This window comes from Agelaius tricolor, unplaced genomic scaffold, assembly GCF_023055355.1.
Source record: "Agelaius tricolor isolate 1412-34295 unplaced genomic scaffold, bAgeTri1.0.p SCAF_4, whole genome shotgun sequence".
NCBI classification, from domain to species: domain Eukaryota; kingdom Metazoa; phylum Chordata; class Aves; order Passeriformes; family Icteridae; genus Agelaius; species Agelaius tricolor.
Genome location: NW_027269264.1, coordinates 11650914 through 11907169, shown reverse-complemented (window position 1 = coordinate 11907169; position 256256 = coordinate 11650914). Strand labels below are relative to the sequence as shown.

The window sequence follows — 256256 nt, the reverse complement described above, 5'->3', positions numbered from 1 at the left end:
CGATCATCATGCCCTGCCCCCTGACTCCGCCTCCTGGGAGGGTCCCTCAACATCGGACCTCCCTGCCCAGGTTCCCAGTCACGCCCCTGCCTCCCTCTCTTCCGGTTCCCATGCTCCTCCTTCCGGTTCCCACGCTTCGGGGTCTGGGGGGGGGGGGGGGGGGGGGGGGGTCGAGAACCGGGGACTGGGGCCTGCTGCCATACCATCCGCAGCCCCGGTCATTTACCACCATGAGGGGGATGGTGGGGTGCGCCGACAATGGGTCCCCCTCAATCATTCGCAAATAAAAGAGCTGGTCAAAGCGCAAAAAGAATATGGCCGGGACAGCGAGTATTTCCAGGGAGTGTTGCAGGCGACACTCTCTGAGGCCGATGTCACCCCCTATGACATCCGGCGCCTCTTCAAGTGCCTGCTCAATCCCAGTGAGCGGGCCTTGTGGGAGGCGGCCTGGAAGAGGGGAGTGACAGAGGCTCTCCCGGGCCTGTGGGGTCAGCCCCATACTGGGGTAGACCTCATGGGCAATGTCCTGGCCATCGACCAGCTCTTGGGGACCGGGAACTGGGCAGATGGGTACTCGCAGGCGAGTACCATAACCCGGGAGGCACTCCAGGAGTCGGCTCGGGCGGCCAAGAAGGCCTTCCTGGCGCTGCTGGGGGTGGCCTCTCTTCTCCCTTTTGCTAGGATCTTCCAGGGCGCAGAGGAACCATTCCTCAATTTCGTGGAAAAGCTGAGAAAAGCGGTCGAGCAGCAAGTGGAGGATGAAGTGGTCCGGGAGCACATAATCAAGGAGATGGCGGCATCCAATTGTAACAGCGTATGCAGAGACGCCATTCTCAGCCTCCCGGTGCACCCGCCCCCCTTGCTGCATGACTTGATCGAGGTCTGCGTCCGGAAGGTCCGAGTCGTACCATCTAGGGAGGGAGAGAGGAGGAAAACACCACCGCCCCGAGTCGGCGCTGCCACGGATCCAACGGAGGATGCCTTCGTCGGAGCCGCCGGACGTTCATCCGCTCCTGGACCTTCTACCGCCAACGCCCCATGCCATCTATGTGGCTGACTCGGGCACTGGATGCCTGACTGCCCGCTGAGGCGGGAGTTTTATGAATTCAAGAGGGGACAGGGACAAAAGGGGGCAGTCCTGCCAAAAAACTAACATCACAGCGCAGCTCCCCCCTGTGCAAAGACAAAAATAAGGCGGGACAAATAACAGCATGCAGGGAGGGGAGGAATCAGGGACCGCCGTCCGCCGATTCTGACACTTGGAAACCGGATTTGACCACTACCTATGTTCCCAGGCCAACACCGACTCTAACCACCTTTTCTGCCTTTGGACCCTTCAGGTTGCAGCTGACGGAGCCTCTCCACCTTAAGGACTCCAATTTTCGACTCGTGTCAGTTGACCCGGAGTGCCCAGGTAACTGGGGGCGGATAAGGTGTAAGTACGTCGTTGTCGGGGACACAAAACACACACCACACGAGGTGAACATAATCCCGGGTCTCCTACCATCGGACCCGGGACGGTTCGCCGTGGGGCTGCACTGTGTCCAACCCCCCATTTTCCTGCCCAAAGGACAGGTGATCGCGCAAGCGATCCCTGTCCCTGAGATGACTTGGGCCATTGGACATCCACCGTCCGAAGTCACCACTCCAACTGTCGCATGGGCCCAAGTCCTGGGGCGGGAAAGACCCCATCTTAGTTGTTACATCTCTAAAGGGGGAGAGGGCAAGCCTCTTCAGGGCTTGTTGGACACCGGGGCAGATGTGACGATCATTCCCTCCCGGGAATGGCCATCACATTGGAAGTTGCAAAACGCGCCAGGGCACGTTCGTGGTGTAGGGGGCTTGCAATTGGCAAGACAATCGAAGAGCTTTGTACAAATTACGGGGCCGGATGGGCAATTGGCTTCAGTGCGCCCATTCGTTTTAGACTATGCGGAACCCCTGTGGGGGAGAGACCTCTTGGCCCAATGGGGAGCCCGAATTGACCTCCCAGTGGCTCCCCAGGTTTTTCGGGCAGCGGCCACTGATGAGCGCCCTACCTGGAAGCTGAATTGGAAATCAGATAAACCAGTACAGGTAGTGCAGTGGCCGCTCAACAAACAAAAATTGGCGGCGCTCAACGAGCTCGTTAAGGAGCAGCTACTTAAGGGCAACCTGGTGGAGACCACGTCTCCGTGGAACTCCCCAGTGTTTGTAATCAAAAAGCCCAACAAAGACAAGTGGCAGCTCCTTCACGACCTCCGCCAAATTAATAACATCATTGAAGATATGGGGCCTCTCCAACCAGGGATGCCGTCCCCTACAATGCTCCCCCAAAATTGCAATTTGGCCGTGATTGATATAAAGGATTGTTTTTTCCAAATTCCTCTGCACCCGGACGATGCTCCGCGTTTCGCCTTCACGGTTCCCTCCATCAACCGTGAAGCCCCAAGTAAGCGCTACCACTGGCGGGTCCTTCCACAGGGCATGAAGAACAGCCCAGTGATCTGCCAATGGTACGTCGCTTCCTTGCTGTCCCCAATACGTGCAGCCACCAAAGACACAATCATATACCACTATATGGATGATATATTGGTGTGTGCCCCGACCAGCGACCTACTTACCCACGCGCTTGACTTGACAACCGATGCGTTGATTGGTGCAGGGTTCGAGCTTCAGCACGAAAAGATTCAACGGATGCCACCTTGGAAGTACCTGGGTCTTGAAATAACAAAGCGGACCGTTGTTCCACAAAAATTGGCTATTAAAACCAACATAAAAGACCTGGCGGATGTCCACCAGCTGTGTGGGTCTTTGAACTGGGTAAGGCCTTGGCTAGGCATTCCAACTGAAGACCTAGCCCCCCTTTTCAATTTATTGAAAGGGGGAGAGGAGCTTAGTTCTCCAAGGTCCCTTACCCCAGAGGCCCAGGCAGCGCTGGAGAAAATCCAAAGTTCCATCTCGGCCAGGCAGGCCCACAGATGCCATCCAGGTCTGCCATTTAAATTCATTATCTTGGGTAAACTGCCACACCTCCATGGGGTGATTTTTCAATGGGACCATACCATCAAAGGCAAGGACCGAGGCTCGAGGGATCCCCTCTTAATCATAGAGTGGGTATTCCTCAGCCATCACAGGTCCAAGAGGATGACGCAGCCCGCCGAGCTGGTGGCAGAACTGATCCGAAAGGCCAGATCGCGGATCAGGGAGCTGGCAGGTGTGGACTTTGAGTGCATTCACATTCCATTAAAATTCGACTCGGGCCATCTAAAAAGAAAAATGCTTGATCACCTCCTTGAGACCAACGAAATGCTCCAATTCGCTTTGGACAGCTACACCGGCCAAATTGCAGTTGATCGGCCAGCCCATAAATTATTCAATCAAGAATTCACATTATCTATCAAAACGGTTCAAAGTAGGACCCCTTTGAAGGCTTTGACAGTTTTTACGGACGCGTCTGGAGCATCCCACAAGTCAGTTATGACTTGGAAGAATCCTCGGACTCAGCGGTGGGAGGCCAACATCACTGAGGTAGAAGGATCGCCTCAGATTGCTGAGTTAGACGCAGTCGTCAGAGCCTTTGAGAGGTTCTCTGAGCCGTTCAATCTTGTTACAGATTCGGCTTATGTAGCAGGTGTAGTGTCCAGAGCTGAGAACGCCATCCTTCAGGAGGTATCAAACATTCCTTTATTTAATTTGCTCTCAAAACTCGTGCATTTAGTCTCCCACCGAGAGCAACCATATTATGTGATGCACGTCAGGTCTCACACCGATTTGCCGGGGTTCATTGCGGAGGGCAACAGGCGCGCTGACGCCCTTGCCGCTCCAGTTCAAGCTGCCCCTCTCCCTGATCTGTTCGGTCAGGCAAAGATCAGCCACCAGCGATTCCATCAAAACGCCCCTGGCCTTGTTCGTCAGTTCCACCTAACACGCGAACAGGCCAAGGCGATCGTGGCTACATGTCCCCATTGCCAGTCCCATCAGCTCCCGTCCATACCTTTGGGAGCTAACCCCCGAGGTCTATCCAGTTGCGAGGTGTGGCAGATGGATGTCACCCATTTTCCACCTTTCAGCCGCCTTCAGTACATTCATGTATCCGTGGACACTTTCTCTGGCGCAGGCTATGCCTCTGCCCACACAGGGGAAAGGGCAGCGGATTGCGAGAAGCATCTGCTTCAAGCGTTCGCTGTCCTGGGCATCCCCAAGGTTCTCAAAACAGACAACGGCCCAGCGTACAAGTCCAGGGAGCTGCGAAGCTTCCTGCAGCAATGGGGAATAGAACATAAGACCGGCATCCCCTATTCCCCGACAGGCCAAGCCGTGGTGGAAAGGACCCACCAGAGCCTCAAAAGGGTTCTAGAACAACAACGTGTGGCCGTGAAGGTGGAGTCCCCCCATATCCGTCTTGCAAGGGCGCTTTATACTATCAACTTTTTAAATTGCTCGTTTGAGAACCTAAACCCGCCCATTGTGCGACACTTCGGGCGACACGAGCAGCTGCAGCTCAGGGCCAGGCCTCCTGTCCTCATTAAGGATCCGGAGACCTGGAAAACGGAAGGGCCTTTCGACCTCGTGACTTGGGGAAGGGGATACGCTTGCGTGTCCACCCCCTCAGGTCCGAGGTGGATCCCAGCCAAATGGGTCAAGCCCTTCCGCCCTGGGAAGACTCCAGGGGCAGAAAACGTGGGGCAAGTCACCGAGGCGTGTTGGCGGCGGCGGCGGAAACCCTAGGGGATGGAGCCACCCTCATCCTGAATCCCTCCCTGCCTTGGGCAGAACCAAGTTTGAATTCTTTTCTTACGTTTCTCCCTCTTGTTCTTGTTTTAGTTACCTCTTCACCGACATGGACCTGGCCCGCCATTTCATCGCCCTGGCAGTCATCCTCATTGGGTCACACCTTCATCCAGCAGACCCTTGGATCATCCCCCAGCCGAAGGCCAATGTGTGGCGAACCCTCGCTAGCGCCCTCGGCCAAGAACACATATGTCTCAACCTGGCATCAGCAGAGGACCCAATGTCGACCTGCCTCGTGGGGATCCCTCTTCCTCCCATTCAGATTCCCTACCCTGTTGGCCCTCCCCTTATTGCCCTGACCACCAAACCTATCCCTTCTTCAGTTGACCCCAGGTTCGTGTGGAGGGATGCTATTAAGAACTTGGCTCCCCTAGACACCGAACCATCCCAACTTGAGTTGCTCAGCTCCGCCAACGCCTCTTTTTGTTTTCAGTTCGTTTACTCCCCCACCCCCGGGGACAAACGGTTCGAACATATGAGGCAGTTCAAGGATGAATACACCGCCGGCTTGTGGTGTGACTCTGTCTTCCATATTTACAACCCGTCCACCTACGCCGGACAGCTGCTGTCTCTGCCCCGGGGGATCTTTTTCATTTGCGGAGACCGAGCGTGGGCAGGCATCCCCTCTCGCCTGGTCGGAGGTCCTTGTACCATAGGGCAGCTGACGCTGCTCACACCCAACAACATGCAAATTCAGGATTGGAAGGTAAAGAGAGCGCAATCTAATTCGACCTGTACTAAAAGAGATCTCAAAGATCTCGACCCAGATTGCGACTCCAAAATTATTCATTGGTCCAAACCTAAAAGTGTGGCTGTCACCCTGTTTTTGCCCTGGGTGTCAATAGCCAAGTCTCTGGGTGAATTGGCCCACCTGGAGTGTTGGGTTGCGAAGCAAGCAAACTTGACATCAGCTACGCTGTCGGACCTCCTAGCGGACGAGGAAACTACGAGGAAGGCGACCCTCCAAAATAGAGCAGCAATTGATTTCTTGCTGCTCTTGCATAACCACCATTGTGAGGAATTTGAGGGCCTCTGCTGCATGAACTTAACATCACGGGCCGAGGACGCGAGGGTATCCATCGCCAAGATGAAGGGCCTTGTGCACGATATAAAGCACCAAACATCGGACTGGCTGGGGGACCTTTTCCAGAGATGGGGACTGTCGGGCTGGGCGGGCTCCATTCTGAAGACGGTTTTTACCATCCTTTTGGTTTTGTTTGTAGTTTTAATTGCCTGCTCTATTGTCTGGGGGCTGGTAAAGAGACTGATTTCACAAGCTATCGGCGCTCCCGAAATCCACCGCATGGAGGTCCAGGGACAGATGAAAGACTGGGACTCCGCTTCCTCGGAGCATTCCGACCCTGAGGACTTCTGCCCAGACCCCTGTGACGTAGAGCAGGCCCCGACCTCAGTTTAGTTGTGTTGTTCCTCTGCCGCTCTTTTTCTTTTTAAACAAAAAAGGGGGAGATGTTGTGGTTTGTTCTATGTTTGTTCTGTTCTCCCCCCGTTGTTGTTTTGGTTCTGCCCGAAGGTTCCAGTAAGTGTCAGTCTCTGTACCCCTCCCATGTTGTCCTGGTTACCTCAATGTATCTCGCTTGTTCCCCTCCCCTGGCCGCCTGCCTGTCATCCAGCACCCCTGCCTCTTTTTCCAGAAGCTTCTGGCTGGGGTGTTGGGTGATTGGTTCAGGGGCCAGGGCCCCACCCGCAACTGTCTTCCGTTGGTTGTTTACTGTTGTCAATCTTCGATGTATCTTTTGTACCCCTCTTCTGATTTGTCGTTCCCAACCCCGCCTATTCCCTATAAAACCTGAGGCTTTTGCCTGCCTCAGTGCTCAGACTTCAGCTCCCCAACCCACCACCACCCCTTCCAATAAAACCTCCTACCCCGAGAAGATCTGAGTCGCCCTTTCTTCTGCACCCTGCGGCTTTGGAGTTTCTACCCGCGGCCATCTGCCCTGAAGCATAACACCGCTTGAGCACAGGGCCTGGGTTTCGCGCCTGGGCAGTGCTCGACTGGCTGGAGGTTGGCTGGACACTGCTTCCCTAGCCTGGGCATTCTTTATCATCCGGCCACTGCTCCAGTAGCTATGTTGGTTCTTTTCTGTCATTCTCTGCTTCTCTTTGTTTTCCCAATTCCATCCTCTCAGATTTTTGAGAAATTTAAAATCTATCAGGCTTAGAGTTTGTTAAGCTGAATGGGCTACGTTAATGCTTCATGGAAAGTTTTATGTTGATTGAATCCTGCTCAAAGGGTTTTTTTGCCTTCAAAGTTCTCTGATTCTCAAAAGTAGCCCGGAAAGAGTTTTTTGTTGTTCCAACTCCTGGAGAACGTCTCGTCAGTATTTCTCCCGCTTTTCTAACTCAGAGTACTTGAACAAGTTTAAGTCCTTTTAAAGTCTCTCATAGAGCAACACTTCTCAGGCCTTACATCTTCATTGGCACAGCAAGCTGGGTACTCTTGAGGTGACACGTTCCTTTTATACAGCAGGAACTGCTCATGACATAATAAAGGAGAAATCAATTTTCAGTCAAAGCTGCTATTTCCTGGTAGAAAAGTAATGGAATCCCATGCAGAAATTGATCTGAACTGCTCTCCAGTGAGAGACTTGCTAAAAGCTTCAATAAAAACTTGCCCAGCACGAAAGAGAGAGGGGGACTGAGGGAAACTGGCACCATCCGCAGTTACTAGTGCAGAAAACGTGACCTTTGGCAGAAGCAAATGAAACATTCCCAGGGAAGGACCATGCCTGGTAGCCATAGGCATGGAGGTTTGACTCAGAGAGCTGAATGTTGCCCAACAGCTAGAAAAGGAGCTGAACCTGAAGCAAACTGCCTCAGGGCCTGAAATAATAGGCGGCCTCAGGCCAGAGCAGGAACTGAATGCTGGGGTGAAGGCAGCCCCCAAAACATGAGAAACCACTGAAAGACGCTGCTGCAAAGCCAAAGAGCCTTAGAGCTGCAATTTAGCACTGCTGGGCAAGGCCTGGAACCAGCGTTTTCCAGACTCCAGCAACAGCCGGGCCTCCCTGACTGCAAGGTCAGCCCCGCAGCCCCTGGCAGGGCTTTAATGCCTCAAAGCCCAACCCCGCCCCTCAGCCCAAACTGCGCCCGCCCCTCCCAAACACAGAGGCGGGACGGCGCCGAGGGGCTGTCACCTTCCTCTGCTCCCTGCAGGACAGGTTCCGCTGTGCACAGCCAATCTTCACCCCTCCTTCTCATCCCAAGCCCTCCCCGCGGGTAAAGAAGGAATTCGCTCCTCAGGAGGCAGAGTCTGGGAGTGAGTGATACGTCAGTCTGCAACAGAAGTGCTTGAATTACACGGGAAAATTAACAATGATCCCAAAGAAATGGAGAATGTTTGGGGAATTTTTCTCTTGGGAGGGAATGAAATAAATCTTTTGGCGAAGGAAGCACATGGTGAAAAGCCCTGGTCTTCTGCCTGGGGAACAAGCTGTGGTTTGCAAAGTTTGGATGCCTTGGAGAGGGGAGAACCGCCAGGCGATGCATGAGAAACAGGGCATGTCCCGTTCACCTCCTTCAGTGCTATTGTAATTTATTTCAAAATTTATGGATGAAGGCTTAGAAAACAAAATCTCGGCACCACCTCCAAAAAGTGAGTTGGGAGAGGGTGGTGAATTCAAATATCCCAAGAGGCTCTCTGGAAAGAAACTGGGGAATAAGTAGAGACTCATTTTCCCTGTATTCTCAATGAAGCTTTGCAAACTGCTCCTCCTGTGCCTCCTTCTGGCAGCCGTGGGCATTGAGCCTTGTCTGCCGCCAGAGCCTGGAGGCAGAAATGCTGCTGCTAGAGAATCTGTAACCCTTAGGAGAAAATGCTTTCATCATGGTGCAAGTTTGTTGTTTTGGTCTCACTGATGTGACAAATGGCTGTGATTCGTGCTAACAAAATTGTAAATATATCAATAGTTTTGGAAAATAGTTGGGAAAAGTATATGTGATCAGTGTTATGAAGCAGATAGGTTTTTTAGCTGATACCTGAGGGAAACAGGATACAGGGATTGGATTTCACCTTGGGAACGGACTAAGTATTGGTAAGGTAGTTGATATTTGAAATAAGATAACTCTTGCCAAATAAGTTTTATTAGTGATTGTCACTTTCTTGATGTCTTCTGAGTTTCTTTATACAGACTTTTATTGCTGGTTTGATTAAAGCATCACCAAAACTTTCTCAGGCAGAGAACACAAAAGTGGATAGTTCCTGTGTATGAAGTAGGTCCAAGTGGGACAGAGTTTTCTTCTTTGAGAGGTGTTTCATGGAAAGATGAAGTGGTACAGGACTGAAGAACTGCTGTTCTTCACTGCATCGAGTGTTCCCATGTTTTTATCTTGCTAAGTTTTAAGACATTCATGTTCATGTGTTTTATATACGTTTGGTGCAAGCACTATTGAGAAATTTTTGTATTTTCTCTCTGGTTGCCACAGGGGGTGGGGAAGATTCCTCCCTAAACTTTTCTTAGGAAAACTTTGAGAGCTCTTCCTATCGCCTCAGATCAAACCAGAAAATTACTCCACCAGGGCAAGTATGTGTAGGTTTGGTGGGGGATGTGTAGAGCATGATTGTGCAGAAGAAAGGCATGTGGAACTGTTGGTGGCCCCTGGAAGCAGGGAGAAAAGGGGCTGACAGAGGAGCAGAGGTGGCAGCTGGAAAGCTCTCTCCAGCTGTGGACAAAGAAGGCAGAAGTGCTTAGGCTGACTGAAGACAAGAAGAAAGATTTTGGGTTTGAGAAGCACTGAAGGGTTAGGTAAAGTGAGGAAAGGTATTTGGTCTGAAGCCAGTAGCTTGACTGCAATGATACGCTGAGGAGGTTGGAGCCTCTTGAGTTTTGTGATGTCTTTGAGCCCCAGCCCTGAGGCAATCCAGACTATTGGGACTCTTAAGTCCTTTCAGATGACTTTCCTGAGAAAGGCTGCTCTGCTGTCATTTTCTGAAACACAGTGAGAGGATCCCTCTCTGGCTGCCTCTTCCCTTCTCTGCCCCACATGACAGCCAAAGTGAGTCCATTGCCAGCAGGAGTGGTGTGCAAATGGGGAATGTCCTGGGGCCACATGGCCAGCGTGGAGCACTGCTATTGGGATGCCAAAAGTCTGGTGGGGAGAGAGCTTCTTGTGACCATGGTCACAAGGGTTTTCAGGATGAAGAAGAGACGAGAATGTTGACTCTATGATCAGAAGGCTTGATTTAGTATTTTATGATATATGTACCATTAAAACTATACTAAAAAGAAATAGAAAGGAAAAGGTTTCTCCAGAAGCTAGCTAAGCTAAGAATAGAAAAGAATGAATAACAAAGATCTGTGTCTCAGACATAGAGCAAGAGCCGGCTCTGCCATGAGTGGTCAGGAAATCCAAACATCAACAGGAGACCCATCACGGGTCTACCTGTTGCATTCCACAGCAGCAGATAACCATTGTTTACTTTTGGTTGCTGAAACTGCAGCTTCTCACAAGGAAAAATCCTAAGAAAGGATTTCTCATGAAAGATGTCTGCGACAGCTTCTTGTGTCTCATTTGCAAGCTGAGCTTCCTATCCCCTTTCAAAGCCTTTCACAGTCTAGTGCTCTGTCAACAGTGCCTCAGTTCCATGGTGGGAATTCTGAAGTCCTTTCAGAGAAGCCTTGCCTGAAAGAGAACAGGTCTGGCTTGCAGTGCATTGCTCTGGAGGCCTTAGGAAGTTGCTTTGCCAGCCCTTACCCACTTACTGGCCAAAAAACACATGTGAAAGACTGAAGCTTTGCCAGCTGTGACAGTGGCCCAAAGAGAAGGCAGTTAGGGGCAAAATAAGGAGAATTATTTTGGTGCTGGCACACACATCAGGTACCAGGTGGGTGAGAAAAGCCATCTGTAAATAGCTCAGCTGACAATCAGGGAGGGGAAGGTGCAAAGAAAGGCAGAGGTAGAAATCTCAAAGGAATGAGAGGACTATGTCCAGAAGTTGAAACTAGCCAAAAGAAAAAACAACAAAAAAAAAGAGTAATTGGATAAAATACTGAAAAAGCTAAGCAAGTCTTCTCTTGGTGCTGGATGGTGCATTGGGGGATAGTGTTGGCAGCTTTGGGTGCCCATCCCAAAGCCATCACCTGTTTTCCCTGTGCCCTGACGGGTTCAGACAGGCTGTTGATCTGCATGGCCACTCCCAGTTGGCCCCAGAGTCCTCTCCACTTCATGATCAGCTCACCATAAGTTTTCTGGCTGTCATCCGTTGTGGCTTCTCTTCTCCTGAGGCTTGGTGTTGGTCATTGTTGTCTAATGTGTGGCTGTGTGAGCATTTTTGGCCCGTGCCCTCCAGGACCAACTCTCATGAATCACCGCTTTTTCTTTTATTTAAAATGAATGGTATAACCATTATAGTAAAAATCATATCTTCTCATAACTAAAACCAACACAATACTTAGTAGATTTTAACTAAGCTTGAGAATTAAAATAAACTGGTGCGTTCATATTGCAGAGCATAACCAAATAATAAGTAAATACAATTTTCATTTCCCCTCACTTCTCGGGCCCTGACTCCCAGACGGCTCCCGCCACTACATTCCCCCTCACTTACCCACAAAACAAAAGAGAACAGAAAATCAAAGCCAAAAGACTTGGGGTGACACCTTTCCCGAGTGGCCTGCAGCAAACACACAAGTCAAAAGAAAAGGTTTCATGGGGGACTAGAATGGGGGAACCTTCCAGTGGTGCAGGGCACAGGACTCGTATGGGGGCCACAGGGTCGGTCCTCCAGCTGTTTTATTCTCAACTTCTATTGTAGCGCTGACCTCTGAAATATGTATTGCAGCAAAAATGGGAGTCTGCTAATACAAGAGGAAAGTGCGGGCAGGGTTGAGGGCAGTCAGAAAGTGGGTTAGGGTAGAATCCAGGACACCATGGCCGGTGCCGTCCTGACAAGGGGTCAGAAGAGGAGGGGAGATGGCAGATGGCTGGTGGCTCGCCTTTGCTTGCTCTTGAGCAGGTTCCATCTCCCGGCCTGTCCTTCCAAGGAATCGTGGTTTCAGGGAAGCGGGGTCAGAACATGAAAACTGGGAGAGGATGTCTGTCAAATATTGTGCAACTAAAATTTAAATTTAAATGGTAGTCAAATATACCATCAATTACCACCAAACATAGCAAAGTGAATGATTTTCAATAATCACGGTATCAAATGTATATTGAAACGATAAACAGGAGACCATGGGAGAGGTTAAAGTCTAGGGGACATTCTTCCAGGCCACAGCCCCAGCAAGTGCCCTAGCAGGCCCACAGGCCTCCACAGTGGCTCAGGCAGGTCCCAACTGCACAAGTTTTCACTCCCTCATGTTGGCCTTGGTTCCCGTGGCAGAACTTGCCTTCCCGCTGGACACTCACCTGCGCCTGAGCCCCTGGAGAAGCCCAGCTCCCTCCCCCTCTGCCCACAGCCACAGCAGCATCCCCAGCAGTGACACCACTGCTCTGCTCCATTCTGCCCTACTCTGCTCCTCTAGCCACAGCTGCAATGCCTCTATCTCCACAAGAGTTTGTGGCCTGGAGGCACTGAAGGAAGAAGACCTTTGCACGCTTCCAAACCCTGCCACAAATCCCATCCATGTGTCTTCCCACATCGAAGAAACACCTGACCATTCAGAAGCAAATTTAGAGCTTATTCACAGGGTGAGAACAAAGGGAAGCTTCCAGCACAGTGAAGGTTTTATTTATTATAGTATTTATTTTGCCTATTCGAATAAAGAGACTACGAACTAAGACCTAGAAACTAGAAACTTCAAACTACGAGCTATAATCTACAAACTACAAACTACGAGCTATAATCTACAAACTAAAAAGTGCAAACAATAACAATGGCCTCTTCCAGGGCTAGTATCTCCTGTTGGCCATAAACTGCTGCGTGGCCATGATCAGAGGCGTCAGCTCGGAGGTCGGCTTGGCTGATGTTACAAACGGATGCTGCCCAAAGAGAAAAAGAAAAACATGAACTTGTACTTTCCTCACAGGCTGAAACAGGCTTTCTCTGGCTACCAGAAAGATACAGAAAGAAGAAAAGGAGGGCATTCTGGGCACCACTGTCTCCACATCCAGGACCTTGCTACATGAGGCAAAATGGCTCCCAATCCCACAAATCCATGACTCCAGATGTCTTCAGCTTAAGGAGATTTGGTCTAGGTGACCTTGAAAGGCTCCTTCCAAGGCATCCTAGGCCAGGATTCTCCTTTGTTTTCCTTTGCAAGCCCCCAGAGGGGAGATTCTTAGGAGCGGGCCCCATCAGACGCCTTGGACTTGAGCAGATGAGGAGCCCCTGGCAGCGGGCAGCTGGCGCAGCCTGCAGCCGCTTTGCCTTTTACCTGCAGCAGTTCCTGGGCAGACCAGCGCCTGTCCTCGTCCCTCTCCAGGCAGCAGTGCAGAAAGTCTCGCAACCACGCCGACTGCTGCCTGGGCTTCTGCAGCTTTGGCCTGCCCCCGCTGCTGATCAGCTCTTGAACCTAGAGAAGAAGGAAATGCCACGCTCTACCTGTCTCCTTCGCACCCCAAACTGCTCACACACACCCCACGGGACAGGCTCCACTCTCCCGTGGCACTTTACTCCCTGCCAGAGCCTCCCTTTCCTACCCCTACTGAAAGAACACAAAGCCACAGGCAGCCATAGCCAGTCCAATAGGCAAAGGCTCTTGCCTTCACCCCTGATTTCACTGGCTGATGGGGACTAAAAGCCCAGCTTTGCCCTTTTGTCAAAGCTTCCCTCAAGCAAAAGGCATCACCATTTTTTTGTGCGGTTCGTGCACTGCAATGGCAAGGGGACGATCTGGACAAGGAGCACGAGAGACTATGCAGCCTGGCACCTCTCATTTCCAGGTGTTAGCAAGCTTGCCAGGCAGAAGAATGGGAGCAGATTGTGTTTGGGTGTCAGCAGTATCTGAGAGCAGTTGCAGCGCACCGTGCGGGAGGTTTTCATCCGGTAAGGAGGCGCCCCTTCCACCATCTCGATCCCCACAATGCCAAAGGACCAGATGTCCACTTTGGGGCCATAGAGCTTCCTGGTGAAGATTTCTGGCGCCATCCAGTAAGTGGTCCCAACAGCTGATCTCCGTTTGCTCTGCTCAGCGGTCAGCTGAGCAGCAAGGCCAAAATCAGCTGAGGAGAAAAAAGAGGCCAGCGTGAATGAGGAAAGCAAAGCAAAGAAATCCCCACTGTACCAATGTCCAAGAGGGCAGCGTGGAACCCGGCTGCCATCAAGGGGCCATGCTGCCATTCCTCTGGCCTGCAGCCGAGGAAATACGGAATTGGCCAGTTAGCAAAAGCCCCAGCTTTCAGGCAGTGGCTTTTAGTGCCCTGAAGCTATTAGACTGTAAGTGCCTTGCTTGGGAAGGGACACACGCACAAGCCAAAGGCACTCCTGAGCCCTTGTACCCAGCAACACCTCCCTGCACCTTGGGGCTGTGCTCTGCACTTGTATCAGGGCAGCCTGGACTGCCACAGGCACCACTGCAGGGAACCGGCAGTCACCCAAAGGCAGCCCCACACCGCAGCCTGCCACGGCTGAGCCCGGCCAACAACACCCACCCAACTTGACGGATCCGTCCAGACGCAGGAGAATGTTGTGGCTTTTGACGTCCCGGTGGATCACTTGCTTGGAGTGAAGGAAATCCAGGCCTTGCAGGCACTGAGAGAGGAAAAGAAACACCAGCCTAAGTGGATTTCATCCCACAAGCGGGGAAGTGGCACATCTGCAACACTGCAACATTCCTGGGCCATGCTGAGCCATGGCACGACAGGCTGCTGGCAAGGGCAAGAGCTTGCTGCTCCAACACAAGGACAGCAGTGTCTTTCTAAGTGAGGGTGTGTGTGCTTCTGAAAGAGAAAGGACAATTGTTCCTCCGGCCACTGCCCTGCAACCACAGACTGAAGCAGCACTGCTGCAGTGGCTGTGCTCTCTCCAGCCAGACAAGAGTGGATGCTTTTGCAAACACCCCTTTGGTGCAAGGCTCTCTTGGAGGCTGAGCTCCATGACAGCCCAGTGTGTATCTTTGTCTGTGCCACTTATTTTACATTGTGCCACCAGCAACTTTGCCCGTCCAGGGAAGGAATGCAGCACACACAGGCTCCAGGCAAGTGTTTAGAGAGGCAAACACAAACACACTAGAAGAAGGGCAGGGACACTGGCAGGCACTTCAGATGCTCTTGCTACTGCCAGTCATAAGAGAAAGGCAGCAAGGAGGCTCAGAAGATGAAATCTCTCCTCTCCTTGTCACCCATTTGGAAGGACCATCCCGACCAAGGCATGGGAAGCACAGGCACTATCCCTTACCTCCCGAGAGACAGCTGCTATCTCTCCTTCTGCCAGACGAGTCTCCCTGATGACATCGTGTAAGGAACCTCCGTCCATGTATTCCATCACGAGCCAGAGTTCCTCGTCCAGCAGGTAGCTGAAAGGAGGAAACAACAGCCTGGAGATGAAGGTGTGGTGTGCACTCACACCACCTGATGGATTCTTGTTTCTGTGTCTCTCTCAGAGGAAGACAGGAGGAAGTGAGCAGTCATTCACTACGCTCTACAGGCCTTGAACTCTGGGCAGTCTAAAACACTGCTTGCTATCCACACCAACGAACAGGCCAAGGGAAATACAATCTACAGTGCTTTGGCAGCACTTCAGACCCATGGGAAAAAAATCCAAGCCCAAAGCCAACAAAACCATGGGGAGAGAGCACAGGAACTTTGAGGCTGTTGGCTCAGTAAGATAGGGCCAAGTCCCGCCTTTGAAAGCGCCCTTCAAACTCGGTATGCCAGGAAAGAGTAATGCAGCCCCAATGCAATCTCCTCCCAAGACACTGTAGATCAGCCCAGAAACAGGAATGAACAGCTCCATCCTCTGCCATCCACCAAAGGAGTGCTTGAACCTCTGGCTTGCAGGATGTGAATGACCTTTCACAGCAGAACAGCAGAACCACTCACCTGTCTACATAGTTGACAAGGTTGGCGTGCTTATTGCCACGCATGACCTGGATTTCATTCAGGCACAGTTCGCTGCCGCTCTCTTGCAGGAGACTAATTTTCTTTATGGCCACCTAAAACGACATGGAAAACCATGAACCAAAGAAGTCTGTGGCACAGGACCACAAGGGCAACATGGAGACAGTGATTATGGGATGATAGTGCTGGGCTGGGCCAAGCTGCCTTGTGACAGGACATCAGACCGCCTGCTCGGGCACCTCCCAGGACACAGAGCCACATACCCTTTGCCCTGGAAACCTGGCAGAAACACGCTCTAAGCTCTCCACCGCAGAGGTCTAACAACACTCACTGTGCCCAGAGCCAGTCTTCTCCCATGGCCTTACTTTATCATCCCCATGCTCATTCACACACCTCTTGCAAGCAGGAAGCCATTTTGTGCCAGTAAAAATGGAGCAAAACTGCTGGGAAACCATTGGAACTTCTAGGGGATTGGATCATTACTCCAGCAGTCACTGGCATTCTCCATGGCACAACAACAAAGCAAACAGTTAGAGATGTGGCAGATAAAATGCTGTCCTAAAAACATCCTGAGGGCTATTCCTCCTAAGATATACAACCCTACATACTTCACAATGAAAAAATGCCACAATGATGAAAACATCATTAAGGACACCTCCAAAAACCACAATCCTAGCATTTCCTCACTCCAGGAATTTTCATTTTGCTCCACTCAAATACTTTTCTTCACACCACTGACTTTTGCAATTACTGCCTGACTGTAAAACGAAATAACCCAGGCCATGATCTTCTAGGGATATACACCGGGCTATGGGCAGGGCTTAGGCCTTTGAGAGACTCCTTGCAGACCACTCTGTCTAAGCACAGTTCCAAGGGCAGCACTGCAGGTGCCTACAGAACTATCAGCACGATTCCCATGTATTTGCTAACAGCCAGAAAAGAGAACTCAGGAACCCTGCAGCCCCAAAGAGCAGTGCCATGCTCTGAGACACCACCTGGGCACTAAGACCCAGCCAGCGTGTCCTCCTCTGGCCTCCTTGCATTCCCAGGGGCAGCTGAGAAGGACAAAATCTGTCCCCACTGTATTTGGCAGGGCGGACACTGCTCTGCACTTCATCTGCCTTTGCAGCAAAGCTCTCCTGGCCACCCAAAGCTCAGCCACAGCTCACAGCAGAGGGGAGGGCACTCGAGAGCTGCAGAAGCTGCGGCGCTGCTTGGCGCTTACCTCTTCTCCTGTGGCAGTCTCCACTGCCATGCACACCGTGCCGAAACCCCTAGAAACAAAACAGCAGCGGAGAAAGAAGAAGTCCTTTAGTCCCTGCCACTGCAAGACACTGCAGTCCAATGGCAAATAAGTCCTGGGGCAAACAGTAAATGGAATAGGACAGATTCTCGTCTGGGTCTTTCCCCCCTTTTCTCTTTCTGTATCTGTACATGTGTGGGATTTTTCCAGGAACTTGCCAGTTGGGCCTTCTCCCACTTCTCCCTGGAGCCTGTCTGCCAAACTCAAGCACCACTACCGAGGCCTTCTGAGAAGCCTGAGGCCACGGAGCAGCCATTGCAGGAAAGCCTCCAGACACAGATCCCTTCTCCAGCTTGCAAGGAAGTTAGTGCCCAGCCATAGCTGCAGCCACAGCCAGAGCAGGGAAAGGCTTCCATTGCTGCACACACAAATGGAGAAGTCCTCAAAACACAGGATCCTTGGACACCAGCGTTCTGAGTCCAGAGCTGTTGTCAGCTGCTTCTCTTCGGTGCACCAGACACCTGGAGGACTCTGCTTTTCTGGAGACTTCTTGTACATTTGGCTTCTCACAGGGAAAATGTTGCAAATCAGTCCCATTTCCAGTCAGCAGAGCCGGCTTTCAAAGGGAACAGCTTGGTGGATTCTTTGCAGGAAAGGCCTAAACCCCACAGGATCCACCAGGGTTCTGCCATCAGCCAGATGATGCCTTTTCCTCTGGAGTGCATTGGCACTGGCCATTGCCCTGAAGCTTTGTCTTTTGCCACGTCAGCTACAAAAGAGAGCTGCTTCTTTCATTTCTGCTTTTGGCTGCTAGGCTAGGTGGTGGTCATCCAGACCACTGAATCTTGCTTTCAGCAAAATACTGGAAAGAAATGTTACCCAGAGCTGTTCCCTGACAGCTGTCAGCTGCTGACTTGACCTCTGAGGCAACAAAGTTTCTCCTCCTTTCATTCCCACGCATTCTGTATTCTTTTGAGACATGCCAAAATGCTTTCTCCTAGGAAGAGCGGCAATCAGGTGCAACAGACTTGAGGGACAGGAGATCTGCCAGGTGCTGCTCTTTGCCGCAGAAAAGACATTGCCAGCGTCCAGGTGTCTTTGCCGCCCTGCCTTCGGACCACAGCTGTAAATGCTGACCAGTACTGAGAGATCATCAGGCATCATCCTAACGCAGTGTCTGAACAGCTTTGGAGCTTGCCTGACGTCGCTCTGGGGAGATGTGACACCAGCAAAATGCACAGGCCCTGCCTTTGAAGAAGGAACTACGGCTGCACTCACCCTTTGCCAATGGTTTCCAGCTCTGTGTATTCAGCCTCAGGATCTCCCTCGCTCACCAGCATCTCTGTAAAAATCCCAAGGAAAGATGCTCACTTCAAAAGAGATCCCACCCTGCAGCAGATCAGAAAGGCAGCCCCACTCTCTGCGACTCTGGGCCCTTTCAACTCAGGCAGTCGGCAAACAACAACACCACCGCACCACCACCACCACCACCACCTCAGAAACAACAGCAGCAAGACGAGCAGCCCTGCAGCACAGATGGCCTGCACCAAACTAGACGTCTAAACTAAAATCTAAGCACGTGCAGAAACAGTCAGAGGATGCAGGGATCAGAAAGCTGTAACCAAGAGAACTGGTTGTTGTCTAGAAATGTTAAGGGCAGCAGGAATAACAAAACCTTGCTGGTCTTGGCAATCAACACTCTGTGACCTTCAAGCAAAGCTTTAATCCTTGCAAACATCAAAGGCATCCTGGCTCCTGGAATCAATTGTTCTCAACAGCTGCCCTTTGCAGGACAGCAAGAATATTGCAAAGTGCTTCCAGCAGAAGCACAATCTGCAGTTTTAAGCAGGACAATTTTGCCTAAACAATGGCCTTCTGCCTTTCAGGAGCAGCAGCTCATGTTCCAACCTACTGTGCTGGGCCTTAGGAATGAGGTGCCTCAGCCTTTAGGACAGGCCGAGTTCTGAAGATGACCTTGGCCGTGCCCCACAGGAGCTCCTTGAGGCCTACTCATTGGCTGGGTCACGGCCTCCTGCTCAGCCAGAAACAATCTCTGGTTTGCCTTTTGCCTCCAGGGAAGCTCAGGCAAAGCCAAGCCAGGCTGAGCTGCTCTCAGAGGCAGGAGCAACACCCCGGTGACCCCTCACCACCTCAAAGCACAACAACAGGTCCTGTGTGGAGGCCTCAGGAGCTGGCACTCAGCTGAGGAGGAACAGGAGCTGGGACAGCTCATGCCGACACACGCACACACAGGGCACTGCTCCAGCAGACAAGGATCACAAAGGACGTACTCAGCATGGCCAGGCACTTGTCCTCTGTCCTCTCTCCCAGCTGCTCTCTGCTGCCAGAGGAGCTACTGGTGCTCCAGATGCACGAGCTGCTCCCGCTGCACTTGCCAGCTTGGGGACTGGAGGCTCCTTCAGAGCCTTCTGCTGCAGCTCCTGCAGGTGCCAGGACAGAGGAGGTGGAGCTCTGGGAAAAGAAATGAGTGAGGTCACAAATGTGCCTGGCAGAGGTGCCCCTGCCATCCCATTTCAAATGCAAGCCCCTGGGAAGATGCTGCTGGCCACAGCCAGGGCTCTTCACCTCTCAGCTTTTGCAGCCCGCTTCTCCAGCTCAAGGCCCAAAATCCAAAGGCTGCTTTTACACCACGGACAAAATGACACCACACACACTGCTAACCAAAGCAGGCACTTACTGATGATGTTTGCTCTGGGCCTGGGCTGACAGCAGGGGCAGGTTCATGAGCACCTTCCTCCTCTTCAGCCTCTTCCTCGGGTGCAGAGGCAGCCAGAGCAGGTGCTGACGCTGCCCTTCTGCTCTGGGGACACACAGCAGCATGAGGGACAGGAAAGAACCTGGCATTCACCACCTCACCTATATTCAGCTACAGGCCCCGCTGCATCTCAGCTGTTCCTTTAGCTACTGACAGCTGCTGTCTGCGCAGGGCCAGGTCCCTCCTGGGGACAGTGTCTCCTCATATCCTGCAAGCTTCTGAACTGCACCTTTGCACTGCTCTCTTCACTGGGGACAGGGAGCCTGCACAGCCACTGGCCACCAAGGGCCTCACTTGTACCCCAGCAGCGTGCCAAGACATCCTAATGCTACCTCCTGTCTCTTGCTAAGACAAATTCACAGCCTCTTTCAGAACAGTAGGAAGGTGATCCCTGAACTTCCAAGTTCCAGGCCTCACTGCCTGCGGGAAGGGCAGGAAAGATTCCAGCCCTCAGCATCTTCAGCCAGGCACGGGAGGTGCTGTCTGATCAGAAACTTGCAGCTATGCTTTGCGCCAGCCACAGGACTGCCCAGAGCTGCCACTTACTGATGCTGCATGCTCAGGCCCTGCAGTTGCAGCAGGTACACTTTGCTGGGCATCTTCCTCCCCTTGGGCCTCTTCTTCAGGAAGACACACAGCCACTGGAGGCTCCGAGGTTCCCTTTGGGCTCTGCAGACAGACAGCAGCGTCAGGGACACGTAACCTCCTTTATATTCAGCTCTAGACCCAGATGCACTCAGGAGAAAGCATCTGCAGAGAAATGGGATTCTAAGGTGCTCAGACTCAAGTAGAATGGGCCAGCTAGATGAGACTGCGCTCTCTTGTACAGGAGAAATTCCATCATGGCAACCACCACTTTCAGCTGCTTAAAAGTTCTGGAAAGGAACGGGAGAAAACAGCCCTGGGTCCTCCTGCTGCTGCTGTTGCTGCAAAGGGCCTGGACTGTACTTTCATTCATCCAGCCAGGCTGGCACCGGACTGCAACAGGCCCAGCTCACAGCTTGCTCCGCAATTGCCAAATGCTACCAAGGCCAGAGGCTCCTTTGCCACTCACCCAAAGAGCGGATTCTCTCCAGGCACGGCTGATGTGACCTGCAACACACAAGGGAAAAAGAACCAGATGCTCTAAGAAAACTGCCTGTGCTGGCCATGCCCACCCCAAAGTCAACCCAAAGACAGAGCATTCTGCTTTCACTACACCACTCCAGCAGCATCCCTTGTGGCACACAGCAAGCAAGACAACAGCAGCACAAAATACTGCCTGGTGTCTACCTTGTCTCTCCTCTTTGGCCACTCAACCCATAGAAACTTGAGACTAAGTCTACAAGTGGTTCTCTAACAGTCATTGCTTCTGCCCCACCTCACCCAGCAGCGGCTACAGCTCCTCTCTTTGCTGTATTTCAGTCTGCTCAAGACATTGCATGCAGCAATTGCCATGAGCTTACTGAAAACCTTTCCCCAGGGAGGCTTCACCCAAGTCCCTCTGAGCCATGGTGGCAGTCCTATCATGACACAGCACAGGAACAGCGCCTGTGTGTGGGAGCGTACAAGAACTCCTCAAAAATGTCCATCTCAGAGGCCTTTACCAAGCTCATTCTGTGATTTCATCACAGAACAAATGGCTCTTTTAGCGCGCAGGAAGTGTCAAGTTCCACAGGCACATGCTGGGATGAGGGAATGCAGACAAGAAGCCTTGAACTGAGGGACTTTGCCTCAGTCCTGGAGAGCAGTGCACAGCTTTTACAAGGATGCCTGCCAAGCTCTCCCAGTCTTCCCATCCTGGAAGTTGTCTTGCTTGAGCCAGCAAACTGAGGAGACTCCAGACTCCATTGCCACAGGCCCTGGCACAGCAGGAGCAGAATCCCCGCAGGCTACATCACAAATGCTGCCCATGCCCCACTGGCTAGAGACACGCCCTTCTTAGCTGTGGGCAGGGGTGTTACCCAGCTGAAGGCCTCTTTGTGGCATTTGGGTTTCCATATGCTGCACTGAAGAAAAACGTCTACTTACGTGCCAGGTGGGTGAAAAAGTAGCCGGAATAAGCCACGGTAAAAGCCGTGAAAGCTGCAGCACACACTCCCTCCATGGCTGGAGCAGTGCTGCTCAATCTGCAAGGGACAAAGCCTGTAGGGAGAAAACAAAAAAACTCAAGAGTCCTGCTGGCAGAGACCTCGTCGATCAGCAGGTTCCCCTGCAGTGAGCGTGCCGCAGAGCTGCTCTGCACACTGAGCCCTTCCGGGCCTCGGCACAGCAACTTTGCCTGACAACGCTGCCATGCGGCCGCTGACATCACAATAGCAGTGCCCTGGGCTGCTTTGTGAGTTCATGCACAGAACCACACCTTCTCTACAGATGATGCCAAAAAAAGCGTGCAGCGTTCTCCTCTGCTACAAAGCCACACAAAAAGCCCTCCTAGTCCATCACCTGTTGCTCAAGGCATCTAAGAGTAAAAACACATTAAGCCCCTCTAGCCCACACTGAGAAGCTGAGCACTGAGAAGGGAGCAGGATGTGAGGAACCACATTAGTGCTCTTTGGCCACTATTGCTTCTGAGCAAAAACCAGAAGGCTTCTTCCAGCGGGACCTCCCTTAGTTCTAGAAAGCAGCAAACTATCAGAACCCAGGAAATTCCTCTGGCTGCCCTGGAGGGCTCAAGCCGCTGCCCGGGGGCTCAGAGACTTTGGCACAGAGCCCAAGATGCCTGTGCCTTTGATTTAGCCCTTGGAAAAAACAATCACCAATCTTAATATGAAGAATTACAAGTCAAAAGAGTTTAAGTTGAATAATAGGTAGTTTGTCACCAGGTGAAAAATAGATTTTTGAGGTTTTGAAAATGACAGCTCGGGGGTCTCAAGATGGAGGAATTTGGATGTGCCTTGTCCTTTTTCCTCCTTCTTCCTAGCCACCATCTTCTGAGTGATGTTGGCACTTTTAGATTGGTTTAGAGGAGAAGTTCACTGTCTCACATAGGTGATAGGTATTGGGAAGTTATTGTAAATAGTGTACACATAGTTTTGGGTATAAAAAGACAACACTGCCTCTGAGGTGGGCAGTGTGCCTCAACCCAAGCTGCTAGACAGACCTTGGCACGTTGGAGAAAGAATATTATAGATAAGAAACAATAAACAACCTTGAGACCAAGAACAGAAGAGTTCCCACTCCTTCTTCAACTGCCGGGCTGGGGAAAGAGACTTTCTAATGCATCTCAGGGTCACTCTGACCAGCAGAGATTGCAAGAGCAAACAGGGAGAAGCACGACTTCAATGACATTTAGAGTTTCCTCCTAGGTACAGAGACAAGGCCATGTGTCTTTCAGCACTATTTATTCAAAGCATTTTACATCACAGCCGTGGCTGTGATTTCAGCAGGGAAACGCCATGACAGGAAATGCAAGGAGGATCCTTCTCTCTGACTCACTCTAGCAGAGAGGCCTTGGCACCAAAGCACCACCACCATTTTTTCCCCCCACTTTTGTCCTTCCTCAGTAATTTTTAGGACACAGGGCTGAGATGGGTGGCACTGAAATGACAGCTCTGACACACAGCTGAAACCATCAGGGCCAGGGGGGCATGTGCGACTGTTTTTCTTCTCCAGCAGAACAAGGCAAGCCAGAGTGCTGACACTGATACCAAGTGAGTTCAGCCAAGCCCAAAGGGAGTGCAGCCAAGCCCAAAGGGAGTGCAGCCAAGCCAAGTGCAGCCCAGCAGGCTGGTAGGAAGAGGCAGCAAAGCGGCAGATCCCATTGCCACGCACACGCCCGGCGTGGCGGACTGATGGCAGCGGCAGTGCCAAACAGAGCTCCGCAGGGAGAGACAGACACCCATCACCATCGCCACTGCCACCAGCACTGCCGCAGAGAGGGAGCAGCAAACTGCCACTGCAGGGCCAGAGCTGCTCCCGGCAGCACCAGCAGCCCCCATCTACCATCAGAACCATGCTGGAAGCCCTGGCCATCCTGTCTTTGCTCCAGGGGCCCCGTGTGACACTGCACCTTTCTTGCTTAAGCCATTACCTCTTTCGCACAATTTTCTTCCTATTGTCGTCTACTGCTTTCCCCCCCCCCCCCCCCCCCCCCCACTACATTATAACTCTAACATTCTCAGCTTCTCATAGATTGGTTTTTCCATTGTCCCCCTCCATTGTGGTGGAGAAGGGGAGAGAGGAGAGGCTTTCCCAGGACTACCTCAAGAAGAGGACATAGAAAGGAGGGAAGGCCTTAGAAAGAAAAAACAACGCTCAGGATGCCTCTTTGGGAGGGAAGCAAATGTGCAAGCTTCTTAATATCCAGCCACAAATCTCTGGAGTCTTGACAGCCAAGAAGCACAGGAACCTGCAAACCTTGTTGTGAGACACTGGAGGACATTGCTGGCTCAAGCCCTTTCAGGCGCTTGTAGGTGGGGAAAGGGGCAGATCAAGCCTTGCTCTGCTGAGGCCATGCCCTACTCTGCACACCCCACACCCCCAGGCCTGCATCCCAGCCCAGCTGTGGCCGCTGATCCCTGGCACACCAAAGGCTCCACACCTGTGTCTGGAGCCCCTAACCCAGCTCCTAAATGGCCAGGTGAGTGGGAGCCCCATGTGGGGGAAGGCCCCAGGAAAGCCAAAGGCTATTTACCTCGGGATGTGTGGCCACCACATCTCTTGACCCTACCTCCTCTTGGTCTCATTTGCAAGCTGAGCTTCCTATCCCCTTTCAAAGCCTTTCACAGTCTAGTGCTCTGTCAACAGTGCCTCAGTTCCATGGTGGGAATTCTGAAGTCCTTTCAGAGAAGCCTTGCCTGAAAGAGAACAGGTCTGGCTTGCAGTGCATTGCTCTGGAGGCCTTAGGAAGTTGCTTTGCCAGCCCTTACCCACTTACTGGCCAAAAAACACATGTGAAAGACTGAAGCTTTGCCAGCTGTGACAGTGGCCCAAAGAGAAGGCAGTTAGGGGCAAAATAAGGAGAATTATTTTGGTGCTGGCACACACATCAGGTACCAGGTGGGTGAGAAAAGCCATCTGTAAATAGCTCAGCTGGCAATCAGGGAGGGGAAGGTGCAAAGAAAAGCAGAGGTAGAAATCTCAAAGGAATGAGAGGACTATGTCCAGAAGTTGAAACTAGCCAAAAGAAAAAACAAAAAAATAAAAGAGTAATTGGATGAAATACTGATAAAATTCAGCAAGTCTTCTCTTGGTGCTGGATGGTGCATTGGGGGATAGTGTTGGCAGCTTGGGTGCCCATCCCAAAGCCATCACCTGTTTTCCCTGTGCCCTGACGGGTTCAGACAGGCTGTTGATCTGCATGGCCACTCCCAGTTGGCCCCAGAGTCCTCTCCACTTCATGATCAGCTCACCATAAGTTTTCTGGCTGTCATCCGTTGTGGCTTCTCTTCTCCTGAGGCTTGGTGTTGGTCATTGTTGTCTGATGTGTGGCTGTGTGGTCATTTTTGGCCCGTGCCCTCCAGGACAAACCCCCACACTCCCCCTTTTTTGTTTTATTTAAAATGAAAGGTATAACAATCATAGTAAAAATAATATCTTCTTATACCTAAAACCAACACAATACTTAGTAGATTTTAACTAAACTTGGGAATTAAAATGAACAGGTGGGTTGATATTGCAGACATAAGCAAACAATAAGAAAATACAATTTTCATTTTCCCTCACTTCTCGGGCCCTGACTCCCAGATGGCTCCCCGCCACTTCATTCCCTTTCACTTACCCACAAAACAAAAGAGAACAGAAAATCAAAGCCAAAAGACTTATGGTGGAACCTTTCCCGCGTGGCCTTCAGCAAACACACAAGTCAAAAGAAAAGGTTTCATGGGGGACTAGAATGGGGGAACCTTCCGGTGGTGCAGGGCACAGAACTCCTGTGGGGGCAACAGAGTCGGTCCTCCAGCTGTTTTATTCTCAACTTCTATTGTAGCGCTGATCTCTGACACATGTATTGCAGCAAAAATGGGGGACTGCTAATACAAGAGGAAAGTGCGGGCAGGGTTGAGGGCAGTCAGAAAGTGGGTTAGGGTAGAATCCAGGACACCATGGCCGGTGCTGTCCTGGCAAGGGGTCAGAAGAGGAGGGGAGATGGCAGATGGCTGGTGGCTCGCCTGTGCTCTTGAGCAGGTTCCATCTCCCGGCCTGTCCTTCCCAGGGATCGTGGTTTCAGGGAAGCGGGGGCGGAACACGAAAACTGAGAAAGGAAGTCTATCAAATATTGTGCAACTAAAATTTAAATTTAAATGGTAGTCAAATATACCGTCAGTTACCACCAAACATAGCAAAGTAAATGATTTTCAATAATCACGGTATCAAATGTATATTGAAACGATAAACAGGAGACCATGGGAGAGGTTAAAGTCTAGGGGACATTCTTCCAGGCCACAGCCCCAGGAAGTGCCCTAGCAGGCCCACAGGCCTCCACAGTGGCTCAGGCAGGTCCCAACTGCACAAGTTTTCACTCCCTCATGTTGGCCTTGGTTCCCGTGGCAGAACTTGCCTTCCCGCTGGACACTCACCTGCGCCTGAGCCCCTGGAGAAGCCCGGCTCCCTCCCCCTCTGCCCACAGCCACAGCAGCATCCCCAGCAGTGACACCACTGCTCTGCTCCATTCTGCCCTACTCTGCTCCTCTAGCCACAGCTGCAATGCCTGTATCTCCACAAGAGCTTGTGGCCTGTAGGCACTGAAGGAAGAAGACCTTTGCACGCTTCCAAACCATGCCGCAAACCCCATCCATGTGTCTTCCCACATCGAAGAAACACTTGACCATTCAGAAGCAAATTTAGAGCTTATTCACAGGGTGAGAACAAAGGGAAGCTTCCAGCACAGTGAAGGTTTTATTTATTATAGTATTTATTTTGCCTATTCGAATAAAGAGACTACGAACTATGACCTAGAAACTAGAAACTTCAAACTACGAGCTATAATCTACAAACTACAAACTACAAACTGCAAACAATAACAATGGCCTCTTCCAGGGCTAGTATCTCCTGCTGGCCATAAACTGCTGTGTGGCCATGATCAGAGGCGTCAGCTCGGAGGTCGGCTTGGCTGATGTTACAAACGGATGCTGCCCAAAGAGAAAAAGAAAAACATGAACTTGTACTTTCCTCACAGGCTGAAACAGGCTTTCTCTGGCTACCAGAAAGATACAGAAAGAAGAAAAGGAGGGCATTCTGGGCACCACTGTCTCCACATCCAGGACCTTGCTACATGAGGCAAAATGGCTCCCAATCCCACAAATCCGTGACTCCAGATGTCTTCAGCTTAAGGAGATTTGGTCTAGGTGACCTTGAAAGGCTCCTTCCAAGGCATCCTAGGCCAGGATTCTCCTTTGTTTTCCTTTGCAAGCCCCCAGAGTGGAGATTCTTAGGAGCGGGCCCCATCAGACGCCTTGGACTTGAGCAGATGAGGAGCCCCTGGCAGCGGGCAGCTGGCGCAGCCTGCAGCCGCTTTGCCTTTTACCTGCAGCAGTTCCTGGGCAGACCAGCGCCTGTCCTCGTCCCTCTCCAGGCAGCAGTGCAGAAAGTCTCGCAACCACGCCGACTGCTGCCTGGGCTTCTGCAGCTTTGGCCTGCCCCCGCTGCTGATCAGCTCTTGAACCTAGAGAAGAAGGAAATGCCACGCTCTACCTGTCTCCTTCGCACCCCAAACTGCTCACACACACCCCACGGGACAGACTCCACTCTCCCGTGGCACTTTACTCCCTGCCAGAGCCTGGCAGATACCTTTCCTACCCCTACTGAAAGAACACAAAGCCACAGGCAGCCATAGCCAGTCCAATAGGCAAAGGCTCTTGCCTTCACCCCTGATTTCACTGGCTGATGGGGACTAAAAGCCCAGCTTTGCCCTTTTGTCAAAGCTTCCCTCAAGCAAAAGGCATCACCATTTTTTGTGCGGTTCGTGCACTGCAATGGCAAGGGGACAATCTGGACAAGGAGCACGAGAGACTATGCAGCCTGGCACCTCTCATTTCCAGGTGTTAGCAAGCTTGCCAGGCAGAAGAATGGGAGCAGATTGTGTTTGGGTGTCAGCAGTATCTGAGAGCAGTTGCAGCGCACCGTGCGGGAGGTTTTCATCCGGTAAGGAGGCGCCCCTTCCACCATCTCGATCCCCACAATGCCAAAGGACCAGATGTCCACTTTGGGGCCATAGAGCTTCCTGGTGAAGATTTCTGGCGCCATCCAGTAAGTGGTCCCAACAGCTGATCTCCGTTTGCTCTGCTCAGCGGTCAGCTGAGCAGCAAGGCCAAAATCAGCTGAGGAGAAAAAAGAGGCCAGCGTGAATGAGGAAAGCAAAGCAAAGAAATCCCCACTGTACCAATGTCCAAGAGGGCAGCGTGGAACCCGGCTGCCATCAAGGGGCCATGCTGCCATTCCTCTGGCCTGCAGCCGAGGAAATACGGAATTGGCCAGTTAGCAAAAGCCCCAGCTTTCAGGCAGTGGCTTTTAGTGCCCTGAAGCTATTAGACTGTAAGTGCCTTGCTTGGGAAGGGACACACGCACAAGCCAAAGGCACTCCTGAGCCCTTGTTCCCAGCAACACCTCCCTGCACCTTGGGGCTGTGCTCTGCACTTGTATCAGGGCAGCCTGGACTGCCACAGGCACCACTGCAGGGAACCGGCAGTCACCCAAAGGCAGCCCCACACCGCAGCCTGCCACGGCTGAGCCTGGCCAACAACACCCACCCAACTTGACGGATCCGTCCAGACCCAGGAGAATGTTGTGGCTTTTGACGTCCCGGTGGATCACTTGCTTGGAGTGAAGGAAATCCAGGCCTTGCAGGCACTGAGAGAGGAAAAAGAAACACCAGCCTAAGTGGATTTCATCCCACAAGCGGGGAAGTGGCACATCTGCAACACTGCAACATTCCTGGGCCATGCTGAGCCATGGCACGACAGGCTGCTGGCAAGGGCAAGAGCTTGCTGCTCCAACACAAGGACAGCAGTGCCTTTCTAAGTGAGGGTGTGTTTGCTTCTGAAAGAGAAAGGACAATTGTTCCTCCGGCCACTGCCCCGCAACCACAGACTGAAGCAGCACTGCTGCAGTGGCTGTGCTCTCTCCAGCCAGACAAGAGTGGATGCTTTTGCAAACACCCCTTTGGTGCAAGGCTCTCTTGGAGGCTGAGCTCCATGACAGCCCAGTGTGTATCTTTGTCTGTGCCACTTATTTTACATTGTGCCACCAGCAACTTTGCCCGTCCAGGGAAGGAATGCAGCACACACAGGCTCCAGGCAAGTGTTTAGAGAGGCAAACACAAACGCACTAGAAGAAGGGCAGGGACACTGGCAGGCACTTCAGATGCTCTTGCTACTGCCAGTCATAAGAGAAAGGCAGCAAGGAGGCTCAGAAGATGAAATCTCTCCTCTCCTTGTCACCCATTTGGAAGGACCATCCCAACCAAGGCATGGGAAGCACAGGCACCATCCCTTACCTCCCGAGAGACAGCTGCTATCTCTCCTTCTGCCAGACGAGTCTCCCTGATGACATCGTGTAAGGAACCTCCGTCCATGTATTCCATCACGAGCCAGAGTTCCTCGTCCAGCAGGTAGCTGAAAGGAGGAAACAACAGCCTGGAGATGAAGGCGTGCACTCACACCACCTGATGGATTCTTGTTTCTGTGTCTCTCTCAGGGGAAGACAGGAGGAAGTGAGCAGTCATTCACTACGCTCTACAGGCCTTGAACTCTGGGCAGTCTAAAACACTGCTTGCTATCCACACCAACGAACAGGCCAAGGGAAATACAATCTACAGTGCTTTGGCAGCACTTCAGACCCATGGGAAAAAAATCCAAGCCCAAAGCCAACAAAACCATGGGGAGAGAGCACAGGAACTTTGAGGCTGTTGGCTCAGTAAGATAGGGCCAAGTCCCGCCTTTGAAAGCGCCCTTCAAACTCGGTATGCCAGGAAAGAGTAATGCAGCCCCAATGCAATCTCCTCCCAAGACACTGTAGATCAGCCCAGAAACAGGAATGAACAGCTCCATCCTCTGCCATCCACCAAAGGAGTGCTTGAACCTCTGGCTTGCAGGATGTGAATGACCTTTCACAGCAGAACAGCAGAACCACTCACCTGTCTACATAGTTGACAAGGTTGGCGTGCTTATTGCCACGCATGACCTGGATTTCATTCAGGCACAGTTCGCTGCCGCTCTCTTGCAGGAGACTAATTTTCTTTATGGCCACCTAAAACGACATGGAAAACCATGAACCAAAGAAGTCTGTGGCACAGGACCACAAGGGCAACATGGAGACAGTGATTATGGGATGATAGTGCTGGGCTGGGCCAAGCTGCCTTGTGACAGGACATCAGACCGCCTGCTCGGGCACCTCCCAGGACACAGAGCCACATACCCTTTGCCCTGGAAACCTGGCAGAAACACGCTCTAAGCTCTCCACCTCAGAGGTCTAACAACACTCACTGTGCCCAGAGCCAGTCTTCTCCCATGGCCTTACTTTATCATCCCCATGCTCATTCACACACCTCTTGCAAGCAGGAAGCCATTTTGTGCCAGTAAAAATGGAGCAAAACTGCTGGGAAACCATTGGAACTTCTAGGGGATTGGATCATTACTCCAGCAGTCACTGGCATTCTCCATGGCACAACAACAAAGCAAACAGTTAGAGATGTGGCAGATAAAATGCTGTCCTAAAAACATCCTGAGGGCTATTCCTCCTAAGATATACAACCCTACATACTTCACAATGAAAAAATGCCACAATGATGAAAACATCATTAAGGACACCTCCAAAAACCACAATCCTAGCATTTCCTCACTCCAGGAATTTTCATTTTGCTCCACTCAAATACTTTTCTTCACACCATTGACTTTTGCAATTACTGCCTGACTGTAAAACGAAATAACCCAGGCCATGATCTTCTAGGGATATACACTGGGCTATGGGCAGGGCTTAGGCCTTTGAGAGACTCCTTGCAGACCACTCTGTCTAAGCACAGTTCCAAGGGCAGCACTGCAGGTGCCTACAGAACTATCAGCACGATTCCCATGTATTTGCTAACAGCCAGAAAAGAGAACTCAGGAACCCTGCAGCCCCAAAGAGGAGTGCCATGCTCTGAGACACCACCTGGGCACTAAGACCCAGCCAGCGTGTCCTCCTCTGGCCTCCTTGCATTCCCAGGGGCAGCTGAGAAGGACAAAATCTGTCCCCACTGTATTTGGCAGGGAGGACACTGCTCTGCACTTCATCTGCCTTTGCAGCAAAGCTCTCCTGGCCACCCAAAGCTCAGCCACAGCTCACAGCAGAGGGGAGGGCACTCGAGAGCTGCAGAAGCTGCGGCGCTGCTTGGCGCTTACCTCTTCTCCTGTGGCAGTCTCCACTGCCATGCACACCGTGCCGAAACCCCTAGAAACAAAACAGCAGCGGAGAAAGAAGAAGTCCTTTAGTCCCTGCCACTGCAAGACACTGCAGTCCAATGGCAAATAAGTCCTGGGGCAAACAGTAAATGGAATAGGACAGATTCTCGTCTGGGTCTTTCCCCCCTTTTCTCTTTCTGTATCTGTACATGTGTGGGATTTTTCCAGGAACTTGCCAGTTGGGCCTTCTCCCACTTCTCCCTGGAGCCTGTCTGCCAAACTCAAGCACCACTACCGAGGCCTTCTGAGAAGCCTGAGGCCACGGAGCAGCCATTGCAGGAAAGCCTCCAGACACAGATCCCTTCTCCAGCTTGCAAGGAAGTTAGTGCCCAGCCATAGCTGCAGCCACAGCCAGAGCAGGGAAAGGCTTCCATTGCTGCACACACAAATGGAGAAGTCCTCAAAACACAGGATCCTTGGACACCAGCGTTCTGAGTCCAGAGCTGTTGTCAGCTGCTTCTCTTCGGTGCACCAGACACCTGGAGGACTCTGCTTTTCTGGAGACTTCTTGTACATTTGGCTTCTCACAGGGAAAATGTTGCAAATCAGTCCCATTTCCAGTCAGCAGAGCCGGCTTTCAAAGGGAACAGCTTGGTGGATTCTTTGCAGGAAAGGCCTAAACCCCACAGGATCCACCAGGGTTCTGCCATCAGCCAGATGATGCCTTTTCCTCTGGAGTGCATTGGCACTGGCCATTGCCCTGAAGCTTTGTCTTTTGCCACGTCAGCTACAAAAGAGAGCTGCTTCTTTCATTTCTGCTTTTGGCTGCTAGGCTAGGTGGTGGTCATCCAGACCACTGAATCTTGCTTTCAGCAAAATACTGGAAAGAAATGTTACCCAGAGCTGTTCCCTGACAGCTGTCAGCTGCTGACTTGACCTCTGAGGCAACAAAGTTTCTCCTCCTTTCATTCCCACGCATTCTGTATTCTTTTGAGACATGCCAAAATGCTTTCTCCTAGGAAGAGCGGCAATCAGGTGCAACAGACTTGAGGGACAGGAGATCTGCCAGGTGCTGCTCTTTGCCGCAGAAAAGACATTGCCAGCGTCCAGGTGTCTTTGCCGCCCTGCCTTCGGACCACAGCTGTAAATGCTGACCAGTACTGAGAGATCATCAGGCATCATCCTAACGCAGTGTCTGAACAGCTTTGGAGCTTGCCTGACGTCGCTCTGGGGAGATGTGACACCAGCAAAATGCACAGGCCCTGCCTTTGAAGAAGGAACTACGGCTGCACTCACCCTTTGCCAATGGTTTCCAGCTCTGTGTATTCAGCCTCAGGATCTCCCTCGCTCACCAGCATCTCTGTAAAAATCCCAAGGAAAGATGCTCACTTCAAAAGAGATCCCACCCTGCAGCAGATCAGAAAGGCAGCCCCACTCTCTGCGACTCTGGGCCCTTTCAACTCAGGCAGTCGGCAAACAACAACACCACCGCACCACCACCACCACCACCACCTCAGAAACAACAGCAGCAAGACGAGCAGCCCTGCAGCACAGATGGCCTGCACCAAACTAGACGTCTAAACTAAAATCTAAGCACGTGCAGAAACAGTCAGAGGATGCAGGGATCAGAAAGCTGTAACCAAGAGAACTGGTTGTTGTCTAGAAATGTTAAGGGCAGCAGGAATAACAAAACCTTGCTGGTCTTGGCAATCAACACTCTGTGACCTTCAAGCAAAGCTTTAATCCTTGCAAACATCAAAGGCATCCTGGCTCCTGGAATCAATTGTTCTCAACAGCTGCCCTTTGCAGGACAGCAAGAATATTGCAAAGTGCTTCCAGCAGAAGCACAATCTGCAGTTTTAAGCAGGACAATTTTGCCTAAACAATGGCCTTCTGCCTTTCAGGAGCAGCAGCTCATGTTCCAACCTACTGTGCTGGGCCTTAGGAATGAGGTGCCTCAGCCTTTAGGACAGGCCGAGTTCTGAAGATGACCTTGGCCGTGCCCCACAGGAGCTCCTTGAGGCCTACTCATTGGCTGGGTCACGGCCTCCTGCTCAGCCAGAAACAATCTCTGGTTTGCCTTTTGCCTCCAGGGAAGCTCAGGCAAAGCCAAGCCAGGCTGAGCTGCTCTCAGAGGCAGGAGCAACACCCCGGTGACCCCTCACCACCTCAAAGCACAACAACAGGTCCTGTGTGGAGGCCTCAGGAGCTGGCACTCAGCTGAGGAGGAACAGGAGCTGGGACAGCTCATGCCGACACACGCACACACAGGGCACTGCTCCAGCAGACAAGGATCACAAAGGACGTACTCAGCATGGCCAGGCACTTGTCCTCTGTCCTCTCTCCCAGCTGCTCTCTGCTGCCAGAGGAGCTACTGGTGCTCCAGATGCACGAGCTGCTCCCGCTGCACTTGCCAGCTTGGGGACTGGAGGCTCCTTCAGAGCCTTCTGCTGCAGCTCCTGCAGGTGCCAGGACAGAGGAGGTGGAGCTCTGGGAAAAGAAATGAGTGAGGTCACAAATGTGCCTGGCAGAGGTGCCCCTGCCATCCCATTTCAAATGCAAGCCCCTGGGAAGATGCTGCTGGCCACAGCCAGGGCTCTTCACCTCTCAGCTTTTGCAGCCCGCTTCTCCAGCTCAAGGCCCAAAATCCAAAGGCTGCTTTTACACCACGGACAAAATGACACCACACACACTGCTAACCAAAGCAGGCACTTACTGATGATGTTTGCTCTGGGCCTGGGCTGACAGCAGGGGCAGGTTCATGAGCACCTTCCTCCTCTTCAGCCTCTTCCTCGGGTGCAGAGGCAGCCAGAGCAGGTGCTGACGCTGCCCTTCTGCTCTGGGGACACACAGCAGCATGAGGGACAGGAAAGAACCTGGCATTCACCACCTCACCTATATTCAGCTACAGGCCCCGCTGCATCTCAGCTGTTCCTTTAGCTACTGACAGCTGCTGTCTGCGCAGGGCCAGGTCCCTCCTGGGGACAGTGTCTCCTCATATCCTGCAAGCTTCTGAACTGCACCTTTGCACTGCTCTCTTCACTGGGGACAGGGAGCCTGCACAGCCACTGGCCACCAAGGGCCTCACTTGTACCCCAGCAGCGTGCCAAGACATCCTAATGCTACCTCCTGTCTCTTGCTAAGACAAATTCACAGCCTCTTTCAGAACAGTAGGAAGGTGATCCCTGAACTTCCAAGTTCCAGGCCTCACTGCCTGCGGGAAGGGCAGGAAAGATTCCAGCCCTCAGCATCTTCAGCCAGGCACGGGAGGTGCTGTCTGATCAGAAACTTGCAGCTATGCTTTGCGCCAGCCACAGGACTGCCCAGAGCTGCCACTTACTGATGCTGCATGCTCAGGCCCTGCAGTGGCAGCAGGTACACTTTGCTGGGCATCTTCCTCCCCTTGGGCCTCTTCTTCAGGAAGACACACAGCCACTGGAGGCTCCGAGGTTCCCTTTGGGCTCTGCAGACAGACAGCAGCGTCAGGGACACGTAACCTCCTTTATATTCAGCTCTAGACCCAGATGCACTCAGGAGAAAGCATCTGCAGAGAAATGGGATTCTAAGGTGCTCAGACTCAAGTAGAATGGGCCAGCTAGATGAGACTGCGCTCTCTTGTACAGGAGAAATTCCATCATGGCAACCACCACTTTCAGCTGCTTAAAAGTTCTGGAAAGGAACGGGAGAAAACAGCCCTGGGTCCTCCTGCTGCTGCTGTTGCTGCAAAGGGCCTGGACTGTACTTTCATTCATCCAGCCAGGCTGGCACCGGACTGCAACAGGCCCAGCTCACAGCTTGCTCCGCAATTGCCAAATGCTACCAAGGCCAGAGGCTCCTTTGCCACTCACCCAAAGAGCGGATTCTCTCCAGGCACGGCTGATGTGACCTGCAACACACAAGGGAAAAAGAACCAGATGCTCTAAGAAAACTGCCTGTGCTGGCCATGCCCACCCCAAAGTCAACCCAAAGACAGAGCATTCTGCTTTCACTACACCACTCCAGCAGCATCCCTTGTGGCACACAGCAAGCAAGACAACAGCAGCACAAAATACTGCCTGGTGTCTACCTTGTCTCTCCTCTTTGGCCACTCAACCCATAGAAACTTGAGACTAAGTCTACAAGTGGTTCTCTAACAGTCATTGCTTCTGCCCCACCTCACCCAGCAGCGGCTACAGCTCCTCTCTTTGCTGTATTTCAGTCTGCTCAAGACATTGCATGCAGCAATTGCCATGAGCTTACTGAAAACCTTTCCCCAGGGAGGCTTCACCCAAGTCCCTCTGAGCCATGGTGGCAGTCCTATCATGACACAGCACAGGAACAGCTCCTGTGTGTGGGAGCGTACAAGAACTCCTCAAAAATGTCCATCTCAGAGGCCTTTACCAAGCTCATTCTGTGATTTCATCACAGAACAAATGGCTCTTTTAGCGCGCAGGAAGTGTCAAGTTCCACAGGCACATGCTGGGATGAGGGAATGCAGACAAGAAGCCTTGAACTGAGGGACTTTGCCTCAGTCCTGGAGAGCAGTGCACAGCTTTTACAAGGATGCCTGCCAAGCTCTCCCAGTCTTCCCATCCTGGAAGTTGTCTTGCTTGAGCCAGCAAACTGAGGAGACTCCAGACTCCATTGCCACAGGCCCTGGCACAGCAGGAGCAGAATCCCCGCAGGCTACATCACAAATGCTGCCCATGCCCCACTGGCTAGAGACACGCCCTTCTTAGCTGTGGGCAGGGGTGTTACCCAGCTGAAGGCCTCTTTGTGGCATTTGGGTTTCCATATGCTGCACTGAAGAAAAACGTCTACTTACGTGCCAGGTGGGTGAAAAAGTAGCCGGAATAAGCCACGGTAAAAGCCGTGAAAGCTGCAGCACACACTCCCTCCATGGCTGGAGCAGTGCTGCTCAATCTGCAAGGGACAAAGCCTGTAGGGAGAAAACAAAAAAACTCAAGAGTCCTGCTGGCAGAGACCTCGTCGATCAGCAGGTTCCCCTGCAGTGAGCGTGCCGCAGAGCTGCTCTGCACACTGAGCCCTTCCGGGCCTCGGCACAGCAACTTTGCCTGACAACGCTGCCATGCGGCCGCTGACATCACAATAGCAGTGCCCTGGGCTGCTTTGTGAGTTCATGCACAGAACCACACCTTCTCTACAGATGATGCCAAAAAAAGCGTGCAGCGTTCTCCTCTGCTACAAAGCCACACAAAAAGCCCTCCTAGTCCATCACCTGTTGCTCAAGGCATCTAAGAGTAAAAACACATTAAGCCCCTCTAGCCCACACTGAGAAGCTGAGCACTGAGAAGGGAGCAGGATGTGAGGAACCACATTAGTGCTCTTTGGCCACTATTGCTTCTGAGCAAAAACCAGAAGGCTTCTTCCAGCGGGACCTCCCTTAGTTCTAGAAAGCAGCAAACTATCAGAACCCAGGAAATTCCTCTGGCTGCCCTGGAGGGCTCAAGCCGCTGCCCGGGGGCTCAGAGACTTTGGCACAGAGCCCAAGATGCCTGTGCCTTTGATTTAGCCCTTGGAAAAAACAATCACCAATCTTAATATGAAGAATTACAAGTCAAAAGAGTTTAAGTTGAATAATAGGTAGTTTGTCACCAGGTGAAAAATAGATTTTTGAGGTTTTGAAAATGACAGCTCGGGGGTCTCAAGATGGAGGAATTTGGATGTGCCTTGTCCTTTTTCCTCCTTCTTCCTAGCCACCATCTTCTGAGTGATGTTGGCACTTTTAGATTGGTTTAGAGGAGAAGTTCACTGTCTCACATAGGTGATAGGTATTGGGAAGTTATTGTAAATAGTGTACACATAGTTTTGGGTATAAAAAGACAACACTGCCTCTGAGGTGGGCAGTGTGCCTCAACCCAAGCTGCTAGACAGACCTTGGCACGTTGGAGAAAGAATATTATAGATAAGAAACAATAAACAACCTTGAGACCAAGAACAGAAGAGTTCCCACTCCTTCTTCAACTGCCGGGCTGGGGAAAGAGACTTTCTAATGCATCTCAGGGTCACTCTGACCAGCAGAGATTGCAAGAGCAAACAGGGAGAAGCACGACTTCAATGACATTTAGAGTTTCCTCCTAGGTACAGAGACAAGGCCATGTGTCTTTCAGCACTATTTATTCAAAGCATTTTACATCACAGCCGTGGCTGTGATTTCAGCAGGGAAACGCCATGACAGGAAATGCAAGGAGGATCCTTCTCTCTGACTCACTCTAGCAGAGAGGCCTTGGCACCAAAGCACCACCACCATTTTTTCCCCCCACTTTTGTCCTTCCTCAGTAATTTTTAGGACACAGGGCTGAGATGGGTGGCACTGAAATGACAGCTCTGACACACAGCTGAAACCATCAGGGCCAGGGGGGCATGTGCGACTGTTTTTCTTCTCCAGCAGAACAAGGCAAGCCAGAGTGCTGACACTGATACCAAGTGAGTTCAGCCAAGCCCAAAGGGAGTGCAGCCAAGCCCAAAGGGAGTGCAGCCAAGCCAAGTGCAGCCCAGCAGGCTGGTAGGAAGAGGCAGCAAAGCGGCAGATCCCATTGCCACGCACACGCCCGGCGTGGCGGACTGATGGCAGCGGCAGTGCCAAACAGAGCTCCGCAGGGAGAGACAGACACCCATCACCATCGCCACTGCCACCAGCACTGCCGCAGAGAGGGAGCAGCAAACTGCCACTGCAGGGCCAGAGCTGCTCCCGGCAGCACCAGCAGCCCCCATCTACCATCAGAACCATGCTGGAAGCCCTGGCCATCCTGTCTTTGCTCCAGGGGCCCCGTGTGACACTGCACCTTTCTTGCTTAAGCCATTACCTCTTTCGCACAATTTTCTTCCTATTGTCGTCTACTGCTTTCCCCCCCCCCCCCCCCCCCCACTACATTATAACTCTAACATTCTCAGCTTCTCATAGATTGGTTTTTCCATTGTCCCCCTCCATTGTGGTGGAGAAGGGGAGAGAGGAGAGGCTTTCCCAGGACTACCTCAAGAAGAGGACATAGAAAGGAGGGAAGGCCTTAGAAAGAAAAAACAACGCTCAGGATGCCTCTTTGGGAGGGAAGCAAATGTGCAAGCTTCTTAATATCCAGCCACAAATCTCTGGAGTCTTGACAGCCAAGAAGCACAGGAACCTGCAAACCTTGTTGTGAGACACTGGAGGACATTGCTGGCTCAAGCCCTTTCAGGCGCTTGTAGGTGGGGAAAGGGGGCAGATCAAGCCTTGCTCTGCTGAGGCCATGCCCTACTCTGCACACCCCACACCCCCAGGCCTGCATCCCAGCCCAGCTGTGGCCGCTGATCCCTGGCACACCAAAGGCTCCACACCTGTGTCTGGAGCCCCTAACCCAGCTCCTAAATGGCCAGGTGAGTGGGAGCCCCATGTGGGGGAAGGCCCCAGGAAAGCCAAAGGCTATTTACCTCGGGATGTGTGGCCACCACATCTCTTGACCCTACCTCCTCTTGGTCTCATTTGCAAGCTGAGCTTCCTATCCCCTTTCAAAGCCTTTCACAGTCTAGTGCTCTGTCAACAGTGCCTCAGTTCCATGGTGGGAATTCTGAAGTCCTTTCAGAGAAGCCTTGCCTGAAAGAGAACAGGTCTGGCTTGCAGTGCATTGCTCTGGAGGCCTTAGGAAGTTGCTTTGCCAGCCCTTACCCACTTACTGGCCAAAAAACACATGTGAAAGACTGAAGCTTTGCCAGCTGTGACAGTGGCCCAAAGAGAAGGCAGTTAGGGGCAAAATAAGGAGAATTATTTTGGTGCTGGCACACACATCAGGTACCAGGTGGGTGAGAAAAGCCATCTGTAAATAGCTCAGCTGGCAATCAGGGAGGGGAAGGTGCAAAGAAAAGCAGAGGTAGAAATCTCAAAGGAATGAGAGGACTATGTCCAGAAGTTGAAACTAGCCAAAAGAAAAAACAAAAAAATAAAAGAGTAATTGGATGAAATACTGATAAAATTCAGCAAGTCTTCTCTTGGTGCTGGATGGTGCATTGGGGGATAGTGTTGGCAGCTTGGGTGCCCATCCCAAAGCCATCACCTGTTTTCCCTGTGCCCTGACGGGTTCAGACAGGCTGTTGATCTGCATGGCCACTCCCAGTTGGCCCCAGAGTCCTCTCCACTTCATGATCAGCTCACCATAAGTTTTCTGGCTGTCATCCGTTGTGGCTTCTCTTCTCCTGAGGCTTGGTGTTGGTCATTGTTGTCTGATGTGTGGCTGTGTGGTCATTTTTGGCCCGTGCCCTCCAGGACAAACCCCCACACTCCCCCTTTTTTGTTTTATTTAAAATGAAAGGTATAACAATCATAGTAAAAATAATATCTTCTTATACCTAAAACCAACACAATACTTAGTAGATTTTAACTAAACTTGGGAATTAAAATGAACAGGTGGGTTGATATTGCAGACATAAGCAAACAATAAGAAAATACAATTTTCATTTTCCCTCACTTCTCGGGCCCTGACTCCCAGATGGCTCTCCGCCACTTCATTCCCTTTCACTTACCCACAAAACAAAAGAGAACAGAAAATCAAAGCCAAAAGACTTATGGTGGAACCTTTCCCGCGTGGCCTTCAGCAAACACACAAGTCAAAAGAAAAGGTTTCATGGGGGACTAGAATGGGGGAACCTTCCATGTGGTGCAGGGCACAGAACTCCTGTGGGGGCAACAGAGTCGGTCCTCCAGCTGTTTTATTCTCAACTTCTATTGTAGCGCTGATCTCTGACATATGTATTGCAGCAAAAATGGGGGACTGCTAATACAAGAGGAAAGTGCGGGCAGGGTTGAGGGCAGTCAGAAAGTGGGTTAGGGTAGAATCCAGGACACCATGGCCGGTGCTGTCCTGGCAAGGGGTCAGAAGAGGAGGGGAGATGGCAGATGGCTGGTGGCTCGCCTGTGCTCTTGAGCAGGTTCCATCTCCCGGCCTGTCCTTCCCAGGGATCGTGGTTTCAGGGAAGCGGGGGCGGAACACGAAAACTGAGAAAGGAAGTCTATCAAATATTGTGCAACTAAAATTTAAATTTAAATGGTAGTCAAATATACCGTCAGTTACCACCAAACATAGCAAAGTAAATGATTTTCAATAATCACGGTATCAAATGTATATTGAAACGATAAACAGGAGACCATGGGAGAGGTTAAAGTCTAGGGGACATTCTTCCAGGCCACAGCCCCAGGAAGTGCCCTAGCAGGCCCACAGGCCTCCACAGTGGCTCAGGCAGGTCCCAACTGCACAAGTTTTCACTCCCTCATGTTGGCCTTGGTTCCCGTGGCAGAACTTGCCTTCCCGCTGGACACTCACCTGCGCCTGAGCCCCTGGAGAAGCCCGGCTCCCTCCCCCTCTGCCCACAGCCACAGCAGCATCCCCAGCAGTGACACCACTGCTCTGCTCCATTCTGCCCTACTCTGCTCCTCTAGCCACAGCTGCAATGCCTGTATCTCCACAAGAGCTTGTGGCCTGTAGGCACTGAAGGAAGAAGACCTTTGCACGCTTCCAAACCATGCCGCAAACCCCATCCATGTGTCTTCCCACATCGAAGAAACACTTGACCATTCAGAAGCAAATTTAGAGCTTATTCACAGGGTGAGAACAAAGGGAAGCTTCCAGCACAGTGAAGGTTTTATTTATTATAGTATTTATTTTGCCTATTCGAATAAAGAGACTACGAACTATGACCTAGAAACTAGAAACTTCAAACTACGAGCTATAATCTACAAACTACAAACTACAAAGTGCAAACAATAACAATGGCCTCTTCCAGGGCTAGTATCTCCTGCTGGCCATAAACTGCTGCGTGGCCATGATCAGAGGCGTCAGCTCGGAGGTCGGCTTGGCTGATGTTACAAACGGATGCTGCCCAAAGAGAAAAAGAAAAACATGAACTTGTACTTTCCTCACAGGCTGAAACAGGCTTTCTCTGGCTACCAGAAAGATACAGAAAGAAGAAAAGGAGGGCATTCTGGGCACCACTGTCTCCACATCCAGGACCTTGCTACATGAGGCAAAATGGCTCCCAATCCCACAAATCCGTGACTCCAGATGTCTTCAGCTTAAGGAGATTTGGTCTAGGTGACCTTGAAAGGCTCCTTCCAAGGCATCCTAGGCCAGGATTCTCCTTTGTTTTCCTTTGCAAGCCCCCAGAGTGGAGATTCTTAGGAGCGGGCCCCATCAGACGCCTTGGACTTGAGCAGATGAGGAGCCCCTGGCAGCGGGCAGCTGGCGCAGCCTGCAGCCGCTTTGCCTTTTACCTGCAGCAGTTCCTGGGCAGACCAGCGCCTGTCCTCGTCCCTCTCCAGGCAGCAGTGCAGAAAGTCTCGCAACCACGCCGACTGCTGCCTGGGCTTCTGCAGCTTTGGCCTGCCCCCGCTGCTGATCAGCTCTTGAACCTAGAGAAGAAGGAAATGCCACGCTCTACCTGTCTCCTTCGCACCCCAAACTGCTCACACACACCCCACGGGACAGACTCCACTCTCCCGTGGCACTTTACTCCCTGCCAGAGCCTGGCAGATACCTTTCCTACCCCTACTGAAAGAACACAAAGCCACAGGCAGCCATAGCCAGTCCAATAGGCAAAGGCTCTTGCCTTCACCCCTGATTTCACTGGCTGATGGGGACTAAAAGCCCAGCTTTGCCCTTTTGTCAAAGCTTCCCTCAAGCAAAAGGCATCACCATTTTTTGTGCGGTTCGTGCACTGCAATGGCAAGGGGACAATCTGGACAAGGAGCACGAGAGACTATGCAGCCTGGCACCTCTCATTTCCAGGTGTTAGCAAGCTTGCCAGGCAGAAGAATGGGAGCAGATTGTGTTTGGGTGTCAGCAGTATCTGAGAGCAGTTGCAGCGCACCGTGCGGGAGGTTTTCATCCGGTAAGGAGGCGCCCCTTCCACCATCTCGATCCCCACAATGCCAAAGGACCAGATGTCCACTTTGGGGCCATAGAGCTTCCTGGTGAAGATTTCTGGCGCCATCCAGTAAGTGGTCCCAACAGCTGATCTCCGTTTGCTCTGCTCAGCGGTCAGCTGAGCAGCAAGGCCAAAATCAGCTGAGGAGAAAAAAGAGGCCAGCGTGAATGAGGAAAGCAAAGCAAAGAAATCCCCACTGTACCAATGTCCAAGAGGGCAGCGTGGAACCCGGCTGCCATCAAGGGGCCATGCTGCCATTCCTCTGGCCTGCAGCCGAGGAAATACGGAATTGGCCAGTTAGCAAAAGCCCCAGCTTTCAGGCAGTGGCTTTTAGTGCCCTGAAGCTATTAGACTGTAAGTGCCTTGCTTGGGAAGGGACACACGCACAAGCCAAAGGCACTCCTGAGCCCTTGTTCCCAGCAACACCTCCCTGCACCTTGGGGCTGTGCTCTGCACTTGTATCAGGGCAGCCTGGACTGCCACAGGCACCACTGCAGGGAACCGGCAGTCACCCAAAGGCAGCCCCACACCGCAGCCTGCCACGGCTGAGCCTGGCCAACAACACCCACCCAACTTGACGGATCCGTCCAGACGCAGGAGAATGTTGTGGCTTTTGACGTCCCGGTGGATCACTTGCTTGGAGTGAAGGAAATCCAGGCCTTGCAGGCACTGAGAGAGGAAAAAGAAACACCAGCCTAAGTGGATTTCATCCCACAAGCGGGGAAGTGGCACATCTGCAACACTGCAACATTCCTGGGCCATGCTGAGCCATGGCACGACAGGCTGCTGGCAAGGGCAAGAGCTTGCTGCTCCAACACAAGGACAGCAGTGCCTTTCTAAGTGAGGGTGTGTTTGCTTCTGAAAGAGAAAGGACAATTGTTCCTCCGGCCACTGCCCCGCAACCACAGACTGAAGCAGCACTGCTGCAGTGGCTGTGCTCTCTCCAGCCAGACAAGAGTGGATGCTTTTGCAAACACCCCTTTGGTGCAAGGCTCTCTTGGAGGCTGAGCTCCATGACAGCCCAGTGTGTATCTTTGTCTGTGCCACTTATTTTACATTGTGCCACCAGCAACTTTGCCCGTCCAGGGAAGGAATGCAGCACACACAGGCTCCAGGCAAGTGTTTAGAGAGGCAAACACAAACGCACTAGAAGAAGGGCAGGGACACTGGCAGGCACTTCAGATGCTCTTGCTACTGCCAGTCATAAGAGAAAGGCAGCAAGGAGGCTCAGAAGATGAAATCTCTCCTCTCCTTGTCACCCATTTGGAAGGACCATCCCAACCAAGGCATGGGAAGCACAGGCACCATCCCTTACCTCCCGAGAGACAGCTGCTATCTCTCCTTCTGCCAGACGAGTCTCCCTGATGACATCGTGTAAGGAACCTCCGTCCATGTATTCCATCACGAGCCAGAGTTCCTCGTCCAGCAGGTAGCTGAAAGGAGGAAACAACAGCCTGGAGATGAAGGCGTGCACTCACACCACCTGATGGATTCTTGTTTCTGTGTCTCTCTCAGGGGAAGACAGGAGGAAGTGAGCAGTCATTCACTACGCTCTACAGGCCTTGAACTCTGGGCAGTCTAAAACACTGCTTGCTATCCACACCAACGAACAGGCCAAGGGAAATACAATCTACAGTGCTTTGGCAGCACTTCAGACCCATGGGAAAAAAATCCAAGCCCAAAGCCAACAAAACCATGGGGAGAGAGCACAGGAACTTTGAGGCTGTTGGCTCAGTAAGATAGGGCCAAGTCCCGCCTTTGAAAGCGCCCTTCAAACTCGGTATGCCAGGAAAGAGTAATGCAGCCCCAATGCAATCTCCTCCCAAGACACTGTAGATCAGCCCAGAAACAGGAATGAACAGCTCCATCCTCTGCCATCCACCAAAGGAGTGCTTGAACCTCTGGCTTGCAGGATGTGAATGACCTTTCACAGCAGAACAGCAGAACCACTCACCTGTCTACATAGTTGACAAGGTTGGCGTGCTTATTGCCACGCATGACCTGGATTTCATTCAGGCACAGTTCGCTGCCGCTCTCTTGCAGGAGACTAATTTTCTTTATGGCCACCTAAAACGACATGGAAAACCATGAACCAAAGAAGTCTGTGGCACAGGACCACAAGGGCAACATGGAGACAGTGATTATGGGATGATAGTGCTGGGCTGGGCCAAGCTGCCTTGTGACAGGACATCAGACCGCCTGCTCGGGCACCTCCCAGGACACAGAGCCACATACCCTTTGCCCTGGAAACCTGGCAGAAACACGCTCTAAGCTCTCCACCTCAGAGGTCTAACAACACTCACTGTGCCCAGAGCCAGTCTTCTCCCATGGCCTTACTTTATCATCCCCATGCTCATTCACACACCTCTTGCAAGCAGGAAGCCATTTTGTGCCAGTAAAAATGGAGCAAAACTGCTGGGAAACCATTGGAACTTCTAGGGGATTGGATCATTACTCCAGCAGTCACTGGCATTCTCCATGGCACAACAACAAAGCAAACAGTTAGAGATGTGGCAGATAAAATGCTGTCCTAAAAACATCCTGAGGGCTATTCCTCCTAAGATATACAACCCTACATACTTCACAATGAAAAAATGCCACAATGATGAAAACATCATTAAGGACACCTCCAAAAACCACAATCCTAGCATTTCCTCACTCCAGGAATTTTCATTTTGCTCCACTCAAATACTTTTCTTCACACCACTGACTTTTGCAATTACTGCCTGACTGTAAAACGAAATAACCCAGGCCATGATCTTCTAGGGATATACACTGGGCTATGGGCAGGGCTTAGGCCTTTGAGAGACTCCTTGCAGACCACTCTGTCTAAGCACAGTTCCAAGGGCAGCACTGCAGGTGCCTACAGAACTATCAGCACGATTCCCATGTATTTGCTAACAGCCAGAAAAGAGAACTCAGGAACCCTGCAGCCCCAAAGAGCAGTGCCATGCTCTGAGACACCACCTGGGCACTAAGACCCAGCCAGCGTGTCCTCCTCTGGCCTCCTTGCATTCCCAGGGGCAGCTGAGAAGGACAAAATCTGTCCCCACTGTATTTGGCAGGGCGGACACTGCTCTGCACTTCATCTGCCTTTGCAGCAAAGCTCTCCTGGCTACCCAAAGCTCAGCCACAGCTCACAGCAGAGGGGAGGGCACTCGAGAGCTGCAGAAGCTGCGGCGCTGCTTGGCGCTTACCTCTTCTCCTGTGGCAGTCTCCACTGCCATGCACACCGTGCCGAAACCCCTAGAAACAAAACAGCAGCGGAGAAAGAAGAAGTCCTTTAGTCCCTGCCACTGCAAGACACTGCAGTCCAATGGCAAATAAGTCCTGGGGCAAACAGTAAATGGAATAGGACAGATTCTCGTCTGGGTCTTTCCCCCCTTTTCTCTTTCTGTATCTGTACATGTGTGGGATTTTTCCAGGAACTTGCCAGTTGGGCCTTCTCCCACTTCTCCCTGGAGCCTGTCTGCCAAACTCAAGCACCACTACCGAGGCCTTCTGAGAAGCCTGAGGCCACGGAGCAGCCATTGCAGGAAAGCCTCCAGACACAGATCCCTTCTCCAGCTTGCAAGGAAGTTAGTGCCCAGCCATAGCTGCAGCCACAGCCAGAGCAGGGAAAGGCTTCCATTGCTGCACACACAAATGGAGAAGTCCTCAAAACACAGGATCCTTGGACACCAGCGTTCTGAGTCCAGAGCTGTTGTCAGCTGCTTCTCTTCGGTGCACCAGACACCTGGAGGACTCTGCTTTTCTGGAGACTTCTTGTACATTTGGCTTCTCACAGGGAAAATGTTGCAAATCAGTCCCATTTCCAGTCAGCAGAGCCGGCTTTCAAAGGGAACAGCTTGGTGGATTCTTTGCAGGAAAGGCCTAAACCCCACAGGATCCACCAGGGTTCTGCCATCAGCCAGATGATGCCTTTTCCTCTGGAGTGCATTGGCACTGGCCATTGCCCTGAAGCTTTGTCTTTTGCCACGTCAGCTACAAAAGAGAGCTGCTTCTTTCATTTCTGCTTTTGGCTGCTAGGCTAGGTGGTGGTCATCCAGACCACTGAATCTTGCTTTCAGCAAAATACTGGAAAGAAATGTTACCCAGAGCTGTTCCCTGACAGCTGTCAGCTGCTGACTTGACCTCTGAGGCAACAAAGTTTCTCCTCCTTTCATTCCCACGCATTCTGTATTCTTTTGAGACATGCCAAAATGCTTTCTCCTAGGAAGAGCGGCAATCAGGTGCAACAGACTTGAGGGACAGGAGATCTGCCAGGTGCTGCTCTTTGCCGCAGAAAAGACATTGCCAGCGTCCAGGTGTCTTTGCCGCCCTGCCTTCGGACCACAGCTGTAAATGCTGACCAGTACTGAGAGATCATCAGGCATCATCCTAACGCAGTGTCTGAACAGCTTTGGAGCTTGCCTGACGTCGCTCTGGGGAGATGTGACACCAGCAAAATGCACAGGCCCTGCCTTTGAAGAAGGAACTACGGCTGCACTCACCCTTTGCCAATGGTTTCCAGCTCTGTGTATTCAGCCTCAGGATCTCCCTCGCTCACCAGCATCTCTGTAAAAATCCCAAGGAAAGATGCTCACTTCAAAAGAGATCCCACCCTGCAGCAGATCAGAAAGGCAGCCCCACTCTCTGCGACTCTGGGCCCTTTCAACTCAGGCAGTCGGCAAACAACAACACCACCGCACCACCACCACCACCACCACCTCAGAAACAACAGCAGCAAGACGAGCAGCCCTGCAGCACAGATGGCCTGCACCAAACTAGACGTCTAAACTAAAATCTAAGCACGTGCAGAAACAGTCAGAGGATGCAGGGATCAGAAAGCTGTAACCAAGAGAACTGGTTGTTGTCTAGAAATGTTAAGGGCAGCAGGAATAACAAAACCTTGCTGGTCTTGGCAATCAACACTCTGTGACCTTCAAGCAAAGCTTTAATCCTTGCAAACATCAAAGGCATCCTGGCTCCTGGAATCAATTGTTCTCAACAGCTGCCCTTTGCAGGACAGCAAGAATATTGCAAAGTGCTTCCAGCAGAAGCACAATCTGCAGTTTTAAGCAGGACAATTTTGCCTAAACAATGGCCTTCTGCCTTTCAGGAGCAGCAGCTCATGTTCCAACCTACTGTGCTGGGCCTTAGGAATGAGGTGCCTCAGCCTTTAGGACAGGCCGAGTTCTGAAGATGACCTTGGCCGTGCCCCACAGGAGCTCCTTGAGGCCTACTCATTGGCTGGGTCACGGCCTCCTGCTCAGCCAGAAACAATCTCTGGTTTGCCTTTTGCCTCCAGGGAAGCTCAGGCAAAGCCAAGCCAGGCTGAGCTGCTCTCAGAGGCAGGAGCAACACCCCGGTGACCCCTCACCACCTCAAAGCACAACAACAGGTCCTGTGTGGAGGCCTCAGGAGCTGGCACTCAGCTGAGGAGGAACAGGAGCTGGGACAGCTCATGCCGACACACGCACACACAGGGCACTGCTCCAGCAGACAAGGATCACAAAGGACGTACTCAGCATGGCCAGGCACTTGTCCTCTGTCCTCTCTCCCAGCTGCTCTCTGCTGCCAGAGGAGCTACTGGTGCTCCAGATGCACGAGCTGCTCCCGCTGCACTTGCCAGCTTGGGGACTGGAGGCTCCTTCAGAGCCTTCTGCTGCAGCTCCTGCAGGTGCCAGGACAGAGGAGGTGGAGCTCTGGGAAAAGAAATGAGTGAGGTCACAAATGTGCCTGGCAGAGGTGCCCCTGCCATCCCATTTCAAATGCAAGCCCCTGGGAAGATGCTGCTGGCCACAGCCAGGGCTCTTCACCTCTCAGCTTTTGCAGCCCGCTTCTCCAGCTCAAGGCCCAAAATCCAAAGGCTGCTTTTACACCACGGACAAAATGACACCACACACACTGCTAACCAAAGCAGGCACTTACTGATGATGTTTGCTCTGGGCCTGGGCTGACAGCAGGGGCAGGTTCATGAGCACCTTCCTCCTCTTCAGCCTCTTCCTCGGGTGCAGAGGCAGCCAGAGCAGGTGCTGACGCTGCCCTTCTGCTCTGGGGACACACAGCAGCATGAGGGACAGGAAAGAACCTGGCATTCACCACCTCACCTATATTCAGCTACAGGCCCCGCTGCATCTCAGCTGTTCCTTTAGCTACTGACAGCTGCTGTCTGCGCAGGGCCAGGTCCCTCCTGGGGACAGTGTCTCCTCATATCCTGCAAGCTTCTGAACTGCACCTTTGCACTGCTCTCTTCACTGGGGACAGGGAGCCTGCACAGCCACTGGCCACCAAGGGCCTCACTTGTACCCCAGCAGCGTGCCAAGACATCCTAATGCTACCTCCTGTCTCTTGCTAAGACAAATTCACAGCCTCTTTCAGAACAGTAGGAAGGTGATCCCTGAACTTCCAAGTTCCAGGCCTCACTGCCTGCGGGAAGGGCAGGAAAGATTCCAGCCCTCAGCATCTTCAGCCAGGCACGGGAGGTGCTGTCTGATCAGAAACTTGCAGCTATGCTTTGCGCCAGCCACAGGACTGCCCAGAGCTGCCACTTACTGATGCTGCATGCTCAGGCCCTGCAGTTGCAGCAGGTACACTTTGCTGGGCATCTTCCTCCCCTTGGGCCTCTTCTTCAGGAAGACACACAGCCACTGGAGGCTCCGAGGTTCCCTCTGGGCTCTGCAGACAGACAGCAGCATCCTTTATATTCAGCTCTAGACCCAGATGCACTCAGGAGAAAGCATCTGCAGAGAAATGGGATTCTAAGGTGCTCAGACTCAAGTAGAATGGGCCAGCTAGATGAGACTGCGCTCTCTTGTACAGGAGAAATTCCATCATGGCAACCACCACTTTCAGCTGCTTAAAAGTTCTGGAAAGGAACGGGAGAAAACAGCCCTGGGTCCTCCTGCTGCTGCTGTTGCTGCAAAGGGCCTGGACTGTACTTTCATTCATCCAGCCAGGCTGGCACCGGACTGCAACAGGCCCAGCTCACAGCTTGCTCCGCAATTGCCAAATGCTACCAAGGCCAGAGGCTCCTTTGCCACTCACCCAAAGAGCGGATTCTCTCCAGGCACGGCTGATGTGACCTGCAACACACAAGGGAAAAAGAACCAGATGCTCTAAGAAAACTGCCTGTGCTGGCCATGCCCACCCCAAAGTCAACCCAAAGACAGAGCATTCTGCTTTCACTGCACCACTCCAGCAGCATCCCTTGTGGCACACAGCAAGCAAGACAACAGCAGCACAAAATACTGCCTGGTGTCTACCTTGTCTCTCCTCTTTGGCCACTCAACCCATAGAAACTTGAGACTAAGTCTACAAGTGGTTCTCTAACAGTCATTGCTTCTGCCCCACCTCACCCAGCAGCGGCTACAGCTCCTCTCTTTGCTGTATTTCAGTCTGCTCAAGACATTGCATGCAGCAATTGCCATGAGCTTACTGAAAACCTTTCCCCAGGGAGGCTTCACCCAAGTCCCTCTGAGCCATGGTGGCAGTCCTATCATGACACAGCACAGGAACAGCTCCTGTGTGTGGGAGCGTACAAGAACTCCTCAAAAATGTCCATCTCAGAGGCCTTTACCAAGCTCATTCTGTGATTTCATCACAGAACAAATGGCTCTTTTAGCGCGCAGGAAGTGTCAAGTTCCACAGGCACATGCTGGGATGAGGGAATGCAGACAAGAAGCCTTGAACTGAGGGACTTTGCCTCAGTCCTGGAGAGCAGTGCACAGCTTTTACAAGGACTCCTGCCAAGCTCTCTCTTCCAGTCTTCCCATCCTGGAAGTTGTCTTGCTTGAGCCAGCAAACTGAGGAGACTCCAGACTCCATTGCCACAGGCCCTGGCACAGCAGGAGCAGAATCCCCACAGGCTACATCACAAATGCTGCCCATGCCCCACTGGCTAGAGACACGCCCTTCTTAGCTGTGGGCAGGGGTGTTACCCAGCTGAAGGCCTCTTTGTGGCATTTGGGTTTCCATATGCTGCACTGAAGAAAAACGTCTACTTACGTGCCAGGTGGGTGAAAAAGTAGCCGGAATAAGCCACGGTAAAAGCCGTGAAAGCTGCAGCACACACTCCCTCCATGGCTGGAGCAGTGCTGCTCAATCTGCAAGGGACAAAGCCTGTAGGGAGAAAACAAAAAAACTCAAGAGTCCTGCTGGCAGAGACCTCGTCGATCAGCAGGTTCCCCTGCAGTGAGCGTGCCGCAGAGCTGCTCTGCACACTGAGCCCTTCCGGGCCTCGGCACAGCAACTCTGCCTGACAACGCTGCCATGCGGCCGCTGACATCACAATAGCAGTGCCCTGGGCTGCTTTGTGAGTTCATGCACAGAACCACACCTTCTCTACAGATGATGCCAAAAAAAGCGTGCAGCGTTCTCCTCTGCTACAAAGCCACACAGAAAGCCCTCCTAGTCCATCACCTGTTGCTCAAGGCATCTAAGAGTAAAAACACATTAAGCCCCTCTAGCCCACACTGAGAAGCTGAGCACTGAGAAGGGAGCAGGATGTGAGGAACCACATTAGTGCTCTTTGGCCACTATTGCTTCTGAGCAAAAACCAGAAGGCTTCTTCCAGCGGGACCTCCCTTAGTTCTAGAAAGCAGCAAACTATCAGAACCCAGGAAATTCCTCTGGCTGCCCTGGAGGGCTCAAGCCGCTGCCCAGGGGCTCAGAGACTTTGGCACAGAGCCCAAGATGCCTGTGCCTTTGATTTAGCCCTTGGAAAAAACAATCGCCAATCTTGATATGAAGAATTACAAGTCAAAAGAGTTTAAGTTGAATAATAGGTAGTTTGTCACCAGGTGAAAAATAGATTTTTGAGGTTTTGAAAATGACAGCTCGGGGGTCTCAAGATGGAGGAATTTGGATGTGTGCCTTGTCCGTTTTCCTCCTTCTTCCTAGCCTTCATCTTCTGGGTGATGATGGCACTTTTAGATTGGTTTAGAGGAGAAGTTCACTGTCTCACATAGGTGATAGGTATTGGGAAGTTATTGTAAATAGTGTACACATAGTTTTGGGTATAAAAAGACAACACTGCCTCTGAGGTGGGCAGTGTGCCTCAACCCAAGCTGCTAGACAGACCTTGGCACGTTGGAGAAAGAATATTATAGATAAGAAACAATAAACAACCTTGAGACCAAGAACAGAAGAGTTCCCACTCCTTCTTCAACTGCCGGGCTGGGGAAAGAGACTTTCTAATGCATCTCAGGGTCACTCTGACCAGCAGAGATTGCAAGAGCAAACAGGGAGAAGCACGACTTCAATGACATTTAGAGTTTCCTCCTAGGTACAGAGACAAGGCCATGTGTCTTTCAGCACTATTTATTCAAAGCATTTTACATCACAGCCGTGGCTGTGATTTCAGCAGGGAAACGCCATGACAGGAAATGCAAGGAGGATCCTTCTCTCTGACTCACTCTAGCAGAGAGGCCTTGGCACCAAAGCACCACCACCATTTTTCCCCCCACTTTTGTCCTTCCACAGTAATTTTTAGGACACAGGGCTGAGATGGGTGGCACTGAAATGACAGCTCTGACACACAGCTGAAACCATCAGGGCCAGGGGGGCATGTGCGACTGTTTTTCTTCTCCAGCAGAACAAGGCAAGCCAGAGTGCTGACACTGATACCAAGTGAGTTCAGCCAAGCCCAAAGGGAGTGCAGCCAAGCCAAGTGCAGCCCAGCAGGCTGGGAGGAAGAGGCAGCAAAGCGGCAGATCCCATTGCCACGCACACGCCCGGCGTGGCGGACTGATGGCAGCGGCAGTGCCAAACAGAGCTCCGCAGGGAGAGACAGACACCCATCACCATCGCCACTGCCACCAGCACTGCCGCAGAGAGGGAGCAGCAAACTGCCACTGCAGGGCCAGAGCTGCTCCCGGCAGCACCAGCAGCCCCCATCTACCATCAGAACCATGCTGGAAGCCCTGGCCATCCTGTCTTTGCTCCAGGGGCCCCGTGTGACACTGCACCTTTCTTGCTTAAGCCATTACCTCTTTCGCACAATTTTCTTCCTATTGTCGTCTACTGCTTTTTTTTTCTTTTTCCCCTCACTACATTATAACTCTAACATTCTCAGCTTCTCATAGATTGGTTTTTCCATTGTCCCCCTCCATTGTGGTGGAGAAGGGGAGAGAGGAGAGGCTTTCCCAGGACTATCTCAAGATGAGGACATAGAAAGGAGGGAAGGCCTTAGAAAGAAAAAACAACGCTCAGGATGCCTCTTTGGGAAGGAAGAAAATGTGCAAGTTTCTTAATATCCAGCCACAAATCTCTGGAGTCTTGACAGCCAAGAAGCACAGGAACCTGCAAACCTTGTTGTGAGACACTGGAGGACATTGCTGGCTCAAGCCCTTTCAGGCGCTTGTAGGTGGGGAAAGGGGCAGATCAAGCCTTGCTCTGCTGAGGCCATGCCCTACTCTGCACACCCCACACCCCCAGGCCTGCATCCCAGCCCAGCTGTGGCCGCTGATCCCTGGCACACCAGAGGCAAGGCTCCACACCTGTGTCTGGAGCCCCTAACCCAGCTCCTAAATGGCCAGGTGAGTGGGAGCCCCATGTGGGGGAAGGCCCCAGGAAAGCCAAAGGCTATTTACCTTGGGATGTGTTGGCAGCTTTGGGTGCCCATCCCGAAGCCATCACCTGTTTTCCCTCTGCCCTGATGGGTGTTGTCCCCCAGGGCTCACAATAAATTATAAGCCTTTGATTATCTTGTTTTCACAATTAAGAGAGTGATGTCAAGTCCATTGTAGAAGTTTCCTCTAGGGAACACAAAATGCATTTTGAATCCAGTTTGAAAACATAATTGTTCATTGCTTGAAAAACTCCCCAAAGATATTTGTGGTACTTCACTGAATTCTCCTACCACTCTGCAAAGATTTAATTTAAAAAGTTTAAAGAATCTTTTTATTTTAAATGGATTCATTACTTGTCTAATTACCTGCAAACATACACTCTACTGCTATCAGGATCACCTGTCAGCTGGAAAATAGATCCAAAAAATCACTTTCTGAAGGGAATGCCATACATTTTAAAGCTGGTTTGTTTGTTTTTTCTCACACGGAACCAATAGAAATATGCAACCTTAGATGTATTAGAAGACAAATTAGACTTCATTTAATCAGGGTGGGGATAAAAGACCTATCTGTTAATGTAAAAATGAGTGTAACAAAGATTGGTATCACTGGGTTTTGGGGTATCCTCAGGTAGCAGTCAGGACACACACAGAAGCTGACCTTCAATGTTCTGTGTTGGTTCAAGTGTCCAATCCCAATGAGCTGGACATCGCATTGTGATGTCACATATACAGTCACCTGGCAGTGAACTGTGATGTCTCTAGGGTTAGACTGCAACCTCACATCCCTGGGACTTTCATTCAGGCACAGAGAAAACCTGACTCAGGCTGACTCAGGTCTGATTTCCTGCCATGTGTGTCCACAAGATCTGGAGGACTGAGCACAAGGACAGCAAGGAACCAAGGTTTCTGGTTTGTTGCAGTTTGTGAGATTCTTTGGTAGTTCCAGTGATGGGGAGCAGCTTCTCAGGACTCCCTGAATTGCCATGGAGAACAGACAAAGCCATGGGGACAGAGTGGAGCTGCCCCATTTGCCATGATGAGCAAGAGGGTGTCGCTTATGTGATACCCTGTGGCCACGAGTTCTGCATGGGCTGCATCCTGCGTTGGGCAGAGAAGAAACCAGAGTGCCCACTCTGCAGAAGGTTGATAGAGTCTGTCAGATTTTCTCTGCAGGAGCAAAAATACCTAGAGTGTGTCATCACACCCCAGGGAGAATCACCAGACACCAGCAGCCAGGCAGAAAGATCTCTTGGCCTCCTGGATAGAAACAGCTTCCAGCGCCCTGGAGCAGTTCCTGTGCAAGGAACACCCTCCCCAGCTGAGCAGGGGTCTGCAGGGAGAGAGGCTGTGGGTAGCCTGCTGCCCAAGGTCTGGGCAGAACTTTTCCAAAAAGAAGAACATGTTCTTGACCCTATGCTGCCCTGGCTGCGCCAGAGGCTGGAGGCAGTATATGGGTCCCAGTGGTGGCTGGCAGTGAGAGCAGAGAACAGCATCTTGTACACCCTGTGCCTCTGCGGTCCAGATGAGGAGGTCATGGTCCAGATGCTGCAGCCTCTTCTGGAGGAATACACCAAACAGCTGGTTGATGCCACTGTCAATTTCATTGTGGGCCAATGCAGTGAGGAGGCCCAGAGGCTGCTGCGATCCCATGCTGCTGGGAAGGATGGCAACAGCCCTGAGGTCAGTTCCTGCCCCACCAGCTCCCAGGGAGAGACTCACACCTGGCATCCAAGCCCTGCCAGCAGCCCTGCAAGCTCTGACATGGAGGATCAACCCAGCACATCAGAAGCTGCCCTCTGTGCCCTCCGCATGCTCCAGCCATCTGTGCAGATTGGTAGAGAGCAGGTGCAGCCCCAGAAAGAGCAGAGGGAGGTGGTGCTGCCAAGTTCCTCTGCCCAGGGCAGCAGCCACAGTCCCATTGCACCTCGTCAGGACTGGGAACACTCACACAGGGGGCCCCAGCACCCCACAGAAAGGAGGGCCCCCAGTGCCCAGGACTCTCCATGGTGTACAGATAGACCCACAGAGAGGGAGTGGAGCTGCCCCATCTGCCATGATGCTCATGAGGATGCTGCTTATGCAATGCCCTGTGGCCACCAGTTCTGCCTGGGATGCATCATGCATTGGACAGACAGGAAACCAGTGTGCCCAGTCTGCAGCAGAACGATTTTGATTGTCAAGTTTTCTGTGCGTGAAGAAGACGACTATCTACAGTGTCTTGTCACACCCTCTGGAGAGTTGCCAGAGACCTGTAACCAGGCAGGAAGAGCTCCCAGCCACTTGGCTGAAAACAGCCCCCACTTCCCTGTGCCATCCCTGCCATCTTCTGTGCACGGAATACTGTCCCCAGCTGAGCAGGGGCCTATGAGGCCAGAGACTGTGGGGGGCCTCCTGCCTGAGGTGTGGGCAGAACTTTTCCAAGGTCAGAAGCATCTCCTAGACCCCATGCTGCCCTGGCTTTGTCAAAGACTGGAAGCAATATATGGGTCCCAGTGGTGGCTGGCAAAGAATGCAGAGGGACATATCCTACAGGCCCTATGCCTCTGTGGTCTGAATGGGAAGTTATTGTTCCAGATGCTGCAGCCTGACCTTGAGGGATATACAGCACCACTGGTCTATGGCCTTATTAATGTCATTGTGCATGGATGCAGCATGGAGGCCCAGAGGCTACTGCAATCCCACACTGCTGGGGAGAAGGACCACAACCCTGCAGCCAGCTCCACCAGCTCCTGGGAGCAAAATCCTGCCTACCCTACAAGCAGCCCTGAAGGCTCTGATATGGAGGACCAAGCCAGCACCTCACAAACTGCCTTCTGCAGGGATACTGACTGTCACTCATCTGTGTCCTTGTCTGCAGAGCAGGTGCAGGCCCAGGAGGAGCCAAGGGAGGTGGAAGAGGCAGGTTCTGCCCAGGGCAGCAAATGCAGACCCTCTTCTTCTGTCCAAGGCAGGAACTTCTCACATAGGGGGTCCCGGTACCCCCGGAAGAGGAGGGCCCCTGGCCCCCAGAACTCTCCCAGCCCTGCAAGAGGCCACTCCAGGGGTGGCACAGCCAAGGCTCCAGCAAATCTTTATTCAAAAGACAGGAAATAAATTGTTATTTCCCTGACAGAGTCACTGGGTGCTGCTTTGTCTCTCTTCACCTGGGGTCTGTCCCTCATCCATGATCCAAAGATCCATGGAGCCCCAGGGCCCTGATGGTCGTACCTCCTCCTGCAGGAAATCCTGCTGCAGCCATGACAGTGGAAGAGGTTCTGAATGAAAAGGGAGTAGTGCATTTATGTAGGAGAATGAGCTGAATAAAGGCCAATGGTGCCTATGCACAGATGGAATCAACATGCTGCTCCGTGCACTGCCTGGCTCTGTGGCCAAGGGGACAGGAAGGACCCTGTGGTCCCTTGGTCAGAGGGATTTCTGGGCAAACAGGCTGGCAGGATGGTTCATGCCTGCCAGTCATGACAAGCTATGTGACTGAAAGGATGGTGTTCCTCCCAGGGTATACAGGGCACTGGGACTTCAGAGCAGTTTCTCTGAATCCAAACACCACTTTGTAGGAATAACCAGAGTTCTGTGACTGATCACAGCACTCAGAACAGATTGGCTCTGGCAAAAGAAAAAGTGGCCTTGATGCTGCTTGTAAAGCTACATTTGCATGAAGAAATGGGCTTCAAGGAAGACACTCTTTAGCTGGCCCCTTGGCTGATCCATAAAGTCAGGAAGTGTCTGGCTGATGGAGTGATTCTCCCTCCCTCCCTCCCTTTTCCACCTTATTTTCCCTGTCTCTCTTCTGCACCTCTGTCTCACTGAAGAGAACATTTGATGGGACAGCACATCCCATCAAGACCAGGATCTTTGTCTTCCTGGAGTAGAAAGAAGGTTGTGCCTATTACCTTATTCTGGAGAGACAACTACAGCTCCTTCCTGTGTCTATGGCAGCAGGTCCCATTGCCAGTGTTTTTGAGGAGCACCAATACAATAGCTGGGCAGAAGCACCAGCTTCCAGAAGCATGGCAGGTATGGTAAGCAGAGAGGGACCTGGCATTGTGGCCATGTGCCAGTGGCAGTGGATAGGAAGGTATTGTGGTTTAACCCAAGTCATCAACCAAACATCATGCAACCACTCTCTCACTCCACTACCAAGGGAAAAACAGCTGGAAGAGAAAAAGTTACAAAACTCCTGGGTTGATGTAAAGACAGTAATAGGTAAAGCAAAAGCTGGACCCAGAGGAAAACAAAGCAAGGAATTCACTCACTGCTTTCTATGGGCAGGTAACGCTGGCAAGGGGCTATTTACAGACCACGAATGAGACGGGGCAGCACTCTGGAAAGTGTCTCGAGGTGTTTATTTTTCAGCATCAGTCTCATTACCTGATTCTGATAAGGGGAAGATGCTAGCAGCTCACAATCCAGGCAGCAGGCCAAAAAACTTAATGTTACAACATACTTTATAAGCTTCTTGACCAATCACACAAAGCAAAAGCATATTGACAGTAATTCTATCCAATCACCATAAGCACATGTACCTTTGGTTAAAACAATGCTTGCTTATTTCGAATAAAATACCTACTTGTAAGCCTTAAAACACAACGCACAGAGCTCCATCTTAAGCTTTAACCTTCCTAATATCTTGCTAGACAAGTTTTCTGCAACTTAGAGAGCTATTCAGACAAGCATTAATACGCAGGCTATTGTTCGATTTGCCCTTGCTTTTTCTACAGTTTAAATAATTTTTCTGCTGACCTAACTCATGACTGCTGCTTTAGCTCTTCTCACTGTTCTTGCTGTATCTGAGGCCTGCCTTTTGCAGCTTTCCCAAAACCCTCTAGTTTTATGGATTCCCACAGGCAGGCAGATGTCCAGCCATTCCCAGGAAAGTAGGACTCCATCATGTGTAATATTTACTTGGGAAGACAAACATGACAACTCTGCATGTCCTCCCAGTCCTCCTTCCTTACTCTACTTTGCATGCTGAGCATGATGCTATTTTGCAGTTACTGCATCAGAAGTCATCCATCCCATCTTTGCTTCCTCTGTGTAGCCAAGTGTTCCTGATCACCCAGAGTTCTTCTTTCTGTGTACTACCATGCAATAATGAAATATTCTCCAGCAGAGACTCCAAACCTGCCAGCTACTGAGAGCATTGTGCAACCACTCCTTGAACTCAGACAGGCTTGGTGCCTTAACCACTTCCCTGGGAACCTGTTCCAGTCCCCAGCCACCCTCTGGGTGTAGAAACTTCTCCTGAAATCTAACATAAACCTCCCCTGATACAACTTCATACCATTTTCTTGGTTCTATCACTGATCACCAGAAGAAGAGATCAGTGCCTGCCCCTCTACTTCCCCTAATGAGGAAGCTGTAGCCAAGGTTTCCAGAGTTTCTTCTTTTGCTTTTTTTATTAGGAGGCCTCATTGTGTCCATCACTTTTCCTTCACAGACTGTGTCCACACTTGGACTTCTCATCCTTTTTTTCTTTTTGTTACACTTTGTCTCACTGCATGCTAGATACCCTGAAAGGCTGTATTCATCTGTGTAGGAGTCACTAATTTATGATAGTTTTGTCAAGGTCATTTTCTCTCCCTAGACTTGCAAGCTCCTAAACTGTACTCTCCATACCAATTTTTGTATTTCCTTTATCCAGCAGATTTTTCACTTTTTATCCTGCTGTTTTCTCCAGAAGTTGCCAGTTACTTTATCAGTTTCTTGATCTGCTGCTTTTTTCAGAGCAGTAGCATCTGCTGTGGTGTCCCCTCTGGCTCTACAGACCTCTCCATTCAGTAAAGGATTTTATTCTGTTCAATAGATTGCCACAAACTCTGACCAATAGCCTGAACCCTCCTTTGCAGAAGGACTAACAATTATTTTCAACAATCTTACAAAAAGCAGAACCTTCCAATATTTACTATGCTTACTGTCCCTTCTATAATATTGATTGCTATCTCTGCTTCTTTATCTCCTTTTGTCTTTTTCTTTACTACACAATCCTGATCTGAATGTAGTGCTCTTATGACTCAAAGAACCAGAGGCTGTCTGTAGAGAATGCAGAGAACACAGATGCACAGCATGGTTGAAGTTAGAAGGGATTTGGCGTTGGTGCAAGAGGATTAGGTCAGGGACTACTTCAACAAACTAGAAATAATTAAGTCCATGGGCCCTGATGGGATGCACCCATGAAATACTGGGTGTTGAGGAACTTGGCAGATGTAACTGTAAGGCCCCTCTCAGCATCCTTTGACCAATTGCAGCAACTGTGGGTACTGCCCAAAAACTGGAGAAAGAAAATGTCACTCCTGTCTTCAAGAAGGGTAAGAGCCTTTTCCTACCTTTTCTTGTTACTTTGAATGTTGTATATTCCTTGCAGAATAAAGAACAGAATTATGTTCATGCAAGAAACTCTATGGATGTGATTTGCAAGGTTTTTCAGGTGATGCAATAAACAATTTCCCATTTTTTTCTATGACAGATATAGACATATGATTTTTGTGAAAGTTAAATGACCAGTTCTGCTATTAAGGTTCTCTGTTGAAACTCAGTAAAGACAGCAGTGCAAAATATTTTTGATGTATTCGTCTAGAGCACAAATAATATTTTTTGATAATGAGTATGTAGAAGGGTTATGTCTGTCATGTAAAACCTCAAAATTAGTTAGCCCAAATCCAACATTAGATATCTGTTATGTAAACATTGATGTAATTTAATGCAACACCCTGTATTCTCAGTAGTTTTTTTTACCACTATGACTTTACAGACCAAAGCTATTATGACATAACCTTTATTTAGGGGAGATATTTTCATTGTTATGTTCCATATACTTATCTCAATTGTTACCTCCACACTTGCAGCATTTATGAAATAGCACATTGACTTTCTGTACGGCACTTCTGAAAGTATTTATTTTGCTTTGAAGTGGCCTGCTGGTAAATTGAAGAGCTGGAATTACATTTGGGATATATTAGCTGTATGTCAGAGGGGAGAGAGTTGTGTTTCTAGGTTTAAATTGTAAACATGAAAAAAAAAATTATTGTGGTGGTAACATTCTATGTTTGTATTGTCTTGTGTGCCTTAGTAAAAGAAGACAAATACCTCTCATTAAAAACATTTTGGCATTTTGCAGTTCATGCCATTACATGGGTAAATGGATGGGCATATCCAAGAGAAGTTCACTGTGGCTTACTTAAAGAGCTCATGTATAGTGTAGAAAAACTAAATAGTCCTAAGGTAACATTAAATTTTAAATAAACTATCTTGTACTATATAAACACCAGAGTTACAAAGAAAACTTCAGAAAAACAAAGGTAACAGTTTTACAACTTCTACACCTGATATGTCAGAATTAGATACTCAAATCATATTGCACCGAACAGTGTTGTCTTGCATTTTATTTAATGGAGATTAATGAGAAGGGATGATTGTGTCAAATGAAAACTGCTCAGTTGTTCAGGTGTATCGCTTAGATAACAGATTTGTACTCGGTGATACTTTGTAGATTTTGGGGAGACCTCACCTTGATGCTGATCTCTTGAGCACTATCAGAATATAATACTGCTTTTTACACTGGTAATTTTTGTTCTGCATTTCTGTATGTGTAACACAAGCAATACATTCCCTTTGGCAGTTTTAATGGATAAAATGCATGGTAATCACGGGGAAAGAGGCAGATAAATATATAACTGTTAAGTTCTCTTAGTTCAATAAAGAGCTTTCACCTGCCACTAAATCCAAGTGACGGTTTAAAATCTGAGTATCAAGTTAAAGGAGGGTTTTTTCCTCGTAGTTCATATCATTGTAAAAAGAGTTCTTAGAAAAATAACCTAAATGAAAGGTTTTCTTTGCCTTCTTATATTTCAGTGAGAACATTATAGAGGTCATGCAAATAGATGATAAATTAATAATTGAAGAGAATGCAATTGAAAGATGATTTACGTATATTTGTATTTCTGCTTTATTTATAAAGAAGAAATTTAAAAGAAAGGCAAGCTGTACACTCATCAGAGCTAGAATACGTAACCAAGAATGCCAGGTTCTCTTTTAGATCAGTTATTCATTATTCAAAAAATACTCCACACCCTGTATTTGGCTTAAGGCACAAAAGTCGAATCCCAATTAAAAAAAAATTCTTTTAGTGCTTCTATTTATAAAACCTTTTCTGTTCTTTTTTTTTTTTTTTTTTGCAATTTAGAACATTATCAGTAGCGGGCTTAAAAAAATGGATCATGCTCTTTTTCAAATATCAAATCAAAGCAATATCAATGCAAATTATTGGTTTGCTTTCTCATTGGAAAATCAGTTTTGGTCAAAGAAGAAAGGGACCTCACCTCTCAAACATAAAGTGACAGCAGTATCTGGAACAAGGAAAGCATAGTTGATATTTCAGAAAAGTAGGAGATGCAAGGGGCAAAGATACTTTGATCTGTGTTTTCCATGTTCAAGGGGAAATAATTTACTGCAAAAGTTAGAAGGCTTTGATTCATTTTTCATTCTCAATGAGAAAAAAAATATCAGCTTCTAGTAGCTAGGTTTGCTAAGTGAGGCTTAGGTTCACCTCTAATTAATGCTTGGACATAATAACAGTATAAAAACAGTATTAAAAGTTTGTGGTAACTTGGATTGTAGCTGTCTACATCTATTAGCTAAATAGCACACGCTTCAATAAAGATCTACTACATGTATGTAATAAAACTGGATAACTAGTTGCAGTAGGTTCATGTGCCATCAACACAGCAAGCCAGGTAAAAAAGTCACCACATTTGTTGCCTTCCGTGAAAGCAAAATTTCCTTTATGTACAGAATTTACACAGTGGCGTGGTTACGTTTTGTATTTCTCAAAGATTCCGAAACAGTCCTGCAGCCCCTCAGCTACTGCTTCTCTTATTTGTGTACATGAGTGTGATTCCTTCTGCTGTTTTTTCCTCTCTCCTTTTATCTCACCTTCTTTATGTCTGTTGTCAGAGAGAAATATGTGTGAACTCCTTCCTGACCTGGAAGGTTCTTCCACCTCTCTTTGTGGCCCTGTCTCACTTTCTACTTCTCTATAATGCTTTCCATTTTCCTATTATTGAAAATATGACATTTTATACACTCGGATTATGTAAATTTACTTCCTGCCTGCTCCCTGTATGGGGCCACAGTGTGAATTTTTTAACATTTAAAAACTGTGGTTCATAACAATTTTAAACTTATTATACTGCAATACTATCTGCACTCCACTAAATCAGGATCCATTATGCCATTGGCTGTCCATGTTTAGGCAACAATTTATAGTTCCAAAGTCGTTTGAGGAGAAGGAGATGAGGGGATATGAAAAAAATTTAATAAAGTGTAATGTAACTAATTAGATGTCAACTATGTAACACAGACTATGCAATTAAGTACTTATGCCTGCATCAAGAATATCCTGGGAACTGAAAACAATGTAACATAATGGTCAATGGAGTCAGAAGTTGCTATAAATCTTGTTCCAGATACATGTTAAGTTGCTATTCATGCAGCTACACATCTCTGGTTTTGCTCCTTCTCATCTGTATTCTAATTTTTATAGACATCACCTCTCTTTCTCTCTGACCAGCTGACTATAGGGGGTGGAACTTTCTTTGCTGCAGCCTTTTTTCACAGCTGCCTTTGATCCTTCTGCTCCACAATGTCAGAAGGAATCTGAGCTCACCTTTCTCTAATCACCAGACCTAAGGCAGCAAAACCTTCTGTCCCTGCACCGCACCATTCACTTTGGCTGTGAAGAAAACAACCTTCCTCCTGCATGACTTCTCAGGTCATGAATGCCAGCTCCCTAACCATCTATCTTAGATTTTATAGGATATTTTTCCTTTTACAATGCATAAACCTTGGACTAATTTTTTTTCTAATTTGTTTATTTCTCTTTTGTTTGTTTGTATTTTTTTAATAAGGTGCTGTAAAAAAAAAAATCACATATGTCTGCAAAAATGTTCAACCTATATCTTTACCACAGCTGTGCAAACTTTTTTTTTACACAGATATGTCATAGATACAATGAATACTTAAGTACTGCTGTTGTCCTTTCTAGAAATAACACCTAGAAATGTGAATGTAATTTCTTATTTATATAGGCATTTTTTAATACCCTGAAACTGAACTTCTAGATTCTTCTCTAACTCTTCATGAAGGCTACAAGACAATTACTTTCTTACAAGCTAGATTTCTTCTTATGTCTAGTTTAGTGTAGGTGACAGTGACCTTAATGACTGATAAACTACATCCAAAGTATGAGGTTTTGGACTATATCTGAGCCCCAGAGGTTCCTTATCAGTAAAAACATAAGTGCTTGGTGCTTTGAGGGAGATACTACACATAAATCTGTTAGATAAGTAAGTAGTGCTGATAAAATTTCCATTCAATGTCAAACTGGTCATATATTTTACTAAAAACTACTTTTATGGAAATAGCTGCTTGACGAGGTACATTTGTATTTTTCCTTGAATGGAAGAATAAATTCATGGCCTCTTACAAATTTTGTTCTCTCTATCCAAGTAAGTATCTCTCTGTATTTCTGAGAAAATCGTAATTCCTTGTTCATGGAAACAAAAGTAATGTAGAAATGCCACAAAATATTCCCAACATTACCTTTAAGCTTGTGCACTTTCAACCACATTAACTGTCATGTAAATGTGACAGTTTTTAAGTGCTTATCAAAAGTAGCTTGCTTATGAGATACCAAAGCAGTTGTCAATTTTTTACATTTGAACCAATACTTTCATAGAGTGTAGCAAAAAAAAAAAAGGAAGTTGGTCTGCACTGATGGCAGAATTTATGATTGAATGATAAAAATTGTAATTCTAATATCCGGTAAAGGCAGAAATTGCAGAACTCACCATATTTGTGATCTGTATTAAATGCTTATATATTTTCTAGATTCAGTCTTCAGCAGCTTATGTGTAGTTATCATTAAAGCCTTGCTGTTTTTCCTTGCACAGAGTATATCGATTAATTGTGGCATAGCAGGTTTTTCACTCCTGTTTTGGTGTTATGTCCCTCTCTTACAGTATCAAGAGAACAGTCTTGCTCCAAAATCTCTTTTCAAGAGGCTCTTTACAACCAAAGCATAGTTAGATGGAACTACTGCCTTAAAATGCTATGTCAGAAACTCACTGAGTGTAACTCTTGCACTTAATTGTGAGATAGTTGTTCATTAGTTGATTTTTGGTTTTGGTTTTTTTATCAGTAGGCATACTGATACATTTTTTGTAACTGAAAATATCAATACTACCTCTCCTTTTGCCTAACTAAAACCCCACATATCGTGTATAGATATGGTGGGTAAATAAATATGCTTCTAGTCACACAGACATATAGCCAAGATTGAAGCTCTCCTGTTAGGTTTGTGTTGGGAGGAATGGGTTAAAGCTTGGGAAACTGTTGAGAAGGATTGTAAATCACTCAAGTGACCTTGCAGTTGGAAATAACTCTTGATAAGCCTCTGAGAACCACAGTCCAGTGATCCTCTAGCATGAACCATCTCTGCTTGTGTGCATCTGCCTGGCTGCTGCTCTGGGGATCCCCTTATTGGCAAGGTAAATGGAAATAAATTTATTTGTTTTGTTCTAACTGCAAGTTTGTAACTGTTCTGGCTGCCTGCCTGTGTCAACTCACAATTTGAGACACCACCAATAACATCTTTAAAACTTAAGTAGCTTTATAGAATTAAATAAGTATCTATCCTGTCACAATTGAGGCATATGTCATGCTTTATAAATACATGAGTCAGGATTCTCATGTTGCAGTATTTTAAATCCTTCATCTCTTTTTTTACTGCATGGATTTCAGGTGTTTGTGTATGTTGAATTTGTGATGTTATTTGCCATCCAGTCTCATAAAGTCCTGGCACAATTCTTCTGGCAGAGCACATCCTTACTGGCCTAACTTAGCATCAGCAGCAAAGTTGCTCCTCTCAGTCTTCATAGGGTTCCCTTTTTTTCACAAGGTTACATTTAGGAATGTACTGGATAGCCCAGGACACAGCGCTGATCTCTGCAGAATTGTAGTGGCAAGTTTCCTCCATTCCAGGAGTTAACCATTAACTCATACTCCCTTCTCCAATTTCCTTCCCATCTGTTAATTATTTATCAAACATAAGAGTGAAGTTCTTATTTTAGGCTTAAGTCTTCTTTTATGGCTTAAGGTTCTTTCAAAATAAGTCTGCTTCAGGAGATGTGGTGAGAAGCCTTTTGGAAATCCCATAGACTCTATTAACTAGATCCTTCTTGCTTACTGATCATTTTAAAGGCTTTAAAACAAAGCCAAAGTTTGCAGCACATTTTTAAAATGTGTATGATGAGGCAAGTACCAGGTGATTACTGTGTATGGTATGTAATCCAAAAAACAGTATTTAGACACCTGGGTCACTAAGCTATGTTAATTACTCCTAATAAAAGGCTTTATGTCTTAACCAAGGCTTTACCATCTGGATTCATTCATTTTTCAAGGTATCAAGGTATGTAATGATAACTGTGTGATAAATACATAGCTTAGGGACAGTAGGGGCTTTTATTATTTGGAGGCAATCTGTAAATATGTTATGAAAATGTGAGAAACGCTTCAAATATATATCAACTTTGGTATCCAAACTAATGCAAACATAAACAGGACCACTTAACTAAGCATATGAAATAATTATTTTCCAGTGCCTATCATTCTAAGTGCATTTTGATCTACCCAATATGGTACTGGTGAATATTTTTCTTAGGTCAGATTTCTTTTATGTAAGATATTAGGAAGACAGTACTGTAAAGGTATTTTGGGAGGTAAGCTTAGAACTTATTTTTTTAAGAACACCTTTTTTTTTATTAAATTAAGGAATAACTCTTTATTTTTAACACATTTTATTTACTTTGCATTTGTACAGTTTGTTTCCAGAGTCCACGATTGGTAAGTTGTGAGCATTTGAAGGTTTAATTAAAATTTACACCTTAAAAATGATCGCTGTTTGGAATTTTAAACCTTGTAAAAGAAGAGACTGAAGCATACTATAGACAATTTGGTAGGCCATACTGACAATGTAAATAAAACTCCTACTGCATTAATGCTGTTTTGTACTCAGCTGCAGATTTTGTGGTGAATGTAGAAAGCCATTTGCAGAAGACAACGGTGCAGCACACCAGATTTCTTCTTCAGCTCCTGAACCTGAAAAACAATGGCAGAAATGTTGATTTTCCAAACAGACTGCTCGGTGGCTTGGCTTTCCCTGTCACTGGGCCAGCTCTTTGCCAGGTGTTGTCCAAGCACCAGCCCAGGCTGGGACTGAAGCATAGCTCTGTTGGAGAAGGACCTGGGGGTGCTGCAGGACAAACAGCTGTCCATGAGCCAGCAGTGCCCCGTGGCCAAGAGGGTCAACAGAATTCTGCAGGGCATTAGGAACAGCCTTACCAGCAGGTCGAGGCAGGAGATCCTGCCCCTCTACTCAGCCCTGGCAGGGTTGCACATGGAGTGCTGTGTCCAGTTCTGGGGTGCCCAATACAGGAGAGACATGAAGCTCCTTAAGGGGAGGGCAACAAGGATGATGAGGGGACTGAAGCATCTCTCTTACCAGGAAAGGCTGAGGAAGTTGCACCTGTTCAGCCTCGAGAAGAGAGAGATGACTGAGAGGGGACTTTATCAATGTTTGTAACTACCTAATGGAAAGTATCAAGAGGATGGAGCCAGGCTCTCCTCAGTGGTGCCAAGCAACAGGACAAGAGGCAATGGGCAGAAACTGATGGAAAGAAAGTTCCACCTGAATATGAAGAATACCTTCCTTTCTGTGCGAGTGACGGCGTGCTGAACAGATAGTGGAATCTCCTTCACCAGAGATATTCAAGAAGTGTATGGACGCAATCCTGCGCGACGTGCTCTAGCACGACCCTCCCTGAACAACTGAGCAGACAGGTTGGAATACCTGTCCCTCTGCGGTCCCTTCTAACCTGGCCTATTCTGTCATGCTGTGAGTCACGGCTCCCAGCCCTCCTGCCAAGCCCGGCCGCGCCCCGCCGGCACCGCACCGCGATCTCGGGAAAGCTCCCGCCACTCCCGGCCGGAAGCTCCCGCCTCCCCGGGCGAAGGCCGTCGGGCCGCCGCAGGTGAGGCCGCCGGGGCGCCGCAGGTGTTGGGCGACTGCTGCCGGGCCAGTGGGCGCTCTCCGCCCGGCTCGTCCTTCTCTAGCGCCAGCTGCCCTTGGGACCCCGCGGCAGTTCCCTCCCATTGGTGAGCCGAGCGGGGCCGGGGAGCGCCTGCGGCCGGGCTGAGCGCCGGCCATGTCGCGGAGCTCGCAGGGCGGGCGACCCGGCAGGTCCCCGCTGCCCCGCGGGGCCAGCCCCGGGCCCGCCGCCGCCCCGCTGCCGCCGCCCCCGCTGCCCCTGCAGCCCCCCTTCGGGCCCGGCGGGGCCAGCCCGGGCCCCAGCGGGCCGGCAGAGCTCAAGCCGGTTCGGCGGTTCATTCCGGACTCGTGGAAGAACTTCTTCAAAGGGAGACGCCATCCCGGCTCCAGCTGGGATAGCACGGCCTCCGACATCAGGTACATCTCGGACGGGGTCGAGTGCTCCCCGCCTGCCTCTCCCGCCCCGCTGCAACCGGGGACCAGGACGGTGCCTGGCTCCTACACCGACCCATTCGGAGGGTCGGGCGGGAGCTACAACTCTCGGAAGGAGGCCGAGGCCATGCTGCCCTCCGGAGAGCCCTCGGGCTCGTTGGATCGCCGCGGCGGCACTGGGCAGACTTACAGCGAGCGAGTGGAGGAGTACCACCTGCGGTACGCCTACATGAAGTCCTGGGCAGGGCTGCTCAGGATCCTCGGCGTGGCCGAGCTGCTGCTTGGCGCCGCCGTGTTCGCCTGTGTCACCGCCTACGTACACAAGGACAACGAGTGGTACAACATGTTCGGGTACTCGCAGCCCTACGGATACGGGGCGGGCAGCGCCTACGGAGGATACTCCTACAGCGGGCCCAAAACGCCTTTCATCCTTGTGGTGGCGGGAATGGCGTGGATCGTCACCATAGTGCTGCTTGTGCTGGGCATGTCCATGTACTACCGAACTATCCTCCTCGATTCCAACTGGTGGCCTCTGACCGAGTTTGGGATCAATGTGGCCTTGTTTATCCTGTACATGTCGGCTGCCATAGTATATGTAAACGATACCAACCGAGGTGGGCTCTGCTATTACCAGTTGTTTAAGACACCGATAAATGCGGCTTTTTGCCGTGTGGAGGGCGGTCAGACTGCGGCGATCATCTTCTTGTTTGTCACGGTGATCCTCTATCTAATTAGTGCGGTGGTTTGCCTAAAGTTGTGGAGGCACGAAGGGGCCAGGAGGCACAGGGAATTAATGGAACAGGAGGTAAGTCATTAGTTTTCATTTTCTATCTACAGGTTACCACATGATGGTGAGCAGCTGTAAGATCTTACCGTGGCATAGACGATGTCAAATCAACTGTCTTCTCTACAGCAGATCTATAGTTCTAAGGTTGAAAAGGCGTTTTTAAGGTGTCAGAAACAAAGTCTTGGACATGTTTTTTTGGTGGTTTTTTTTGGTTCTTTTTAATGTTTATAGTTACCTTGAGTAAGGACCTGGCTCTGTTCTCCTCATAATACTGGGCTCTCTTTTTGAGTCAGCTGATGGACTACTTCCTAGTGTGTATTTTCCAAACAAAGGAAGAAACTAACAATGTTCATCTGTTCAGCAGGGTTAGGTGGCTTAAAGCCACCTAGCATTTATTCAAAATCTGTGCGTTCAGCACATCAAGTGCTAGTGTGAATAAACCTAAGAATGTGAAATACTTATTTTTACTTTGCAAGCAAATCTTCAAGCAACTTCTTAATGCCTTTTCAGATTTCTTCACTATAGTTATCAGCAAATATTTGTAGTAACAGCCTTGACTAGATTTTGATGTCTCAAATTTTAGTCAGCCACATCTTTTTCACGTCAAATATTTTGCCTGACTACTGGCCTTGCCCATACTAGAAGCATTCAGTATTTGTCTGGTTAATGATAAACTATAACAGTAGAGATTTAACACTCTTACCTAGAGAGTTCAAAGTAATTTGTGTAAAACTTCCTTCATTTGAAAACATCGCCAAAAGACCCTTTAAAAATTAGTAAGACTTAATATAGCATGAAAATTAATGCATGTGAAACATACATAAGCCTAAATTAAGGAGGGGTCTCCCTTTAAGGGATTTTAGAAGAAGAGAATTTAAAGCTGCATATCCTCTGCTCTCTGACTGCAGTCTGATTTACAGCATTTTTATTTAACGCTGGTTTCCAGTTCAACATCTTGCAGAAAAATTGAGACTTTTCTTTTGAAAACTAGTTATAATTCTTCAATAAAAGCTTTTTAACCAACTGATAGTATGCCCTGCAAGAGTGAGGAGATTGCCAGAGTTGTACATAAGGTGTTCATTCTTCCTTGTTGCTATCCAAGTTCTTTTAGTCCACTCACTAAACATTTCTAAAGGGAGTACTTTAATAATAGAGGTTAGAGACTGGACAATGCTGTGCAAAACAGCTGCAGGTTGAGCTACTGATTAGTTAGTTCACTGTTGTGTGTGTTCTACGCAATGAATTAGGCTCAGTCTGTTAGTGAGTTAACGTGGGCTGGAATGTGAAACAATAATAAAGGAGCTTGAGAAGTGGATGGAGTATTTCCTGCAAGCTGTTCCTTACAGCTGTGCTCTGGGAAATCCTGTTGTTCTGGGGTTTGGGTGGTTGTTTTCCTTAAACAAGTCTTTAAATAGTGGATCTGAAAATACTCCTTATGCTACATTTCATTATACTTAAGTATAAATGTAATCTTCTGTATAGTATGTTTTTGAAAGTGTTTAAATTTTAGTAGTCCATGCTTTTCCATACTATTTTTGCTGAAAATAAAACTTTGTTCTTTCCTTTTTTTTTTGGATAGATGAAAACGCAATCCTCTTTTCCAGAAAAGAAGGTAGGAAATAGGAATTTATTTTTCTCTTTACTGGTAATTCTAAATGATTATTATTTTCCTTGTGACTATTTTAATTAATTAATTAATTTGTTTATTTGACCTCAAAGAGATTATGTTTAGTTTTTTAAGCTAGTTTGGACAGCAGTCTCCTGCCTGGAAGATTCAAAAGGAGCTTGTAACAAACTTACTCCTAGTTAGGCTAGGTTATAAAATCTACAAAACTGTAAAATAGCAATGTGATGGCTGCCTCTCTGTGTGCTCTTACCCTTTTCTATGAGGTGACAAGTTCTGTAGCATTTATCACAGAGTTTGTAGACATGACTACAACAGCAGGTCGTCTGATGCATGATAGGTTTGAGTCTCTCTTTATTCCTGGCTGTGCGTTTGATTTGCAGGAGAGCCAGTGGAAGCACAGTGTAGGTGCCCTGTGAGTCGAGCTTCTTCCTTGGTCTCTGAGACTGCTCCAAAGACCCCCTTGCCAGTTAATGCCTCAGCAGTGTTAGTGTTTCAGCCACACAAGGTGTCATTGCATACACTGCAAAGATTGTATGGGCTTTCCAGAGAAATTACGAGATAAATTTCACCCTTAAATGTCTCCTGATAGACACTGTGAATTTCCTTACCACCGTTTTCTCTGTTGATTCAGTAGTGGATCAGGATCCTTTTGTTTATGTTCTAAGATTTCACATTTTTTTTATTTCTGGATCAAGGGATGAATTGTACAATAGGAAACAAGGAGAAAAGGGAACTCCAAAGAACTGAATGATTCCAGTTCATTCACAAATTAAATGAATACTGAAGGAAACTTTCTTGCAATATTTTTTTAAACATGCAAACAATTCTTTCCAAAGCTGCAGAAGTACTTATCTGTACTGCTGTTAGGACAAACTTAAGAAAAATACTGTGTGAGAAACATTATTGTAAGTCAATAAACTGATTTTCTAATTACAATAAGTGTTGTAGGAAATATCTGTGATTTGCTTCTACTGCTGCTCAATACATGCATCCCTGTCTTAAGGTGTATTTTGTGATTTATGTAAAAATGATTTCATTAAGAACAAATTTTCTCTTTTAAAACAGTATGAAGGTGATGACAGACCAAGGGAAGAAGTCAGTTACAGGCAGCTAAAATCACTGGAAAGAAAACCAGAGCTACTTAATGGTCATATACCTGCAGGCCACATTCCTAAACCTATAGTGATGCCAGACTACTTAGCGTAAGTGACTTGATTTTGATGGGCCAACTTAGTGGAGGATACTTGAATCATGTTTTTCACTCTGCATTTCTCCAATGGATTCTCTCCCATGCACATGCTATGCGAACTCGTAATTGTGTGTTAAGTTAACATTAAAAAGCAGAGAGGACGGGGCTGGTATCAGTGGCATAAGTCCAGTAACTATAAATAAGGAGTCTTAATTTAAAAAAATAAACCCCCACAAACCTCAAATGTTGAAAAAGAATATCATAATCTAGCAAGTACATTAACTGCCAAAGGAAGAGAAGACCATTATATAGATATTAGAGGAAAAAACTAAAATACATGGGAAATTGCCTTTTTAGGGCCAGAAATTTGTAGTCAGAAATTTGACTACTCTTATACTTTCTAATACTGCATCTGTAACCTGCTCCCTTAATTGGAAAGGGTAGGCCTTTCCAATTAATAAATTAATTTTCATACTATTTGCTATGGGCACAAGTAGAAACAAGGGAGGTTGCACCTGAATATTAGGAAAATATTTTTCTCTTTGAGGGTTGGCACAGGTTTCCCAAAGAGACTAAGTCTCTATGCTTGGAGATATCAAAGCTGTATGGACATAGTCCTGGTCTAAGTGTTCCTATTTGTGCAGGAGGTCAGATCAGATAACTTCCAGACATCTCCTATAACCTCAATTTTACTGTGATTCTCTGATTTCGGTGCTTTACAGACATGCAAATTTCAGCAGGTTATGAGATTAGGAAAAAATACAGAAATACTCTGTCAAGGTGAAGAGTCTAAATGTTGTTAGTAAACTGTATCTCTAAAACTAATTCTTAATTATTTTTCTTTTAAGGAAATACCCTGTAATTCAAACAAATGAAATGAGAGACCGGTACAAAGCAGTATTCAATGATCAGTTTGCTGAGTATAAAGAACTGTCTATGGAAGTTAATGCTGTATTAAGAAAGTTTGATGAGCTGGACGCATTGCTGAAACAGCTTCCACACCATCCTGAAAGCATATATGTAAGTACCTGTGAAATGGGCTCATGGAAAATAGCTGTATTAGGTGGTATTAGACAGTTTTTGGCTGTCTTTAGCTAGACCACAATGTCTTCTAATAGTTAAGAACTATACATGGTTTTCTAGGGGTTTTAGTTTCTTTGTTTCATACTAGTAGCTTTTAAGTTCTAATGAGTCACAGTTGATGTATTTTGATTATTTCTCAAATACAAGATTTACATCTAAAATGTTATAACCTCAAGGTATTGATCAAATGAGAATTCTGATGAGTATTTTGTAGTATTTACAAAATGTAAATCCATATATGGAGCACACTCAAAGTTTAAAAATCTGTGGTTTCTCATTAGGAACAGGAAAGGATATTAAAAGTTCTGCAGGAATACAAGAAGAAGAAAAACGTAAGTGTTTTAAATTTACATTGCTATTGAATCTAATGACTAGCAAAGAGAGTGTAAACAGATAATACTTCTGACGCGGGGCAGATTTCAGTATCTCAGGGTACCTGTAGTGTTTTGCATATTTTGTCTTCTAAAACTTCAGCAAAGCTATGGCACAACCCATACACTCATGGCAAAAGCATTTTTGAGAGTAATGATTCCAGTAGCCACATGTGGGGAAAAACCCAACCCAACAGTTGAGCACTTTCATCTTCTGAGAGTATGTTTAATCACTGAGCATTCTGCATTCAGAAGATGAGTTCAGTTATATTCACTGGCTGACACAGCCAATAGATAAAAACAGAAAACATAGTCCTACATTTAAAAAGACATTTTTGTATTTTTTTGAGGCATGGAATTTAGACACTCTAAAAAAGTAATTACACCTCTTGGTGTAATCCAAGAGGTTTCTCTTTGTAATTTTTAAATGCAGACAGCAAATATGTATCTGTGTTCCATTAAAAACATTCTGCATTACAAATACAATTTTTTTTCCCATGGGATTCAGAGTTTATGTCCATGTTAGTTAAGCTTCATTGCTTTTTGAGGGGGAAGGATGTATTGCACGTACAACAAATACATGTGTAAAATCTAAATTACATAGTAGGATGTCATTTATATTTGCAAATTTCTGCTTTAAAACAGCTCTATTTACTAAGAGAGCTGCCACAGCATATAAAGGCAGAACATTTTCTTCTGGCCTTTCATGAAGGAGGGGGAAACAGGAAATAAGAAAGGGCTAGGAAAAAAGATTGTGATTTTTTTGACAATATTTATACTGTCCTTTTAGTCAAGAAGATAGTTGGTAATAGACTATTCTTGGAAGAGTCTGAAAGCCTAATATATACTAACATATAGGTTTTTGTATTTTTGGCAGGATCCTGCATTTCTGGAGAAAAAGGAGCGTTGTGAATATCTGAAGAATAAGCTTTCTCACATAAAACAACGAATTCAGGACTATGATAAAGTTATGAATTGGAATGTAGAAACCTAGCAATGACTTCACTTCATGGATACTATTTTCTGGTTTTAAAATCAATATGTGTATTTTAACCTATTTATTTACTCTTTGAACAGTACACTTATGGGGATTACTTAATCACTGTCATATGTTTGGATGTTGTACATTACTGATAGTTTTGTATGCAGATCCAATTGTAATTGAAGTTATGACATAAGTTAGGAAACTGCTGCTAACATTATGCTTTCATTAGTGCAAATCCTGGCCTCTTAAATATGAATACTTTATTTGAAAATACTTCATTTGCAAACTTGCAAAGCCTTCCAGAGAAAGCAGTTTCCATATACCTTGTGGAAATATTGCACAGAAACGCTGTGAACAATTTTGGATTTTATTTATATGTGACATCTTAATAATATCAGAAAGAGCTGAGCTGATTTTTCTGTGTGGGGTTTGATGAATTGCCTGATTGTGTTCAATATTTTGGGCAATTCAGAATAATAGTTTAATAAGAATTTTTGTATTGTATTTCCAAATGCTGTCAATTATACCAGAAATCATCTTGAATTTTGCCTAACAAGTGAGGAAAAATAGCTTCTTATTTAACCAGCTGGGGAAGGGGGACTTGGGTTTGGTTTTTGTATTGCCCTCTTCAGAGATGATGCAACAAATCTATACTTGGCCTTAAAGGAAAAGAGGTACAGGATTGCTATAGGTCAGTGTGCTCTGCCTGTCTTGTGGATCATGCTGTTAGGGGTACATGTGTTTAAGGGCTTCACTCCTCATCAGCAAGTAACAGGACTTCTTGTCTATACAGCAGCAGCTAATGAACTTGGCATTCAGAGAGCTAGTATAGCAGAATGAATTCTCATTCAAAGTATAAATTGTTAGTATCCTCTTTAAGGCCAGATAAAATGTATTAAAAGACATACTTTCCAGAGCATATTTGCATAAATTCTATATATATTTTTATATTTTCTTGGGGATATTATGCTGGCGATAGGTTTGTATGTGTAAGTATTTTCATAAGCCAGTAAATTTTCTCTTTGCATCCTTTTTCATATCTTTATTTACTTTAACTTTTTTACTTACTATAATTGTTAGAAGCATTGATAGTTTTTGTACCGTTTTCTACAACTGCAATTTGTCTATTCTGAAATATGTTTTTTAATATTAAAAAAAACCCCACCAGTGTAGCCATATTACTCTATTGCTTATAAAGACATTTTGTTTGAAAAAGGTGCTCTGATTACAGTTACTGCAAATTTTTATTAGTGATTTGGTTTTTTCTTTGAAAGTTTTAACTTCTGCCTTAATTTTAAGGAACAACATTAGGAAAGCCATTTCCAGTTTAGTGTGATCATGGTAGTATTACCTCTGCTCTTCACTGCTGGAAATGTATTAACATACCTCACTCTGACCATTGTAGCCCTGCTGGTTTTTCAACCCTTATCATTGATGCTGCAATCCTGATGGCCATGCACCCACCTTCATACTTGTAAAATTGACATTCCAATTTTATCAGCCATTTCATTCCAAGAGCTTTAGTGGATGAAGTAAATAGCACAAGATGCCATGGGAACACTGAGAGAATTTGAAAATTTGGCACGTCTTAATTTCAAAGCTTTTCAGTCTCATCTAAAGGAAGGTGCCTCAGTATTTTCTTCATTCTGAGAACAGGTGACAGCCAGTGCAGTACTATGTTCTCTCTCTCTTTTCAGTGCCTTTCTCTCTGGTTCTGGTTTGTATTCATTTCAAAGGAAAAACCTCTCTTCCTTATAAAGGAGATGGGCCAATTTTTTATACTTGTTGTGCTGAATACCTGTTAAATTGTTCTTTGTAAGAGAAGTACTTGTCCAAATCTCCACAATCTAAATAAATTACCTGTCACACCCAGGTTTCTTGTTTTTTCTCAGTGAGAGTTCTGGGCACTGCATCAATAACAGGAGAAGATTAGCACAAGTTTGAGGATGAACTGGTGTTCCTAAAGTTCTAACAATAACATGACTGATTTTGGAGATTCACAGTCTGCACACTTAATAGGTCTTCATTCTGTAGGACAGACCCAGCTCCAGGCTCCTTTTGACAGTGGTCTGAGTTTTAGTCTGAGAAACTGGCTCCTGGTCTCTCAGACAGTGTCTGCATAGCCTGTGGAAAACCATCGTTCTGCTTCTTTCCTACAAAGTTTCCAACAAATGGATTGGGAAAAGGTAACAGCATACCTGTGCCTGGAATAAGGAGATTAAGCAGTAACATCTGTATGTGGATTCTCATGTTTCCCAGCAAGATGCCATAGGTGTGGCTAAGTAGATTTTTCAGATGTTGGGAAGAGAAGCTGGGAGAGGTATACTCCCTTGGCCTGCCTTTTGGATTTCAAACAGAATTGATGCAGGGCACGACAGAAGCTACCATCCTAAGGTACACAGGCCATCCTAAGGCTGCAGCAACGTGTTGCAACCATTACAGTAAATGACTTGCTCAGTCCTGTGTCTGTTACAGGCCTCAGGGCTGCTGAGGCACCTCTGGTGTGTATAATCTGTGCACTCGTTTTGCTCTAACCTACCAATGGACAGCTGAAAAGGGTCTTGTCTACAATGCTACAGACACGCTGGAGAAAAACTGTTACTCTAAGATTAGTCTAACATGTTCATCTCTCAGAGAAATTGAGTGAATTAAATAAGAATTAATGCTGGAAGCTGAAGGAACTTGGAGCAAGGCAGAAACTAGGAGGAAAGTGATGGGAGAGTCCCTCAATCTGAGTTACCATAAGAACTATCAAGGAAAGTGGCTTCTTGATATTAAAGAATAGAAGGCATACTGCAGACAAAACTGGAGTTTTAGATTATTATCACCTCAATCTCTCTGTGCAGTCCCTCTAGGCTCAGCTCTGAACCTACATTTTTGCATGTATGTGTAAACGATGTGCTGTGTGGTCTTACGCGTGTGTCTGGGTTTTTGCAGAAGGTAGTTAACAACCACCAAGGAATTCTGCCTTACATCAGTGGGCTTGCTTTCAATTACAGCCTGTACTCAAACCCTGAGTGTATACAACAAGTTTTATCATTCAGTCTTCCTCTTAGAAAACACTTACCTGGCTTCACAGATCTACAAATTGAGATGCTCAAGATTCTTAGTGTTTCTACAAATACCATAGTTTCTAAACTGTATTTGTGTTTCTTCTTGTCTTTGTAAGCAGTTGATCAAGACAAATGTGGCAAGATTGGCATTCTTTTTAGTAAACTGTACATTTTTTCAGGCCCCATAAAGTAAGGACTAACAAACATACCCAAAATTTTGTCGTGCATAACAGCCTGACCAGTTTCATGCCAGCACAATGACTAGAAATGCTCGTGGTAATGAAAAACCTAACTGCTTTGAAATGTAAATGAAGGTGTCCATATGTTATTTATGAATTTCAAAATCGTGGTGGGATTTCAAGCACTTGTACAATAAAGTTTTACAAAATTACTGTATATCTTGTGTTCCAGTCCAGAACTGAGATTCTTGGTCTTGAGAATAAAAAATATTCCTGTTCTGAAAGAAGTCTCATTTCTCACTTATTTTATTCAAAGTGCTAGCTTAGAAGACATTTTATTTCATTGTTTTAGAGATTGGACTTTTTCCTTCTAAAGAAAAAAATGGTGTATGTTCTAATTGGAGTTGTTCAAACAACAACAATTTCAGTTCCAAGAAGAAAATGCTGACTTTTCAAAGAATTCTTCTTTTCCTGTCTTCAGATTGCTTTCCTTCAAAAAATAATTGCTTTTTCCCTGGTATGGTTTAACTGAGAGCTAATTAATTTTTCCTCTCTTTCTGTTCTAATTATACACTTCTCCTAATAAACGCAATAAGCTGAAGGGTACAGAAGTGGTTAGTTTTGCCACAGTCTTGCTTCAAAGATTGTTACTACTGTTTACATGTTTCTTCCTCATGTATTGTCTTACTTGGATGCAGGGTGAGACTCCTTAGAAACGGATGTTCAGTAACTTTCCTGCAATTCAAGAGCTGAAGCCCGGTCTTGGCATACTTCCACGTATCCAGTAAAGTTTTAATTGCTCTGCAGAGCGATCAGCAATTAGCTCAGCTAGCTCTGAGCTAATCCTAACTGTGGTGCTTATGAAATGGAACTCTTAGTGACGTGACATGAATACTCAAAAATATTTTAGGTAGATGATTACTTAACATCTACTTAACATCAAAATACCTGAAACTTCTTGCTCTTGCTGGTGGCGTGATAGATGGCTGCCTTCATTAACCGGCGTATGAGCACAATCATGTGTTAAAATCCAGCGCTTTTTCCAGGCTCCTGCGTTCTTCCATTAATTACTGAAATGTCTTCGGTTAATTGCAGAAGCGCCACCGACACCCAGGCAGTACCGTCAGCCTGGCGGCTGTGCCCGGACACACGAACGAGGGGCTCCTCACGGGGCTCCGCGCCATGTCTCCGTCAGGCGTCTTCCCTAGGCGCTCGTCCTCTCCATCGATGTCTCCGTCAGGCGTCTTCCCTAGGCGCTCATCCTCTCCATGACCGCACTCGGAGGATTTTGATGGTGCTGTGGAAAACACAACGGAACGGAACGGTCGCTCCGCGGCCCGGGCGGCGGCCGGGACGGTTTGGCGGCGCACCGAGGCGGAAGAGGGCGGGCGCCAACGTGTCGGGGACGGCCGGGCCTGGCTGCGAGCGCGGGCCGGGCTCCTCTCCGTGTCCTGCGGCTCTACTCAACCTTCCTCGGCTGCCCTTGGGCCCCTTCGGCCATTCTCACCTCCCTCAGTGTCCCTCGGCTCCTCTCAGACCTCCTCTCACCCTCCTCTTCTTCCCGCAGTCCCCCTCGTCACCCCTGAACTCTCTCATCTCCCCGGAGCTCCCCTGATATTCCCTCAGCGCCCCGCATCTCCCCTGGTCTCCCCTCAGCCGCCGCGGAGATGGATGACGAACCCGAGCGGACCAAGCGCTGGGAAGGAGGCTACGAAAGAACATGGTGTGTTTTCCCCCATCACCTTTCTCTCCTTTCTGGCGAAAGAGGAGGAAAAGCCTCCCCTCTGCCCACTGTAACAGTCTGTTCTGCCTAGGGAAATTCTTAAGGAAGACGAATCCGGGTCGTTGAAGGCAACCATCGAGGACATTCTCTTCAAGGCAAAGAGGAAAAGGTACGTGGTGTGGCCACGAGCCTGCTAATAGCGCTGATTTGGTCAGTTACAAGGGCTTGATCATCCCGAAACTGGTTCATGTGGGATAAATTAACCATAAGGCATGCCTGCAGGATGTCTTTACGGCCCTTTTCCTTCAGAGGGGCAGGTGCATGCCAGGAAAAATTATGAACAATTAATTTTTATCTTTCAACGCTGAATGTATACAGGCTGTGTATCCCATGTGTATGCAAGCTACAGGTCTTGATCTGATGAAACGCTGCAGAGCACTGCAGCTGCAATCTGCACAGCTTAGAGGAATCTTCCATCAGTGGTTTTTTTCTTTTAGTATACAAATCAGAGAATCGCAAGATAGTTTAGGTTGAAAGGGACCTTAAAGATCATCTCCCGCCAACCTTCCATGGGCTGGGACTCCTTTCATTGGACAGATTGGTCAGAGCCCCATCCAAACTGTCTTGAGCTCTCCCAGGGATGGGGCATCCACAGCTTCTCAAGGCAACCTGCTCCAGTGCCTCACTGCCCTCGTGGTAGAAACATGTTTGTCTCCAATCTAAATCAATCCTCTTTTAGTTAAAAACATTGCCCCTTGTCCTGTCACAACAGAATCTACCTTCTGGTATCATGACTACAGATTTCTGTTTCAAATTTCAGAAAAATGGCTAGAAGAAAATCCTAAGTTTTATGTTATTTCAAGTTATGATAGAACTTGATTTGTCAAGTTTGGATAAAATTTTAAAGCTTCATTAAACCTGGTAGTAAGAAATAGTTCTTATTTATTTTCTGAGAGTTGTGAAATCTGTGATTGAGCAGTGGGGTTTTTCAGCATGAATAACTGTCTGCAGTTTGTTGCTTCTACATTTTAGCCAGAAGTCTAGTATTGGATTTGTTTGGACTTTTGTTTTAGGAGCCATTCACTTATTTGAATTTGACTTAAAACCTTCTGTGTTTTGTTAGACTTTATGAACACCATGGACAAGTTCGGCTTGGAATGGTATGTTAATACCTTAACCCTCTTCTGTCCTTAGTCCAAAACTATTTGGCTGGAGGTGTTATGCCAGATCTGAAATACACTTCTGCTGGCCTGGCATACTTCATACCAAACCCTGTGGTTTCTGCTGTTACTTACTGTTTTTTTAAAGCATTCTTTGTTTGTTGGCGGTGTGTATGTGAAGCATGGCTATTCAGGGTTGGAGGGTTGACACACAGGGTGTGTTTGGCAGCAGAAGTCAGATCACCATGTGCTCACACTGACCATTTCTCTTCATGTGAAAAATGGACATGATGGAAATGGGTTGTAAATAACCACATTGCTTTGTACAACTGAGCTCTTCAGGTGAAGATATGAATGTTCAAACTATTCATGTTTTGTAGCTTGTCATGAGAGGAGAACAGTGTGCATTTTTCAAGAGAAGGGTTTTTTTTTTCATTTTAAGAAAAAAACGGAAGAATGCATTACTTTTCAGTTGCTGTTAATTGCATCTCTTTATCTACTGAATCTTCCCTGTCAGAGGGAGGAAGTAGTGGCTTTTTAAAGTAAATGGAATAATTAATTCATTTCAATACATATTCTGTGAGTGATTTTCACATATGGTGGAAATGCAGATGCGTCACCTTTACGTGGTTGTTGATGGATCAAGAACGATGGAGGACCAAGACTTAAAGCCAAACAGACTTACTTGCACTCTGAAGGTATTCCTGCACTCAAGTTTTTCTTATTGAGCCACCATTTCTCTATAAACTGGTTACATTTTCCATTTCAAAGAATTGCAGTCTCCTGTGTCTGCATAGCCTCATCTCTCATCCCTACATTTGTCTCCTTATTTCTGCCTGTCACTTTCCTATTTTTTCAATAGTAAAATCTGTGTGGCATTATTTTGCCTTGCACATGTACTTCTGTACAGCAAAAACACTTTGCATGGACATATTATGGGAAGACACATTTGGAAACTATGTGGAAATTAAGTATTGCCCAAATTAAGGGGATGGCATATTCTCATTACACATCTAGAATTGGTTTGTATTTTTTTCTTACACTTGGGTTTTTTTATGAATTCTTACTTGAAAGGATGCTAGATGAGTGTTGAACTGGATTGCTCTTTCAGATTGTGGGCATATTTCCACTGTATCCAGTATTGATATTGAATATATATGAATATATAATATTGAACTGTATACATTGTGTTCTGTGTGGTCTTCCTCAACAATACTTGAGCCTGAAATCCTGCATTTTGATGGTTTTGTACAGAGTGGTGCTTTTTGGTGTATTGAAAACCTCCACTTGAAACAGCAGGAATCTAGAACTTTAACATAGGACATGAATAAAATAAGGGGGGGTGTAGTTTCTGAAATCTCGTTTAATTGATTACTTGGGATGAAGGGGGAGGGATAGGGTGAAAGAAGAATGGAAAGAAAAGGCTCATTCCCCCTTTTTGTGTTACTCAACTACTTTGTTTTGCTTTTTTAGTTTAGTAGATGTTTTGCATGTGTAATGAAAGTATCATTAGTTTTTAACTGCCTTAACTTTTCTTTATAGTTACTGGAATATTTTGTTGAAGAGTACTTTGACCAGAATCCTATTAGTCAGGTATGTACAACCGTGCAAGAAACAAATAGCAGAAAACTATTTTAAAAGGTAGTTTTACAGGTTAAGCAGGTTAAACAGTTTTAAAAGGTTATAACACTACCAAGTAAACTTTTCAATTTATGTGTACCTTCCCACCCTTTATTCATCAGTCTAGTGAAATTCTTGTTTCTGCCTATTTCTGCAATTTAAAGTTTTAGAAGATTTGTTTTTGTACTTTTTGCAGAAGTAATGAAAGTATGGGGGTGTTTATAAATAAATGCATCATGTTGTGCTGCTGTTGTTACACTTGAAGTAAAACTTTTATAGCCTTGTATGATTAAACAATTCTGGTCCATAAAGACATAAAAAATACAGTAAAATTCTAAATAAACTCATTGTAAAACTTTCTAAGAAAAGTTTGGTCTTTTTTTTTTTTTCCTTTTTCAGATTGGCTTAATTGTAACCAAGAGTAAAAGAGCTGAAAAAATGACAGAACTCTCAGGTAGGGAAGTAGTATTCTCTTCTTAAATTGCAGATGTTTTTGTCCTTTTCATTGGTGTCCTGACTGATACACTGCTGAAAATGAAGTTATGTTGTCATAATTAGTTTTAATTTAAAAGATAAATTACTGCAAGTTGTTTGAAACCATAATCTATGTTTTGATCTGCTTTGATCCAGAATTGTCATTATGTGCTTGTTTGCGATCAAGTCTCGACCAGAATGCAAGTCAGATATGTTCTGGTTTCTCTATAGTTAATTTTCTACCCTGTTTGTTAATTTTGTATGTTACAACATCTGTGTTTTTTGTGAGATCTGATCAGATGTTAAGAAGTCAAGGTTTGTTTGGTTCCTGCCTGCCTGCTGTTAGGCCAGTCTCTATGGCTTCAGCAGGTTTCATGGAGGAAATTGTGGATCAGTCAATCTTTGAACCATGTTTTGAGGATAACAGAGGAAACAAAACTCTCTCTCTGTTTGTGGGACACGTCGCACTGATGTGGAGTGCTTAATGATACCCAACAGTGATTTTATACTTTTTGGCTTCTAAACTTTCTAGCATCTGAATGCCTATGGAGTAAAAGTCTTTTTTACTCTTTTTTGCGTTCTGATCAAAATACCAATTTCTAAGGAAAAATACAGACCTGTTCCACTCTGAAACCAGTTCCTATTGTTGTACAAGTACACTTTTTTACATATGCACTTTAAATATTTCTGTTCTTTAACTTGTTGTATCAGTTAAATTGATTTCATTTTTTCACTTACAGGAAACTCAAAAAAGCATGTAACTGCTCTGAAGAAAGCAGTGGATATGAACTGCAGTGGAGAGCCTTCTCTATATAATTCCCTAAATTTGGCCATGCAGACTTTAAAGTTAGTATATACAAGGAGGTTTTTTGTTTTCTTTGTGATTGTGGCTTTTGAGAGGCAGAGACAGAATTTTTTCTAAGTAGCATCTTGCATCATGCTGACTTGAGTCTTTAAAAGGCAACTCTCCTCTTACAATACAAATCATTAAGTTAAATACTCTAGTAGTGTAGAAGTTTATTTTCTACCGCTAGATGCTTTTATTTAGGGTTGTGTTTCTTACAGAAATGAAATTTGAAAACCAAGTTGATGATGGTATGTAGATATTGTGATGAAAGACACTCCAATTCTTTATTACTGAAGGGCTGTGGTATGAGAGAGGACATAGGGGTTAATAATGTAAGAGAACAGGAAAAGAAACAATATTGTGTCACAATAAACTTGTTAGAGTTTTGGCATACTTTAGAAAGATCAAATTTCAGGTAGGATAGATTCAGAGCACTTTTTTGCAATGTGAGGTATTGAGATGTATCCCAGTTTTGTGGAAAACTGAAAAAGAATTACAGCTAAAGATACTGACTGAACAAAGCGGATAATCAGTGTCATGAAAAGCCATTTAAATACTAGCAGGAAGAGAGTTTTCAACTAAGAACTAGAAGTAATTAAAAGTAATGGATTTACACTTAAAAACTGATTAGAGCTTTTTAAGAAGTCAGGAAGACTTACTACAGTGTGCTATTTTGGAGATAATTTTACATGTGAGTATGGCTAAGGTACAAAGGATTCATTACAGGAAATAATCAGGTAACAGCTACCCAATTAAATACTGTATTTTAGATATTGGAAAGTTTGGCTTTCAGAAGGTGAAAATCTGGTGCTCAGACAAGGATCTTACCACAGTTTGTAGAGGACTTCATATCATGTAATCTGACTTCAGCACACTAAGGTCCTTGGAGATGTTATCATACAAATAGTTTAGTGTGCATAAGTAAATTAACTGTGTGCTTTCCTTAGGCACATGCCAGGACATACGAGCAGAGAGGTTTTGGTAGTCCTCAGCAGTCTTACGACATGTGATCCAGCCAACATCTATGATCTAATTAAGGTACAGAACTGAAGTTTCACAACTGCATTGAACATCCAGGATGCTGGACAAAACACAGGCAGTTGCAGTGTTACCACCAGTTAATTTTCGTTTAAGACTTAAACCTTTTTACTATTTCTTGTGCTGTGCATGAATTGAGTATGCTTTTTTTTTCTCCATTTTAAGTGTTTAAAAGCAGTAAAGATCAGAGTATCTGTCATCGGCCTAAGTGCTGAAGTTCGAGTTTGTACAGTACTTGCCCGAGAAACTGGTGGTATGTATCTGAAGTTCAGTAATTATATTACTAACACAGTTTTAAAATCAAAATTTAAAACATGTATTACTAACACAGTTTTAAAATCAAAATTAAGTAAGTAATTTGTTATATATTTATTGCTGCATTTTGTAATTTTTAAGGATAAATATTTCCCGTTGTGCTGGCAGAAAATTAAATAGTTGCCCAAATATACAAGTAGTAAGTGAAATTACTATCAGCTGGTAGCTGCAGCTCTAGAGAGGAAAAATACATATATTTGCAAACCTTTTGTCCCATACATAAAGCTATGTGGTGTGAAACTTCATCAGTATAACATGTTAATATCCATTGCTACAGTGGTAACTCTTGCAGTATCATTACTACAGTTTAATGTTGGAGAAAAAGCTCTGTGTCTTCATATCTAATTTAACATTCTGTTATTACTAGTTTTAAAACTTGTCATTTAGTGTAGCATGAACAGGGCTGCTTTTTATGAAGAGGTTTGGATAAATTGTGTTTTCTACCTAAGTTGTTTTCTGTCATTTGGAGTAGCATGAACAGGGCTGCTTTTTATGAAGAGGTTTGGATAAATTGTGTTTTCTACCTAAGTTGTTTTCTGTCATTTGGAGTATATGTTTGTATTTTTTTTTTTGCTCGTAACCTGATAGTAAGGCATCTCTTTGTCTGTGACAGGAACATACCACGTTATTTTGGATGAAAGTCATTATAAGGAACTGCTGATGCACCATGTCAGTCCTCCACCTGCCAGTTCAACTTCTGAGTGCTCCCTTATTCGAATGGGTAAGATATGGATTTGTCAAACTCCTAGCATGAGATTTTGTCTTTTTCTTTATTTGCCTCTTCTGTGTCAAGGCAATATAAATAGTAAGACATGTAGTAAAGACATTGTGTAATTTTTTTTTGTTTAAACTTTTATTTTGCTAGATAAGTGTCACTTTTATTGGTGTTATTCCTGCATCGTAGTCAGCTTTTAAACAGAGCTTATTAAGTAAGGCAAATTACTGAACAGAATTTAGAAACAATGAAGTGGAACGATATTGATGGCACAGTAATTGTTATAAATTTAATACTTAGAAATGAAGGGTGAAAAGCTATTATTTCTCCCTCTGCTTTTTTCCCTGCAGAAGGCAACTATTACAACTAGTAATTGATTTAAGAACCATGGGTAGTACACATTTATTAGCAACTTCTTGAGTGTTCTTTCAAGAAGTAGATTACCTTTTCTTTTCTTGATCTGTTTCTCAATAAATTTAAGCTTGGAGTTAAACCAGTATAGGAACTGTAATGCTAAAGTAGAGCATTGAGTTCTCACTTTCATCCATCCTTTTCATAGATAAGAATGCATGTATTTTTATGTCTAGGTATAGATAATGAAAAGGTTTACTTCTCTTAGGTAAAGCCTGAGCAGCAGTTGGAAAAACCAACTTCTCACCTCTCTTGATCTGTAAAAAATAAATTATACAAGGAAAGAAAGAAAGAAAGATATCAGTCTCCAAAAAGTCCTGTAGTCTCATCTGTCATATACTGCACTTGGAAGGTGAATATAGGTTGGATGGATGCTTATAAAAATATTTCCTCCTTAATTATAAACTATTGTTTAAGTGAACATTTGTATGTTGCTCATTCTGCTTTCCTACCATTTCACATATTTTACTTTTTAACTGTTCTTCTAAAATGGGGTTCCAGTGCACTTCAGTTAACACAAAGTCTATGGCAAAGACATTTTCTCAGCTGAGGGGAAGTTAAGTCAGAGAGGTGTGGGTGTAGGTAGAGACCTTTGGGAAGAATTTGGTATAGCAAGAGTGTATCAGTTCTCCTGTAATAACAAATGGGAAAGAGAGTCCTCAATGTCTAGAATATAATCTTTGAACTTCTTCATTGAAGTAAGAAACGGACACATTATTGTATGTTTAAAATTTTTACTATGGGATGTTTTTCTCTTCAGGTTTTCCTCAGCATACTATTGCTTCTCTATCTGATCAAGATGCAAAGCCTTCCTTTAGCATGGCGTAAGTAGCATTGATTAGAATTCAACAAGCTGATATGACTTCAATATTAATTAGTCATATTTAGAAAATCTGCTCAACAGTGAAAGTATTGCAAAATAATCTGAAAAAAGACTAAGCCATGTCTTGTGACTTCTCAGTAGACATTTTATTTCCATTAGTAGCTCCAGTATTAACAGTATCCTCTGTTAAATATGTTTTAAAATTCGCATTTAAGTTTTTTCAAGGTAGTAAATGGTACTTAGTTCTATTACACACTGATTGGGGCACACAGAGCTAAAAGGTGTTAAGTAATTACTTGCGGCTCTTGATTTAATTACTACTGTCATTATAAAAGATAATTGTGAGGATGGAAGGGTATTATCTGAATAAAGTATTTTTTATGTATTTCTTAACATGACTTTAAAGGGAAGTTTAAAATAGAGACCTCATTTGATGACTGTACCAGTGCACTTCTCAATGAAAAGAATCATTGTTTTCCAGGGTGATAGGGGAGTCTGAATTTCAGAATGAAACAACGTCTAACAGCATGTGCTATTTGAAAGAATAGTTATATTGCATCTTAGAGGCAATAGAATGTTTTTGTCTCTAAAAAGAAACAAGCATGCAGTTATTGTTCATATCTTTATTTTTAAAGATTGGCTCCTTTATATGGAAATATTTGGTCTTTGGTTCCTGTGAGAAAATGTGGTCACTGATATCTGTCCATATCAATTGTTTTCTGACACTTATACATTAAACTGTTACATGCAATCTAGTGAAACTTTTTAAATTATTTGATGGAAAACCTTATTTGTACTTATGTAGTAGCATGGTATTATTTCTTAAGTACTGAATTGTTTCTTTCTGCTATAGGCAATTGGAAAATAACAGTGACCCAGGTCTTACACTGGGTGGATATTTTTGTCCTCAGTGCAGAGCCAAATACTGTGAGCTTCCTGTGGAATGCAAAATCTGTGGTAAGTAGTAAGAAGAGATGAGCAAATGAATCGAGTTCGTGGTAAGAGAGTTAAGGGGTATTAAAATTCAGCTATACTTACTAATTAAAAGCCATCACTGCTTAAAGAGTCCTGCATTTCTGTGACCTGGGATGTCAGCTTCATACAAATGTCTCTCAGGCCTATACCTGTAACAGTAAAGCTGTATCATATCCCTTGGTATAAGGAATATACCTAAGGTAAAGTAGGGAAGAGAGGCGATGCACATGGGAATGATAACTTCTCAAGAATCCTCATTTAACTTAACACACTCATGTTTCAGAGTCCTCAGTGCAAGGCCATGAAAATAGAGAGCTTTGGAGCAGGAGGACAGAAGTACTCTCCCCTCCATGTGTATGTGGGTGGAAGATTTCCAAATTGAACCCAAGGGCAGTCTGCACAGTGACGCAAGACAGCTGTAGAGTTGTAAATGGGAGCCCTTTGGTCTTGCAAATGTTAATGGACTGTGCAACCCATGATGCCTCTCTCCATTGCTCCTAGTGAGGGTGGGATTAGTGTGGTTTATAATATTAATATTGTGAGGGGGTGCTGTTCTCCTAGCTTCCAGAGGCATATGACTGAAACACAATAGGTATTACCAGGATGCCTGTATTTGGCAACAGGATGAAATAATTATGGGCTTGGGTCACTTTATCCTAGTTTAATTTCAAGTTTTTCCCACCGGCATGAGTTTCATTCCAGCAAGGGAATAGTGTAACTGGAGAAATCCTGTGTATCTGCAGTGGATTCTCCACAGCTGCAGTGATCAGGAGAACAACAGTTTGGACATTTACAGTACGAGTGAGTGAGTGAGACAGTTGTGCCAGCCCATGCCCCACCTGTTCTCATGGTCTAACCCCAGCTGTCAACTCAGCCCCACACACTCCCACACACTGGTGAGATGGGGAGAGAATCAGAAGAGTAAAAGTGAGATAACTCACAGGTGGCATTGAAGGCAATTGAAAAGTTACAGCAATAGCTGTGCACACAAGACAAGCAAAGTAAGTAATTCATTCATCACTTCCCATCAGTAGAATCTCCAGGAAAGCAGGACTCTGTCATGGGTAACAGTTACTTGAGAAAGTAAGTGCCATCATCCTGAACATTCTCCCCTTTCCACCTTCTCCACCCAGCTTTATAGGCTGAACATGATGCCACATGATATGGCATATCCCTTTGTTCTCCTGGTGGACTGTTGACTGCAATCCTGACTGTATCCCTTCCCAATGCCTTGTGTACCCCCGAGCCTACTCACTGGTGGAGTGAGAAACAGAAAGGGCCTTGATTGTGTGTAAACACTGCTCAGCAGTAATGGAAACATTCCTGCCTAATCAACCTTATTTCCAGCATAGATCCAAAACACAGCCACATGATAGTTAGTGTGACAAAAACTAACTGTTTTAACACCAGCAGACCAGTGTTAGCTGAAATGGGGCTGTGACGTGGTTTTGGCAGTAGTATAGCAAGCTGTAGTAGAGCTTTGTAACAGGGTGTCATTTTAGCTGGTAGTGTGATACAGTGGAGCCATCATTGCCAAAAGGAGCTTCCTAACTTCACCACTGTGTGTTGTAAGTGTATTTCTGAAGGCTGAGTTAAACCTTTTCAGTAGAAATTTTATCAATTTGCTTGTTCTTTGTGTTTGGATTTAAAACTGGATTACAGGTTCAGGTAATGGAACAAGTAATTTTACTTTTTAAAGTTCTTAAAAGCTCTCAAGCTCTGAGTAATTAAAAATATTATTTTTCCTTTTTACGTTATTTTATACAGAAAAGCTTTTCAGTACATCTTCCCTTGTAACAATTTTGGTGTCTGTTTGCAGGTCTTACGTTAGTGTCTGCACCTCACCTGGCTCGGTCTTACCATCACTTGTTTCCTTTAGATGCCTTTCAGGAAGTTCCACTGGAAGAATACAAAGGGGAACGGTATGCAAATCTTACTTGTGATAATGAGTGTGCTTGTGGATTCCATAACTTTTTTGTCACACAAGTAAGAATAGCTGGCAACAGCTGCTTTGCTGCTGAAGATCCTGGGTGTTTGGGTGGTGTGGGGCATCTCTGGCATTAAGAAGTACTTGTAGTTTCCATGATCTGTGAGTTCAGTTGAATAGCTGGAGTAATTGCCAGAAATTGTTACTATGTATGAGATATTTTTTAAAACGTTGATTTACACAGTCTTGACTCTTTTTTTTTTTTCAGTTAAAATACAAAATTTTTCTTTTAGGTATTGTCAAGGCTGCCAGGGAGAAATGAAAGATCAAAATGTAAGTATGTTGAATGGCATTGTAACTTGCATTGAGGGGTGTGAGAAATAGAGGTGGTCCTTTAGAATTATATTCTGAACACCAGAAGAATATTTATGAAAGTTAATGTCATGGTTAATTAGACTTAGGTGTTAAGCAGTCACAATTTATAGACTGCAAAGTCTTTAGAAGTGTGGGAAGTAATTTCCTATGGAGCTGCATAAAAAAAAAGCTTCCCATTTGGAAGCATTTACACTCAGCCATTTGGAAGCATTTACAGTGAGCTCAGTGAGCATTTACCTGAGCTCAAGCCTGCGAATACATTTGCTGCCAGAAGATTTAATTCAGTTGAGTTTCTGTGATGCTAGCAGTGCAGTCTGTTTACATTATCATGATGATGTAACTGTTGCCCTACTGTAGTGCGATGATGATAAGTTTTGCTAATTTGACTTGCGTTTCTATCCTTCCCACACAGGTGTACATATGCAAAGTGTGTCAGAACGCATTTTGTGTGGAATGCGATCTGTTTATTCATGATTCGCTGCACTGCTGTCCTGGCTGTATTCACGAGCACCCTGCTCCTGTATCTGTATGATCTCTTGATATCTTTTTAAAAATTGCTGTATCTTTGTCATTCTTGCATGAATCTAATTAGTTTATTCAGCCATTGCTCTAACTGATGCACCTCTGAACAAGATGATTACAGAGGGATGAACAGTGGAGTAGGAGCAAATGATATTTTTAAATTTTTTTATTACTTTTAATATATACTTGAATTATCTGTATCTATTTTTTGTTCTAAAGAACTATGGCTTTTTCCAGCGGTTATTATAACAACATGTATATTTGTAAATTTGTGAAAGTGATAAAACTGCTTTTTATGATAATGTGATGATTCATCTTCATTTCATTACTTCTTCAAAAAGAATCCCTGAAAATACATTTTACACATCTGTTGTTACAAACTTTTGGTTTTGGCAGATGGTGGATTTCTGTAGATCTGTCTTGGTTTGAAAAGACAGATGTCTACTAAGGAAGGCAGGAGCCTCTCTTGAAATGGAAAATGTAGACCTCCTTCCTCTGTATTATTATAATTTTGAAATTAATGGCCTCTCAGGCAAAGATATGAGAGTAGGAATAACAGTTCTTTATTAGGAAAAATAGAAATAAAAAAAGGAGTCATACAAAAACCAATGACAGAGTCAGAATATGACCCGACACCCGGTAGGTCAGCGTGTTGGTAGCAGTCTGATTAAATGGTGGCTGCAGTCCTCCTGCAGAGACAGGTGTGATTCTGTTGGAGCAGGGATCCTGTAGAAGGGGACAGTTTTTCTCTGATGGTCCAGTGGTGGTGTAGGGCTTGGTATACCTCTGGGAATCCAGTGGGAAAAGGCTGCCTGTTGTGTTCTCAGATTGTATATTGGAAGGAATGCTTGGCTCCTCCCCCTGGGCAAAGCAATGGGATGATGTGATTTTTTCAGTCATGCAGTGAGACTCAGTGACCCATTAACAGAGGATATTTCCTGGAGAGAGGATTGCTTGTGGAAGAGATAAAGAAAACTGCCCAATTAACAGACGATAACTGCCCCACTTCTAACAGATGGCAATGGAATACACACCCCCAGCCACATCTTGCATTTGCAACCTAAGACAAGATCAAAATACTCTTTTCAAGGATTTGACAAAGATGGTTTTCAGCAATTAATTGGTGGACATTTCATGTATTAATTTCAAGTATTATGAGTATTCACCTTGGCATTCAGTAAGGCAGCTCCAATACAGCTGTTATAAATGTGCTGAAAACATATTTTAGGTTTTAATGGTGCAACTCAAAGCTAACTGAATTCTGTTACTCCTGTGTCTGGGTTAAGTTTCAATTTTTTTGTAGGAGGGTAAGGTTGCTGAAAGGCAGAAACTTGCAAAAGGGCAATACCTGAGTTAATACAAACTATTGTTTGGTGGACTCAGTGTTAAAGACAAAAAGCCACACTGTTTGGTTCCGAAGCTGAATTGACAGACGTGCGCGTCATCTTCTCTCCTTGGCTAAACCCTAGAGCAACAGACAGTAAAGTAGGTGCAGGAGGGGAAGTGTCCATCCTTACCTGAACTTTGAAGAGTAGAAATTGAGACAAATGCAAGACTGCCATTTTGCAGTGTCTGTTCAAAGTGTGTTTGTAGCTTGAACCTGTGAGAATTGTAATGTGCTACACCTCAGTAAAAGAAAGTTACAGGTGCAGTGTCTGAAGCAATACAACAAAATGGGTTTTCTTGAGTTACCTTGTGATGATTGTAAATATATCAGTGACTGAGTTGCTCTGGGTGTATATGACTTAATTTTTGAGCTTTGTTTTTTGTCAGATTAGAAATGGCAATATAACAGCTGAAACTTAACACAGAAACAAGCAACAAACCTAAACCTCTCATCTTATGTTAGTTCAATTTTTCATGCTCACCTCATATAAGTTATACATGCTACTTTTCACTTATTTCAGGCAGTTTTCATTCAATTGTTAGTAAGCTGTTTCTATGCTTTTTCTACTGATAGTGCCTGCTTGCTGGATAGAGTGCAGTCATTCTCTTGTGTTGTCAGAAAAATTACTGTTGAGCATCTGCATCTCATTTTGTGCTGAGTCAGACAATCCCTATAAACCCTTTGTGCTGTCAGGTGGTTGCAGTCCTATTACTAAAAAGTAGCAGAAAATGGACATAGAGTGTTCTGGTCTAACAGGCCACTCCAAGCTCTGAGCATCTGGCTCTTATATATATATATTCTGATGCTGGTGACAGCCTCTTGAGACAGCGTTTTCTGGTAATATTTTCATTTTTGCAGTCAGTATTTTCTAATGGAAATAAAAGGGGTTTGTCAGAACACTTCTAATCCTCCTTCTTCTCTTGTTAGATACCAAAATAACATACTCCTACCCAGCTTCTATTTATGAAAGTAAAAACTGTGTTGGAATTGCAGTTGTATACTCCATTATCAGCTTGTGGTCACAGTGATAATTTGGTCTGTTCTTTCCTACCCTTCTCATTGGTAGAACAGTTCAAACCAGAAAAATCAGCTCCCGAAAAATCTCTACTAAGGCAGTATTTCTCTGGTGTATAAAGACTTTAATCTGTGTCCTGTGTATTTAAAGCAGTGTGGAGGAAATCTTCCCTCCACCTGTTCTCTTTGGCTGGGATTCACCGGCTCTCAAGATTGTTTCTCACAAATCATTAAGAATATCTCTTCTTTCCTTTTCCCTTTTTCCTCCTTGATCTGCTCAGACTTAATCTCTTTAGGTCTCTTAAACAATCGTCCCATGCTTGGTTGGGATCTTGATCTCCTGAAATTGGACCTATTATACTTGACTGTGACAGGGGAATACCCTGACCACACTTAGACTGTAAAATACACGACTGAGATTGTCCTAAAGCGTGTTTGACTAAGTGCTGGGTTTGCCACCTAAACCATGCAAGATGGGGATTCATACAATTGTAACCCTTGGCAGCCAGGTAACCCTGTAAATGCCTTAAGTTCTCTTTGCCAGGAGTTCAACTGCCAATAGAAATCACAGCTCCTGCACCATAAATCAGGTAATTGGGACTGATGCACCCACTTAGTTTCCTGACAACCCCCACAAGCAAAAAAGCAATACCCATGCAGCACACTGTCTATTTTGACACTTAATACAAGCTAAATTCCTAGGCCCACACCTCCCCCATTTTTCTGTCTTGCTGAGTAAGTGTACCCAGTAAAAATTTAGCTCCACACCAAACTGTCAGCTGTATGGGGAGGTTAAGATTGCATCTCTGAGCACTGCCTTGTGTCACACAGTCCAGTATCTGTTGAAGTGTCTTAACCTACTCAGAGGTTATATGGACAGGCTGTGCCGGATCAGTTCCTTTCAGCAAAGGTCGAAGTTCATCTAATAGCTCATTTGGGATGCCTACAATAGGGCGCAGCCATTGCAGATCGCCAAGTAACCTTTGAGCATCATGCAATGTATGTATTTTAACATTTAATTGCAGTTTCTGGGGGGTAACAATTTGATTGGTAAGTGTCCATCCTAGATATTTCCAGGGTGCAGATAATTGAATTTTTTCAGGAGCTACAACCAGTCCATGTAGTTTCAGAGCATCATGTATTTTTTGAATTTGTTGACCTGTAAAAGGTTGCAGTTGCGCAAATAAAATATCGTCCATGTAATGATAAATGGTTGTTTCAGGCCAGGCTTGTCGTAAAGGTTGTAAAGCAGTGTCAACATACAGTTGACACAAGGTGGCGCTGTTGCGCATTCCCTGTGGAAGAGGAATCCATTCAAATCTCTTGTCTGGCTCTTCTCTATTTAAAGCCGGTAAGGTAAAGGCAAACCTCCGAGTGTCTCGAGGGTGAAGAGCAATAGTAAAAAAGCAGTCCTTAAGATCAACAATCAAAAGTGGCCAGTCCTTTGGCAACATAGCTGGGTTAGGCAAACCTGGTTGTAAGGCTCCCATAGGCTCCATTTGTTCATTTACAGCCTGCAAATCATGTAGTAAGTGATACTTCCCTGACTTCTTTTTAATAACAAAGATAGGGGTATTCCATGGACTTGTTGACAACTATAAATGGCCTTGCTTATATTGGTCGTGTACTAGTATATGAACTTGTTCCAGATTTTCCCTTTTTAACGGCCATTGCTTAACCCACACTGGAACATCCGTGGTCCAAGTTAGGGGGATTGGGAAAGTCCATGCAATGGCCATTAGCCCAAAGGGTGCTCATTTGTCAGCACTACTCCCATTTGAGCCAAAATGTCCCGACCAATAAGGCACTGTATAGTAGGGGGCAAAAGTACAATTGAGAAAACACTCCGCAAAGTTTTTCCATCAGTAGTTATGGATAACATCAGCAATTTTCTTGCAAGCGTTAGGCCTCCAATCCCTGTAACTGTCACTGTGGTTGGCTGTAATGGCCAGTTGTGGGGCCAGAAATGTGGACTAACAATGCTGGAGTCCGTGCCAGTATCCAATAAACCTTCCAAGGTTTGCCTCCCACCCCGATACTCTATTATTACAGTGCGCTTTGGTCGATCATTCAGGTTCATTGTTAATAGAGTGAGTCCTCCAGTGGAACCAAATCCTCGTTCCCCTCTCGACTGTGATTGACAAGGGGGTAAAGGTTTAGTCATTTGTTCCAATGGAACCAATTGAGCTATCCTCTGTCCTTTCTCAATTTGTATTGGCAGAAAAGGAGTATGCACCATGACACAAATCTCCCCCATATAATCAGTGTCTATTACCCCAGGTAAAACAAACAATCCCATCGTGGTGGCTGATGATTGTCCCAGAAGCAAAGCTCCCATAGGTTGTCCATCAATGATGATTGGTCCCTTTATTCCAGTTGGAACCTTTTCCAGTTGGATGGTCATCAATGTTACTGCTACTGAGGCTGCCACGTCCAACCCAAGGCTCCCGGTGGTGGCTGGTTGAAGGGAAGCTGGGCTGAGGTGTTGACAGCAGCTACTTGTGTCTGGGTGCGGTGGCTGGTGGACGCGCTGGCCTTCCCGTTTCCCAAGCAGTGTCAGCAGGTTCCGGTGTTGTGGGTATCCAAGAGACAATTTTGGCACCAGACGCTGGCTGCTTGACAAGCCCGTTGCGTATGTCCCATGCCTCCATACCAGTAACATTTGAATCGGCCGGCAGATGAAGCCCGAGGAGTATTTGTTGCCACTGCTTGTAGGGGCGCAAGAGCAGCTAACACCTGACTCTGTGAGGCTGCTGCTTTTTTTGTAATCCTACTCCTAACTCCTTAATAGCGTCTACTAACATTGCTTGATTTCCTACAGGCATATTTGCCAATCGTTCTAAAGCTTCTTCTATAGACCGATTAGCTCCTAGGGTATTTAATACATTCCTTGTAGCCTGATTACAGTTCTGGAGTGCACATTGTTTTAACAAAGTACCTTTCATGAAATCAGGGACTCCTGCCCGCTCGATAGCATTGGCTGCCTTATCTATAAAAGATCCAAATGACTCATCTCTTCCTTGCTTTATTCCCATATAAGAGGGAATCCCCCCTGGCTCTTTTATCCTATCTATAGCCAAACGCACCAGGCGCATAGCCTCTCGACATTTATCAGGACCAATTAACACTTGTGCTTCTGTCCGAAGAAAAGGCCCTAGACCCATTAGCTCCTCTAGGGTTATTCCGTGTAACGGGTTGCCTGGCTGCCGTGCTACTGCTACACATTCCTGGCAGAGTGACTGCCAGTGTGCATTAAACAAGAGCTGCTGATGCTGAGTGAAGATAAGCTTCGCTATTCCTCTGCAATCAGCCGGCAGAAACACCTGAATCCCCCAGATATAATCAGGCATTTGTTTTGTGGGCTCACTGGTTACCCCAAATTGACTAACTGTGGACTAACTGTAATTGTGACAACAGATTCCAGTCTAGTGCAGTAATTGTTGCTTGATACCCACCCCCTGCCACAGCTGAATATATCACCGGACAAGCAACATCCATAGCTGCTGCTATAGCCTCTCTATCCCCCGAATCCATGATATCTTTTGCTACCGCTGCCCGTGCCTCCCTTCACCCCCGTGCAATGGCCCCCGCTAGGTCACTCTCTGACCCAGGGATTGGCTCATTACTAGGAGGAGGAGATGGAGGGTCTGGCACAGGCGGTGAGGACGGTGCTGTTGTAGCACACGCAGGGGGTGAGCTGCTGCTCGAAGCAGGAGCTGATGTTGGTGGCAAAATGACTGTGGATGTGGCAGAGGGTAATGGACAATTGAACCAGTCTCCATAACCCTTATTCTTATCATGCGCTACACTAGCTTGCTGAGCAGCCTTATTTTCTGCCTGATATTGTAATAACTCATCATGCACGACTCACCATAGCTTACCCAACTTTTTTGCACTTTTATCTTCATCTATAGCTGCCTCCCACAGCTTGTCCCAAATTTACGCCACTCCGTTAACTCATGTACTGTATGAGGATTTTGAAAAACTCCCTGTGCATACCCATAAGCTAACAACCCAGGAAGCTCTTTCTGCAAATCTATGCCCTTAACCTGACGCTTTTGTAAAAAGCAAGTAAATAAATCATATGCTGCTTGCCTTTCTCTTTCCATTTTAAGAACGTCAGCGCAGTTGCAGCCCCACAAGGTCTCGGCAGCAAGTATCAGCCGGGCTCTCTGTTCAGGTCACCCAGGGGGCGGCACCTTCCCTTTTTCAGCGGTGCTTATTCGCCGTCCTTGCTGCGACAGGACCCGAACTCCTGTACCGATCCACCGTGGTCACCGTTACAGGAATCACGTCGCAGGGTCACCATTTGTAGGATCAGGGGAGAAATGCGGCACTCAATATGAGTGATTAGCAAGTCTCAAACTTTATTGATAGTCACACATATTTATATCAGTGTTAATGAAGCTCATACATATTGCAAAGAAGAGCTCATTATTGGTTAATTACTTATCGGCCAACTACGCCTACTTCTATATTCTTATGGTTATTCTGTTGCTACTTCTACATTCTTGTGGTTATTCTGCTGAGACTGTCCTCATATTTTTGGCAAAAGATCCTCTCCTTTATCCTGTTGTTGCACCAAGGGCACAATGTCCTTGCCCATTATTGGACACTGACTGCTGACTCCTAGACTTGTCTCCTTCTTGTTTAACCAGCGGTATCATGTCTATGTGACCTTTCTCAGCTATCCAACTGAACACAAAGCTCTCCACACAGTAGGACTAGAAGTCTTTTATTACGATCTTAGCATGTTTTGGTTTGGGATTTGAATGAGAGAGGAATGTGACTTTTATAGCCAGTAAAGAAAAATAAAAAGAGATTTGAGATCCTGGATTTAGAATCACTTTCTTAAGGATGAATTTGTTTGGCAAATGTCATAAATCTTTATGACCCCTCAAAAACTTGAGAAAAATAGCTCTTTAGACTTATAGGGAGCAGAATTTGAATATATATAGCTGAACTGCAGATGTCTGCTACATTCTAGACCATCACAGAGCAAAGTATTTTCTATCATTGTCTTACCACAATACTAATCATAACCTGACAGAATTGTATGTTTTGCCACCTGTTTTTTCCTTAATCTAAGCAGAAATTCAAAATATGCTATCAACAGTCAGTAATGGCTTTGAGATGGAAGAATTAAGATTGAGAGGTGTATTGGTTCACTGAGGCCACTCTAGGTTTTTAAACTACAGGCTGAAGTTCTTTGGATCTGCTAATTGCCTGTGTCAGCTTGCTCAAATCTCATGTCTCTTCTTTCCCTCCATTTTGGCTGTAATACCTTCTTAATAGTTGCTATTGTCATTGTAAAGACACCAGTCGATTTGAGTTCACAGCAATTGACAATTTGGCTAATCAGATTTAATAATGCACCTGTTGATACCATCTCTGCAGTTACCTTATCTCTTCTTAGTAAGCTAAAATCAACTTTTTATAACCTGTAGAAATCATGTTATCAAGGAAAGAGAGGTGATGATGAATGTTTTCTAAAATATATACATAATATAATTTAGTACTCTTGCTTTTACAAAAAATGTCAAAAAAGGTCCTGTAGCAGAGACAAATAACAATTAAACACATGAGCTGAATCTTTCTGCTTCACACTGATTCCCCCATGTAGTCTCTGGTTTTCTCAAGTTAGGCAAATACATGGAGATAGATTTCCAGGAAGTCCTTGAACAACTGCAGAAGAGTTAAAACCCTACCATAAGAAATGAGTATGATAAAGTCCTTTCTGTCCTATACATCTCATTCATCATGGTCTTTGACAGAAATGGCAACTGTAGCTTTTTTGATTAGACTGAACCCCTGTTCAGTCTAATGTGCAGTGTTTTTGCTGTGGGTTAGTTTTATTTACCATGATGGTTAGATGTACCCCATGTGAACAGCACAAGAAATTCTGTCCCCCTTGTGAATTTGTCCTGGGCAAAAGTTTGAGTAATATTTAAAAGTATGATGTCCGTGTTCAGAAGTTGAAGAACCCAGCAGAGACAATTACAGGTACAGTGTGCAGGATGCAGTCCTTTGAGAGATTGCTGTTGTATGCCAAAGGAACAAACCCTGATTTACTTGCCAGAGCTGAGCCTTTCTTTACTGGTAATTAAAAGCAAAGCTGGGAGGGATTGTTGATTTATAGAATAGCACAAGTCTACTTACAGCATTTTAATGAGTACACATTTTATTTTCATGCATCATTTGTCAATGCACTGTATCCTCCATAAATGCTTTCATCCTCATGAAGAAGAATACAGGCAACTCACTTGATCCTCAGGCAAAAACTGTTCTACTTTATCATTCTTGCTGTGTTCCCTGTACCTTTTCTTATTCTAATGCAGTATTTTTTTGAGTTGAGGGGACTTCTTTCAAATGCACTGTTTAAGATATAGATCAATTGTGGGTTTTTACAGTGACATAATTATATTTTTTCTGCTTATTAGTCTGTAACAGATGCCAGCCTTACAGATACAATGTCTCTTCCTCTACCCCAGAGGTGCAGACTGCTCTTGAAAAATTGGCAATATATTTGCCCCACTGAGCGATAATTGCTTTGATTTTGGATCTACCTTCTGCTATATGCTCTCCCCTTTTCTGATTTAGACCATGGGAATCTCCCTGAATTTGTCTGCAGTAGACATTAATAAAATTATTCCAGAGAGTGTCACTTCAAATCCTCTGCAATTGTGTTGTCCCTTTGGAAAGGTTGTTTTACAGTCTGGTTAGCAGATGGCTCTGTAAGCTCTCTTCACGGACTTTTTGTTCCTGCTATCTGGAAGAAGGTTTAAATTAGTTTAGCTATTCTCATTTTATTTTTTTACCCAGCCTGTCTGACTTTATTTTACCCACTTCAATTGCCAGAGATTTTGAGCCTTTTGTTTTCTTGGTCAAAAAAGATTCAGTTTGTTGAATTATGCTTTCTGTCATGGTAAAAATGTGAGCTTCAGAATAAGTTTATCAGGGAGACCCTCCCATTGAGAAATGAAGTATAGAAAGGACCTGGTTATCTTCTAAACTCCTTCTGAGAAAGAAGTTCAGGTGTGGCTGGATCCACCCTCAGCCCCAGATTTTGTTGTTTTCCAGTAAGCCCAAGATGCTGGCAATCCAGTTCCGCTTTTGAGAATGCGATAGCAGGCCAATGCTTTCCTAACTAATCAAGTATCTTTGATTGCAAAGGCAATCTCACCTTGACCATCTTTGAGGATGGAGGAGTCTGACCAGCCTTTTTTAAAACACTTGGCTTGCCGAAGCCTATGTGGAAGCCACTGCTCTTACTAATGCCAGGTGTTTTACATGAGCTTGAACTGAGCTGGTTAGCTACAAAAACATAGAACAAGTAAAAGACCCGCTTTCCAGTGCAGGTGGGACAGAGGTTCAATATAGTCCTGGCACCTAGCTAAAATCTTGTCTTGGCTTTCCATTAGAAGAGTAATGCAGCTGAAAAATGAGAATGGCTTTTGCAAAAGCTGTGACAAGGAGTTTGAAATGAAATTGCCCTAGCCCTGTCTGAGGTGAAAGCCAGAGCAAAGAGTGGCAAGGAGGGTATGTTTTTAGAAAGGAGAAAACATTTATCTGGACACTTACTTATTTGTCTGGTGTTACTAGGAGAGTAACATCAACTCAGGTCTCACAGAGCACATGTGAGGAAGGGCCTGTGTTCAGGTCCTTCTGAGAGGGATGAGCTGAATGAGATGAATGCCTGTCTTCATCTAGAATCAGGTGTTCAGCACCTTAGAAAGCCAAGCACAGTCCAAAAAACAGGTTTATAGGGAACAAGGGAAGGATGAAATGGATTGCATTTTGAGAAGGGAGGATTACCCTTAGTTTCTGTCCTGTCCCCCCTCCCCTTCCCTTCCTGTATCTGTAAAATACTCATGAGACCTCTTACATCCTCTCTGGAGATGTAGTTGCCTTTTGTGTTGATGACATTTATAAGCTATTGAGTTACAGAATGAACAACAACAGCAGGAGCAGACCTGAGAAAGGAAAGCAGATAGTAACCTATTGCCCAAAATCTAAATTTTAATGGATTTTTTTACTTGCATCTGCTGCTGTTACTCCTTGGTGCAATATTTAGGAAATAGATAGTTGTTTAATCTTTAACTGGAAAGGTCATCTTCTCTCTGCAGCATAAAATTTTGTTGTTTTTCTTAATCTGAAGGAGCTCATCCTTCCTGCAGGGTAAAGGAATAAAGTCTGCAGCCAAACTGATGGTTTAGCAGTGTCTACATCTGTTGCACCTCAGATGCTTCTCATTTATCCTGTGACTGCAGGATGACAGCCTGTTAAAAGTAGGTGAGTTTAAAGCAGAGAATTTCAAATGAAAAAATGTGTCCGAGTAGAGAGGACACTGCTTCAGGATAAATTAATCTTCTGTTTGTACACTTTACAACAATTGCAAATCATAATTTTTAATAGGTATTCTTCCTCCTGTTTGTTCATACACAGCCCAAAATATGTCTTGCATCTCAAAGTGTATTCAGCCTGCTTACATACTAGACTTTGTTGAGACCTCTACTGAAATGTCTTCCTAGTTGCCCTTCTACAAAGCAATGGAAATTAGAAGAAAAATAAGCAGTGGAAAAATAGACTGACTTAAAATAGAACTTCATAACTTTGTTACTAGTTATATTAGCTTATATGCCCTAGCTATTTTCAAAATGTTTTTCAAATGTAATTCTTTTCTAGTATGGTCTTAAAACTACCAGGTTATGCACAGACCAGTGAAAATGTTGGAGGTTTTTTTTCTGTAAACAAATGCCAAGTCTGTCATATTATCTTCCTTTATTTTTGACATATATTTCAGTATATATAGTGACTTAATTACAGGAGTCACATCTTGTAAGTAGAGTGATCATAAGGGAAGGCTGGAAAGCTCATGTGATGGTACTCAGGCCTGAGAGAGAATCTTATGCTTGGTATCTTGATCTCTGCAGAGTTGATCTGATGTCTGACCTCCAGTGGCTGCAGAAAGGGGTGTTTTTATTTGCTTTGTTCTGTAAGAGTGGTATTTGAACACTTGTAAACACACTGGTATCTCATTCTACTAGGCACTGATAGGCCTGCTAGAGTATCCTTGATCAGATAGTCTCCTCAGTCTAAGTATCACAATGCTCAGTATCACAATGCAGAGTTCAAAGCTCTACTATTTTTTTCAATCTAGCAGCAACGAATTTATTTTTAATGCATCATATCTCAGCTTCACTGTTTATTTGTTCATGTTTCATATAGCTTTAGAACATCTTGAAATCCTTATTGATGCTTGTTTGATTTTGCAGTGAAAGTAGCAAACTATGGAGGTTTCCAGAAGCTTGGAAAGCTGTTAGCAAATCACTATGTTACAGAAATTTCTTTAGACTACTTTGTAATGCATCTGCTTTAAAAGTAGTAGCCATTACCCACATGATCACACATCGGAGCACAGCCAGAGCAGCAGTATTGGTGGCTTTTCATCGCTGTTCCTTGATTGTCTGGTCCTGTGACAATAGCAATGGTGGGTTGGCTCCTTGATATATAGGCCCTTAAAATGTCTAGCATTGTGATGAAGGATCCCTAGTGTAGGAGTTTAAAATTACCTTGGCAATGGATTTTGCCCCTTTAACCAATTTTTAACCAATTCTTAACCAAGCCTAGAAAAGTTTCAAGAGTTTTAGGGTTTGGGTTTTTTTTTTCCCTGTCTTCTTGTGTTATTAACTATACATCTCCATTGCAAATAAGCATTGTCCTGGTTCCAGCCAGGATAGGGTTAATTTTTCCATCAGCCAGGAGAGGACATGACTAGGAGTCCCAGATTATTCTATACCACCTCACATCTTCGATGGGGATGGGAGAAGGAGCCTTTCCAGGTTATCTCCAGATATCCTGGGAGTGGCCAGCTGTTGTTGGGAGTTCTCATTGTGGTGAGCCCTCATGTGTGAACCATTTGCCTCTTTCTTGTACACACTTTTGTTAATATTCTATCCATTGTTTTGCTTGCAGTTAAATCAGTTACATGAATAATTTGTTTAAAACATAAGCCCCTTTACTGAAGTCAGAACTGCAGTAAAATTGCTGTATGCTAGATTTAAAAAACTGATTAAGGCCACGTTTTCTAACAATGCCAGACACCAAGACAACTGATTGAAGCAGAGGGCAGTTCTGCCTCTTCAGCAATTTGAAAAGATTATTTAGAACCTTTGCCTCACTGCAATCAGTCTTAATTTACATCACCTAGACAATTAAAAAAAAAAAAAAAAAGCTTTCAAAGTAGCTTAGGTAAAATATGAGTAAGTCTCTTTTTGCTCAATTACTTGTGGGAAAACTGTATTTTTGACACATATGGAAAGACCACAGTAGGAAAAGGAAGTGAATGCAGTAAAGTTCACAGCTGTATTTCACTGAAAAGCAAACCACTGGCATGAACTAAATTACTGCCTGATTTTGTTGCTACAGCCTCTACTAGGAGTAGAGGAGAGTAAAATTCAGCCCCACCTTGTAAGGGCTGAAACCTATGTCCATACTTACCTCTCCACAGGCTTTCCCTATTTTGCTTTCAGTAATGGTACTCAGAAAAAGGCAACACATCAAGGCTTTCTGCTGTATTTCAGCCATTCATCCCACCAAGAGATGCCTATGGAAGCTCAAAACAAAAAAACACCCCAAAACAAAATATATCCCTAAACTCAAAGTTTACAAGTAGAACTTTATTCACACATTTGAAACAAGACAATAGCCTTCCTGAAAAAAGCTGTCATATTTCATGATTCTAATGAGACCTGTAAGATGTCCCTCCTACTATGACAGTACATTGTTTTCCATGCCAGTGCCACCAGTGGCCATTGTAACACACATTGCTGCCATAGTTCTCTCCTAAGAGGATTCCATAATGAATTGTTCTGGTGCTGCCATTCTGACAGAAAGTCTGAGGAATGCAAAACATGTTGAGAGATATATGAAATCTATCACATGGGCTCAAAAGAGTTAAATCTATCATATAGTAAGAAGACTTGAAATTGCCTCAGGAAAGTAAAAAGTATTTTGCTGCTGCAGTACTTTGAAATACATTTGACTAGAGGTCTTTAAGAAAGAGCTCATTTCAATGCACATTCAATTACTAGTCTGAAGTTATTTATTTGTTAACAGGGACAGCTCAGTGTTACGAAAATGTTATGACTAATTGTCTTGATAAAATTCAGTTCTTCACCATCAACCACCAATGCATAAGTGATACACACCTCTCAGTGGAAAAGATTTGTACCTGGCTTTAAAAAAGAAGCAAAAATTAGTATAAAAGAGCTTTGTTGTTTTAAACACACATAAGAACTACTAAATTACACAGGAATTACATGTTGTCAGAGAAATCAGAAAACAATTCCCCAGGAGAATATACTTTTGTTTTATAAGGAAGTGAACAATACACTGGAGAATTCTGGACAAAGCATTTAAAATAAAAGCATAGGTTCTGAAGTACTGAGAACAGAACTGCTCAACATTACCAAACTGAATTTGTCCTGAAAACAAAGTTTAGCTACAACCTTCCCATCTGTGTAAGGAAACACAGATGAAAAAACTGCATTTCACTTACAACCTTTTGTTCCAAGAACAGCCCACTATGAACCATTAATAATTCAAATAAGCTGCACTGTTAATCATGATGCTGTAGTTAAAACTCTTATCAGAGCAATGAATACTTTCCTTCATTCTAGCTACAAAAATACAATTCCACAGCTGCAAAGAAGGGATTACTACTGGCAGAAGTAGTCTTTTCAGAGAGCCGTAAGAATGGATGGAAGTCTCAAAGCCAAGAGGTTTCTGAAGGGAGTTCAAAACTTGACTGTATCTTCATTTACCACAAAGCTGCAATACTTACAATCCTTCAGAACAACGGTGGGTATGTGGTTACTTTGTATGTGTTTGTCTCTCCAGCGCTGCTTCCATTCGGCTTTGTTTTAAACCCTACAGGATACAATTTAGTAAAATCTTGGTTTGGCCAACATGCAAATAAAAGCTTTAGTTGCAGAACAGAAACATTTCTGGACAATCTTTTTCAGTCCTCAACAAATCACAAACAGTTTTAAACTTTCTTTGGAAATCAAAATGGGCAGTTTAGAAACAGTTTTGAAAGCCCAACTACATGTTCCCTTTACAATCAGAGGCTATACAAAATAATTTCAAACATATACTTGTTCAACTGAAAGTAAATTAAATCAATCCACGGTTATATGTAACCTGAAGCACAAAATCTTCCTTTTTCAACTTCCTCAGTACAAATAGTAGTTAATCACATAATTTTCTTTCTTCATGAATGCACAGATGAAAATATGAATCAATAATACAAGTCACAGATTTTCACAACTATGTTGACAGTTTCTGCTGGACCTTCACAATGACATGAAACAATTACTGATGAACGATCTCTGCAAAAGTGACAAATCTGATAGTAAGTGTGATACTACCACTCATACCGAAAGAAAATACATAGAAGACTACTGAAAAATAATCGTATTTACTCCATCTGTCTACAAAGACAGAATTGTTTTTTTTAGAATGGCTGTAAAACAGTGGCTATAAAAGTACCTGACAGGACTCCTCCAGTCAAACAAAGTACTAAAATATCAACAAATGCATATATAAAAATATATATATAGATATATATATAGATATATATATAGATATAGATATATATATATGCTGGCTCACATGAATTCTACTCAACTCGGTAATTACACAATACAAAACACCCTTAAATGTGGCAACTGCAAATCAGAATAAGAGACCTAAAAAGCAGCCCTCCCTGTATGGCTTCTTGCTGCAAACAGAAGCACATTGCAATAGCAGTGCAAAATTACCAAGACACTTCAAGCCACAGCAGCACATACCAGGTAATATCCAGTGTGGTAACCACTCATGTACCAGGCTATCAACATGCTCCCCAACGCTTCGTCGTCCTCAGCAGAGTCTGACCTCATGGGTGGTGGAGGAGGAGGAATCAACTAAGGAATCACAAAGGAAATGTCTGTGTTTCAATATGGTGTTTCCCAGATTAGAGAGCACCTAATTCTGTAAGATTAAAACATAAAACTGAAAAATAGGAACATATCCTCAATATGAATAAGAGTCAGAGATTATATTTCCTGAACACATGTAATTTCCAAAGCCCAGGAAAAACAAGACTCCTTTAGCTCCACAGGAGTACTGTAAACAAAAAGTGTTACTAGGGGAAAATACTATCTTCTTCAGTGAAATGCTGTTAACTTAAAGTGCAGTTTCTTCAAATAATTTACCCCTTGGTATTCTGACCAACAGCTTCACTGTCACAGAAATGAGTGCAAATCACACCTCCTATGTTAGATTATCATAATATTTGGAACTAAATGTATTAACAGATATATGAAAAATACAAGCAAACAGAACAAATATGTTCTAAAACCAAAGGCAGTGAGCACATTCAGTAAGAAAACCTGAGATCACCAATGCTCATCTTCCCCATCCTTCTGTCACTTACTGGTGGTCCTGGTGGGAAGGGTGGGGGCCAGCAAGATAAAAATGATGGAGGTGCCTTGAATTTTGATCCAGACTACACGGTAAAAAAAAAAAAAAAAAGTGGAAAAGTATGAATTAAAAGGGAATTTGGGGTATTAGCATTTTACTTAAGAGAATTATGTGAAACAATTCACGTACCTTGAACAGATAATACATCGCAGCAATTTAATGAAAATACAGACATGTATATAATAGTGAAAATAGCTATTTCTGAGGCACATTCCATAACTTGAGAAGTGCAACTTAAGATTACTCATGTCACTGAGGTAAACACGGCTGAAGCAGGGCTCTGTTTAGAAGCATTTTTAAAAGTATTTTCAAAGGGCTTTCCTAAGTGAAGGTCAATGGTCACACTCTCAACAGGAAGAAACAGATCAAATATTCACACAGGAAAACAGATAATTTCTCTGCTCCTGCGCAGAAGGGGCAAAAATTGACTAAATTCCATTGTGCTAGTGAATGTCCTTAAATAAAGATCTAGATACAAATCTACTGACACAGCAGAAAAAAGATAAAATAGAACCTTATAAAAAATCTTGCACAAACAGTAACATTTAGAAAACATAATGCTGTGTTTCAGAAAACAACTGCACTATTATTTAGACTCATACACAATAGGAAAACTGAGGGGTGTATCAATATCCCATCACTCCTAATTCAAGAGAGCAGCTACAGCTGAAAGGCTCTGTGACATTTGGGCATCACCTTTAATGCCTTAAATGTCCTGTGAAGTGAAGCATACCAATTGGCTAGAAAATGCAAAATCTTAAAACATCTGTCATGAATCACACCACCAGAATCCAGGGAACAATATCCCTCTTCTACGTTAAAAGGCAATTAGAAAGCAAATGTTAGCTAAGGACCAGAAGGTTCTTGTCACAGCAGCACTGCAGAAGGACTATATTGTGACAAGATAGTTACAAAATGGCAGACCAAGAGATACTGACATGCATATCTGTACATCCATTCTCAAAACGCTGCTAATTGAATTCTAGACAATGATAAATATCATATTGTCTCAGGATTCACAGTAATACCACACTAAGCAATGGTACATAAATTATTTCAATTAAGGTTGAGCTTACCCTTCCTAGGCCTGGGGCTGGTGGTGGTGGTGTGGGAAATCTCAAGTTCTGAGGGGAAATTCTTGCTTTTCTGCAGTTGCTTTTGTTTCGAGGTGACTGGGAAGATTTTTCACTTTCATCTGTTGAATATGGAGTCTCATTTTCATTCTAGAAGACAAAGACATTCTTACGACATGCACTAAACAGGAGTTTACAAAAGCAATTTTAGTGCAAAAAAGCTTGGAAAGTCTCATTCACATCCCTCCCTCTCTCCAGCCCTCCCAGTCCTACACAGGAATAACTTTATCTGCTCATCATTTTAGCTATGTTGTCTTTCACTGGTGAATTTCTTGTTGTCCACTCCCTTTCTTCCATGTGGAGTTCAAGAAGTAAAGGGATGCATTCATTCCCTCCATCAGCTTGTGTCTGTTTACAACAGAACTGTGCATCACTTCTCACTCTGAACACCAGCAGCACCACCAGATATATTAAAAGAAGTTGATTCTCCCCCTTCCCAACTTCTTATAGAAGAATGAAAAAGTCCCTCACCTCCCCAGAATGCCCCATCCCATTTACTGTTTCATCGCTGGTTGGAGGAAGCAAATCAGACAAGTTCTGCTCCTCCTGATTTCCATATCCTGTGTAAGTGACAACACATGTGCCTCTCTTCTGGTTGATGGAGGCAATAGTTGCTAGATACAAATTGCCATCCTCGGACCAAACAGCACTGCAGCTGTCACCAACTTTCCACTGCAAAAGAAGCAAGAGAAGCATGTAAATACCTACATGGCTGGGCAGAACGTAACTTTTCCTATGCCACTTTCTGTCCAGAGAGATGGATCCCACCTACAGTGTCTCCTTTGCATTTACTGAAATTCCTCTATGTAACCTAAAGTTTATAACGTCATCACCCCACACCACTATCCCAAAATGTTACTCTCAAGGTGATGAAGCAGCCACTTCTGCGTACGGAAATACAACATGCAGCACAAGCACCACTGGCATTTACAAATGAGACAACCTGTTTCAAAGGCGCTGTATTGCTCTTGTTCCTATTTCTGTTCTTTTTATGGTTTTTTCTCTTTATCACCATGCGCTGCTCCTGCTTGTCTGAAGGCTCCGAGCACTCCCCATTTTTTAAGGCATTCTTAAGGAAGAGAAAAGAGAAAACCAATAAATGCCAATCAATCCAGCGGCCTCAGCCCCAGCATCCAGACCCGGCCACGCCGATCCCTTACCTTGAAGGAGGCCACCGCCTTGTCGTACGCCTTGATGAGGGCCGTGTCGTCCCAGATGTCCGAGTCGTCGCTCTGGGGAGGCCACACACGGTTTAGCGCCAGGGCAAGGCCCCGCTCCCGGCCCCGCTCCCGGCCCCGCTCCCGGCCCGCCCCGCCGCTCCCACCTGCCCGGTGCCGCGCCGGAACAGCACCCCGTCCGCCATGGCCGCGCGCCCGCCGCCGCGCACGCGCCGAGCGCCGTGCCCGCCCCGCCGCCGGAAGGGGCGCGGCCGAGCCCGGGGCCCGCCGGGATCCGACGGGATCCACCGCCCTCCGCGTGCTTCCCTCAGCGGGCTTTGCCGGGAAACCCGTCCCGGCGAGCTGCACAGCGGGAGCCGGGAAGGAGCCAACGACTTGGTGCAGCGCTCAGTGCTGGGCTCTTCAGTACAGGAAAGACAAGGAGCTAAGGAAAAGGGTCCAGCAACGGGTCACAAAGATGATTTGGGGTCTGGAGCATCTCTCTTATGGTCAGAGACTGCAGGAGTCGAGCCTGTTCAGTCCAGAGAAGAGAAGACAGAGAGGATCTCATCAAGACACACAAATACCTCGAAGGCAGGTGCCCAGAGGATGGTGCCAGATTCTTTCCGGTGGTGCTCAGCGACAGGACAAGCAGTTAAGGCCATAAACTGAAACACAAGTTCCACCTCAATAGACAGAATTTCTTTACATTGAGGGTGGCGGAGCACGGGAACAGGCTGCCCAGAAAGTCATGGAGTCTCCCTCTCTGGAGACATTCAAACCTCACCCGGGCACATTCCTGTGGCATGTGCTCCAGCTGACCCTGCCTTGGGAGGGGGCTTGGACTGGATGATCTCCACAGGTCGCTTCCACCCCTAACAATTCTGTGAATTTGCTTAATTTCTCAACTACTGCAGGTGTTACATTGCCAGCACCAGCTACATCTTCCTTCCAGCTCTCCTCAAGCTGTGCCAGGGGCCTGTTACCAATGAATAAATGCACTTAGATGGAACACAGTTTAAAAAGCAGAGGCTTCAAAATCTTTCTCTGGAGACTGGATCAGTTGCTGAAGAACATTTAGTGCAGGCAGGTGGTGAGAGCAAGGCTAGAGCCCAGCCCACTGCATGACAAAAGGCACGGGGACTTGTGGCACCAGCCGGGGAACTGAGACACAGCAGGAGCCACACCCAGACCTAGATTGGGACGGTATAAAAGCCCAGAGGTTCCTTTGTTTAGGGCCTCGCCCAGAGGCACCAGGTGGAGCTGTGACTTTGTTAGTTATTGCATCAATATTAAATTATATTGAACATCAGGATGTCTGAGACTGCTACAGGAAACATAGGGTTGTGCTGATAAGGAATCCTGGGCATAATGTGAGTGAGGGGTGTAGCTGGGAAGGGGCTTTATTCCCCCAGCTCAGGTGGTGTGAATGTGACTGACTGCCAGACTGGCTCCTGGATGGTTGCCAGGGAATTTTCCCCAACAGTTTTCCCCTGGTCAGTAAACAATATACTCAAGCATCCCTGTGAAGCAAGGGCTGAATTTTTCCACACTAACTTACAGAACTGAGGCAGGTTGAAGCAGTAATTTCAAATCATTTTAGTGGTGTGACAATTTCAAGATCTGCTTCTATTGGAACTCATAAACATCAAGCCTGTAGCTTATTTAAGTTAGTATCAGGACTTGATTGAGTCACTTTAGTACACCAACAAAGTCTGCAAGTCAAGAGGCATTTTTCCTATAGGGCAGATTTAAACTACATGTAACGGTGCTTATAATATGCATTTCTTATAAACTTTACTCATACTTTATATTACACTTACGTTCTTATACTGCATTTCTCTACGAGATTATCCATTCCATATGTTCTTGGTAACTTCTTGGAAATCAACTGATTATGAAACATAACCATTTCAGATTAGACAGTATTTCATGCAACATTTTATTGTAAAAATATTTTGAGATTTACAGTTCAGACCTCTGCAAGGTTAAGCACATTTTACAAGTATGTTCTCTTCTGAACGTAGCTGTACTTTCAAGAATTCAGGCAACCAAATCTGGTCTAACTGTAGATTCAGAAATTCTGTTACTGGAACCATTAAGTAAAACTAACAAATGCAGCAAAAGCTAGAATAAAGCCATTGCTTAGTACTTTTATTCATAGACATGCAGAAGAGTGTAGTAAGTTTTGAAAGAGCACTGTAGACAACTAGGCCAGAAAATACTCTAACTAATGATAGTTTAACAACTCTGCGCAATAAATGTTTAATCATTTAATGGCTGGACACTTTTATGAATGATCTTCTAGGTCCTTCTGCTTCATTGGTGCACTCTATATTCTCCATAGCAGCAGCTCATTTTGCTCCTGCCTGCAGAGACTTCCTTTCATTAGCTGCTTTTTGCTTTTGCTGCATAATTTCAGAGTCCCTGTGAAGAAAAAACAGCTGGATATCAGATACTGGCTCACAATTTTCTAAGCAGAGTTCCCTCGCTTTAGTAACTCCCACCTGAAAAAGGAAAAAATAATTTCTCAGTAAGCCACAAGCAGAGTGTTTTATTACCCCGTTTTTTTCAGTGCATGCATTACTCCATGAGGCAGACAGTTCACTTGATTAGTAGACCTCATATAATTCTATTGGTTTTAGAAGTAAAAGACAAAATGGATCAAACATCTTAAAGAAAGCATTACACAATCTTTTCCTGTTTGCAGTAGGCAAAAATCTGATCAAAAAAATTAAAAAGCATTATAGGACATAATAAAAATACATCTTCTTAACAGCAGAGACAGCAAAATTTAATCATCAAACTATGCTCTGGCAAGTGATTAGCCAATGAATAAAACACAGTATTTAAATGCTATGTTAGCTAAGACACTGGATTCTTTCTGACCCATCTCCCTCTCATTTTTCAGCCTAAACATTTACTCAACTTTACTAGATCTTACCTCTGTTTCCTCTGAGAAGCAGACAAGCTATCTTCTTTCCTTTTGCCTTTGTGGATCTCCTGAGTTTTCTTCAGGTTCTTTTGGCGAGCAAGTTCACGCTGGTTCCCGCCTGCAAGATAATAAGCAGTTAAACAAGTACTACCACTACACTTTCCCACACAGTGTACCTGTGTAAAAGTCTGTTATAAAGGCAGTACAGTTTGGCACAATGCATAGAGCTGGTATGGTCATACCTGCTGTCTCAGCATCCTCTCTCAGTGTACAACAGGAGAAATTAAAGGCTCATAGTTGTTACTTTTTCAATTCTATACGTCATGTTCAAGAGATTACCAAAATTCTAATATTCCTTACAGAAACAAAATGTAGTTTGCCACAAAAGGCTGAAGGAAAACCATCACACCAATAGGCTGGGCAAAATCATGTCAGTAACTCATCCAAAGACAAGTCATCCACTCTCTAACACATTCCAGCATTCAATATAGCTTACAAATGAATTTTAGACTGAAGTAACAGCACTGAAATTGACTGCACTCAAATACTATTCAAGAGATGACCTCAAGAGGTTTTTTAAATTTGAAATAAAGTGCAGAATGTAAGCCTGGGCCTTAGCAACTGGGTGGCATTACTTCCAACAGAAGTGAGAAGAGTAACATTACCTCTATATGTATAAAAAGACACAAACCCACATCACTATCAGTAGAGAGGACACTTCAGGGAAAAGACAGCTTTCCCCACGACTACCAACAAGATAGGAATGCAATCTCTTTGATCACACAAAGTTCCTGAGGGCACAACATCAAAACTATCTATCTAAATACTCAGGGTCTCCCAGGCAATGGCCAAAGACTGAAAGATCTTCTGCCTTAGCTGGCAATCTCTCCTCAGTATTCTCTTCCTTAGTTCTATTTTGCTCCAACCTGCCAGACCTAGTTCACACTGGCTTGGTACTTCTTGCTCTACTTCTTTTGGACTGACAGATATGCTATGCATAATCATTTGTTCTGTTGAACTAATACGATCTTTTATACTCAAAACCAACAATTCCATCTCTCCCTTATTTCTGTTGTCTCTCTTTTCAGTCTCTCTACATTATTAAGACTGTCTATGCCATCTTTCAGTCTTAAAGCCAGATATCTCAATCTTGAGGTGCCTGTAATTTCTGGTCTACAAAAGCATCTTAGGACTAGGTCACTTTTAAACAACAACCTGCTGGTATGATCCACCACTTTGTACCCACACCATTTCTGAGCAGACAAAGGTACCTGCCATGTCAACAAGTAGACAAGATCAACCCTGCAGAAGCAGGGGTTTGTGCATTCTTCACAACAGCCAACGGACTGCCTGGTAAGAGATGCCAGAAGCTCAAGTGAAAAGAGCCCTGTATGACTGCTGCTTCCCAAGAACCACTCTTGTCTTGGAAGATAACTTTTGTCTGTGACGGGACATAAGTACTACCTTTTGGAAATGCTAAGAGAACTCTACTCATCATCCTCACTAGCATCCTATCCCCAAAGTCCATCTAGAAGAAGGGCAGCTGTTTGTTCAGAGACTGAAGAAAACCAGCTGTCTCTGGCAGTACTAGTGTTGATTAGAACTTGATGACTCATGAGCAGATGACACATTCCAGGCCATAAATGGTTCCTGAGTTTTCTGGTACTCAGGAGGCCAGAACGTTATATGAAGGACCGAGCAGCAATGAAAGAGCTCTTCTACTGTGCTTAAAAAAAAAAAAAAAACCGAAACAAAACAAAAAAACCCACCAAAAACCAGAAGTCTCTTCTTTTATCACGAAGAAAACAGAGAGGAAGTAAAAACGATCTGCTAAAGCCAGAATTACCCTCCACCCCAAACCTCACGTACTTCCTTATGAGCAGTTACTCTCCGCCCTTGAATTCCGGTTCTTCCTTGTTTTCCAAGCAGACACTAAGAACGGGCTTTGCAGTTTTTCCAGAGACACAGTAAGGTTTTAAATTTAGGAACAGAACTCAATTGTATCACTGAAAAGCAGCTGGCACAGCAAAGCAGAGAAGATAGAAAAGCTGAGCAATACAGAATGCACACAAAGCATAGAATACCAAACAACTGTCTGAAGAAAAACTTACTTCTACCATCTGTGCTTCCAAATAAACATTGCCAAGGACTATTTGGTCCCATTACTTCATCTGGGATGCTGAATAAGTGTCCCTACCATCAAGGGAATCACTGGTGTTTTCTACATTCTATAACATCAACCTAAATTTTCCATGAAATTGTTCCAACCGAAGACAATTCAGCTTCCTGAAATTCAAGCATGAACTACCATAAAAAGAGCAGTACACTCCTCCTGCTTATACACCTTTATACATTCCTCCTCAAGCATCCCCATCCTGGCCTGCTTGTGCAGGACATACACTTCATTTCAACCTGCCCTTGTTCTTTCAAATCCAGGAGAAGAAAAATGCCAACAAAAATCCTAAATGCGCTTCTTATTATGTCCTGTGCACAAACTGTTTATGTTCCAGGTCTATAGCTGCACTTCAGCAGCAGTGTCCTCTCATAACTGTGTATTTTCCAGATGAATGTGAAAGCACAGCCTCAAAACTGGGTTTTTACGAGTGAATGTGAAAGCACGAGCTCAATGAAACACAAGGAGTTTCTGAACTGCCAGACATAGCAGGCGGAAGGCACGGGAGCACTCCCAGCAGTCGGGAGCCGGAGCATCCTGGGTCCGGTTCACAGTTCTCCGCCATTTTAGAGCGGGTGTACGAACACTGCTGTTCGCCAGCACTGAACACGGTGACGATTTACAGAGCGCTCCTGCCTTTTCAACAACAGCCTCAACAACCTCAGCTTAAACAGTACAAAATTCAGTGTTCAGCCCTGATATAAAAGTCCTTTACTTTCAGTCTTGGCGGCAACCGGGACTGAAATGAAGTGCGCCTGTTGTTTCAGCCCATCATCACTTTAATTCCTCCCCCCGGTCCCGGCACTACTGATACGCCAGAAGGCGGAGGAGGATGTTTTCGCCTCCAGCTTCAGACGGCGGCAGAACGTGGGAAAAAGCCTCCTCCCCACGCACTCACTACAGGCGAGATTTCGCTGGTGGGACGCCAAGTCTGCAAAGAGTCCGACGCGGCAGCGGCCTCACAGAGCGGCCGACTGCCAGACCCCGGCCCAAGCATCACTCCCAGCCGGACTGCCCTCGGCGTCGCGCCCATGCCTGGAACCGACCAGGAGAGCGGCCCAAATTCCACCGCCCACTTCACTACCCCACAGGCCCCAAGCAGCCCCCGATACTCACGGGTCATGGCGAGACGATGAGGCCGCGCAGCACCGCTACGGCTCACAGTGCTACCGCTAACCAGCTACCCAGAACCACCCTAGCACCGCCGAAACCGTCTGAGGCGCCGCCTTCCGTCGTTGCCCCTTATGACACCTCGCTGGTCGCTAACGTCACGGCGCCGCGCGGATTTGGCCCAATCAGCGGGACGCGTGCCGCTGCCTCCCGCCGCGTGGGCGGGAGCCCTGCGAGGTTGGTGCCGTGCGTCCGTCTGGGCTCGGGCGTAAGGGTTTGGTGTAGCAGCCTGGGCTCGGGGACGAAGCGAGCGCTTGGAGAGTTGCTGAGAGCTGGCTGAACCGGCTGAGGAGCTCCCGGAGCCTTACAGGCGGCCACGGCGCCGTTATTGGTTGCTCCATAGAGGCTCCGCCTCCTTCCGCTCCTCTCCTGGTCGGCGCATACTGATGACGTCGCGGGGCGCGCCGCCGGGGCGGCACGCCGTGAGCCGGCCGGGCTCGCGGCATCAGCGGGCGCACGCCGCCGCGCGCTGCTGACGCCGCCGAGCTCGCGCCTGTCCCGGGAGCGCCCGGCGCGCGCCTCTCCCGGCGCCGCCGCCATGTTCCGGCGGGCCCGTCTCACCGTGCGACCCAATGTGCGGCCTCCGGGCAGGGCTGCCGCCACCGGCACTGGCGGGGTGGACCCGGAGCCGCCGGCACCCCCAGGTTCGGACACCCCGGCGGCGGATGGAGCAGGGACTGCGGCGGAATCGGCAGACGCGCGGCGGGCAGAGAGGTAAGTCCTGCTAAGCTTCCCCTGGCACTGTGTCGGGCCGCCGGCGGCACTGGGCCGCAGATCCCCGGGAGCGGGACGGGGGTGTGCGGGGCAGGAACCCGGCAGATCCCGGGAGGTTGTGGTGGCTCTGCGTAGCGCTGGATGCCGTGGCCCGTCACCGTCTGGTTGTCAGTGCTGTGAAAGGGCGCTGGCTCGTCCTGCAGACCTCGTGGAAGACGCATGCGGTCAGTACCCTGTGACTGAGTGTCCAGGGTTGTCAGACAAGGACTTGGGGGTGTTCGCAGCCTAAGATGACCCCGCGTTTCTTTACTGCCGTTGTGCAGCAGGTCCTGGAATAACATTGCAATTGGCTGCCCAGGGAGGTGGTGGAGTGGTGACTTCCTTGGAGGTGGTTAAGGAAAGATTGGACATGGCATTTAGTGCTGTGGTCTGGTTGACAAGGTGGTGTTGGGTCATAGGTTGGACTCAACGATCTCGAGGTGTTTTCCAGCCCAATTGCTCCTGTGATTCTGTAAGTGAAGACTGCAAAGGAGGGGCCAAGTGTGGTCCGACACTCATTATTTCTGACTCCACAGCAGCCAGAAGCTCTGGTTTGCTGTGTGCAGCAAAAATGCTTTGTGCTCTGTGACTAGATGAGTTTCATTTTGTATTCATTCCTACAGCATTTGCTGTTTTGTGTTCATTTCTTTATGCATTGGCAAGGGAGGACTTTCTCCCTTTTTGCAGGCTTTATTGCCTATTTTTTAAGGTCTTAAAGGGCTTTTTATTGTGATGGAAGCACATGGTAAAGTTGGTCCTCCCTGAGGCCCTCCCTGTTGTAGGTTAAGCCTGGCTGGTTGCTAAACCCCACCCAGTTTATTGCTTGCTTCCCCACACCCCTGCCCCTCCCAGCCTTGTGGGGTGGGCAGAAAATCAAAACGGCAAAAGTGTGAGAAAAGGTGTGTCAAGATAAAGACAGTTCAATAGATCCTGTGCACATAAGCAAAGCAGAATTGGGGATTCATTCAGCACTACCTGCAGGTGCTTTATTGTCTCCAGGAAGGAAGGGATCAATCACTCATAACATGTACTTGGGAAGACAAACTCCATAACTCCAAATGTCCTTTCTTTCTTCTTCCCCTGGCTTTTATTGAGGAGCACAATGCCACATATTGTGGGATAGCCCTTCCATCTTCTGAGATCAGCTGTCCTGGCTGCGTCCCCTCCCAGCTTCTTGCTGATCCCCAGTGGTCAGCCATGGTGCACTGTGAGAAATGACCCTGGTGCTGCACAATCATTGCTCAGCATTAGCTGAAAACAGGGGTGTGCTGTCAGCGCTCTTGTGTCACAAATCTGAAACAGCACCTTGTGAGCTACTGTGAAGGAAGTTGACTCTGTCCTCACCAAAGGTAGTACAGATCACTGTTTCAGGATGTCCTCAGTCTGATAATTGTTCTTCAGAACAACATTCACACTTCTTTTGTACAGTTGGGTTTGAGTCTTTCATAAATACCTTTATTCTTTTAGTTGAAGCTTGCCCCTTATTACAGCATGATGAAACAATGTTAGTGTCTTCTGTTTCAGTGGCTGGAAATTCAGGTATCAGACTAGTTGGCGTGGCATGTCTTTAGGAAACCCATACTGCCTTTTATTCAACTTGTGTCTTACGTCTTTACTTGTTTTGCATTGTACTTCAGGATGTAATTTTTATGTTTCAGCAATCACCTTACTGTTTCCTTTGCTATCTGATTTTTTTTAATGAAGACATTTTTACCATTTTTCACTTAGAGGCTACTGATGCTGTTCCAGCAGATTTGTAAAAGACTTTTGTGTTTGTAATTTAACAGGTGCATCAGTATAATATAATTCTAAGTTTCAAAACTAGATATTGGTATGACTCGAAAAGCTCTCTGATCTGCTCTCATGGCCTAAAAACAGGCCTTTGCCATATAGCCTTCTGACAGGGTAGCCCACCTAGCTGACTAGGGGAAGCCAGTTCATGAAAACTTTCTGGACTTCAGTAGAACTTTCCATACTGGCTCTCACACTATCCTTCCTTCTGGACAAAACATCCAGCACACACCTGGAGGAACACATCATGTGATGTGTGAGCAACTGGCTCATGGGTTGGGTTACAGTGAGTGGGGTGACATCAGACTGGTGACCTGTCACTGGTGGGGTTCCACAGGGCTCCATCTCAGCCCTGAGCTCCTCAACAGCTTCATAAATGACCTGGACACAGATTTCAAAGGTATATTAAGTAAATCTGCACATGATACAAAATGCACATGATACCTGTTGACTCTCTTGAGGACAGGGAGGCCCTGCAGAGAGACCTCAGCAAATTGGAGGGCTGGGCAAACACCAGGCATATGAAGTTCAGACAGGGAAAGTGCCAGATTCTGCGCCTGGGGTGGGGCAACTCTGAGTGTATGGACAGACTGGGGAACAAGGGACTGGAGGAAAATGACCTGAGGGTCCTGGTCAGTGGCAAGTTGAACATAAGTCAGCAGTGTCCTGGCAGCCAGAAGGGCCACCTGTGTCCTGGGGTGCATCAGGCACAGCATCACAGCCAGGCAAGGGAGGAGATTGTCCTGCTCTGCTCTGCACTGGGCGGCCTCACCTTGGGTGCTGGGGACTGTTCAGGGTGCCACAGTATAAGAAAGACATTGAGCTGTTAGAGGGCATCCAAGGGGAGGGCAACAAAGATGGTGAGGCCTTGAGGTGAAGCTGGATGAGGAGTGGTGAGGTCACTTGTTCTGTTCAGCCTGGAGGAGACTGAGGGGAGACCTCATTGCAATCTACAGCTTCTTCATGAGGGGAAGTGGAGGGGCAGACACTTATCTCTTCACTCACAGCTGCTCAAGTCTTTGTCTGTAGCATCAGTCACTTTACATAGTTTTGTTTTCTATATACTGAATAAGTTTTGTTAAATATCAGGGAAATTAAAATTCTGTAAGAGAATTCTAATTTTTTAATATACTTTCTGTTAGATTTTATTTAACTGTTCAGAAATCCAGTGCTGCACTCAGATTAAAAACTCCACATAACATAGGTGGTGTGGAGAAGGTGAATGAAGAATTACTTTCCATTGTCTTTGCTGTACAAAGAACAGTGGATGTTGAGTGGAACTTGCAAGATCTCTCTAAATAGGCACCATGTAAGAAGCCCTCTAAACTCTTTGCCCAAGGATTTTCTGTACTAAAAATGTGTATGAACTCACAGTGTGGGACACATTGATTCAGCCATTTAACAGAGGCTGCTAAATGCAAACACATGATCTGTAGCATTTACCTGAATCATAGAAAGTAGCTGGAGAGAATTTTGAAAAGTTTGACTGTGTGTTTATACTTTTTTATATTTCTTGGAAAACATTTACTTCTGACCACCATTTTTAAAATGTGTAAGTGAACCATGGTTGTCCTTACTTATAGAACCAAGGCATAATTCCAATATAAAATTAAAAAACCACTCTTTATGACTCAGTTATAATTATACTGCAGTCTACTATGAGCAACAGCCATGAAGCTGAACACTGGTGGAGTCAGCAGATTTGGGATGATCATAATGGTTGGCAGTTTTACTTGTACTTTGAAAATTACTTCTGCATAAGTGATAGAAAAAGTACTTACATACTAAGTTTTCCAGGGAAGCTAAGAGCTATTAATGTGTTAAGTGTGAGCAGCAGTTTGACTGCTGAAGTTTTTCTGGAAGTCAGAGTTTACATATCATCTACTTGCAAATGTGTAAGAGGAATGTTCACTTTTGTTGTAATAAGTCATCAAACCACTGTTACATACAGCTTTGTTTTTAATATATCACCTATGTTATGTAAATTTTTTTTTAAAAGTTACGTAATTTTTTAGAAAGCTGTATGGTACTGGTATTTTCAGCTGAAGGGAGAGAGCCTTCCAGAAAAAGAGGTGGGGTGTGAGAATGTGTTACTATTGCAAGCTTGTAGATCAGTGATTAGTATTAGAAAATAATATGCCAGCTCCTAGAGCTGATTTTTTGATGAGGAAGTACCAGCTACATGTTGGTCCTAGCACAGCTTCTTGTGTATAGCTGCTTTCCTGTAGCCTAATGTTTATACTGGTTGGCCCATAAACACATCTTGAAAGTAAGAGCAACAAATCTAACACTGTAAAGAACTTCAGAATACTTTCTTAAATTTTCCAGTGATGACAAGGTGGACAGTACAAGTGGTGCTGGGGAAGCTAGTAAACCTGCAGAAATGCTTACACAGAGAAGAAAACGTATCTCCACCATGCCAAATCTTGTCAAACCCAGAGCTGGACCATCATCTACTCAGCGTTCTGCACCAAAACCTCAGAGGCGAACATCACAAGCTTCTGATGGCAGTTCTTCACTTCAGAAGGATCCCTCCCCATCAGAAAAGAGTAATGTTGAAAGCTCTGTAAAGTCTCCTATGCTTCCTGAGAAGAAAACACCTGTGCCACAAGTGCCACAGTTTTCACCGCTAAAAAAGTCTGCGAACAAAGAGCAAACTGTTGGTGTAGCTGCTCCAAAAAATGATGATAGCTTGCAGAAGAATGTACCCTCTCCTCTCAAGGAGAGACCAACGCAAGAAAGATCACGAGCACAGGAGGAAAAGCTACCTGTGAAACCTTCTCCTGAGAAAGTCAGACGAACATGTTCTGACCGCGAAAGGATCCTCAAAGCTCGGAAATTAAGAGAAATGCTTAAAGAAGAGCTGAAGAAAGAGCGGATGGTAAGGCCTGTGTTGAGCAGTGCTTATCTGTGAAGGGCAAGGCATTCGATTCACCTTGCACACATTATCTCTTTGCAGTAGTGTTTTCTGATGATTGTCAGCTGCTCACTGCTAGTTGTCTGTCACACCTCATAACTTTCTATGTATTTATTCTGTTTATAAGCAGTAGCAGCGTTTGTTGCCTAATAATGCAGAGTTTACAAATAATTGGCTAAGTTTTTCTTTGATTAGACTGCAAGTCTTTTTTTTTGGCATGACACCTGGTTTTATTTTGTAGTCAACATTCCAATTTTGAGAGTTTCACAATACAGCAGTGAAGTGTGCTGCAGGAAGCATGGATTTGGGATATTTTTTCAAACTGATCATTGTCAGAGTTCTGTAATGTTGAATAACTTTTAACTTATTTGTGCCAGGTATTGAATGCTTCTGAAAGGGTAAGTGGCTTAAGGGTCTGTAATGCCCTCGCTGAGAAAGGGACACTTTTAAGATAATCTTGTTTTGGTTCTTGGGAGTGGTATGTGTTTGTGTGTGAACAACAAAATTCCATGAATGGGGTACTTCAAAAATAAACAAAAGTAATAATAATTTGTGATCTATAAAATATTTTCGGAGTGAATCTAAGTGCTTATTGTTTTCTTTTGTTTCATTTTGTTTTGTATGGAAGAAGTTGAAACACAGGCCTCCAGTAATTGAAGGACGTTCTCCACCAGATCGTTCTAAAATGACCATGAGAGACTTAATATACTATCTGCCAGAAAACAATCCTATGAAGTAAGTATGACTTTTTGTCTCTCTCCTTAGGTTAAATTACTTTTCGACTTCTATACTACTTAAATATGGAGTACTGGCACAAATAGTGAGTTGTTGCAGTGGTAACAAAAGCTTCTAGACTAGCTTCTAGTTTTCACATCTGCTTAATTCTAGTGCAGAAGTGAGAATGGAGTTTAGTGTACTTGTTGAAACACACAAACATGAATTTGTCCCTAGTGTTGATTTATCTCTGCAGAAATACAGACTAGTAGAATTTTTTTTTTCCAACTCCCTGTTGTGGCTGTTAGGGATAATTGCCCACCAGACCCAGTGGACTTAGGAAGCTAAGTATTTCTCCTTCTAGGTGCTGAAGTGCAGAATGCACTGCAAGACCCTAGTGGTGTTTACCGTGGATGAATGTAGTTGCTGCTGCTTCACTGTCATGTTTCACTAATGCAGCTGGCTGTACAGACTGCCACAAACAGAGCAGAGCAGGACCTTTTTCCTGCAACTACCAAAAGCAATCACATGAATAGAAGTTCAGTTATCCAAGTCCTGTTCTTTCACTAGTAGATGAATTTTCTGGTATCATCTGTTATCACTTGCTTCTTAATATTTGTGTGCTTGTGTGTTTTATTTATCACTTCCCTTATTTTTTCTTTTACACTGAATAGTCCCCAAGGGGTAAAAAGCAAGATGCTCTCATGTTACCTGTATCCATACAATGGATTTCTGCTTGAAGAATCTTTTTTTGTCCTTGCTTGTACAAAAAAGGGCAAAATTTACTAAGCAGTGGTCGTTTGTAGTTCAATGTAGATGTGACACAAAGAGCTGAAAAAAAAAGCTTTGTGTTTCTTTGTCCATTGTGCACTAAAAGCCAGTTTCCTGGAAGAAAGCAGAAATATATCTGTACAAACAATCATCTCTAGCTTTTTATGACATTCTAGGTCTTCATTGGTAGAAGAAAAGAGAACAGAAAGAAGTTCTGCACTGAGTCAAATGAAAGAGTAAGTCTTGATGGTGAAGTATAGCTGGAAAGTTTTCTGGTGTAAAAAACGCTGCATTTCTGTGATAATACTAAAAGTGGAGGTATATTTTTTTACTGTTCAAATATCACAGTCTAATTTATAAAAATTGCAATTTTGGTTGGTATTGTGGTTAAAGAACATTTTGCTTTCAACCTTAAGTTTTACATATTTCAATTTTATAGTAGAATAAAAAGCAGGTTTCAAAGTTCACATATTGACTGATTTCTTGATGTGTTGCATTGCTGGGTGGTTCATCAAATTGTTGAATATCTGTTGAATGAGCAGCAGTTCAAAACACTGAACAGTATTTTTGTGTGCTGTCTTAAAAATTGTAGACCAGAAGAAAAAAGTACTCCTGATCATGAAGAAGAGGAGGAGGAGGAAGAAGAGAATGGGGAAGAGAGTCAGGATGGCCCACTTCTCGTTCCTCGTGTGAAAGTAGCAGAAGATGGTTCCATCATTCTGGATGAAGAAAGGTGACAAATTCTGTGCCTGACTCATGGACAGTATTGCATTGCAGCTTAGTTTGCAAATAGAGGACTACTTTGGATGGGGATGAGTATGAGTGTCTTTATGTTTGGGAGTTGAGCTACACGGACCTAGGAAACAGTGCAAAGACGTGGCAAAATACAAACAGCAGTAGTCTGCATCTTTGTAGTGGCATACTTTTATGAGAAATATTTTTTGGGACAGAGGTAGAGAGGAAGATGACATATTTTATTACTGTGAATGAACACTGAAGATTTGTCTAACTTCCAGATGTCATCTTCTGTTTCGCTAACTTTTTTGCTTCTCATAGTTAACACATATCTGCTTACTGTTATTTGGTTATCAGTGTGATTTGCTCCAGCTTTGCATCTTGCCTGTTGCGGCTTTATTCTCCTGTCAGTTTTCAGTAACTTTGCTTGTAATATGATGTTTAAAAAGTAGATTATAAAATTTCTGAGTTCCCCAAAGGTACTAGCATGAAATTTACGCCAAGGTTTAAGGATAAAGGTGGCCTGGTAAAAGAATTTGAAAGCATTGAAGAAGGATATTGAGAGGTTGTCATGGTTTTACAAAATAGATTTTTCGATTTCTCAAATACTAAAAAGTCCTTTTTTTTTTTTTTGAAGCTACTTAATTATTTCTGTCTGTATTATATCTTATAAAACAGAAAAAGCAAGTTTACTTACAGAGGGTGAATAGGGTAGTGTTTTCTTACTGCATTCTCCCATTAAAGTACGTGTTAGTGTAATAATTAAAATTATTACACAATAGACATGCTCACTTGTGGAAAAAAAATTTGAATAGCTGTCTTATAAACATCGACTATATTTTTTCTTAGCAATATTTTGAGGTGAGTCTTCTTGTGTGTTTTCTTTCCCAGCTTAACTGTAGAAGTTCTAAGAACAAAAGGTCCATGTGTTGTTGAAGAAAATGATCCCATCTTTGAGCGTGGCTCTACAACTACATATTCTAGCTTCAGGAAAAGTTTTTACACAAAGCCATGGTCAAATAAAGGTGAATGTATTTTTGGTTTCAAGCTTTGAATCTGCAGAAAAGTTATAGTTTTTACCTATGCTTTATACTTGACTTTATACTTTTCATTCCCAGTGGAGTAAATGGATCTATTTGCGTGTCATCTCATGTAATCTCAACCCTCCACACTCTTACAACAGGCAGAGCTGTGGTATTTACTGTGAAAACTGGTATTTTTAAAAAATCTAGTGCCTTTTAATGTGCAGGCTGCCTGTACTTTTTTTCTGCCGTGGATGTTTAGATGATGAGAAAATGCTAGTCTGCTTTACCAAGAGCATAATTTTGGATTCTGGTTTACAGATATTTGGGTTCTATATGGTACTTAAGTAGGTTCTTCCCTCCTGGGCAGGAATAGATTGTATAAGGTATTTCTGTGTGGACTGATTTCAGTGCAAGTGGACAGCTGTGTTCTTATGAGTGGGTAGGTTGGGTTCTTCATTACTCCTGCTGTGAATTGACTCTTATCTCTAGGTTTACAACACTGTGCAAGACCTTTTACGATTGGAAATTACTTTTTACCGCTATAGATGGAAAAATTGGCTTCAGAATTCACTGTGGTCTCTTTAGAATGCACTCTTTTCCTTTTCATAATGGAGAGGGTAAATTGATATTATGTTTTTCTGATTTCTCTTTGTGCTTATGTTCATAATAAAAATGGATATGAACAATTTGGGGTTGGTTAGCTTTGATTTACTAGCTTTAGAAAGCACACGTCACATTCTGCAGTTTTCTAATAGTTTAGACAATTCTTTCTGTTGATAGTTCATTCAGCAAATGTTATTAGAGGGACCTAGGTAAAATAACAAACATGTTCCATACATACTCACCTGGACTTGCAGGTACAGTAGACAACCTCAAAGTTACTGATCTTATGAAATTAAGTTTACAAGTTGTTTTTATTTCTGATAGCAAGAAGGATGGTTTAGTAAATATTCAAGTGTGTGTAATTTTGTCTTTCTTTTCCCTTATAGAAACAGACATGTTCTTTTTAGCTATCAGTATGGTAGGAACAGACTTCTCCTTGATTGGGCGGCTGTTTCCTCACAGAGCCAGAGCAGAAATTAAGGTAAAAATTAAAGCATTCAATAAAGAAATTAAACATCTAATTTTAATTTTCTTTTTCTTATCTGCATTCCCATGCTTCCTCTATTAGTGTTGATAATTTTGGTGCAAATTTTCTTCACAGTAGTGCTTGTTTTCTGATACCTGTTTCAAGAGGTTGTATCTGAAACATTAGAATGCTGGTTGAATTTCAATGACTGTATGCGGTAAATGTAGCATCCTTAAACACACTTTGTTTTAGTTAAAGAATGCTGATAGGCCATTTAGACTGTTTAGTGAGGGCCTTCTCTGTTATCTTTTTTGTTGTACACAGCTGGGAAAGTCTTTGATATTTCAAACCTTGCTCAGATTAAATGGCAGGAAAAGGTGTAGAAAATAATAAAAAAACATATTGCTGGTGATAAGCTGTGGTAACAGATTTTATTTAAAAATTAGTCACAAACTTGTGTTCTGTGGATAGGCATGTGAATTTCAACAACTGTAGTTGGTATGTTGCACTGAAGGCTTAGCTTGAGCTGCCATTTTGTGCAACATATTGTTGCATTTCTTGCTTAAGATAAACACAGCTGTGCATTTGCTTTTAGAACAAGTTCAAACGTGAGGAAAAAGCTAATGGATGGAGAATAGACAAAGCTTTCAGTAAGTAAATATTCCCTACCCTACAATGAATCATTAAATGGTAGCCCATCTATTTTGATGGTGTTTTCTGTGCTTTGCCTTGTTTGAATTACTTAGAAGAAAGTTTTTCCTCATAGATGAATCCAGAAGCTGTGGAATTTTAGGTTTTCATTATAAGTATAGTTCACAACAACAATCTTTACGTTTGTTTTCTATTTTTTCTGGATGTTTGCTAAATGAGATTAATATAAACTTTCTCTATATTCAGTTGAAGATAATTCCTTTTATTCCTGGAAATTTCTAGCAAATTTATTTATTGTAAACTGCTTTGAGACTCTTTAAAGATTTTGTTAGTTGAATGAGGTACATATGTTCTACAGCAGTATGTTCATACATTATTTGTTACTATGGTGTAGTTAATGTATTTGTCAGTCCTTACATTTTTGAACTACTTAGTTTATAACTTGTTTTTTAAAGCCAAGCTACCATATTCCAGTCACCTTTATGTCACCTTCAGCCCCTGCTCAAGTGATACAGAAAATACTTTCAAGAACTCTCTGTTTAGATGTATCTGACCTTTGCTTTTTAATATTATGTCATGTATCATTGATTATGTTACAAAGATGAAACTTGAAAAACTAATCAACTTTGAAATCTGTTCTGTTTCTTTGCTTTAATCTGATGAAGAAGAAAAACGACCCTTTGATTTTGAATTCTTTGCCCAGCTTCTTGAGAAGGTCTTAGCAGATGAGGGAAAGAGGAAGCAAAAGACTGTTAAAAGCCAGAAGCCAAAAGAAAAAAAGTCTCCAAGGCCACAAAAGAAGTCAAAAGGTATTTTAAAAGAGTGCTTGAGATGACATTACAGAGCAGTGATCAGTAATGTGTTGCTAGCAGAGGAGGAGTCATGTCGGGCATCACATATTCCTTCCCTGTTGTAGACAGGACAAGAAGATCTTAGCTTCATAGTGGAACTTTTTCAGATGTAGTTTACAGATGTACAGGATGGTAATAATTAGTAACAGAGCAGAAACACGATACCATGGTGAAAATGGTGCTGTTCCACCATCCGAAGTGCTGGTATTCTAATTTACTGAGTGGTATATATCTCCATGAGTTGCTAATGAATTCACTTCTAGAATTTTTTGGGCCAAAATCATATTTTTGGCAAACTCTTCTGCGTTGAAAGTTTTCTTGCATTTAAAAGCCTCTTCTTTTAAGGGTTCTGTTTCTCCTTTGATAATAGTTGAACTTCCTGAGTCTGAGCAGTATGATTATTTTCAGAGAATGATGTAAAAGTTGTTTTATCTTTCTGGTTTGTTCAAACTAAAGATTACATTTAATTACTGCTGATTACCACTGTGTTTTACTACCTCAGTACCTGGGAAAGGACATTTGACAGATGTGCTTTAATTAAAAGCAGTTATACTGATACAGTTTCATACAGTTTTTGCTAATTTTGTGGCATTGTTCACTTGTTTCTTCCACAAGGACCTATCATTTTGTAAGTGGTACTGTGAAACAAACAAGTGAACATCTTTTTAAAGAGGATGCTAGCTGGAAATAAAGATCTCTTAAAATTGAAGAAGTTGCTGCTTTTCTGTACCCTTGGTTTTGGATGTGATTAAGTAAAATATTTCATGTATTAGGACTTAAAACCATGTAGAGAAATCTCGTTTCTACACTTTATTGGTGGATTAAAGGTGTGTCATGCATAAAACAATGCGAGTATGCTTTTCTTCTTCTCATGCATTTTGGAGCTCTTAATTACAGAGAAATTAGTTCATTTAAGATGAATAACAAGGAGAGGAAAGTTCTTGGTGGTTAAATAGAGGATCAACTCAAAATGTCCTTAAAATAGGGGTTTAACTCATTAAACCCAGAAAATAACTTGTTAATTATTAGCTAGATAAAATTTCAGCTTCCTTATGTAAGCTAGAATGATCAACTGTTACATATTTTGTGATGAAAAATTGCTTTTTTGTATGTGTGGCATATATTGCTATATGGCATATATATATATATATGGCTTTTGGTATATATGGCATATAAAGTATAGCATATATTCTGTAACCATCATCACCTATTTCTGCAGACATACAAAAACTCTTTGTAGGAGTAGCAATGTCTTTTTTTCACTGAACCCAAATGTGACTGTATAAACTGCAAAAAAGCACAGGCACAATAACATTTACTAAGTTAGCTTTGCATCCCATATTGACTTTCCCCTGGTGAAGTGTTGTCCCATGTACAGAATATGTTTTGTATTAAATGCTGATGCTTTTCTGGCAAGTCAGAGACTGATGTTCCCCAGTCCTGCTCATACACCTGGCATTGTATTGGCAGTGATGCATGAGTACACAAATGTTTTCAGTAGAAATGCCTTTGCTCTTTGTGGCTCCTAGTACTCCACCAGTCTGTTGACCAAGAGCCATATTGTTGTCTCAATAGCAAAAGCTGCCAGCACAGAAGCTGCTAATGATCAAGATGAACCTCCGGAAGCTGGAATTTCTGATGCAGAAATAGAAGCAGATGGTGTGACAGCTGAGAAAGAAAATGAGGAATCTTTGAGTATTTCTGAACGAGCAGAAGAGGAGGTTGCATTAGAGCCAGCATTAGCAAAAAAGAAGAGAAAGAGGAAGAGAAAAGATGATCTTGAACAAGAAGTGGAGAATATTCCAGAAGAAGTGCCTGTTCCTTCAAAAACTGCTGAAGAAGGGAAGTCCTCTAATAAAAGTAAGAGGCAAAAATGCTCACTTTCATAAGTTCAAATAGAAATTTTATAGAAAGTCATTGCAAACTTTAAAGTCAGAATTTGGTCTTTGATTTATGTTGCTGATCTGCCTTGTAGGAGGTTGTGGAACAATGTGTTTTAAAATCAGCATTCGTTCTAAATCTAAACATACTTTGTTTTAGATGAGAATAGTTCTCTTAAATCTTAATAGTTACATCTTTTCTAGTGGGATTTTAGTCTTATATTAACTCTTCTTCACTGTAGCTAGGATTACGGATTACGGAAAATTCCAAGATGTTTCCCAGAATGTCCAAACTGATTTAATTCTTATTAATTGTCAGGGAAAAGAGTGGTACATGATGCAAGCAGTGATGGTGATACTACCTGTGGAGAAGTGGATTGTGCTATTGAAGGAAAGGAAAATGAGACTGCTGTTATAGAGGAAGAGAGAACAGAGTCCTGTTCACCAGTGAATAAGCAAATGGAGAGAGAAGGTGGAGTCAATTTATGCAGGTAATGTTTATAATGGAAAGCTTAGGCAAAACAAAAAAAATAGCTCAAAGTTTATTATTTGTTTTATTTATTCATGATTACCACCATTTAACTGCCACAGAATGTGCAGGTTTCTGAGAACTGTCCTGGGGTCTAGTAAGCTGTTTATGATTTATATATTCAAAATATTCTCTGCCCTAATGGGCTGCCCTTGCAAAATTAATGTACATAACTTTTGGGAATTACTTTAGTAATTATTTCATTTTTTAAGAGTGTTTAGAAAGACCATTGTTTATCCTAACTTCTAATATTTCTCTTGAAGCAGGGGTTGATAATGTTGCTAAGTTGAGTTACTATATGCTTAGAATTTTTATCTGTAATAAAATTATTCTTGTGGAAAAGGAATGATGCTTAGATTTTATTTAAGCAGAATTTGGTTGAGATCCAAGCATTTGAGTTCAGTTTTGGGCATACTTTTACTAAAAAGAAAGTGAATGCTTGATTATTAAACTTGTTATATGTGAAAGTGGTAAATTGAAAAATTCATTATGATACTGTGAGGACTGCTTCAGAATTTTGTGTGTTAATTTGTTGTATTTAGCTGCATTGTAATTGTTTGTTATTTTATATGTATTCCCAGAAACTTCCATTTTCATTAGTAGTTCATTAGAAGTGTATGAAGGGACAGTTATTTGCCTTTGGACTCAACCTAGATTGTTATGAAAGATCAGAGGAAAAAACCATTGGCATGCAGTTGTTTGTGTTAAAGTTTATTTTCTTAAAAGCAATCAGTCTAGAATAATCAGATGAGATTTTAACATCATCTTATAATTGCAGTGCAAAAGTACAAAAGATGTTTTAAAGCTCATAGTCTGCAAATATTATTAAAATTTCATGAGATTCTCTGAAATATGGGTAGTTAGTTAGTGTCAAAACTGCATTGTTTTTCTGTGCAACTTCTCTGTCTGTAAGCAGAAACAACTTTTTTTTCTATGAGTACACTAATGTTCCTGTATGCTTTTATTTATTTCAGCCTTGAAGATAGCAATGATGTTACACTAGAAGCAGAACCTGCTAAATTGAGAAATAGAGATCTTAGAGATGGTGCATCAGAGGAAAGCCAGATTCCAGAGTTACCAATTTCAAATATTAGAAGCAAGGAAACAGAATGTGTAGAAATTACAGAATCAAAGGTATTACTATTTTTTTATCTAGTTCATCTCAAGATCTTGCCCTTGATCATTAAAAGTGGTTTGTAAATCAAAGCCATTTTTGGATTGCTTTTGTGATGTTTCACCATCAAGTGAAAAACAATCAACAGACCTAAGAAAATCATAAAAATTGAAATACTGTCATATCTTGTGGGCTTAATGGGCTGTCCATTAACCTAAATGTATTCAGAGAGTATACTGTGCATGCCTGACTTACCTCATAGACAATTTAAACAGCTGAACAGTTTAGTTGTTCAAAAGTGAATGACTGCAATATGAATAGCTAGGCCTTGGAGCAGGATTTTGCTGGCATATGCTTACTGGCACAGTGTTGGAAACTGATTTGAGTGGAATGCACATTGGGTTGTTTGTGCTGCTCCCTGAATGATCTAGATAATGGAGCAGAGTGTAACCTCAGCAAGTTTACAGATTAGGCAAATCTAGAAGGAATTGCTTCCCAAGGACAGACACGCCCAAAGGTTATATTGGCCTCCAGAGGGACCTGGAGAGGCTGGAGAAGTGGGCTATGGGAACCTCAGGAAGTTCAGCACGGGGAGATGCAAAGTCCTGCACCAGGGAAAGAGCAACCCAAGGCACCACTGCATGCTGCAAGCCACCCTGGTGGAAAGCAGCTTTGCAGAAAAGAGCCCGGCTGTCCTGGTGTCTCTGAGTTAAACATGAAGCAGGAAAGTGCTGTGGCTGTACAAACAGGTAATGGTGACCTGGGCTGCAGCAGGAGAAGTGTTGCCAGCAGGCCAAGGAGGTGATCCTTGCCCCTTGTTCAGCACTGATGAAGCCACACCTGGAGGACTGACCAGTTCTGGGCTCCCTGGTGGGAGAGACCTGGATGCACTGGAGACAGCCCCTCAAAGGGCCACACTGATGGTAAGGGCTGGAAGCATCTCTCCTATGACAAAAAGCTGAAGGAGCAGGACCTGTTCAGCCTGGAGAGAAGGCTCATGGGGAGCCTTCTCTGAAGGATCTGAAGAGATCCCTCTTCAACAGTTCCACAAAAACTCAAGGGGAGGCCACAAAAAGGACAGAGCCAGGCTCTTCCCAGGGGTGCCCAGTGATGGGACACGAGACAATGGGCAAACACTGCAAGACAGGAGGTTCCTTCTGAGCACCAGGAAATCCTGTTTCATTGTGAGAGTTACCAAGCGCTGGCACAGGCTGCCCAGAGAGACTGTGGAGTCTCTCTGTGGCAAGATTGAGAAGCTGTCCAGACAGTATTCGGCAACCAGCTCTAGGTGCCTTCATGTATTGGTTTTATGTGGCCTGGTTTTGGTAGCAAGGGGCTAGAGCGGTGGCTTCTGTGAGAAGCTGCTGGAAGCTTCTTCCATGCCCAGTAGAGCCAATCCCTGGTGGCTCCGAAGATGGGCATGACACTGGCCAAGGCTGGACCAATTAGAAATGATGGTAAGACCTCTGTGACCACATACTTAAGAAAAATTGAAAACAAAAAGTGGTTGCAGAGCTGTAATTGCAAGCAGAGAAGAGCAGAGAGAGAACATGTGGGAAGAGCAACTCTGCAGACACCAAGGTCAGTGGAGAAGGAGGGGCAGGAGCTGCTCCAGGCAGTGGAGCTGAGATTCCCCTGCAGGCCGTGGTGAAGCAGCTGTGCCCCTGCAGCCCATGGGGATTCACAGGGGTGCAGAGATCCACCTGCACCCCATGGAGGTGCCCATGCAGGAGCAGGTGGATGCCTGGAGGAGGCTGTGATCCTTTGGGTGACCCATGGAGAGAGGGGCCCTTGGAGGAGTACACCCCACAGAAGAGTGACCCACACTGCAGCAGTTTGAGAGGGGTTGGTGCCCATGGGATGGAGCCACGTCAGAGAAGCTCATGGAGAGCTGTCTCCCATGGGAGGGATCCTGGGTGCAGCAGGAGAATGACTCCTGAGCAGTGGGAGCAGCCTCAGGAGATGAACTGACCGTAACTCCCATTCCTTGTTTTCTTGCACTGCTAGGGTAGGAAATAGAGCTGGAAGGAGGGAGAGGTGAAGGGAAGATATTCTTAAGGATTTCTTTTACTTCTCATTATCCTGCTTTGATTTTGTTAGTAATAAATTCATTTCTATTTCTAAGTTGAGCCTGTTTTGCCTGTGATGGCATTTAGTGAGTGATCTCTCTCCTGGTACTTATCTCCAGCTGTGAACCCTGCCTTAAATTTTCTCTTGTCTGTCCAGCTGCAGAGAGGAGTGAGTGAACAGCTTTGGTGGGTGCCTGGCATCTTGCCCAGGTTAACCCATTACACTTGATCAGGGGGGTTGGCCCAGAGGATCTCTAGCAGACCCTTCCATTCTCAACTGTCACAGACATCTTTTATGAAAAATCCTTTCCTTAGGATTTTTTCTCCTGAGAAGCTGAGAGGCCTCAGGAACAAAATGTAAACAATGATTATCTCCTGCTGTGGAATGCAACAGGTGGATATGTGATTGGTCTCATGTGGTTGTTTCTAATTAATGGCCAATCACAGTCAGCTGGCTCAGACAGACAGCCCGAGCCACAAGCCTTCTTCATTCTTTCTTTTTCTATTCTTAGCCAGCCTTCTGATGAAATCCTTTCTTCTATTCTTTTAGTATGGTTTTAATATAATATATAACATAAAATCAAGCCTTCTGAAACATGGAGTCAGATCCTTGTCTCTTCCCTCATCCTAAGACCCCTGTGAACACAGTCACACTCAACCACTGTGGAAATCTTGTTTCTGATTTTTGTTACATCACAGTAGAAGATCATCTAAGTTTATCCTTTTCTACAACATTTCTCCCTCAGAGTGAAGATACACATCACTCACAAAAACCAGATGGAAAGCAGAGTGCATCAGAATGTGGTTCACAATCTGAAATCATGTAAGTAATATAATTATTTTACTTTGCGGTGGCACTTGAGCTAAACCTGCATCTGCTCAATTTGAATATAATTCCAATTGACCATAGCAGGTTGAACCAGTCAGGAGATGGTGATGACTTGTTTTTCATATTCAGTGAAGCTTTTTGGTAGAAATTTTGATTACTCAGTAGTAGTGCATTAGCTAAGATCTAAATGGTAGGTAGGAATAGGGAGAAAGACTTAGCTAAACTTTGAGAAAAAAGCCCTAGCCTTTCTATAGCCAGCAGGAGCAAGAGAATGACAAAATTATGCCACATTGTGGGTAAAGGTTGGCTGTGAAATTTAATTTTTGGTTTTTTAATAAAAGGGCCTCACTGAATTCTTTGACATTCATAGTTGTCCATCAGAGCTTATTAGCTGTACACGTCACGTATATGGTGTATTTCTTCTTTCCTATTTGGAAACTGTTCCTCTTTGGAACTTGGTGCAAGCTTCTAAGATAGAAGATACTCCAAAATGTCTCTGTCTTATCTATACTCCTTTATGAAGTTAATTTTGGTGACTGTTTCTTATACTGAGAAATCGTATGTGAAGTAGTCTGTGCCTAAGGTTTCCATTTTTACACGATCATCAACTTCTTATTTCATGATACAGTTTTTTAAAGGTAATTTAGAGATAAGGTACTTGTTAATGCTAAGTTGTTTTTCATACTTCTGTCTTTCCCTTTTTGAAGGGCAGCTCACTCCTATGATAAAGACTGTCAAAGCTTTATTTGTCCTGTTCTAGGGAGAATATAAGAAAAGGTAGTAATTCCCAATCTGAAGATTATTAAGATGTAGGGCTGTGTCAGTGTGTGAATCCCAGGACATGCCATTGCAGTGGTTAAGGACAAAGAGAGTGATGTACGTACCCCATTCTTCAGTAAGATGTGGATGCTGGCAGTAGGACAAGTTTGGTTTTCCATGACTGAGATAGCTTTGAATGGGGATGGGGGGACAGAAGAGGCAGATGGAAAACATTGTATATAGGGCAGATTTATATTGTTTCTATATAAAATTAATCACATGAATTAATATAAAATTATAAAATTTAAAATTAATTATAAAATTAATATTTTAATTTAAAATTAAAATTATAAAATTATTATTGTCATTATAAAATTAATGACATGAATTGTGAATCCCAAGGAGAAAAAAATATTCCTATTTATTTAACAGCAGGAAATGATTCCTTAAAGTATTTTGAAGTAGATTCCACTGAAAGCCAGCAAAGTTAAGGTTTATTTGATGCTCTTTTCCTAACTTTGTAGCATATCTTTTAATATCAGAAAGATGCAATGGGTTTTTTTTTTCCTCTTTATTGTCTTGCTGCATGCAAAGTGTCTTGACCCATGCAGTCTGTGATGGTCTTGAGGTACATCTTGAACCATATAAGATTTTAAGTTTCTCTTTGGTAATAATATATATCACCTTTCTCTATATCTTAAGGAAAAGCGAAAAGTCAGCAGATAGAAGGCGCTTGCAAAGACCTAAACCAAATTTAATGAGATCATCTGGAAGGAGGGAGACAGCAACACAAGACAAAATGGAAGCCAAAACTTCTTCTCCAACCCTTGCAAATGCAGGTGAAAAGGTGAGAAAGAGGAATGTTATCTTAGTATGTTCTTGATGCTGCATCTGTTTTGCTCAATGGGGATACTGTGGGCCAGCCACAGAAATAACATTTTGAGAACTGCTACTATGATACTTGCACACTTCTCAAAGAGTAATATTCTTTGCCTCAGTTCCAGTGCTCTGAAGAGGAGAATAGAAGAAAACATAATGAAGCCACAGAAGTAGAAAACAGGGATTTGGATACTGCATCTCAGTAAGTATTGAGATCACTTTTCCAGTCTCCTGGTATGAACTGACTGTAACTGTTAGTTTATTCCATATAGTTCTCCTGGAAAAAGATAGCAATAACTGTGAAGCTTTAATGTAAATTTCAGAATTGACTTTAGCATTTTTTTGGATGATATCAGGTGGTACTAAAGTAGAAGGTATATACTTCTTTTCTGGAAAGTTGATGAAAGCATTGAAGTACCAACAATGCCTGTAATTTGAGAGGGGGAGCGTGATAACTATGGTTTTGGTTTCCTGCCAGCCTCAGTTATCAGGTAATGGCTCTGCTTCTGGTGCTTGCAGAAGCAGCTGTGATATGCAGTCTAGTAAAATTCCTCACCTGTGTGACAAATTAATCTCTTTTTAATACGTAGATAAATGGAGTTTTTGTGCATTGTAAGACTAAACAAAGCTTGTTTCTTATGTGAAGCAACTTGCATAAGTTTGGGCAAATCTTTCTGAAGACAACAAAATTCAAGTAAAGAAATATATGCAAGGCTGCATGGTATTTATAGACTTGAATATTATGGAGTAAATGTTATTATGGATCCTTTGTGCAGAGAACCTGAAAAAACTGCAGTTGCAAAGACAATAGTTAGAGGATATCGACAGAGATTTAAACCTAATGTTACAAGAGCATCTGGAAGGAAAGAAGAGCCTGAAAAAGATGCAGGAAATGATAAAACATCCCGTCTACAGCCTAGGGGAGAAACTGAGAAGGTATTTAATATAAAGTAACATAACTGAAGATAATAACCTACTGAGTACAACAGTAATGTTATATTTTTTTCTTTACTTTTTTGCTCCTGAGTATGAACAGGAATTAGCCACTAACTTAAACCTGCTGTCAGTGGTAGTGTGGTATTGCTTAGTAACCTCAGCTATGGTGAGAGGTTGTTACACAAACAGTAGATACCAATAGTCTTTCATGTCCTGCAGCACATACAACTTCAGGTGTTTGCTGTAGTTTTTACTGCACCTGTCTGACTGAGAAATTTATCCTGTAATTGTTTCTGTGTCATAAGCAATCTATTTTGTCTCCTCTTACAAGCAGTTACTTGGACAGTTAGGTGATGCTGTACTTTATGAATGTAAGACAGTTCATGTCATAATACTCTGTTTTTGTTCAGAATAATGACCAAGGTAATAGATCTGATGATACTAGTGAAGATACTGCAGAAAAAGATGGCAAAGTCCTGGAGACAGTGTCTCAGTAAGTATGAGAAAAGTAAGAAGATAATCATTGCTGTCCTGCAATTTACCATTCTTGTCGCTTATGGTAGTATTTTGTAGTGTGGTAATTACAGAAGTTTTTGAAGAAACTTCTGCATTACAGAAATTGAGGGCAAAATAGGAATCTTCATTATTTTTGAAACATTTATTAAGCATTTTCATTTTTAAAGTTGTACTTTTAAATTGTAAGTCAGTCATGTGCATGTAAAAAAGCTGAAAATTTAGTCCATCAAAAACTAAAACAAGCCTTAGCTACTCACTTTTAATACTAAAATGCATCCATTTCAGTGGTTAAGTATTTAAACAATAGGAGTAAATGTTCTTAAAGTGTAGTTAAGTGTTAGATGTCAAATAAAAGGAAGAAAAAATTTCAATATGTGCAATGTAATGCACATAGTTATTAAGTGTTGCATTTTTCTTCAGTGAAGTGGCAGCTGTAGTGTAAAAGGAATACTGTGTTTTATAGAAGAGATTGTAAAAAATAAAAACTGGAAAAAGCCAACTTTCCCCCAAATACTGCCCCACAAAAAAATTCCCAAAACAACCTAAACCAAGAACAGAAATAAAAATCCAAAACTTTAAGCTTGTCTTTTAAAGGGAGATACTTGAGGAGGATCAGTGGAGATCAAGTGGGTGTGATAATCTGCCAGAAGAAAATTTTCAGTTACTTCTTTCATTAACCTGCTCAGTGACTTGATGCTCAGTGTAAAAAGTTGTAGAAGAATCTGACCATTCTAGTAATGCACTACTGATACTTTTACATTAGTAAGATAAAAATGTTATTTATATATTTTCTGTATTCACTGAAGAAAAACTCTGAATTTTTACATATTTTTAAACTCTTTATTAAATTAGGCCCATCTGCCTCTAGACTGGATAGGAATACAAAGAGGTCCATTATGGATCAGAAAAAGGTCTCTCTAGCGTCATATCCTGTCACCAATGGGAAGAGGAAAATAGCAGGGCAAGCATAAGTTTAAACTCTCAGTCCCTAGTAGATACACTTCCAATTTTATTCTTTCAGGAAGCTAGTAATACATTTTAGTAAGTGTATGTTAATAATTATTTAAAAGAAAGGGGGAAAAAAAGCATCTGTTCTCCAAGTCTTCTCCCACTTTCAGATGTGGTATGTACTTCAGGGATCATATATGTTTTTCCAGGTCTAATGAAACAGCTGGTTTAAAAGAAGATAGCAAACAGAATGTGTTGAATCAAACACCTCTAAAAAGAGGTAGAATACAGAGACCAAAACCAAATCTAGGAAGAACTATTGCAAGGCAAAAGGAACTGAGAGTTGAAAAAGATCCTGAAGAGGAGACAACAGAAGGTGGAGAAGCAGAAAAAGGTGTCACACACCATCGAGATGAAAACAATGATCTCTGCCTCAAAAGTGTAAGTTTCTTGAGCAATTGCTTATGCACGCTGTTTTGTTGGGTCCTTAATAGAAGCCTTGGTAACAAAGACCTAGGTACATGCTCCATAATTTGTAGGGATAGGCTTTGCATCTTTATTTATTATTTCAGAATAAACTATATTGGTAGTCATAAAATTTCCTCTTTTTTGCACTTGGTTTCTGTTTTCCATGGTGTTAAGTTTAAGTGCAGTCAGCAACCAAGTACCAGCTCACTTGCTCACTGCCCCATCAGCAGTACTGGAGACAGATTTGGAAGGGTAAAAGCTGGAAAACAGAGGCTGAGATAAACTCCTGAGTGCTGGATAACCCTGAGTAAAGTTTAGTAGGGAAAGCAGAAGCTACACTCATGTGCAGAGCATAACCAGAAACTCTTCTACTTCCCATGAACAGGCAGGTATTCAGTCACCTCCAGGAGAGCTGGGCTTCATCACACATAATAGTTACTTCGGAAGACAAAAGCCACTTTCCCCACTTTGTATGCTGAACTGTCTGTCCATGACTCAGAAGGACGTGGAATATCCCTTTGGTCAGTTGGGTTACCTGTCCTGACTGTGTCCCCTCCCATCCTTCCATACCCCCTCACCTTCCTCTCCAGCTTGGCAATATGAAAAGCAGGAAAGGCCTTGGCTCTGTGTAAGCCCTGCTCAGCAATAATTAAAACATCTCTGTGTTATCAACCCTGTGTGCAGCATAAACCCAAACCACAGCGTGACACTTAACACTGTGAAGAAATCTAACTCTGCCCTAGTCAAAACCAGCATACATGGAAATGGAATGTATCTGACTTGGTTGTACTGTGATACCACATCTGAAAAGAGAAATGCAAAGAAAAAATGCCTCAGAAGATGAACCACTTAAAAGAGAAAATATAAAGAAAAATAACTTTTTTCTTTTATAGTAGACACTGATATTAGTTGGATGACAAGAAGTAAGAAAAACCTTAGTGTTTCTGTAGAAAATATTTAAACTTTATCATTTTCTTCTTGCTCTCCTAGAGGAGAAATTGAGTAAATATTTCATCTTAACAGACTGGGACTTTTATTCGTTTTAGGATTTAACAGTTCATGAAGGCACTCAGCTATCCAGTGTGACGTTAGAAGATGTTTCTGCAGATTCTGAGATGAACTCAAATGCAAGACAGTGTTTCCAAGGAAAGTCCTCAGAAGCAGAAAGCAATGAAAATGAAAAGGGATTGTCAGATGTCTCCAAACCGGTTTCAGATTCTAGTACAGGGTAAGGTTACTTCACTTCATTTGAGAGAAGAAATGGTTCAAAGCTATCAGTATCTCTAGGTATTATACCATATTACATTCAACTTTGGCATTACAAACAAGTTTTATATATATATATAAAGCATTCTTATCAAGACAATACTAGACTTTAACTGACAAAACCCCAAGAGCTTGAAAACATTAAATTGATATACTCTTGGATGTTAATTTGATCTTTGGACTATTGTCCTAATTTTCAAAAAAATGCACTTTTCTATCTTCTCCATGTTGGTCTCCACAGTGCATCCTACTGTGCTTTTACAGATCCTTGAGTACAGGGTCTGGTTTCCTATTAAAGTGCCTCCTAAAAAAATAGTCAACCACAGGTATTTTGTAAGTCTTCTGGTAGTTTTAAACATGATTAGAGGAAGGTGTTTTTAAAATGTATGTATCACAGTAAAATGTCTCAGCTTGTCTTCCAGGTCTCAAGTGGAAGGGGCAGTTAACTTCTTTGCTTATCTATTTATAAGATACAGAGGCATTTAGTGATGATCACTGTGTTTTTATTGGCTCTTTTTCATGTCACTAATGTTGTTATTGCTCTGCGAGCTTTATACAAGGATGCCATATTGTCCCATGTCTTTGTTCTTTTGCTTGTTTTTGCAGGGAATCTCATCCTCAGAAGGAAGAGGAGAAAACTGTTGTATCATCTGCTAGGCTACTGAGGATGCGATTCCAGAGACCAAAGCCAAATTTAAGAGCAGCTAGTAGAAAGGAAGTTCTGGATGTAAATAGTAAAAGTTCATCGCAGAAAGATACCAACAAGGAAGAAAGTTTGACGCAGTGTGATAGTGAATGTAGCATCCCTCCTGACACAGATGTAAGGCTTTTGTTTTTTTCCTTTAGTTATATGTGAGCTGTTGGTTTTGTGAAATTAAGTACTGATGATTTAAAAAAACACAAAGTTAACTTTTTGAAGCAATTTTTTAAAAGCTTGAATTTTCTACCTTAAAACTTGTGTACTTTTCACTTGGTCATATGTGAGGAGAAGAAGATGACTCACATATGATGATATGATGAATCTCTTGTTACATGTCCAGATGTCTTTCTGACCCAAAGTGGCATTATAGAGATGACAGGGAAGAAAAAAAAAGTATTAAGGGAAGATGGCACAGATTTCAGGCTTTGTCTTAAATAAAAAAGGTGTATTTGTCCTGGAAAGACTGGGAAATCATTAGTGAGCAGTTACAGAGGAGTTTGTAGGAGAGTGCAAAAAACTCTTGAGTTTTTCAGAGTGTGGTGTATACCAAACTTCATAGACATCATAAACTCTCCTTTTGGTTTATTATTACAGCTTTTTCTGGTTCTTGTGTTTACATTTTTCAGAAAGCAGGAAAATGTGAAACCTTAAATGCACTAGAATCCTTGGGAAAGCAGAAGTCAGTTTGCTCTCAGGAGGCTTCTGAGAGGCCAAGTTGTAAGTCCCCAAAAACATTTTCAAGATCAGAGGATAGTGGACTGGAGATCTGCCTATCTGAAATTAGCCAAGATGACATTTCTACTACTATTGCAGGGTAAGGGCTTACCTACTTTTGATCCTTGACTGTAACAATGAAAGAATTTTACAAGGAAATTATTGTGCCAGTGGCTTGCCATCTGGAAAACATAGTCTAATGAAAATACTGCACAAAATTTCCATTCTCATAGTTTAACACCAGTGATACTGCAATTTCAGTAGCTTCTATGCTAAGCATGACATTAATGAGCATTCATTTTATAACTGTTTCATCATCTGAAAGACTGGATTAATTTCATGTAAGCAGGGAAATATTAGTTTGCTTATCAAAGAAACCATGTGAAAACTGCTTTGGTTTTATAGCAACAGGTAGTCAGTAAGTTGGTTAATTCTGTTGTTGGATATATTTAGAAGACCTGTGCTTCAAAATTTTTACTGGAACAAATTGTTGTTTGTAATTTAAACTCAGCTGAGCTTTTAGTTCACAAGATTTCTTCTCAAAACTCAGTGGATTTTGTGTGTAATACTAATGGATCTGTGTTTGTGTTTGTACTAAGTTTTGGATTATTTTTTCTGTCTTAACTTTGCGTTGATGACAGAAACAGCACTCAAGAAGAACATCAATGTGCACCTCTCCCACCTATTCAGCTGGCACAGAACAAGACGTACAAGCCAAACTTGGTAAGAACTATTGGAAAGAAGGAGTTACAAATATCAGAAAAGGAGAGCAAGAAAAAGCCTGACGCAGAGCAAAAAGATGAGTTTGACAATACTGTCATGGTAAGCCTTAATAAGAGTAAGGCTTTGCCTTCAAAGTTGGCTTGAAGTGCGTGTTTACTTTTATAAAGTGAAATGAAAACATTGAAGTTGCGTTGCCTGAAGCTGAGACAATATATTCAATAAAAAAAATTCCCAAACCCTGGTAAGCTGAGGTATTGTAGGTATGAAATCAGTGAGGTCTACAACTTGAAGTATTAATTATTTTTTTACAAATGATCTGCTTTTGATTGAATTGCAGGATGGGGAAAACAAATGCACATTTATACAAACTCTAGAATAAAAATGCATAAGAATTACCTTTCTTTTCTCATTTCATCTTTCCTGTTTAGATGAATCAAGTCTGTGTTGAGCAATCTATTGTAATGTCTCAAGTGAAGGCAGAGGACAGCTATTTTTATGAAAAAGGGGTTTTATTAATTTGATAATCTTTAACTGGCTTAATCACTACAATACCTGATACTCCTCTATTTCATACAAGTAAATGACACTGTATCCCCACAAATACTTTACTAGGGACTTGTAAAAGATGTGGAAATCCTCAAAAGCCATTTACAGTGTGATGTGTTCTGTGTAACTGTTCGTTGGGTTGCACATGAATCATGTCACAGATGTAGGAATATCTGTGTAGACTTGCCTTAGATTTGGAATACAGGTAAATTTTGCAAGAGTGACTGATGTTTTGGAGTGATTATAGCTGGTTTTGTTATTGAGCCTATGAGAAGTACTTGTGTCCTGCATTCATCTCTCATCTTCTATTAGTGCCACAGTCGGCTCACCCCTAACTGGGATAGTTCCTTGTGGTTCAGCTTTGCCTGCTTTAGACCTGAGGCCTGTGAACCATGCACATGCATCTGCTCTGTACTGAGCAAATCTGTAGAACCAGAGCAGGTCTGATACTCCTCTTTACTAGTCAAGCTGTCAGGCCTGAAGTGTTGAAGGATGTGTTTGAGGGGCTTCTTCGTGGAACCAGTGTGGCAAATAGAGATGTGAAGCTTCTTAGGCCTTCTGAATCTTGAGGCTATGTTATTGTGGTTTGGGTGTGTCTGTGCTGCCCTCTGCTGTGTCCAGTTTTCAGAGGTTTTCCATTTGCTGAAGTATTTTGTTTCCACAGTGCTTCATGTATTAGGGAATTGATTGAATACTAAATAGATGAGTGTTTCCCATAATGCTTGGGTGCACATAGTGTTTAAGAACTTAACTCTAGGTATCCCAGGAGTATGAAGACTTCTGTTCCTTTTTGCATGTAACTTGAATTATGATAACATGATTTTTACCTTTATTTCAATTGGGAAAATAGCTTAGTTTCTATTTTTGTATATTCAGTATATGTCTGTTTTAGAAGCTTGTGTACTTCTATTTTTCTTCATGCTTCTTTTACTGTAAATTAAAGGGTGAAAATGAAGCTGTATTGTGTCAAGCAGATGTATTGAGCAAAGAGGAACAGGAACAGCAAGAGGTGCCTCAGGTGCTCTCTATTTCTGAAACCTTACTGTCTGAACAAAGCAGGTGAGGTTTGAGTTTAGCAAAATAGCATTTGAAAAGCTTTTGTCTGTGCATAATGAGATACCTTTGCAAGTGTCAATTCTTCTGTTCCTTGTCTTTTGTCTTTCTACAGTACTTCATTTTCAGTGCCTACAAACAGCTTTTTCCAGTGTTTTCAGAGCACATTTTTTTTGCCTGCACTCTTGTTATTATTTATGTGGTACATACTTGATCTGTATGATCTTATAGGTCTTCCTGACCAAGATTTTTATTACTTGGTCTGTATTTGTTTAAGTAGCAATCACATGTGTAAGATTTGTAGTAAGATATGTAACATTCAAATTTTGCAAAATGTGAGAGACTTGACTCTCATTTGTCCATCCATATGTTCTTCTATTTTACTGCCACTGTTGTTGAAATAAGATCTTAAATGTGTGTTAGACTGCTGATACTTTCATGTTGGTATGGTTAGCAACACGACTTGTTTTTTATGTTAAAAATGCCTTGACAAAGACATTTTGTTATTTTTGCTCCAAAGTTAACCATAAATGTATTTGAAAATATGATTTTATTAATCTTAAACAAAGCAGTCTGGTAGTCTCTTGTGTAAGTGTTAATTCAAAACATAAGCGCAGAAGTGCTTTTTTTCTCTCCCAGCCAAAGTAAAATGTGTATTTTCTTTAAATTTATTTGTTTTGCTTTAAATTCATCAGTACTGAAAAACTTACCTCCCAAGAAGGCAGGCTAAGTGCTCTGAAACCAGGACAACTCATAAGGATTGAGTCTCCAAGAGCTACACCAAACCTAGAAAGAACGTACAGCAAAAAAGGATCTCCAGTAGTACAAAAACTTACTGCCCCAGATGAAGAAGAAAGGAATCATGGAGAGAATCTGCCTCTGACAGAAGAATCTGAAAACCTTCTCTCCTCAAAAGTGAGATTCTATTTCTGACTACACTTACTGATTCTTGGTTCCACACTAGCTTTTTTTTTAGGCATCTAAATAAGCTGTTGTAAATACATTAATTAATTTCAGCCTAGTAAGAATTCCTGTTCAGTATTTGCATGCTATTACAGGGTTTTCCAAAATCCTGTTAGCGACACATTGATAAGACATGCAAAGACTTCACTTGGATTTTGACATTTCAGTCATATTCATAATACACGAGTAGTTACCTGCATGCTGTATTCTGTTGCTGGGTTTCTCCTGAGCTCCTTGGTTGCTTTTCATGAAAGCATATATTGGTTTTAGTATCTGTCTTTTATTAGCTAAATGCCTTCCTAGAGGAACAAGGAGCAGTGATGGTACCATAAACTACTTGGCAGTTTTTAAATGAAGTTTCTTCTCAGGTTAGCAACTTGATCATAATTTGCAATACTTTATTTTACAGGTGATATATTTTGTTGTAATAATAAATAAAGTATTTTTATATCCTTTGCTAATATTGTTGGGCTTTTTTTCCTCAAATCAAAGGATGACATGGACATATTGTTGCTTGTGGGAAATTTGGCTGAGAATGACAATCTAGACATAAATTCAAGAAGCATGACATCAGAAACGCTTTATTCTTCTAAAAAATCACCAAATTATAACAGCAAAAGAGTGCAAGAAGAGTGTCTATCTACAGATGCTATAGGAGGCATTCAGGATACCACAGAAAGGTAAAGTTACCTCTTTTCTAAGTAAAAAATCTTTCATTTTAGCTGGGGTAGAGTTTATTTTCTTCTTATTAGCTGGTACAGTGCTGCATTTTGGATTCAATATGAGAATAACAGTGATAACACACTGACATTTTAGTTGTTGTTGAGCGGTGCTTACCCTGAATTGAGGACTTTTCAGTGTCTCATGGTCTGCCAGTGATCAGGTGCATAAGCAGCTGAGAGGGAGCACAGCCAGAACAGCTGGTGTGAACTGGCCAAAAGGATGTTCCATACCATGGAACATCATGCTCACTCCATAAACTGGAGGGACCTGGCCGGGAGATGCTGAACACTTCTTGGAGACGGGCTGGATGTCAGTCAGCAAGCAGTGAGCAGTTGTGCCTCACTTGTTTCCTTGTGTTTTCTTCCTCTCTGTCTGTGTGTCTGCCTCTCCTTTTCGTTATTTTATATTTTACTTTGTTATGATTATTAAACTGTTCATATCTAAACCCACAAGGTTTACCTTTTCATTCCAATTCTCCTCCTCCCTGGGGTTTGGGGACTGACTGACTGCATGGCACTTGTCAGCTGTGGTTAAGATGCGACAGTACTTTAAAAATTTTGTGCATTTGTCCAGTTGTTTTTATACAGCGCTTGCTTCTGGAGCTGTACTAGTTGTTATCTCCTATGTGCTGTGCAAGTCAATAGGTGGCGTTCTTAAGTAATAGAACAGTTTTTAAAAGGATTAGGGTTTTTTTTCCAAGGCTATTTTTCTTTTTAGAAGGTACTTCATGGGTGAGAGTAGAAGCAAGTAATCAGGGTTTAGTTGTCCGAATTTCTCACTAATAAATTCTTGGGGTACAGTGCACCATGAATGTGGACCAAAGACTGAGCAATGCCATTTGCACTCCCTTATAATTGAGAACTGACAAGAAGACAGCAAGCTCACCTTGTTTCTGTAAGATATAGTCTAAGTCTCTTCAATTTTTCTTTCCAGTAGTAGAACTTCCTGTGATGAAGCTTATAATCTATGTGCAGGATGAAGCAGATTGTGCCACTTACATGCGACAGCTCTGTGTTATGTTATAAGCTACCTTTTGCTCAGTCTTAACTTACACAGAGCAGTCCCAAATCTATTTTAAAATTTTGCTATTTTCTGGAATTAACTTCTGGTTTGCATCTGTACCTAAAACTCTCTAAAATCTCTTCCATAAATTATGTTGAAATCATGTCCCAGAGGCTTTGTGCTAGCAAGACAAGGGCCTTACTTGACAATCTTATCATCTTCTGTGATGGTGGACTTTCACAGATTCACAGAATGGTTGAGGGTGGAAGGGTCTGCTAGAAGTCTTCTGGTCAAGGCACCTAGAGCTGATTGCCGAATACTGTCTGGACAGCTTCTCAAATGTCTCAAAAATCTTGCCAAGGATAGAGACTCCACAGTCTCTCTGGGCAGCCTGTGCCAGCGCTTGGTAACTCTCACAATGAAACAGGATTTCCTGGTGCTCAGAAGGAACCTCCTGTCTTGCAGTGTTTGCCCATTGTCTCGTGTCCCATCACTGGGCACCCCTGGGAAGAGCCTGGCTCTGTCCTTTTTGTGGCCTCCCCTTGAGTTTTTGTGGAACTGTTGAAGAGGGATCTCTTCAGATCCTTCAGAGAAGGCTCCCCATGAGCCTTCTCTCCAGGCTGAACAGGTCCTGCTCCTTCAGCTTTTTGTCATAGGAGAGATGCTTCCAGCCCTTACCATCAGTGTGGCCCTTTGAGGGGCTGTCTCCAGTGCATCCAGGTCTCTCCCACCAGGGAGCCCAGAACTGGTCAGTCCTCCAGGTGTGGCTTCATCAGTGCTGAACAAGGGGCAAGGATCACCTCCTTGGCCTGCTGGCAACACTTCTCCTGCTGCAGCCCAGGTCACCATTACCTGTTTGTACAGCCACAGCACTTTCCTGCTTCATGTTTAACTCAGAGACACCAGGACAGCCGGGCTCTTTTCTGCAAAGCTGCTTTCCACCAGGGTGGCTTGCAGCATGCAGTGGTGCCTTGGGTTGCTCTTTCCCTGGTGCAGGACTTTGCATCTCCCCGTGCTGAACTTCCTGAGGTTCCCGTAGCCCACTTCTCCAGCCTCTCCAGGTCCCTCTGGAGGCCAATATAACCTTTGGGCGTGTCTGTCCTTGGGAAGCAATTCCTTCTAGATTTGCCTAATCTGTAAACTTGCTGAGGTTACACTCTGCTCCATCATCCCGATTATTTTGTGGAGATGCTGGACAAGAGTCGATACAGTATTAACCTATGGGGCACAGTGTTGGTTGTTGGTCTCCAACTGGACTTTGTGTCACTGATCACAAACCTCAGAACCTGACAACTCCATCAGTTTTTAATGTACTTTCAGTCCATACTTCATGAGTTCAGTTATCAGCATGTTACAAGAGACAGTGTTCAACAGTGTGAACAAGCTTTGCTGGAGTCCAGGCAGACACTATTTACTTCCCTCCCTTTATTTATTGAGCCAGTCATTTCATTGAAAGATGTTATCAAGTTGATTAAGCATAACTTCCCCATTACTAATCCATGCTAACTACTCCAAGTTAGGTTTTTTTTCATGTGTCTGGAAGTAGTTTCCAGATTCAGTTGTTCCATTGCCTTCCCAGGGACTCAGATGAGGCTGACTAAATTGTATTCTTCTGGATTACTCTAAGTCCCTTTTACTCAAGCCATGAGTTTAGAAGGCCAAGATTTCTCTCTTACCAATCTGAACTTGTTTGAACAGATGTAAGAATTGTATCCTTTTTGAAAGCAGTAGAACCTTGAGCACTGGAATTAGTAAATATAGTGTTCCTATGGCTGCTTAATTTTGGAGACCTGTGTTGGTCTGACACTTTCCAGTCTATCTGACCTTATGTTCTTTTCTTTCCTAAAATCTTTCCCAAAACTAATGAGGAAGGTCCTCTACTGCAGACGAATTATCTCCCTTATGCAGTGGGTTTTTTTTCTTCTTTTATGTTTTTTTTTTTACATGTAGCCAACTAAGCAAATAAAAATTCAGAACACAAGTTTATTTCCAGCTAGAAGTACTAAATATCTGATAGTAAGCCAAACTTATAGAGTGTACTTTGTAGTTCTTCAGAAGTAAAAGTTAAAACATATTTTTGTAGGTCCAGTGATAAATTAAGTTCTGGAGAAGAACGTGAACAGAGAGGAAGGGAACCCCACCAGAACCCGATGCCAGACCTAATGAGACTTGCTAAGAAAAGAGATTATCCTGAAGAGTATGAAAACAGAGAAGAGCACAGTACTGAGAGAAATGAAGAGTTTTTGGTGTTATTAAAAACAGGTGTATCAGGGGTAAGTGCTTATCATGTATTTTGAGCCAGTTACACCTCAATCCTTTTGCCCAAATTCTTAGAAAGATAGGTGGCACAGAAATCCAGTATGTGGCTGGAAAATGTTAATGTGATTATTTGATTTTTTAAAAATTCACCATTGGAAACTATACTGAATAAATGGAATTAGAATTTAAAACCTATGGAAATACCTAATATACACTGTTGTCTTAAGTTTGATGGTTTATATGATCAGCAATTTGCATTGTAATAAATATGTGCTAACACTGTTAAAAAATAATTTACTGTTTGTTATTCATTGAACAGTGGAAATTAAGGCAGTTACCTAACTTCAGATACTGCCTACAATCAGTGTTAGTATACTTAGAAATTAAAATGAGTGTGAACAAAGTTCAGACCTTCTTTAATTTGCTCAGCAGGCCTAACTTAGCCCAGACTAGTTCCATCTTTGTCTAATGCTGGATAACTGGGTCAAGTTTATCTAGTGTTCCTTATTTTTTATATGTATGACTAAAACTTCTAGTTAGCATATTCTTTTAGCCAAGTATCCATAGTGGGTAGAACTGTGGTTGCTGATGTTTATCTGTGTATATGTTGAATAATATTCAAATGCTTTTTTATAGAGTATGATAGTTTTTTCTTCCTACCTTGTTCCCAAGGCAGAAAAAAAATAGTTCCTGCAAATTGTTCTTTAAATTAATAGGTAATTTTAGAAAGTTATTTATCTTTCCAGCTTCTAAAGGGTTGTTGCTCTTGATAAATTGAGCATGGTGTTGGTTTATTAACTATCAGCTGCACTGCGAATTCAAGTATCATAGATAATATCAGTTAATGACACCTCTGCTATAGAACCCAAAATTAAAGAAATCAAGGAAAAAATATCCTAAGTTATCAGAGATGACAGCTGGGCACATTCTCAAGATCCTCAAACTAAGTTCTTTAAGTCACCAAAACCAGTTACAAATGTTTGGCACTTAATATGGTAATAATAATCTCCTCTGTTCAGGAAAACTCCAGTAGTACAGTGGAAGCTGGATCCTTCTCAGAAACTACAAGGAAACACAGTTTTGCAGAAAATGTTGAAGAAACATCTCATAAGAGAATCAGGCTGGACATCACACTCCATTCTCCAGGGATATCATCAGAGAGTGAGAGACATGTAGAGCAAGATAATGATTCTCAGCTTTCTACCTCACAAGAAAAGTGTCCAGGCAGTCTCACAAGGTAAAACAGCTGTTTTGCTTTATAAACCAAACTCAGTTGATTGATAATTATTGGCCATAGTTCTGCCATGTGTAATGTGAGGGCATGCAGCATGTCAGTTTTTGTGTCTTCCATCTGTACTTAGCAGATGTGTGCAGATGCTCCTTTGTCTCTTACTCTGCCTGTATTCTCATAAAATGAACACAGCCAGTACTTTCACCAATCTATCCCATGGTTTCAACAGAAATTCCTGATTTTATAGGGGAGGACATGACAGTATCCATTTTTGGGGGCACAGGATTGTGGGATTAACCTAAAGAGAAACTTAGTGCCAGTAGTGTCCTCTGCTACCATTTGCTTCCACTCTTCACCAGTTTACCAAGGAGAATGTTTTGGGGGCAAAGTTTGTCATTGCTGTTGGTACTCAGAGTGATTGTGCTCATGATTTTAAAGGAGGAAACTGTAGGTAACTGATTATTGAAGAGAATTCTGTCTGAGAAACCAAAGCAGATAAGTAGTTATCACCTAACAGTTTCAGTTTGTAAACAATAGTCTGATCAATTAAAGTATCATAGTTGGGGGCTTCTAGTCTAGCTTTAGCAAAAGACAACTGGAACTGTTCCTATGACTTAAAAAGTATGTGACTTCCACATCCCTCAAAATTAAAATTATTTCATACTTTTTCTAATCAAAGAATTGTGTTTCTTGCAAGTTTAATTGTGAACATTTCTAGCATTTTGAAACTGCTTAATACATATTTGTAGTAAGTACCTTATGTACACAGGAAGAAGTTAAATTTCTGATTAAATGCTTATTTGTCACTAATAAGTTAAGTAAATAGTTTGCATTATTGGTCACAATGATAACTTATTTTTTTTAATTGAGTTTATTTTGATTTGTAGTATCCCTCTCTTTGGAAAGTCTTGGATTTCATTGCTTTTGTTCTATACTTTAGAAGGCAGTTCAGGAGATCATCAAAACAGATGGCACTGCCAGAGCATGTGATGGAGGCAAAAACGGCTACTTCTTCTGCCTCTGAATGTGAGGCGGATTGCAGTGAGAAGGGGACTCAAAGGCAAGAAGCTAAACTGAGCGTTACCAGAGACAAAGGTTTGAAAACTACACAGAGGAGAAAATCTGGGAAGGAACCCAGAAGTTCAAAGATAACCTTTGTCACCCTCCGGGCTTCTCAAGAGGAGGAGGAGGATGAGGAGGCAGATGAATTTGAACTTGATAATGAAGATGAATGCTTTGCATCAGAGGAAGTAAACAAGGCTCCAGTGTTTGTTCCTATAGGTCTTCGATCTCCAAAACCAATTCCTATGCAGATACAGGAAACTGTGGAGGAGGTATTGTGTAGCTGGATTCTATATATGTAATTTTGTTCTGATTGTTTCAGGATTTTATTCTAATTGTATCTCTGGGTATTTGGGTTTTATCTGAGTTCAAGTTAAGAATGGTGTTGAGAGTAGCAGGGATGTTACTTGGCACATACGCTTGGTTTTGAACTTAATACAGCCTCAGCCTAAAATCCAGTTATGTAATTATGTTTACAAACTGTATATAGGTCTGCAGGGAAGTCACCAGTTTGTTTATTGAGATTGAATATAGGCCCAGACTCGATCCTTGTCCATGTGTTTTGAGGCCCAAGATGGATCAAATGGAGCACTTCAATTTCATATTTGAATGTTAGGAAATGAGGGTATGAGGAAAATGTTTCTGTATGTCATGTCCCCCTTGCCAAGAAACTTTTACCTGTCAGGTAGGCTGACCTGACCAGCAACCAGGCACACTCATCTGCTTGCTTACTCCCTTTTCCTGTGCGACAAAGAGAAATTAGGAGGGCGAGAAGATTTCTCTGTTGATATAAAGACAGTTACATACATGAAGGAAAAGCTGCATGTAAATGAAAAACAAAATAAGGAATTTGTTTGCTGCTTTCCGTTGTCAGATTACTTCCTGGGAATCAGGGCCTCAGTCTATGTAAGAGTAACTTTGGAAGACAAATCCCCTAACCACAAATGGCTTCATCTTATCCCGCCTTTCCCTGGGCTTTTATTGTTGAGCATGTCATGATATGATACAGAATTTCCTTTTGATCAGGTTTGGTCAGCTGTACTAGCTGTGTGCTCTCCTGACCTCTTGCTTACCCCTGGCCTCCTTGCTGGATAAAATAGAAAAAAAGCATTGACATTGTGCAGGAATAGCAGAAACACTGGTGTGTTACCAACCATGTTGTAGTTAAAAATCCAGAAGACAACATTATGTGGGCTGGTATGAAAAAAATTAACTTCATCCCAGTCATGACCAGTGCAATCAATCTTCATCCTTTATTTCATACCATTTGTGTTGTGCTTAGGTCTTACACCATCCAGTAGAAGACATTTTCCTGTTATTTTCCCTGTCATTGCTACTTTCCATTCACTTCAGTGCTTTTTGCTTTCTAGTGCTTTTTTTCATACCACTACTGCTAGTCCTCTTCTTCTCTTTGCCCATTGAAATCCTGCATTTTATTGTCTCCTGAATGAATCACACTGTTTCATTCTCCAGATGAAACAGCAGAATAATTTAAAGCTCAGTCAAAACATGAAGGGATTTCTAGAATGATAATTGGTGGCAAAGTTGCCATATGGAAACTTTTGCTGAATCCTTGATTTCAGAGATGTAGAGTATATATAATGCTTGGGGATTACAATCAAGTTGCCTAGTTTAATGCTTAGGAGACATGAGTACTAGTGAGGAATGTGGTTTCATACCCAAGGACCTAGTTGTTGTAAAATTTAAATAGGTCAGTTGAAAGTCTGTAATGTGCAAGCCTTTGAGAGCAACCAGATTGAGCAGTGTTTTCTGTAAGAACTTCCCTGGAAATATCATAAACTTTCTGTCAAATTTCAAGTCCTCATTTCTGAAAATGTCAAATGTCTGAAATTCTCAGTGAAAATACCTTGCTGAGGAAGAAAAAAAAATAGGTGAAATGGTGAGTGGGTCTGTTTCTATGTGTCTGCATATTGATTCCCTATCTTGCTTTGGAAATAAGTCTGTACTGTTTTTCCATCTTGAAGACTTAAAAAGCAGAAAAAGACTAAAAAATAAGAAAACCCATTTGAGGTAAATAGTCACTATAAAAGATCTCAGCTGCATAGCTTAGTTCAGTGGAGAAGTGAGTGACTAGAAATGAGGCCTTAGGTTGTCTGATGCTTCCACTTAGCTACAGGTAGCAGTACCTGTTCTGCCTTCTGTTCATACCACTGCTTCCTTCTCAAATCAGAAGGTATGATTTTTGCAAAGGATTTCTCTAGATGTTGAACATCTGTTAAATATGTGAGGTTTATAAAAATTTGCATTTGACAGATTTTCTTTTGCATCTGATGAACTCAAATACTTGTAAAATTACTTTTACAGCTGGAAATATCTGTGAATATCCCAGATGTGCAGGTGGCTACTGATGCTGAAAGTCTTTCTTGTGCTTCTATCCAACCAGTAGTACAGAGGGAAGAAGAAAGCACCTCAACAACTGTAAGAATGTCTTTTGTTTGTTTCATTGGTCATACAAAGCTATTTCAGCAGTTTCTTGTTGCCCTGTCTGAATGTAACTGCATAGCTTTTTAGACTGGTACCTGTAACACACAGATGTGAGGCACACCTGTGGGAAAACTGTGTTAGTAAATATTGTTAGCCTTAAAACCAGGGAAACTTGTGGGCACAGAATTTACATGTAAGCATTAAAGAAAAATTATAAGGTAGTTTTATATAGAGCTTTGATATTGTTTTTCTTTGTATTTAAGGAAACAATCATACATGAAAACCCAGATGTGGACAAAGGTAAATATTAAACAATCTTGCTTATGTATTTCCTGTTAACTTGCTACTCATATACACATTTCCCCCTTTCTTAAAATATGTTTCCAAAGGTGCCACCATCTTGACTGAGAGGCTCAGCTGTGTCCTGCAGTGGGTCAGCTGGAGCTGGCTGTGTCCAGGGCAGGCCCCTGCTGGCAACACCTTGCCACCTGTATCCAGTACACCCTTAAAGGCAGTTGTGTTGCTGCTCAGTGTTTTAATAGTAGTTTGAATTTGCTGGATGAGAATGGCTGCTTGCCTACAAGCATTTTGATTCCTAAATAAGATCAATTTAAAAAATACGTACTTCACTGTATTGGTGGTAGTGTCAAATACTTTTTGAATATGGGTAAGTCGGTTTCTAGTTAATATGGTTGTGACTTTTAATGTGTGTGAACAACTTCACAGGAATTAACGATGGAAGCACTGAAGCTGCTATGACTTTACTTGCCATGGGTGATCCAAATTTCCAGTTAAAAACAAGCACTGAAGGTATGGTCTGATTTATGGGACAAAGCCTTGCTCTTGTGCTTTCTGGGTCCACCTAAGGAGGGATGGAGCAGTGACTGCAAAGCTCTTCCACATGCTGCTGCATAGCAGGAAGTCAAGAGTCTTTCATGCTTTTAATCCTGTTGCATTGTAACAGGTAGTGAGTCCAGCCAATGCAGGTTGGCTGGAAACAGGCAGGCATCCTACTGAATACTGCCAACAGCATCACTGCTAGAAAGTTGTTTCTGTAATCTTTAGGACGCACATGTTTAAATTGATATGGGCACATAAACTGGACAAAAGAAAGGGATCAAGCTTAAATGACTCTAACTTTCAGTGATCTTTTCAGACCTTTAATAGCATAGCCTTTTCATCCTAACTAGCTACAACCTGAAATTACCTGGGTTTGTTATAGCTTTTGTGTACCATTTATTATCTGCTTTCATTTGCTGAATGTTACTTTTTGTGTTCTTACTACAAAAAGTGTTCTCTTAGGATTGTGTTTATCTGGGATTTCAATCTGTGTCTTTGGAGAATAGAAACTTTGTTAAATGAGGCTTGGAGTTATATAGCTTTATATACATGCCAAACCTGAGTGTTTTAAATGAAATTTTCCATTCTGTTTATTGTTATAACCAGAACAGACACATATGTTACCTGCTCAAGATGACTTGGACACAGCTCATAGCCTTGTAAGTCAGGTGTACTCCAAAGAAAATAGAACTTCTAGTCAGTATTCACTTGCTTCAGACACTTCTGTCAAGGAATTGCTGCCTTCTGAGGATGGAAACAACATCAATGTAGAACATCATATCACTGGCACAAGAACAGGGATAGAAGAATATTCAGAGATGGATGCTACTGATACCAGGTTAAATTACTATTTCATTTTCTTTAGTGAGAGAGATCCTCTGGCACTGCTTACTTTTGCTAGGTTCTTTCTGGCATTTTTATCAATTTGCAAGCAGTCTTGCTTAAGTAAAGGTCTCTCAGTTAATGTAATGTAGTATGTAATCTGCAGAAACTCCTCTCATCTCTTTCTTACTACTTTCATGAAGTGTTTTTATTTAATTTTGGGTATCTACAACTGTTTTTTCTCTCATGAAATTAGGTTTACTGGGGGAGGAAGGGGAGAAAAAAATATGCAAACTAATTATGCACTGGATCACTCTTAATTACCAAGCTCTTTCTTGCAAAGTTCTCTACAGCTAATCAGACCAAGGCAAATTGCTTAATTGTCACTGCTGCTACGGGGGTGTAGATCAAAGATTTAGAGCAAAGGGATGGCAAGAAACCAGTTGATCTTCCATCAGTATGGTTTTAATGAATGATCATTAATAATTTTTGCATTTGTGAATTACTAGACAGCTTCGTGGGACACTTTCCCAGAGAAACATCTGCTGATTATCATGATTTATTTGGAAAACTATTTAAGTTGTTGACTGCTTGAACAAAGTATGAGATTATGCTCTTTGAAAAATGTTAATCCAAGATAGTTTATTTTGCATCCAGTTTAATTATATTATCAAACCAGTACTTTCTACTATTTCATATGTATTAGATTTCTGATCTTCTCCTGTTATTTAAACATAAAAATTTTTCTTTTTTTTTTTTTTAATTCCTTTACATTAGAAACATACTAGTTTGCAGCATACCTGTCCGTTTCAATTCGCAGATGATTTTTATTTTTTTTATCTTGACGGGTAGTTTTCTGTCTTCTCTGCCAGTTGCAGCCTACATTTCAGGTCTTCATTGTCTGATCTACCCCATATCTCTTATATCTTCTCTTCACTAACTGTCAAAAATCAGAAACTCTGTTGATGACATCTTTCCTTTTACTTGTAGTGGTAGCTCTTTGCCTGTGGTGAATAGTATGAGACTGACAGGAGGTGGACACCTGGAGCCTGAGCCAACCTCTGCAATATTGAGGTCCAGTGAAAACATAATGCAGGAGATACTTAATGCAAATATACTTGTGGAACAACTAGAGCAAATTCAATCTGGTAAGCCTGTTTCTTATCCTAAGGCTGTGAAAATGGTTATTCAATAGATTGACAACTGTTCATGAAATGAAACAAAGCTGAATGTTTTCACTTTCCATTCACATTTACAGGTAAAACATCGCCATTGTAAGATGGGGTACCCATTTGTGATATCATTTTATACATGAGAATACCTTTCAGTATGAAATTAAATGAAATTTGAATAGCAGGTTTTTTCTGCAGGTATTAAAATACCTGTAAGGCACTTAAATTACTTGAATGCCAATTACAGATTGGCAGAATGTGTAATTATACAAATACAAAAATACAGTCAAATCCACTGTACTTTTTTGTATTATTACTGTCTTTTCCTTCCATTAAAAGTGGAAGAGGAGATAGAAGGAACTGGCTTTCTATTCTTAAAGCAGTTGCAAAAAAGGTAATCTTCAAACTCTTAATTGTCTTCATGTCACTGGCAAAATAGGAAAGGCAAGATGAGATATGTGTATATGCCTTATTTATGTAAGACACAATTATTCATGTGCACATTCATGTATATGTGTCTATATAAACATACTACAAAACTTTAATTCATACAAGATTATATATAAAAAATAATACAAATATATATATACCCGGAGACTGAAAAGACAATATTTTAATTTTTGTTCTTAGAAAACTTAGATCCTATAACCCTGAGGGGTAATGCAGAAATGCAGAAGGTGGAACCAGAGCCAATCAGACAAGCTGCAGGTGATTCTTCAGTTCTTCATGACTTTGCATCTGGAAGTATGGAACTTAACAAGCAAGTAGACAAAACTGAGAGGTAAGAAGACTCATCATTTAATACTGACTTTATTCCTACTGTGTCTTAAAATATGCAGCTGAAGTTCAGGTGTAGTATGTGACTGTAATGGAAAAAGTGTGCTCACAGACTCTGTGTATGTGTTTATACAGATAGTGTACAGTTTAGACTTCAGGTTTTTCTCCCTTACATGTTCTGCTACAGCTTTTGGAGATAGAACATTAACTTTTGTTTGCTATTTTAGAACTTAGTAATTACCTTGCTGCTTAACTGTCTTTTATGGAACTGAAAGGAAATGTTAATGAGTTGATTAATTTAGAAATGTTAATGAGCTTATAATGCTTCCTGCTTGGTTGTGCTTTCAGTAGGAGTGTCTCCATTAGTGAAGTTACAGAGGCCTTCCTGTGAAATTCTTTATGTAGATTTGTTCAAAGATTATGCATTCTGTTTAGTACAATGGTGTCGTCTTTAAACAGGCACTTTGTTTCCCTGTAATTACATATTATTCATATTAAATACATTGTAACACAAAATTTAGCATTTGCACAGGGTATCTTTATCTGTTTTCAAATTAACTAGATATATACCTTGCAGAACAGAAAAGCAGATAAGAGATGCATGTGGAAATTCAGGAGATTTAAGACATCGAACTGCATTGCCAAAACCTGAAAAATCACACCTTGGACTAGAAGATTGTCCAAATCCAAGTTCTGTGGATGAACTGTCTGAGCAGAGTCCTTGTCCTCTTGAGCACCAAATATGTACAGTCAACTTTACTCAGGTAAAGAACAAGGACTTAATTACAGTCCAGAAGTGCCCAGATTTTGAAATTCTGTAAGAAAGAGGTTTTCAGTGCAAATATACTCACCAGTTTTAAACACTTGATACTGCAGTGGTAAACGAAACTTGCTTTTTTGCAGGGGCATATCCAAACCATATTTCAGACAAACTTAATCTTTGCAAACTCTCTTTAGAACGTTTCAGTAATAAGTAATACACATTAGCAAAACTGGGAGGAACTTTTAAGAAGTCTTGATGGAAGAAGTTACCTAAGATTCTTGTATCCATTCACTGTGACCGACCTCTTACTGTTATATTTCTGTTACATTAAAATGAAGTTAAAATGTTACATCTTGGATGGAGCAAAGCAAACTGCATTCTTCGTTATGTTCTTTCTCATTTATTAAAAAAAAACAATTAAGAGTTTTACATGCATATTATTATATGACATACACAAATTTTGCAAATTTTTACATATATCTATATCATTTATATTATCATCATGTACGTTGTCACAGGTAAACAATATGTCTTGCACATCCATTTCTTTGCAGTTGCTTGTGGGTCTGTGTTCTAGTATAAATGAGAGTTACCTTATTTCTGTCATGAGAGACAGGTTCATTCGCAGTTCCCCAGGGTTTCTAGTGTTGTGTGAGATCAGTGAGCATGTAGTTACATTGGAACAGCTAATGCATAGTAGCTTGTTTCCCGAGTGCAGCAGGTTGCTCTGTCAAGGCTGATTTCATATAAGGACAATGTGCAAGAATGATGTTGCTCTTACAGGCCTGGCAGAGAGAGTATAAGAAAAGGCAGCTTGTGGTAGAGGTGGTTCAATTAATTCCTGGTTTTAATAAAGGGACAAGCTGTAGAAGGGAAGGGATAGATGAGCTGTAGAGATTCATGTTTTTATTTGGCACTCAGTGGTTTGTTAAGGGTTGTAGGAATCTGCTTTCTTAGTGCCGCTGAACAATTTATTGTGTGAGTCATCTCGACAGAATTGTGCTGTAGGAAGTATAAATTTATTTTGACAAATTATTAATATAGACAAGAAGCTGCATATAAATTTTATATTTTCCCAGTGTTTCTTGTCCTTGTTAGGCTAGTACTCTTCAGCCTAGAACAGCTAGAAGTGAAAACTGACAAATAATGATGATGTGATTGGAGTTTTTGGATCTTCAGCATTTGACATGCTTTGTTTCTTCCTGTTTCCTAGAGTAATTTTCAAGATTTATTAATTTCAACCGTGTTGTTTTATTTCAACTGTGTTGTTTCTAGAATGAAGCTTGTACTCAGGATGCTCAACGACATTGCATAAGCAGCAGAGAAGAAACTTCAGGTACAATATTCAAAGTGCTAATATTCAAAGTTAACAAAAGCCCACATTTGTTTATCTTGCGCTTACTAAAAGATGAATTACAACCCTGAAATTTTCATTTTAAAAAAATTAAATTTTTCATTGACAAATTAATCACTCTATTCCGTTAACACAAATAATGATCCACAGCATCCACATAATGACATTCCCCTCCCTAGCCTCTTGTCTTTACATTTCATTAATAGAAACTAGACTTAAGAACTATTTGAATAGCCCTTCATTAAGTTTAAGTATCAGTGGAAGGGAAACTTGCTCTCTTTGCCCTGTTGAGAGCTCCTGCTGCTTACCCTGTGGTAGGTATAGTATATAGTTTTTAGAGTCCTTTTTGCACCTCTGACTCACCCAACAAAAACTGAACATGACAGAGGGTGAGAAACTAGTTTTCCACAGGCTTAGTGAGCTGTAGTTGCTCATGAAGTTACCAAGTGAATGCTGTTGTCAGAGTTCTGTGAGTAGGAGGGCTGTACTGTGCAAGTGTGGAGCAGAGGGAAAGAAGAAGAGGGGACGTGTAAAACAATCAAACTTCCTTCTTTAGCTGTGCTGAGTCAACAGATTAATGCTTAACTGATGAAGTATGATGAAAGTTATGAAGGTGATGTCTCCTGTTCCCTAGAACAAATTGAAATGCTTGGTTTGGAACCACTACTTGTCTAACATAGGGGATAGTCACAGTGACAGAGGCCCAGAATACTTACCTTACGTGGAAACTACAGTCCAAAGCTGTAACTCATGAGCTTCTGCAAAGGATCAGGCTAATAATTCTTCTTAGACATTTGTTGCTGTGCTCTATTATTGCCAGAATCTTGGGTGAGGCATCTTAAACTGTGTTTAATTAGATGAAGAATCCAAGCAAGCTGAGGTTGGAATAACAGCTTTACCTCATTGAGATCTGTCTTAAATAATGGACTACCATTGTTGTTTTCCATCTTTTGAAAACTTTACAAATGTTTGTTCCTTAAATTCTAATGGATGGCAGCTGGCAACTATCTGTTAATATCTGTTTGTTGATTAAATTATCTCTGTTTTTCCTCTTAAATTCAAGACTATGCTTTCAGATCCTGTTCTGCCAGTCTGCAGTGAGGGGAAAAATCCTGTGCTTATCTTCACAATAGTAGACATCTGCCATTTAAAGAAGTAACTCTTAATACCTGAGAGTTGCAATTAAAGACAGAGGGGCACTTGACCACCATGACATATGCTTAATTAAACTGCAAATTGCTCTTTAATGCTAGAACACCCTTTAAAAATTTTCCTCATTACCAGGCATTTTTAATATTCCTCATTCTAAATGGTAATCAGGATTCCTCTGCAGTGCATAAGCACCAGGAGATGATGATGTGTATCTCATCTGGGAAGTCAGGAAGCTTATTGTCTCAAGAATATGTCCAGTGTCTTTTTCCATGGAGGAATGAATGCCTAAAATTTCAGTACTCTGTATAGGGAGGACATGAAGGGAACAGCATAATTTCATATTTGATTAATAGTTTTTTTGTTACTTATTTCCTTGAAAAAATTATAGTAGTGAATGATGATCATAGATGTCCAGAGGAAGAACAGACATTCATTTTAACATTGGTGGAAATCCCAGCTGGCTCAAAAGAGTTTGATGCATCTGCTATGGTGGAACAAACTTCAGAACCAGTACTACCAGCCCCAATACTTATCAGCCCTATAAATGCAGGTGAAACAACTGTGACTGAAGTGGAGAGGTAAATGCTTTGTTTTTAATCAAAGTGAAACAGTTTTTGTGTACCTTGATTGTTCTCTGACTGTCTAGTACAGATTAGAACTTCTCAAAAGAAGAAATGCAAGAGGAAGTAATTTTGACAGATGGCTAGAGAATTAAGAAAGTAAAAAGGGCTCTAATTCGATTTGAGGAAGATTCTATAGATGTTTGAAATTTAGTGTTTTAGTAAGCTGAGATTTTGATATCATCTTAATTCCGATTTACCCTTTAGAGTAATTCTTCCTTTTTAGTAGAAGTCATTTGCCCATCTTGAGCTTTACTTGGCCTTATGGATACTTACAATGCGAAGCAATTGAAATGAAAAAGTCTAAGCATGTTTGCATTTTACATTACTTCAACAGTTTTGTAGAGTATCTGTTTATTAATTGCTTGTCCAGATTATTCATGTAGATGGTTTTCTGAAAAACACGATAAACAATAATTAAAAAATAAATTCTTATTGTCTTGAATTTGCTATTTAAAAGGCAGACAAGGTGAAAACACAAACTAATTAATTACTCCAAAGAATAATAGCTGGTTTGTCTACTGCAATCCAAAAGGGTTTGAATTTCTTTTACAAAGAGTACCTCTGAATGCAGTGTAACAAAATTTTTAGTTCAACATTACTATACTAAGGAAAGTCCTCAGATCATAACCAGAATGTGATGAAATTACAGCTTTTATATTTTCCTAGTCTCTGCTGCTTCTCTGTATGTCTTATATATGTCTGTATGTTTTTGAGACCATACAGCATGTGGGGGTTCAACTGTGCAGATAAATAATACTGTATTTTAGCATTTTTCTAGGGCAGTTAATAAGTTGCCATATTTTTGCATCATATGAAAAGACCAAGTGGAGTTCAAATAGAGCAGCTAAACTAAATTCAATATGACTAGAAAAACTAACTCCAAATAGCACAACAAATTGTTTCTTGGTAGTAAATGGTACATTTGAAGTTAATATTGACATTAAGCAAGAGAGAGTATCACCAAAGATTTGTGTGTAATTTCCATACAGAAACTTTATACAAAGTAAGTTTTGGCTTCTTGTACTGTCACAATAATGATTTTATATATCTATAAACAGTACTGAATCCTTGACAACTGCAGCTGGTAAGGTTGCTGGACCTTTGAACAGCAGTACGGAAACCAAACAACTAGAGAGTGCAGTAGACCCTGTTTCAAAGTTGCAGACAGCTGAAAAACAGTTGGCTGCTGAGCTTGAAGAGAATGATTTTCCTCCTTCCAAGAAAACTCCATCTACTGTTACAGTGGAAAATAGCCTGGAAACCACTTACAAGGTGAGATCATAATTTGGTGAGTTTTCATCCATGGGGTAGATACATAACACATAATAGAGCATTTTAATTATGTTTATTTTTTAATGGTGTTACTTGCTTAAATATGTACTATATATGCCTATACAATTTAAAAGGAAAATCAACACCTATAAATTGCTTTTAGTTTTTAAATCTACAACAGGTTTTGGGTATTTGTTTATTTATTATTAGGGCTTTTTGAGAATCTGTAGGCTCTCAGGTGTTTTTAAATTAGACTTCCTAGTAGACAGACTGGTAATATGTCTTACTTGGTTCATTCTGCATCAACCTTATGACAATGGCATTGCAGGAGAGGAAACTCTGGAGGTATATTGGGTGACTGGCAGGATGTCTAGGTGCACTGAATGATGTTTTGAATCTGCATTGTGTCTGTTACATGAAGAAGCTGTTAGATAGATATGTTCCTATTGATTCTTAACATAGCAGGTACTAGTTTAAAAAGCAAGTTGCCAGTGAAAACAAGCCACCATCTTTCCAGCATCCTTCTGTGCTCTTTTACAATATGACCAAGCTTATGGCAGCAACTACCATTGATCTTTGTAAGCGGGCTAAGATTGTATAGTGTACCTTGGTGTAGGAATGGGTGGTAATTCCCCATTTAGAAAAAAAGAGAGCTTTTCTAAGAAGGGATGGATAACAATCTTCTTCCTTCTTTGATGTCTTATCTCAATATCTTTGTCTTGAGTAATTTGTCATAAGAACATCTTGAAAAGCCTGTTTAGGAAATGAGTTAAGTGATGAAGGATGCTGCACTGTCCTACTGTATTAGTCCTGTGCTTAGAACTGTGCATGTGTGATATGAGTTTATCAACTTCATTGTCTCTTCTGTATTAAGAGCAATTAAAAAACCTTTTTTTTTTCTTTTTTAAATACAGGGTTATTCAATTAAATCCACAGATGTGCCAATGGTAACTTCTGGTATGTACGTGTAAACTTGCAAACCAAAGTATAATGAATGTAAACACATCACAACTTAGTACTGGTTGTCATGCTAAATAATTCTTTCTGAGGCCATCTAACACAATAGTAGAAACAAGTTTTCCTGGTACTACACTAATACCACCATTCCATGCTTTCTGTTATAAACTAGGTGTGCTGAATTACATAAATGTTGGTTATTTAATAATGGTTTTAAAAGCATTGCTGTAGCTAGTTTATTGGTGAAATTTGGGAGGTTTTTTTGACTAAACGTGTTATTGTCTCTTAAGCAAATATTTCCACATGTTAAAGAGCACAAATAATCAAAAGTATTAACTGGCATTTTAACCACACAGTGCCAAAATAGTTTATTTTTGTTTTGTTTTGCATTTTTACTGAAAAAGTATGGAATTGTTTAGGAGATCAATCAGCCTCTGAAGAAACAGAGAAAAAGCAAAACTGCTGACAATGCAATCTTCATTGATCTGAGCCAGGGAAGGGCTTGGTGAACTATAATTTTGGCTCTGAAAAAGACCTCTAAGGGAAGTTATAGAAGGTTAAATGGCTAGGTGACTAGACTGAGTTCTGTGGAGTGTTAATAAAGGATGAGGGAATTGGGGAGAGTGTGCTGTAAAATTTAAAACCACACTTCTACCAGCTTTTTCCTATAACATTCATATGGTCTTACAGGCTTTAAAAGTAGACCACGAACTTTTAATTTGTAGTGGTGACTCATAAAAATAAATGGAAAAATAAAACTAAACAAAAATTCAGCCCTTCTGCTGTAATGGTTCAAACCATTTTAATATCATGCGTTTTTTGGGCTCTTGTGTTATCACGAAGTCTTTGACCCTCATCTTCTTTTACAGGGAATCCTGTTCAAAAAACAGAGCCTTCAGCAAAGGAAAAAGTACTTACTTCTGTATTGGTGTCTGAGTCTATCTCACAACTGGCTGAGAAAAGCCAGCTTGAGACTTTGGAGAGCTTAGGGAAAGCACCACTTGAGAATGCAGCATCTGAAATGGAAGAGGAGGTTATGTCTAGATTAACCTCTAACAGAAGAGCAGAAATAAGTGGACAAGGAAAGCAAGAGAATGTGCTTGAATCTGCACAGTTGGAACAAACTAGAAGCCCAGCATCTTCTTCAAAAACTCCATTACTCAGGTATGGAGTAATTGCAATAGTGTTTTGTCAGCTTGTTCCGTAAAAAAAGATCATGTTTCTATGTTGACATCTTTTTAGTACCATTGTTTGTGACCTGCATGGCTAAGAGTTACAGTATCTATAATCTCCTGCAAATCAGAAAGCATCAAACTGTCTGCTTTGAAATTTGCATTATTTTACTCATTAAATGAGTAGATCCACTGAAGGGCTCTACTGACATATTGTGTGTCTATTTAGACATGATAGAAGCCTTTTGTCAGGTAGGCATCCATTTGCTGTGATAGGAACTTAGGATAATTTGTTCTTTTCCATAGCTAAGTCTCATGTTGTGATATATATACCCATCCATTTGTTTGGGTGTTCATCCTGCCAGTAAGATTTGTTACTGAATTTTTAGCAGTGACATAAGTAATTTCCCCAAAGGAGTTTCAATCTTGGCAGCTTAGAGGATATTCCTCTTCCCTGTATGTTGACTTGATTTTTAAAATATACTTTTCTGTACGGTTTGTTTAAATGTTTTGAGTTCATGTTCTCTGTTGCTCCTGTACTTAATTATTTTGATTGCAATGCTCCACTGGCTTCTTCTAATCTGGCATTTACTTTTTCATTATACTTGTGTGAGTACCAATATTGTCTATATTTGGGACATCCACAGCAATTGGATAGTGATGCATTAACATCAGAATCCTTGCCTTAAAGTTTACTTTCTAATTTGTAAACTCTTAACAACATGAAAAGTTAATGCTTTGTGTGTGACTCACATAAGCTCAGTGCTGTGACTTCCATAAGCTCACTGTTCTGGGTTTGCTGCTGTAATTAGGCTAAAACCCTGCAGCAGGTAGTCTGCTGTAGCTCCATCCTTGGGGATCAGGTTTTCCATTGATTACATGAAGGATGCTCAGAATTTTAAGTTTGTTCTTCAGAAGTGTGCCTCCATCCTTCTTGGAGCCACTTTCTGAAAGTCTGGTAGCTTGTTACAAGCTGTGAATTAGCAGCAAATAATAGGTTCCTGTTCCTGGGCTTAAAAATTGTCAAGAATCTCTGTGACTGTTCAAAAAAACTCTTGTACCAGAATATTCAGTAATACCAAAGCCTTTCTCAGAATGACTTTTTGTTTTTTTTCCTTAGAATTTTCATATGTCCTGTAGGTGCGTGTTTATTTCCTGTGTATAGAATTGGACTCCTGCAATGCTATTTACATCTTCCTTTTATCGAGCAATCCTATGACATCCTGACCATACTTGTTTTGAACAGGGGTGGACGAAAACCATTGGGATTTTTATCTTTAATTTGCAAAAAAAGTAATTCTGAATCTGCAGAAGACACCAAAGGGAATAGAGGGAAGGTCCAAAAGCCACGAATTGTGACACCAAAACGAAGTCTAAAGAAACCCACTCCATCCACTAAGGATGAGAGGGACTCTTGTTCCTTTCCCTCTACTTCATCATCTGTGGAACATGAACATGTAGCTGCTGATGCTACAGTTACGGTATGAGTTTACTTTTGAACAACCATGCATTTCTGAGGTGTGAAGAACAGTGAATTAGTTGTTTCAGGAGTGAGTAGATGGGTGTGTAGCATTCATGTTTTGAGTCCAGGATCTGTTCCAGTTGACAGATTCTGACTTGTGCATGTTTAGGAAACTTGCAAGGGAACTAAGTTGATTTTTGTCTGCATGGATATCTATTTATTTCTCATTTTCAGTAAACCCTGATTTTTTTTCCCCCTGAAGTCAAAACTTCCTACATAAATAAATAACCCTTACAAATAGCTCATGTGCATATATATGTAAATATATTTACACATACACACTGATGAAGACTGTTAAGAGCAACCTTTTCTTGTTTTATCAGGTTCCAAGTAACAACTCACCTGAGAAGCCACCTCTCTGTGCTAAAGATCAAGAGAAGGAAGGAGAGCCAACCAAAATCTCTGAGTACTTTTTCAGTGACATCTTCATGGAAGTGGATGATTCAGAATAGCAAAGGGTTTCATAAAAACCTAGGATCACAGAATATACTGCAACAAGAAAAGAGTATTTATTTTAAAAGTTACAATTTGTTCTGATATTCATTATGCCACACTTAATGTCAGCCAGTAATAACAGTAGCAGATAAAATACAAGGAAAGTGATCTCTTTAATATTCAGGGAAAACTGAACATTCTCCGAAAGTAATGTAACAGATTCAGAGGAGAAGATGGAAAGCTAAGGCTGAAAAGCCTCATCTCCTGCTCCTCCTTTAACAAACTGGGTGTGATTACTAATAAACGCCAAAACATGCTATTGGAACTGGGATGCAGGGTTGGACAAAGAAACCATAAACCAAACGTCTTGAACAAGCTCCTGTACCTATGTAAACTCCCTATAAACCATTATCACTGAGCCCAGCACAATAGCAACTCAAATCTCTGCCCCTCTACTGTAAAAGCTACATGTTAGGCACAATGGATCTATCTCCAGATAAGAAAGTAAGCCTAGGGACCAGAAAGGTATTAAACCCTCTAAACAGCCTAGGGACCAGAGACAGGCGAAGGCCTCCATCCAGAGAGACATTATGAATTCAATCAACATGGCTACTGACTGCTTTATCTCAATGCAGAGTAAGTAGAACCAAAATGCAATCAGTACAGGATTTTTTCACTTTCTCGAGCCACATGTTGGGCACTAAAAAAAATGTATTTGTCCTGGTTCAGGGCAAATTTGAGAGGAAATTTTCAAAGGGGTCCCTCTAGAAAGCAGATTCAAGCAGTCCCTCCCCCAACTGGTTTGGAAAGATTTTCTTGGAGAAAAGTGGAAAAAAAACTATTAATTTAACAAGCAGAGTATTCACAAGCATAAAAAAATGCACAATACTAAACAATAAAACCTGTTGCTGCTCTGAAGAGATGGCAAATTCAGAAAGTCCTGTCCTTGGAGTGTAACTCAGCTCACTCAGTCTGTTACCAGTTCCTCCTGTGCTGGAAAATGCTGCATCCTGGGCTTCAGTGGGCCACAGGTGTGAGGTGCCCATGTTTTTCTGGGTTTTCAGTCCAGAACAGGGATGATCAGTTCCCAAAAAAAAGAAAAGCCACAGTCCAGTGAACTTCTCTGCCTCAGCTAGCTAAAACCTAACTAAAAACAAAGGAAAGCTCTCACCTGCCTTCTGTCTGTTCTGCAGACAACACAGTCTGTGAGAGAGAATGCAGAGGAGCATGTGCAGCTTCTGATAACAAACTCTGCACTTCTTCTCTTCCCCTTTGCTCTCAGAACCAGTCTTAAAGGTGCAAAACCTAATATCCAGCATAAACAGAACAGATGACTGGGGATACAAGCATCATGAAGTCACCCTAGGACATGTTAATTAGTGCTGTGAAGATGAAGTAGATTCTTTCTGAAGCAACCCAGGAACTTTGAAAATGCTGGCATAGTCTAAACCACTACAATGATGTCATAGCACCAGACTACTTACTGACTGCTGGTTTATGGTTTCACTTGTTTAGACACTGATAGTGAGTGCATAACTATCCTACAGAAAAGTGCAATGAAATAATGTTTAATCTTGCAACAAGTATCCTTTTCCATTTTAATGCTAAAGCTTCTTAGTACTGACTATTCAAGTTCTTTACTTCTTTTTGTGAAGTATGTTACGTTAGAAGGAGGAATTAATCTTTTGGGTATAATGTAATATCTGAAGATCAGAATGCAAATACTGGAAGTGATGTAGTAAATATATACATACATACATATGTCAAGCACTTCAGGTGTTTTTATTTGAATCTCCAAATTACATATTTTTGTAAGAGTTTTTTAACCACATAATTTAAAAGACTGTAATGTGAAAAGCCCAGTAGGATTGGTTCCTTAAAAATTTGTTGAAAACTTAAGAACACAATTTACTAAAAGATAACACAAGGTTAATGTTTGCAACCTTTTTTATCACTTGGAGGAGGAGATTGATGTTTCCTAGTATAAATGCTAATTTTCTTCTAAAGTGGAAAACAAAGCTATAGATACAATTTCTTCTCCTTATTTTTACGTGTAGTTGTTTGTATATTTACTGACTTCCTCAGTTTCCATTGTGCAAAGTAGCACAAAGACATTGGATTTAAACCATGATTATATAATGTCACTTTTGAGGATTTGCTGCTTTGAAGCACTTGAATTAAAAGAGTTTTCTTATGTGCATGTCTGCTTGTACTGTAACTTGCCATAAAATTCTGATTTAGCTTTAGATTTTAGTTTACATTTTTATTTACCTCATCAAGAAATTTGTCTGGGTGAGGTAATTAGGTTTATGCACTCTGAAAGTCAGGTGGTTGCTGAAAGAGTCAATATTTAGTCTGAAACTCCTGCTTGCACAAGCTTGAGTAGTCTTAAAATTTTTCCCATTACTTAATACTTGCAGGTACTTTTGCAAAGCAATGAAGGTTTATTATGAAGGTTAAACTGATGTTTAAATGGTATTGTTAATGCTCTCAAGAAACCTATAATCAGGTTTGGACTGGGTAATCTTTTACTGGCAGGTAAATAATACAAATATGTAGTTAATTTTGAAATAGTCTATGAAGTTTGAGAATGTTTTTCTTTTCAGAAGTTGTTGGCAAAGCTTCTGAAGGAACCTTTAAACTATTGTCAGAGAGGAGAAATACAGAAGAAAGCTACTGTTACTGCAAATTGGTATATTAGCTCTGCCAGTGAAATGTCACTAGCAGCAGTATTCCTTGAGGTGATGGAAAAGGGACTAGTGGTCCCAGTGTAGAGTAACTTACTTGAAAGCATCTGATCAACCCACTTCACCCCCCAAAAAACCCTCAAAAATACAACCACAGTTTCTATTCGGATGGTATCTTTTGCTTTGTCTAATCCATTTAACTTGAAATGTTTATCTAAATTTTGTTCTACTGTAAACATTATGAAAGAGATTCATGTATACATGTAACTCTATGTATTCTATATCTTGTAGATATTAAGTATGCAAGTGTTTACTTCCTGATATGTCTGGCATGTTTATATCAATTGCACTCATAGAGCCTAAAAATAGATTCTTGAGGAGTGGCTATGAAATAATTTCTGTGAGTACCTTTTGAGTGAGTTCTGAGGGGATAATAATTTATATTCAGTTCCATATATTTTAGCTTGCATTCGTGTTATAAGGGGGAAAAAATCAACTACTTCATTACTAAGATTTATGGTGCCTTATCTGCATTGTTAATTGGGGCTATGCTTTCTTTTTCCTTGCAGCAAATAACATGCACTTTGATAGAGGAATTTTTTTTTAAGAACAAATTTAATTTGAATAGAAATAAAGAGAATTTTGTGTTTTGTTTTGTGTATGGAAGTTTTATAATGATGAAGGATGTAAGAAGTTATCATTGAAATCTCAATACGTATGTGTAGCATTTTTACAAAGATGTGGCATAAAACTGTTTTGCTTAGAGTTGTCTGACGCCTTGTATCATCACATACAAGCTTTCTGTGTCAAAGGAAGTAGTCCTATTCTGTATGTAAATTACGTGAATAAATTATTTTCTTTTACCTGTGTTGCTGTTTATTTAAGTTTCAGATGCAGTTTTTAAATACTTAGAAGTCCATGAATCTAATAAGTGTGAACTAAAGGAAAAGCTGAAGTTTGGGCTGCACCACTGGGGTGCACACAGACCTGCTGGTAACAGGCTGAGCATGGTTTAGTAGGGGCATTGTCGTTGTTCCCTGGTTTTGTTTCAGAATAGAGCTTAATTTACTTGGTATCAGACACCCTGCTGTTACCTTTCTCTAAAGATAAGGTAACAAGATAAGGGCCTTGACTTAAAGTAAAACTGGAATACTGAAGAATAGCAAAGTTTTCACAGAAGGAAGAAACTCGGCCAAAGATGGTTTGGATTTTAAAGATTGTCCCTATTACTGTACGACAAGTTTCTAAGAAGGCAAGGGCTTTCCTAGGCTGTGCGTGAAAACAGTTTTCACGTGTGCGCGTCCCAACACAATTCTTCCAAAGAGCGTTCTACAGCACTGGCTGGTCCAGGGGCCCGGCCTGGGACTCCGCGGCCGGGCCGGCCCCGCTGTGCCCATTGGCTGCGCCGGGGGGAGTGGCGGCGGCGGCGGCCTGGGACGTCTGCCTCGGCTCGGCTTGCTCGGCTCGGCTTGCTCGGCTCGGCCCAGCCCGGCCATGCTGCTGGGTGCCCCGCGGCTCCCGGGCCGCTGCCTGCGGCTGCTGCGCCCGCTGCTTGCCCGCGGGTACCGCGGCGAGGCGGTGGCGGCCGTGGGGTCGCGCCCTGACGCAAGCTCCGCGCTTTACCAGGTAGGGCGGCGGGGGTCGCAGGGCCCGGGCGGGCCGCAGCAATGCCGGGGAGGAGTCGGTGCGGCCGGGACGTGGCGAGCACGTGTCTGCGCACGGTCCTGGTCCCGGCCCCGGTCCCGCCCTGCGGAGCGGCGGGGGCAGCGCCGCGCCCCGAGCGCCCAGGCCTGTCCGTTTCTGCGGGCCGAGCTTACAGATAGTGTGTGAAAAAAACGTGGGTTAGTGCAGTCGTCTGGCTCATGAATATTTTTGCCCTTTTAAATCAGGGTGCCAGCTCTTGCTGCGTTTCAGGCTGATCGATACCGTGCTAGTGAGGTGGAGGCAGGGTTTGTAGGCAGTGGAAGATGGAGCCTGATGATTTCAAAGTTGCATGTTTTTGTGTTTACAAATTGATTCCCGAGTTGAAAACAGCTGAAATAGCTGTACAGAGCCATGGACTTGCATCCAAAAACATCTTTTGAGGAGGAGAGCTAGGTGTAATTCCAGTTGTCTTTACGAAGAGAGCAGTACTTTCATCTGATGTAAATACATTTATTTTTAATGGGGCATTATTAAGGCCATCATATTCAAAAATTGTGTTTATAGTTTGTCTGAGAAAAACATGGCTTTAGGTATGAATCGAGGCTGATAGGAGGGCATGTGTTTGTTTTCGTATTTGTTCATGTAATACACAAAACTGGTGTGAAGCAGCGGCATGTATTCTTAATGAGATAGGTCCATTGGTTCTGTGTTTGGTTCTGTGCTTTGTTTTGCAGAAACTAAATTTGGGACAGAAATTAGGTGGCTGAAGCTTCTCTGTAATCTCAGAATTTGTCCATATGCATATATATACACATACACAGCTTGTGTATGTGAAGTGTGTCTATATATGTGCACACATTCATATTTTGTGTACCAAAAAATTATAGTATTTTAATAAAGGTGTTCACTAATCTGAGCTGCCCCCAGATTTGCCCTTATGTCTGGGTTCCTTTCAACCTCAAAAGAAAAGCAAGGCTTGGTAAAATAGCTAATAGTGTTAGTATTTGGTAGAAATAATTTATGGAACACTCTTAAGTGCAAGCACTGCTTTACAAACACAAAGAGGCACTTCACCACCTGAAAAAAAAGTAATACAAGGAATAACAGCGCAAACACAAGAAGACATTATGATAGGTGATGAGGGTCTTGCCTTCCTTGGCCACTGTTTACCTTTCTGGCTGTGAATTCAACTAGACAGGCTCGCCTTGATGATGCAAACTGTCTCTTGAACCAGATAGGCAGAAATGTCATTTAAAGGTGAGTGAGTCTAAATTCTGGAAAATGAAAGTCTCTTTGAAGATTCCAGGCACTAGCTCTTACATACACTGTGGTGATGTAGCAATAATTCATGTAGCTTGTGCAGTAACTGTTGGATTCGTGTTTAGAGTTTGCCTCTTAATTTTGCATTGAAATTTGTAGAAATCCTCATATTAACAGCAGAATTTCACCCAATGTGCTGGTGCAAAGACCACTTTCCAGAAAGAACTTGATGCCAGTTCACTGACCTTTTTTTTCATTATTTAATGACAATAATGAAGAGCCCACAAATACATGGTAAAACTAGCATGTTTATTTCTGAGAGTAGTCTTTTCTGTGTGTATTCAGAATTCTTTTAAAACATCCTTATTTCTCTTTGGTAAAGTATAACAGTGTTCTATTCTGGTTTAAGGCATGAAAGATTGTGATAGAAGTTGAATGAGTTTAAGCAACCCAGATGGTTTTGTGCAGTATTTTTTACAGTTTATCTAAAAAGTTCTTTCACAGTTTTCATGTAGAGTAGCTAAACTAGCTACAGTGAGTCAAAATCTAATGAAAAACTCTATGACTGTGATTACTGTTACTCTGTTAACATCCTCTGCCATTTTACCTGCTTTTTTGGTTTTTTCCTATGTTAAAGGTGAGTTTCTAAGCACAGTATTGTGTGCAAAAGGTGAATGTGTTTAGAGGAAAAAGACTGACTGAACTAGGAGAAACAGGAAAAATTTTTGGTGTGTAAAGGTGCAAAATGACCCAGGTGGACAAGCTGAACACTGATGTAAAGTAATACTGGGTGTTGTGACAACTCCAGACTTTAAAAGTGTGGAATTACAAGATACATTTTTACCTTTCAAGAGAGTCTATTTAATTTATTTGTGGCAATTACAAAGGCAGAAAAATAATGTTGTTTTGAAAGTCACTCTACAGCCAAAGCACTTCAAATGTGAGCTGAATCTGTTCATGTTTTTATTTTATTTCTGCTTTGTTTCTTTACCTTTCAGTGCCTAAGTGAACAAACTCAACTGCAACATTTGCAGCATCTTCCTAAGGGAAACCTTAGGTCTATGTGTTCGAGTATATATGAGAGTTATAGAGAGTTAACCTGGAGTTACCAGCTGTTTTTTTTTTCTGTCAAAGTAGGCTCAAACATCATATAAATGAATTAGACAAGGCAATCAGATCTTTTTGTGCAGCATGTTCTTTTATTGCAGTTGCACTTTTCAAAAAGGTAGTAAAGTTCTTAATGTGTTGGCAAAAAAACCCCAACAAATTAAGCTTGACTAATACCTTTAAATTCCTAAGAAACTGTAAAAAAGTCCCAACTTGCTGTAATGTGCTCATGGAGTTTTGGATAATTTGAATGAAAATGGTGAGCTCAGTACTGATTCACTCATATTCAGATTATGAATCTTTATTTTTCTAGAAGTATAATAGCAAGAACACCAGCTTAAAAAAAACCAAAAAACCAAACACAACCAAACAAAACCAAAACAAAACCAACTTTTTTTTAATCTTCTTTTTCAACCAAGACAAAAATAATCTAAAAAGTCATTCATCCTTTGGTACAAGTAATAAGGACACTTAATTCAAATCTGTGGTTTTTACAAAATTAGATTCAAAATGCAAACAAACCTATGCCAAAGATAAACAAAATCTAAGAAACAGCACTTCAATTCCATAGTAAGTAGTTTATTTTAGTTTATTAATTTCAGAACTAGTCTTTTCCTATCCTAACACAATAAGATTTTTTTGTAAAGCATTTTGATTAAATGCTTTGGGATGCTTGAGAGAGGCCAGTACTAGGGTAGAAATGTTACTACTTTAAAGACAATACAGAGACAGTATTTAGTAAGGTAAAATTAGATTTGGAAGAAAAATTACTCTTGTACTTCTTATGTTTGTTTATTAAAAATTTAAATATAGTCACCCTTGGTTGAATTTAAAATTCTGTTTTGCTCCCCACTTAGGAGAACTATGAACGAATGAAGGCCCTGGTAACTGAGCTACAAGAACAAGCAGAAAAAATCAGGTTAGGTAAGTATGAAAGTCTAGATTTTAGAATAATAACCTGGCGCTTGGGCTTGTTGAACCTCAAAGAGTTGGCCTTGCCTATTGATCCAGCCTTCCCAGATCCCTCTGCAGAGCCTTCCTGCCCTGCAGCAGGTCAACACTCCCATCCAACCTGGTGTCATCTGGGAAATTACTGAGGATTCACTAAATCCTCTGTCCACATTGTTGTTAAACTTATTAAAAGAGGACTGGACCCCAAACCAAGCCCTGGGGAACCCCACTAGTTACATGATCTGGATGTAACTCCAGCCAGAGACAGGGCCCAGCTGTCCAGACAGGGCCTTTTACCCAGCCAAGAGTGCACCAATCCAAGCCATGAACAGCCAGTTTCTGCAGGAGAAAGCTGTGGGAAATGGTGTCAAAGGCTTTGCCAAAGTTCACAGAGACAACATCCACCGCCTTTCCCTCATCCACTAAATGGGTCATCCTGTTACAGAAGGAGATCAGGTTGGTCATCCAGGGCCTGCCTTCCCTAAACCTTTGCTGGCTGGGCCTGATCCCCCGGTTGTCCTGTATGTGCTGCATAATGGCCCTCAACATGATCTGCTCCATGTCCTCCCCTGGCACCACTGCCAGACTGACAGGCCTGCAGTTCCCTGGATTGTCTCTCCAGCCCTTCCTGGCAGTGGGTGTCTAGACTAACTTCTGGTCACCTGGAACCTCCCTCTTCAGTCATGCCTGCTGCTAAGTATTGGAAAGTGCCTCTGTGAGCTCTTCCACCAGCTCCCTCAGTACCCTTGGGTGGATCACATTTGCCCCCATAAACTTGTGTGTGTTTAAGTAGTGTCGCAGGTCACTAGCCAGTTCCCCTTGGATTAAGGGAGCTTCAGTTTGCTCCCTGTCCCTGTCTTCCAACGCAGTGGGGTGATATCCTGTTAAAGACTGAATCAAAGCAGGTATTAAGTACCTCTGCCTTTTCCTCATCCTCTGTCACTATAATTCCCCATGCATCCATTAAAGGATGAGGATTCTCCATTGTCCTCCTTTTATTGGTTGATCTCTTCCAAGTTTCTAGCTGTAGTTGAGCTGGCAAGGAGAAAGCAGATTGGTAGTAGTTTAAAAGATCAAAATCTGTGTTTCTTCTTTTTGACTTTTAAGGCTGACTGAATGAATTGCAGTTGACTATAATTAATGGAAACAATAAAATGAAAACATTTAATAAATGCCTAATTATGCTGCTAGAGGCTGAGCATGTAGCTTTAATTGTGCCCTATCATTATTCTGGTTTTGTCATTTTATACACTGTTTCTTATATAACGCAATTTCTTTTACAACTTTGGAATGGAGCACAGTTAAGATTTTGTGCTCAATGCTTTTTCTTTCTTGCTGTGAAACAGGCATCCAGAGTTTTCTGAGGAGATATTAAAACCCATGGGCTGCCTCTGTTCTGTTTTTTATGGGTGTAGAGACTGTTCAGCAATTAATGAACTAATGATGTATGCCTCATAAACTAATGGTTATGACCTTCTTCCTTGCTGCTTGTTTGCCTGTTACACAGTGACAGGACAAGACCATACTGTTCATCTTTCCTTCATCTGAGCAACCTCTACCAGAATGTTAATACACAGTTTTGACTGACATTGATTGAAATTGCTTTACATATCATTTAAGTATATAAGAAAAATTAGGTACCTATGTTGAATGCTTCTGAAGGATATGTGCAGCATCTTTAGATTTCACTGTAAAAGCTCATCCAGGGATGAGTTCTTGTTTGAGGTCTTTGCAATGAATGCTTCATTTGTTAGCTGTTATTCAGTGTATAGGGTTTTTCTGAACCCATATCCCACTCTACTGAGTAATTCCCAGCTGTGCAGCAGGAAGTGGTTCCTGCCCCTTTACCACAGGTGGTTTTCTGACAGGAAGCACAAGAAGCAGGTGAGATACCTTTAATCTCCGTGACTGATCATAGGACATCAGCAAGTCAGAGTGGTGTAGGCATTGGGCATTGTTGTAAAGAAGAAATTAAGAAGAGGTTTCAACTTAAATGCTTCCAAGTGTGTTTCATTGTTAAGTACACTACTTCTCAGAATGGAGGTTAGTGCAGGGTAGAGTGTCTTGGTGTTGGAAGAGGAATGTTCAATAGAATGGCTGCTGGGCCTGGGAAGCAAGCCTGTGTGATGCACAGAGATGACAAAAGTCTCAGGATGAAAATTATTTTTGCAGCGTCACACAGTATAAATGAAAGACTTCAGAGGTCAGAGATAGTGTAGTTATGATGTAGTGAAATGTTGAGAACATGGATGTTGAGAACATGGATGAGAGTAGTATCTCTGTGGGTGGATATGAGAGGTTGTTTTTTAACAAACTTGTACAGAAAGAATTTACAAGATTTAGGCTTAGGCTGGATATATAGATCTTATGAACTGTCTGAACTGAAAACAAATTGTGGGCTTTCTGGCATGCCTGACAGGTAGGAAATTATGTGTGTAGTGCTCAAGGAAGGAGGTGGGGAAAAGGACTTCAAGGGAGGCTTAGAATCTCTGTTTCAGTTATGTCTAGCTGACAGAGAAATCCTGGAGTCTCAGGAGAATGTTAGCAAAACATAACGTCTTTATTTTGGACAGGGAGACAATTTTAGAGTGATGAGGCAGATCAGTGATCTGTCTACACTGAGAGACAATGTTTATAAGTTGTTGTTACAAAGAGGCTGAGGTGTGTCAACAAATCTTGAAGTATTGAATGACACAAAGCTCTAGAGAGCAAAAGATTTAGGATGACCTCTAGTGAAGAGTTGAAATGAAACAAATATAAACTTGATATTAAATGCTGTATGTCTGAATTCTGCCTACAGTTTTGGCATGGTCTAAGGAAATTAATCTAGATGGTGCTGGGTCATTCAAGATTGCATTCAGTGTAGCTATTATGAATGAGTTCTAGGGATTAGTATTTCCTGTAGTTCTACTGATGTGCTTTCTACATATTTTTGTTTTCTGCCCTTGTGTTTATTGCCAAGCAGTGGGGGAAAGTTTCAGACAACTATGTTTATTAAAATCTTTGCCTCAAGACTAACTGTAAAAAATGAGGTGGAAATAAAATAGGTTCTAAAAAAACAAGCCTTTTTATCAATACCTTAAATCTGTTTGAAGTAGAAACTATTATTTATTATTAAGGTTCATACTTCAAAAACTGGAACTCATCAGCATTTCCATTCAAAGTTTTAATATAACTGACAATTTATCTTATCTGCGTCCATAGAAAATGTGACAGTTTACTGTTGTATCATAGGAGGTGGAGAAAAAGCTCGTAAGCTTCATACATCAAGAGGAAAGCTGTTACCCAGAGAAAGAATTGACAAGCTTATTGATCCTGGGTAGGTACTTCCTTTTTCTTTTCTTAAACATTTCAGGTTGTCTCTTGCAGGTAAATATTGCAACAGGCTTCTTTCCTCTTTAGCTTCCATAAACACTAACATGATGAACACTAAATAACATTATTGAAATTTTACAGAAATGTTCTTTGAAATACTGATCTCCTTTAAAAAAAATCTTTTAAAATTTAACCTTTTAAGTAAGATTCAATGGCAGGTTGAACTAGTAATATTTTACCATTTTATTTCATTTGTTATTATTCAGGTCTCCATTTTTGGAGTTCTCCCAGTTTGCTGGTTACCAGTTGTATGATAATGAAGAGGTGCCTGCAGGAGGCATTATCACAGGCATTGGACGAGTATCTGGGTGAGAGATTCCAGTCATCTACATTACTTATGATATGAAAAGGAAGAAGGTATCATTTTATTCAGTTTCCAGTATTAGACTGTTAGTGTTTTTAATGTTTTGTTTCAGACACTCAAAAAATCAACAAAATCAGTATCTCAATTTGTTTGGCCATAGCTAAAAGGAAGTGAGGTATCTTATTTTGTTTTTTGTTTGTTGGGGATTTTTAGTTAGTATATCCCACTAACTAAACAAAACATACATGGAGTTTCAGATGTCCAATGAAGGAAAGAGATTAGTGCATTTGGAAAGCTACTTTAAAAAAATAGCGTGGTATTTTAGCCTAAAAATTAGTTTTGCTTACTCAAAGTACCTCCAAGACTGTTCTTGAAGTTAATTATGGTGCTATGCAGGATTATTTTACTCCCTAAAATAATGGAACAGGACATTATAGTGCTGAGGCTGCTGTTACAATGTGCCCTTGAGTGAAGGCGGGTGAGAAGAGCTCTCTTAGAGCATCAAAGCTTCAAGAGTCCTTGACATGTTGCATTTCTTAACTGACATACATATTTACTCATTAGAAATACTTTTCTCTCTCATAAACTTTTTTTATTTTTAGGACGGAATGCTTGATTGTTGCTAATGATGCAACTGTCAAAGGTGGTACCTATTATCCCATCACTGTTAAAAAACATCTACGTGCTCAAGAAATTGCAATGCAAAATCATCTCCCTTGCCTTTATTTGGGTAAGTCCCATTGCAGAAATAGCCAAGGTCCAGTGTTAAGGGCAGATGTGTCTGCTGACGTGTCTGCAGATGTGTCTGTAGATCTGACTAACCAGCAGTGTGTTTAAAGCACACCTATTCAAATGTATTTTCATCCATACTGTATTATCTTTACAGAGGGTTGGAACATCTTAACAGGAGGATGTGTACACTCCTGCTGTAGGGCTGGGCTCATAAAATACCGATGCAGCTGTTAACACTGTATCACTTCTTTCTGTCATGGATAAGCAACATTTCCTGTAGACTCATCCAGTCAATTCAAATTACATCCTCCACCAGAACGTACTTTTTCTTCAACTGTATCTATATGAGAAAACATCCCAAGGAAATAAAAATAATAAGAGTGACAAAATTGTCAAAAATATTTTGGATTAATAAATTTTTAGGATTTGGGATGAATTTTTTTGAAGCAGATGTTTAATTGTATTTTATTTTACATTTTGAGTTTAGCCTATTAGATCAGTATTTAGCCAGATTTCCATGTAAGTTTTACTTACATAAGCTTTTATTATAAAAGATGAACAAAGTGACAAGTATCTGTAATGTATTACTGGTAGTGTTTTCTTATATGGTTTTATACAAATACAAGAGGTTTCTGTCAATGTCTTCCCTTCGGCCTGAATTCCCAGTCTAATGACTTCTGAACCTATTAGCCAGTTTCAGTCAGCTTAAACAGAGAGTTATAAGTGTGTATTCCTGTGGGTTTATGTCAGCATCAGAGGAGAAAGACCTTCTACTCCATTTTAAAAAATAGGGCAGGTTATTCCTTGTCTTTTCAGCTTACTTTAGCGACTTAAATATCAGCTGTTTGCCAGTCTGGATGCTTGCACTAGTTAAATAGTCAACATAAATACAAGTTCTGGCCAGCCCAAGTGTTTGAAGTTTCTTGCCCTGCTGATAAGTCAAACATGTGAATAAGACCAATAGAAGGATTAGGAGAAGTGTGAACTTGAAACTGTTGGTGAGATGGATACAGGGACTATGTGGGTGTAGATTTTGTGGGATTGCTATAGAAATGAGTCCTGAAGGGAAGAGGAGGACTAAATTTGATTTTAGTTTTTAAAAAGACAGAAGAAACTTAGCTTTGCCGTTTGCGAAACAGCTCTTACCATTTTTTTCATCTGAGTTACCAGCAAATTCTGTCTGTTCAGAGAAGTCTTTTTAGTATCAGTGAGCAACTGTGGGTGATTCTACTCTTTTAAGATCTTATGGAATGAGGAACTGTGGGACACAGCTATGCCTTTGAAAGAAAAGTTTAGGGGTTTTAGTCCATCTTGAGAGGTATAGTCCTTGAATGAACAATGTCATTCATATCTGGTGAGTTACTTTAGCCTTGCAGTTTCTGTACCTGGACTTATTCCAGTTGATTTGAGCAATGTGATAAGAGGGAGTGCTTTGTAGTCAGTCAGCACTGTGCTGCCTGTGTAATTTTCATGTTGTTTGAACTGCCTTTTCCACCAGTGATAACAGCTGCCGAGGTGGTAATTCTCATGTGGACACCTGGTGCCATTTGTCACTGAGTCAGTCACTGGTGTGGACATTTTGTTCTGGCTGCAGTCATGTAGGATGAGAGTATGCATACAGACTGGTGGTTGTACATAAAAATTAATTACCAGGATCCAGAGTTCTCAGAGATGTTTTATCTCCCTGTGCGTTTCTTCATAGTCTTCTGTCCTTCTTTGGATACCTCTCATGACAGGTTGTAATTTCATTATTGGGAGCAGAGAGGTAGCTGCTATTGGTGAGCAGGAGGGTGTATCCTGAGGCAAGGGCACATAATAAATGAATCATCCTAAAGATAGTTTAATGTCTTTGTTGTGAAGTTTAATCAAGCTATGAAAGAACAGAGGCAGCACCTTTTGAGCTCAGTGGTGATTAGCTCTACCCTTTTCTGGAGCTTGTGACAGAATTGCAATAGAATAGTTGAGTTAAAATTATACATTAATAGTGTTATTACTTTGCAGCAAGATGAGTTTAAAAGTTTGTTTAAGGAGGTATGGTTGCATCTTTAAGCATGTCTGAGTTTATTTTCCATGAAAATTATCGGGATGGATGTTATTTTTTGAGAGGGGTGTTTACTGTTTTTCTTCTTTATTTTTCCAAAAAGAATGTGCTATTATACCTACATTCATGGAAATATATACAGTATTAGTGATAGTAACTGCTGTATAGTTTAGGTAACATGCAGATACTTTACCAACAAGTATGTAATGCTGTTCAAAACATGCTAATATAATTTGATTCATTCTAGTTGATTCAGGAGGAGCAAATTTACCACGGCAAGCAGAAGTATTTCCAGATCGAGATCATTTTGGCCGTATTTTCTATAATCAAGCAGTCATGTCCTCACAAGGGATTCCACAGGTAATTTGCTTTTATCTAAGCATTAATGTACTAAATAGTTTTTATGCCTGCTGCCATTACCTCTTTCCAAGGCTCGTGCCCATGTTTTGTTTCTGATGCATTGTGTTGTGCTAACCTGATGGCCCAGTCTGCGGCTTGGAAGCACTGTAAATACAGTAACTGTCCACAAAAATTCATTATAGTTTTGAAGAAACTGTCTACTTTCTTAGTCATAGTGTTAATGATTTGACCTACCTGCTCCTGTCTGGGAATAGGAGAGAAATGGACTTGAGAATGGTATGTGGGGCCATTTGAGAAAGCCCTAGAAAATCTCTTGGAACAGTTCTGCATCAGCACTGCAAAGGTGAGGACCCCCTTGGGGATGGCTAATAAATGAGACATATTTTCCACTGACAGGGTATGTGTATATATATAAATACATTTTATACCGTCATGTGATTTATGCTGAAGCGGCCCTAATAATAAGGTTATTTTCTAATGCGTTAACGATGCACAGAATTACTGTTAGTCACAGTTCCTGGATTTAGAAGTGCTTTTATGTCATAGTTCACTCAGTAATACATAGGGATCAGTTTTTTGATGGAGGTGGTGTGCTAGGGAAGGAAAACTACATATTTTGCAGAATCTATTATTCACGAAGAATGTAAAATACTTGAGCATTGCTGATGGGCAGCTATGGCTGCAGTGACAGTGAAGGGCAGGATGTACGGTCCCAATGGAGTTGAGAAAGACAGGTAACAGAATAAAGACTCAAAGGGAATTGTTAGCAGGGTCCTGTGAGAAACTGCCAGGGAAAGTGGAAAAATCCATGATCTTTGAAGATAACCTACTGCAAATAAAGGAACACTACAGAAGAGCAAACAACTGGGTAATTCACAGCCTACAGAATTGCTATCTACTTAAGTCACTCCCTACCTCTTTGTATGGTTTTGTAGCCCTCTCTTATACTGGCCTTATACTCCCTTTTGCAGACCAAAAAATTCAAGCTTTCTTAGCTGCTCTTCCTGCAGTGTTCCACACCTTTGATGGTCCTAGTTCATCTTCTTTTCCCGATCTTACTGTATCTTTTTAAGCATGAAGGAGACAGACTGCACCAAAAGTCCTTAGAACAAGTCAAAAAAGCAAATTGTATGGAACTTCTTAGAACTACCAGTTCTGAACACCAGTTCTCAGAAATAGTCTTTTTTTAATTTGACCGGAAGGGAGAGCAGACAGCTTCCTCATTTAGCACTGAGGCGCAGCAAAATTCATTTGAACTGAAGAACTCTTTCACTTTACCAAGGGAAAGTATATACAACCTTCTAACAAAACAATATATCAATAGAAGAAATAAAGACATTGTTTGAAACCGGAATTCTTTATGGGCATCTGCAAGTTGTCAGAACAATAAGAAGTTATGGTCATAAATCCAGGTTCTCTTTTAGACCTGTGATCTATACAATCCTGACAGATTAATCTATAGCTAATTACAGTAAGAGCTGAGGAATGCAGAACATTAAAAATTATTGAACCTCTTTTTTCTATACAGTGAGAACAGCAAAATCTATTCTGAGTGAGAAACAGGTCACACATACTGTGGAACTTGTGATGACAATATTTATTTTCAAGAAAAAGCTCTACCACACTTTGAAACCCTGAAAAAGATGGTCATTATCCTGGCAAAGGGCTGGGATACAGTTTAATTTGTGGGTGCCTGCAGTGGGCCCTGAGGTTCTCGCAAGTTAAGAATAACAGCAGTTATTTCACTCCGTGTTGTCTGAGAGTGGGCTGTCACACAACCAGAGCCCATGGCAGTGCTATGACACAAATCCCACCATAATACCATTATCCAGTGTTCTTTTTCAGAAGGAATAAAACCCTTGAGAGACAATCATTACTGGATTCTGCTGCCCTGAGGCTCAGGGGGATACTATTCCAGCCACTCACAAACGAGACTTGGGCAACCCAAGCCCCAACCTTGGGCAGTGTTGTTTTTTTTTGTTTTTCTGGGGGAAGGAGTTAGTAGAAGCCAGTACTTCAGGGGTGAAGCAGATGCACCAGTCAAGGATACTGTATTCAGTCTGACTCCTTACATGACAGATACTGGCTCCACAGGATTTCTGAGGAAACTGCCTGTGTTACCTTGATAGCTTTTTGGCACATTTTGGAAGCAAGTAAGAGTTCAAATCTTCAACCATATTTTACTCTTCCAAAGAATCCTGCAGTCCATCGCCTCTATAAAAATCCAAGGCTGAAGATTCCAACATTGCACTAAATCTCTTTAGGAAATATGACATAATTTACCTTCTGCAGTTCTTTCCTACAGTAGGAGTAGACAATTGTAGTGATTCGGTAGGTCTCTAGAGAAAAGCAGTGTTTAGCTAGAACAAAAATACTTAAGAAAAAAATACAGTTGGTAATCATATAAGACTCCCTGGTAGACCTAGATTGGTCCTAGTGTTTTTGTGGAACAGCAAATGCCAAAGGAGTGATGTTTTGCTGAATTATCTTTTTTGGAGAAATTTCAGAAAACCTTATTTTTCCTAGAGACTTCAGTCATGATCTGCTTTGGGAGTAATAATTTTCAGATGTTATGTCAAAGATAGATGTGTATACCCAGCTTGCAAGGCTGAAATTACTGATGTTGGACAGGACCTTTCTAGAAATGCTTGACCCTACAGTCATACTCTTGTTTCCAGCATATCTTGAAATTTTATGTGCTTGTAAAGTTGCATTAAAAGCTTGAATTTGTTTTTCTTTCAATTACCATATGGTGTCGTATTAGGAGTAATTGTATTCATATACAATAAGAACTAAATATAAGAAAGATTTGTCTTTTATTAAAACACATTTCTGTTTGTTATGACACTGATGAAAGTTAAATTTTCCACGTATGACACTGATGAATGTTTATGTCTTTAAATATTTATGGAAGACTGAGAAAAATGTTTTACTGAAGAACTTCCTTTATTTAAAAGGATGTGATAAGGGTGCATTTTGTTTGGGAGATGAATCTGCTTTGTTTTATTTCAAAGAGGCACTGTTAACGTTTGTAAATCTATTATTAGTCCTGTGCTAACAGATTGTGGTAGCTAGAACCATCTTCCCTGTCTGAGAACATGATTCTTTAGAAAATGGGATTAGGAAATTATGCTCTCTCTGATGCCCACTCTGGTAAATTCTTCTGAGATGGGAGTCCGGATATTATTAGTTTGCTACCTGATAATCTGTGCTGTGGCTTGCTTGAAGTTCTGTTCATCAGTTCATTAGCTCTTCTCAGTTTGGCTCTCAAAGTGCTTGCTTTTTTCCCCCTCTTTTGTTTTCTAGTTGCTGATATGCTTTTAATTTCCCCCTCCAATTTTACCTGTGACTAATTTATTATTCACCCACCACATCTTAAATTACGTTGTTGTCTATATGGGTGTGAATCAGAAAGCTGTGATTAGCTCCTCATTAGCTGTTTCCTGAGCTCTCTCACACTCATATGCTGCATGCATGCGATGGGGGATGGATCACCGGATATGAAATAATAGAATGTATGTGCACTCAGGACTGTTGACTTTTATTGAACACATCAAGAATTTCTTTGCAGCAATTTAGAAAATTAAATCAGGAGGTAGGACATTATTTGGAAATTTGACAGGTTTTCATAAGTAGGTTTTATTTTTTCCAGTAGATACATATTCCAGGTTTGTGTTGGAAAAAATTAACTGAGTTAAAGTTTAAATGCAGGCACGTTTTCTCAGTGTGAGCATGGTAAAATTAAGAATTGGAAAAAACCACAAATCCTAGAGGGAAAAATGAAATAAACTTATTTACACCAAGTTTCTCCCATTTCTAGAGACTTAGGTTATTTTTGAATTTGCCAGGAGTTTTTTATTACATGCACAAGAGAAGTACTGCAGATTAATCATGTGACTCTGAATATATATAGTTTTACGGTCCTGAAAACTGTTTGCTGAAAAGGCTGTTTGATTTGATGACAGAAGGTTGACATAGTTCATGTAGTCTTTCTTTAGATATGCATAATGTGATTTAGAAGTTTTATTTTTCTATGTAGTGTTTTCTTCTTCTAAATTATCATGTAACACTAATTGATGTCACCTTGGAAATATCTTGAAGCAACCTTAAAATAAAATAATGTTGTTTTCCAAGGTTTTTTTTAGTGGTGATGTGTGTGTATATGTGTGGTTGTGAAAGAAAGTGTTTGCCTTTTTCATATGAGTATTCCTTTTCTTCTCCTTTGCAAGTGTCTTGAAAGGGTCTTTGAAGATGCTCCTATGAAGGAGAAATTGAGAAACTTCCCCTTCCATGATTGTCTACAGTTACAGTATTCATCATATCTGGGGTCAAGTTAGTTTTGTAAATGTATCACCAAAGTATTACTGGTAGAAAATGTTCACTGGCTAGGTGTTCATCTCAAAATTAGGCAAAAGGATGAAGCAGAAATTATTCATGTTGAAGCCTATAATGAGATGCTCAACATATCTCTAAAGGGCAAAATTAATTAGTTGATCCATTGAAGACCTGAAGTAGCATAATAGGAGATGGGAGAAATTTCCTTCAAAGGATGTTAACATTGGTGCAATTATTGGTCCAATAAGCAGTAACGGAAGCCCTGACTTAAGTGCAAATACCAGGAGAAACCTATAGGTTTTAACCTTTACTGTTCATGAGTAAAACCAACTTCCATGGTAGAATGTGTGTCCCTTGAAATATATCACATACGTAGATCATGGTACTTCATATTTGAGTTTTCCAGCAGAGTAGTCTGAAGATCATAGTTCAACAGACTTGAAAATCGAAGATTTCTTATTTTTAAAAGAAATGCTAAAACATAAAAAAGTTTGCTCTATTAGACAGAAATAATCTTGCAGTGCTGTCCAATGACCTGTATTAAAATACATAATATCATCTGACTTTGCTATTTTTAAGGGTTGGACAGTTCATTAACTTGTGCTTTTTGTTTTTCTGATAGATAGCAGTAGTCATGGGATCCTGTACAGCAGGAGGAGCATACGTACCTGCAATGGCTGATGAAAGTATTATTGTTGGCAAACAGGGAACAATATTCCTGGGAGGGCCACCACTGGTAAGGATACAGAAGTTTCTAGTGACTGGTCTCTCTCCTCCCCTCCCCCCAAAATCATGCTGCGATAATTGTACACCTTAAACAATTGAGTCATTTCTTGGTGAGATATTTCTAGATACTCTGTAGATTAGTTTGTATTTTTAAGTATGTCTGAATGTTTATATCTTAAATCAAATCTCTTCTGTTCATTAGAGATATATAGATCTAAATCAGACTGAGCCCAGGTGTTTTTATAGTACTGTTTTTAGATTGCTGTGCACATTTTAAATAATCAAAATTGTTTCTATATTCAATTATGTACTCTCTAGGTTTGGCACAAAATTTGAAAAATCCACAACCATGTGTATTGTATCTCAAAGTCAAAATCAAAGATAAAACAACTTCTGAAGCAGGACTGGTCTGCTGTATTTTTGTGTCAGTTTACTGCCAAAGGAGGCATGCTTATAGTGGAGTTTGTCCTAGTTCTCTCTCTCTCCTTCCATTCCTTCTGTCCTTCCATCCTTCCTTCCTTCCATCCTTCCTTCCTTCCTTCCTTTCTTCCTTCGTTCTTTCCTGCCGTCCTTTGTAAGGAAATTGTTTCTAGGGAAACTGACCTGACGATTTCCTGTGAATTAAACGTTGCGTTATTGTGGAACTCATTGTGGAATTTGTGACTGTGAAGTACTACAGTATAGGAGAGCTTTAAAATTACAGTAGCTTGGCAGAACAAAAGGAATGCTTGAATGTGACTTGTTATTTTAGACATAACTGTATGTCCTACTCTAGGCTCAGTTCTATACCAATACAAATAATAATACTATGATGTCAGTCTTTTGCTGACAAAGTTTATTCTACTTAACAGAAGCTTTATGAGAAAAAAATGAATTTTTAGTATTAAATGTTAGTGCTAGAACTAACGGAGCATCATTCATCACAACTATTCAAGTCTTGATAAAACGTGGCTGGATAAACTTGCTTTTTTGAAATAGTCAAATATGTGTCAAATTTACTGTACAAACTGGTCTGAGGCAGCATGATGGCTCTGTTTTGGTTACAATCTTTTGGGAATTTTAAGGTGTGCTTCCTGTGACAAAGCCAAATGTAAATCTAATGTCTTTCAAGGGTCCTTCCATCTAGAGCATGCCAAAGTGGAGAAATTGCTTTGTAACAGCATTGTTAATGAAGATACTGCTTCATTGATTTCTCTAGTAACAGAGGAGGCAAAGTCTCTTGGAAGTCACTTCCTTCAACACTTAAAATACTAGGAAAATGTGGTGTGTCCCATTAAACTGTGGGAAAACAGCTGCTGACAGATTTATTTGTTGACTGGTTCCTAAGGCAGGATTGTGTTACTCTCATTAAAAGTATGAAGGACTCATCCTTTAATGTGATTTAGTGTTTACCTGTATAGCTTTTCTCTCATTTCCACAGCATATTTTTGTATTGCTTTCTTTTCCTTTAGAGTGAATTTTTCCCCATTGCATCATCTTGTTTATAAAAGTAGATTTGGCATGTTATGCTTCTTTCAAAGTTCAGTGTATAGATGGGTTTTAAATTCTTGTGCATTTAAAAAAAATAAAAGAAAAAAAGGAAGAAAAAAAGTCTTACATTTGTCCATCTTAAATACTTTCAGAATTTAACTGGCATATGGAAAGCAGGGGCATGGAACACTCATCTGAAAGAAGAAGGATACCTTTGTTCCCCACCCTAGTAAAAAAGGCACTTAGTTAGAAGTAATTTATTATTTTAGTGGAGGCTTTCCAAGTTGATAAGAAGAACAAAGTAATCAGGAAAAGCGGATGAAGTAATGAATAGCAACTGTGCAATGTAATGGTAATTTATTTACTGCTCATTAGGATTTTGTTGTTAGACATTTGACAGTTATTGTTTCAAATGTCCTACCTAAGTTTCTTTTCTTTTTTATCTTGTTTGTACTAGTGTCTTTCCACTTGTTTATGGGTAAACATGGACAAATCATCCTCAAAATTAAGTAATTCTCTATAAATATATCACTGTAATTTAGATATTTGGAGTTTCTTGCTGAAAAGTGGCATATGCATGAAAGAATATACTTTTTGAGAATATTAGTTGAGTGAGTAACATGTGATATGTGCATCTTTCCTTTGAGATAAGAAAACTAGTGTGATGAAAGACATGAACTTTGTACATCAGAGTGTTAGTAGGTTCATTACTGTAACTAGGAGTAACTTCCCTGGTTGCAGGAACACCTGAGCTGTTCAAGTACAAACATTTTCAAAGGGTTTTCAGTAAGACATCTAATACCCAGTATGACCCAGAAAAATGGATTGGAAGATTAAAAAAAGAGAACTAGATGCTTGTTCTCTGGGAATGGTAGTCATTTAACATCACAAGGCAATTTAGATCATATGTGTATGCCACTGAGATGTAGCTCATGAGACTTTTGCCAGGATAGACATCTGGAAAAGGATGACCCGAGTCAGGCCTCAAGGGGAGGACTTGACTAGGGAAGTCAATGACTGCAAGAGTGTTGTGAAGTTAAAAAGTTTTAAAATCTTTCCCCGTTTCCAGAGGAAGATTTCACAACTATCCTCCAATTTAATTTGTTTCTTAGCAACCTGCAGATGTAATGATCCCTATCTTTGTGCGTATATGTCAAACTTTATTATCTCCACCTGTCAGCCTTTCTGTTCTGTAGAGCTTCTCATATTCTCACTGAAAATATTCTGCTTGCCTACTTCTAAGCATCAAAACTACTTCAGACTCCCACAGAAGCACCCATTCCATGCTGTAGCAGATATTGTGGCAGTTATTGAGTAAGCTCTGTTCCCCAAAACGTCTTTCCTATATGAAGGAAATTGGATTGGATTTTATTGCTTACCTGCCTAAAACAAAACATCCTGAGGAAGTGAAAAAAGGAATATCTCTGATGTTACTTATAAAAAAAAAATCTGAATTGTAGGTACAGTCCACCGTCTAAAATTGAAGTTTTCTTGGCCTCCTTTTTTGGAAAGGTGAGGAGTAATGACTTCATAAACAGACAGATCTCAATAGAAGAGGACAAGTGTCACAGTAGCAGTAATATTCAGGGCCATTCTTCTGCATTTTCTCAAGTGGAATATCTATCCTCATCTTTGGCAGTACTGCTTGGTAGTTCAGGCTGTCATGTAGCTCTATAGGGTCTTGTTCCAGAAATTTCTGATTCTTCCTTCCTGAGGTAAAAATTTGCTACTTTCTGTGCTCAGAGGTGAAAAAAGTCTGGTAAAAATAGGGAAGAAGTTTTTCAAATTTGTGTGCATTTATGTGCTGGGGAGTTTACTGCATGTTGGCCTCATCTGTTGTGGAAAATACATATTATAGCTAAAGTTTATGTTTATAGCTTTCAGTAATTTCTAGCTGAAGTAGCTTGAACAGGTGTTTCTCAGGAAATGCCCAGATATATTTTTAAGACTCTTACTTGCAGTCTGTTAGAATTTAAAGACCTTTAAGGTAACTTCAACCACTAACTCAAAGTAATTTTAACTGTTACTTAAACTCTACAGTTTGTAGAATGCTCTGCTCCACTGCTGTATCTGGAAAGGTGAGGGAGCATATATACTAGTTTTCACCTACTATGACAGAATAAGACACATTTGGGCTGCAGGGTGCAGCTCTGAGCACTCCAGAATGAGCCTGAGTGAGCCAGTGAAAATCCATGAAGATGATGGAGTGGAGCATCTGTAAAATTAAGAGGGTGTGAGAGAGATGAGACTCTTCAATCTGGTGAGTTATAGGGCAAATCTATCCATACCTTGCAAGGGGGAGTAAAGATAGCAGAGCCAAGCTTTTTGTCAGTACCCTGTGATAGGTCAAGAGGCTGCCAGGCACAAACTGAAATACAGGAAGTTTTGTTTAGTTGTAAGAAAACATTTGCTGCAAGGCTGGTCATGCCAAACCAAGTTGTCCAGAGAGTTTGTGGAATCCATTCTTGAGCTATTCAAAACTCATGGTCATTACATGGTCATTAGCAACCTTCTCTGGTTAACCCTGCTTTGCAATCTCACATGGTGGCAGAGTCCTCAGCTCCAATATTGTGATTTGGAGAAGGAAAACTTCACCTCTCTGGAAAAATAAAATAGCTGTTTTTGTAAAATATCTTAAAATTAATATCTGGATTTCTGTACCAATGGAAATGATTGCACTATTCAGCTTTGTGCAAAGTTCTGCAGTAGTTAATAGTTTGTTATAACTGGTTGCATAGTGACATGTATGTATTTATTTCATAGAATCATAGAAAGAAATCATATATCAAATGATGGAATCACTTATCTTATAATGCACCCTAAAGGTCATTGAGTCTGGCCATTAACCTCACACTGCCAGATGTACCACTAAACTGCATTAAACCCTTAAATGCCACATCTATAGGCGTTTAAATACCTCCAGGGATGGTGACTCAGCCACTACTCTGAACAGCCTGTTCCAATGCTGCATAACCTTTCCAGTGAAGAAATCTTTCTCACTTCTCTTAAAACTATCTTATGTTCACTGTTTAATGAAGACTCGCATTAATTGTCTCTGACAGAAAATTTCCATTAATTAGTGTGCCACACCTTCATATTCCATGGGTAATTCAAATTTCAAAGCAAGAATCCACTGTTGAAGAACTATCTATACTTAAATTTGGAAATTTGACAGTTTGGAAGAGTGTGAAAATATATATATGTATTTTTATAATTGGTGTGCTTCATTGTTAGATATGAAACTTGGAAACTGAAATCTGTTTTGGAAATGATGATAGTTTTCCCTTCCCTTGCTTGTATTCTACTTTTGTAATCTCTGTGGGTGATGAATGGTTTCTCCAGCTTTCAAGGAACCCTTTTCAAAGTACTTACTGTAGCGTAGAAATGCCTCAAGAAGTCTTCTAAGTTGTTTTGTTGTTTTTTTTTTAGCCCCAGCAGTAAATGATACTGTTTTGTTCTAAGAAACATTTAAATTACCCTTTCAGGTCTAAGATTACACAGATCTAGGCTTTGGATTGTGCAGTCCAGGTACTTTTATGGAGATGTTGTACTTCCTCCAAGCAGTTACATGCCACTGATATGCTCTTTTAAGCACTAAATTAATGTGTATTTACTGGAAGGTTTAGAAAATAAAAACTTCTAATGGTTGTTTAAACTACTAATGTTAGTATTTAATAATAATAATAATACTATAGTATTTAAATTTATAGTAATAATAGTACTAATAGTACTAATTAATAATTAATAGTAATAATAGTACTAAAAGTATTTAAATTACTATTTAAACTAGTAGGTTAAAATTCACAGAAGTGTTTATGTAGAGAGAGCAAAATTGAAAAATCCTACGTTTCCAGTGTATTGTTTGCTTGAAACAATGCTTGGAAATACTCCATTTGAAATTTCATAGTAAGTGCTCAGAAAATTTTAGTGAAAAAGCATATTTATGAATCTGAAGGATGTGTAAGTGTATGCACGCAAATTATGAACACAGCAGTAAGTATAACAGTGGAGAGTATCTTTGTAAATAAAAACTACATATTAACACTAGAATAAGCATGCAAAGTCAAAGAAAAAAAAATTACAAGATTCAGTGTTGTCATATTTTGATGCTCTGAGGGAGAGTAAACAGGGAAATATGATTAATGAAGAAGAATTTTGCAAAGATCTCTATTATTACTGTACCTAAGATGGTATAAATATTAATGCAGGACAAGTGTCAACTGTGGAGCTCATTTTCCTTTCCTTGTGTTAGGTTAAAGCAGCAACAGGTGAACAGGTATCAGCAGAGGATCTTGGAGGGGCAGATCTTCACTGCAGGTTTAAAGAAATATTTTCCTAGAGTTAATTTCTTCCATATGGTAGACTTCCCTTTCCCCTTCCCCTTCCCCTGCCCTTCCCTTTTTTTATTTTATTTTGATTTTAGATCTTTCTTAAGCTGTGTTTACCTTTTGAAAATTATTTCTGTAGTATCTGATGCTGACTGATTGTTTTATAGTTAGAATATCACAGTTACATTGTGTTACTCTGGTTAGCATTGTTTCCTTCATTTACTTTAAAATACATGTCTAGTGTACTTCAGCATAATGCATAATACGGAGGACTTTAATACTGAGTGTTAACAGAATAATATGTATTGAGAAAGATAATGCATTTTACACATTATATCTTTCTTACTGTCATGTAGAATTCACTACAAGCAAGATCAAAATAGTTGGGCTTTTATAAAAAAATACTTCTTATCAAACCCAAAACATATGTGCACATTCAAGTTCTGCGATTAATAATAAACAAAATTAGATATTATTGCACAGTAAGTTATGCATTGCTGTATAATAAACACTTATTTGTTTCTTCAGTTTGAAGTTAATAAAGAATTATTTTGAAGGGCAGTTCATGCCCTTTTTGTAAACATGTTTTTCTTTATAATCGAAATTAATTTTTGGGGCACATGAACAATGCTTGTTATATTTTATATTGCCATTTAGATTTTTTTGTTTCCTGCATTTTATTTCATGTCTGATAACTTGAATGTACTATTTTGAAGATAAGGTCAGGCATGGGTTTTATTTTTAAAGTAATTTCATAATAAAACAGAGCTGAATTGTTTCATCTATATTTTCAAGATCTAAGAAGCTTTAAAATGTCAGGATTTCATTGTCTGATTTATGTCGGTTTTTTTTCCCTGAAGTATTCATCTTTCTATTGTTGTTTATGTACAGAAAATCTGGTGTAACAGATCATTATGCTTTGGATGACAATCATGCACTTCATCTGGCAAGGAAAGTTGTAAGAAGTTTGAATCTCCAGAAGAAAGTAGATGTAAGTGTATAGAGTCTGAAAACACTGCATTGTTGAACTTCTGAATGCTTTTCTCTGCCTGATCGAATAACATTTGTTTTATAGAGCACATGTTTGTCTATGACTTTACACATCTAAAAATGAAAGTTACGGTTCTTGTCCTTAAATATTTCTCTCATGCTTCAGTTCTGCAATTACATTTCTGCTGTATTATTCCCAATAAAACTACTGGGATTAAACGCAGGAATGAAGCAACTAGAAGAGTGCTTCAGAGTTATAGAATTGAACTTTTAGATTAATCCAGTCTTGCAAGATACTTAATTTTAAACCCACATGATTGTTTTCCATGGACTTAAAATTAGATACCTGCTAAAGCATCTTTTTGAGTAGACATTTTCTGAGATTATTAGGGTGTTGAAAACCAAGGGGATAGACCTAAATCTTAACAATGAATTGTATTAATTTAAGAATTCCTTGTAGTAAACGGGATGGATTGCATATGAGGGTGGAATTGCTGTATTTATTTTAGTAGGAGATATGAGAGGGTGAATGGAAGTTCAAGGAAGGCAAGGTACTGCATTCAGTTGTGTGACAAAATCTTCAGCTGTTTCTCAGAATGCTGCCTGCCTTAGAGGGCACAGGGGAAAGTAAGCAAACAGGAGGACATGCCTAATTTTTTATAACATGGAAGAAGGGGAGCACATATGGACATATATGCAGGAGTAGGAAAAAGGTAACAGTAAGTGAGAAACTGTTATCAACCTTCAGTTTAGGAAACTTGGTCTGTATGCAAAATGACAAGGCAGTACAGGCATTTTAATTTTGTTGGTGAAGAGAAGTCTGTGCTCAAGGAAATTGACAAATTAATTGTTTGAATTTTTAAGTCATAATCTTAACTTTGTTGTGTAAATTGTTTGTTAAATTGCTATAGGTGACTATAGAACCATCAGAAGAGCCTTTATTTCCAGCTGATGAAATATATGGAATAGTTGGTGATCAGCTAAAAAGAAATTTTGATGTCAAAGAGGTATGAGTATTAATGCAAGATCCATATGCCCATATATACATGCATCTATTTTCTTGCAGGAAATCACTCTTTGTATTGCCATAATTGATAATACCCGATTTGGGTACTTACTTTATATTTTTGTCCAGCAAATGCATTGTAATAGCAGTGACTTGTTGAAAATATAATCGGTTTTGGTTATACTTTAGAAAAGGATGAACAAGGATGAGAGATTGGTAACATTCTGAAAAATGTTTGGCAAAGTATTCTATGGACTTGCCCATGGATATGAAGGCTTGCTTTTTCTCTCAGTCCTGTGAAAGATTGTTTAAGTAATTATGGCGTATAAGCACACCAAACAATTGAGCTTTGTCCCAACTGCATACAAAGACTACTGCACCCTACTGCAGGTTTAATGTAATTATCTGCCTTGGAACCTTCATATGAGCCAGCAGGCTTTCTCATATTTTCCACAAATCTCACATTCAGAGCCTTTTTCACTACTAGCCAAGTATGTATTTTAGCAAGAGTCTTATTATGTACCCGTCTTAAAATATTTGGCAGAAATTACTAGGATTTGCTTTGCATTCAGGGGAAAAAGAGATGAACAGTTTCATTGAGTTTCTTCACTCTCAGAAGTTTGAAGAGTTTGGATTTATGTTCTTTTAAAGTGGAAATAAGTATCATCTGGCAAATCTTGCTAGCAGTGGATCTGTATTTATAAAAATGGCTCCTTTGCATCACCGAGAAACCTCAAATCAGATCTTCATTATTTTTGTATGTCGCAAACTCAAGCAAGCCAAAAAATAATCATATCTCTAAGAAAGTGACTCATGATTGTACATGTGTTTTCTTTACAAATGAGAGGCTATTGATTAATGTTTAATATAAGCAGAGGTTTTTCTTTGAAATTCAACTAGTGAGGAAAACATTGTTCCTGTGTAATTTAGCTATTTGGTTAGAACATTCTTATCTTGAAAATCCATTTTTTACAAACACGTGAGTGAATCACACTTAAAAAACTACATGGGCTTTGCCTGCCATCCAGACTGTTTATATGGTGGACTGCTTGATGTTCTATAAATGGAAAGGTTTTAAGTTATATGTTGTCATGGCCGTCCTTTGTAAACAATTAAAAACCTTGAAGGATTAAGAGTTTAATGTTATTTTTCCATTTCTTCTTAAGGTCATCGCTAGAATTGTAGATGGAAGTAGATTTGATGAATTCAAAGCCTTGTATGGGGATACTTTAGTTACAGGTACGTAGAAATATAGTTATTCTGTATATGTTCCCACTGATTTTATAGTTGGATTTATTCTGGCTCACCACTGATATTTTTAATATGTTTATTTTCAGATGAATAGCATTTTTTGTTGCCAGGAGAAAGTCTTACCTTTATATGCTATGGAAAAATAAATACATGTGGAAATTTATGAATTAATCTCTTGTCCTTTAGGATTTGCAAGAATTTTTGGTTACCCAGTAGGAATTATTGGAAACAATGGAGTTCTTTTCTCAGAGTCAGCAAAAAAGGTAAATAGATTATTAGCTTTTTTGCCATTGAGAAACAAAACTTCTGGTGGACAACCTGCTCTTGAGAGGAGGAACTTTTTTAAATAATGAAAGAGAACTGGCTCCATGTTTTTCATATAAATGCAGAACAGGTATAAGCTGTTAATAAGCTGAAAAAAAAACTGACCATAATTTAGAAAAGGTGTCTGGTAGATTTTTCTGATGTGAAGAAGATCGCCAACATCAGACCAGCATTTGGATTCATGTGAATACAGCATAGTTGAAATAGTATATCCTGAAACTTGCATCTGTTTCAAGACAAGTCCATCCTGATTACATCAAATACCCTATTGGGTATTTCTAAACTCTAAACCATGAAGTATATGGAAAATCACATCTTTGTTTTTGTAATAACTGGAAAATCTTAAACCTGAATTCCAGTACTCAGTTCATTGGTTTACCAGTTTTAATTTTCATATTTTGCTCTGGCATCTCCTGGCTTAGAATAATGAGTTAATACCTGTGCAGTCTTTCAAAATCTGTGAGCTAAAACACCTGTTTTGTGAATGAAAGGCTGTGAGTGAAGGAATATTATGATTTTATCACAATTAACAGTGCCCTACAGTTTGAACTTCAGGGAATTATGGTGATAAAGAGTATCTGGGTATTGCAAAGTGTTTACCTTGGTCTGTGTTGCTTGCTTTAGTTTTTTATTTTTTTCAAGAAACAACTGTCAGTAGAATTTTTTGTAATAGCAATTATATATGCTAGTTTTATTCTAACAGGCTTCTTGAGCTAACAGTGAGGAAATTGGTATTGAGAATATACAGAAAAAGGAAGCATTGATGAAAGGTGGAGAAAGGAAGTAATTTTACTGGATTTATTGCTGTTATAAAATAATACGCAAAATTGAGTTTCATGTGCTGAAAGAATACTTCCAACTTGAAGCACTGTAGTACATGACATTTTTTTCATCTGAAATTTAACAGTTACAGTTAGAAAATAACTCTTGCAGTATTTCTAATAGTTTCATTATTTTTCTAACATTTTAGTGCTACAACTTTTTTTCCTAACAATGAAAAAAAATGTAAGAAATATTCATTTTCTGACTTCTACTGGCAGATCAGTACTGTAAAAGGAAATTCACCTCTACAGAAACATTTGTCCATGATGTTGGTTCTATAAGCAACATGCCTTAGCAGTACTCCTTTCTTTTCTTGCATTTTTGTAATGAATTGTTGCACATTTTCCCTGTGATCATCACTATGCTATTCACATGTTTCTCTGAAGATTATACTTAATTATTTTTCTCACTTTTTTTCTTTTTATAACCTTTGCAGGTTTTATATAGTGAAGAGGTTAGATATTTTTTTCACTTGTTGTGCTACATAGCCTTGTTTTGTTTTGTTTACCAGCAAGTGTATAAATAAGCTGAGGAACTTTATTGATATCGATTGGTTGAAACAGAGGCTTGGAATCTACTATTTGTAACTTTGCTAGGAAATTGGTCTTTTGCTAGTAAATAGGGAGAGGGCATCTGCCTTCAGGAAAGGGAGAAAATGTTACAGCAATTGACAGGGCCATGGGTAAATAATGTATATGCACCTTTCTCAGTTTTAGAGAATACTTTTATTTTGTACAGAAAATGGAGAGATATGTTTTTCTGACTGACTGACTTGATTCCTCTGACACAGTCCTACCAAGTCAATATCAGAAGCCACACTGGCACTGTCCATGGTTTAACTGCATATTGGCTGAGTTGCAGCAGTTGAGCTTTTCAGTGTTAGTAGTAATGATTTTAAGGATATTATTTGTTTTACCCGTGGTCCCACACAGTTTTGGAGACCTCTTACTTCTGCTACAGTGAACGCATGTTTTGCAGTTAACATTGGGTGAGGGAGAAGTAGTATAGCACTTCCTGATGGAAATACTGTGATAGACTTCTGTGGAAGGATTTAGCACAGGCTTCAGGATGCTGGTAGTGATAGATTCATTTTTCCAACTTTTAATGGCTTACTCTTTTCTTTTTTTTCCTCTCCACAGGGTACACATTTTATCCAGTTGTGTTGCCAGAGAAATATTCCCATTGTATTTTTGCAGAATATTACAGGTGAGTAAGATCAAGTTTTTGAGGTTTCACTTCATTGTAGACTTTGCTGATAATTGTTGAGGCTGTGTTCTAGACAGCCTCTTGTGTGCTGTGTAGTACCTACATCTCCAGCCTGTTTGGAAATCAGCCTGTCAGCAGCTGGTGAAAGCCTTGCCTTATGATTTGCTCCTCAGTTCTTTCTGCAATGTGCTGTGAAGCACACAGTATGACATAGGGCACAGTATTATAATATAAACTGAGCCTTCTGTTCTTGTTGTATTTCTTCAGGTTTCATGGTTGGCAGAGAATATGAGGCTGGAGGGATAGCAAAAGATGGTGCCAAGATGGTAACTGCTGTAGCTTGTGCTAATGTACCTAAAATAACCGTCATTATCGGTGGCTCTTATGGAGCTGGAAACTATGGGATGTGTGGAAGAGCATATAGGTAAGTGTTGCTTCAAATTGTTACAGCAGACAGAAATAATTTAAGAAAACATAACCTTAAAGTACCATTCCGAAAAACCATCTGAACTCTTGAAGAAGTTGTGCTATTTGGAAAAGAAAAGAGTTCTTAATGAATACGTTCATAAGAAAATAACAGCCTGAAATTTGTAGAGACTGATAAGGCTCATGATTCACCTTGAATTAGGTGACAGAGGAGACCTTCTAAAAGTAAACCTGTTCACATCTTTTTCTCCCATATCAGTTCTTGGTGGAAAAATTGTAGTCTTAAACAATCATTGGGCAGTATAGGCTGGTCCTTTATTCTGCATTCATAGGAAAAGTATATCAGCTTGTGTAAAAAACCCTTATTCACTTCAATCAGCCTGTTTTTATGAATAAGGCTTGTATAACACCTAAAGATTTTTTTGTTGCCCTTTGGACATGGCTTATTTGATTTTCTAAATTTAGTTTTTCAAGGCTTCCCATACTATGGTTGGGAGTTTAGGAGAAAATTTCCTGTGGGTTGGGAATGTGAGCTGAAGAGATCCAAGAAAGAGAAATTTTTAAAAAAAGGTGAATAATAGAAATGAACAGAATTTTTACATTTTCAAATGTAATGCTGCAAGCATTGAAGTATGTTAATATGCCTTTTAAAAAGGTTATTTTGTAAAATTGTCATACATAAAAATGTATTCTTATCTTGAGTGAAAATTCTTCACCAGGAAATGTGACAATGTCTTACTTTAATGTTTATTATGTATTTTTTCAGTCCAAGATTTTTATATATGTGGCCAAATGCTCGCATATCGGTGATGGGAGGGGAACAAGCTGCAACTGTTCTAGCTACAATAGCTAAGGACCAAAAAGCAAGGGAGGGAAAACAGGTATATCTTTCTTCTTTCATTTCTGGTAAAGTCATTATCACTTACTCTTTTACTGGAGTTAGTCACTTTGTGAGCTAGGAAGGGATGGAAGAGAGTGAGACACCAGTGAATTATCCCAGTGCCAACTAGCGCACTGACAAACATGAAGAATTTGTGAAAGGTTATTGCTTACTTCTTTGAAATGTGAAGATCATTCATATACCATTGTACTTTTGTACTTTGTGCAACAAGTTATTAGTTCTACCTGAGATAAACAACCAGGAATCCTCCTTGGTTTGGGAGTATGAAGGGAAATGTTGGGAAAAGTGTCTTTCAATTATGAAGGTGGCAGTTTTTGAGACAGTTGATCTTTAAATGATTCACTGATTGAGAATTATGAAACTAGTAACAACCAAAGTCTGGAGAGGTTTGGAAAAGTTTTTGCTCATTTCAACATTTTAATTGAAAATTAGAGGTATATTGTTTATGTAATAAACATATCTTACTAAATCTTATAGTAATATTTTATAGTTTCACTGCACATTCTTTTCTGCTCAGTTGGTTTTTTTTTAATTGCAAAGTTTATGGTTATACTACTGCTTTGATCCCATAAGAAGTGGTTTTATTGGTGTCTAAAATTGTTCATATTTATCATGAATAGTTAATCAGAATAGTGAAGCAGTATGAACATATTATCTCAATGTTACTACTTTTCAACACTTGTTCTTTCTGTGAGTAGAATAAACTCACCCTTATCTCTCTCTGTCTTAATTTCCCAAATCCATGATACCCAGAAAGAAGGTCAAGAAAAATAATTAGTAGTAGTTAAATGCCAGTCAAATGTGTTAGAAACTTGAAAGCTTTCTGAATTACTATGACCAGTCTAGATCACGCTGGATCAAGCCCAGTGTTAGAATAGTGCAGACTTACTTTATTAAAAAATCTTGCCAAAGGCAACCCAAAATTTTTTTCCAATACACACTAGCTTCAGAAATTTTTTAAGTTCTAGTCACCAATTACTCTTGTATTCAATTAAGTATATGTTTATTCTCTTTTTTGCACCCACTTGACTTGGAAAGTGCTATTTGAATTTTGTTATCAAACATGCAAAATTGACAATTGTGTGCTAAAAGAGTAAAAAAAACTTCGGGCAGATAATTTAGGCATTTTCTTCAGGTTGATGCTGCATATAAAGCTTCGCTATCATTGGAGAAGAAAATATTAAAGAATATTTTATGTGGTTTTTTAGTTGTCTGAGGCAGATGAAGCAGCTTTGAAGGAGCCAATCATTAGGAGGTTCGAGGAGGAAGGAAACCCTTATTATTCGAGTGCAAGGTAATATACAAATAACTATTCTAACACTTAATTGTAATCATGGGACCTGACTTCTGATTCTTGGTACTAAAGAATAGCAGAATAGAGCAATTGGAAGCAAAGGTTGTGTTTGATGTGCATTCAAACCAATGCCTTGTCTTAGCTCTGGGACCTGGTACCATGAACTGTTTCAGAAGACAGCATGTGCTTGCAGGAAGTACTTCACTGGTTCTGTAAGAAATTATACGGTAGAATGGAATTATATTGTTACATGTTTTATTCTGAATGAGTTTTATATCATTCTTCCCACTGTAGTATCTGGTCACCTTTCTAAAGCTTATTGAACAATATAATGAACGGCTGCATGTGTATTAGGAGGAATTCATTTCAGTGGGGTCCTGCAAGTAGAAGAGGCCAGTGGAAAAGGAGGTAGTAGTTTCAAGATGACCTGAAGCCACTGGCAAATTTCAGGTCATGATCATAGTGGGTAATTGCATTGGATGATAGCAGTGATGGTGTAGGGCTTTAGCTGATGGGTGCTGCATACTCATGTTTGCTGAGAAGTCCTTTGCAGCATTTCGTGCTCAGGCTGATGCAATATTAGTAAATGACTAGGAACTAGTTAGGCTAATGAAACAAGGTGGCATCCTGAAGTGATCCAGATATATGTGGAAAGTAGCCTGGGGGGCTTTTTTGGCCTTTGATGGTTATTCTCCATTAGTTTCATCCTGTCAGTACTAATCTTCCTGCATATATTTCTGCTTGTGGTATCCAAAGGTAATTTTCTACAGGCTCTCAGCTGCTAATGATGGTAGAGGGTAGAAAATTTCAGTGACCCATATGTCAGCTGTGAAAGCAGCAGAGCTGGCAGTGAACAACCCAGGAGACTTGTGGAGTATGTAGAGAACAACTTCTGGTGCAGGTGTCAGGCAAGGTGATACCGAGGTGCGACGTTCCTGGGCCGGGCACTCACCAGTGCAGAGGGGCTCACTGAAGAGGTTATAGCTGGAAGCAGCAGGCACAGCCTGGTCGAGTTCAGGATCTCAAGGAATGTGAGGCAGCAAAGAGAAACTCCAGCCCCTAAAATTTGGAAGAGTGACTTTCCAGATGTTTAAAGGGTTAGTGGATGAGATCGCCTGGGAAACTCCTTAAAAGACAGAGGGGCTGATTAGAGCTGGCAATTCTTTAAAGACACTTTTCTTAGAGCACAAGAGCTCTTTATTGCTGTGTGTAGGAAATTGAGCATGGAGGAGTGGAAACTGGCATAGCTGATCAAGGATTTTCTCCTCAAACTGAGGTGTAAGAAGGAAGTATACACACTGTGGAAGCAGGGGCAGGTAACCTGGGGAGAGCTTCTTCATGATCAGAAGTAAGATACGAAATGACTGTTAACTTTTACTCTTTTGTGTAGTGATAGTGGAACATACTTAACTGAGATATTTATACCTGGCAAATCAACATTAATTTTAATGTTTCATCAAATGAATACCTTCACCAAGCTTGATCTTCTATGGGTAATAAGAGAAATAGCACAAAAGTTTTTAAAAGCTGACCTTTAACAGCTGACTTTATGCTCTAAGGCAAGAAGGAAAAATGAAAAAATATGTATCATTTTTTATAACCAGATTTTAAGGAGAAGAATATTCCACTTATATAATGACATTTAAAATGAGTCAAACTGTCCATATTTAAAATTAATCCCTACCCCAGAGAAGATTAATAATAGGATTTTTTTTTACATTTGTTTTTTTTTTATATGTTCACTGGAAACATATTCTTTTACTCATGATTTATTTAACATACAATATATTAGATATATTAGCAATATAAAAACTTATCTGCTCCCAAAAACCCACAGATGATTGACAGTATTTACAACAGTAAGTTACTAAACTGTAAGAAAGCAGTTTTGCATGTAAAGTTAAGACTAACATTAAAAAAATCACATTTTGAATTTTTAATAATGTCTAATTTTTAGACATGAAACTTGAGTGTTTCATGTCAACTTTGTGCTCTCTGATGAACAACGTTTACCAGTTTATGTTTTCAGAATATCTGGCCATTTTGTGAATTTAAGTTGTTAATCTAGTAGTCACCCCAGCAAATAGCTTAAATTTGCCCAGCCCAGGTGTTAGAAAGCGCTTTTAGTGCTAAGTGACATGTCAGGTTTTTGAAAAAGCAGGGTAGTTATGTGCTTCTTACTGTTTCCTTTTGGAAAGAAAATGTGACGTACACAGATGTAAGTTGGCTGAGAGAAGCGTGGGTCTGGATTGCATGTGGTTGGGTTTGTGTGACGCTGCATTCAAGATAATAAGCCCAGCTGAGACATGAAGTCAAATGTCAGATCTGAAATCCTGCGGAGGCTTACCTGTCTATAAGCAATGAAGGTAAAATGCCTCTTTTCACAAAAGAGTGCTTTTGACAACAGTGTGTGAGTGGCTCAGGTCAAGGCAGTTCTGGCTGGTTTCTCTCACTTTTCAGTTCAAGTAGGTGCACTCTGCATTGTCTAGGAGCTTTTAATTGCTCTCTTGTAGAGTTAATTGGGTATTTCAGTGGATACACTCATGTTTCCTGCCCTTTCATGCTTTGCATTAACTAATTCCTAAGCAAGATTTCAGATCAATAGTTCAGAAGTTTTCATTACTGTGGAGTAGGCTGTCCAAGCAGAAACAATGAGATGAAGTGGATTACAGACTTTGCAGCAAGTGTGCTCAGGGGGAAGGATATACCACTCACCTTGCACCTTGGAGACAACCCTTTCCAATCAGCCAACATCAGCAGCTGCTTATTAGCAAGCATTTGCTGTAATTCAGGGAGGAGTAAACCTGTCCCTTTTGCAGCCCATTCCTGCTGGGCTCCAAGCGTGGTAAAAACCCAGATGATTGTCTACCAAATGTCAGGGTACTGTAATTGAAACAAAATCCAGACAGCCTTTGTTTTGTAAGAGCCTTCCACCAAAGAGGTCAACAAGGAAACTCTAACAAACAGCTTTGCATTTCTGAGAGAACAAAAAATGATAGATGGGCATGCAAAGATTGTTGTCTGTATTGCTGCTTGTGTGCAGCTGGTTTGGAGGCTTCCTCATGCTGTCCTCCTGCCTAATGTCTGCCTCACCCTTAATAGCCATTGAGACTGATGTGACCCTTCTACTTGACTTCATTAGGCTTTGAATCAAGCTTTTAGCAGTAATAAGGAGAGAAAAGGAAAATGCCCTGATGATCTTAAAAGACAAGAAAATATCTCTGTTTATTCTGTTTATATTGTTTTTCTTATAAGTGATAACTTGCTATATGTACAGGATGTCAATACTGTTCCCTGCAGTTGTATTTTCTAATCAGACTTTAACCAATTTTTTGATTAGAACCTTTGACAATGAGCAGTCTTAATTAATGGCAGTCATTAGGCAGCACTGTTTTTAATGAGTTATATTAATCTGCTCTCAGGTTTCCTAAGGATTTCACTGGTTTGCATCTTAACAAATTGTGCAAGCACTTTACTTTAGGCAACTTCATTTCTTTTACTCACACTATCTCAGTTACAGATATTTTATGAGCATAGTGTGACTCATGTTCCTGCAATGGGGATTTAATAGATAGTTTAATTATTAATGTTACATCTCCAGTAGAGAATACAGTTTTCTTTAAACAAAGAGAAGCAGAAGCCAGGGGTGACCATATGAAAGCAGCCTGACTTCCATGCAACATAAAATTTCTGCAGTTGTCAATATAAGTCAATTGTGTTGTTACAAAAAAAGGAAAAATAAAAAACAACCCAAATCTGCCAATGAAATGTGCTTCATGTTTGGATATTTATTACAGCAGTAATCACTGTGAAGTTGTGTCTTGCAAGGTACTGCACTAAATTGGTGATTCTTTTGGAGTCAGTTCATCCCTGCCCTTTCCAGGCCCTGAGCAGATGTGTTGAACATTTTAAGTATTATGAATTCCCTCATTCTGTTTCAATGCGTTTCCTAAATAAGAAAGTTAATTGCAGGTATTTATTGGAGGAAAAATTATATAGAGAGCAAACAAATCTGTAGCAGTCAAAAAACCAAAATTTGCTTAAAAATATAAATTAATGTATTTGAGATTGTTCATAAATTTGGGGTCTTTTTCATAGTCTTAAGAAAACAGAAGGTTGGGATTGATTTCACCTCACAGAACTGCTTTATTTTCACTATTAAGGAGGATCTTCTCTATTCCTTTGTCAGATTAATCTGACTATATTCATCATAACTAAATCAAAATATAAATACAAGGTGAAGAAAAAAAAAAACACATGCATTAAACTTTGGTACGGCACACTCTATGGAGTTGAAAGTATAGAAAATACTGTCTTGGCCATTCTGTCATGCTAGATTGTATCAAGAGCTACAGCCATTGTCTTGAGAAAAATCAAGAAAATTCAAAGATCTCTAAAGTAATTTTCTGTACAGCCATGTTACACTTTTCCTCGGGCATTTTAAAGAAAAAAAATAGCTTCCAATTGCTTTTACTTTTGTATGGTAAGAAGCATTTCCTCTTGAGTTTTTTCAATTGAGTATTGCCCAAATAAGCCAAGTAAGCTCAAATAAGCCCAAATACTTTAACAAAATGAGTTACTAATTAAAATTTTGTTACTACTTAAAATTTAAAAATACAGTTAGGAAAGAAGTTACTCACAGGCATCAGACAGCAGGAGCTTAGACCATTTATCTGAGTTATGATACAGACAGCTTTTGTGTCATCTGAAACATAATTTGCTGTTAGTGCCACTTCCATGCAGGTACAAGTATGACTATTAGAATATTCCAGTGCTTGGGTTACTAGCCCAAGGGAGGTACTTACCTGAAATGAGAAGAAGTTAGATAGAGATACAATTTTCTTATATTTGTATTTTGGGTTTATAGCAGGGTTTTGGTTTTTTTTGCTGTGCCATAAGTTTTTCTCCTTTTTACATTTGAGGAAATTCTTTACTGTGGTAGTGAGGCACTGAACAGGCTGCCCAAAGGAGCAATCCTCTGCCCCTCTGCCTGGAACTGTTCAGTGCCAGGCTGGATGGAGCTCTGAACAGCCTGGTCTAGTGGGAGGTATCCTTGCCCATGGGGGGGGATTAGAAGTTGATCTTTAAGGTCCCTTCCAACCCAAACCGTTCTATGATTCTATCATTTTTCCAGAATTCGTTCTCTCATTATTGGGACCTGGCAGCCAGGTCAGTGAGTGCCACAACTACAGTAGTACTAGACTTCTTAAACCAAATTTGGTTTTCTCCCCCAAAAAAGAAAGAGCCTGATTTTGCCCAATTAGCAGCAAAGCCTTCCCTTCTCCAAAACCTTTCTTCTTCTATACTTCAGTTTTACTCTTGTGCCCCATTTAGTTTAAAAGTCTGCTGCCTGGGAAGCTGCACTGTGAAAAGATCTATAGTAGAGTATTCTTTCTGAGCTGGGCATCCTTTTTCTTGTCTAACTTTGAAAACATGCTCCTGGAGCTGAGCCTGAACCCTTGTTCCTGGTCTTGTTAAAGGTGTCTTCTACTGCAATTCCATTTTGTGCATCCTAGGATCAATACAATTTGTAAAATGAAAAGCATATATTGTCAGTCTCTTAGTATATTTATCTGATTTGATCAATACTACTTTCACAGCAAATGACAAAATAAAACAAATATGGAAAACACTCAGTCTGCTGCTGCCTTGAGTTTATGAGCATGTACTTATGTACAGTTTGCAGTCCTCCTGGGAGTGAGGTTGGCACATTTAGGATTGAAAGAAGAGTGCAAAATATCCTGTTTCCTGTCTAATAGGTTTTGCCAAAAATTATCTTCAAACAAAATAAAATTTGCAGATGGAACTTCAGTTAGAAGGGAAAGGCTGTGTGTCTTCTCTTGGTAGAGTCACTCTTGAACAGTCACCCTGTTCACAGCTGCTTTTTGTATTTTTAAATTTTCCACAAAGAATTAAGCATTAGCCAACACTGAAGTAAGTTCACAAAGAATGCAAAATAAGTCTCTCTAGGGAAAGATGGGATGGAGGAGGAGCATCCTTCTCTTAACCAAAGATGCATGTGCTCTGCAGATGCTGATTAAAGTATGTGTTTGTTTAAGTGAGACTGTGTTTCAATGAGCAGTGGTATCTTGTTTAAATATCTTGCTGAGGAAATAACAATATTTACAGTTTCATTTCAACATGGATTTTAATTTTGGTAGGATGGAGCTGTCACTGAGAATTGATAAGAGACTCTTTACAAGTGTTGGCGATTTTGGGCACCTGGGAATTTGACAACTGCTCATTTATAATTTAATTGCCTTCAGGCTTTGGTTAAGGAAGGTAGTATCTTCCAGTTGTTTAGAAATTAACTTAATGGTAAAATAAATGAAAGAAATTGTGTTGTGTCTTGCTGAGGTGGAGTTCATTTTGCCAGAGCAGCCCTCATAGTGCTGTGCTTTGCATTAGTAGCTGAAGGGTATTGGCAGCACAGCAGTGCCTTGGCTGAGCAGTGCTGGCACAGCACCAGCCTCTCTCTCCAACATTTTCCCCCCAACAGTATTCTGTGGTGGGCAAGATCCTGGGAGGGGACACAACTAGGCCTGCTGACACAAATAAACCAAAGGGATATTCCATAGCATATGACTTCAGCTCAGTTCCAAAAGCTAAGGAAAGGAAGAGGAAGATGGAACTTTGGTTATTTTACAGTGTTTGCTTTCCCAGGCAAATGCCATACTGAAGCCCTGCTTCCTGGGAAGTGACTGGACATCACTTGCTGATGGGAAGTAGAGAATAAAGTTGTTAACTTTTTTTTTTTTTCACATGGTGCACATGCAAACTTTCACTTATGCTTTAGTAAACTGTCTTATCTCAACTTATTGTTTTCCATCTTATTTTCTCTCCTCTGTCCAGCTGGGAAGGGGGAGAGATAGAGCCGGCCACATGGGCACCTGGAATCCAACAAAAGTCAACCCACCACAGAAATTCTGAAAATACTTGAAATTTCTTCTGGCTTTTTAATGATGAAAGCATAATGATTTGTATCATCCTCATCTGGCAGTTGAATTAACCTGAATAGTGTAAATAATGATGTGACATAATCCTTGAAGTGCAAGCATTCTTAATAGAATTAGATAGGTGATTGACAGATGGTCATTCTCCACATGAACATTAACAAGCACAGAGGGCTTTTTTTCCTGAAGGAGATGATTAAGTATGAAGAATCTATTTAAAATATGTAGGTCTGACATTCTTCACTTACCTAAAATGGAAACATTGTTCTAGAAGACAAATTCCATGGAGTAATACACACCAGTCTATTGCATTGATGAACAGTGAGAATTAACTCCATTGTTTTTAGTATAATTTAGCTCTTTACTCCTCTTTCTTTTTCTAAAGCATTTCAAATTTCATGGGTTTGAAAGAATACCAGTTGTATATGTTGATTTCCTTTAATTATTAAAAGTTTTTGTTTGTTATATTTTTGGCTTTTCTCTAGATTATGGGATGATGGAATTATTGATCCTGCTGACACAAGACTGGTTTTGGGCCTCAGTCTCAGCGCAGCACTAAATGCACCCACAAAGAAGACAGAATTTGGAGTTTTCAGAATGTAAACTTAAACATGTGATCATCAGAATTACCTCTGTGTATTTTATTTAGGGCTGGACAGCATACTGGCTACAATATTATGGTGATTAAAAATAAAGATTTGTAAAAGATGCTATTTTTAATGGAACTTTCATCATTATTTTCACTGACTGTAATTGTCACACAGTGCTTCAGTTTTTTGATAGTGATTTGAGATGAATCATTTAAGTACTTATATAACTGCATTGCATTAATAATTTGCAAGTTCTTGCATTGTACTTTATGTTACAAGAAACTATTGATACTCTCTCTTATATAAATAAATGTACGAAATAAGCTACATATTTGGTGCTTATCAGCTCTTGTGTTTCTTTTAATTCTCCTTTGTATGTCTCCTAAAAATGCAAAGTACTTTTGCAGTCCAACAAAGAAAAACCCACATTTGCTAATAAATAATTTTTGTGAAAGGGAAGTGCTGTAAGGGTAGCCAGGGATTTCAACACAGCATGAAATTTTAGATTTCATGCATTTGTTGTCATCTTGTTCTGTCTCTGGCTTTCATCCAAAAAGCATTGCTTTTCTGTGTGGTTCCCTGAAGTCAAAACAACTGTTGAACCTGATGGATGTATAATGTTTTCTGGAAGAGATGGGAGGTGTGTGCTGGTATCTATGAAATCAGCAGGTTGCTGAGAGCATGTGTGAGGACAGAGACTGGCTGCAAAAGTGTTTAAACATCTTGGCGTGTGGTCCTTCTGGTAATTTTGGTTTCACAAAGACAGAGTGTTCTCTCCACAAGGATCAATGCTTTGCTCAGAGAAGAAGCCTGAAATCCAATGACTTAAGGAGTTCTGCGATGCTGGAGTGCTTTCTGATTATTCTGATTTATTAAGGGTAGCTTGTTGGAGTGTAAAGTTTTCAAGAACTCACTGTCTGTCATTTAATTTGTTCTCTTCAGAAACATTGTGTGCCTTGAAGAAACTACATACTGTTCTAGCTGGGAGGTGATTTCAGTTTATCTAGCTTTGCTCTACAGGTGCCCAGATAGCCATTGCCAGAAATATCCTTAACTGAGAGTCAGGTGCAAGAAGAGCCAGTGTACACGAATAGATCCTCTCCTTGCTGGCCTGTGGGGAGAGGAAAGACTGCTAGGAGGAGTGATCACCCAGGGTAAGGTACTAGCTGTAATCTTCCTAGGCTTGTGTGGAAAGGAGTTCTCCTTGGATCCAGGAGGAGGATGGAAGGTCTGCTGTCTACCAGCCTTTCAAGTTGGGTCTCAGACAGATGCAAAAAAGAAAATGAAATAATTCCTTGGAATCAGGATCTTCAATGTAGGATACAGATAATGTAGACAGCCTAATGTATGTTTAGCTGTGTGGTCTCTGGCACACTTGCCAAAAATTGCACTAAAAGAGCAATTTTCCTTCTCTTTTTACCAAGATGAAATGTATCCAAAACCTGGTGTGTTCTGCACCACTAGAAAGATTACTTCTGTGGGTCTGCATTCTCATGCTTACTCTCTAGTATATTAAACAAATATTTAACAGAGAATAATAGTTTAAAGTACTGCCAACTAGGCACAGAGCTGTGCTTTTTTGCCACTTTTCTCACTACACACATTCGTGAACATGTCTGGCATAGATCCAAGATTTCTTGATCCTGAAAGCAAAGTGTAATTATTTATGGTTAGTAGGCTTCTGAAATGCATTTAAAAATACCCTACTTTTAAATACTGATTTATAAAATATATAAATATAAATATATTAAATATAAGCAAGGAGAAAAATAGTTCCATACCCTGAAATGCTGTTAGTGGCTTTCAATAAGAAGAAATGCACTGTATTTTCTCCTACTCCAGTTGAGTAATCAGTTCCGGCACTTGACTTTGTGTTCTTAATTATGAGGGTCACTTTTGCCTGTCACTTCCAAAGCCATGAGGACTACTGCCTGTTTGCCTGTTTCTGCTAATAAATCTGATCTCTTCTGAATAATAATTTTATTTTGAATGCAGTCTTTCAATTACACTGGTAATATAATCATGCCAAGTTGGAGACAGTAACAGATAATCCTGGAATACAGGAGACAGATATGTTTGGAAAGATGCTTCTGAGAATGGTAATTCCCTGTTGCTTGTTACATCTGAAAAGACAATTCTTTACACTTGTGAAAATTTCTTCCTCTGAATATGTATGCAAGTAAAGTCAAAACACATCTCTGATTAAATAGGAGTGTTCTGACTTAATAATACTTAGCTTTGGAAACATGTTAAGTAAATGAAATTAATCATCACAGGCTTAGCATCCTATCAGCATGATATGGTTAGCAATCACTACCAAGCAGGATCTTCAGTGCAGAACAGCAGTTCAGAGAGCCACTAGTGGTAATCACTCCTCCACTACACAGCTATTTTGGAAAAGCTTTTGCATGTTACCATGCTGCATTCTGTATGGGGCACTGCATGCAGTGCCCATCATGTGTGATGGGGTTCTGATTGCTGAGATGGTCTCTTGCTGCCCAGAGAATTGCTGAAAAACATTGTTTTTTGTGGAGTCAGCAGGAGCGAGGAGTTGGACCCCAAGCTTGTTCTACATTTGAAGATGTTGGTAGATCTATTCATGCTGTCTCAAAATAATCACTCAGAGCTCTCACATTTTGTCTGCCACCAGGACTCCCATGCTTTTGCAGTAGCAGCTCCTTTTTAGGTTTAACATGGATGCCATTACAACAGTAATTTTCAGTTTTCATTGGCACTGTGCTACCAGTAGGATCTCTTTTTTAGTGAAAGGAAATTTTAAAACTTAGATTAAAGGTAGCTGCCACTGTAAGGGCATAATATTCGTGATGACAGAGGCAATGTAAAAGCTGTGGGTGACTATTTCAAGACTTCTCCTTCTTGTCTCTGGTACATGTAACCTCTTCACTGTGGTATTGAAGCAGCTCACAACCACTAATCTGTTTCCTTACTAGAAAGGGTGGTACTTGGGATGACACTGATTTTTCAAATGGAGGTTGAGGAACAAGGGAAATAGCTGTGCTATATCAAACACACAAACTGTGGTGGACCAGAACATCACACCAGGTGCTCTAGACTTCTGGGGACCTTTGCTTCTATCTAGTCTTGCCTTGGGCATAGCTGTTCTGATCTATGTGCCTCCCTCCAGCCCTTGAGAAGAGGGGAGGCCAAGAGGTTTCCATTTCTCCATGATAGTTAGGCATGGTCTCTTTAAGAGGTTAACACTTAACTGCAAGGAGTTTAAAAGAGTCGATGCTGTGACTTTGAGGGTGTTTTCAAACATCCCTAGAGAAAGAAATGGGAAACCATGAAGGAGGTGGGCTAAGCTTCTTTTCATGTCCCTAGATACTGTTGCAGTAACCAAGGGTTTCCTTTTCAAATTACCTGGGCTGAGGTGGTGAATTCAGGATGGATATAAAAATGTACCCATTGCCATTTTCCTTTTTATTTTCATGGCAGATAGGAAGGTGCTGGGAACCTGGGAACTACAATTTGGTCTTCAATCAAAATTGGTGGCAGTTTGTTCAACAAACATCAAGGCAGAGCCTCTGGAACACAATCGTTACAAGCCTGCTTCCAGGGCTGAAATGAGATGTGGATAGTGTACAGCCTCTGTGATAGCTCTGCCTGCAGAAATGGAGAAGCCACTGGGGACCTGTTCCCCCTGCTCTTCCACCCATGTGGGGTTTGTTTATTGGGGAGCTTGTAGCTTCACTGTTTGTGTGGGCATTGGTATATGTACTGTTGTTCTGAGAACCCATCTTTTATTTAAGTGGCTTTTTTCCAATCTATTACTCATCAAGATGAATTGCTATCTCCTGCTGAAATAGATGTCTTTCAAGTGTGCCTCTGGACCCTTATTACTTCAACAGTAACTTTGATTTATCTTAGATTTTCCTCACTTTTCAAGGGTTCAGTAAAAAAAAGTCTTGATTCAGAAAACCAATGATGGTATATTATTTTTTAACTGTGGTTTATAAATTAAGGCAATTTAACAAGGCAGTTATAAAAGCCTGCTGCTTTCCTGCAAAGCCTTAAAGCATCCACTTAAAGCCAGATGTCCATTTTCATGTCTCTGATTCAGTAGAGCACTTGTTCAAATGCTTGACACTAATCTCTACGGTCTAATAGTCCTAAAATCTGTCCAACTCTATGTCTGTGCCAAGCCAAAACTAGAACACACATAAATGCCTTAGAACTGCTCCCCAGCATCAAGATAAACCTCCATTATTTTCCCACTTTTAGAAGTACACTTAATTAATTGATCATGATGGAAGAGTGTGATTATGAAAAGCATGTGTGACTTTCAAAATTATCCATTTGATGTACAGATGCATTAGCATCTGCACATTGGTAGTGTTCTGTTTGTACCTTGTGTGCAATAACATTTGCATGGAGAAAGTAAGCTTTGAGAAACTTGGATTAGTACTTTGGTACAACAGATCTGTCTATCCCCAAGGTCTGATTGCATTTCATGTGGATTACCCAGAGCTAAGCGCTTAGGTGCCACAGGCTCCCCTCCTTACATAGCCAGCTGTCTTATGACTGGTTACTGATGCTGTTGGAAAGTACCTGCCTTTTTGTGATTGTAAACAGTGATTTTCTGGTTTTGTATCTTGACCCCTTCCTCTGACACTCTGGTAGCCTCTGATGCTCTTCTTTAATATTCAGTTATCCTGCTGATGTTAATCCTGCTGATTTTTTGTCCCCTAGTGCTGGAGACAAAGTGTACAAAAATGGCTGAATGGGGAACAAGGGACAGTGATGTCTGCAGAGACAGTGTGATACAGACAGTAACAGGCATAGAAACTTGTGTAGTTCTGTGGGTGTCTGTAGCCAGCCAGACAAAATGACTTTTGGAAACAGAAATTTGTAATTGTCTCCACATTCAACAATAATTTCACTAGAGTAGCTAACATTAAATTCAGCTTTTTACTGGAAGTGTAAGTTGGAAAGAAAACAGTGATGTTTTCTGAGCATCTCTGGTGTGTTCAACACTGCATGAGTAATCCTCATACTATAAAATATGGTTTGAAATGTTGGTCAGGCTTCACAGATGCTGCCTTTAAAGTTGAATAGGCCATATATCTGCCTCTCTGTATGAAGTTTTGTATTTTTCATAGCCTGTGTTATTTCTCTGTTCTAAGAAACTTTGTTTTGGCATACCCATAATTTTCAGTATTGCATGTGGTTGTGGTTTTGCTCCAGCCTGGGAACAAAGCCTGGACTTTGCTATGAGTGGTTTACCACCAGCCTGACATCAGAAATCTTAACCTTCCCTGTGGCTAAATGAAGCTGGAGGATCCACGCAAACAGACGAGGATCTCTAATCTGACCAGCAATTACAAATGAGACCTTTGCTGGATGTGATGATCAATAGGAGTGCGTGGGAGGAGGTAACAGCAAGAGGTGAACACACAGTACTGGAGGCAAGCAACGTGATAGAGAGATCAGAACCTCAAACAAAATGCTGCTGTTGAAAATTACTTTTTGAACCACATTCCTTTTTTTCCCTTGAAAAATTCTCATCTGCCTGGAAAAATACATGCCTGGACCCATTTAACTTTTCTTTAAACAAACTTGTGTGGGTGCTCACATTGCATTGCCTTTTCAAGCAGTTCCTAACTCCACTTCCTAGCTTCCCTACAAATTACCAGCTGTTAAGAGTTTGTTAACAAGCTAGGAGAGTTTTGTTAACAAGGTTTTCCAGTTTCCTTCTTCTCCAAACGATCCTCCCTTCACCTAAGGAGACACAGCCCAGTTCCTGCTGCTGTTGACTTGCAGGCAGGAACGTCCCAGTAGCCCCTTCAGAACCATGACCTTGAAGTGAAACCTCTGCACAGGCAGACCCAGCTTGTTGCCTCCTTGTCCCAGCAACCAGATGGCCAAATGTCTCATGCCAGCAAACTGCTGCTTAGCAACCCTGTTTTACCCCAGCATTGGCCCAGAGGAGGCTGGAGAAAGGCTGAGCACTGACTGTCCTTCATCTTGCATGCTCTTCCTGGCATACCACTGCTTTTCTTAATGGGAAGAGCTACCCCTGCCACTGCCATGGCTGTGAGACCTGGGCAGGCATGACTTGCCAAGGATCTTTTTAGTGAGAATATTCATGGACACGAGGCCACTGGGCTGGTAGAACCAAACGTCAGTGGGAAGGTCTGAATGATATGTCTGATACTATGTCTCCTTTTGGCAACAGCACTTTTTCTTTCCCAAAACGGAGGTGGCCCCATTCCATACACAGGGCGTATAATGTTCCCCAAGAACCTGCTGAGTGGTATGATATTTTACATCAAGATCAAGCACCATTCACAGTTCTGCTTGATATATTAGCAGTTACTTTTATCCTAGGCATTTGATGCTGCTTCTTACCTTGCTCTCGGTGGCCCTGAGCCTCCCCACACTCTTGGTTCCCACCTGTCCTTATTCAAGTACTCACATCCTCATCAGCTTATTGCTCATCACCACTACCTACCACACACCACCACCACCACCCCTCCACTTCTTTAGGCTAATTCTCCCACATGGCTCTTCCTTCCTTCTAGCACATCGTGTTTTTCCTTAGCCCATGGGTACTTACCCTCCCTCCTGTCAGATCCCTGTGTTGACTTCCAAGTCTAGTCTCCCTAGTCTGCAAGCCCAACTTCCACTTTCATCTCTGTGTCCAACGTCCACCCTCTCCCTCAACCATCCCAGCCCCCAGGGGGGAGGCAATAGTTTCCCACTCTGCCCACAGCTCTCGACTGTGGACGAGCACAGGGAGCGCGGGCAGGGTGCGGCTGCGCCTTCCCCTCGGCCGCCCTCAGAGACGGATCCGCTGTTTGGCCCGAAGGCCGGGGACGGCCGGCGCTTTGGGGCGCCGACAGGGGCGCTCGGGCGGTGGGGGCGCGGAGCCGTGCCGTGCGGTGCGGTGCCGTGCGGTGCCGGCACTCGGGGCGCGGCGGCGGTGGGCGCTGACGCACGGCGGGGCGGGCGCGGCGCTATAAAGGCGGCGGCGGCTGCGGCGGCGGGGCGGCAGCACCATGGAGAGCTGCCGGGCGCTGGCGCTGTGCGCTGTGGCGGCCGCGCTGCTGCTGAGCGCCCGCGGGCACGGATCGACCCCGCCGCGCCGCGCCCGCGACCTGGGACCGCCCGGAGGCGGCGGCGCCTCCCGGGAGAAGGAGCTGGTGCGGCGGGGCCGGGAACGGGCGGGGGACGGCGGCGGGGCGGGCGCGGTCTGACGGCGGCTCTGTGGTCTCTCGGCAGATCGAGGCGCTGCAGGAGGTGCTGGAGAAGCTCAAGAGCAAGAGGGGACCGCACTACGAGAAGAAGTTCGGGCAGGTGCCCATGGTGGGTGTCCCGGCGGGACGGGTCGGGACGGGACCGGGAAGGGAATAAGAAGGAAGGGGAAGGGAGTAGAACAGAACGAGGCGGGACGGGACGGAATGGTAGAGGAACGGGAAGGGAGTAGAACAGAACGAGGCGGGACGGGACGGAATGGTAGAGGAACGGGAAGGGAAGGGAAGGGAAGGGAAGGGAAGGGAAGGGAAGGGAAGGGAAGGGAAGGGAAGGGAAGGGAAGGGAAGGGAAGGGAAGGGAAGGGATAGGACTTGGTCTAGACGGGACGGGACGACACGGGAGAGAATGGGACTAGGCTGGACGGCAAGGGACGTGACAGGACGGGACAGAACTGGGCGGCCGCTGGTGGCGGTCCCACTCACCGCCGGCCGCTGCCCGCAGTGTGACGCTGGGGAGCAGTGCGCCGTGAGGAAGGGGGCTCGCATCGGGAAGCTCTGCGACTGCCCCCGGGGGACGTCGTGTAATTCCTTCCTCCTCAAGTGCCTGTAAGCAGAGGCGTCCCGGGACAAGCCGCCGGGAGCGCAGGCACTGACGTCTGGCCGCCCCGACCTGCCGGCGACTTCCCGCAGCTCCTCCGCCCGAGAAAGGCGGCGAGAAGTCCCCGCGTCGCCCGTGTAACGCTGTCCGTGACATCCGACATCCGTGGAGCTGTTTTCTTTCTCTCCCCCGCCCCATCCCGTCCTCTCCCTCCCCTCCTCCCCCGCTTGTTTTTGTCCGTCCAGGAAAATCCCGGGCCGTGCCTTGGGAGTAGAGGTGCCGGTCCCGGGAGCTGCAGTGCCGTCCCAGTGCAGACCCGAGTAGTGCCAAGCCGTGCCGGGAAGCCGTACTGGCCCCGTGCCGTGCCCCGGGCTGTTCGGCTCCTTCCTCGGGCGGAAAACATCCACCCGCTGCCGGCTGGAGGAGCCGGGGCCAGAGGACTCCCCTGAGGTGGCTGGGGGCAGAGGGGGCAGGCGGGATGCGGGTGTGTCCAAAGTACCCTGGCCCCCTCTCTCTTGCCGCCCCGCGCAGAGGACCCAGTTCGGCACACGCCAGAGCCAGCAGCCTGCAGCCCTCGGTGGGGCTCACCCGCACCGCTGGCCTCAGGCCAAATCCAGCTGTGCTCACCCTGTGCTGTACAAAGTCCGGCATGAGAGAGACACTGATGGTGTGCGGGGGGTCTGGCACTAGTATGGCTGGGGTGGGGCTGGGGGGATATTGGCTGCTTTACCAGGGCCACCACGGAGAGAAAGCTGTCTGGATTCGTTGCAAACTACCTGGGGATATCCTACTCATGTTTCTACAATGAACTGATGTATATAAATATGTCTGTCCTCCACAGGTACACTGTGTATTTCAGCAAACCCATAACATGTTTTAATCCTTTGTTTGTCTCTAATAATAAAGTCAGTGTTCTGATGACAGTATTTTGGGTGTTTTAATTCACACATAGGAAATAAATCACATCCCTAGCACTCAGAGGAAGAGGCTGAGGGTGTCTCCAAAACTACTGCAAGCGTTACTGCATGCTTTAGCCTGACTATCAGCCAGGTCAGGACAGGACTAGAAACCAAGGTTCATGTGTTCTGGCACTGCTCAGCTGATGTCTGCTCCCTTGCCACAGGCACCCAGGGGTCCTGTGACAAATACAGAGGCCTCAGGTTTTTCTTTGGGAGAGGACAGGATGTATCCCAGCTGCAGGGACTTGTATGGGAGGCGACTACCATGAGCTGGATCGTCTGTGTTACTTTGTGTTAGATTCCAATAAATGATGGATGCCTGAAGGAAATTCTTGGCTCTCCTTTGTCACAATTCATCTGTGGGTGAATTTGTGAGAACCAGCTCTTAATTATATCAGCATGGAGATGAGGGGCTGCATGGGCCAAGGCAGACACCGGGGAAAGACATCACAAGGGAATCTTGTATTTCATGCTGGAGAGCACAAATATAGGTGAGAAACCCAGAGTTTTGTGAGAGAAAGGCTTCTGTAAGGCATTTGCTTTACTTCTAAACAGTAAGAGCACATAAGGAATTCTGACTGAAACAGTTACAGAGGAGCTGACTTCAAAAAGAGACTCACCACTGCTCATTTTGCTACAGGTATTGCTACATTATTATTGCAGGTATTGTAGTTGCTGGGGTTTATTGTTGTTATTAGTTATTATTTTTCAGGACTGGAATGAGCTCTTCTTAGCCTGGAGAAGTACAAAATAAAGGGTAGCTGAAAACACCCAGAGTGTGAAGGCTGTTTTAACAGGTGGGGCCACAAGACTGAGGTGTGCCATTCATGGCCTGGGGGAATGTGTCTGTGGGGGCATCAAGAGGGGACAGTGAAATTAAAGCAGGAGCCATGGTGCACTTGGTGGGGACACTGTGAGGGAGGACTTGGCAAAGAGAAATGGATATATTGTGACCAGGGCAAGAACAGTCAGGAGCGGCAGCCAGCTCTGCCTGCAACTTCTGTGACCGTGGGTGAGTAAAGCCTCTGGGGGAGGGGTGTGATAGTGCATTTGCACGGCTGGAGCCAAGGGCCAGGTTCTATAAATTTGTATCTGCTTGTGGATGTTTTTTATGGTATTTCCCAGATATATTGTAGAAATTCTTAATTTCTCAATGAAGAATGAAACAATTTTTGTAGCATCTCTGTTTGGTTCCATACAAACAAAAACAAGGACTTATATTTCAGTGGTTTTTATACTCTGGCTGTTTGACGGTCCTGTCAGTATTTGCTGTGATACAGAGCACTGCTAGTGTGTCCATACAACTCTATCCTTTAAATATAGGTTTTTACTTATAGTAGTTAACAGACAGAGTGGTTTTTTGTGTGTATACAGGTATTTATAACTTATATTTAAAATCCAGGATGTTAGCTAAGCCATCCAGCTTCACTCCATGGCACCAATTTCTGGATGCATTTATTTTTCCCATACAGGATAATTTTCCATGCTTCCTTCATCTGAAACATCCCCGTTTGCTACCTTATATGGTACAATGTTATTACTTCAGGATCATTCAGAAGTGAAACTAGATTATTAAGGGGGTTTAATAACCAATGGCTGTGTCCAGCCCCAAGTACCACAAGGATCTCAATTAACTGCTTGTGTAGACTGACTCTACATGTAGCATTTATTGAAGGTGTATTTACATAGAATTGGACTGAAATGTGAAATATTGGACTAAAATATATCAAGAAATATTCAGCTTATGTGCTGATTTTGTAGTTATTGTTTTGCCAGATTATACTGCTCAAAATTATAAATGTGGCTTACATAAAGATCAAAATCATAAATTTAAAACCTTACTTAAGGAATCAGGATTTTGGGATTGCTTTCATGATACTGACATTATGACAATACTCCCTGCAATATTGTGTGCACTAACCTGAGGGCTTTTATCTTGTTGATTATATATGACCACTTACATGACATGACAGATATTTCTACTATAGAGATTAAAAAAAAATAGGTCAGGAGAGAAACATGCTGTAGGAGTCAGGACAGACTTGGCATTTGCGTATTTTTCACTTGAAATAAATTGCATGAAATGACACAATATTTTAATTTAAAATATCTCCTGATTTCACCTTACTAACACTTCCAAGGTGGGCCCTGCAAACGACATGTCCAAAACAAGAAGCACAGATTTTGAGGGTTCATCTTGGATTTAGGCACCAGAGAGGATTGCAAGAAAGTCTGGATTCAATAAATGTTGTTCAGAATTAATGTGTTTACTGAGAATGAAGTAGAAAAACCCAACTGCTTCAAGTCCTATTGTATTAGGAGTCAACCACAGTAAATATGCTTGTCTCCTGCAAACTCCATCTGAAAAACAAATTTTTCTTTTTGACTGGATCTTCCAGCTAGAAAGAGCTGTGAAAACTGCCCCTGATGGGCTGGTTGTCAGGTTATTTCTGAGTGGTGGGTTGACCAGCAGTTTCAGCTGGCCCCACAGCCCAGGGCATTCGTGCTGTGTGCGTGGGTGACTCACCCGTTTCAGAGGCTTCTGGCAGCTCCCAGGTACTTGGGTTGGGCTAAAACATTACCCCTTTTTTCAGCTACTCTGCACATGAAGACTAAAACATAGAGAGACATCATGAAAAAGTCTAGCAAAAAGGTGTTAATTCAAGAGAGTGTTTTATATAACTGATATCTGAAATAATTAAATACAGCGCTAGAAATCAAGGAATCCATCCAGAAGCCCCATCTCTGTCAGGAGTCAAACCCCAGTGAAGAACTAGTTGAACATCAAGCAGCTTGACAAAGAGGCCCAGCCAGTCTGTCTCTTTTCCTTGCCATCTGTGGGCTTTCCCCATGTCATACCTGCTAGCACAGTGTGATCCTCCTCCTTCTAGGGCAAACTTCTTCCCAGAGACCACTGAGTCAAAACTCAAAGACAATCAACTTACATTATTTATCTGCAGCCAAGTCTTCTCCATAAGACTCTACGTAATTCTTGGTGTTCCTGGTGGAGGCAGGCACTGCTCTTCTTTAACCAGCATTTGGAAAATGTATGCCTATGGGTGGCAGCCCCTGTGTAACAGATTGCACAAGTACTGAGAGGAAAAGTGAGGTTCACATTGGAAGTCACATAGTCTGAAGGTAACATTGCATGGATAAAATGTATTTCACATATACTGGACAAACCTCATGACATTTTTTCCTGAGGTGGATTTTGCTGCTTCTCAGATTCTAGGGTGTTTTTTGTTGTTGTGGTAGGTTTGCTTTGTTCCCCCTCTTTCCCCACCCCATTTCTTTCAGTCTCTCCTTCTCTGAGTTAGCAGAGAAAATAGTTACACACTAATCAACACTGATTGATAAAATATGTGGCTCTTTTCAAGCGCTCTACTTTTTTGCAACTTGTATAGAAGTACATGACATTGCATCCAGCCAGTTGCTCTTCCTTGTAAGGTTTCAGTTTAACAAAAATAGTGGAGAGTTTATGCCTTTCTGTCGGTGGTGGATCCACCACAGATTGGAGCTGGGCAAAAATGAAACCAGCAGAAGAACAAGAGATGGCAGTGTTGGAATGGAATGACATTCTCAGCATGCAGCTGTCTCTTGTCTAAATGAGTGTGTTAGCTTAACAGTGATGAATAGAATTTTGGGGAATGGATTTTTTTTCCTTACAGTAGAGCAATCTGGAACACACAGCCATACCTTGCCTGTGAATCTGTGACCTCTTACAACTCCCAGCAAGTCACCCTTCAGATCCAGGTCCCTAGGAGATGTGGTAACACCCCTTGCTGGGAAGGCTGCACAAAAAGAGACTCAGGAACCTGAGCAGCCTTCCTTCACCCCCCCAGTCCCTCATCCATCTGTGTGAGCCTTTTTTCAGCTCAGGTCTGGGCCTTCAGACTTTGGCAAGATTGTGCAGAAGGGACCTGTGGGAACTGCCTGGAGCCCTTCCACAGTCTGTCTGCAATAGCAGCCATAATGAGATTAGAAATGAAAACATAAATACTGATTAAGCATTCAAGGGTGGCTCTTTTAATTCCTCACAAGTAAATGGCAAATACTCTTTTGTATGTGGTAATTGACTTGATTGCAATTTGGAGATCCTGCCTGTTTTGCCTGGGAGGCAGAATGTATTCTCACTTGTAGGCACTGCTGCAACAGAACGACCACAACCACACAGGAGCTAGACTTTGTCCCAGAAGTAACTCCCATCTTCCAATCCTCTGTTATTGTCTTGTAGGATCCTACAGGATTCACAGAAATGATCACACCAAGGCAAATAACCAGCTGTTGGGTTCTAGCTGTGAACCACAAATTACATTTCAGGATCTGGCACAGAGAGAGTGGATGGTGGTGAGGGCTCACTTCTATGCCTGGGAAGACAGATCCTCCTGTTAGCTGTGCTAAGGCACACAGAGAACAGGGGGATTATCTGAAACAGCCAGCACAGCTTCACCAAGGGCAAGTCCTCCCTGGCCAACCCAGTGGCCTTCTGTGGTGGAGTGACAAGAGAAGAGCTACAGATATCTATCTGGACTTCTGTAATGCCTTTGACACATTTCCCACCCTCCTCCCTCCCGCCCCCGTCCTCCTGTCTAAACTGGAGAGAGATGGATTGGATGGGTGGATTGCTTGGTGGATGAGGAATTGACCAGATGGTCACATCCAGAGGGTAGTGGTCAACTGCCCAATGTCCAGAGGGACATCAGTGAAAGCAGTGTCCCTCAGTGGTCTGTATTGGGATCAGTACTGTTAAATGTCTTCAACAAAGACACAGACAGTGTTTGCAGGTTTGCAGATGACACCAGGCTGTGTGATGCAGCTGACATTCCTAAAGGACAGGATGCTGTCCAGAGGGATCTGCACAAGCTCAAGAAGGGGCCCACAGGAATCCCATAAGGATCAACAAGGCCAAGTTCAAGGTGCTGCACCTGGGTCAGGACAACCCCCAGTATCAGGGGACAGGCTGGGGGTGAGCAGATGGAGAGCAGCCCTGTGAGAAGGACTTGGGGGTGCTGGCGGGTGAGAGGCTGGACATGACCCAGCCATGGGCACTCCCAGCCCAGAGAGCCAAACGTGTCCTGGGCTGCATCCAGAGCAGCGTGGGCAGCAGGGGAGGGAGGGGATTCTGCCCCTCTGCTCTGCTCTGCTGAGAGCCCACCTGGAACCCTGCATGCAGCTCTGGGGCCCCAGCACAGGGAGGACATGGAACTGCTGGAGTGAGTCCAGAGGATGGCTATGGAAATGATCAGAGGGATGGAAAACCTCACCTGGGAGGAAAGACTGAAATAGTTGAGGTTGTTCAGGGAACAGAAGGCTACAGGAAGATCTTACTGCAGTCTTTCAATACTCACAGAGGGCTTATAATAAAGACGGGCACTGCTCTTGGCAGGGCAGTGACAATATGACAGAGGGCAGTGGTTTTAAATTGAAAAAGGGTAAATTTAAGTTGGAAGTAATTTTATGATGAGGGTGGCAAAAAAAGGCACAAGTGTCCCAGAGATGTAGTATGTGCCCCAACTTGGAAATACTCAAGGTTAGGTTGGACAGGACGCTGAGCAACCTGATCTAGTGGAAGATGTCCCTGCTCATTGCAGGGAGGTATTGGACCAGATGGATGCTAAAGGTCCCTTCCACCCTGAAGGATTATATGGCTCTATAGAAAAGACATCATACCCTGCCATTCTTCACAATAGACTTAGTAACTCTTGTTAGTGTTAATACTAATGTTACTAGATGTGCTGATTTTCTCCCTTATGGAGCTGGAGCTCCAGTATGTCTGTTTGCACTGATCTGGTTAAAGTGCATTTCCCCTGACTAACCTTCCAGACTATTTAGAACCTGCCCATCTGCCCTTCTTGTCCTTTAGCCCAACCCTTTACAGCCCTCACGTTCATGCCCTGCACCTGTGTGCCCTTTGCTCCCTTTGGTGCACCTGGGCACTCCATGGCTCACTGCTGTCAATGCTACTCACCTGCTTCTCACAGCTGTACCCACTGGGGATGAGGCTGGGCCCACAGCTACCACAAACTGTGTACCTACATTCAGGTACACTCTTCTTGGTTCTATCAGCTAGAAATTCATCTGCTTTTCTCAAAAAGCTCTGTAGAGCAAGCATGCATTCGTTCACCTCTTTTTTTAATAGCCTGTCAGGGGTTGGGTTTTTTCTTTCCTTTTCTTTCCTGTTTCCTTGTGGAATTTTTTCCCACTGAGTTGCTAGGAAGCACTAGCAACTAGCAGGCTGGGTGTTCGAGACAGTACTCCTCTGGTTTTTGGGAGTTTACCTCCAGGAAAAAGAGGTACAGCAAGAACAGAGGCAGGAAAAAGATGGGGCTGGGGATTTGGGGGCTCTCTCTCTCTCTCACTGAGTTTTGGAGGAGCATGGTCGGACTTGCAGCTTGGGGAAGGGAATTTGCTGCCACCTCCATAACCCAGCTGGGAGCTGCTTTACTTCTGCTGTTGGGTCCCGCACCCTGCCCTGCCCTGCCCAGACACCCAGCAGGTTCCACCTATGGCAGCGGAATTTCTGATACATCTCGTCCACCACCCCTGGGTTTCTGCTCAGCCCTGCCATCCCAGCCTGGCGTTCCCGAGAGTCCCACTGAGCCCCGGGATCGGTGCCATGGGGTTTGTGGATCAAGGCCTCTCCCCATCCCTGCCCGTCCGGGCCGAGCCGCCATCGCCACAGCGCCCCCTGCAGGCGCGGGGAAGGCACCGCCCCCGCCCCGCCCCCGGGAGCAGCGGCGCCCCTGCCGGCCGAGCCCGGAACTGCAGCAGAGGGAAAGCGCCGCGGCCGAGCAGGCCGGGACCTGGGATTGTTGTTGGTTTGTTCTCCTCGTTACACATACTATTAAAGAACTGTTAGTCCTAGTCCAATATCTTTGCCTGAGAGCCCCTTAATTTCAAACATACAGCAATTTGGAGGGAAAGGGTTTACATTCTCCATTCCAAGGGAGGCTCTTGCCTTCTCTAGCAGACACCTGTCTTTCAAACTGAGACAGATTTTGGTGCCCAAGCGCGGGGCCCAAGGGCACTGACAGAAAAAGGGTAAAAAAATGGAATAACGGTTCTTGAGTAACCTATTAATTTTTTCTTTTTTGTGTGCAGGATATAGAAACCTTATTACATGTCACTACGTGGTCTTGTTTATCCCGGTTTGGGTGGTGTATGGTCGTGGCTATATTTCTCCCATTTGCAGGCCCTTATCTAAACATGGGTCCTAAAATTAGGGTTACTGTGGCTGTTATCCAGTTTGCTTTATAGGTTAATAAGGTGAGGAATTAATGGATTTTTAACTTCCTCTGGAAGGTGGGCACACGGATTCAGAGCTATCACGCACTTCCTTTATGTATGAAACTGCAGCTATTAAGTAGTTTCTACAGAGAACTGTAAGGAAACTATATGCAATTCTGAATTTCTGTACAAAGAAATCCAAACAGGAAGACAACATAAACAAGAAAACACTTCAGGGACAGTTTAGTGGCTGGAGAACTGATCCACTGGTGGTTGCATCAGTTTTACTTTTAGATACCAGTACTGTACCCTAGCCAAACTGCATATTTGTTCTGATTTGGATTTACTTGTGCCATTTCATTGCTATTACTTTATTTATACGGCTATTTCTATCTCATAGATCATTAACTGAGGAAGGCATGGGAGATCAGAAGAGCCATAGAAAACTTCCTGGCTTCTGTTGAAGACATTGTGTAAATTCTATTTTGAGAAACACCCAAGCTTCTTGGAAAGCTTCTTTGAGCTTTGTGGTAGCTCAAAAGAAAGACTTGGGGCAGAAGTTGTTCAGATAATTTGTTATCAGAATATTTCTGATGGTGTTTGAGAAAATTAAGGTACATAAAGCCGTGCTAATTACTGTTTCCCTGTCTGGGCAATAGCCAGCAGCTATTGGAGAAACATGTATAAGACCTCAGGCTCCTGCTGTTATGGTCAGGTTTGGGGCTGTGGAAGGTGCTGCAGGATGAAGCTCCGGAGTGATCCGGAGTTACTTGGCACAGGGTTTGGCCTCTGCTCGCTGTGAACACAAGAGGGTGCTGGTTACTGTGCAGAGACTTTCCCTTAGGAAATAACGTTTTTTTCCTGGTTCTAGAATGGAAAAGAGAGAGGGAAGTCTGCTGCCCTGAAGAGCCATATGCCATGTACTGAAGAGACATGATGTCACCAGTATGCATGAAATTACAATTATTCAAGTAAACTTCCTTAACAGTATTGACATTACAGGTATTTATTGTTTGCATCCTTCTTCATCCATCCTTTACTTTTCCTGAAGTCAAAAAAAGTAGTACTAAGAAAGAATGCAACCTCATGCCATCATTTCAGCAGGTCGGGGCACTTGGATAAAGCAACTGTGTAGCTCTCCCACATGAGAGTTTAGCAAGGTTACCCCTGGGCTCAGAAGGCATGCTGCACTGGAAACTTTTCATGCCATCCAAATTCTCAAAAGGCTTTTTTAGTCAATTTTGACTTGTTTATGCCTCCATGACGAGAATATGCTCATCCAAACACTCTTAAATATGTACATAGATTAGTTCTTAGACCATGTTCTACAAATTCAGCAGAAGATGGAGGCAGAGGAGTATGCACAGTGTTCCTTGGGATATTGCTGGAAAACAGTTTAGCAGTTCATAGAGGAATTATCACATCAGTTTGCTGGATTATGTATATTGTGCCTGGAACTGGGATATCTGCATAAATGAGTAGCCAGGAGCCCAGTTTGATCATCCAGCTAATGGTCACCTGAGTAAATCTGGTACATTGCCTGAGGAGGTACCACTTGAATTAAAATTAGTTCAGATACACACCTGGAGAAGAACAAGAGACATTTGAAGATAGACACGAGAAATTTCCTATGCTTTGATTTACAGTATCTTATGAATGTTGGGAATTTATTAACCAGCTTCTTGACTGTAAGGCAGGGGTTTAAGAAACATGGAATTTCTTCAGAGAAACTGTAGTTTTGATTAGGGGTGGTGGCATTTATGCTGTGTAAGTAAGACATTTATTCACACCTGTGTGCCTTATTTGGTGTTTATTGTGGTTCAGGAGAGACTGATGTTGAGGTGGGAAAGATAATCCAAAAATGACATGGTACTGCATTAATTTTAAAATACCTTAAGTAGATTCTTAACAATGTATTTCAGAATTGCTGTTGTGGGCACACACACTTACCTATCTATGAATCAACCAATAAATCTCCCTGTATGCACACAGGTCAGCAGAAGATGTAAGCAAGTTTCATCATGCGATGGAAAAGGAGGAAAGAACTTTGCAATAGTTTTCCTTTTGTATATGCCAACTTTTATGTCTCTTCTTGTTCTTGAGCAAGCAGAATTACTTTTTTAGTACCATTATTAACTTTGTATCATCTTTTTTAAGTAAGCCTAACTTTTTCTCCTTGAAATGGCAGTAAGTAAACAGTTTCATCCCATTTCCTATTCAATTTTGTCCCTTTTCCTTTTTCCTACTGTGCAGTCAGGCATGTACTTCAGCACTGGTAAACCTTTTAGCTCTGAAAGAATGCACATGCAGCAGTGAACACAAAAAGCGAGCTCCCACAACTTAAATAGGTACCTCATCTTAATAATGATTTAATAGGGTAGAAACCAACTAACAAAAATAATGCAATTTACCCTTGAATTACTGAATAAATGCTCTACAGAGATGGCAGACACCATGAATGAAACTACTTCTAAGTATATCCAAAATACTTAATGCCAGGGACATTTGTCAATGGAACTATCAAAAATTGAGTATTCATCAAGTAGTTGCTTGAGCATACTCTTGGAAAATAATCTAAGAAATTACTTATGAAAGAGATTACGAAAGAGAATATTTTAAGGAACTTTTATCAGCAGTCAACCTAGATTTAAATTAATTTTTTGAATTGAGATGTAGCTTCACCTTTTTATGTTCTATCCTTCCAATCTCATTCTTTATGGCAGATCAGCAAAGTCTTCATTATTTACTGAAAAAAATTCCAAAGTGAGAAGCAAACAATGCTGTTGACAAACAGCTTCCAATATTGTGCATCATCTGAGGACTACTTCTTGTTTTGACTTATGCACTGTGAGTGAACAGTTATAATCTCCCTCTGGAAAAGACGTTTTGCAGTTGGTCTGGATGAGGATAGGCCTTTGTCTTCCAGAAGAGTCTGGACTACTACTCTCCAGACAAGTCAACACACTGAAACAAGCAGTTTGTTTTCACTTGTGCTACAATCACAAAAACATGAAACAAGAGAAACCTTTGTTCTCTGTTTATTCTTGCCTCACTGCATGTCTCAATTGTGTTAGCAATTATCAGGTAGCAGGGCAGAGTAAAGTCAGTGCTATACAGAACATGTCGTCACATGAAATCAGGTAGAGATTCTAAGTACCGGATCCAGAGCAGAGAATAATGAAATCACTGGAAAAATCGAGTCTGTTTGCTTCCTCTTTTACAGAAGATACTTTGTGTTACTAGTTTTCAATTACCTTTGCCTCTCCTGCCTTCCCCCTCCCCAGTTCATGGTATTTTCTTTTTTTGGACATGTGTTATACTCACAGTATATTTCCATAGTCACAGGAGCCAAGTTGGCCAACTGCTGTTGAATGTTGATGACTAATGAAGAACATCCAATGGGCTGGCTGGCGGAGTAATTCCATATTCCATTGCCCAGCTCCCTCCTGGACTAATTCTCTTCTTTTTTTATCAGCACAAAGAGGCCTCCAAGTTCCCTCTACTCCTGTGTCATAAAGCAGGAGTAGAGTATGGAAGTGCTAGTGTTAGGATGGTAAATGAAGCACAACAATTGAGCATTGTTAAGAATTGAGGTTCATAGAAGATGTTCTAAACCAGACCTTGCTAACAATGAACTCAATTCCATGTCTGTATCCTCATCCTAAACAAAGACGGAACAATAGTCGTGCTGACACCAGCAAGGTCAGAATCTCACCCCAGGCCCTTGCCTTCCCCTTCCTTGTAATTCTGCCCAGTCTTGCATTTGGCAAGAAAGATATGGAAAATTTTCCTTGTTCTTGTTCAGCTCTTTCCTGCACCATTTATCATTCTTCTCAAAAATTTTTAGTTTATATGCACAAAACAAGTAAATCAGTTACACTTTACTTGAGGTGCACCTGTTGAGTGTGTGTCCTATAATGTAGTAGACAGTTTACAATCTAGAGTATCTAGAGTATCATAGATACATTGTTCCGAAAGCACAGTTGTTTCCTACAGAAATAGTAAGATTTTGCCATAACTTCTGTCTCATTATAGAATATGCTTATGCTATGTAGTTTGTTGAGCATAAGGCCAGTACTGTTTAGGGTCTACATGAGTACTACTAAAACACTGCCCTATGTAATGAATATGTTAAAAAAGAAATTTCTTCACTCTAGGTTCCTCACAGGAGAGTTTCTGTCATCCAGCTGCAGGAAAAAATAACCAAATAACTGAATGGTACATCAATAGGACAGCTAGAGCCCAGTTAATCTATTGAGGAACCCTGTACCAAGACCCATGGGCCCTAATTGCCTCAGAATTTATGCATTTATTCCTCATGCCCTGCACATGCCTCTTGGTGCAATGGCAGCTTTTGGTCTGGGGCCTCCTAATTTTTAGGATTCTTTTCCCATGACCCCACAGACAGGCCAATAACTGTTCTTATCTTGTTGAGACTCAGCTTCTGCTGAGGACTGCAGCCTCCTCTGGTTTGTGCTTCTGATGAACTAGTTTAGTTGGTAGAGAATGGGAAATTCAGAAACCCTCAGTTTAAAGTAAGGACTGCTAGGCAAAAACTTAAACACTGGATTGTAATCAACATTATTCTCACTGTATATGCTAGTAGGAAAATTACTAGGAAAATTATTCCAGCCAGAAACATCTCTAGGTGAAAGTTTGCAACTACTGGCATACAACTCCAGAAAATTCAGCTACTCATGCTAAAGTAAGTAAATTCAAGGCAAACTTCAGACTATATCACACTGTGTTGTAACTCTAAGTGCCTTATTCTTACTTAAAACTTTCTTATTATGCCAAACATTAATATCTCTCCACAAGGACCAGACCATAATCATTGTTTTCCGATATCAAATCTCTGTCTCCATTTTTCCTTAATTCATTTTAACAGGTTAAGTATCTTCTCACCATTATTTTCCTTTCAGAAAACCATGTAATATTTATTTTGCTTATTAGAACAGTAGCACAAGGCTCAGTATCACAGGAAAGGTGCTCAAATAAGAGGACACTACTTGTTTGAGAGCAAGAATTCACCTTGCCACAAGAAAGATGATAGCTACTCTCTGGATCTGTGGTAGGTTTGACACAATAGGGGAGCTGAATTTTCAGATCTGTCTCTATCCTGCTTTTAAAACAAAGGTGATGTGTTTTAGTCTTCAGACATTGTTATCTAAATATCAAATTAATTTCGCCATCAATCAGGAGAGGAGCGTTCTCTATGTTTGCTAGAATGATGGAATTTTTTACAACTATATTTGCTGTGCTACTCCATGTTTGTCATCATGAGTGCATTAAAATACTAAAATGTGTTATATACAATAAACATATATATATAAAAAAGTTTAGGCATCACTTGAAAGATTTCCCACTACAGATACATACCTGGCTTAAGTGTAGAGGCTATAAAAAACTGAATATTACATAGCTGAAAGTAGTAAGAACATTCCATTAGAGTATTTTTGTTATGGTGGGTGCAGATAGTAACCCAAAGTTAGGTTTGGCAATTACATAGCCTAATCATAATAAACTTCTTTTTTTTTTCATATACAGATCAAATGCAGTGCTTCAGTGACAAGAATGAGTTAGAAGCGTAAAAGGACTACTTTTATGTGTACTCTCATAGAATTTTGTGTATGCAATGTGAAATCAAGTTCTGCTTCATTATGTTTGTTTTAAGTAGCACTACTACTTATGATCCAGCCTCTAATTTTAGATTCTCAAAGCAAAATTCTAGTTGTGTGAAGGAACACCTTATATAGAATAAGTATACAAATGACAGAATTGCTACATAGAATTTATATTTTTCATGGGGTTCCCCATTTAGTAATCACAAGACCTTATAGATCAAGTTCTACTGTTTTATTTTTTTGTAATTACATATTGAAATCAGATCAATGAAATGCAGCTCCAACACTTCATTAGCAGATGCTTGTTCATTTTATGACTAGGACTGTATTCTCATTGCCCAATACCCTACTAGATGGCTCTTACAGAAAGTAAGTACAAACATGAAAAGTACACAAGGATGGAGAATACAATCAGAAAAGTAAAAAAATATGTAAACAGAAATACTCATATGCAAACAACTCATAACCTCTCTGCAAATATGTAGAGGTCAGACAGAAAAAACAATCAATTCTTGTCCTGTCCCCCAATGGCCCACTCAAGCCCCTTTGTTTCTGCATCTCCACACTAACTTTTTCAGAGCACATTAAGCTGTTTGTTGTTTAAGGAATTAAAAAACCCAAGTCCAGTTCTGTCCCTCCTTTGCTTGTTAGGTAACTAACAAACACTTGCCTCATTGACTCAAAAGCAGGGCCAGAAAAATGACAGTTCAAGTTATCTATAAAGACTAAAGCTGTTCCAAATGCCCATTACAATGTATAACTTCCCTCTGCCGCAAACAGACAGGAAAGATGACAATATGTTGGCATAGCAGGTTTTTAGGTCAACAGCTATGCCAACATCTTGCCTCCTCTCCAGCTCTGCATAAAGGAACTGCTTGGAAAGGTGTCTGTGGGAATTGTACAGTCTTTAAGTGTGATTTGTTTGGTCTAAAATAGAAAACCGAAATTTATGTAAAAGCTTCACACTGTTATGTAAAACATTTGAATATCAGTCTCACTATACAGTAATGCCAATGTGAGTGGATTTTTACCCCTTAGGCTATGAGAGCTAAAAAAAAATCTCTGACAAAAGCCAAGTTTGTAGTTCTGTGTCTATAACAGCTGCAGAGCAGAGACAGTGTTTCTTAACTATTTTTCACAAAGCAATAATGTATTCAGGACATTTCTCACCAAAGTTTCAATAAAATCCAAGAGAGAGGGTGGATAATCTAGAGCTGTATCTTATAGACCACAGTGAAATCATATTCTCAAGTGACTTCATTTTAAACTCATTTTGTTTGGTTTCTTTTTTTTTTCCCTCATTCACCTAAACAAAGAAGTGATTACAAAGGAAGAGATTTAAACACACAAATTTGCAGTTATAAAAATATATCAGCAGCTTCATTCATACTTAGAAATCACACTGCCACCTTCTTGTAATCTATTTCCATTCACACAAACATTTGCAGACAGTATTTTTGGGGACAGTGGATTTGCCAAGGAGACAGATTTTCAGGAGGAAAGTGGTAGTCATTACAAAACCGGAGACAGACTCCTCCAATTTACCTTGCCCACAGTGCACACTTCCACTGTTTGCTGGTTATTTGGTGCTTGCACTTATTTTAAACAAACAAGGAGAGATATTTTAATTTATTTCTCTAATCATGTACCTGGTTCTATAAAGTAGTCAGAATGGCAAGAGTGAAATATAAGAGTCTAATGAGTGTAAAGAGTGTTGATAACTATCTGGAGCACATTGACTAGGTCAGTCATTAACAACACCAAACGTACTTTACTGAACAGACGACGTTGTCAGCTGTAGTTGCCAAATGTATCTTTAATTTTCATTTCCAAAATGTGTATTCAAACCTGACACCTTGAGTTCACATTAACATTGTGGAGTTTTGGTAGTTTTGGGGTTTTTTCCTCCAGATTTTTAGGAATGAGGAGAAAAGCAAAGGAAAAGTTGTTTGCATTTGTTACAAAATCTTTAACATAAGTGCATTCATTGTCACCAGACACCCTGGTATTTTAAAATTTTGTAGGTAATCTTCAAAGAAGCTGGGGTTCAGTAAAATCTTTCAAAGCTGAGGTTGCACAATGAAGACTCCTTCAGGTATTACCTTGCTATCAATGATCAAGCCGCTTCAAAATATACAACCTAGAACCCTCCAAAAAAGTGAGTGAACATAGAAAAGCACATTTTTCCATATTACATAAATAGAATAGAAAACATTCTGGAGCCAAGCACTTAATCACATTTCAAAATACCACAAGAGAGCATCTTTTGTTGTCCTTGTAAACACTTGTGTCTTTAATGAACATTACAACTAGCATGTGAGCTGTCTCACACGAAACCTGTTTTCCACCAATTACTCTCACCTAAGAAAACTGCCAAGTTGAAGACATGTGAATGACACTACATTACAAAGACTCCCTTCGGAATTATATTTAAGGAAAAGTACTTAAATCTACCATTTGGGAATATTATCAGTGAATTCTATTAGAATTTTCCATTTATGTATCTCAGGATGGGAGAAAGTTTAAATTCTTCAAAATGGAAAGCAAATTATAAGTTTCAAATGCTTATTTCATAAAAATTCATGGATGTACAGAAAAAAACATATTTACTTGCCTGTTTTGTATTGGCTAAACCTTTCTTTCTGCCTTTAGAATTTAGTTTATAAATCAGTATACTTGTATGTTCATATATAACTTTACCATTATCTTACAGATCTCTTATAAGTCAGTGTGGTTATTTTAAAACTTTTGCTATAATCTCTGAATTTGCTTAAGATAACAACTTTTGCAATACTTTTTTTTCTGAACTGAAAACTGCTTATATTTGGGATCATATTCTACAGAATGTTTGCATGTATGTGTACTCACATCAGTAGAGGGTTTTTATACTCTGGCATGATAAACAAGATTTAAATTAAACAGCTGTGTCAGCAGACAAGATCAGGGTGTGTTAACATCGATGCCCTCTGACTTGCCAATCTGATGTCTCACACAATCACTTCTATCCTAACAAAGCCTGGTTTTTTGGAGGGCAGTGTATGAAATGCAGCATAGTCTGGACTTAGGCCAAGGGAGGCATTATTTCAAAGCTTCATATCCTGGTTGTGCCACTAACCCAAAAAGCCTGGACTTGGCATGCTGTGATGACCCAAAATCTAATCAGTTCAAACACAGGCAAGACTATGCTTTGCAGCAGTAACAGGCTGCTGCTGGAAGTTAACATCCCATTGGACAAATCCACCACTGAAAATGAAAGCAGAGATGTGTACAGCTTGCAGAACTAACATGAGGAACTTGCAGCACAAGATCCTGAAAATCTAGTGATCAAGTACCTTCGATGTCACAGCTTATTTTAGACTAAGTTTACTTTGAAAGAAAAAAGTAAGCTGACAGTAAGAAAAATTAATATAATTAATGTTTTTTGAATATTTTATAGATTTTTCCACAGACCCTATGAGCTAAAAAACCAACAGGTTAAGTATCTGGCAGTACATCAAATGCTACCAAACATATAAAGCTGTTGAAAGAACCATTTTCTGACTAAGGAAAAGCATGTAATTATAACTGCTAAAACCAGAGGTAGAATAAAGCATTTTTCTAAATAACTTGCCAACTTCATCTGTTCTCCCTGTTAAAAAGTTCAGTAGCAGAACACAATCTTATCTTCAGTACAGCCAAGTCAGAATATGAAAGAGGAGAAAGCAAGCAGACTACAGGGTTATTCATTTGATGCATTAAAGCATCTCCCACTCTAAGACTGCTCTTCATAATTTTCAAACATGCTGCAACAAGGGAGCAGGGAAGAGAGAGAGTAAAATGTAACACACACAGAAGGAAGGGGGGTGATCACACAGGAGAATGGAAGCTTGCAACAGCAAGTACCCACAGAAAGAAGAGAATTCCCCAAAGCCTGAGATGCCCTTGCAGAATCACTTCAACACCCTGCAGACTGAGAAGAAAGACCTGCCAGATCAGGAGAAGCACCAGGGCTGAGTAAGGCAGCCCCATCTGCTCCCTGTATAACAACCAGTAAGGCAGCCCCATCTGGTCCCACTTCACAGCCAGCACAACTAAGAAAAGGCAAGGGGTGGTAGCAGTAGGTGACTTCTGAGAGGTTCAAAGGTACTGAGAGATCTGACACAGTCTCTGGAGAGGTGCTGCTTTCTGGAGAGTCATAGCAGGGATGTCACTGATAGGCTGCTGAGCCTTGTGCAGTCCACTGATTATTACACACTGCTGTTGTTTCACATGATACAGCAGCAGTGACACAGCCAGAAGACTGGGGACTTGGTGAAAGGCAATGTTTTGTCCTCTGTTGAGGAAGTTAGTTATGCTTAGGCGGTGGATTAAAGCGTTAAAGTATCCTAGGGATGTGGAGAAGTTTGAGAGAGGGGTTTGTTTTGTGAGGATGAGTGTTTTGTGAGGATTACAAAAGCCTGGCTACAGAATAACCAGCAGGGAAAGATGCTATCCTGGAGCTTGTTCTCACCAACAAGGAATGACTGGTGTGGAATGGGAAGCTCCAGGACAGCCTTGGCTGCAGTGATCATGAAGTGGTGAACTTCAAGATCCTTAGGCCACAAGGAAGGAGCAGAAGAAGCTCACTATCCTCAACTTCAGGAGAGCAGATTTTGCCCTCTTGAAGGATCTGTTTCGTAGAGTACCATGGCATAAAATCCTATAGGGAAGAGAGAGAGTGAGAGAGAGAGAGAGAGAGAGAGAGAGAGAGACAGAAAATTCAAAATTCACCTCTTCCAGATTCAGGAGTGATCCCAACAAAGATCATGTCAGACAAAATTGCCAGGAGACCTATGTGGATGAAGAGCACCTAGACAAACTCAAACACAAAAAGAAAGCCTAAAGAGCATTGAAAGAAGGAGAGATAGACTCTGAGGAATACAGAGAGATTGTCCAAGCAGACAGATTGTATGATTCTATGAAAACTAAATCCCTGATAGAATTAAATGTGGCCTGTTTTTAAAGGGATGTCAAGAGCAACAAGAAAATCTTCTATAGGTACATCAGTGATAAAAGGAAGACTAAGGCAAATACAGATCCTCTTCAGACAGAAACAGAAGACCTGACTACCCAGAACACAGAGAAAGCTGAGGTACTCAATTACTCTTTTGCCTCAGTCTTTACCAGCAAGTGCTCCAGCCAAGATGCAGAAGGTAAAGGCAGGGAATGGGGAGAATGAAGAGAAGAGCCAATCCCTGTGGAGAGGATCTGGTTTGAGACTGTCTAAGGAGACTGAAGGTGCACAAGTCCATGGGACATGATGAGATGCACCTGAGGGAACTGGCAGATGAAAGGCAAACTATCCATCCAATTAGAGAAGTTGTGACAATCTAAAGAAATTCTCACTAAACCAAAAAACATGATCCCCATTTTTAAAAGGGGGGTTAAAAAGGAAGGCCTGGTGAACTGCAGGGAAATTTGTCCCACCTCTGTCTGGTGAGATCATGGAATAGATTCTCCTGGAAATTGTGCAAAGGCAGTGGTAAATAAAGAGGGGATTAATGACAAACAACATGGCTTCACTAAACACAAACTGTGACTCACAAATCTGGTGGCCTTCTATAGTGGGGTTACAGCAGTGGTGGACAAGGGAAGGGCAACCAACATTACCTGCCTGAACTTATTCAAAGTATTTGACACTGTCACACATGGCATTTTAGTCCCTAAATTGGAGAGACACAGATTAATTAGATAGATGGACCACTCAGTCTATAAAGAATTGGATGGTTGCACTTAAAAGAGTTGTGTTCAATGTCCAAATGGAGACCAGTGACAAGTGCTGTCCCTCAGGGGTCAGTACTGGCAGTGGTGCTGTTCAAGACTTGTCAGTGACACAGACAGTGGGATCGAGGGCACCCTCAGCAGGTTTGCCACAGACACCATGCTGTGTGGGGCAGCCACATGCTGCAGAGAAGGGATGCATCCAGAAGTGCCTGGACAGGCTGGAGAGGGGGGGCTGTGCAAATCCCATGAAGGTCAGAAAAGCCAAGTGCAAGGTCCTGTACCTGAGGCAGAGCAATCCCAAGCACAGATACAGACTGGGGAGAGAACAGAATGAGAGCAGCCCTGTAAGGGAGCACTTGGCAGTGTTGGTGTACAACATGCTAGGTGTGATCTGTCAATGTGTGCTCACAGCTCAGAAGTCCAAGCATGTCTTAGGCTGCATCAAAAGCAGCGTGGCCAGCAGTGGAGGGAAGGGATTCTATCCCTCTCCTTTGCTCTGGTGAGAGCCCACCAAGATAACTGTGTCCAGTTCTGGGGCCCCCAGCATAAAAATGATGTGGACCTGCTGGAGAGAGTCCAGTGGGGTGACAGAAACATTAAAGGGCTGGAGCATCTCTCCTACAAAACAGGCTGAGCGAGATGGGATTGTTCAGCTTGGAGAGAATGCTGCTCTGAGGAGACCTTATAGCAGCCTTCCAGCACCCGAAAGGTGCTGGAGAGGGACTTTTGACAAGGATATGTAGTGATAGGGCAAGGGGTAATGCCTTTAAGTTGAAAGGGGGAAGGTTCACATTAGCTATCATGTAGAAATTCTTCACTGTGAGAGTGGTGAGGCCCTGGCACAGGTTGTCCAGAGAAGCTGTGACTGCTCCATCCCTGGAAGTGTTCAATGCCAGGTTGGATGGAGCTCTGAGCAATCCGGTCTAGTGGAAGGTGTCCCTGCCTATGACAGAGGGGTTGGAACTAGATGATCTCTAAGGTCCCTTCCAACCCAATCCATTCTATGATTCCGTGATTCTATGAAAAGTGCTTGAATCAGACACAGAATCAGCACTTCACTGAAGCAAAGCTGTAGCTTTAAAAGAATCTTGAAACAAAGGGAAAACTACACATGGACAAGGGAGGTTAAGCTTTTGGGAGGGAAGAAATGAAGGGAGAAATAATGATTGTTGATACTGATTCACTGGGATAAACCTTGCAGTAGAGAACGCAAAGTTATCTTCCAAACCCCAGCATTACATGGTTATTGTGTATAGACCTGCTCGGAGCAGGTTTAGACAGCCAGCATTCAAAGCACTGGCAGCTGCCTGGAGCTTCTTGCATTATAGGACTCCCACTATCAGAACCAGGAGCTGCATTGGCATTAGCTGTAGCACAGTATGTTTGAGGGAAAGCACCAGGAGAAAACAGGCAGCCTTACGGGCATAGTTTAATCCCTGTAATTATGCCGACCTGGTAAGGTAAAGATCTACAAACAAATTCTGAAGCTTTATACAACTGGGAGTTTGGGACATTCCATCAAGGATCTTTGTTTTTAAACCAAGTATTTTGGCAGCCTCTGACATGCATGATCCATTTCAATATATTTTTTTCACTAATTATAGAGAGACTATGCCTAATTTCCTCAGAATAATAGCATGAATTTTTTAAAGATAAGAGTCTGTCATAAATTGACTTAATTGCATTTTAATTAATTTTCATTTATTGCACTGGCTAAAGTATTTTCTCCCATTAAATGCAGAATAAGCACATTTTTGAAGGAAAGAAATACTTCAAGGAGACCAACCCAACATATGCACGCACAATTCTGCTGAGGCGTAACACTCTTAATCCTACAAGAATGGCAGGAGGAGCTCCAAGTTGTAGGGAGACTAAGGCCAAAGACATGTCAAGTCTCCTACGGACTGGGTTCCCAAAGAACATTCGGTAGATTTCTGAAAATCTGAGAGCATTCTGCACCAGGAAGAAGATGGAAGGAATGAGCAGGCAAACAGTTTCTAGAAGATTCTGCAAAGCTAGTTCCCATGCAAATTTTCAGCTGGGAATATATTAACAACAGAGAAGCAGCAGCTGGAAATAGAAAAACATACAGCTGCTTGAAATATTCAATGAGGAAAACCTTGTCATATTTCTTTTATAAAGGCTCACATACATTCCTCCCTCACACCAAATTATTTGACCATGGGGAATTTGACAAATTTTTAATCCAGAAATATTTATTCATTTGTTACGGTATAAACCGTTATTCATTCTAATTGCATTTGACTGAATAGGACTGCCCTCTTCCTTCAACTGAAGGATTCCTCCATACTACATTTTCCATGGGTTTTCTTCTAGTTAAATTAGAAAAAAAAAAAATTTCCCTCTTTTGTTTCTAAAACCTATGAGCCTAATGCACATAAATTTTCCTGCATGGCCTCAAAAGACACACCCTTGTCAAAGAGATTCCCATTAATTTCTGTGGGTTTGTAATTGAGCCTATTTGGTATATATATGCTGCTTTTTTTTTTTTTCTTTCCATTTTCTTTTCGGACATGTCTTGTGTTGGCATTTAAAACATTTTTTAAAAAAATGGTTGTGCAAATTTTTGTGAATCTTTGTATCTCCATGTTGAAGTTAGGTATGGTATGACTGATTCTCATCTACCTTCACAAATGGCAACATTTAGGTTCAAGTGGAAAAACAATTTTAAATTACTTTGAATAAAATTAGCCTGTGAGCTCCTTTGATCTTCTCATTGGATATTATTTCAATCACTGAAGTAATCACTTCTTTAAACTGGGATTTTCTCCTTTAAAAGAATCTAATTTTGCAGATGGCTGTGGGAATAACAGACATATAGGACAGACTATGTCTTTTGAGGACTGATGCATAATCTGTCTTTCTCTGGATGCTGAAAGAAAGCGGGGTTTCAAAATGAAATATTATCAGGAAGATCCCAGACTTAATCCTATGGGGGCCTAGTTTCTCAGATTTAGCTGAATTCCAAGTCTCTGGAATGCTCAGCAATATTTAAGGTTGCCCCAGTGCCAAGGAACTGAGGTGTGTGATTGAACGAGTTTGTCTCAGTATTTAATGATGTATCACTCAACCCTGACCCACTAATACTCCTGACTTCACCTGATGATGGAAAAGCTGTCACCCATAGGCAGGTGTTTGATTCTAACAACTCACTTTCAAAAAATTACGGCCTGTGAGTTTGTTTAAAGACAATGTAGCTTCAGTTTAATTTCATTCACTTACATTCATGTTTATGCAGATATAAATAAAATAGACGTTTTATCAATATTTGAATTAACCAATACACTTTGCATGTTCCAATGGTGAAGTCTGCAACATGAATAACAACTTCAAACCCTGTTGCTTATGAGTTAGATGGAAACAAAACCAATTGAAGTGGAATCAGATAAAAGCAGATTGCAACACATAAAATTTGCTAAGATATCTCATGCTACAGATCCACCAATATTCCTGTTGTTCTTATATATGAAAGAAATTCCTGTGATTTTAATGTCAGCCCCTGTACTAAAAAATTACCCGGACAAAAGCCCCAGGTTTTAAACTTCACTGCAAGTGATAGATGCATTTCCTCAGCTAACTCTTCAACTTATCTAAATGGTCTGTCATTATGCCAATTTGTAAAAGTTAGAAGTGATACTACACTTTTAGATATTTAATTTTGATTAGCTAGAAGGTCATCATATCTGTTACCAAAACTGAATCCAAACTTGCATGAGATACCAGTAAAGTAAGTCACTAAGTAAAGTAAGTGACTAAGCAGGAAAGTAAGTATATTTTTCGAAAAATCAAACCAGTAATTTTTTAAGATCAAGCACAACAATGACTGACATCAGTACATCTGATAAAGGTGCTGGTCACAATTATGTTAGATTTCTTGCCTATCTTTAAGATTAAAATATTTAGGAAGAAGTTCGGAATATGAGATCCTGAGACTTCTCAACCTTGAATTTGTATTCAAATAGGTGTAACATGAACACCTCTCATCCTTACTGGAAGTAAAAACTCCAAAAATCAAAATTAATTAAAAGCAGACAATTTCGTCTCCTGGGTAAATGGGATTTTGCCACTGACTTCGTGAGAGCATGGACAGAATAATGCTTGCGTTTGGAAGTCAGAATGTGAATGAAACCAGAATGAGGTTAATAACATTTCCAGTCTCCTGTGTGAATTCTGTCCTTTTAACGCACTCTGTGAGGCATTAGTATGCCATGAGAAATAATAGGTTGCCATAAAAAGAAAAAAGAAAAAAAAAAAGAAAAAGAGAGAGAGAGAGAGAAAGAAGAATCATGAACTAATTCAGGTCTTCTGAATAGTTCTCTTTCTCCAATGACAACTGATGAGATCAGTTAGCTAATATGTAGCCAAATGCAAAAAAAATATTGATAGAATAGACATCAGTGATGATAGGAAGTTCTGCAATCTTTAAATAGGAACAGGGTACCCTATAAGCTTACAGGAAATATAGCTTTGTCTCTGGAAGACTAATTTTACCAGCATTTTAATAATGAAAATAATGTGTGTGATTTTTTTTTCAGGAGTATCTTGTATACTGCTAGTACATACATCCACAGTAAAGGGGATGTAATGGATAGCACCTGAACGCATTGTTCAACAAGATTATCATCCTTCAACTGGAACAAAGTTTGATTTAAATGACAGATAACACTCTTAAATGGAACAACTAAGGTAAATGCTGTTTTGTGAAAATGTAAGCCAACTAATATTTGTATGTTCTCTGTTGGCAAAGAAACAGCCTAGGCTTTACTTCCTTTATTTGTCCAAACAGATTAAGAGAAACAGATCTCAAGGCACAATTGAAAAATTCAAATGTGCTGTAGCAACATGGAAGTGTTGCCTACACTGTCCTGTTCATACAAATAACTTTTTTACTATAGCTATCCTTTAAGGAGACCCTCACTTTGTATGTGATGGTGTAGGATACACATGCTGAAAGGTCGTGGGACATAGTAACGACAATGGCTTTGATGCGTAAAATTTCATTTTAGTGCACTGTGATATATTGACCTAAGGGTGCAGCTGGGTCTAAGCAAATATGTAACAAACCCTCTCTCTCATCAATAGGTCATGGTAAATAGCAAAAGATGTATGGAGCCAAAAGCAAAACAGTAGTTTGTTAAGAGTCTTTAAGCCTTTTGTTATTTCTACCCTGTGTATTTCACTTGGACTGCAGGGTAAGGCAGATATAAAGGACTTGCAGGCATATAGTGGCATTAGTTACTGACCTGCTCTTCCTCCCCAGTCTACCAAATGAACCACTAAGTCTAGAAAAATAAATCACAACAACATGAGGTATAAAGTGCCCTGCAGCCCACAGGCTGTCAGTTGTCCAAATTATTCAGCCCATTTTTTCCACTCAGTGTAGAAATAAGACACTGATTTCTCAACAGGAAAGCTCAGAAGTTATAAGGCAAGTACTGCACTATAGTCCTCAGAGAGGCATACAATATCCATCTTTACCTTTACACTACAGTTACTTCATATTAGCCATAACATTAGGGAAATATGTTTGTGTTACCCACAAACTGTTGTCTGTTACTGTTGACACAATTACAATTTATTAATTTATAGGTTAGGACTTCTACAACTACACCTGGTTATAAATTAATAAAACATTGGTATAGACATTTGCCATAAAAGTAAGAGTTGGAGAATTGAAAACACATCATTATTCCTTCAAGATTTGGAAAAAAAATAAAATCTACTTATGAAATCAACTATTCTGTGCTATTTTCTGTTTCATTTTACTGTTTCTGACCCTATCTATATTAAATTCTCTGTTGCACTTAAAAGCAAGGTGTTAATTACTATTCCTGGGTAACTTCTTACAGGGGCAGGTGTCTTGCAAATGTATTCGTGCAATTTAAAATGTTCTTAAAATAGCTTGCTGTGAGCAGCATGTTCCTAAGTAGGTCTAAGAAACACTGATTAAGTAAATCTCCCTACTGTGTCAAGAACATCTTTATTGGAAAGAAATTTGCAAATTAACCACGGTTGATCTGGATTTCTGTCTTTTAAGTATGGGTTAATCCTGCTTCAGGCCAAACCAAGAGAGTTTTGGTTTTCAGTTTTGGGCTCAGACATTTTCAGTTCACTGCATAGAAAGCTGTCTAAGGTCTACTAGAGTGCTGCTTTTCTTCCCCTTCATGTAATGACCTACATTGCAGACGCTGCCAATAAAGATACAACTTCTTATTGGAAGTTAAGGTGCATCAGTGATGAAATGCTGGGGATACAGAAATTGTTGATGGAATTTTGCACTTTCTTGTATTTTCTGTTTTTTAATGTAGAGTTTTAAAATATAGTAGATTCGCAATTCTAAAGAAGAATCATAGGAAAAAGGAAAGGTTCACCATGATTAGCCAATAGAAGTTATGTGGACAGCACACAGTAATTACTCTTCCTCATGCAGAACAGGTTAAAGGACACATCCCTCTGTACAATTGGTTAAACCCAACAGCCTATAGAGAATTAGGTTTCCGGGGTCTACAAGTAGTGTGGCTGGTAGATACATATTGAATCCCATCTAGGGACACAAAAGGCATCACTAAAGAAGACTCAGAGTAGCTGGTCACTTCAGATGGAGGATTCCTTGGGCAGTCATGGAGAAGACCTGCTGAACTGGTCTCTGAGGGATGGCACACCAAGACCAACAGAGTAACAGAGAAAAAGCAAATTTTTTTCTCCTGTCCTGTTTATAAACACTCAAAGACTTTTATGTTCAGTAAGTGTATATCAATACCTGAGCATGACTTAATTTAGCCAGAAAAATGAATTACATTATTTGTTGCACACAGTAAAAGAAAGATCTCCCTAAAACAGCATCGGATTGGAGAACATCTACACAGCTACTGCCAGGCAAGCTAACCTCTAAGTGGATTTTGAAAATAATCCCATTATGTTATATTGCTTATATGAAGCTACCCTCTCTTTTAGGATCTACTTGAGAAAATCTACAGAAAACATACTGACTTAGTCTTTGTTCAGTTTTGGTTTGTTTGTTTGGGGTTTTTTTTTAATAATTAAATGATTTTCCATTATTTTAATTCTTAAACTCTAAGGTAAAAGGATATAAGAGTTATTTTAGGCATAGATTTTGTATCAAAAAAGTGCAATTGACTGAAGATTTCTCATTAATTTTATAATATATTGAAGTGGGTTATGCACATGTACATGGTAAAAGGAAGAAATATCTTTTTTGTACCCCATAAACCGTTAACAGTTAATTAAAACAAGATTTTGTGACTATAAGGTCTCCATCCACAGATTTCCAAACACACCTTTTGTGTTGAAGTCAAGAAAAAAAAGGCATCCTATTAGTGGCAAATAATGTTGTATCTATTTAAAACAGTACAAATATTGAAATCGGACTCCAGTTGTATGAGTTTGAACTTTTTTTATACTAATTTTAAAGTAGCTTCAAAATGCACTCAGAGCATAACAGCTCACTGCTCATTTGCTCTGTTTTTACAATCTTAAAATATTTTAGCCTCTGATTTTCATCATCTGTTTATCTTGAAAATTTGTGAATACTATTTATAAGGACAACTGCTTCCTGTATTTTTCTGCGGGAAGTACCGGCTCAATTTCTCTAGATGTAAGGGCTAATTCTGCTAAGCAAGTCTGTGGAAATGACTGGTGCATTGCACCCTACCAGATCATATCTCAACAGATAACTATTTACTGCCAAACACAAATGTAATTTTTTATTTCACTGACTTTCTTAAAGAAATTTGATTTTGTATTAACAACATTTACTAGCTATATGCTCAAAAGGTTTTCTTCTCACAAGTTTTTAAAATGTTCCACCTCGTGCTATCAGTTCAAAAGACTATGATCTGGGAAATCAGTAACTGTAGTACATGAAAGGATAGACTTTGTAGTGCTTGTTACAGACATGACAGGAGATATGTGAATTAATAATAGGTGTGGGAGAGATGAAAAGAGTTATTTTGCTGAAAGACCTCCTAGAAAACTGACTTCCTTCTCAAGCCTATTTCCTAAGGAAAGCAGGTACCAGACGTCTTTCCAAGTTTTCACCAATGCCTACTAGTTGCTAGCACCTTGTTTTCTGAATAGCCAGGATGAAATACACAAAGACAGAACAACAGGTTTGATGAGAAGCTCCCTGCTATGATGCAGAAATAGTCACTGAAAGGATATCAAACTGAGCTGGGATATCCAGAACATGCATCTGACTGCATTAACCATACTATTTACCCAAGTTTTGCAGGTTTTGTGAAATTTAATTAGGTTGTTATGAGACACAGAAATCATACGCAAGACTTGAACTAAAGGCACATTTAGAAAAAAAATTAAGAAATAATCTTTAGTCTGCAATAGATAAAATTAAATAAAATCAAAGCCTGATTAAATAAATGAGGTGAAAGGTGTTAACTTTTTTTTTTTAAAAAGAGAGACAATAATTATTTCACAAAATGAAGATGGGACTCTACTAGGTGAAAAATAGTCAGTAAATCTTCCTTCTCTGAATTTTGTCTTTTGCTGCCTCCTTTCAAGTTTAGTAGATGTGTTGATACTGATTTTACAATAAAGTTAGCAATTGTCTTTTAAAAGAAATTACATCTCTCTGTTGTGGCCAAAAAAAAGGGAAGAAACCAAGAAGTGTACAACTTGTGAAGGCCAGAAGCCTTTGCTAAGAAACACCAATGCTGGTGCCATAGGCAGACTCATTTCACTGCTGCCCTAGATCCATGGACATGCATTCTAAGCCTGTATATGAGTAGACAAAATGGATGTTGCTATAAACTGACTTTTTTTTTGGTCAAAACAGAAAGATGTAACTTCTTTTAAAAGACAACAGACAACATAACTGTAAAATTTTTTATCAACACATCCACTAATATTGAAAACAGACAGCAAAAGATGAAATCCAAAGAAGGAAGATCTATCTACAGACTGTACAGTAGGATGGTACTATCCTATCATTTAGCATCAGGTCTCTCTTTAAAACCAAATGTCAAATTTAAGAACTATTTCATCTGCCCTATTCTCAAACTTGTCATAGCTCATTCCCATAAAGACATTCCTTCTACCACTAACCTTCCCTCTGATGGAAAGTTCTCACAGGATCTGTTCATCTGACAACTGGACAGCATCATCAACAAGCTAGGGAAGACCAAGGCACAGAAGACACAGCCAGAGCTATTCTGAGCTGAGCCCAACATTAAATTCACCTATACTATAGAGGCAAATTCCTTTACCTTCTGCTCTCAACCTCCTCAAAAGAACACCCAAATCCCCAGTATTATTCTTCATTGAACTTTACTTTTATTGTGGGTTTTAAACTACCAAGAATAAAACCGTGCTTCAATTCCTTAATTTTGCCCATCCTGTAATTCCTCCCACCTTCTAGATATTTTACTGCTCATATCATGAGAGGGAATGCTATGCCTTCTTTTCCTGGACAGAACCTGACTGTACTCCCTATTGATTTTCACGAAGAAATAGTATTGCTTAACTACTGGTTTCCTGAGGAGACACAACAGCCACATGGGTTGCTGAAATAAATGGAAATAACATGAAGAATCACTAGCTAAGACCACAATTAGATTTAGACAAGGACTTATTTTTTACTCATAATTTATTTACTTTCTTCCAGCCCTGTGCTTTCTCCTTCTGTTCACAGCTCTTTCATGCAATACTCTTGCACTAAGAAATAAAAAACAACCCAAACAAGTGCACATAGTAGAAAAAATGTCATTCCCATATCTGAGATTTTAGAGTTCTAGGAAGTCAAGATGACGGTTTCATTTCTTAAAACAACTTGGTCAAACAAAAACTGCAAGATAAGGGACCACTTAAAACTAACCAGGGAATGGGCTTCCTCCTGTAGCTAAGGACAATACTGGCTCATTCTTTTGCCAAGCATCCCAATACAATGACACACATCACCTCAAAGCAAAAATCCCGATCCTATTCCCAGGATAGAAACTCTCCCGTAACTGCAGAGTGTTCTGCAAATATTTAAAGCAGCCCGCTTGCTTTACAAAATCCAAAAAAAGGCACCAACCTGCTGCCACCACTACTTGCACAAAGTCCAAAATCTGAGGTCAATCGTAGTGCTAATGCATTAGTAATCAGCATTTACAGCTACAAAGATACTTAAGAGATTTCTTTCCCTACATACTGTTATACTATTGCCTGCAAGGAGTAGTCTGCTACCTTGAAAATAACACTTACCTTGTGTCATGCAATAGGAAAAATCTTATCTTGATTTTAAAGGTTTAAAACTCATTCCATATGAAGAAAAGTTTTATTTACATCGAGAATTCAATAATATACTGGCTTAATTATACCAGGCTAACTGCGTATCTAATTTTTCTTTACTCCTCCCCAAACCAGATGCAGGAAACATTAAAAAAATAATGGCTACACACAACTGTGACATTTATAGAGTCCAGATGTAAAATACCGAAGAATAAAATAAAGGTTATAACTGCTCAGCATAGACTTGGCCTACTCAGGTGGTATAGAAAGATGATTTTTTTTCTCCTGTTTTTAACCAACCCTACTGCACATGGATTCAGACTAGCTGAGAGGGTATTTTACTTCTCATAGTATAAGTTTTGTCTTGAAATAATCTAGAAAAAAAAATCCCCTCTTCAAACTATGTGTCTCTGAATACATGTGCAGGGTAAATACTTTTGTCTTAGTTCTACTATATAAAGAAGTTTCCTGGAAAAAACTAAGTTAAGTGGATTTAAACTGATGCAGTGTCAAAGGGAAATGTGACTTGCAGTATAGCCCCACTGCACTCATGGGTTCCTTCTAAATACAGAAAATTAAAATCAAGAAATTCCAGCAAGACATGGGCTGCAAGTCCATACTGTCTGGCACCTTTTTGCTGAATTAAAGACCAAGGTGTGAATAGTGGTCTATATCATAAAGGTCTAAAACTCACCAGGACAGAATAATTACCAGCTTGCAAAACAAACAAAGAAAACACCAAAAAAACCCCAAAGAACAACAATAACAAAATTACTAAAGTAGCTCAGAGACTAAAAAAGAAGTAAAAAATGTAAAATGTTGTATTGTTTATAAGTTCTTGTTCAGTGAGAGCACAAACTTCAGAATTTTTTTTCTACTATGGCTCAACTCCTGTCATAGGAATGAAAGGATCCAGTTAAATACTGTGAAGGAGCCACTAGTGCGAGTAAAAAGCGGCATGTTTGACAGTATCTGCAGGAAGAGATATTTCAGAGATCTGCACAGGGCTAAACATAACTAAGTATATAATCAAACAGTACGTCTTACCAATGGCCAGCTGTAAAACGCGGTAGTTGCGCTATGAAAGCATTTACCTTACACCACATCTCAGCACCACGGCAGGGTCTGCCTGTGGCTTTGTCCCTTTCCCCATTATTTGTGTGAGAGAAATTTGTTCTGGGATCCTTACCGTTCACTCACTCCTCAAACACATTCCACCTAACACGATACCTGTTTCGCCTTAGCGCAACTACTGTTTTAACGACAAAGTGACTTTCAGTACTTCGACTCTCCGGCCGGCGAGCAGAACCATCCTCTCGTCCGGGGACGTCGGCGGGAGGGAGCCGGGCGCCGCCGAGCGCCGCCGGCGGGCCCGGGAGATCTGCGTCCCTCTCCACGTACCTGCGCCCCGCCGGAGACGCCGGCTCCGAGCACGGCCTGCTGCCGTCCCGCGCCGCTCCGGGGACTGCGGGACACCCACACCTCCATGCGCGCCGCCTGCGGCCACAGCTCTGGCGAGGGGTGCCCGGGTCCCTTCAGCCCGAGCTCGGCCGGGGCGGCCGCTCCTCCGGAGACACCGCGCTCCCCTTCCTCCAAACCAAGCCCGTCCCGACGGGAGGGCTCACTGCCGCGGCTCCCCTCCGCCCGCGAGAAGCGAGGGCGGTCTCGCCCGCGACGCTTCGAGCTCCGCGCAGCCCCCGGCCCCCACAGGGGACCACCAGGGTCGTCCTGCGCCAGCGCATCCGCCAGCCACGGCTCCGCAGCACAACTCCGTCCGTACCTGCAGCGGCGGATGGGAGAGCCGGGAGAGCGGCGGCTCGGCTGTCTCCGCTCCGTGCCCGTCCCCAGCGCCGCACACCTGCCGGTGCCGCGCAGGAGCGGCCGCCGCCGGCCCCGAGCGCGGCTCTCGCCCGCGGGGGACACGCCTCGCCTGCTGGGGCGGGGGCAGCACGCTGGGCCGGGGCCAGCCCCGACGGCCGCCGCCTACGGCCGCCGCCTACGGCCTCCGCCGCTCCCCTCCTGCCGTCCCCCCGGGCTCTGCTCCCGGCGCGGCCGGGCCGGCGGGGGCGGTGTTTGCCCTGCGCTCCTGCGCCGCGCCCCAGGTGCTGGCCCCCTGCGCGCTCGGCCGAGACCCGCGGGCTACCCCGGACTCCGCTGGGCAGCCGCGCCCGAAACACCTTCACCGAGAGCCAGCCGCGCCCGAAACACCTTCACCGAGAGCCAGCCTCCGAGTGCAGCCGGCTCCTGGCCCGGAGCGTGTCCGCCCGCAGGTCCCGGCCCCAGACCCGCCCCTCGGCCCCGGAGCTGCCGGCAGGCCCCGGCGGGGCCCGCGCAGTGCTCTCCTGCCCGCCGATCGCCCGGGACCGCCACCCGGGCAAAAGCCCCGCAGCGAGCGCTGGGGCCTGCGGGCTGCAGCCTGTCGCGACAGCAGCCGGCGACAGGGGAGAGCTAATCTATGACTGTTCACATAGGCGATATACGCATCTGGACGCAGAGAAATCTGTGCAACGTCTACCATTTCAAAACCATACATCTCAAACACCAGCCTTCCAGTGTTGAGTGTTTAGTAGCTTTTGCCACTTTCTGTTCATTTTAGAGCAACCATCAATATATCGTACCATACCCAAAGTGTCAACACCACCTGATATTTCCTGCAGTTCTTGTGGTAGTAGGACAACAATCTTAATTTATTTTTTTTTTAAATCAAATGTCTTTTTTTTTTGTAGGTATAGAGAAAATTATGATTATCCAACCTGACAGTACAGTTGGGAAACACAGTCAAACTTTTGGACCTAATTCCTTGTGTCTGAAAAGAAGCAGCAAAATGCAAGATTAAAAGTGAAGTGAAGTTTAGATACAATTTTTAAAGTAATCCCTTGGGTTGGTTTGGAATAGAGGTAGAGAACATTGTTGTAGCAGAGCAGGACGATGGGTTTGTTTTGTATCCTGTTTCTCATGGAAGGTGAACCCTCATGATTTCCCTCCGGTGGTGTTTTACTCACAATCTGAGTTTATGCTAGAAGCTGCAATACAGAAAAGTTTAAAGCACATTTAAAATGTGACCGTTAAAATAACATTTCCATATGAGATAGTAAACTGAACATTTGTTCCAAAAAGTGCATAGGTATGCACCATAGAGAAGCATGCTGCTAATTAAAAATTGTGTTAATTTCTAAATTTAGCTACATTTACTTCCAATACATTTTTTATAAAGCAGTGATTAGGCAAATATATTTTTCTTTATTCCTGTTCTGGTTTGTTCTCTTATCAAAAATCTTTGTATAGAGTAATTTTCAGTATTTCCTTCTGTGCTCTGTTAATTGCATAGTGCCATGTTCTTTTATGCAGTGTTCTCACAGCAATTTGAAACATTCTTTTGAAATTAAAAGAAGGCAATTGTAAAAGAAGGGAATTGTAAAGCAGCTAGAGAGATAAAATCTTCAGGTGCCTAGCTAAGAGGATTTTTAGTTTTGCACATGTGGACTGTTTTTCCGTAATGCCTTCTGTAAGAGATGGCTCAAATGTTTTCCAGGAGAAAGTTTGCTGGCTTGAGATAGCCATTCGTTCTCTGCTTTTTGCATTGGAAAACTGGCTGCAGATTTTTTACTAGCTGCAGAACTCATGTCAGCTTTAATCACCTTTCTCTTGATGTGAGAGGAAAGCAATATGTGCTACAAAAGCAGTCCCTCACCAATTTGCTGCACATCCAAGCTGAGCTTGAAAAAACCCCCAGCACATGTGAAATCCCTTTCTCCCTGTGCCGTGCATTACAACTCAGTTCATTTTTGGTGGTGGGAGCTGTTACTCAGGTGTTTTTCATGGCATGGACAATATTCACATATGTTGAACAGGCTTCCTCTGCTTCCAGTGACGATTAATATAGGCTAACTTTGTGAAAAACACAGACATTTCTTACTTTAAAAGTAACATTAGGGGAGCAGTCTAGAAATATCTTAGTCACAAGGCTGCTACTGTAGTGATTTTGCTACTACTACTGTAGTTAGCAAAATCTTTTGAAATGGAGGAAAGAACCACTGAACCAGACTGGATTATTAGAAGAGAAAAGCAACAACAGCCATACAAGGCTGAAAGATGTGTGTTATCAAGCTGGTCATATAATTTCCCAGACATTTGTGTATGCTTAGTGAATGGATATATATCAGGAAATGCAGGTTCCCTGGATTTGTAAAGTGATTCTAATGTCTTGTCCAGTCAAACCTAATACTTACCCTGTAGTAAAATTGGATATACCAATACCTGCTTGTTGATCCACATGGTAGGTGATGTGTTAGGTGTTATAAAGCACTTAGAATCACAGATTTCACTGAACCACTAGGTTGGAAGAGACCTTCAAGATCATTGAGTCCAACCCATGCCCTAACATCTCAACTAAACCATGGCACCGAGTGCCACATGCAGTCTTCTTTTAAACACATCCAGGGATGGTAACGCCACCACCTCCCTGGACAGACAATTCCAGTACTTTATCACTCTTTCTGTAAAAATTTTTTCCTAATGTCTAGCCTATATTTCCCTTGGAGCAGCTTAAGACTGAAGATCATCAGCTAATTTTTTTATAGTTTTTCTGATACTTCTGTTGACCAAGAGTGCTTTGTTTTTTCCCCCCTTCTGGATTTGACCAGAAGTGGTTTTTTTTTTTTTCCCCAATTTTTTTCTCAGAAGCTCATGACAGCACAGCTTTCTCACTTTTCAAATAATTTTGAGATATATCCTAAATGAAGTCCCAAATTAAAACTATGCTATGTTCTGTTGACTCTTTTTCCCCATCTGGTCAAAACCTGAAAGCTTTCAGACTACTTAAAACTGCAGATGAAATGGGAAAGAAAAAAAAGAAATTGAGAGAAGGGAAAAAATTAGGAAGACATTCTTTACTGTGAGGTGGTGAGACACCTGAATGGGTTGCCCAGGGGGATCCTGGATGCCCTGGAAGTGTTCAAGGCCAAGTTGGATAAGGCCTTGAGCAGCCTGGTCTAGTGGGAGGTGTGACTGCCCAGGGCAGAGGAGGTTGGGACTAGAGGATCTTAAAGCTCCATTCCAACCTCTTTACATCCTATGATTCTGTGAATATACTAAAAAGATAACTGAATTCTTATGCTGAAAACCCTAATATGGCTTCAAGAAATGTCAATAAACTGAAGGGGATGTATGTCCACCTGATGTTTAAAGATTGTCCAAACCACGTTATTTTTAGAGGCACCTACAAATCCACTGACAGAAGTTTTTATTTTGATATACATTGTGGGGCCTGAAATACTGTACATAGTTCCTGCTGCCTTTTTCTCTTGAAAGTTAAAGCTCTAAAACCTAAACTTGAGTCTCTGGGTTTGCTGAGCATATAGTAGTGCCACTTTTTCACACCCATGTAGCAGTTTTTACTCAAGATACAACCACTGAAGCAAACAGTTCTTTGAAAAGTCACCCACTGTGTGTCTTGTGCAGGTAAGAAACAGGGCTCAGTGAGCTGGCTGAAGCACTGTAATGAATCAGGGGTGTGATTGGTCAGGCAACTACAGAACGACCAAACAGTCCTCACTAGCTGGAAACAAAGAGCACCCTTGAGAAGGGGACTGCTCAGCTCCAATAGCTGCATTCCCTGTAAACTGACCTCCTTTAAAGACTGAAAACTTCCCTGGTCAAGTTTGGGAGCTTCTGCCTGGTGAAGACGGTGGAGGGGATGGCATTGTAAATTACAGTTCTTCCCCTGGGTTCCTGTGTGTGCATAGAGATCTGAGATGGTGAAGGGGAAGCCACAGCTTCTTAGGCAAAACTGAGTTTTACACAGTTCTGGCTCTTCCCATTAACCTTGCAATGTGAGAGGAGAGGTAAGGACCTCACTCAGAATTTATATATTATAGTTATTGAGCCATGAGGAAGGTAAACATAGAGGAGGTAGAAAAATTTCTTCAGTTGCTTTTCTGGCAATGTGTAACTAGTTCTTTTACCAACATATTATACAAAATGAACTTTTACTCTGACTTTTTAATGTCTTCTTTGAAAGAGAGAAGACAGCCCAGAATGGTATAGAAAGATTTTAAGTAGTTAAGCAGTGCCATGGCACTGACATTTCTCCCACTTTTATCCTTTAAGGTCAGGACTGATTTCCCTTCAAATTTGATAGAAAATACAGCATTAAATTATATATTACATTAAAATATATAATTATTAAATTATATTTTCCTTAAAATTATCCCTTTGTATGGAACAATTGCTTAGTTCTATCAGAGAATCAAAAATTCTTATTGGTTTGGAGTTCTACTTCTGTTTTTCAAGAGCATCCATCTTCTTTTGATCTGAAAATTCTACACTTTTCTCACCAACTGTGCTACTATGTTAAAAGATTTTAATAGCACTAATAGCTGGAAACTAAAAAATATTAAGAACTTTTTTTCATAATGAAAGCATTGTTTCTTTAATCTTGTGTGAGTTTTTTTTAAGCTAACCCCTAGATCTGGAGAGGGAAAAGAAAACAGGCTTAAGATTTTTAAAAGCCTTCGTTTAGCAAAATGACACAGGAGTCTATAGTTTCAGAATTCCTGTTTTATAGGAATAAATTTTTTCTTGTATCTCCCTTTTTTCTGTTTATTGGGAAGAGTCATAAGTGATAAAAGATTCAGTGTATACAGAACACTAATAAAATGCAGGATCTCAAATCTATATAAGAAACCCTCAGTTGTGTGGCAGTGCTAGTCCAATTTGAGGCAGTAGTAGGTGTTTTTGAGTGATATGAGCAAAACATCACAAGCTATCCTGTCTGCCGGCTTACCTGCCCTGTTCCTTTGCTTCCACACACCTCACTTCTCCACTACCTTCACACAGACCACAGAGGCTGCAAACATGCCAAAAAGAAGTGAGTTCAAGAGAGAGTGTGTGCTTGCACACTCACAGCTTTCATCAGGAAGAATCGAAGATGCATGCAGAGACCATGAAAGTGCTGCTTAACCCTGTACAAGCTGTTTTGGTAGAGCATTTGTTTAGCTGTGGCTTTTTGATACTCTTTTGTCTTTCATTTCAAGGTAAAAGAGACATTGTGAAATCAATTAATTGGGCTGTAAGACAAAGGTGTGGATAGCAGATCTCAGCTACCTCTCCATGACCAGTTGATTAACTCTATCAGTGACAACATTAAAACAAAGAGAATGTGAACTGGACCTCCTGCCAGCCTGCAGAGTGGCAGGTGGTCTCCTATAGGCTGCTTTTCAATAATACCAAAGGGCCTCTGTCTTGGCAACAGCTTCACATAGAACTAATACAAAGTATTCATTGCTAGTCTTCTCCCTCTCTTTAAATGTGTGTAAGGCAGTTCTCTTGTCAGTAGCTAATCTAAATTGATCTGACCACCAAATTTTGCATGGCAGAAGAAGTGTAGTTAAGCTTTTCCTTTTTTACTGTATACCTGAAATAGAGAAAATTTCTAGTGCTTTAAAGTATAACAAGACCTAGAAAGCCACATGGATGAAAGAATAGAAGTTGCTCAAAATGAAAACATTTCCTTCGTGTAGAAAAGAAAATCCTCAAAGAAAACTCTCCAAACTTAATTAGCAACCTGTTGACTCTAGAATTCTGCCTCTCCCAGGGGTCACAGTATTGGGCATTCATTTGGTTTACTTTGCTTTACATTAAAAGCTGAATGACTTCAGTGAAAAGCTAGAATCTTGACTTCACGACTACTAGCTGATTCTTCATTAAGAGTTTAAACCCCTCATAAATATGTACTGTACTGTACTCCTACGGAAACATTATGAGATATTGCAGACATGTCAAATATAGTAACAGTATGTTTGAGGTTGACCACTACATAGGAAATTTACCCAGAAGCAAGACTACACCATGTATTAGCTTCCTTACACACGTCAGTGAGGAACTTGTGGGTTACCCTTTCCACAAGCTTAGCTAATTTGAAGAGCTCCTTCTCTGTCTTTTCTCCTTTTTTTTTTTCAGACCATAGTTTGACAAGTTTTTGGTGATTTGCTTGTAGAATAGATTTATATATTAGAGCACATTTTATCATGAAAGAAAGATACATGGAAGATAGCACGAAAGAAAGATGTGTACATATACATGTTTGTAAATATCTGTTCATATGGGCTTGACATAAATAGTTATCAAAGTGAAGTATTGGGCTGATAATCAAATAGATCCAGCCACATAAGTTTTCATTATCCATGTCACTGTAAAATTCTGGTATTAATTTTCTGCTGTTTTGAAAAATTAAGTTGCTATAAGCTCCAGTGCCCAGAATATGAAGGTAGAAATCAGAAGGAACAAGATTTCTCCTCCAGCTGTATTAGCCTTAGTATTTTTCACCTACAAAGTGCTAGATAAAGGACATTAAGTAGGTAGGTATTATGGGCTCATTTTACTGGTGAGGAAGCTTGGGATCAGACAATACAGGTAATTTGTGTGAGTACATGCAGTGTCATAAAAAGGCCTCTTTTGTTTTCTACATTAAAACATAGATCCCAAGAGAGTTGCTTCTGTCTTAAGGGACAGAAGTTTTGTGGTGGGGTGTGCCAGAGTATGCCTTTCACAACTACTCTGAGCTCCTATCTGCACTTGTTGACCACTGAAGATCAGCAAGAGGATAGAGAGTAACACCAGAGTGACACTGATAGGCCAATGATTTTTGGTATTGTATGGCACTGAAATTGAAGGTAAGAAACCATGTCCCTTACTTAGAGCAGCATAGTTACAGACATGCAGTTTTAGAAGAACCCTATTAGTGTTAGGAAAACCGTAATACAGGATTTTCTCTGATTTGAGAAAAAAAGAATGCTAGACTTTCAGCGAAGTCGCTTGGTTTAACTGCTTGGATTTTGTCAGCCTGTCAGTACCACTGATTTGGAAATTTCTATTCACTTTTAATCAGGAAAATGCTTCTTAGGAGCATATAATGCAAGATTCACCTGTTTCTTGAACCAAATCAGTTACAGAGCAAATTTACCATCTTCACTTATGTTGGGCTTTGTCTGCTAGTAAAAGTCTAAGCACAGTATCCATGCTTTATTGGTCTCCTTTTCCCTCCAAACCTGCACAGCAAGTGTCTGACAGGCTAAAAACAGTTCATCTTTCTTTGGATGTCATGGCTGTTTCTCCTTGGGGGCTTTATACAGATGGTGTTGCAGGAAGCAGTGAAGTCAAAAGCAAATGAAAAGATCCAGGCTTTACAGCACAGCTGCTACTGATCTGCTGGAATGATGGATCTTGCCATCTATGGCATCCACATGTTGTGATCCCATAGAGAAGGGAGCAGAAAGGTAGCACAGCAGTTGGAACTGGGGAATGGTTGCCCATGGGTGCTCCCTTCTGGGGATCCCCACAGTTTGTACAGCTGTCAGTGTTGGTGCCTTATGTCAGCTCTGCCCTCAAAGCAGCAATGAGAGGGGATACCCATGAAAAGTAACACGCAGGATTGCATTAGTCTCTGTGCTTTGTGGATTGTACGGAAGCAGGTGAAATACTGGAAAAAAAAACTTTGTTGTGTTATGACAGTGTGGGCGCTTCTAGGGATGGCCTTTTCAGCTCTTCTCTTGTTGTCTCTGGTAGATTCAGAGTGGTAACTTTTTCATCCCTAAACTTTCCATGGAGTGCTTGTATAGTTCTGCCCTAATTGTTTTTAAGCTTACATCTGTTTCCTTGAACTCTTGCTTTAAGACATCAATTTAATTCTTATATTATGATAAGTATTTTCTTTGTCTAATCAGGTAATAGTAATTCATAGTGAAGCTTAGGTGCTTTACTGTTGCATGGGAAGGTTGTGCAAACTGAAAACATCCAATGAGAATGTATTCAGAAATTGTATTTACTCTCCATGACCGAAATAAATTCACACAGAGATGGACATTTGAAGACCAGTTGCTACAATAACCAAAATCCTCACTTTGTATGCATAAATGTACTAAAATTTATCTGTCTTATTTATTTATTATACATGTGCACACTCAATTTATAAGGCTGCTTTTGAAAGTTTAGTCTAAATTATGTAAGTCTAATACAGGTAGTGCATCTGATAAAACATGTTGAGATACATGAAGTTTCTAGTTAGAAACTCTCCTCAGAGCCTCTGGGAAGTAGTTAAAACACACTTTTTTGAGAACAACACTCTGTAAGAGGCAAATAATCCAACAGCAGTCAGAAAGTGGTTTCGATACACAATACCTCTAGGTGTTGGGGGAGAGGGATTTTACTGTATTGTCGTGATGTGAAACCAATACACCAGTTGAATTTAACTGAATGTGGATTAGGCTTTCTGGAAGTAATTAATGACTATTTATAAGTCATAATTTCAGTAAATGTTAAGCTGTCCCTTTTTGCCTCAAGAATTTTTTTATTGCTGTTGATAAATGATTAAGGAAAAATAAATTCCAAATGACTGAGGCATCTTTTCTTGGTCCTAAATGAGGAAAACACAGAAGCTCTGGAATATTCCAGGTCTGTATGTCAATAATGAACTGTTCAGCATCTAGACATCTATTCTTAGGCAAACTCTGTCAGGCAGAAATGAAAGGAAGAAAACTTTGTATGTGTTTGGAGATTTTCCTGGATAGTTTGTTTTGGTTTGTTTTTTTAAAAATAGAAGTAAAATTTTTATATTTTGAGATAACTTATTATCTTGTGTCTTTTGAACATTGCATATAGAAACAAGAAAAGGATAAAGAATTTATTCATTTGAGAAAATTATATTCACTTCTAACTGATGACAGGCTGGTCTATAAGAATGAAAAAAAAGAAAAATAGAGTGAGTATTTGCACTGTGACATTTGAGCAGTTCCTTTTTTGTCAGTGGAAAAATGTGATGTGCATGAATGAACAGGATTAATCTCAAGAGCATCTCCATATGTCTGTAAATTATATAATATATATGAGTACATATTACATAATATGTATGAAATATATATATATGTGTATATATATATATACACATAAATTTTGCTGATGATTTAGCAGGTCTGCAAAGAATCCCAGAGGCAAAGCTCTCAAAACTCCATGGAATAAAATTCTGACACTTAAAATATGATAGAACCCTTTTCTTCAGGCATGAAGTGTTGTGTCAGATCACTTTACCTCATTTGCACTGCTTTAGGATTCTTCCTTTACTTTTTCTACAGGGTGTTGGTTTTGCTTGAGAGCTCAGACTGTCGCATCTCATTCAGAATATTTTTGACCTGATGTATTATTTTTGTAGCCAACACGTATTAAAAGAAAAAGAAAAAAAGGAAAGCAAAACAAAATACTAACAACAACAAGAAAACTAGGACAGTTAGGATGGCGTTTTTGAGGTAGAATTTCCCTGTCTTTTCTATGTTATCTCGTGTATTTTTTATGAAAATTCATGTATATTTAATGGAAACTTATAGAGTGCTACTGCCTGAAATGAGGTTGCAGATCTCATAAACTGAGTTTTAATTTGGATATTAGTAATTGGGGGTTTAAAAATTTTATTATTGTTTCTAAGGAGTTCGTCATATTTGTTCATGATTCCTGGTCATAACTGACCTGATCTCAGGTGTCCCTGCTTTGAGGAGGGTGTCATAACAGATATCTCCAGCTGTTAGAGTTTTCTGTTTGTGCAGAAACAGGAAAAAACACATCTGGGAACAGCTTAAAGGGCTGTGCAGCCAAATCTGAGATTTCTTGCAAAGGCTGAGGAAGTTCACTTAGCAGTTTGTCGTGCAGATGTGGTAGTCTGAGGTGGTAGAATCATCCCCATGTCCATATTTACTCCTGAAGTAACCTCAAGGACTTCAACCATGCTGATGCTCGATCAGCTTTGCTAGTTGCTTGTGTGTACTCATAGACTTCCTGATAACCTGTTTATTAAAATTGGGTGTGAACAACAGAACAGACGTTGCATGACATCCTTTGCTGCTTGGAGAGTCAGAGAATTCTGTTTTCCTATTGTTTTTGCTTTCTAATCTTTCAATAGGGGCACAATATTAAAAGTATGATTCTTAAGAAAGCAAGAAATTAAAAAAAAAGTTCATACTTTTTTGTTTATTTTCACAGAACAGAAGCCAAATTAATTCCCTCTTCTTCCTTTCACTTTTGGTTCTTGTCCTAAAGTCTTTGTTTGGCATCTGGAGCAGTAGACCTTTACTAGTTCTGATACATTTTCTGTGCATTTACTCTGGTTTTTTGGAGAGTTAGGATTTTGCCAAATACTGTGGAGTTTCATACTCTACAGCAGTTCAGCCATACATTTAAATTCTAAAATGAGACTTGAAATGAGAGCTGTGAATGCTGAAAGGTGTAGGGTAACAGCGCAGAGGCTCTTCATCACTTTGCACTGTACAGTATGGAGCTATCTAGCACAGAAAGGCTTTTGAAATATAGAGTGGCATGAAATCCTATAGTATGGTTGTAATAAATCACTAATGAGAGAAATAGACATAAAAAGAATTCTTTCATATTAAATGCATTTTAAAAAAAAAAAGTCTGTATTATTTAATATTGTGTATCTGGATGCTCAAGAACAGAAGTAGCACTGCTGTGTATATTCATGCTATTCAAAGTTTCCTTTTATGGATAATATATCTCAAAATTGTATTGTATTAAGAGACATTTAATTTAGTTGAACTACACACATATATGTAGCTGGTCACACGTACACAGACTTTAAGAGAACGTAAAGATGAGGTAATATAAATGACCAGAATAAGTGGTGGGTTTTTTCTTCATTGTGGAGGGTAGGCTTTCACCATTGTATATGAAGGAAGTTTTTTTATTTCAATTATATAACTTTTTGAGGAAAGGAGGACTGCATTTATGGGACAATACAACTGTTGAATCTGTTTAGATCTGTAAAGTCTTAAAAGAAGCAGATGTTTGAAAAACTGTCAGTAGCAGTTTCAATAATATTGCCTTAAAGAGCTAGGTCTCTGTTTTTAGAGGTCTAGATTAGAGAGGCAGGGCCTGAACTGTAAGTGCATATGTGTGCAGAATGCAGCTGGAACCTGCATCCTTAAGAGAGCTGCCTAGCTTAAAATAAGCACAGTTGTCTTATGCATCAGTATTCAACTTGGTTTGAGCTTGATTGAGCTTGTCACTTAGTTCAGTGGAAGTGGACTTTTGTGAAGGGCTGATGGGCGTGTTTACACTGTGGTCACTCCTACAGACACACCTGAGTTAAGCTATTGAAATGAATAGTGCTGGCAGAGTTGCAGCACTGAGTGCAGTTCAGGCCACTGCATGAATGTTTACTCAGCTGGTGGAGTGGAGAGTTTGCAGTCTGCTGAGTTTCATGCTACCACTGCCACTGGTAGGCAAATATTTTAAGGGATGTGGATGCACAAACACTGTCCAAAACTGTATTTGGTCTCCTTTGGAGGATGTGGAGATGCTGAAACTGCATTAAAATGAGTTGCAAAGTGTGGGAACTCAGGACATCCCTCTGGCTGTCCAGAACAGCCAAGACCCCTGCCAGGAGGCTCAGAAGCCGTGGCAGGGAGCCCAAAACACCTGTGGTTTTGATTATGACCCGTGGAGCAAATTACCAACCTTATATGAAGATCAGCAAGCTGCAACAGTTTAAACATAATAATAGTGAAGTTATCACAGGGTGGAAAAGTAGATTTTGGGGTTTCTGGAATGGGGGTTCAGGAGGCAAGATGAAGGGATCTGGGTGTGTCCAGCCTTTCTCCTTCTCAGCCTCCATCTTCTGCTGTGATGTTGGCACTTTTAGATTGGTTTAGAGTAGAAGCTCACTGTCTAACATAGGTGATAGGTATTGGAAAGTAATTGTAAACATTGTGTATGTAGTTTTTAGTATAAAGACATAACACCGCCCCAGGGGCAGGCAGTGTGCCTGGAACTTTCCTGCTGGACGGACTTCAGCAGGGCAGGAGAAAATTTTTTATAGATAAGATGCAATAAACAACCTTGAGACCGAGAAACGAAGAGCTCTGACTCATTCTTCAAGTGCTTGGGCTGGGAAAAGAGACTTTTAACATCTCCCAGGGTCACAGTGACCAGCAAAAGATCCCGAGCGCAAAGATTCTCCATGCAGCACTGAATGAGCAAGTTTCAGAACTGGTCATACATAGAGCTATCACTGTG

At 42.1% G+C, this 256256-nt stretch overlaps 10 protein-coding genes across 18 annotated transcripts; 5 read left to right on the top strand and 5 right to left on the bottom strand.

Annotated features, from left to right (window-relative positions):
* Positions 1 to 12621: 12621 nt before the first annotated feature.
* Positions 12622 to 26338, bottom strand: LOC139589423 (serine/threonine-protein kinase PAK 3-like). Its single transcript, XM_071425894.1, has 13 exons — positions 26246 to 26338; positions 20803 to 20840; positions 20295 to 20417; positions 19671 to 19793; positions 19365 to 19444; positions 18251 to 18314; positions 16955 to 17003; positions 15712 to 15824; positions 15068 to 15185; positions 14323 to 14422; positions 13697 to 13893; positions 13107 to 13244; positions 12622 to 12711 (listed from the first exon to the last, which is right to left on the bottom strand). Exons 1-13 carry the CDS (start codon positions 26336 to 26338, stop codon positions 12622 to 12624), a joined length of 1326 nt encoding a protein of 441 aa, XP_071281995.1.
* A 369-nt stretch (positions 26339 to 26707) lies between these two features.
* LOC139589422 (serine/threonine-protein kinase PAK 3-like) lies at positions 26708 to 40425 on the bottom strand. The gene is made up of 13 exons (XM_071425893.1): positions 40333 to 40425; positions 34891 to 34928; positions 34383 to 34505; positions 33759 to 33881; positions 33453 to 33532; positions 32339 to 32402; positions 31043 to 31091; positions 29800 to 29912; positions 29161 to 29278; positions 28415 to 28514; positions 27789 to 27985; positions 27193 to 27330; positions 26708 to 26797 (listed from the first exon to the last, which is right to left on the bottom strand). The coding sequence occupies exons 1-13, from the start codon at positions 40423 to 40425 to the stop codon at positions 26708 to 26710; spliced, it is 1326 nt and encodes a 441-aa protein (XP_071281994.1).
* A 369-nt stretch (positions 40426 to 40794) lies between these two features.
* LOC139589421 (serine/threonine-protein kinase PAK 3-like) lies at positions 40795 to 49997 on the bottom strand. Its single transcript, XM_071425892.1, has 13 exons — positions 49922 to 49997; positions 48962 to 48999; positions 48470 to 48543; positions 47846 to 47968; positions 47540 to 47619; positions 46426 to 46489; positions 45130 to 45178; positions 43887 to 43999; positions 43248 to 43365; positions 42502 to 42601; positions 41876 to 42072; positions 41280 to 41417; positions 40795 to 40884 (listed from the first exon to the last, which is right to left on the bottom strand). The coding sequence occupies exons 1-13, from the start codon at positions 49995 to 49997 to the stop codon at positions 40795 to 40797; spliced, it is 1260 nt and encodes a 419-aa protein (XP_071281993.1).
* A 16485-nt stretch (positions 49998 to 66482) lies between these two features.
* MARVELD2 (MARVEL domain containing 2) lies at positions 66483 to 74934 on the top strand. Its single transcript, XM_071424588.1, has 6 exons — positions 66483 to 67825; positions 69387 to 69419; positions 70500 to 70636; positions 71472 to 71643; positions 71988 to 72038; positions 72955 to 74934. The coding sequence occupies exons 1-6, from the start codon at positions 66746 to 66748 to the stop codon at positions 73069 to 73071; spliced, it is 1590 nt and encodes a 529-aa protein (XP_071280689.1). The 5' UTR covers positions 66483 to 66745; the 3' UTR covers positions 73072 to 74934.
* A 2460-nt stretch (positions 74935 to 77394) lies between these two features.
* LOC139588860 (general transcription factor IIH subunit 2) lies at positions 77395 to 89521 on the top strand. 3 transcript variants are annotated; one of them, XR_011678841.1, is made up of 15 exons: positions 77395 to 78017; positions 78109 to 78186; positions 79141 to 79177; positions 79789 to 79875; positions 80720 to 80770; positions 81197 to 81251; positions 82012 to 82117; positions 83066 to 83156; positions 83322 to 83409; positions 84085 to 84192; positions 85358 to 85421; positions 86274 to 86377; positions 88215 to 88317; positions 88591 to 88655; positions 89110 to 89217. XR_011678841.1 is itself a non-coding variant. In XM_071424589.1 (15 exons), the coding sequence occupies exons 1-15, from the start codon at positions 77962 to 77964 to the stop codon at positions 89227 to 89229; spliced, it is 1188 nt and encodes a 395-aa protein (XP_071280690.1). In that variant the 5' UTR covers positions 77395 to 77961; the 3' UTR covers positions 89230 to 89521. The 3 variants fall into 3 exon arrangements, 2 of the variants coding, with proteins under 2 accessions (XP_071280690.1, XP_071280691.1); XM_071424589.1 differs by having other exon boundaries at positions 88616 to 88655; positions 89110 to 89521; XM_071424590.1 differs by lacking the exon at positions 89110 to 89217 and having other exon boundaries at positions 88591 to 89080.
* A 12757-nt stretch (positions 89522 to 102278) lies between these two features.
* On the bottom strand, positions 102279 to 107729 carry LOC139588861 (survival motor neuron protein-like). Of its 3 annotated transcripts, XM_071424593.1 has the most exons (9): positions 107605 to 107726; positions 107441 to 107512; positions 107224 to 107349; positions 106752 to 106952; positions 106224 to 106370; positions 105101 to 105172; positions 104475 to 104588; positions 103466 to 103551; positions 102279 to 102857 (listed from the first exon to the last, which is right to left on the bottom strand). In XM_071424593.1, the coding sequence occupies exons 1-8, from the start codon at positions 107641 to 107643 to the stop codon at positions 103495 to 103497; spliced, it is 828 nt and encodes a 275-aa protein (XP_071280694.1). In that variant the 5' UTR covers positions 107644 to 107726; the 3' UTR covers positions 102279 to 102857; positions 103466 to 103494. The 3 variants fall into 3 exon arrangements, with proteins under 3 accessions (XP_071280694.1, XP_071280695.1, XP_071280692.1); XM_071424594.1 differs by having other exon boundaries at positions 102279 to 103551; positions 106779 to 106952; positions 107605 to 107729; XM_071424591.1 differs by having other exon boundaries at positions 102279 to 103551.
* Positions 107730 to 109365: 1636 nt separating this feature from the next.
* LOC139588862 (small EDRK-rich factor 1-like) lies at positions 109366 to 113819 on the bottom strand. Its single transcript, XM_071424595.1, has 3 exons — positions 113662 to 113819; positions 110382 to 110490; positions 109366 to 109864 (listed from the first exon to the last, which is right to left on the bottom strand). The coding sequence occupies exons 1-3, from the start codon at positions 113666 to 113668 to the stop codon at positions 109792 to 109794; spliced, it is 189 nt and encodes a 62-aa protein (XP_071280696.1). The 5' UTR covers positions 113669 to 113819; the 3' UTR covers positions 109366 to 109791.
* Positions 113820 to 114083: 264 nt separating this feature from the next.
* Positions 114084 to 167017, top strand: BDP1 (BDP1 general transcription factor IIIB subunit). 5 transcript variants are annotated; one of them, XM_071424584.1, is made up of 42 exons: positions 114084 to 114429; positions 118588 to 119140; positions 119805 to 119911; positions 120838 to 120897; positions 121254 to 121394; positions 122288 to 122421; positions 123411 to 123505; positions 124086 to 124140; positions 124810 to 124950; positions 126568 to 126852; positions 127192 to 127363; positions 128376 to 128535; positions 131331 to 131407; positions 132875 to 133019; positions 133171 to 133253; positions 133828 to 133987; positions 134398 to 134480; positions 135661 to 135892; positions 136966 to 137147; positions 137792 to 138005; positions 138512 to 138699; positions 139241 to 139421; positions 140812 to 140927; positions 141617 to 141836; positions 142377 to 142564; positions 145693 to 145882; positions 146888 to 147105; positions 148040 to 148433; positions 150487 to 150600; positions 150870 to 150906; positions 151333 to 151416; positions 152053 to 152284; positions 153259 to 153416; positions 154071 to 154221; positions 154795 to 154981; positions 156256 to 156316; positions 157875 to 158064; positions 159168 to 159381; positions 160296 to 160338; positions 161208 to 161502; positions 162757 to 162991; positions 163356 to 167017. In XM_071424584.1, the coding sequence occupies exons 1-42, from the start codon at positions 114254 to 114256 to the stop codon at positions 163482 to 163484; spliced, it is 7080 nt and encodes a 2359-aa protein (XP_071280685.1). In that variant the 5' UTR covers positions 114084 to 114253; the 3' UTR covers positions 163485 to 167017. The 5 variants fall into 5 exon arrangements, with proteins under 5 accessions (XP_071280685.1, XP_071280687.1, XP_071280686.1 ...); XM_071424586.1 differs by having other exon boundaries at positions 124807 to 124950; positions 139241 to 139322; XM_071424585.1 differs by having other exon boundaries at positions 124807 to 124950; positions 157878 to 158064.
* A 539-nt stretch (positions 167018 to 167556) lies between these two features.
* On the top strand, positions 167557 to 204879 carry MCCC2 (methylcrotonyl-CoA carboxylase subunit 2). Its single transcript, XM_071424582.1, has 17 exons — positions 167557 to 167780; positions 171023 to 171089; positions 174351 to 174435; positions 174698 to 174799; positions 175398 to 175525; positions 177816 to 177928; positions 182886 to 182999; positions 188712 to 188776; positions 189679 to 189778; positions 190689 to 190784; positions 191950 to 192022; positions 192221 to 192297; positions 194320 to 194386; positions 194654 to 194810; positions 195579 to 195693; positions 196922 to 197007; positions 204446 to 204879. Exons 1-17 carry the CDS (start codon positions 167649 to 167651, stop codon positions 204561 to 204563), a joined length of 1695 nt encoding a protein of 564 aa, XP_071280683.1. The 5' UTR covers positions 167557 to 167648; the 3' UTR covers positions 204564 to 204879.
* A 6650-nt stretch (positions 204880 to 211529) lies between these two features.
* Positions 211530 to 213288, top strand: CARTPT (CART prepropeptide). The gene is made up of 3 exons (XM_071424581.1): positions 211530 to 211713; positions 211793 to 211876; positions 212267 to 213288. The coding sequence occupies exons 1-3, from the start codon at positions 211570 to 211572 to the stop codon at positions 212372 to 212374; spliced, it is 336 nt and encodes a 111-aa protein (XP_071280682.1). The 5' UTR covers positions 211530 to 211569; the 3' UTR covers positions 212375 to 213288.
* The last annotated feature ends 42968 nt before the right edge of the window (positions 213289 to 256256 follow it).

Bases quoted from the DNA above. Each gene is read 5' to 3' on its own strand.
- MCCC2 (XM_071424582.1), top strand. From the start codon at position 167,649: ATGCTGCTGGGTGCCCCGCGGCTCCCGGGCCGCTGCCTGCGGCTGCTG. The intron at 175,526-177,815 runs GTAAGTCCCATT...GATTCATTCTAG, and splicing joins TCTCCCTTGCCTTTATTTGG to TTGATTCAGGAGGAGCAAAT. The intron at 195,694-196,921 runs GTATATCTTTCT...GTGGTTTTTTAG, and splicing joins AAGCAAGGGAGGGAAAACAG to TTGTCTGAGGCAGATGAAGC.
- LOC139589423 (XM_071425894.1), bottom strand. From the start codon at position 26,338: ATGGAGCAGAGCAGTGGTGTCACTGCTGGGGATGCTGCTGTGGCTGTG. The intron at 19,445-19,670 runs GTAAGTGCCTGC...TTCTTTTCCCAG, and splicing joins GCCCAGAGCAAACATCATCA to AGCTCCACCTCCTCTGTCCT. The intron at 14,423-15,067 runs GTAAGGGATAGT...TTCCTCTCTCAG, and splicing joins TAGCAGCTGTCTCTCGGGAG to TGCCTGCAAGGCCTGGATTT.
- LOC139588860 (XM_071424589.1), top strand. From the start codon at position 77,962: ATGGATGACGAACCCGAGCGGACCAAGCGCTGGGAAGGAGGCTACGAA. The intron at 79,178-79,788 runs GTATGTTAATAC...GTGGAAATGCAG, and splicing joins GACAAGTTCGGCTTGGAATG to ATGCGTCACCTTTACGTGGT. The intron at 79,876-80,719 runs GTATTCCTGCAC...TTTTCTTTATAG, and splicing joins GACTTACTTGCACTCTGAAG to TTACTGGAATATTTTGTTGA.
- BDP1 (XM_071424583.1), top strand. From the start codon at position 114,254: ATGTTCCGGCGGGCCCGTCTCACCGTGCGACCCAATGTGCGGCCTCCG. The intron at 122,422-123,410 runs GTGAATGTATTT...TTTCCCTTATAG, and splicing joins AAAGCCATGGTCAAATAAAG to AAACAGACATGTTCTTTTTA. The intron at 140,928-141,616 runs GTGAGGTTTGAG...TAAATTCATCAG, and splicing joins TTACTGTCTGAACAAAGCAG to TACTGAAAAACTTACCTCCC.
- CARTPT (XM_071424581.1), top strand. From the start codon at position 211,570: ATGGAGAGCTGCCGGGCGCTGGCGCTGTGCGCTGTGGCGGCCGCGCTG. The intron at 211,714-211,792 runs GTGCGGCGGGGC...GTCTCTCGGCAG, and splicing joins CCTCCCGGGAGAAGGAGCTG to ATCGAGGCGCTGCAGGAGGT. The intron at 211,877-212,266 runs GTGGGTGTCCCG...CGCTGCCCGCAG, and splicing joins AGTTCGGGCAGGTGCCCATG to TGTGACGCTGGGGAGCAGTG.
- LOC139589422 (XM_071425893.1), bottom strand. From the start codon at position 40,425: ATGGAGCAGAGCAGTGGTGTCACTGCTGGGGATGCTGCTGTGGCTGTG. The intron at 31,092-32,338 runs GTGAGTGCAGCC...TTTTGTTTCTAG, and splicing joins CTGGAAACCATTGGCAAAGG to GGGTTTCGGCACGGTGTGCA. The intron at 29,913-31,042 runs GTAAGCGCCAAG...ATGTCGTTTTAG, and splicing joins AGACTGCCACAGGAGAAGAG to GTGGCCATAAAGAAAATTAG.
- LOC139589421 (XM_071425892.1), bottom strand. From the start codon at position 49,997: ATGGAGGGAGTGTGTGCTGCAGCTTTCACGGCTTTTACCGTGGCTTAT. The intron at 48,544-48,961 runs GTGAGTGGCAAA...GTCTTCCTGAAG, and splicing joins GGAGAGAATCCGCTCTTTGG to AAGAGGCCCAAGGGGAGGAA. The intron at 47,969-48,469 runs GTAAGTGGCAGC...GTGTGTCCCCAG, and splicing joins GGCCTGAGCATGCAGCATCA to AGCAGAAGGGCAGCGTCAGC.
- LOC139588862 (XM_071424595.1), bottom strand. The intron at 109,865-110,381 runs GTAAGATCTAGT...TTTTCTTCACAG, and splicing joins GCTTCTCAGAGGAAACAGAG to GGACTCTGAAATTATGCAGC.
- LOC139588861 (XM_071424591.1), bottom strand. From the start codon at position 107,643: ATGGCGGACGGGGTGCTGTTCCGGCGCGGCACCGGGCAG. The intron at 107,513-107,604 runs GTGGGAGCGGCG...TGGCCTCCCCAG, and splicing joins TCCGGCGCGGCACCGGGCAG to AGCGACGACTCGGACATCTG. The intron at 103,552-104,474 runs GTATGTGCTGCT...TGTATCCTGTAG, and splicing joins ACCACACTGGATATTACCTG to GGTTTAAAACAAAGCCGAAT.
- MARVELD2 (XM_071424588.1), top strand. From the start codon at position 66,746: ATGTCGCGGAGCTCGCAGGGCGGGCGACCCGGCAGGTCCCCGCTGCCC. The intron at 69,420-70,499 runs GTAGGAAATAGG...CTTTTAAAACAG, and splicing joins CCTCTTTTCCAGAAAAGAAG to TATGAAGGTGATGACAGACC. The intron at 71,644-71,987 runs GTAAGTACCTGT...GTTTCTCATTAG, and splicing joins ACCATCCTGAAAGCATATAT to GAACAGGAAAGGATATTAAA.